At 38.8% G+C, this 288,358-nt stretch overlaps 1 protein-coding gene across 1 annotated transcript; it reads right to left on the bottom strand.

Annotated features, from left to right (window-relative positions):
* Positions 1-136,143: 136,143 nt before the first annotated feature.
* Positions 136,144-259,229, bottom strand: GFPT2 (glutamine-fructose-6-phosphate transaminase 2). The gene is made up of 20 exons (XM_053717235.1): positions 259,097-259,229; positions 236,656-236,763; positions 230,951-231,049; positions 229,014-229,139; positions 228,501-228,559; positions 217,026-217,160; positions 206,969-207,030; positions 187,200-187,279; positions 183,076-183,162; positions 182,434-182,551; positions 175,693-175,856; positions 172,398-172,493; positions 167,467-167,564; positions 163,637-163,757; positions 156,726-156,883; positions 154,523-154,637; positions 151,121-151,248; positions 142,936-143,103; positions 139,113-139,274; positions 136,144-137,114 (listed from the first exon to the last, which is right to left on the bottom strand). The coding sequence occupies exons 1-20, from the start codon at positions 259,101-259,103 to the stop codon at positions 137,070-137,072; spliced, it is 2,136 nt and encodes a 711-aa protein (XP_053573210.1). The 5' UTR covers positions 259,104-259,229; the 3' UTR covers positions 136,144-137,069.
* Positions 259,230-288,358: the final 29,129 nt, after the last annotated feature.

Below are 288,358 nucleotides of genomic sequence, written 5' to 3'. Positions count from 1 at the left end.
CACTCTTGTACACTCGAAAATCACGCACACCTCATGGTCTGATCATAGTATGGTCTCTACGGAATTCAAATGGGCCAATAAACCCCACACTACATTCAACTGGAGACTTAATGATCACATACTGACCAACCAAGAAACAGTTGATGACATTTAAAAAACACTCAGACGAATTCTTTGTCTTAAACAAACCTGAGGACACGTCGTCCGCGAACAACTGGGAGGCTTATAAATGCTTTATTAGGGGGGTTATAATAAAACACACTGCCACACAACGTAAGATCCATACCGCTCAGTTTACCTCCCTGACTAAGGACCTAACTACCTGTGAGACTATACTCAAAGCCGACCCATCCTCTGCCACTAAGTTAACCAAATTGACTGACGCCAGGGAAGCCCTTAACAAGTTTCTGATCCAGAAAGCCCACATGAGGGCGCTGACCACTAAATCTAAGTTTTTTGTGGAAAGCAACAAGGCAGGTCGCCTATTAGCCAGGTCCCTTAGAAAACAAAGACTTTCCAATTTCATTAGGACAATTCGTCATCCCTCTGGTGGAGTTGCCCACAAAAATGAAGAAATTGTTAACTCATTTGTCTCTTATTATACAAAATTATACAATTTGGTGGACACTTCGCCCCAGGACAAAAAACAGAAATTAGACGCATATTTAGCCAATGTCTCCACGCCATCTATTACAGAAGATAACAGGCAATTCCTAGACTCCCCTATCACCCTTTAAGACATCAATCTAGTTATAAAATCCCTGCCAAATGGCAAATCCCCGGGCTCAGATGGCCTCACGACTAAATTCTACCAACTCTTGCAACAACACATCAATCCCCAGCTTCAGTTACTATATAATGATATAGATCGTGGCGTTGCCTTGCCTAGTTCCCTCTTGGAAGCAGTAATCACAGTCATTCCCAAACCAGGCAAAGCTACCGATATGGTCAGCAATTATAGACCGATCTCACTTATAAATATCGATATGAAAATATATGCCAAAATATTAGCTAACCGTATGAATACAATACTACCCAATATAATTCACCCTGATCAGGGGGGCTTCATTAGGGGAAGGGAGGCAAAGGATAACACCATCAGATTACTCCATTCACTGCAGCAAGCCCAACTCAACCTTTCACCTCTCGCCATACTCTCGACAGATGCTGAGAAGGCATTTGACAGGGTGGACTGGCAATTTATGTGGTCCACCCTGTCAAAATTTGGCTTTTCTGAACTTTTCATTTCCAGAATAAAGGCTCTCTACCACAGTCCTAGTGCAAAGATTAAAGTGAATAACAACCTATCCCAACCTTTTTCCATCTCTAATGGCACACGTCAAGGTTGCCCGCTCTAACCGCTATTATTTGCCATCACGGTTGAAATCTTGGCATTACAAATCAGACATTGCCAACAGATCCAAGGCCTAGATTTTGGGGATATCACTCAAAAGTGCCTTCTGTTCGCGGACGACGTAATCTTTACTTTAAGATCCCCAAACACCTCCTTACCTGCCCTCATACGAATCTTAGAAGAATATAAGCAAGTCTCCAACTTCTCCATCAACATGGAGAAATCAGGACTAATGCCGATAAACCTAACTCCCCAAGAAATGCTGACTATTTCACGACAAACAAAATTTGTACTATCAGATAAACTTAAATACTTGGGTCTGATAATCTCCAAAGATTCAAGCACACTCTTCCCTGACAATTTTATCAGCCTCCAAACGACCATTAAAACCTCACTAGAGAACTGGCACAGACAGGGACACTTATCTTGGCTAGGGCGGATTAACACGGTGAAGATGATGATAGTCCCCAGATACCTATATCTATTTCAAACCTTACCTATGCCCATTCCAAAACACTTTCTCCAAATACAACAAAAAATGATTAACTCCTTTATTTGGTCATATAAACGTTCAAGAATAGCTCAACATACTATGTATGAGTAAAGAGGATGGAGGCCTTGGTGTCCCCAACCTTGCTAATTACCTTAAAGCTACACACCTAGCCAGAGTTATAGCATGGAATCATGCTAATCCTTCGAAATTGTGGATACAAATGGAGAGCTACCTAGCGCAGGTTGATCACATGAGAGACTTACCTTGGATCCCTAAAGAGTCCAGACCACGTATTATACAAGGCAACGATTACATTAAAACCACTCTAGATGTATGGGATGATGTACTCAACCATACAAAAGGAGTTACCACCACAATATCTCCCTTGACTCCCCTCCTTCATTACCAGCTTTTTCTCAAACACAACCTCTTCACCCATTCACCGGCCAATAAGCTCCATAAATCCCTACCAATCTACTTAATGACCAACGCCTCAGGTGTCAAAGATAGAATAACGCTCAATGAAGAACTAGGTCCACCTTTTAATAGCTGGTACTCCTACTTACAGATAAGACATGCGATTAACCACAGCCCACACAAGGAACAGACACTTCGGCCATTAACCGCTTTTGAGCAGTTATGTATTAACCCCAATATGCTTAAGACACATCTTTCTCTGGCCTACAAAATCCTCAGGGGTTCCTTTCCTGGAAAACAACCTACATATCTGTCGAAATGGATGGATGAGTTCCAAATTGATCTTGACACAGAGACATGGAGGAGATGTTTCCTCCACACACACTCTGCCTCTTTATCTCTGACTATATCCGAGTTAAATTATAAAATATTAGCTCGTTGGTATCTAACCCCACAGCGCCTGAGGATTATATATCCTGCCGCCTCCTCCAGTTGCTGGAGGAGATGCGGAGAGGAAGGTACCCTTACCCATATATGGTGGTCATGTCCTTACTTAAACTCCTTCTGGAACCAAATAGAAAGACACATTGCCAGGGTTCTAGGTGTTAACATCAAACTTTCTCCATCTATCATACTTCTTAACCTCACCCCTAAACTTGCCTGTGTCTACCGCAAGAAGCTACTCCTTCTAATGCTTTCCTGTGCTAAACGACTAATCCCCCGAAAATGGAAAACATGTGAAATACCCACCATTGCCCAATGGAAACTCGAAGTTAACCACATTCTTACACTAGAAACGATGCATTACTGTTATATAGGTAAACTGGACATGATATCTAACATTCAATTCATATGGGATCAGGGATCTTGCGACCACACTGAAAATACTTTTCCGACATCCTCTATATGAAGCTATAAACATTATACTTCACTTTCTCCCTGGGACCGTAAAGACACATAGACATAAAACGTCCCCCCGTACCCCTGTTGACCGGACCAGGCGGGACACTACCCCACCCTTATTTATACCCCCATTCCACCTTCTATACTTCACCATCCTAATCTTCGACCCACCCTTCTAACTATACTGAACCCTTTGGCCCCTCACATTGCCATGTTATGACTCATTATCAAACTTAATTCTCAACTCTGATTAATCTTGAAAATAATTATGGAAATTTGGTTACTGGTTACTGATGATGACGATGTATATAGAGAACTGCTGTTTTATTATTGCAAAGTGAATGAAACTATAGCACTTGTTCTATTTTCACTGTACCAATTTTCAATAAAAATCATTTAAACACAAAAAAAGTAGATTGCATGTGAGGAAGTACTCTCAATCAAAAATGCATTACTTACACATATGTTATTTCAATAACCAAAATTGAAATAGCATGAAAACAGGGATAACATCATATTTATCACAAGTACAGATGAATATAAATAATGTTATATTATAGAGCTATATACATTACAATGCATCAATACAAATACTGTAAAAAAGATAAAAGTGAAAAATAAAATACTAGAAAATGAAATTGACTGTTTGGCTCTAAAATAGTTATATACTGACAAAGTACAGTAAATAAGTAGATGTGCAATTATATTATATTTATATAGACTTACATTATGTAAAAAATTGTCTGCAATGAAAACGAAATATAGTATTATATGATTAGGAAAATGAAATATCAAATACTTGTATTTCAATTCCCAAACATTTATTTAATAGACAAATTTCATAATAAAATACATTTTAAATATAATTTCAGCATTCAGATTTACGAAACGTGTTCTAAATGAAATAATTGTGCATTATTTATATATATATATATATATATATATGTGTTACGAATGCACAATTATTTCATTTAGAACTATTATTTATTTCATAGGCATGTAAATAAATAGATATATATTTCATATTTTAAAACTATAATGTAAGATTGTATAAATAATGATAAACTTATAATAATTAATCGATTAAATGATATCTTCAGCAGACTGGATTGTACATTTTAAAAAGTAATAAGTATAAGTAGTATAGATTATATTGATTTAAATATAATACCGACATAACGTTTTTTTTATTCACAGCAATAAAATCTAGTTTCATAGCTCTTTATTCTAACGAAATAATAAATCAATAATAGTATAAACATATTGCTAAATAATGTTTTATAAAATAACTTTTTAATCATTATCACTGCGATCATTTCTTTAATTTGAATTTGCGTACTAAGCCAAATAATGACATTTATTTATAAATAGTTTATGGATTATCACTATTTATATAATGGTATAAACAAAATTAATAACATTGGAATTGATTATAAACATAAAGAGCTTACGGATGTAAATACATATTACACTCACTTGCGGCGCGATCGTTGCAATTGATATAATGAAGCAAAATAAAGAAATCGCTACAGAGCTAACACTGAGCATGCGCGACTCACGAACGAGCACAGGTGGAAGTAGGTTGTGTTTAGTATGACGCATGCGCTCAGTCATCGAGTGACATCGGAATGGATGGGCTAAACCCCTGAAGGGGAAACAGCGGATTGGACTATAATATCGGTAGCGACTGTCAATCAAAGTTCCCAAAATGTCGGGCGGACGAAAGATTGGTGTCGGAACAATAGTTCAACGTTAGAAAAATATGTAATTATGTGAAATATTACTCGAATGATGAATGAAACTTATGTTATTTTTTAAAACTAGTAAACATAGCGTTAAGTATTGTGCTCAACTTTACTTTACCTTTAACTGCGCTTACCTGAAGGTAATTATAAATATTATAAATTCCAATGTTCTTCACATACAAGAAAATGTTCCATTTCTTTTTAAATATATATTTCTATGTATATCTGATGGGTTTTTTTTATTTAAAAATACATAGAACATTTTCCCCTATGTGAAAAACATTGGAATGTAAAATATTTACAGTGTATACACTCTAAAACACTTTATACTTGTTTCTTGTTTTCAGGTATTTAAGTGGAAAGGGCTGCAAAGAATATATACATATGCATATATGTATATATGTGTTTTTTATGTATGTACATACATACACATATTATGACATATATATTTATGTATATATAATATAGTCTTTTCCATTCAAATACCTTGTCATATACCATATATCAGGGGTGCCCACACTTTTTTGTGTTGGGATCTACTTTTCAAATTACCAGCTCAATGAGATCTACCCACTAAAAAAAATATATAATCTAACATAGAAAAAGTCCCAGAACTGTTTCATATAGGTAAATCCTTTATTAAGGTGAGAAGGAAGACAACAGACCCTCTTTGTTTTATATATATTGTGATGACCAGGGTTAACCAACCCTGCGCCAGTCACTTTTTTGGCACTGAAAAGACCCCTTCTACTGTCAATAAACTGTCACAATCTAGCCATGCCAGGCAAGCTTGTGACTTAGTTCAGTGGGTGCAAGGGTTAACAACACTCTCTAGTCTGTGCTAGACATAAAACAAATGCCCAAAACTCCCCTTGCCACCCACAATAAACTAAAACTATATCTAGCTGCCACCACTTAAGATTATATGATATGGGAAATCTTAAGGAAACCCCAGATTACAATTTAGCAAAAAATAACATAAAATCACAGTACTAAAACAACCTCTCTTAATGCTACCTGTCTCAGTAACATGGTTAAAATATTAGACAATGGCCAAAGCTTAATAAATGAATATTTATTATGCCAAAAATATAATGCACAATGCATTATTAATAAAAAGTTGTTAGAAGTAAAATTACACACAAGCAATCAGTTTTAAAATAAAGGGAGAAATAGCATATTTTATACTTTACTAGTCTTAATATCTGTGCCAGGGAGATGGCATGAAGCAATGGGTCCTTACTCCGTTAGTTACAGCTTTGCTTGTAAGAATGACAATTTTACATGTTAAAACACAAAACTTTATACAATTTTCAGGAGATCAGGTTGCTTGCCCAACCCTCTTTGCAGGGGCTGCTAAGCCCCCTATCTTTTACAACAGTCCATAAACTCTAAGTCTTTGCCTGAAATCAGAGAACACATTATATTTTTTGCTAGATACATCCATTTTCATATAGACAGACAGGCAATCTCTTATTTACATTGTGAGAATCAGTTTGATTCAAAGGGAGGTAGCCACAAGTCACTCCAGCTGCGTATCAAAGGGCGCTTCCCCTTGCGGTGATAACGCCATTGCCAGACAAATTGCACATAGCAGTTTTGCCATCATGATGCCCTCCATTTAAAAATGACAAACCATTTGCTCTACCCAGCTGATTTAATATATTGCAGGGACCCTCCCATGCAGCCTGTAGCTTGTTCTGCCCCATCTCATACACTCCCTCTCTGGCAGTAGAATTCTGCAACTGTTTTTGTAGGAATATAGCATTGGCATCTCTGGGTTTTGCAGGTACCTCCCCCAATAAGGCTTGCATTGAGTCCCTGAAAGGTACATCATACCCTGTTACAGAGGGGTCTGTGAAGCCTAGTTTCTTTTTACACCATCTGACTGTATTGTGTTTTGTCAGCTTTTGATTAACTACCCAGGGATATTGCCCCTCCACCTGAGTAGAATGCCTTTACTCCTGTACTTTGTTATGGTTGGTAGGGGTTGCCTAACTACCCCCCTCTTCTCCACTGTGGGTCCTATCTGCTGAGCCTGCTGGGGACTCTGATTCTGCACACCTATCAGTGTGTCTGCTGAAGGGCACTGTGGGGCTGTGTAAATACACTTCTCTGTACTCCTCCCCCCTGCATCTGCAGTCTGTGTCAGTCTTTGTCCCCTAGTCTGTGCAGTCTGTTTATAGGTCACAGCTGAGGTTACTGGGGTCTCTGTCACCCACAATCTTTCACACTCACTTTGGGGGTCCCTCAAAGAGTATCCTGTACCCTCCTCCCCCCACACTCTGGATTCTGGGTGCTGCTGCTTCTGTCATAGAGTGGGCTAAATTCTTCTCCTGCTCTCTCTCACAGTCAGCCTGCCACTTCACATCCTCACACAGAATTTGGAATTCTTCTGACACTGGTACAGACAAGCACATATGTTCCTTATGCCATTTATCCCATATATCCTGTGTTTTCACAGGGGACTCAATTGGTTCTGGCACAGACTGGCACACATCATCCAGAGGCCCAGTCACCCAGTCATTCTCTCCCCCCATATCCTCACTTCCAACTATAGAATCCACTGATTCAATCACATACAGACACTCACCACTCATCTGCCTCCTCTCACAGACAGTTTCTTCCTGTACAGTTTAACTCTGTTCTGGCACAGACAGACCTACACAGTCTATCTGCCTTTCTTCCCAGTCAGTCTCACACTGTACAGTTAACTTTAATTCTGCAGATCCTGCTGGTCCAAGCACAGACAGACACACATCACCCACCTGCCTCCTCTCACAGCCAGTTTCTCCCTGTACAGGTAAACGTTGTTCAGGCACAGACATCTGCCTTTCTTCACAGGCAGTCTCACACTGTACAGTTAAATTCAGTTCTGCAGATCCTGCTGGTTTTAATCACCGGCCGACCCACACCATCTATCCATCTTTCTTCCCAGTCAGTCTCTCCTCTTACAGTTTCACATCTCAGCATAGACACCCCCAGTTCAGGCACAGCACTTTGCACATATGTACTCTGTCCTCCCTCCTGGTCAGCATGTCTATGAGCATTTTTACACCCATGCCTTTTCACATCAGGATCTACAGCTAATGTCACTAGGTCATATGTAGCATTGTCAGGCACATACAGAGATAACAATCTACCCAGATCAGTACCCAGTAAAACATCATTAAGAATATTTTTAGATACTCCCACATTTCTTAAACCTCTCCCCGCTCTCCAATCAAGATATACACGTGTCATAGGCACTGCAAGTTGCATTCCCCCAATCCCTTTAACTGCTACAGTCCTGCCAGGAATAATGTCCTTAGGGCTCACCAGCCCTGGATGAACAAGAGTCACTGCTGCACCTGTGTCCCAAAGCCCCAGTGTTAGCTTAGCTTTGACAATCACAGGTTGCAAGTTCTCCTGGTTGCTTTCCTCTGGTCACGTAAAGAACAAAACAGATGCTGGTAATTCTGAGGGATTAGCCCCTCCAGCTGATTGCACCAAGTTAATCTTCTCTTGGCAAGTGGAGCTGATGTGGCCCACTTTGTTGCAAGCAAAACACCTGTGGGTATCCCCCTACCCAGGTGCAGCGCTTGCCCCTCCTTTCCCAGTGGGAACAGACACGTTAAACAAAGGCACAACAGGCTTTGTGAAGGGGGGTCGTGGAGCAGCTCCTTTCCAGGTCAATGACCCCTTAACAAAGGATTTTCTCCCATTCCCTGGTGACCTGTTGGCTGTGTAAAAATCTGCCAGCTCACCCGCTTCCAATGCTGTTTTGGGTTTATGATCCAAAACCCATTCTTGGACTTGGAGTAAGATTATACCTCCTTTGCAGTGCAGTTTTAATGGCATCATAGTCCTAATCAAACTCTGGGGGTAGTTCAGCAAAAGCCTCCAGTGCAGGACCTTTCAGACCAGGGGTAAGTTATTTGTCCCACTGCTCCCTCGGCAGTTGGAACTGTTTTGCAAAGTTATGCAGGAACACATCTCCATCTTTCTCCAGAGTGGGAAAATTATCTGCCCCTACTCTGGGAACAGATGGGTTGCTAGGTTCACTAACAACAGGTGAGACCGTCCCTCTCTCCAACCGTGCAAGCTGTAATTGATGTTCCCTCTCAGCTTGGCATTCAGCAGCCTCTCTCTCTTCGGCCAGAGACTCTCTCTCTCAGCCTGGCGTTCAGCAGCCTGTCTCTCTGCAGCCAGAGACTCTCTCTCAACCAGTCTCTCAGCTGCAGCAGCCTGTCTCACAGCTACAGCAGCCTGTCTCTCATAAAATTTGGCAACCAGCTGCATGCGCAAACTTGCATCCGCTGAGTCCATATATTTCAGAACAGTTTGCAAATAACAGTCCAATGGACTCCCAGATACTGATGTATCACTTCCCACAGCTGCAGACACCTCTCCTGAGGCTTCAGCTGGTTTGGCCTGGCTGTTATATTCTGTAAGAAGTTGTATTAGTCCCTCTATGTTCTTTCCCTGGGATGGGATATTTCACTCCTGGCATAACAGTGCCAACATTTCCTTGGTCTGCTGCTGGTATGCCTCCATAGTAAAAATAAAATTGAAAAGAAAAACAATGAATAGGGAAGGGGACTGTTTGCAATGTGTGACTATATAATGCACTTAGTGTTTGCCTTTGGAAATTGTGAGAGTCACAATTTCTTTTAGTACTGGGATTTTCACACTAGCAAATCCACAAGCACTAAAATCCAATATATTTTTTTTATCTACACCGCTGCCCACCAATTTGTGATGACCAGGGTTAACCAACCCTGCGCCAGTCACTTGTTTGGCACAGAAAGGGTTATCAGACCCCTTCTACTGTCACTAATCTGTCACAATCTAGCCACGCCAAGCAAGCTTGTGACTTAGTTCAGTGGGTGCAAGGGTTAACAACACTCTCTAGTCTGTACTAGACATAAAACAAATGCCCAAAATTACCCTTTAATGACACCTACACTGAACCAACACTATATCTAGCTGCCACCACTTAAGATTATATGATATAGGAAATCTTAAGGAAATCCCAGATTACAATTTAGCAAAAAATCAGGGAAAGATTAAATTACTGGCACTACGTATTGTGTGGAAAGATAGGTAAAGGACTCACAAGTCCTGGTGCTACCCCAAAAAATAGAATCTATTATTACCAAAAAGAAAGAAAAATGGGGCTACTAGCACTCATCCTACCTAAATGAAGCGTTATAAAAATAAAATTTTATATTTACATTAAAAAACTGTCAGAGCCACCTCTGTACAAACACCAAACTAACAAACCCTTCTCCCCTAAAAACCGTGTACCACTCTCCTGTTTCCTGGCCGATAACAGGAAGCGTCGGCTTCAGGTGACAGGAGTGGTAACACGATACAAATAACAGCTGTAGTTAAACAACAAACGCGTTTCAGCCGCAATTCGGCCTTTTTCAAAGTTAACTGTTGGATTGTCACTGTAAAAATGAACAAGCAGAAGCCATTCAGCTACTGGCTTAAATACATAGCCTTTTCCTCATCAGCCTATCAGACATAGTATGCCTACCCCACCTCCGGTTTCGTCAAATCATTTTACTGTGTAAGGACGAAAATGACTCATTCTGATTCGCTGATACACACTGTAGGCGTAAACAGTCCTCAATGAGCTCCACCGTCTGTTACTAGCTAATACGCCTCCACGATACACACCCACTCCTACATCATTTCATGAGGGGCGTGTTTACTTCGGGTTGCGTCTCTGATTGGCTAGATATCGGCAGCATCTATTGTAGGCTGAAAAATGGTATCGGGCATATAGCGTAGTAATTCACAACCTTGCTTATATTATAGAAATAGACTGATCGTCGGCTTATGACAGGAAAGATTGTTATCATCAACCATTATGGTGCTGAATAAAGTGTGCTGTGCTTAAATCCAGGGAGTGCATATTATTGGATTGTGTATATATATATATATATATATATATATATATATATATATATATATATAAAAAGAAAAAGAAAAGTTTATGTTGAAAAAATAAAATTTTATATATATAACAAAGTCCCAAGAAAGCAAGCACTCACTGGCGTTTTATATACAGCAGATATTTACTGTGCACAAAGCATATAGTGAACGTTTTCGGGCCGTAGCCCATCCTCAGACATACAAAGTACAAATTACCACCCTCTTAAGTGCTACAATTACATCCCCAAGTGTAGACGCTCTGCCGCATACGGAAACCGAACAGCCCCCACTGCGCATGCGCACACAGGACTACCGGTCTCCCTTTGGGCCAACGTAAAAAGCAAAGTTAAAAACACACAAGTATAATACAGCACAATTTTGCATAAGTACAGTGGAATGATGCAATACAGAAAAAGAAGAAGCAAATGAGGGGATATACAATTAGATCATTCATTCTGCATGATAATTCCAACACCTAAGCAAATTTACACAATATATTCCCAAACCGAGCAATCCAATCAGTCAAAAATATCATGCAGAATTAATGCAGTGGTCGCTACAATAACATAATCAAATTGCAACTTACATGAATGGAGTGAAAATCCTAATGATATGCATGTACATATGTATATTAGACATTGGTCATTATATTCTATTAAAACTCTATATGGGTGGCATATAACTAGGCACATCTGATAATCTAAGGGTTTATAACCAAACTAGATCATAAAACGTAGCATAACATAAACCCATTATAGTACAATCCTACTTAACATACATAAAAGAAGGAAGACATAACCAGCTAGTTACGTACAGATGGGCACACTCACTTCCTGAAATACTGCTTTAGCATTAGGGACCACCCCCCACAAATTTTGATTATTTAGGGGTTCAAACCCAATCACAAAAAATAATGCAATAACCTGGAGATGAAGATTATCTACATACACACTATATATAGATAATAAAAAAGGCAATTGCAAAAAGAGATTACAGGAAGCAATGAAGATCGAAGTTGGTATTTAGGCCCCTGGGTACCAGGGTCTCCAGAGTAAAAATCCATTTGGATTCCCTCTGAAGAAGAGTCTTTGCCCTGTTACCACCCCTCATTGGTGCTGGAACATGATTAATAATCATGTATCTCAAATCAGAGACACTATGCATATATATAAGCAAACAAGGTTATAACATCAATTCCTGTGCTAGGCTGTAATCTAGAGATACGGACACACTGAGGTAGGCAATAAATTAACACAATAAATAGCAATGCTGATGAATAGAGTGCTCAATAAAAACACAGTAACAAAACAATTGCCAATTACAAATAAGTATACTATGTATAACGAGCAAAAAATTAAAACAATGTTGCTAGATGAGAGATCCGGTCCCATAAATACTCACAAGAGTTGCCCTCAATCATATGAGGTAAGTGAACAGCGTCTAAAGTAGAGGTAATTCTTTTCCACATCCACAGATCACACTTTCCCAGACTGCCGATACTTGCTAGCAGTATGTATCACAGCTCATGCCGGTGTAGAGAAAATATGTCTGCTCTTAGTGTTGGTTGTCGATCAATGTTTGTTCTCTGAACCCCTCCTTCCTTGGGTGCTTTGTCTCTGATTGTGCTAAATTCCAGTGCTAGAACCAGACCGCCATCAGTAAACCTTTCGTTATAGCTGTTTTCTATCTTCTTCTAGGGAAGATAGAAAAGAGCTATAACGAATGGTTTACTGATAGCGGTCTGGTTCTAGCGCCTTCATGATCGACTGGTAGATCGCAATCGACATATTGGGCACCCCTGCCATATACCTTTCAACCCGTATAAGATTTTTAAAAATATTTATATGAATTATTTTATTAGATAGTGTATATATATATGAGAATTATGGTCAATTCTAATTTAATTATGTTGTGTTTGGTGCAGCCCTAATTATGTTGTGTTTGGTTAGCCCTAACTTTTCAGTCGCGCTAACATGACGGGTGCAAATTTAGTTTCAACTTGTAATATGAGTACAAGTTAGACAAGATATTTTAATATTGTGCCTGCGCAACACTTGTAATCTAGTCCAAAATAAAATAAGGACACTAAATAATCTTCAATTCTTTTTTTAAATGTGTCAAGAATTTTCCCCCTTGATTGCATGGGGTAAAAAATGGTTTTGAGATTAAAGGTTACTTTAAAAATTACATGTGTGCTTTGAATTAACTCTAAATTGGTCTATTCTTGGTCTCCCAAAAATGAATTTTAATGAATGAAGAGCACACATGTCCTGAAAGTTCAACCCATCTAGATTACTCATTTGTGTTTCCACAACATTTAATTTTCTATCATCTGTTGTTTTCTATCATAAGTTATTTAGCAAAGCTTTTTTTTTGATAATCTGTCTGATTAATCTATTCACATCTATTATGGTCTGGAATAAATTATTAGTTGGCACAAATCCCAGGCATTAACTCGAAACCTTTTCCTCAATAGTTTTCAATGTATAGTCACACATATTAACTATGCTTGATTGTAGACATGTGCGTGATCGAAAAAATTGTTTTGATTTTTTTTTTTTTTTTCAGTTCGATATAGTCGGATTGATTACTTATGCGTCGGTAATTCATTTCAGTTACATTACAGTTGATATTCGGATCCATTCGCAAACATCGAATTATTCGTAATTTCGGATTGATTAGTTATTTTGGTGATATTAGTTATATTCCATTAAATCGTTATTTCAGAATTTATTCAGTTCTATTATTTCGGATAATCGATATTATTAATACATTTATTACACTGTTAAAATGACTGTAATATTAATAAATACATTTAATATTTAATTTAAACACGTATCCTTATTATTATTCAGACTGTGCAGCCAATCAGGAGCTTGACAATTATGGTTGCATCACTTCTGCACACTATAGCCACACCCATGTAACCAATATCTTAGTTTTGTTTTGTGAGTAGAAGAGCAGGTTGTTGTAGTTACTAGTGAGAGAAATGTCTGTAACATAAATTGTGGATATGGTAGGGAGGGTTCATGGAGGTGATAGGGACAGTGGAGTTACTAGGGAGAGTAAAGGTAGGGATATTGGAGGTAATGAGAGTGGACGTAGGGATAGGGACCGTGGAGTTAGGGAGAATTAGGGAAGATTCATGGAGGTGATAGGGACAGTAGAGTTAGGGACAGTGGAGTTACTGGGGAGAGTAAAGCTAGGGATATTGGAGGAAGTGAGCATAGAGGTAGGGATAGGCACCATGTAGGTAGGGAGAGGAACCTTGGAGGTACTAGGGAGAGGGTAGGTAGGGAGAGGCATGGTGTAAAAAAGCACACCAGTGGCAAAGTAGTCCACCATAAGAGGAGGAGGCCAGCTACATCATCTGAGGAGAGTGCTGAGGAGTAGGAACAGCAGACAGCAGCAACACCCAGGCATAGAGGGCCAATCTTCACACATGAAGAAAATCTAGCACTTGTGGCTTCTGTGATCAAAGTCAAACACATTTTATTTGCTTCTGTGTGTTGTCATCTGCAAAGGCAACATCATAGAACACAGTGCGTGATGCTGTGTATGCAGTTGAAGCAGTGGACAGTACAGCCGTCTGTGTCAGGCACCGATAAGTTTAAAAAAATATTTTCTTTTATAGTAAAAAAGTAACTGGTGTTAAAGCCTGTGTGTACACATGCCAAAATGTGTAAGGAAATAAATAAAGTGAACCACTTAGGAGGCATTGTGCACTTTTGCACTTTTATCTCGAGCACTTGACATGTGCGTTTTGTTTCGTTCCGAATCGAAATTCAGACGAATTCATCAAATTCAGAGTTTCAAATCGATTCGAATTTCCAAATTACCCTAGCAATGAAACTAAACTAATCCGAATAAACCCAAATTAGTTCAGATTTATTCATTACATTCGAATGGCCATGGACTGATCACAATTCAGTATAAAAATTAAATTTAGTTAGATTTAGTGAGATAAAACAATGAAATAATTCCGTTTGTGTTACTTGGAACCATCTGAATCAACATAACACATACCGAACTTCCGTATTTATGAATCGAATCCGAAACGAATACATTAGAATTTATCCAAATTCAAATCGATTCAAAATGAAATTAGAAAAAATCTGAATCGGTCCGAGATGAACCGAAACAAATTTTTCCGCTGTGCACATGTCTATCGAGCACACATTCATCCTTAAAGGGACAGTTAACCCAAAATGTTTTATAATTCTTGTAAAATATACATAATCCCTTTATTACAATACCCATTCCCTAGTTTATCACAGAAAACATGGTTATATTATATCAATACACTTTTTTAACTCTGTGTGATTACCTTCTTTTTAAGCATCTTCTGTTTTGACTGCCCCCTGATCACATGACTATCTATTGACTTGCATTTAAGCCAATTAGTGCTGTGTTTTTAGAATCCACGGGCGTCAGTACAATGTTATTTATATGTCTCACATGAATTTGCTTCACCTTATGTGGGGTACGCACTATGCATAAATAAATAGTGCGATCTCGCTACTTTTATATAGATAGCGGCAGAGAGAGGCCCAGGCTAGCAGAGTCATACAGCGTCCTTAAAGGGATATATTACTAAAACCAATTTTTTTCTTTAGTGATTCATTGCATCTTTATTTGAGAAAGCAGAAATGTAAGGCAAGCTTAAGAGCTGTCCCATTTTTGGTTCAGCACCTGGGCAGTGCTTGCTGATTCTTGGTTAAATGTAGCAACCCAATCATCAAGCTCTACCCACTGCTGACCCAAAAATGTGCCAGCTCCTAACCTGACATACCTGCTTTTTCAAATAAAACGAAGAAAATTAAGAAAAATTGCTTATAGGAGTAAATTAGAAACTTGCTTAAATTTACAGCTCTATCGTGAAAGAAAAAATTTGGGTTTAGTATCCCTTTAAGGGCTTAACGAGCAGCGCCATCCTCAATCTTGTCTCGCGCAGTTTCCTCTACTCCCTACTGCGCATTCAGCGTTGGTTGTTAAGTTTTTAAGGCCAGGTACGTTTATCTTGTGCTTCAGTGTTACTCTCAACTGCGCATGACCGCTCTGATGAAGCGCATGTGAGCATGCATGAAATGCATCAGTTGTTGTCTGACTGTTCACCAATAAACTGAACTATCCAGCTTTTGACTGAAATTGTATCCATTATATCCTGATGTGGTTGCGAACTCCGCTTATACACACTTTCAAGTCTTTAGTCCTGCCCCATTCGGATTGGTGTTGCCAGTCATTACCTTTTCTTGCCTTCCCTGCACCTGGAGCCTATCGTAGGCATAGAGAAGTACTGTGACGTCACTTCCGGGTATCGAATAGCGTGGAGACACGTCCACCCTGATGAAGGGAACTTGGACCTGCCGGAGGACATTTCCTGCAGCCGTGACTGGAGGGCTTCATCGCCAGACCTGGATCGCCTACGGAGGTTGTCCGCTACAAGCAGGTCGTATCAGATGAGGAAGGGGAGTTGCAAGTGACTGGCTTAACTAAGTACATACGTATTATACTGGCATTTTAGACACCAGCCTGGGGGTACCAAGACAAGCACTTTGCTCCTATTTGGGACTAGACCTTGTTACACGCATCTTTTTGCATGACATACTACAGGCACTGAACTGTTTGTTTGGACTTATCCAGTGATTGCATCTACGGTTGCTTCTGAGTGGTTTAAGGTTTTTTACGTCTACCACTCATTAACCATCTTTTTTGTTATAGGCCTACTTGGACTTTGTTTCTTGCATGGAATTTCTTGTACATATATTACATGACTCCATCGGCCAAACATACCTGGCCTTTTATAATATAGGATTATTAAAGGACCACTCATGCAGTATAATCACATAATTAAGAAGTGCATAATAAAAATACAATGCAATTATAACACTTACTTTCAATTTATGATCTTTTTTTTTTTTTTTTAAGACCAATCTTTTTTGTATTGTCCCCTGTATTATGTGACAAATATCATCCAATCACAGACTTACCCTGTGAGCTTCTGCACATGCTCCGTATGATATAGATCCCCTTAAAGTGTGTATATTAAAAGACTGTGCAAATTTAGATAAATTAAGTAAATTATAAAATTAATTGTCTTAAAGGGACATGAAAACCAACATTTTTGTTCCATGATTCATATAGAGAATACAATTTTAATTAACTTTTCAAATTACTTATATTATTTAATTTGCTTCCTTCTATTATCCTTAGCTGAAAGGTTTATCTAGGCATGCTCAGGAGCAGCAGATAACCTAGGTTCTAGCTGTTGATTGGTGGCTGCATATATATATATATATATATATCGATTGTGATTGGCTCACCCATGTGTTCAGTTAGAAACCATTATTGCATTGCTGCTCTTTCAATAAATGATACCAAGAGAATGAAACAAATTAGAAAATAGAAGTAAATTAGAAATTTGTTTAAAATTGTATCCTCTAGCTTAATCATGAAAGAAAATGTTTGGTTTTAATGTCCCTTTAAAGTTAAAAGTACCTGATCTATCTGATTCGGAATCATAAATCTTTAATTTGACTTGAGTGTCCATTTCAATGTATAACATATAAGCATACACTGTTCTAACTTGTTAACAAAACATATTTATTTGTCACATGCATAAATCTTACATGCATATAAACTATTATAACCTGTGTGTGTATGTATATATATATATATATATATATATATAATCATATCTATATTTCCAATGAAAGAAAGCACTCACAGGACTTCTTGATAGTGGGTTAACCAAAAGGCAACTTAACTCTTTATTGACATTTCGAGGTTCAAACTGATCCCTTCCTCAGAATGAAAATAAGTGACAAATACACAAATATATTAACCGTGAACAATGATCAAAAATTATACTCACAAAACACACCTGTGTCCTATAGTGTAGTGTGGAAATGTGTGGGTGGAACGCATGCCATGCGTGTCAAAAAAACGGAAGTAGGTTCATTTCCGGAATTGTGGATAACGGATAACCTCTCTGTTACTAATCGTTATATTAACATAACTTCAAAGTGCTTCCCTTAAATGCTTGGGATCATAATTATAACGTGTACACATCACACAGTTTAGTTTAGCAGTGCACAAACTTACTTATTTTAGTGGTATTTTGAGCTCCCTATGTCCGTGTATGGAACGCATATGCGTTTCAATAGGCCCGGAAGTGACCTCACTTCCGGTTTGCCGAATCAGGTGAATAGCACTTTTGAACTAAGTGGCTCTTTAACTCACCAGATTCACTTACTAGTATATGTGGGGCTTAGTATGGTAGCCAAGGTAAATGTTGGAAAGCCTGTTATGATCGTGATAGACCATTTTGTAGCACCGGAAGTGACATTGTCACCTGTAATTGACACTTGTTTTGACCAATCTCTATCTATGACAGCAAGTAAATGTACTAAAATAGTATATAGTGGTTTCTGTGTGTCAAATATATATAGTGTCAGATGAGATAAAATTTGTCAGTGTATCATCTGAGGCTATGTATCAAGGGCAAATAGAAACATATGCATAAACAGTGTGTCAATCCTCACAAATTCCCCTGTGTTATGAAGCCTGTTCACTTCCACATCGAACAAAGCAGTTCAAACCCTTATCCCATAAATGAGACTGTTAAGATTGTATAAATAGAGAGCATAACCACTTGTGAGTGAAAAAATAAAACATAAAAAGATAAATACATATAACCATCAAAACCTCATAATGTATAAAATAATCTAATGCAGTAAAACAAACATTTTGTATTTCATATTCTAGTGGCTTAAACTACTAGCCCTGAATACACCTGCATGCGTCCAGAAATTATATTCTGTATAGAATAATCCACACCTAGATGCACAAAAAATTAAAAATTAAAAAACAAATGAAATGTATAGTACAACTTGCAAAAGGGAATAGCATCTATTCCCACTGAAATCAGATGCCTGTGTACAAATCACAATTAAATGGAAAACACACAGATTGTGTTTATGGTACATTATTACAGATAGTTACTCAACATAGATTTTAAAGAACTCATAGTACCGTCCTGGGAGGATTCATGTTGATCATAAAATGACCAGAGCTACCAGGGGGCACCGAAATTGCGAGTGACCCGCCTTGGAATAGGGGTGGTAGGGGCATGAACCAGGTCCACTCTCGTGGCACCCTGTTCATCACACCAAGATTATGCAGCCCAAGAAGGATGTCTCCACCCAATGGTGTATGGCAGCCCTCACGTTACATGTACACAACCCTAACCAGCTAACGCACTCTAGTATGTTTCTGGTGCCATCACCTAGATCATGGCCCTAAAATCCGGAGCTGAGTTCAGTCCTCCTGGGTAAATGGTTCCAAGGCGATAAATCCATTCTGCTTCACGTTTGAGCAACAGTTTGTTTCTATTCCCTCCTTTATCCAACTTTGGAATATGGTCAATTAATATGATCCTTATGGATGACACCGAGTGACCTTCAGTGAGACAATGTTGTGCCACTGGTTGTTCGGAATGTCCTGTATCCAGGGCCTGTCTAATGGCCAGATGATGGTTGGCCATCCTCTCTCTCATGGTACCCTGGGTCTTGCCCACATAGAAAGAAGAGCATGGGCATACCAAAAGGTACACTACATGGGTAGTGGTACACGTTATTGAATGTCTTATACTGTAAACTTTGTTGTTATGTGGATGTTGGAAAGTTCTTGTGGTGATCATGGCATTACAGGTGATACACCCCAGGCATTTAAAACATCCCTTACTACTGGATTTTTGTGGAGCTGTGTAGCAGGCTTTCGGATCTGATTTCACCAATAGATCCCTAAGATTTGTACTCCTTCTGTAGCCCACCATGGGTCTGACAAACCGGGTGAAGGGTAGTTTGTTATCTGATGATAGGATAGTCCAGTGTTTGTTCAGTATGTTACCTACCCTTTTGTTATTTGGAGCAAATGTGGTGCCCATAATTAGGGGTGTCCTAGGGTCATCTTTTCCTCCCTTCTTCCCCGTGGAATCTGTGTTCTTTACCTCCTCCAAAATGTTTTCAAGCATAGGTCTCCCATATCCTCTATTAAGGAATTTATCCTTCATATCCTCCAACTGGGAGGCCCCCACTACCTCGTCTGTGTTATTTCTAGCAGTTCTCATAAATTTAGATCTAACTATACCTTTGAACAATGAGGGAGGATGGCAGCTCTCAGCCCTCAGAAGAGAGTTGCGATCTGTGGGTTTGGAGTATAGTCTGGTGCCCAGTCTGTTCCCACTGATAAAGATGGAAATATCCAAAAAATGCAAATCCTGTTCCTCAATGTTTATCTTAAACCTGACAGTTGTGTTTGTGTTGTTGAGTCTATCAAACCATGAATTGAGCGTATCTCTACCCCCTCTCCAATTGAGGATAACGTCATCTATGTAACGTTTATAAAAAATAATGGAAGGGTTCAGATTTGACTGACCATAGATACATGTTTTCAAATGCACACATAAATGTATATATATATAATTTTATATATTTATATATACAGTATATATATATATATATATATATATATATATATATATATAAAAGTAGGAAAAACTATAAGCATCAGGGGTACAGGGCAGGCAGTACTTTCCAATATGTTAAACTCCGCTGGCATTCTTTTGACATTACGATAACTGTAAGAAATCCTTAATTTCAAAGAAAGTCATTGTTGTTTTTCCAATTGCTGTATTTTCTAATTTGCTTAACAAATTTATTTATTTATTTATAGGTATTAAGATTGCAGGGCACTGGTGAAAAAGGAAAATGTCACTAATGCGCTCCACATCAAAGACGGTGCGATTTAACAGTTGGGAGGAGCAAGTCAGGGACAGACTGCTTCCAGAGGCTGTTGTCACAGGGGTCCGGAGCGTGAGTAGGACAGACGAATCAAGCAGGCAACAGAGCTGGTGAGTAAAATGAAATATATGATTATTTTAAGTATATGCATGGGTGTGGAAATAAAAAAATAAATACAAGGGAAAAAAGTGGAAGACAATACAATCTATTTGTCCTTTGTTACAATTTACTAGTCCTAAAAATAATTTTAATCCAAATAAATAAAGACCCATATCTGTAAGGGAACGATCATGTATGACAATGATGGGAGTTTCATTCTAGCATACAAACACACGTCATAACTCAACTCCCATCATCCACATACATTACTTGTGAATGTGAGTCATGTATGTGAAAGATGCATTTTTCTGGCATAGTTATATATAACAGAATACAACTCCCTCTCTTTATATTTATATAACATCTCTCTCCATCACCATGGCCCTTCTTTTACGTTCCCCTCACTCCCCTATGCCCCTTCCTTTTTTGTCCCCTCTCTTCTCTGTCCCTCCCAAAGCCCTTTTTTAACACATTTCTTCTTCGTATGACCTTTATTTTCCCTTTCCCTACCTCGCCAATACCAGAACTTCACACGCTGTGGCCTTTGTTTCCTTTTGTTATGAGGCTTGAATGTGACTTCAATAATATAAAATAGTAAATTTGACCGGCGCATGTAAATGCCTTTTTTGGGCAGCGGCCAGTGTATTATATATATATTTCACTATCCTGAATATGGTTGTTTGAACTCACTATTCATTCATCACTACTAACTTTTCTTCACTAATACACGTGTTAGACTTACCTGTCTCTTCACCTTGATGTTTTCCAGATCCCAAAAAATACTCTGCAGGGGGATCAGCCTCAAGCATGCCTCAGGCAAGTTCTGGTAAGTACCTAAATAGTAATACAAACCTAGGTTTAAAAATAATCATCTATTGAACAGTAAAGGTTTACTCTCAGAGTTGAAAAGCAAATAGTACCCTGTCCCAGTTCCTTGGTAATGGTCCAAACTGTCTAGCCCTGTTACCTGTTTCTTGCCAAGTTTCCATGATCACGTGCTGTGCTTAAAGGGATCCCGAACATACATTTTTTCAACAGCTTGAGAGCAAGAGCAGCAAATTAAGCTACTTTCTAATTTACTTCTTAATTTGTCTTTGTTCTCTTAGTATCTTTATACCCTGCTGTTTTTTTTGTGTTTTTAAAAACCATGGATAGCGCTTGCTTACATTCTTGATTGTTAAAATAACTATAACACGAGAACCAAACAAATGTTATGAAAGGACTTTAAATTTATAAAGTTGCTTAACATTTCATGCTCTTTCGAAATAGTGAAAGTAAAATATTTTGTTTATTATCCCTTGAAGCCAGATGTACTACTGAGTTGCAGCAGCCTGATGATGATTCTGCGGTCCATCCACTTGCTGAGATTATCAGCTGACCATTCTCAGCCAATGTATGGCACACTATATACTTTTTCATGAAATCACATATCTATTTTTTTTTAAAATTTTTTTTATTGCTTTATTACCAAAACTGGCTATTATGCAAAAGAGTATAGACTAATTAATTTTAGAATAAAACCCTTAGGAGTTGACATCAGTAGGTAAGGAAATAGATGGAATTAAGATTTGCAAATGCTCATGATCAAATAACACGCCATGTATTATAGTATACATGGGCAGCATGTGCAACATCTATTCAAAATTCGTCCCACTTAAAAAATCTTTAAATATTTTCTTTTTCTCTTGTAAGGTGTATCCAGTCCACGGGTTCATCCATTACTTGTGGGATATTCTCCTTCCCAACAGGAAGTTGCAAGAGGACACCCACAGCAGAGCTGTCTATATAGCTCCTCCTCTAACCCCCACCTCCAGTCATTCTCTTGCAACTCTCGACAAGAAAGGAAGTATCAAAAGATATGTGGTGACTTAGTGTAGTTTTACCTTCAATCAAGAGTTTGTTATTTTTAAACGGTACCGGCGTTGTACTTTTTTTCTCTCAGGCAGAAATTAGAAGAAGAATTCTGCCTGGAGATTTGATGATCTTAGCGGTTTGTAACTAAGGTCCATTGCTGTTCTCACATATAACTGATGAATATGGGAAAACTTCAGTTGGGGGAACTGCCTGCAGATTACCTGCTTTGAGGTATGTTCAGTATTTTTATTTCTAGAGAGAGGAATAAGTTCTAGAAAATGCTGACAGAGCCTTGTGTATTTGAGGTAAGCCTGATGCAGTGATTTAACAGCGACTGGGATCATGCTTACATAACAGGGTAATACTCATGTTAATATTCATATTGCTTAATGACAAAATGTTTACATGATTTCATAAATAGGACGTTTTTTTCTCTGAGGGAGATAAGTCTTTATTTGGGGCCTAGTTTCCACATGGCTAGTCAGATACTCCTAGGAGTATTTTCTTAAGGCCCCTCTGACATCCAGTACATGGTGGGAGGGGCCTATTTTAGCACTCTAACTGTGCAGTTTTAATACAGACTGAGACATCCACCTTCCCTAGAAGAGTCCTCTGGCATCTGAGAACCATTTCAAAGGGGTTATTTCTGCACAAAATCGTATTAAAGGGCAGGTAGGAGCCTCAGCAGAGCTGTGGCATGGTGCTCAATTGATTTTTAACGGGTTTTTTTAACGTTTTTCAATCCAGTTTGGGGCCTAAGGGGTTAATCATCCATTTCCAAGTGGGTGCAATGTTGCTTTAGTCCCTTACACATACTGTAAAAATTTCAAAGATTTTACTGTATTTTTTCACTGTTTTGCAGTTTTAGTGATAGTTTTTTTCTCTTAAAGGCAAAGTAACGTTTTTGTTTAATTGCTGTTTCACCTTTATTAAAGTGTTTTCCCAGCTTGCTTGTCTCATTACTAGTCTGTTAAACATGTCTGACATAGAGGAAACTCCTTGTTCAATATGTTTGGAAGCCATTGTGGAACCCCCTCTTAGAATGTTTACCAAATGTACTGAAATTTCTATAAACTATAAAGACCATATTATGACGCTTAAAGATTTATCTCCAGGGGATTCTGCTATCTAACTCTCCCCATGTGTCAGAACCTATAACTCCCACTCAAGTGACGCCAAGTACATCTAGCGCGTCTAATTCTTTTACCTTACAGGACATGGCGGCAGTTATGAATGCTACCCTCACAGAGGTATTCTCCAAACTGCCAGGGCTACAAGGAAAGCGAGACAGCTCTGGGGCTAGAATTAATACAGAGCTTTCTGACGCTTTATTGCCTGTGTCCGATATACCCTCACAATGCTCAGAAGCCGAGGCAGGTGAGCTTCTATCTGTGGGTGACATTTCAGACTCAGGGAAGGCGTTACTTCAGTCTGATTCTGAGATGACAGCGTTTAAATTTAAGCTTGAACACCTCCGCTTATTGCTTAGGGAGGTTTTAGCGACTCTGGATGACTGTGACCCCATTGTGGTTCCAGAGAAATTGTGTAAAATGGACAAATACTTTGCAGTACCTGTTTACACCAATGTTTTTCCAGTCCCTAAGAGGTTTTCGGAAATTATTACTAAGGAATGGAATAGACCAGGTGTGCCGTTCTCTCCCCCTCCTGCTTTTAAAAAGATGTTTCCCATAGATGCCACCATACGGGACTCGTGGCAGATGGTTCCTAAGGTGGAGGGAGCAGTCTCCACCCTAGCTAAGCGTACAACTATCCCCATCGAGGACAGTTGTGCTTTCCTAGATCCTATGGATAAAAAATTGGAGGGTCTCCTTAAGAAAATTTTTATACATCAAGGTTTTATTCTCCAGCCTCTTGCATGCATTGCCCCAGTTACTGCTGCAGCAGCTTTTTGGTTTGAGTCTCTTGAGGAGGCTCTACAGGTGGAGACCCCGTTAGACGATATTCTAGACAGGATTAAAGCTCTCAAGTTAGCTAACTCCTTTATTTCTGACGCCATTTTTCATTTAGCCAAGCTAATGGCTAAGAATTCAGGGCGCTATGGCTTAAGTCCTGGTCAGCAGACGTTACTTCAAAGTCTAAGCTTCTTAACATCCCCTTCAAGGGACAGACCCTATTCGGGCCCGGTCTGAAGGAGATCATTTCTGATATTACTGGAGGAAAAGGTCACGCCCTTCCTCAGGATAGGTCCAATAAGTTAAGGACCAAACAGAATAATTTTCATTCCTTTCGAAACTTCAAGAGTGGCACAGCTTCAGTTTCCTCTAATGCAAAACAAGAGAGAAATTTTGCCCAGTCCAAACCAGTCTGGAGACCTAACCAGGCTTGGAATAAGGGGAAGCAGGCCAAGAAACCTGCGGCTGTCTCTAAGACGGCATGAAGGAGTAGCGCCCGATCCGGGACCGGATCTAGTGGGGGGCAGACTCTCTCTCTTTGCCTAGGCTTGGGCAAGAGACGTCCAGGATCCCTGGGCATTAGAGATTGTTTCCCAGGGATATCTTCTGGACTTCAAAGCTTCATCTCCAAAGGGGAGATTTCATCTCTCACAATTATCTGTAAACCAGATAAAGAGAGATGCATTTTTACGTTGTGTTCAAGACCTGCTGGTTATGGGAGTGATCCACCCAGTTCCAAGGGAGGAACAGGGGCAGGGCTTCTATTCAAAACTGTTTATAGTTCCCAAAAAAGAGGGAACTTTCAGACCAATCTTGGATCTCAAGATCCTAAACAAATTTCTCAGGGTCCCATCCTTCAAGATGGAGACTATCCGAACCATCCTCCCTATGATCCAGGAGGGTCAATATATGACTACCGTGGACTTAAAAGATGCTTATCTCCACATTCCGATTCACAGAGATCATCATCAGTTCCTCAGGTTCGCCTTCTTAGACAGGCATTACCTGTTTGTGGCTCTTTCCTTCGGGTTAGCCACGGCACCAAGAATCTTTATGAAGGTTCTAGGGTCCCTACTGGCGGTTCTAAGGTCACGGGGCATAGCGGTGGCTCCTTACCTAGACGACATTCTGATACAGGCGTCGACTTTTCAAATCGCCAAGTCCCATACAGACATTGTTCTGGCTTTTCTGAGGTCTCACGGGTGGAAGGTGAATGAAGAAAAGAGTTCTCTCTCCCCTCTCACAAGAGTTTCCTTCCTAGGAACACTGATAGATTCAGTAGAAATGAAAATTTTTCTGACAGAGGTCAGGTTATCAAAGCTTCTAACTTCCTGCCGTGCTCTTCATTCCACTTCTCGGCCGTCAGTGGCTCAGTGTATGGAAGTAATCGGCCTAATGGTAGCGGCAATGGACATAGTTCCGTTTGCCCGCCTACATCTCAGACCACTGCAACTTTGCATGCTCAATCAGTGGAATGGGGATTACACAAATTTGTCCCCTCTGCTAAATCTGGATCAAGAGACCAGGGATTCTCTTCTCTGGTGGTTCTCTCAGGTCCATCTGTCCAGGGGAATGATTTTTCGCAGGCCAGAGTGGACTATAGTCATGACAGATGCCAGCCTTCTGGGCTGGGGCGCAGTCTGGAACTCCCTGAAGGCTCAGGGTTCGTGGACTCAGGAGGAAACCCTCCTTCCGATAAACATTCTGGAATTGAGAGCGATATTCAATGCTCTTCAGGCTTGGCCTCAACTAGCTGCGGTCAGGTTCATCAGATTTCAGTTGGACAATATCATGACTGTAGCCTATATCAACCATCAGGGGGGGACAAGAAGCCCCCTGGCAATGTTGGAGGTTTCAAAGATAATTCTATGGGTAGAGGTTCACTCTTGCCATCTCTCAGCTATCCATGTCCCAGGAGTAGAGAACTGGGAGGCGGATTTTCTAAGTTGGCAGACTTTTCATCCGGGGGAGTGGGAGCTCCATCCGGCGGTATTTGCTAAGCTGATTCAACTATGGGGCAAACCAGAAGTGGATCTGATGGTGTCTCGCCAAGCTTCCCTGTTACGGGTCCAGGTCAAGGGATCCCTTGATAGATGCTCTAGCAGTGCCCTGGCTTATGTGTTCCCACCATTTCCTCTCCTCCCTCGTCTGATTGCCAACATCAAGCAGGAGAGAGCTTTGGTGATTTTGATAGCACCTGCGTGGCCACGCAGGACTTGGTATGCAGATTTGGTGGACATGTCATCCCTTCCACCAAGGACTCTGCCGCTGAGGCAGGACCTTCTACTCCAAGGTCCATTCAAACATCCAAATCTAATTTCTCTGCGGCTGACTGCTTGGAGATTGAACGCTTGATTTTATCAAAACGTGGTTTCTCTGAGTCGGTCATTGATACCTTAATTCAGGCTCGAAAGCCTGTCACCAGGAAAATCTATTATAAGATATGGTGTAAATATCTTCATTGGTGTGAATCCAAGGGTTACTCATGGAGCAAAGTCAGGATTCCTAGGATATTAACCTTTCTCCAAGAAGGATTGGAGAAGGGATTGTCAGCTAGTTCCTTAAAGGGACAGATTTCTGCTCTGTCTATTCTTCTGCACAAGCGTCTGGCAGATGTTCCAGACATTCAGGTGTTTTGTCAGGCTTTAGTTAGAATCAAGCCTGTGTTTAAACCTGTTGCTCTGCCATGGAGTTTAAATTTAGTTCTTAAAGTTCTTCAAGGGGTTCCGTTTGAACCTCTGCATTCCATAGATATCAAGCTTTTATCTTGGAAAGTTCTGTTTTTGGTAGCTATCTCTTCGGCTCGAAGAGTTTCAGAGTTATCTGCCTTACAGTGTGATTCCCCTTATCTGATATTCCATACAGATAAGGTAGTGTTGTGTACCAAACCTGGATTTCTTCCTAAGGTGGTATCTAATAAGAATATCAATCAGGAGATTGTAGTTCCGTCACTGTGTCCTAATCCTTCTTCAAAGAAGGAACGTCTATTACACAATCTTGACATGGTTCGTGCTTTAAAATTTTATTTACAAGCTACTAAGGATTTTCGTCATACATCTGCATTGTTTGTTCTCTACTCTGGACAGAGGAGAGGCCAAAAGGCTTCGGCATCTTCTCTTTCTTTTTGGCTGAGAAGTATAATCCGTTTAACTTAGGAGACTGCTGGCCAGCAGCCTCCTGAAAGAATTACAGCTCATTCCACTAGATCGGTAGCTTCCACATGGGCTTTTAAAATTGAGGCCTCTGTTGAACAGATTTGTAAGGCGGCGACTTGGTCTTTGCTTCATACTTTTTCTAAATTTTACAAATTTGATACTTTTGCTTCCTCTGAGGCTATTTTTGGGAGAAAGGTCTTGCAGGCAGTGGTGCCTTCCGTTTAAGTTCCTGCCTTGTCCCTCCCTTCATCCGAGTCCTAAAGCTTTGTTATTGGTATCCCACAAGTAATGGATGAACCCGTGGACTGGATACACCTTACAAGAGAAAACAAAATTTATGCTTACCTGACAAATTTCTTTCTCTTGTGGTGTATCCAGTCCACGGCCCGCCCTGTCACTTTAAGGCAGGTGTTTTTTATTTTTAACCCCTTAATGACCACAGCACTTTTCCATTTTCTGTCCGTTTGGGACCAAGGCTATTTTTACATTTTTGTGGTGTTTGTGTTTAGCTGTAATTTTCCTCTTACTCATTTACTGTACACACACATATTATATACAGTTTTTCTCGCCATTAAATGGACTTTCAAAATATACCATTATTTTCATCATATCTTATAATTTACTATAAAAAATATTATAAAATATGAGGAAAAAATGGAAAAAAACACACTTTTTCTAACTTTGACCCCCAAAATCTGTTACACATCTACAACCACCAAAAAACACCCATGCTAAATAGTTTCTAAATTTTGTCCTGAGTTTAGAAATACCCAATGTTTACATGTTCTTTACTTTTTTTGCAAGTTATAGGGCTATAAGTACAAGTAGCACTTTGCCATTTCCAAACCACTTTTTTTCAAAATTAGCGCTAGTTACATTGGGACACTAATATCTTTCAGGAATCTCTGAATATCCATTGACATGTATATATTTTTTTTTAGAAGACATCCCAAAGTATTGATCTAGGCCCATTTTGGTATATTTCATGGCACCATTTCACCGCCGAATGCGATCAAATAAAAAAATTATTTTACTTTTTCACAAATTTTTTCACAAACTTTAGGTTTCTCACTGAAATTATTTACAAACAACTCATGAAATTATGGAATAAATGGTTGTAAATGCTTCTCTGGGATCCCCTTTGTTCATAAATAGCAGACATATATGGCTTTGGCTTTGCTTTTTGGTAATTAGAAGGCTGCTAAATGCCACTGCGCACCAACCGTGTATTATGCCCAGCAGTGAATGGGTTAATTAGGGAGCATGTAGGGAGCTTCTAGGGTTAATTTTAGCTCTAGTGTAGTGTAGTAGACAACCCCAAGTATTGATCTAGGCCCATTTTGGTATATTTCATGCCACCATTTCACCGCCAAATGCAATCAAATAAAAAAAAATTGTTCACTTTTTCAAACTTTAGGTTTTTCACTAAAATTATTTACAAACAGCTTGTGCAATTATGGCACAAATGGTTTTAAATGCTTCTCTGGGATCCCCTTTGTTCATAAATAGCAGACATATATGGCTTTGGCGTTGCTTTTTGGTAATTATAAGGCCGCTAAATGCTGCTGCGCATCACATGTGTATTATGGCCAGCAGTGAAGGGGTTAATTAGGTAGTTTGTAGGGAGCTTGCAGGGTTAATTTTAGCTTTAGTGTAGAGATCAGACTCCCACCTGACACATCCCACCCCCTGATCCCTCCCAAACAGCACTCTTCCCTCCCCCACCCCACAATTGTCCCCGCCATCTTAAGTACTGGCAGAAAGTCTGCCAGTACTAAAATAAAAGGTATAAAAAAAAAAATAAAAAAAAATTTTTAAGCATATTTACATATGCTGCTATGTAGGGTCCCCCCTTAGCCCCCAACCTCCCTGATCCCCCCAAAATAGCTCCCTAACCCTCCCCCTCTGCCTTATTGGGGCCATCTTGGGTACTGGCAGCTGTCTGCCAGTACCCAGTTTGCAAATAAAAATGTTTTATTTTTTATGTTTTACTTTTTGTTTCTGTAGTGTAGCTTCCCCCCCACAGTCCAATACCCCACCAGCCAAACCGATCACCAAAAAAACCATATTAACCCCTTTGATCCCCACTTCTAACATAAACATTTTCTGTAGGTAGTGGTTCCCACCCGCTCCCTCCCCGTGCACGCGCCCGCCCGGCCTCCCCGTGCACGCGCGCGCGTCCGTGCGCGTCCCCCCGGTCGTCCCCGCCCCCGATCCCGCCCCCCTCCGCATCACAAAGGCCATCGATGGCCGCCACCCACCTCCCATACCGGCTCCCACCCACCAACGAACGTAGCCGTTAATGTCCGGTGCAGAGAGGGCCACAGAGTGGCTCTCTCTGCACCGGATGGCTACAAATGGTTATTGCAGGATGCCTCGATATCGAGGCATCACTGCAATAACCGGAAAGCAGCTGGAAGCGAGCAGGATCGCTTCCAGCTGCTTTCCAAACCGAGGACGTGCAGGGTACGTTCTCAGGCAGTAACTGCCTTTTTTTTAGGACGTACCCTGCACGTCCTCGGTCATTAAGGGGTTAAACTACAGTCACCACTGCACCCTATAGTTTCTCCTTTTTCTTGCTTGTCTTTGGTCGAATGACTGGAGGTGGGGGTTAGGGGAGGAGCTATATAGACAGCTCTGCTGTGGGTGTCCTCTTGCAACTTCCTGTTGGAAAGGAGAATATCCCACAAGTAATGGATGAACCCGTGGACTGAATACACCACAAGAGAGAGAAATTTATCAGGTAAGCATAAATTTTGTTTTTTTAATTTGATCAAATTTAGTCTAGATTTTGCATTTCTTTCCTTTTTTTTTATATGAACCTTAATGCACTATTTTGTGAATAGACTCTTTAATTATGGAATATACTATAAATATACTGTTGTACAACATATTCAAAATATTACAGGTAAAACTAAAATCAATATATTTTTCAAACTTTTCACAAAAATAAAAACGCATACATAAATAAATAGTGGAAATGCAAAAACAATTGTGTAAAATAAAGTAAACTAATATAGTCCTTCAATTCCATAGGTTGATATTTTATACATATTCTTTTGAGTGCTGTGTTAATCCTTGAAATAGACCTCATGTGAAAAAAAAATATTTATCATGATGAAATCTCAACCGGTCTGATTGAAGGACAATATGCTTTAACTTTTTTTTTAACACAATTGTTTTTGTATTAAAACTAAATATTGATGTCATCCCACAAACGTATGTATAATTTTTTATTCCTTGCCTCGGGCTGATTTTATTCTATCTTTAACAGAAACTCGTATCCCAGCAGTGCGAGCCTCTGGAAGTAGAGATTTGTCCACTACTCCTACACGTAAGTTATGACAAACTGCAGAAATAAACAAACAGGACACCCAAAGGCGTAACTAGAAACCACAGGGCTCAGGTGCAAGAATCTAAGAAGGCCCCTCCCCCCCAAAAAAAAGGTGAATTTGATACATATCATTTTTTTTTTCTTACATGGTGTATCCAGTCCACGGATTCATCCTTACTTGTGGGATATTCTCAATCCCTACAGGAAGTGGCAAAGAGAGCACACAGCAGAGCTGTCCATATAGCTCCCCTCAGGCTCCGCCCCCCCCCCCAGTCATTCTCTTTGCCGCTCTAACAAGTAGCATCTCCACGGGAGGGTAAAGAGTATGTGGTGTTAGATTTGTAGTTTTTATTTCTTCAATCAAGAGTTTGTTATTTTAAAATAGTGCCGGTTTGTACTATTTACTCTGAGGCAGAAAGTGATGAAGATTTCTGCTGAGAGGAAAAAGATTTTAGCATGTTGTAACTAAAATCCATTGCTGTTCCCACACAGGACTGTTGAGTACCGGTGAACTTCAGTTGGGGGGAACAGTTTGCAGGCTTAACTGCTTAAGGTATGCTCAGTCACTTTTTTTCTAACAAGACTTGGTAATGCTAGAAGACTGACAGAAATCCCCATGTGGGAAGGTAAGCCATATTCTCAGACTCAGTATAGAAGGATGGCTTAGTTAAAAGGGCGTAAATCACTGGTGGACACTGTTATGGGGAAAATCGATTATTTTTTAATATAATCTGATGTTTGTACAAGTGTTTGGAACACTTTATAGGGGTTTTATACGCCTGGCATAATTTTAGACACCTAAATTGACTCAGGAAGGCCCCACAACTCCGGAGTGAAGAGGGAGGGGGCCTAATTTTCGCGCCTCAGTTGCGCAGTTGTTTTGCAAGTCAGCTTCATGCAGCTTCACATGTAGAGTCCAGAGATTGCAGAAGGACTTCAGGGAGGCTTGTTTCGTTCCAAAACTAATCCCCAAGGAAGGTAGGGCCACAGCAGAGACTGTGGCATCGTGCTGTAGTGTGTTAAACCGGTGGCAGCTTCATTTTGCTCTGGTTTGGCCAATAAGGGGTCAATTGGCTTGAAACTTGGTGTGCAATCTTTTCAAAGCATTAGTATCATATGGTGTAAATTTCATAAAGATCGGATGTTTTTTTGAGATTTGGTAAAAAAGTGGGTGCTTTTTATTATTTAAAGGCACAGTAACGTTTTTTCAAAAAGTGTATTTTTTTGTATTTAAGTGCTATCTAAGTCTGTCTAACATGTCTGAGCCTACAGATAGACCTTGTTCTATGTGTTTGAAAGCCATGGCGGTACCCCCATTGCATTTGTGTTTAAAGTGTGCTAAGGTATCTAAACATTTTAATGATCATGCAGTGACACTTAAAAATGTAGCCCAAGATGATTCTTTGACGGAAGGTAATGAGGATAGTCCTCCTTCTTCTCCCCATGTGTATACACCAGTTACACCCGCGCAAGCGTTGCCTAGTACCTCTAGCGCATTGTGCCCTATTACATTACAACAATTAGCAGCAGTCATGGATAATTCCTTTGCGGCATTTCTATCCAAACTGCCAGTTTTTCCAAAAAAGCGTGATAGCTCAGTTTTAAGAACAGAGGATGAGCAATCAGAAGCGTTGGATGATTTATCTGTAGTACCCTCACTACACTCTGAAGTGGCAGTGAGGGATGGGCTGTCCGAGGGAGAAATTTCTGACACACACAGGAAAAATTTCTCAGCGGGCAGAGTCAGATTCATTAGCGTTTAAATTTAAGCTGGAACACCTCCGCGTCCTGCTTAAGGAGGTTTTAGCTACGCTAGATGATTGTGACCCCATGGTGGTCCCAGAAAAATTATGTAAAATGGACCGATTTTTAGAGGTCCCTGTATACACTGATGCGTTTCCGATCCCAAAGAGGGTGGCGGATATTGTGACTAAGGAGTGGGAGAGACCAGGTGTACCTTTTGTTCCCCCCCCTATCTTTAAGAAAATGTTCCCCATAAATGACCCCAGGCGGGACGCGTGGCAGACGGTCCCTAAGGTGGAGGGAGCAGTTTCAACACTTGCTAAGCGTACAACTATACCAATAGAAGACAGTTGTGCTTTTAAAGACACTATGGATAAAAAATTGGAAGGTTTGCTGAAGAAAATGTTTGTTCAGCAAGGTTTCCTTCTCCAGCCAATTGCCTGCATTATTCCTGTAACTACTGCAGCGGCTTTTTGGTTTGAGGCGTTGGAGGAGTCGCTCCAGAGGGAGACTTCATATGACAAAGTCATGGATAGAATTCACGCTTTAAAGCTGGCTAATTATTTTATCACTGATGCCGCTTTCCAATTAGCTAAGTTAGCGGCGAAAAATTCAGGTTTTGCCATTATGGCGCGAAGAGCGCTTTGGCTCAAATCATGGTCGGCTGACGTGTCGTCCAAAACAAAATGACTAAACATTCCTTTCAAGGAAAAGACCCTTTTTGGTCCTGAGTTGAAAGAAATTATCGCGGATATCACTGGGGGAAGGGTCATGCCCTCCCGCAGGATAGACCGTTTAAGGCCAAAAACAAGGCTAATTTTCGCTCCTTTCGCAACTTCAGGAGCGGACCTGCTTCAACCTCTGCTGCCGCTAAGCAAGAGGGTAACGCTTCCCAGCCTAAAGCAACATGGAAACCCTTGCAGGGCTGGAATAAGGGTAAACAGGCCAAGAAGCCTGCGCCTGCTGCCAAGACAGCATGAAGGGGTAGCCCCCGATCCGGGACCGGATCTAGTAGGGGGCAGACTTTCTCTCTTTGCTCAGGCTTGGGCAAGAGACGTTCCAGATCCCTGGGCATTAGAAATTGTTGCTCAGGGGTATCTTCTAGAATTCAAGGACTCTCCCCCAAGGGGAAGGTTCCACATTTCTCGTTTGTCTTCAGACCAGACAAAGAAACAGGCGTTCTTACGCTGTGTTGAAGATCTTCTAAAGATGGGAGTGATACACCCAGTTCCAATTGCAGAACAAGGTCTGTGATTTTACTCAAACCTGTTTGTAGTTCCCAAAAAGGAAGGAACTTTCAGGCCAATCCTGGATCTAAAAATTCTAAACAAATTCCTCAGAGTTCCATCTTTCAAAATGGAAACTATTCGGACAATCTTGCCGATGATCCAGGAAGGTCAATATATGACTACCGTGGATCTAAAGGATGCGTACCTACATATTCCTATCCACAAAGATCATCATCAGTTCCTAAGGTTCGCCTTTCTGGACACGCATTACCAGTTCGCGGCCCTTCCTTTCGGGTTGGCCACCACTCCCAGAATTTTCACAAAGGTGCTAGGGTCCCTTCTAGCGGTACTAAGACCGCGGGGCATTGCAGTAGCACCTTACCTAGACGACATCTTAATACAGGCGTCGTCTTTTCACAGAGCCAAGGCTCATACGGACATTGTTCTGGCCTTTCTAAGGTCTCACGGGTGGAAGGTGAACGTAGAAAAAAGTTCTCTGTCCCCGCTCACAAGGGTTCCCTTCCTGGGAACACTAATAGACTCGGTAGAAATGAAAATCTTTCTGACAGAAGTCAGGAAGTCAAAACTTTTGAATACTTGCCGAGTTCTTCATTCCATTCCTCGGCCTTCTGTGGCTCAGTGCATGGACGTAATCAGTCTTATGGTTGCGGCAATGGACGTAGTCCCTTTTGCCTGAATTCATCTAAGACCACTGCAACTGTGCATGCTCAAACAGTGGAATGGGGATTATGCAGATTTGTCTCCTCAAATACAAATGGACCAGAAAACCAGAGACTCTCTTCTCTGGTGGTTGTCTCAGGATCACCTGTCTCAGGGAATGAGTTTCCGCAGACCGGAGTGGATCATTGTCATGACCGATGCCAGTCTGTTAAGCTGGGGTGCGGTCTGGGACTCCCTGAAAGCTCAGGGTCTATGGTCTTGGGAAGAATCTCTTCTCCCGATAAACATTTTGGAACTGAGAGCGATATTCAATACGCTCCAGGCATGGCCTCAACTAGCGGAGGCCAAATTCATCAGATTTCAGTCGGACAACATCACGACTGTAGCGTACAAAAATCATCAGGGAGGAACAAAGAGTTCCCTAGCGATGAAGGAAGTAAACAAGATCATCAGATGGGCGGAGGATCACTCCTGCCATCTATCTGCAATTCACATCCCAGGAGTAGACAACTGGGAGGCGGATTTTCTGAGTCGTCAGACCTTCCATCCGGGGGAGTGGGAACTCCACCCGGAGGTCTTTGCTCAGCTAACCCAGCTATGGGGCATTCCAGAATTGGATCTGATGGCGTCCCGTCAGAACACCAAACTTCCCCTTTACGGATCCAGATCCAGGGATCCCAAGGCGGCATTGATAGATGCTTTAGTAGCGTCTTGGTCATTCAGTCTGGCTTATGTCTTTCCACCGTTTCCTCTTCTCCCTCGGCTAGTAGCCAGAATCAAACAGGAGAAGGCTTCGGTAATTCTGATAGCGCCTGCGTGGCCACGCAGGACTTGGTATGCAGACCTAGTGGACATGTCATCGGCTCCACCATGGAAACTGCCATCGAGGCAGGATCTTCTAATTCAAGGTCCATTCAAGCATCCAAATCTAGTTTCTCTGCAACTGACTGCTTGGAGATTGAACGCTTAATTCTAGCTAAGCGTGGGTTCTCTGAATCAGTTATAGATACTCTGATCCAGGCTAGAAAGTCTGTCACCAGGAAAATTTACCATAAGATATGGCGGAAATATCTTTGTTGGTGCGAATCCAATGGTTACTCGTGGAGTAAGGTTAGGATTCCAAGGATATTGTCTTTTCTCCAAGACGGATTGGAGAAAGGTTTGTCAGCTAGTTCCTTAAAGGGACAGATATCTGCTCTGTCTATTCTGTTACACAAGCGTCTGGCAGCTGTACCAGACATTCAGGCGTTTGCACAGGCCCTAGTTAGAATCAAGCCTGTCTACAGACCTGTGGCTCCTCCATGGAGTCTAAATTTAGTTCTTTCAGTTCTTCAAGGGGTTCCGTTTGAACCTTTGCATTCCATAGATATTAAGTTGTTATCGTGGAAAGTTTTGTTTTTGGTAGCTATTTCTTCTGCTCGAAGAGTTTCTGAATTGTCTGCTTTGCAGTGTAATTCACCCTGGTGAATCCTGCAGATAAGGTTGTTTTGCGTACCAAACCTGGTTTCCTTCCAAAAGTGGTTTCTAATAAGAATATTAACCAGGAAATTATTGTTCCTTCTCTGTGCCCTAATCCAGTTTCTAAGAATGAACGACTGTTACACAATCTTGATGTGGTTTGTGCTTTAAAATTCTATTAAAAGGCAACTAAAGATTTCAGACAAACATCATCCTTGTTTGTTGTCTATTCTGGTAAGAGGAGAGGTCAGAAAGCGACTGCTACCTCTCTTTCCTTCTGGCTGAAAAGCATCATCCGATTGGCTTATGAGACTGCTGGACAGCAGCCTCCTGAATGAATTACAGCTCATTCCACTAGAGCTGTGGCTTCCACATGGGCTTTCAAGAATGAGGCTTCTGTTGAACAGATTTGTAAGGCAGCGACTTGGTCTTCACTGCATACATTTGCCAAATTTTACAAATTCGATACTTTTGCTTCTTCGGAGGCTATTTTTGGGAGAAAGGTTTTGCAAGCAGTGGTGCCTTCCGTTTAGGTTACCTGACTTGTTCCCTCCCTTCATCCGTGTCCTAAAGCTTTTGTATTGGTATCCCACAAGTAAGGATGAATCCGTGGACTGGATACACCATGTAAGAGAAAACAGAATTTATGCTTACCTGATAAATTACTTTCTCTTACGGTGTATCCAGTCCACGGCCCGCCCTGACAATTAAGTCAGGTTCAAATTTATTTTAGTAAAACTACAGTCACCACTGCACCCTATAGTTTCTCCTTTTTCTCCTAACCGTCGGTCGAATGACTGGGGGGGCGGAGCCTCAGGGGAGCTATATGGACAGCTCTGCTGTGTGCTCTCTTTGCCACTTCCTGTAGGGATTGAGAATATCCCACAAGTAAGGATGAATCCGTGGACTGGATACACCGTAAGAGAAAGTAATTTATCAGGTAAGCATAAATTCTGTTTTTTTTACATTTAACACAGAAAAAAAATGTGAATGAGATTACATGTCTGCAAAAGGAGGTACCCTGTGCCCACAGTCTGTGAGATGGTCTATTACTGTATATAGTGATACTGTTTAACCCACCAGTACTGTAAATACTGAGTTAGTGACACAGTCTGTAATCTGCCGATGAGATGGCTGGCCTGACCCTACCCGCCCCAGTACTTTATAAAGTGACCATAGTAGTCTGGGACAAGCTCCAACCCCCCCCCCGTACTGTATATAGTGGTACTGTATAGTGACACTGTTTACCCCCCAGCCCCCCCATGCTGTAGTAACAAGGTCTGTAATTTGCTGGTTCCACAAACATACACACACATGCATAAATACACACAGAGTCACATACATACATACACAGCACACACATAAACACCAATGGGTAAAACAGGAACACTAACCCCTGTAGTCAGAGACAAAGACACTAATGAAGCATCACATCACACTCACATGATATCATTGCAGGCAGTGGCAAGTCAACGTTTTTTATTGGGATTTCTTTTTTTTTTTTAAGTTGGGCCCCCACCCTTGGGGACCCGGTCACAGTTGCTACCTCTGCACCGCCTGTTGAGGACACCCAATCATTGACTGTACATTTTAGTGCACATAGGCTTTACTCTAGAAACAACATTACCTAAAATTTATTTATAACAGGATATATGTAAAAAAAAATAAGAAAATCGAATATAAATTTTCTTTGAAAATTATTTAAAATAGTGTTTTTTTTAGGTACCAGTTTCTAGGAGGGATAGAGTAAAATTTGAATTGACAGACACAACTAAAATATGGCCATACTGGATATTCAAATATAATTTAGACTAATGTATAAAATTTGTAGATAGGCTGTGTTTTTTTAGATATGGAATAAACCCTTTAGGGAGACCCTTTCTCTGTCTGTACAACATGTCCACAAATCCATTTTTTTGCATACAACAAAATACTAACTTTCATTCCTGTTTCATCTATTTCAGAACAACTAAGCATGTCTGCAGGGGGGAGTCCATGACAGTGAACTTCATTCCTCAGTCATTTCATTTGGCGAAAGTGATAATGGAGAAAATCTTTATCCGACAAGCTTCTCACCATCTTGAGGGGGTGTTGTCCAACCATCTGGCACAGATTATGCCCCCAGTGTGGATGTCATGCGCAGCATGAACAGACACCTCAGAATCCACCGCCTCAACAGCAACTACCAGACCAGCAACAGAACAGGCACCACAACATCGGCATAGCAGGACGGAGGAGTTACTTTTAAAAAATTTAATAGCGACGAAGAGGTTGACATAAGCTGTTAAAAATATGAAAAATAAATTACATAGCCACATAGACAGTGCATTATACCTTGAACAGTGCCAGGCAATGGATCATATGCATAAATAAAAAGAGAGAAGCGCTCAACCTGGGAACGAACAATAGCATAATAGCTTGCTCTATGGCTAGTTATCACCCAAGAAGCAGCCTCTTTTTGCTCAAAATGTGCCTTTCACAGAGAAGAACTTTCCTGAAGCATATCAGTCTGATCCTGACTTCACAGTACAGTCCAGCCCCGAAATACCAGGCAATCCCTCTCTGAACGAGAGAAACAGCAAAACCCCAGACGTACGTTTCGGCCTATTGTGGGCCTCGTCAGTGAGGTGCAGCCATACCCCTCTAGGCACACTGAGCAACGGGTCCACGTCTGGATTCCCGCATCACACTTAGGGAGACTTCCCAAAATGTCATAATTTGCATAAATAAAAAGAGAGAAGCGCTCAACCTGGGAACGAACAATAGCATAATAGCTTGCTCTATGGCTAGTTACCACCCAAGAAGCAGCCTCTTTTTGCTCAAAATGTGCCTTTCACAGAGAAGAACTTTCCTGAAGCATATCAGTCTGATCCTGACTTCACAGTACAGTCCAGCCCCGAAATACCAGGCAATCCCTCTCTGAACGAGAGAAACAGCAAAACCCCAGACGTACGTTTCGGCCTATTGTGGGCCTCGTCAGTGAGGTGCAGCCATACCCCTCTAGGCACACTGAGCAACGGGTCCACGTCTGGATTCCCGCATCACACTTAGGGAGACTTCCCAAAATGTCATAATTTGCATAAATAAAAAGAGAGAAGCGCTCAACCTGGGAACGAACAATAGCATAATAGCTTGCTCTATGGCTAGTTACCACCCAAGAAGCAGCCTCTTTTTGCTCAAAATGTGCCTTTCACAGAGAAGAACTTTCCTGAAGCATATCAGTCTGATCCTGACTTCACAGTACAGTCCAGCCCCGAAATACCAGGCAATCCCTCTCTGAACGAGAGAAACAGCAAAACCCCAGACGTACGTTTCGGCCTATTGTGGGCCTCGTCAGTGAGGTGCAGCCATACCCCTCTAGGCACACTGAGCAACGGGTCCACGTCTGGATTCCCGCATCACACTTAGGGAGACTTCCCAAAATGTCATAATTTGCATAAATAAAAAGAGAGAAGCGCTCAACCTGGGAACGAACAATAGCATAATAGCTTGCTCTATGGCTAGTTACCACCCAAGAAGCAGCCTCTTTTTGCTCAAAATGTGCCTTTCACAGAGAAGAACTTTCCTGAAGCATATCAGTCTGATCCTGACTTCACAGTACAGTCCAGCCCCGAAATACCAGGCAATCCCTCTCTGAACGAGAGAAACAGCAAAACCCCAGACGTACGTTTCGGCCTATTGTGGGCCTCGTCAGTGAGGTGCAGCCATACCCCTCTAGGCACACTGAGCAACGGGTCCACGTCTGGATTCCCGCATCACACTTAGGGAGACTTCCCAAAATGTCATAATTTGCATAAATAAAAAGAGAGAAGCGCTCAACCTTGGAACGAACAATAGCATAATAGCTTGCTCTATGGCTAGTTACCACCCAAGAAGCAGCCTCTTTTTGTTCAAAATGTGCCTTTCACAGAGAAGAACTTTCCTGAAGCATATCAGTCTGATCCTGACTTCACAGTACAGTCCAGCCCCGAAATACCAGGCAATCCCTCTCTGAACGAGAGAAACAGCAAAACCCCAGACGTACGTTTCGGCCTATTGTGGGCCTCGTCAGTGAGGTGCAGCCATACCCCTCTAGGCACACTGAGCAACGGGTCCACGTCTGGATTCCCGCATCACACTTAGGGAGACTTCCCAAAATGTCATAATTTGCATAAATAAAAAGAGAGAAGCGCTCAACCTGGGAACGAACAATAGCATAATAGCTTGCTCTATGGCTAGTTACCACCCAAGAAGCAGCCTCTTTTTGCTCAAAATGTGCCTTTCACAGAGAAGAACTTTCCTGAAGCATATCAGTCTGATCCTGACTTCACAGTACAGTCCAGCCCCGAAATACCAGGCAATCCCTCTCTGAACGAGAGAAACAGCAAAACCCCAGACGTACGTTTCGGCCTATTGTGGGCCTCGTCAGTGAGGTGCAGCCATACCCCTCTAGGCACACTGAGCAACGGGTCCACGTCTGGATTCCCGCATCACACTTAGGGAGACTTCCCAAAATGTCATAATTTGCATAAATAAAAAAAAAAGTTTTTCTCTGTGAAAGGCACATGTTGAGCAAAAAGAGGCTGCTTCTTGGGTGGTAACTAGCCATAGAACAAGCTATTATGCTATTGTTCGTTTCCAGGTTGAGCGCTTCTCTCTTTCTATTAATGGATCATATGCGTCAATCCATTTGGGACGCTATTTAAGTGCAACTTCACTTACATTGTTTTTTGTGTTAAATATTTGTCTGTTATATATATATATATTTATATATGTAAACAAATGTTATGTGATTTTGGCAGCCCTCTTTGTAATAGATGTAATAAAGCTGTATAATTTCTTGAACAATGTGTGTAATTTCATTTTCACATTGTCAATTGTTTAAACAAACTTTTTATTTTTCAATATTTGAACTTCTAATTTATTACTGTAAGTTAGTTTACATTTTAAATGATCACTTAGTCTTGGATGTATATATATATATATATATCCTATATAATAAAAGGCCAAGTGTGTTTGTCCGAAGCTGTCATGCGCAGTAGAGACTGCGCGAAAGGACAAACAAGGACAAACACACCTGGCCTTCCAACTGACCTCCTCCAGGCAGTGGCATCTGGCGTCGCATGTGGTGGAGTGGGCGTGGCATGGATGGGGCCTGACGGGGCATGGGTGGGGCCAGATGTGACGCGGGCGGAGCCGGGTGGGGCGTGCAGGGCCAGATGCAGCCAGATGCCGACTGCAGTCAGTGAGACTCTAAAAAGGGGGGGATAGAGAGAGCAGCAGAAGAGGGGGGATAGAGGGCGAGAGACAGCAAAAGAGAGGGGGAGCGAGAGCACAAAAGAGAGGGGGAGCGAGAGCACAAAAGAGAGGGGGGAGAGAGCACAAAAGAGAGGGGGATTGAGCACAAAAGAGAGGGGGGAGAGAGCACAAAAGAGAGGGGGAGAGAGCACAAAAGAGAGGGGGAGAGCACAAAAGAGAGGGGGAGAGAGCACAAAAGAGAGGGGGGAGAGAGCACAAAAGAGAGGGGAGAGAGAGCACAAAAGAGATGGGGAGAGAGCACAAAAGAGAGGGGGAGAGAGCACAAAAGAGAGGGGGAGAGAGCACAAAAGAGAGGGGAGAGAGAGCACAAAAGAGAGGGGGAGAGAGCACAAAAGAGGGGAGAGAGAGCATAAAAGAGAGGGGAGAGAGAGCACAAAAGAGAGGGGGAGAGAGCACAAAAGAGAGGGGGAGAGAGCACAAAAGAGAGGGGGAGAGAGCACAAAAGAGAGGGGAGAGAGAGCACAAAAGAGAGGGGGAGAGAGCACAAAAGAGAGGGGAGAGAGAGCACAAAAGAGAGGTGGAGAGAGTACAAAAGAGAGGGGGAGAGAGCACAAAAGAGAGGGGGGAGAGAGCACAATAGAGAGGGGGAGAGAGCACAAAAGAGAGTGCACAAAAGATAGGGGGGAGGGAGAGTGCACAAAAGAGAGGGGGGAGGGAGAGTGCACAAAAGAGAGGGGGGAAGGAGAGTGCACAAAAGAGAGGGGGGAGAGAGCACAAAAGAGAGGGGGAGAGAGCACAAAAGAGAGGGGGAGAGAGCACTAAAGAGAGGGGGGAGGGAGCACAAAAGAGAGGGGGAGAGAGCACAAAAGAGAGGGGGAGAGAGCACAAAAGAGAAGGGGAAAGAGCACAAAAGAGGGGAGAGAGAGCACAAAAGAGAGGGGAGAGAGAGCACAAAAGAGAGGGGGGGAGAGAGAGCAAAAGAGAGGGGGAGAGAGCACAAAAGAGAGGGGGAGAGAGCACAAAAGAGAGGGGGAGAGAGCACAAAAGAGAGGAGGAGAGGGCACAAAAGAGAGGGGGGAGAGATCACAAAAGAGAGGGGGGAGAGATCATAAAAGAGAGGGGGAGAGAGCACAAAAGAGAGGGGGAGAGAGCACAAAAGAGAAGGGGGAGAGAGCACAAAAGAGAGGGGGAGAGAGCACAAAAGAGAGGAGGGAGAGAGCACAAAAGAGAGGAGGGAGAGAGCACAAAAGAGAGGGGAGAGAAAGCACAAAAGAGAGGGGGAGAGAAAGCACAAAAGAGAGGGGGAGAGAAAGCACAAAAGAGAGGGGGAGAGAGCACAAAAGAGAGGGGGAGAGAGCACAAAAGAGAGGGGGGAGAGAGCACAAAAGAGAGGGGGGAGAGAGCACAAAAGAGAGGAGGGAGAGAGCACAAAAGAGAGGGGAGAGAAAGCACAAAATAGAGGGGGGAGAGAGCACAAAAGAGAGGGGGAGAGAGCACAAAAGAGAGGGAGGAGAGAGCACAAAAGAGAGGGGGGAGAGAGAGCACAAAAGAGAGGGGGGAGAGAGCGCAAAAGAGAGGGGAAGAGTGCGCAAAAGAGAGGGAGAGAGACAGCAAAAGAGAGGAGAGAGAGCAAACCAGAGGAGAGAGAGAGCAAACGAGAGGAGAGAGAGAGAAAACGAGAGGAGAGAAGAGAGAGAGCAAAAGAGAGGGGAGAGAGAGAGGAGAGAGAAAAAGAGAGGGGGGGTAGAGAGAGAGCAAGGGGTGGGACCGCTGTACTGCAAAAAATGGCCCGTGTACACGGGCTTTAGGACTAGTATATATATATATATATATATATATATATATATATACTTACATAGTCACTGTGAAGCTTTCTTGACGGTCCATTTAATGGATGTATCTTCTGTAATCTTTAACATTTCCAGAGTATTAAGTAGTATGACTTGTGTCCCCGTATATATACAATACATATGTTTTAAAACAAAAACATTTTTTTTTCAGAATGGTTAGGTTCATTAATGAATCTGTCTCTAAATTAAGCAACATTAAAGGGATACTATTACTAAATCAAAATGTTAGATTTCATGATTCAGAATCAGTGCAATAGGTGCAATAGGTTACCAACCAGAAGTCTCCAACCATAACAACATATGGGTGCATGCATTGCATACTACATGCTCTTTGGCATGAACAATAAATGTACCTTTAAACATTCTGCCACATGAGGTTTACATATGAACCACATATATATCTTCACCTTTATTGGAAACCGTTACTTTTTTAAGAATGTGTTTCTAAGAGAGTTACTGACTGTCCACGCTGCCCACTGCAACGTTCAAACTCTGAATCTTTCAAAAGGTTAACCTACTCAATGCTAACCCTTATACCCAGGGATTTACCTTCTGTATTATTGCCTTTTGAATCTTCAGTTTATAATTTATTTGCAATTATCTAATGATGGTGAAATTAATAGGTCTACTAATTTTTTTACTGAGGTTTAAATTTAAACCTTCTTTAGACCTATATGAGCTGCACTACATTACCCTTTTCTTTTTAAAAATGATGTGTACTGTTCTACTACTACTTACCCGTGAACTGCTTGTATCATCATGTATGAGATGGTCTGTCTCCTTCTTTATCAACATCAATATTCAGTCTCCAGTGTTTCTTTATTAATCTTTAACTAAATAGAGAAAGAAACAGAGAGAGTTAGATATTAAAAAATGGAAATAAATTATGGAATGTGGATTAAGTGGTCAATTTACAAGTCACTCACTTGTTTGTGCCTCTGGGCAAAGCATTTAAATTATTTTCTTTATTCCTCCTAATGAGGAGCGAACTTCCAGAATACTGTGTCCTAGAGATTAACTGTATGGTTTTGCGGATGGTAGCAGCAGGCTGCTTGCAAATTCTGTATTTGCAGCACTACTAGTTGATGTTCGTGCTAAGAATTATTATTTATATTTGTAAATATAATAATTGAAATGAAAAATGAAGCCCTTCACTGTGGCTCACAGTCTCCCGTACTCCCACAAAAAAAACATTTTTTGTGTCTACCCTCTAACTGTACCTAATGTGTGTCAATGCATAACAACAAAACCTTTTGAATAACTTTGAAATGTTTTTTTTATTTTTAAATATGAACAAATACAATTGGTAATTGTGCTTAAGGTGCACTTTTTAAATATAAAACACTAAAAAAATAAAAACGAAATACAACTGCTTGAGCAAGCTTGTTTATGATAAATCAACACATATATATATATAAAAAATTAAGAAAGTAAATCAAAAGTTGAAGTTATAAATTACAGCAACCACCACACCCTTGGGCAGTAAAAAGGACTTTTTTGTGGGCATTCAATGACAAATCATTGCATAAAGTTCAATGATTCTTTTTAAATATTCAAGGTTAAAGGTCACATGATGTTACCTTGAAATTACAAATAAAAATCAAATTTGTGATATGTTTTGGGCTTAGCTTTTAAGTGTAAAATATTTCAAATTTGTATTTGAAATAAATTTTGCTGTAGGAATAATATTATGGGGCATATTTATCAAGCTCCATATGGAGCTTGATGCCCAGTGTTTCTGGCGAGCCTTCAGGCCGCTGCTCCATAACCTGTCCACCTGCTCTGAGGCAGCGGACAGAAATCACCAGAAATCAACCCGATCAAATACGATCAGGTTGATTGACACCCCCTGCTAGCGGTCGATTGGCCACAAATCTGCAGGGGGCGACATTGCACCAGCAGTTCACAAGAACTGCTGGTGCAATGATAAATGCCGAAAGCGTATGCTATATCGCTATATCGGATCATGGATCATGTCTGCTCGCACAATCATAAATATGCCCCTATGTCTCAAAGAGGGGTAAAATTTTACTTGGGCAAGTTACTTGATTAATGTGCTCTAGCTAACTACCAAATGTCATCAAAATAAGAGATATTAAGGTTTGGGAGCCATGTTGATTTGGCATGGAATGACACTCGGTGTCACAGTACTGTTCCTTTAAGATCTGAACTCTGGTTCTAGCCTCATTTTCGTTTTTAATTTCCTTTATAAGCAATGAAGTCTATAGCTTCATTGCTTGGTATTAGCTGGTTGACTCCTGTCAATACTCAGCCCTCACTTATCCTTTTGCTAGACTTGTGTCTTATTTCAGACTGCCTACTAACTTGTTCCAGCTCAGCCTGTGTTACCTGTGACACTCTGTTATTCGAGCCAAGTTAATCCTGCTGTAGCGCTGCACCGCATCATCCTGGCAAATCTCCAGCAACATACTCGACGGAACTTCCTCTGACGTCACGGGCGGCCCCTCCAACACTCTCTCAGCCTCCACGCTGACGCCAAGATCGTTCAGCCTGCTCTCACCGGACTTTGCAGCCTAACTTTCTGTGAGTTCTCTCAGACATCTTCCACTGCTTGTTACCGGAAGGTTCCGCATCTCCACTCAATCCTTATCCACTGTGTTGGTGAGCTTGAATACCTTTGCATCATTATTTTCTACTTGTTATTTTCTACGCAAATACCTTTTTCAGTTTGCCTAAATATTATATATGTTTCTGCCATACTCATTTAGTTCTTTCCATGAGAAAAGGGAAACTAAGGATAACATCAAGCATATGTTATTCCTCCCCTTAACTCAATATATAAAACTTCTTGTAACCATTACTATTGTAACTCAGTTAAACATTGGTAATGACTTAAAGAGACATGCACCATATTTTGGAAGACTATTTTTCTCAGGCATTTCATCAGATAAATGTATTTGTTTAAACTACAAATTCAATTTAAATATTTGGGTTGTTACAGAAATACCAAGCCTAAAGAAAAGCACCATAAAGATGGATCCTATGGAACTCTCCAATTATGTTGCAACATTAGATCAAAAAGTAGATCAGTTAAATGTTGGTCTCAGGGAGTTGCAGGTGGAGAATCAGACACTTAGGAAAATTATACAAGATAGTATAAAACCCACACACTCACAAACAGAGGTAATTAATGAACCACCTGTTAGTCCTCCAGAAAAATTTTCTGGGGATCGCAAACAGTTTAGGCAGTTCCTGAATTCATGTATATTATTTATCACTTTAAAACCTAAAACTTTCACTAAAGATAAAATAAAGGTATTATCTGTCATCTCCTACCTCAGAGGAGAGCCTAGGGCATGGGCAGATACCCTTTTTGAACGCAATGATCCTATTCTTGACTCCATTGATTAATTTTTTAAGGCCCTTTCCTCCCTGTATGAGGATCCACACAAACAGCTAACAGCTGATAACAAATTAAGGTCTCTCAGACAGCAAAAAAGGGCAGTTGCGGATTACATTTTGGAATTTAAAATTTGGCAGCAAGATTCAGGCTGGAACCAGATTACCCTGAGAAATCAATTCAGAATTGGTCTTTCAGAGTCAATTAAAGATGAATTCGCCAGAATAGATCTGCCAGAAGATCTAGAGCAATTAATGCAGCTTTCAATTAAAATTGATCACAGACTCAGGGAAAGAAAGTTAGAAAAATCTACCCATGACACACATACAAAACTGACAGATACTAGAGTAAAATTACACACACAACGATCTGCTGATGAACCTATGGATATCGGTGTAATCAGAGGACCCCTGTCCCCAGAGGAAAAATTAAGAAGAAGGACAAACCATCTATGTCTCTATTGTGGTTCTAAAGATCATGAGGTCACAGCTTGCCCATCCCTCAAGAAGCAGAAAAAGGGTAAGCCAGTGATACTCAGTTCAGCAAATACGTCTCCTAATACAGAAATAACTAACTGTTTATTCCCTATCTCGTTGCAGTGGGATCACCATCTCCTCCACTCTAAAGCTGTCATAGACTCCGGAGCTTTCTCCTGTTACATCGATATTGATTATGTAAAATCAAATAAAATTCCCCTTATTGCAAAAAACAAACCTGTAATGGTTCGTCTTATTGATGGTAAACAGTTAGAAACAGGGCCAATAACACATCAAACGGTACCAATCCTTGTGTCCACTCATACATCACACAGGGAATACATTACATTTGATGTGTTACAGTCTCCTATTTTTCATATTGTGTTAGGGTTACAATGGCTACAAACACATCAACCCACAATTAATTGGACAACCAGTACTTTTAATTTTGATCCAGAATATTGTAGGACAACAGGCAACCCACAAATACCACTACTAGCTCTTACAGAATCAGTACTTCCCATAGAGTATCACGATCTAAAACAAGTTTTCAGTAAAACAGAGGCAGAAAATCTGCCTCCCCATCGTCCATATGACTGTCCAATAGATCTTATGCCAGGATCTGATATACCATACTGACATATATTTCCCCTTTCAGAACCAGAACTTCAGAATCTGAAAACTTATATAAATGAAAACTTACGAAAAGGGTTCATAAGACCCTCAACCTCTCCATAAGGAGCAGGTATATTTTTCATTCGAAATAAAGATCAAACGTTACGCCCAATAGTAGACTATAGGGAATTAAATAAAAGAACACTCAAAGACAGATACCCATTACCTCTGATCCCTGAACTTATAGAGAGGCTTAAAGGTGCAAACATCTTTACAAAACTTGATTTAAGAGGGGCATATAATCTCATCCGAATAAGACCAGGTGATGAGTGGCTAACCGCATTTAGAACAAGGTATGGACTGTATGAATATACAGTCATGCCTTTTGGGCTGTGTAATGCCCCAGCCACTTTTCAGAGATTTATAAACGATATATTCAGGGATCTATTAGACACATCCATGGTGATATATTTAGATGACATTCTAATATATTCATCCAATTATCAGGACCACATTAAACATGTCCGAGCAGTCTTACATAGATTAAAAGCAAACAGTCTTTATGCTAAGCTTGAAAAATGTATTTTTCATACACAAAATATTACCTTTTTAGGATATAATATAACACCAAATGGCATATCAATGGAACCCAACAAAATTCAGGTTATCCTTGATTGGCCCAGACCAAGGAATAAACGTGATATTCAAAAATTCCTAGGGTTTTCAAACTCTTACCGTAAATTCATAAAGAATTTTGCTGGTATAACTAAACCCTTAACAAATCTCACCAAGGCTGATAAGGCATTTCAATAGACACCAGAAACTGAACAGGTTTTTCAGTTCTTAAAAACCAGTTTTACTACAGCACCAATTCTTAAATACCCAGATCCCAATCTCCAATATATATTGGAGGTTGATGCATCTCAATATGCAATTGGAGCTATCTTATCCCAACGTTCTTCACCAAAAGAACGTATGCATCCAATAGCTTTCTACTCACGCGTCCTAACCACCTCTGAATTAAATTATCATATCGGTGAGAAGGAGCTACTGGCTATGAAAGCAGCATTGGAACATTGGAGGCATCTCCTAGAGGGAACAACAATTCCAATCCAGATCTATACTGATCATAGGAATTTACAATACTTAAAAATCCACAAAACCCTCACCTCCAGGCAAGTTAGATGGAGTCTGTTCTTCTCTAGATTTTCCTATATCATCTCGTACAGACCCGCATCCAAAAATTCAAAAGCAGATATTCTATCTAGACTTCCTGAGAAACCCACCAACTTGAAACATCATGGCACTGTTATTCCGGAAAATTGTATACAGAACTCCCTAGGAATTCTTTTCGAAGGGAATAAAAATCTCCAAAAGGAACAAGTCCTAGATAACACATTTCCTAAGGAAAAGCTAGAAAAACGTAACGACAGTCTATATTATTACTCAAACAGACTATATGTACCCCCATCTCGAAGAATTTCCTTACTAAAAAGCTTACATGACAATAAACTCTCTGGTCACCCAGGAATACATAAAACCATTGAGTTGACTAAAAGATCATACTGGTGGCCAAAGATGCAAAAGGACATAAGAACCTACATACAGAGTTGTGGAACTTGCACCACCTCCAAAATAGAGAAACAAAAACCAATCGGTTATTTACTCTCTTTACCAGCTCCAGAAAAACCATGGACTCACATAGCTACTGATTTTATCGTGGAATTACCAATATCAGATAATAACAAAACGATTATGGTGGTAGTAGACTTATTCACCAAGATGTCACATTTTATTCCTTACCATAAATTGCCAACATCTCTGGAAACTGCCAAACTACTGATCCAACATGTTATAAAATTGCATGGGTTACCTCTTTCCATAACTACGGATAGGGGGACGCAATTTACATCTCGACTTTGGAAGGACTTATGTAATGCACTACAAATCGAAAGAAGGTTGAGTACTGCTTACCACCCCCAGACTAATGGGCAATGTGAGAGAACCAATCAATGGTTAGAAGAATACCTTAGGTGTTATGTCACACAACATCAGAATGATTGGTCCTCCCTACTTCCATTAGCAGAGTTTGCACACAACAACTCCTATCACACCTCCATTCAAACTACACCTTTCTTTGCAAACTATAGGTTTCACCCCACTTTCCATCTCAACACTCAAATAGATAGTGGTTGTCCGGTTGTAACTGACACAACCAACACCATTGCAGAAACATTCTCCATTCTTACTGATAACATTAAGTCAGCTCAGACTAGACAACAAAATTATTATAATCTTCGGAGACGGCCATCACCTAACTATGCACCTGGTGACTTGGTATGGTTATCAACGAAACATTTACGATTGTCAACCCCAACAAGGAAGTTGAATAAATTTTATATCTGACCCTTTCCCATCATTAAAGTGGTTAATAGGAATGCTGTCACTCTTGATTTACCCTCTCAATATAAGATACATCCAACTTTTCACGTGAGTTTATTGAAGCCCTACGTTGCCCTGAGAGGCTCTGTGACAGATTCCGCTCATCAACCACCACTCGTCCCGGATACTGAATTTGAAGTACAAAGTATCCTTGACTCGAGGCTGGTTTCAGGGAGACTGCAGTACTTGGTCCGTTGGAAGGGCTTTTCTTCGGAGGATGATTCCTGGGAACCTTCGGCTAATTTGTCGGCACCCCGTCTGGTCTCCCTTTTTCATAGACGTTATCCGGATCATCCACGTCCTTGAACCACGGAGTGGTTCATTTTGGGGGGGGGGGGCTCTCTGTCACAGTACTGTCCCTTTAAGATCTGAACTCTGGTTCTAGCCTCATTTTCGTTTTTTATTTCCTTTATAAGCAATGAAGTCTATAGCTTCATTGCTTGGTATTAGCTGGTTGACTCCTGTCAATACTCAGCCCTCACTTATCCTTTTGCTAGACTTGTGTCTTATTTCAGACTGCCTACTAACTTGTTCCAGCTCAGCCTGTGTTACCTGTGACACTCTGTTATTCGAGCCAAGTTAATCCTGCTGTAGCGCTGCACCGCATCATCCTGGCAAATCTCCAGCAACGTACTCGACGGAACTTCCTCTGACGTCACGGGCGGCCGCTCCAACACTCTCTCAGCCTCCACGCTGACGCCGAGATCGTTCAGCCTGCTCTCACCGGACTTTGCAGCCTAACTTTCTGTGAGTTCTCTCAGACCTCTTCCACTGCTTGTTACCGGAAGGTTCCGCATCTCCACTCACTCCTTATCCACTGTGTTGGTGAGCTTGAATACCTTTGCATCATTATTTTCTACTTGTTATTTTCTACACAAATACCTTTTTCAGTTTGCCTAAATATTATATATGTTTCTGCCATACTCATTTAGTTCTTTTCTTGAGAAAAGGGAAACTAAGGATAACATCAAGCATATGTTATTCCTCCCCTTAACTCAATATATAAAACATCTTGTAACCATTACTATTGTAACTCAGTTAAACATTGGTAATGACTTAAAGAGACATACACCATATTTTGGAAGACTATTTTTCTCAGGAATTTCATCAGATAAATGTATTTGTTTAAACTACAAATTCAGTTTAAATATTTGGGTTGTTACACTCGGGCACACAGTGCAACTGGGTCAGCTGGAGATTATGGAAATATTTTTATTTTGCATCAAAGCTGAGAGCAGGGTAACCCAGCTTTGGTAGGTTTATTTTTAAAAATGTCATCTGCTCCATGAGTTGGGGGGCAACTGTGAACACTGAGGACAAAGTATATATCCTGTGATTGAAAATACCCGTTCACTGAGGAAGATGGTTGGGGGACAGGAAAGGAGCTCCTTGGCTACCAGGGACAGGACAGGCTACAAAACCCTCTTTTCATCCCAGAATCTCTAGGAACCTGTTTTGGGGGGGGGGCAAGGGAACTTGAGATAGGTAAACCTTAACAATGTCTGCAGCATTGCTTTCTTTCATGGGGGGTCTCTAATGTCTCCAAGCATGCTGCCCAGTGTCTCAGCCCAAAAAAGTAGCTGCTGTGGTAGGCTTAGCAGTGCTAGAGCTGCTGGTTTTAGGTGACCGAGTATCACTATCAGACTCCTCCATCTCTTCTTCTTCCTCTAACGGTGAGGACATTTTTCTTTGTCTATCATGCACCCTCTCTATCAATTTGTCCCTGCATGTGGTCAAGATATTTTTGTGGAGTGCTATCTTGCCCTTTACTCTAAGATTGCAAATTGTGGCTAGCATGAAGTGAGGGCAAGTGTCGATGCACTCTTTTATGCGCCGAATCAGTTGCTCCTTCAGCCTGCTCACATGGGCAGCAACATCAACAAGTAGATTACCACCAGGCAATAGTTCCCTATTGCAAAGGACAACAGCCTCCATAAGTTGTTTAAAGGGGTCCCCTTCCAACAAATTAAAAGGAGCCCCTCCAACGGCTATGAGCTGATCAATGAGGTGTGTAATTTTTCACACCTGCTGTCTTGACATCCTACTGGAATAAAATCCACCAAAATGCTCTATTGTGGGCTGAATGGATTGCATGTGATGTCGGCTGTCACTAGGAACAGCTGCACCAGAAGAGGCATGATCCCCCTGCCCCTTGTTCTGCCTACTAGTGGTGAGTGTGACACTGGTACTAGTAGTTCCCCTAGTAGTGCTGGCTGGAGGAGACACACCACTTTCTGCCCTTAACACCACTGGCTTGTGGTGGGTGCGGATGTGTTGGTTCATCCCTGAATTGGTGAGATGCCCCAACACTCTCCCCCAGCTGACTTCCCTGCCACACAATTTGCATTTGGATCGGCAGCCATCACCAACAGTCACAAAATGCTCCCACACTTCTGAGCGACAGCTACCTTTGCCACTCTGCAGTGAAGAATCTTTGGTGACAGTTTCTTCTGACGCACATGCTAGAGCAACGTCTTTAGTTTTTAGATCATGGCCTTCTGTCTGTGACGTAACAGGAGGAGGCCTAAACATTGCAGGGGTGGTGGGAATGGAGCAGTAGTGGCAGGTGCACTAACTCCAATCTGGCTGGGAGACTCAACATGAGCTATTGGTGCGCCAGGTGACACTGGTGACAATGTTTGAGACTGAGGGGAATACAAAATTATAGAATCAGGAGAATTATGGACAGGGGAATAGTGAATATGATCATCTGGTTCAAAATTATAAGATAACACTGATTCTACATTTTCTATGTTAGTAAAGATAGATTTATCACTAGCAGCAGATGCTGAGGAACCCTCTTCTCCCTGGTGCCTACTAGTGCCCTCTTCACTTATAGAAATAGAAGATGAGCTATCAGTAATGGTGGCACTGGCAGTAGTGGTGGTGGTGGGGGCTGTATGAGAAATGTCATCCTCATACACCAATACTTTACGTTTGGGCTGCTTAAATGAATGTTCACTAGAAAAAGCCTGCGTTGGTACTGCCTGGTCTCTGATGTAAAACATGTTAGTTGTCACCACGGTACTAGAACTGGCCATAGCAGAGGTGGTGACACAACTGGCACTAGTAATTGTACAGGTGGTTTTGGGGGGAAGATCCTGAAAAAAGACAATGAGGAAGAAATGCAGGCTGCTTCCTGGTCTCAGAGGAGGACCTATCAACCCTGGTAGAGGATTTTGAACTTAAATTTTGCCTCCCAGACCTTTTCCATTTAGAGGTTGGGCTCAGCTGACTAGTAATACTGCTAGTTAAGCTACCAGTGCTGTGACTCCTGCTGCTGCTAGATCTGCTTAAACACATTACCTTGGGCACAGAAACAGGACAGGGCAGCAGTTCCTGCTGCTTCATTTGCCTCTCCTTTGTATCACGTCTCTTAGGAGACCTAAATGTTGTTTCACGTGTGGAGGAACATTAGGTGGGGGAGGACTATACATTACAAATAATTATGTAGTTGTCTACTAATTAGATTTTTAAAAAATAAATTTAGAAAACCTAAATAATAGTAGTACTATATAATTATATAATTATTATCAATATACACACAAAAAATGTTTTAATTACTATAATTGTCTTGTCAATCTACAAATAATAAACAAAACAAAAAAAAATTTAATCAAATTATATTTATCCCCGAAGAGTAAATAATAATAATATAGGATAATGTGTCTTCCACTGCTGTGTTCAAAATCATATGCTCATCAACAAGTGTGCCTGTAATCTAAATTTAAGACGGTAACTCTCTTAAAACAAACAAAAAAAACTCTGATTGAGCTCCTAGAAGAAGAAGTCCCCCAAGACTTAAATTCTTAGCAAGCAACTAGAAAATTATAATAATATTTAACTAACTACGCTAGTGATAACTTCAAATACAATTATTAATACAAAAAATAACTATAATAACAAATTAAAGATATTTGACTGTTGTAAAACTTTCTCCCTTGAGTCACAATTTCACAAACAATAATAATAATAACAAAAAATACTTATAAAATTATTTTTTCCACGCAGACCAGTAAATCTCTAGGACACTGTGCCTTCTCTTCAGTTCAACTTCAGGGCTTGTCTTCTGCTGCTGCCAGCCTGCAAGTCTGAATGAAATCTCTCCCCTCTGCTTAACAACAACAGCCCAGCACCACCCTTGAGGAAAGCAAAGCAATTCTAAATGCACATTGCACAGCGTGTGCCAGTAATCCAACCCACAAAAGTAAAATAATCAGATTATTGGACTAGAAGACTATCACTGTGACAGTAATCCAACCCACAAAACAAAAAGAATCAGCTGATTGGACAAGAAGTCCGTAGAAGAATATGACACTACCCTCATTTGAATAAAACAAATGTATTCAAATTGATTCGTTGTCATTTGTTAGTTATGTTACATTGATTCAAATTGGTCAAGTGGTAAATCACCAAATTATACAATACATAACCATACCTAGTCCAACACCGAACTTACAACTTTACCTGTTCTATTTCACTCATATATTAATTATTTGTAAATTGTATCTCATTATCTTCCGATTTACTTTTTCTTTGAATTTAATAATATTATTTACACCAAGTCAGACAACTGTGACACGCACATCCGAATGAAACCGAATAACTCTGAATGATTTGAATCTTTCGGAACAAATTAATTCGGATTAGTATGGTTTCATCAGGGATTTGATACGGATATTCAAATAGGTCTGAATCTCCGAATTGAATCAATTTTGTCCAAATTTGAATTAGTAACTAAACAAATCGCACATGTCTACTTGATAAAAAAATGTCTGATCCCCTGTCTTATGGGATATCTGTTTCCTCTTGTCTATTTCTGTCCCCCAGCCCCCCAATTCCTTTTTGGGGAAAGTGAAAACCTGTTATAGCTAACCAATTGATGTGTAGAATCTGTACCCTTAGGCAAATTGAATGATTGCTTTTATTTTAAAGATACAGAGAAGTCAAATCGACTCTTTCATGATTCAGATAAATGATGCATAAATTTTCAACAACTTTCATACTTGTATTATCAAATTCGTTTTTTTATTTTGGTATCCTTTGTAAAAGAGTAAATCTAGGTAGGCTAATACAGACTCTGGAGCATGTTCGAGTCTTTATTATTCTATGGCAGCATTTCTATGCCTATTAACCTTTCCCCATATTCACTGCTGGAGCAAATTTTAAAAATGACTATTTACCTCATAAAATGCCACCTGTTTGTGAAATTTTCAATAGTGTTTTAGCCCAAGTAAAACATTACAAACAAATCTTTAGCATATCTACATATATTGTTTTCCATTCCAGCAGCCCCAACACAGCAGTTGGCAGGTTGAACATATTCTGGTAATATCTTTCTAATTTCAGGCTGTGTAACATCTATATCAATTAGTGTTCTTTGTAGTGTTCTGCTATACAGGAACTTGATGATTTAAAGGGATAATCTAGACCCAAAACTTTTTATTTATTATTTATTGTTAAAGGGACAGTCAAGTCCAAAATAAACTTTCATGATTCAATAGGGCATATAACTTTCCAATTTACTTTTATCACCAATTTTGCTTTATTCCCTTGATATTCTTAATTGAAAGCTAAACCTATGTAGGCTCATATTCTAATTTCTTAGACCTTGAAGGCCGCCTCTAATCTGAATGCATTTTCACAGTTTTTCACCACTAGAGGGTGTTAGTTCATGTGTGTCATATAGATAACAATGAGTTCACACGTGAATTTACCTAGGAGTGAGCACTGATTGGCTAAATAGTAAGTCTGTCAAAAGAGCTGAAATAAGGGGGCAGTTTGCAGAGGCATAGATACAATGTAATTACAGAGGTAAAATCTGTATTATAATAACTGTGCTGGTTATGCAAAACTGGGGAATGGGTAATCAATGGATTATCTATCTTTTTAAACAACAAAAATTCTGGTGTTGACTGTCCCTTTAAATACCAGACAAGTAACTTGCAAGGGATTCCACATCTATAAGCTTGTAAGAAGTACATGAAACTTTTAAATTATCATTGTTGGTTAGCAGCTGAAAATGTATGTGTTTTATAAAACAATGGCAGTGTATTGAAGCAAAGTTTACCTTATTATAGACGAAGAAACGTTACTCTAAATCAAAGCTCACAACACTACAGGTTCAGAAGGTCACCAGTAAAGGAATAGACCCATATGATAAAGCTATGTGCCCATAAATAGCGATAACCCTTATGTCAGGAAATATAAGGAGATATTACAGATTACCCAACTCCTTTTTGCATGTGTAATATTTGAGCTAGATCGATCTTTTAAAAAACTGACAAACCTCTGACATCTAAAATTCTGATCATGATGTCTGCAAGATAAAATGAAGAGTCCCTGGATCCCCGGGGGATACTTGATATGATGCTTATGCATTAAGGTACTCTGATAATACGCTGCCATTATTCCTGCTTGCAAACCTGACACAATGCCAACTTCTCCCTCATGGCCAGCAGTCGAGGCCGTGGGAGAAATCAAAGTGAGACAAACTTAGACCTTAGCAAGGGGCTACACACCTTAGTGAACATATAGGGCACCACAGTTGAAAACTATACGTTAACATTAAGGTAACTACGCTTCTACATATATTTCTCTTGTGGTATATAAGGTTATGTTTACACTGTTTAAGCACAGTTACTTATAATAATTAGATTTGGAAGTTCTCATATAGTAATTCCTTATTATGATATGCAATTTATATGCATTATTAAATCTCTACACAAAGATTTTGATTACCAGGTGCTGATATAAATGATTAACGTCTGTCCAGTTATGGCCTCTATTTTATTGGATTTCACACTATTTTGTATTTACAATTTTACTTTTGCAAAGCTTGCAGTTTGTATTTTGTTAAAAAAAATCCTTACCAGGATTATATCTTTATACAATCCCTATATTTTGTTATATGTTCCATTCAAGGACCCAAGAGAGGTCTAGATCTGATATCTACAGGGACAAAAATAAGGACATCAATGTCATTTATATAACTCGCTTTGAACATCATATGTAATTTGATTTATGTGTGTGTATATATATAAATATATGTATATATATATATCTATAAGTACAATTACAGGTGCACTCACTCAATCCAATAGCAACAGCCAGGGTGCTGCGTAGAATAAATATAGCAATTTCTTTTATCCTTAGTTAGAATAAAACGCTGCACTCACCGGTATATATGAAAAAAAGATCCAATTTAACACATCACATTAGTATCCAAATGTACAAATACCCCCAAACGTTTCGGTACTGGACTGGTACCTTTCTCAATTGGTTTGAAATCCGTATCCAAGTGTTCTCTAATTAACACACACACACCTGGTTCCTAATAAACCCCACTATGCTCAGACTTCCAGTACAGCAGAGCCAATGAGCGTCCACCACGTCATTGACAATACATTCGACTTGCGAACATAGTGCATGGCTAATTAGCATAGCCGCGCCTCTATTGACAAACACTTCCTACGTCACTGTACATGTATCTCAAAGTGGTAGAGACCCGCCCAGGCCAGGCTGATACTGGAGATCCGCTAACCTTAAACTAAAACTATTCCTATTAAATATAAACTAACCTATTGCCATATTAAAAATAATATCTAACTTGAGGGGGCTGATACCCTCTTGCAATATGGTAGAAACTTTGTTTAGGCGGAAGGTACACTCATCAACAAGTAAGCCCAGAGCGATAGAATATAGATCAACAAGATAGTTGGACTTACTATCTATATATCTATATTAGTGCCAGATAAAACCTAGACCGTCCAGTCATAGCAAACTCCAGTTATAAAAATACATTGTAATCCAGCTGTGCATTCAGCCCTCTCGGAGTGACAGTGTCCAATCGATAGATCCATAATGTTTCCACTTGTAATAGTTTTTTTTGTCAGTCACCACCTCTATTCAAGGGTGGCACATAATCAATAATCATGGTTCTGAGGCTGGCAGCAGTATGTCCCGTCTGCAAAAAGTGCCTAGCCACAGGTTGATCCCATGTCTGCTTATCAATAGCAGTTCTTATGGCGATGATTGGCTATCTATTCTCTAAAAGTGGTTGAGGTCTTACTGACGTAAACAAAAGAATATGGGCATGTCATAATATATTTTACAAAGGTGCTGGTACATGATAATCTGTGGAAGAACTTATACTTTTTCCCTGTCCGAGGATGATGGAACTGGGATCCTGTAAGCATGCTGTTACATGTAATGCAGTCCCCACATCTGTAACAACCCAACTTTTTTCTACCATCCATCCAGATGCTTTTCTGGTAACACTTAACAGGATCATTACATACAAGGATGTCTTTCAAGTTGGGAGCCTTCTTGCATACAATCCAGGGGGAATCCACTTGTGTAAATGGGAGAAGTTTATCAGACTTCATAATGTCCCAGTTCTTTCAAACAGATTCTTCAAGTATCTTGTGCATGGGGGTAAATGTTGTGATGAAATTAATTTTGTTGACCTTATTATTTTCATTTTTCTTCTTGTACAGAAGAGTCCTTTGATCATATTGTGACATTGTTTCTTGTGTCATTGTTTCAATGTCAGATGTTCTGTATCCTCGCTCCTTGAGTTTTGTCTTCATTACATCTTCTTGGGTAATTCTAGTGTCAATGAGTGTATTATTACGTGCTACTCGCATGAGCTGTGAGGAGATCACACTCCTTTTTGATGTTTAGGATGGAAACTAGTTGATGAGAGTAGGGAATTGTTATCTTTTGGCTTAGAATATAATGAGGTGGCAAATCTACAGCCATCTCTACATTGATATTTAGAAATATTGAGGTCAAGAAATGGTATAGTGTTGGTACTGTATTCATATTTGAAACGTATTGGGGAATCCAACTTATTTAAGGTATCTGCCCAATTAACAAGTGAGTCTACTGATCCCCTCCACACTAGAAACACATCATTTATTGTCAAAGATTTATTCCTAATTAAATGTCTGAACAATCCTGATTATGAAATGGCTAAAGACCTTAAGCACATATGACAGAATAATTAAATATAGGTTGTGTGGCAGTCTAGATAACAACTACAGATTGCAGCACCAGTTATCAGACTGTCATATTTTAGCCAGAGGCAGCTTATAGCACTGACTGAAACAATGCCTAAACACTTACTATGGCAAATTTCTTACAAGACAATTCAGTGTGAATGAGTGGAAATGGAATGCTTCAGCAGAGTTGCAAAACAGTATTATCGAACCGGATTACCACTAACTTAGTAATAACAAATGGCAACATTTCATCACAATAATGCATACGATCTGAACAGCTCAAGTGAGTCACAGTTGAAGTCTGGTGTGCTGTCTGTAGTGGTAACCGGTACTATCTCAGGATGTGAGGGTCTGCTGTGATGCAGGGCGAGTCCGGTGAGCTGTTTGCAGGAGTAACCGGAATGCTCCCAGGATGTGAGCATCTCACTGACACAAGCTTCAGTCGGAGAGGAAGCGGCAGCTGCGGCTACAGTTGATGATGTGTGATGTATGGTAGGAACAGATTAAACCAGCAGTGTGAGCTGGCAGGAGGAGATTGATAAAGCCGAAAGGGGAGTGGCTAAACTCTAAAGAACCAGAGAGGAAGAACCCTGACATAGGCCTCCCAAAAAGGAACCCACTGCGTGGGTTAAGGACAAGGCCTATCAGGATTACGGCTGTGGAAAAGAGACACCAACTTTGGAGCAGATATGTTAGTTGCCGGCTCCCAGGAATCCTCCGAGTGGTCATAACCAGTCCAATGCACAAGATATTCCAATACGCCTTTGTGCAACCTTGAATCCAAGATACTGTGCACATCATACACAAGATACTGTGCACATCCAGGCTGGATATTCGTAGAAGTGACAGATGATGTAGGAACAGTGTCGGGACAAGGTTTGACCAGGGAGACATGGAATGTAGGATGTAGTTTATAGGAGTCGGGAAGACATAGGGTAACAGTAACCGGATTCGGTAGTGCAATTATGGGGAATGGACCGATGTATACTTTACTAAGCTTCCTACAGGGTGTCCAGAGGCATAGGTTCTTAGTAAATAGCCAGACCTTTTGTCCAACCTGATATATAGGTTCTGGTCTATGACGGAGGTCATAATACTTCTTGAAGGAGGCCTGTGCCTGTTTGATGTTGCTTTGTATCATTGAAAAAACATCTGAGATGCTGTTGATGGTATCGTTAACCTGGGGACAAGAGCTGAGGATACGTGGATAATAGTTTGACCGGGGATGTAGCCCGTAATTGATGAAGAAAGGACTGAAGGTGGTAGAATTGTTGGAGGTGTTGTTGTATGCGAATTCCGCTAATGGCAGGTAAGTAGCCCAGTTGTTTTGTTGGTTGGAACAGTAGCAGCGGAGGTACTGATCCAACCACTGGTTAGTCCTCTCGGTCTGTCCATTTGTCTGCGGATGATATGCAGTACTAAGCTTTTGGATGATGTGTAGGGATTTGCAGAGTTGACTCCAAAACTTGGAGGTAAATTGAGACCCTCTGTCACTTAAAACTGTAGTAGGTAACCCATGGAGTCGGACTGTTTCCTTGATGAATAACTCGGAGGTCTGTTGAGCTGTTGGTAAAGCAGTGGTGGGAACAAAATGTGCCATCTTGGAGAAGATGTCCACTACAACCAGAATGGTTGTGAAACCAGATGATTTTGGGAGGTCCACAATGAAATCCATAGATAAATCTGTCCACAGAGAATTAGGTGGAGTATATACAGGGAGTGCAGAATTATTAGGCAAATGAGTATTTTGACCACATCATCCTCTTTATGCATGTTGTCTTACTCCAAGCTGTATAGGCTCGAAAGCCTACTACCAATTAAGCATATTAGGTGATGTGCATCTCTGTAATGAGAAGGGGTGTGGTCTAATGACATCAACACCCTATATCAGGTGTGCATAATTATTAGGCAACTTCCTTTCCTTTGGCAAAATGGGTCAAAAGAAGGACTTGACAGGCTCAGAAAAGTCAAAAATAGTGAGATATCTTGCAGAGGGATGCAGCACTCTTAAAATTGCAAAGCTTCTGAAGCGTGATCATCGAACAATCAAGCGTTTCATTCAAAATAGTCAACAGGGGCGCAAGAAGCGTGTGGAAAAACCAAGGCGCAAAATAACTGCCCATGAACTGAGAAAAGTCAAGCGTGCAGCTGCCAAGATGCCACTTGCCACCAGTTTGGCCATATTTCAGAGCTGCAACATCACTGGAGTGCCCAAAAGCACAAGGTGTGCAATACTCAGAGACACGGCCAAGGTAAGAAAGGCTGAAAGACGACCACCACTGAACAAGACACACAAGCTGAAACGTCAAGACTGGGCCAAGAAATATCTCAAGACTGATTTTTCTAAGGTTTTATGGACTGATGAAATGAGAGTGAGTCTTGATGGGCCAGATGGATGGGCCCGTGGCTGGATTGGTAAAGGGCAGAGAGCTCCAGTCCGACTCAGACGCCAGCAAGGTGGAGGTGGAGTACTGGTTTGGGCTGGTATCATCAAAGATGAGCTTGTGGGGCCTTTTCGGGTTGAGGATGGAGTCAAGCTCAACTCCCAGTCCTACTGCCAGTTTCTGGAAGACACCTTCTTCAAGCAGTGGTACAGGAAGAAGTCTGCATCCTTCAAGAAAAACATGATTTTCCTGCAGGACAATGCTCCATCACACGTGTCCAAGTACTCCACAGCGTGGCTGGCAAGAAAGGGTATAAAAGAAGAAAATCTAATGACATGGCCTCCTTGTTCACCTGATCTGAACCCCATTGAGAACCTGTGGTCCATCATCAAATGTGAGATTTACAAGGAGGGAAAACAGTACACCTCTCTGAACAGTGTCTGGGAGGCTGTGGTTGCTGCTGCACACAATGTTGATGGTGAACAGATCAAAACACTGACAGAATCCATGGATGGCAGGCTTTTGAGTGTCCTTGCAAAGAAAGGTGGCTATATTGGTCACTGATTTGTTTTTGTTTTATTTTTGAATGTCAGAAATGTATATTTGTGAATGTTGAGATGTTATATTGGTTTCACTGGTAAAAATAAATAATTGAAATGGGTATATATTTGTTTTTTGTTAAGTTGCCTAATAATTATGCACAGTAATAGTCACCTGCACACACAGATATCCCCCTAAAATAGCTATAACTAAAAACAAACTAAAAACTACTTCCAAAACTATTCAGCTTTGATATTAATGAGTTTTTTGGGTTCATTGAGAACATGGTTGTTGTTCAATTATAAAATTAATCCTCAAAAATACAACTTGCCTAATAATTCTGCACTCCCTGTAGTTGTAGCAGTCCAACTGGAAGTTGATGTGAAACTTTTGAAGAGTAACAAATGGAACAGTTTGCTATATAGTCCTTAACGGATTTGGTTAAACAGGGCCACCAACATTGCCGCTGCAGTAGCTTCTGAGTTTTATGGAGGCCCATAAGTCCCGAGAGCGGTGAATCAAGGAAGGATTGTAAGACCTGTTCCCTGAAAGATGGTGGCACGTATAGTGAATTATTATGATAATATAACAAATCCTGATGTTTCTGTAGTACAGGCAGAGGTTTAGTTGAGTCTAACCCCTGAGCTAAACTAAAGTCTGGGGTGAGCAGCATCCCTAGGAAGTTAGCACTAGGAATGACAGTGGATGAGGAGTTGTTAGATGAAGGTTTAGCGTTGCGCCTGGAAAGCGCGTCTGCCTTGACGTTCCTATTACCTGGTCGATATGTGATCATATAATCAAAGCGTGAGAAATATAAGCTCCAACGCATTTGCCTGTTAGACAAGGTTCTGTTAGTTTGCAGGTACTGTAAATTTCTATGGTCTGTGATTATTATTATCGGTAAGGTAGCACCTTCAAGAAGGTGACGCCAATGATCAAAGGAGCATTTAATGACAAGCAGTTCTTTCTCACCAACTGGGTAATTTCTTTCAGCCGATGTCATTACACTTGAGAAAAAAGCGACGGGGTGCATGGTTTCAGTGGGGTTGTGTTTCTGGGAGAGGCAAAATCTGACGCGTCTACCTCAAGGATAAACTGTAAATTGCTGTCTGGAAATTGCAGAATCGGATCCGTGGTAAAACGGAATTTGAGTTGGTCAAAAACCTCTTGGTTAACTTTAGTCCAAAAAATTTGGAGTTAGCTTTGGTAAGGTCAGTGAGTGGTTTGGCCAAAAGAGCAAAATTCTGTATGAACTTACGATAAAATTTAGCAAAGCCAAGAAAACGTTGTACGTCTTTCTTGCATTTTGGAACTGGCCAATCTATGATAGCCTTAAACTTTGTGTCTTCCATTTTGATGCCAGTGTTTGAAATGTGGTAGCCCAGAAAAGAAACTGCGGTAGTGTGAAAAGTGCATTTTTCTAGTTTAGTGAAGAGCCTATGGGTGCGTAGACATGTGAGAACAGTCTTAACATGTTTAATATGTTCTTCAAGGGATTCAGAAAATATGAGTATGTCATCTAAATACACTACAACGAACAAGTCTAGTATATCCTTAAAGATATAAATTATGAAACATTGGAATGTAGCTGGGGCATTGCAAAGCCCAAATGGCATGACAGTGTATTCATAAAGCCCATAACGGGTCCGAAAGGCTGTCAACCATTCATGACCAGCTATAATTCTTACGAGGTTGTAGGCGCCCCTAAGATCTAATTTAGTATAGATCTTGGCAGTGCGGAGTCTCTCGATCAAATCAGGTATGAGGAGCAATGGGTAACGATTTTTCCTGGTACGTTTATTTAGCTCTCTATAGTCTATTATGGCTCTTAGTTAGTTATCCTTATTCTTGACAAAGAATATACCTGCTCCAGCTGGAGAGGTAGAAGGTCTTAAAAACCCCTTGGAAAGATTTTCCTGTAAGTAGGATTTTAGATGGGCTAATTCGGGCTTCGATAGATGGTAAATATGCCCATAGAGTATTGTGGAACCAGGGAGTAAATCAATGGGGCAGTCGTATGGCCTATGAGGGGGAAGATGTTCCGCTTCTTTTTTATTGAAGACATCAGAGAAGTCGTTGTATACAGTTGGTAGGGTAGGAGGAGTAACCATAAGTATTTTATGAGAAAGATAGCAATTCTCCTTGCAATACGCAAAGGTGAGGGAGAGCGACCTATCTTCCCACAAAAATGCTGGTTGGTGGAGATGTAACCAAAATAATCCTAATATAATGGGATATGTAGGACTAGATATGACATCAAAAACAATTACCTCACAATGCCCTGTGTTAGTAGAAAGATGAAGGGGTATGGTTTGGTGTGTGATAGGACCTGAAGAGATAGGGGAACCATCAATTAAAGTGACAGACACAGAATGTTGCTTTGCTACGGTAGGAATTTTATTTTTTGTCACAAACTCAAAATCCACATGATTACCACTGGCTCCGATGTCAGCAATGGCATCAATGTTTAGACTGGACTGGTCCCACTGCAGGGAGAAAGATAAGGTAAAATACGGAGAAGTAACACAGTTAACTGTAAGGCCTAAAGAGACCTGTCTAGGCTTACCAGACCTTGTTTTCTTCAATATAGGGCAACTCCTGACCTCATGTTCACTAGAAGCACAGTACATGCAGAGGTTCAACGCTCTTCTCCTAGTTTTTTTCCTCAGGGGTGAGTGGCCCTTTCATGAATCCTATCTCCATAGGAGTTTCCAAGTCTCTGGCAAGAGCCGTGGTGGGGTGCTCCGTCAGTAAGGTGATGCCGTATTAGCTTTCTCCAGCTTGCGCTCGCAAAGTCTCCTGTCTATGCTGGTGCACAATGTGTATAGGTCTTCTAGTCTGTCAGGAATGCCAATTCTGCACAGTTCATCCTTTATGTCGTCTCCCAGTCCATATCTGAACTGGTTCCTTAGCGACACCTCATTCCATTGAGAATCAATGGCATGAATCTTGAATTGCGCAATATAATCTTCAGCAGGATATTTCCCCTGTTTCAATGCTCTAAGAGAATTCTCAGCTGAATTTTGTTTGAAAGGGTCGTCATATATGGAAGACAGAGCTTCCAAAACGTTTTGGGTTTCATAGTAAGAATCTGCCCATGCTCGTGGTTCACCCCTGAGGTAAGATATAATGGTCAGCACCTTTATCGTATCTGAGGAGTATGTTTTAGTTTTAAGCTCGAAGAGCAAGAGGCAGGCATTTCTAAACTCCTTAAATAAGGATCTGTTACCTGAAAATTTGTCTGGGAGAGATACCTGGGGTTCAGGGTAATTATCTGTAACCTTGGGTTTTGCAGCATAAAGTTCAGAAATGCATTCCCTTAACTTTTGATTGTCTGTTTGTAGTTCTCTAACGGTTTGTGTAAGTGCATCTACACGCTGTGTGAGATTCACAACTTGGTTAGCCACATCTACAGGATCCATGTTCCCTTAATTGCAGGGTTTTGGGCTGGTTTAATATGTCAAGGATTTATTCCTAATTAAATGTCTGAACAATCCTGATTATGAAATGGCTAAAGACCTTAAGCACATATGACAGAATAATTAAATATAGGTTGTGTATATATCTATCTATCTATCTATCTATCTATCTATATATATATATATATATATATATATATATATCTTGTGCAGGACTGGACTGGCACCAAAATAGGCCCGGGCATTTAAAGATGGAGCAGCCGATATCAGTTAGACATCTGTCAGCCAGGTAGCCATAATAGACCAGAACTCATCCTGCAGCACCTCGTGCCTATATGTTTTATTCTTTTTTCATGTATTTCCTTAATAAAAATAAATAAATAAATGAAGAGGCGCTCTGTGCAGTATAAAGTAGAGAGACATTTCCTCATCTTTCGCAGGTGGCAGTGGAAGCAGGTAGATAATTACCTTGTTGGTCCCCTTTACTTCTTCTAAATAACATATCTAGGGACATAGAATAGCTGTCTCAAAGAAGAGCTGACCTGTCCTCGTGCCAATTGCTGCTAAAAGAGCCTTTCTTGTGCTTATTATCTAAAGATGTAAAGGTGCCCCATTCCACCTGCTTCTCAGTGGGTATGCAGGATACAGCTTCCTCTTTGAAGTGTTGTTGCAGGTCCACAGATGAAAGTAGTGTCTCTGTTAGATGCTGGCCTGCTTTTGGGGGTTATAGCATCTGGCTGAAGGTAATTCTAAATGAGCAAAGATTTGTGTAGGGGTTCTCTAAGAGAGCAGTTACAGCCTCCTCAAATTGTTGTAGTAGATGCTCTATAATGGTCTTAGTTTTACCAAATTAAATGGTTCAGTCCACTATCCACAGATTTTCTGCCAGTCATGGCCACTGCCCGGACACACCGTAAATACACTTTTTAATAAAAGTATATCATTTTAATATTAATAAAAAGGTTTTATAAGGGTTAAAATGATATGGTATATGGACTAGAAAAGGCTCCACCAATGTGTATTTGTGTATGTATATGTATAAAGATATATATATATATATATATATATATTTTGCTTGTGCGCTAACTAAATATACACATACGTGTATACATGCACACACAAACATATATACAGTATATAATATATATAGATACACACTGTATATATATATATATATACAGTGTGTATCTATATATATTATATACTGTATATATGTTTGTGTGTGCATGTATACATGTATGTGTATATTTAGTTAGCGCACAAGCAAAAAAATATATATATATATATATATATATATATATTACACACATTAATCTTTATTTAAATATTTTTTTTGACTACACTATCCCTTTAAGGTATTTTAGCACTGATTCTGCTTAGTTAATTATTATAAAAAACAGGTATTTAAATAAACAGACATAGATTCATTTTTAATCTTTAACTATAGCTAAATATAAATACATATTTATATATACACAATAATATTAACACCTAAACTACCTTGTGTGCTCACTGCTATTGCAAAGAACACTTTTCCTATCCTGATTGTTGATGCAAATTGATAAACTACTTTAAAAAGCAAATGAGTACAGTTAATGTGATGTAGGAGGGGGTAAACAAAACCTCACAGATAAATTAGCTAAAAGTATTACCCAAGCCTCCCTGGAATAAAGTGGAACAAGTAAAATTTTCAGATGAATGGAAGCAAAATAAATAATAAATGTATATTGCAATAATGTTTCATTTTCAAAAATGAAACATCTTATGCATGGTTGAAATGCCAAGTTTAAAGTGAATGTCAATTTTGATGCTAAAGTGCCCAGTTTTTAAAAATTTGATTAAAAACAGGGGCACTTTAATTCATCAAAATTTACATTTCACTCCTGTTGAGAAAAAAAACTTACCTTTTAATCTTCACAGCAGCTCCAGCTTCCTCCGCCCGACGCAAAGCTTCTTCCTGGGTATAAAATGAGGAATCCGGCTTCCTCCAATCACGGCGTTGAATCAGACACTGATTCCCCCGGAGGGGAAGCCGTGATTGGAGGATGACCTATCCATCATTTCTGACGTCAAAAATGGCTTGCTAGGACAGGAGGAAGCTGGAGCTGCTGTGAGGATTAAAAGGTAAGTTCCTCCTGTCCTAGCAAGCCATTTTTGACGTCAGAAATGATGGATAGGTCATCCTCCAATCACGGCTTCCCCTCCGGGGGAATCAGTGTCTGATTCAACGCCGTGATTGGAGGAAGCCGGATTCCTCATTTTATACCCAGGAATAAGCTTTGCGACGGGCCGGAGGAAGCTGGAGCTGCTGTGAAGATTAAAAGGTAAGTTTTTTTTCTCAACAGGAGTGAAATGTAAATTTTTATGAATTAAAGTGCCCCTGTTTTTAATCAAATTTTAAAAACCGGGCACTTTAGCATCAAAATTGACATTCACTTTAATGGTATTGGTAGTAATCCAGCAGAACAAGCACACTTTCCAAGAGCTTTAAGCAAAACCAGGCTAAAACCCCAACAAATTATTATTTCAATGTAGTTTTAAGTTTCCTTAATTAAACATTTAACAGGGAGATTAATGTTGAGTTCAATGTCTTTTTAAGAAACTCTAAAGATATTATTGATACAGGTAGCCTGATCAGTTGAATGCTGTTTCCCTTGGTCTGATTTATATATCTTTGGTGTAGAGAATTGTTTTGTCTTTATAGAAATAGATTATCTATCTTTATTCCATGGCCATGGGAGCCAGCTTTGACTTTGCATTAAACTAATTCAGATTGATATTTTTTCTTGTTGCAGACATCTATGGGCCACAGTAGTATTTGTCCATAGATAAATGTATGATACAAGTTTCAAATGGAATGGAATGTTGTAGTAACAAAAGAATATTTTAAAAAGTTAGAATTTTTCAAAGCAGTTTTTCACTTAGTAACCAGTTCATATTCCCAAACCCTATTTCTGTATTTGCAGGCAAGATGTTTTTTTTTTTTTTAGGTGTATAGCTTATAGGTGGCTTATAGGAGTCAGATTTTGTATCAAGAGAAGTAGCAGTACGATCACATGCATACAGATTCTAGAGATGGTGCAAATGTATGTCTTTAAAGAGACAGTGTACTGTTTTCCCTTAATGACTTGTTATACAGCTGCAGAGCATCAAATGTATGGGTAATTGCTCCTTTAGGTTTTTATGCATTTCAAAGTAGCTTTTGCTCATTGAAACCTCAACTTATTGTTCACCAGAACATTCTCATTTAAATGGACTGATCCTCCATGTACAGAAGGCTTCATTATCTTGTCTCTATATATGTATAAAGAACAATATTTAGGTACAGAACTTTCATTTTTAATTGGTAGAGTAAACCTAAAGGTACAATTTCCAATACAATTAATGCTTTGTCTCTGGTATAACAAGTTATAGGGTAATATTGAGAGCTGGCTATTGAGTCTATGGTAACAAACTTAAGTGGTCTACATCTAGACATTGATATTTGAGTATATGTATCAAAACTGTCCTATTAGTGTATTTCTTATAGTTTTGTAACTACCAACTCATGAGATAAAGTTAAATATAATTTCTTCTGTACATTTTTTGTAACACAATGTTGTACTTGTAGCTGATAAGAATTAATTGTATTCCAAGCACTGATACAATGTCACACTAGGAGGTTGATTTTTGCTGCTGCATCTTGATCCAGCAACTTTTCTCTTTAGATATTTTGTGTATATGTTGAGGTTTCAACAGGCAAAAGTTGGTATTTCAAGTGATAAAAAAGGTAAAGGAACTATTTGTAAACAATTTAATACACTTCAGCAGGTAAAATGGATTACTGGGAGCACAATAAAGGGATGTAAACCATTTAAACATGTATAGCAGATATTCGATTCAGTGTGTTTTAAATTAAAATAATTAGCTAACAGTCTGCTGGAAGAAACAGCCTTACTTTGAATTAAATTAATATTTAGTTGCTTTAAGTTGTATTTGCAAAATAGGCAACGGTGGATGCAAATCTCACATATAGACAGTAGGTGGCTCTGTGGGTTCAATGTTAAGAGGTTCCAGTCCATTGAGTTATGTTGCTTCATATTTACAAACATATAAAATAACATATCAAATAACAATGTGAATTGAAAACAAATTAGATCAGATTACAGACATAATAATTTGGTATTCTTATGTAAAATTTTCAGCCCAGGATAGGCCTGAGCTATATTGTCAGAAAATTTTATGTAAATTTAAGTGAGTGTTCAAGAATGCAACTCAGTTTGGCAGTATATAAAGGAGGTTTTTATTAATAATTCACAGTAGGCAAGATAACAGTTTTAGGAGTAGATTACAAGTGGAGCACTATTTATCACTCCCTTTGTGCTCAACCTTGGCTTTTAGCACTCGCTGGGTACCGCATGTATTACAAGTTGAAAGTAAAAAGTTTTACGCACTAACCCGGAGTGTGCAAAAAGCCAAAGTTTGGATATCACAACTATGTTAAAGTATTCCTCCATAGACTTCAGTGTAGCGTAAAAAGAATAAAAAAACTAGCACCTTTACTCGTGTGCAAGCCTGATCGCGTTTTCTCAAGTAAACTAAACCGACATGAAATATTAATATTCACAATGAAAAATATGTTCTATTATACATATATATAAGCTTCTTGATTCATGGACTCCCTCATTTACATATCTCTTCTTTGGCCAGGTGTATCACACAGATCTTAGTCGATGTTTCGGCTCATACAGTGAGCCTTTCTCAAGACAATCTATAAACACAATATTTACAAATGAATCGTATGTACAAAATTTATACTAACACACTTAAGTGCCAGTATATTGACAAACTTGAATTATCATTCCAATTACTATCTCATTATTTGTACAAAACATTTAATATAAAATTTCCAGCCTAACAAATAGTGCATGTATGTAGTAGAAAATAACATATATTTCTATATATAGATTCTTCCTAAAGAGTATATCAACAAACATATTGATGAATGTGCTGCTACTAATGGAGCTAATGTATAAAGTTACCATTGTATCTGTAGTATATAACTCATACATTAATCTGCTACCGGTGAAACTATTAGCTATGTTGGATAACATCCTGGTCAATAAACCTTTTTTATGGCAAATGGACTCTCTGTAGTAATTGTTACCAAAAGACATCTCATGTTAGTAAACGTTTGATACATTTTCAATTAATAGGTTATTTATTATTGTTACAAACTAAGAGCCACCCATTATACATTATCTTAAACACATATATTGTATCCCTGTGAGCATATCGACATTAACGCTTTCAGCCAGTGACCTTGTGTATTTTTCGGCATTTCAAACCGCCATTCCTAAATAGTGAATGATCTGTTTCACTAACAGTGCAGTTAAAATAACCCGTGGTTATAGAGACTGAGTTGATGCAAATTACGTCAGATACAGGGGCGCGTATACACATTGACAAGATCATACGTCAGAATTTTTTGTGACGATTGGCGCAAGCAAGAAATTACAGGTGCCCTAGCACTCACTGCTCAATGCTCAAACTATAGAGCGGAGTAAAGCGTTGCTTAGATTTGTTGCATACAAGGGGATATTATATAGTGATTGCTAACGAGAGTTAGAGGCCAGTTACTTAGATGGAACCATAAGATGGAATAATTAATCAAATTAACATCTAGAATATTGACTGGTTAAAACAGGCTCTATATTACATACTTTGCTAACAAGTCCTAGTCTTATCACCAAAGATACTATGGAATCACTGATACAATGTTACATACTACATACTACACAAGCACAAAGGATATCCACAAATATAAAGTAAATGACAACAATATAGAAATATATAGGAAAGTTAGGAAAGTCCCTAGGGACCGATAAGGATGTGACTTAGGTTTAAAACCCTAAATTTTAGGTTAAAAGGAAAAAGGATGTATAATATCATACAGTGGTAAACTAGTAAAATAAAGATAGGTCCAAATGTGTAATCAGTCCCTTAGGATGCATGGTCCCTAATCTGTATATCCACTGGGCATCTCTTTTTAAAAGTTTCCTCATCCCTTTTCCACCCTTTTATTAAAGGGGCAATCCTGTCTATGACCATAGTTCTAAGTATGGCTATAGTGTGTTTGTTCTCTAAAAATGGCGAGCTACAGGTTGATCACTTGTACCATCCCTATAAGCGTCTCTGATCGCACTCTTGTGGTTGGCAAGGCCCTCTCTGAATGTTGTGCAGGTCTTACCCACATATTTACCACAATGGCAAATGATAATATACACCGCGTAATCTGAGGTGCACGACAATCTGTGCATAATGTTGAATTTTTTTAGATCTGTAGGGATGGTTAAATGTGTCTCCTGCTATTATAGTATTGCAAGTGAAACAACCTGCAACATTTAAAACAGCCTACTCTCCCTCTGGGTAACCATTTCTGTGACTCACAATAAATGTCATGTTTGACCAACAATGTTTTAAAGGCTACTGCGTTTTTTATACACCATACGAGGAGGTATAATACCAGAGAAGGGTAAAGATGGGTCTTCTGATAATATAAAACAGTTTTTGGCCAACGTTTTCTGTATTATTGGACTGGCAGGAGTGTATTTGGTAATGAAATTGATCATCTGAACTTCAACTTTTTTTGCTTCTCACATTATGGATCATAGACCCTTGATCAAGATGAGCAATCTTATTCCATACCTTAGTTATGTCAGACTCTTTATACCCTCTCTGGATAAACCTATCTCTCATTAACTCATATTAGTGATAATTTGTCAAACTTCATCCGAGTTATTTCTTATGACCTTTAGTAGTTGGGATTTCAGGATGACATGTTTTTATTTGTGGAGGATGAAAACTTTGAAATTGAAGGTAGTGTATTCCTTTCGGTGGGGTTTGAGTATAGCTTTGTTTAACATACATTGGTTATCTACTTGGGTTTTAAATATACATAAATCAAGGTACTTGATCTCATTTTGGTCAAAACTCCATTTTAAACTGACTTTTCATTTAGTTTCTTATGCCATATCACAAGTTCAGACTCACTTTCACCTCATACAATTATCAATAATCTATATTAGCGGCGATATAACAGAATGTTTGGATCATTATCAGAAAAACATATTATCTTCATACCATGACATGAAGAGATTAGCAAACAAAAGGGGCCATTGGAGAACCCATGGTCTGTTCCTATCATTGCAAATAATAAGTATTTTCAAATCTGAAATAGTTATGGGTTAAACATTCAATAGTTCAATCATAAATTCGACTGATGGACCTATATAATCCTGATCAGAGGATAGTTTTTGTCTTACAGCCTCTAGTCCAAATGAATGGGGGATATTAGTGTATAAGCTGGCACATCTAAAGTGACCAGTATCACAACTTGAGAAAATGTTTGCTCTCTAAGGCCTAGATTTGGTTTTAGGCTACCTCCGGTATTTGGAGTCACTCAAAATAGGGTCTAACGATCACTTTTCAGCCGCGACTTTTCCATACCGCAGATCCCCTTACGTAAATTGCGTATCCTATCTTTTCAATGGGATCTTTCTAACTCCGGTATTTAGAGTCGTGTCTGAAAGTGAGCGTTAGACATCTAACGACAAAACTCCCAGCCGCAGGAAAAAAGTCAGTAGTTAAGAGCTTTCTGGGCTAACACCGGTTTATAAAGCTCTTAACTACTGTGCTCTAAAGCCTGGTTTCTCAACAGCCGGGCCGTGGCCCAGTAACCCCCCCCGGCCGTGATAGCCCTGCTGGTGGGCCCTGACCTGTCATGCCCCCACTGCACACTCTTACCCTACTGCACACCAGGGGCAGGACGGACCAATCAAGGCCCCAGGAAAACTGAAAAAGCACTGAACCAAATGTATTCAAATTTATGCAAATGAACATGGTAGCCTCTCTGTCCTAATCCCATCAACCTCCAGAGCCAGGACCCCCAACATTAAGGGCCAAAGAAACATCCAGGGCCAGACCTCCACACTCCATGGCCCTCACAACGACAGACCCTCGGCAGGACCCCCCACACTCCAGGGCCCCCCACTAAACCCACACAGAACTGCTTAGTTATTGATAGGGCAAATCCCTGCTGCTTACTATATATATATATATATATATATATATATACACACACACAGTTTATATATATATTCACACCAGCAAAGAAGGCACTCTCAGTTGTACATAAATTCATTTATTTGTTAAGGTAAACGTTTTTGGGGTCTCCCCGTCCTCAGACCGCTGAGGTCTGAGGACAGGGGAGACGCTGAAAATGTTTACCTTAACAATAAAATGAATTTGTGAACAACAGAGAGTGCCTTCTTTGCTGTTGTGAATATTATTCTGATTAAAAGTGCACCCCGGAGGCTCTCTTGGATATTGAGTGCTGGTTCCCTATCTTGCATTAGTGTGTGTGTGTGTATATATATATATATATATATATATATATATATCTACCAGGCCCTGGACATGTCCAGCTAAATTTACCGGGCCTTGAGGTCACTTTGGTTGAGAACCACTGCTCTAAAGTACACTAAACACCCATAAACTACCTATGTACCCTAAACCGAGGTCCCCCCCACATCGCCGCCACTCTAATAATTTTTTTTAACCCCTAATCTGCCGACCGCCACCTACGTTATCCTTATGTACCCCTAATCTGCTGCCCCTAACACCGCCGACCCCTATATTATATTTATTAACCCCTAATCTGCCCCCCACAACGTCGCCTCCACCTGCCTACACTTATTAACCCTAATCTGCCGAGCGGACCTGAGCGCTACTATAATAAAGTTATTAACCCCTAATCCGCCTCACTAACCCTATAATAAATAGTATTAACCCCTAATCTGCCCTCCCTAACATCGCCGAACCTAACTTGAATTATTAACCCCTAATCTGCCGACCGGAGCTCACCGCTATTCTAATAAATGTTATTAACCCCTAAAGCTAAGTCTAACCCTAACACTAACACCCCCTAAGTTAAATATAATTTACATCTAACGAAATTAATTAACTCTTATTAAATAAATTATTCCTATTTAAAGCTAAATACTTACCTGTAAAATAAATCCTAATATAGCTACAATATAAATTATAATTACATTGTAGCTATTTTAGGATTAATATTTATTTTACAGGCAACTTTGTAATTATTTTAACCAGGTACAATAGCTATTAATAGTTAAGAACTATTTAATAGTTACCTATTTAAAATAATTACAAAATTACCTGTCAAATAAATCCTAACCTAAGTTACAATTAAACCTAACACTATACTATCATTAAATGAATTAAATAAAATACCTACAATTACCTACAATTAAACCTAACACTACACTATCAATACATTAATTAAATACAATACCTACAAATAACTACAATGAAATAAAACTAACTAAAGTACAAAAATAAAAAAGAACTAAGTTACAAAAAATAAAAAAATATCTACAAACATAAGAAAATATTACAACAATTTTAAACTAATTACACCTACTCTTAGCCCCCTAATAAAACAACAAAGCCCCCCAAAATAAAAAAATGCCCTACCCTATTCTAAATTACTAAAGTTAAAAGCTCTTTTACCTACCAGCCCTGAACAGGGCCCTTTGCGGGGCATGCCCCAAGAAGTTCAGCTCTTTTGCCTGTAAAAAAAAACATACAATACCCCCCCCCCAACATTACAACCCACCACCCACATACCCCTAATTCTAACCCAAACCCCCCTTAAATAAACCTAACACTAAGCCCCTGAAGATCTTCCCTACCTTGTCTTCACCATACCCAGGTTCACCGATCGGTCCTGAAGAGCTCCTCCGATGTCCTGATCCAAGCCCAAGCGGGGGGGCTGAAGATGTCCATGATCCGGTAGAAGTCTTCTTCCAAGCGGGGCAGAAGAGGTCTTCCATCGATTGAAGTCTTCATTCCAGGCGGCATCTTCCTATCGACATCATCTGGAACGGAGCGGCAGCCATCCTGAAGACCCTCCGACGCGGAACATCCATCCTGGTCGACGACTGAACGACGAATGACGGTTCCTTTAAATGACATCATCAAGATGGCGTCCTCGAATTCGATTGGCTGATAGGATTCTATCAGCCCTATCGGATTTAAGGTAGGAATATTCTGATTGGCTGTTGGAATCAGCCAATCAGAATTTAGCTCGCATTCTATTGGCTGATCGGAACAGCCAATAGAATGCGAGCTCAATCTGATTGGCTGATTGGATCAGCCAATCGGATTGAACCTTGATTCTGATTGGCTGATTTCCATCAGCCAATCAGAATTTCCTACCTTAATTCCGATTGGCTGATAGAATCCTATCAGCCAATCGGAATTCGAGGGACGCCATCTTGGATGACGTTCATTTAAAGGAACCATCATCGTTGTTCAGTCGTCGGCCAGGATGGATGTTTCCGCGGTCGGAGGTCTTCAGGATGCTGCCGCTCCGTTCCAGATGGATGTCGATAGAAGATGCCGCCTGGATGAAGACTTCAATCGGATGGAAGACCTCTTCTGCCCCGCTTGGATGAAGACTTCTACCGGACCATGGACATCTTCAGCCCCCCGCTTGGGCTTGGATCAGGACATCGGAGGAGCTCTTCAGGACCGATCGGTGAAACCTGGTATGGTGAAGACAAGGTAGAAGTAGATCTTCAGGGCTTAGTGTTAGGTTTATTTAAGGGGGGTTTTGGGTTAGATTAGGGGTATGTGGGTGGTGGGTTGTAATGTTGGGGGGGAGGGTAATTGTATGTTTTTTTTACAGGCAAAAGAGCTGAACTTCTTGGGGCATGCCCCGCAAAGGGCCCTGTTCAGGCGTGGTAAGGTATAAGAGCTTTTAACTTTAGTAATTTAGAATAGGGTAGGGCATTTTTATTTTGGGGTGCTTTGTTGTTTTATTAGGGGGCTTAGAGTAGCGTGTAAATAGTTTAAAATTGTTGTAATATTTTTCTTATGTTTGTAGATATTTTTTTTATTTTTTTGTAACTTAGTTCTTTTTTATTTTTTGTACTTTAGTTAGTTTATTTCATTGTAGTTATTTTGTAGGTATTGTATTTAATTAATGTATTGAAAGTGTGTGTTAGGTTTAATTGTAGGTAACTGTAGGTATTTTATTTTAATTTCATTTAATTGATAGTATAGTGTTAGGTTTAATTGTAACTTAGGTTAGGATTTATTTGACAGGTAATTTTGTAATTATTTTAAATAGGTAACTATTAATAGTTCTTAACTATTTAATAGCTATTGTACCTGGTTAAAATAATTACAAAGTTGCCTGTAAAATTAATATTTATCCTAAAATAGCTACAATGTAATTATAATTTATATTGTAGCTATATTAGGATTTATTTTACAGGTAGTATTTAGCTTTAAAATAGGAATAATTTATTTAATAAGAGGTTAATTAATTTCGTAGATGTAAATTATATTTAACTTAGGGGGGTGTTAGTGTTTAGGGTTAGACTTAGCTTTAGGGTTAATACATTTATTAGAATAGCGGTGAGCTCCGGTCGGCAGATTAGGGGTTTAATAATTCAAGTTAGGTGTCGGCGATGTTAGGGAGGGCAGATTAGGGGTTAATACTATTATTATAGGGTTAGTGAGGCGGATTATGGGGTTAATAACTTTATTATAGTAGCGCTCAGGTCCGCTCGGAGATTAGGGTTATAAGTGTAGGCATGTGGAGGCGACTGTGTGGGGGGGCAGATTAGGGGTTAATAAATATAATATAGGGGTCGGCGATGTATAGGCAGCAGATTAGGGGTACATAGGGATAAATGTAAGTAGCGGCGGTTTACGGAGCAGCAGATTAGGGGTTAATAATAATATGCAGGGGTCTGCAGATAGCGTGGGGGGCGGCAGATTAGGGGTTAATAAGTGTAAGGTTAGGGGTGTTTAGACTCGGGGTACATGTTAGAGTGTTAGGTGCAGACGTAGGAAGTTGTTTCCCCATAGCAAACAAATGGGCTGCGTTAGGAGCTGAACGCGGCTTTTTTTGCAAAGTGTTAGGTTTTTTTTTTCAAGCTCAAACAGCCCCATGTTTTCTATGGGAGAATCGTGCACGAGCACCGTTTTTGAGGCTGGCCGCTTGCGTAAGCAACTCAGGTATCGAGAGTTGAAGCTGCGGTTAAAAATGCTCTACGCTCCTTTTTGGAGCCTACGCAGCCTTTATGTGGACTCTCAATACCAGAGTTATTTTTATGGTGCGGCCAGAAAAAAGCCGGCGTTAGCTATGCGGGTCGTCACCGACAAAACTCCAAATCTAGGCTCCTATGGATTTTTAATAAGTTCCATTGAATCTAAGAGGAATGCTTTAGTTTTCTTGACAGTGTCTTGTAGGTGATAATCAACATACTGGGAAATACTGAACCTATAGCAGACACTATAGGGCACCCTGGGGGATTTACTGATCTTTCTGAACCTTAGGGAACACTGTAGATGAATGGGTATTAGGATGGTCAGTGATCATGAACTTGTGAATAGCTTTGTCTATGTATCCACTCTGCAATGCCATATTCAATAGTAAATCTAAAGTAACCTTATACTCCTTAGTAGGATTTCTAGGTAAGACAGAATAGGTCAAAAGTGTTGTTTATCTGCTGTAATAGCTCATTCCTATAATAGTGTCTCCCATTCTTGGCCGCTCAAATTGCCATGTTTTTTGTTAATAGCCTTACATCCCTGTTGTATTTCTCTGGTGAAAATATAGTAAATGTTTGATGGCTGGGTGAGTGTTGATTGTTTCAAACTTAGATTTTGGCCTTCAACATAAGTTTGGGCTGGATGGAAATAGTGTGGGACTTTTGGTACATATCTTTAAGTTTTAACTATTGTTGAAATCTAAAACAAATTAATCTGATTGTCAAATTCATCAACCTTGGGGGTGGGAACATAATTTAGACCCTTACTTAAAAGAGAAATCTATCTGCGATAGTGCCATAGGTTTACCACTTAACCAGGGTATACACATTTTTCTTTGTAGTCTAACTCAACTGTGTGCAATTTTTTTGTTTTTAAAGTTGATCAGTTCTTGCTTATATTTATCCAGCCTTGAGTTTTTAGTTCACCCAACCAGTCTTCACTGGTTGCCACTAGTCAGCAAGTGATTTTTTTCAGATTCAACCATATCTATCTAATTTTTAGTGAGTTTTTTGAGTCGGTTAACTTCCTCAATCACTAATAGTAACCCAAATCTAAAGAACATTTGTTAACGATATAACCCCATTTTTTGCAGATGTCCACATTGTTTTGCCCAATTGTGGGCATATTTCTGATCTGAAAACCACGGGAATGTGTTTTTTACTTGAAATAATCTGCTAGGTAATTAGAATGTAACGTGTAGCCCACTTCCTTTTCTTTTCATGTTTCACAGTCTGTGATACAGGTTCAAAGGTGATTCCCCAATTGTTTCCATATCACAAGCTTGCAGGATCCCATTCTGCATCTTCATCAGTATAAGCAAATAAACTGTCATCCTCATGCATTTCTTGTGGCTGGGTAGATATAGTCCCCAATATATATATAATATATGCAGACACAGGTATAGTGCACGAAGAAGAAAGTGGAGAACCATTGATTGTTACCTGGGGCTGCTTCGGCGTCTCTCCTGGAGCAAAGCTTGCTGTCAAACTCAGCCGTTTGCAGTGGGCATAAATGTAGAAGAAAAAGAATCCCCATTAGTGGTACAGCCAAGGTGAGGGAGATACAAAACTTTAAACGAGGCACATACAAAACTGCTTTACGAGGTATAAGTAAAACGCAATACCTTTATTATGGATGGTTAAAACAATCACAGCATTTGGAAAAGATGGCAGGGACCAGAGAGCATCGGAACAGCCAATAGAATGCGAGCTCAATTCTGATTGGCTGATTGGATCAGCCAATCGGATTGAACTTGATTCTGATTGGCTGATTCCATCAGCCAATCAGAAAATTCCTACCTTAATTCCAATTGGCTGATAGAATCCTATCAGGCCAATCGGAATTCGAGGGACGCCATCTTGGATGACGTCCCTTAAAGGAACCGTCATTCGTCGGGAGACAACGGGAAGAAGAGGATGGATCCGCGTCGCCCTGCTTCCAAGATGGACCCGCTCCGCACCGGATGGAAGAAGATTGAAGATTGCCGCTTGGAGAAGATGTTTGCCGGTCCGGATGTCCTCTTCTTGCCGGATAGGAGGATGACTTTGGAGCCTCTTCTGGACCTCTTCAGCACCGGATGATGGATCGCCAACCCCCGCTTGGGTTGGATGAAGATGTGGAGCCAGGACGGATCGGTGAACCTGGTATGGTGAAGACAAGGTAGGAAGATCTTCAGCGGCTTAGTGTTAGGTTTATTTAAGGGGGGTTTGGGTTAGATTAGGGGTACTGTGGGTGGTGGGTTGTAATGTTGGGGGGGGGTATGGTATGTTTTTTTTTACAGGCAAAAGAGCTGAAATCCTTTGGGGCATGCCCGCAAAGGGCCCTGTTCAGGGCTGGTAAGGTAAAAGAGCTTGTAACTTTGTTAATTTAGAATAGGGTATGGGAATTTTTTATTTTGGGGGGCTTTGTTATTTTATTAGGGGGCTTAGAGTAGGTGTAATTAGTTTAAAATTGTTGTAATATTTTTCTTATGTTTGTAAATATTTTATTATTTTTTGTAACTTAGTTTCTTTTTTATTTTTTGTACTTTAGCTAGTTTATTTAATTGTATTTATTTGTAAGCAATTGTGTTTAATTAATTTATTGATAGTGTAGTGTTAGGTTAATTGTAGGTAATTGTAGGTAGTTTATTTAATTAATTTATTGATAGGGTAGTGTTAGGTTTAATTATATCTTAGGTTAGGATTTATTTTACAGGTAAATTTGTTATTATTTTAACTAGGTAACTATTAAATATTCTTAACTATTTAATAGCTATATAGCAACAAAGAAAATATTCCCAAATTGAAAACTAGTGTGTCTCTCCAATATTAATAATCCAAACCTAATATCGTGGAATCTTCACAAAGGTCAGTTTAGTAGTGGCGGTATGTGGCCCCAGCAGGTCTACACAGCAAACACCCCCAGTGATAAGGAAAAACAGGCATCCACCATTGCGGATAGAGTGAAACAAACTCACCCTTCTGCCAAAATCTTCTCCGATTCTAGACGATAAACTGGCTCAAGGGCTGTACATGGTATGCGCTGATAGAGATCCTCCGCTTGGCGTGTAACGCTGCTGATCTTTCTCTGTTTCAAGCGTCCCGGCGCCTAGGCATGACGTCTAAACTGGGGGTGTGTGTGAGACTGCGAGCCCATTGGCTGAACCGCTCCGTGGTGAATCCTTCCTTAGATGACAATCCGCTTCCAAACTGAAGCATTAAACGCTAAGAAGGTAGGACCGGAGTATCCCTAAAGATATGGGATTAAAAGCAATCAGACATTTTTTGGAACCCATTTATGGTACAGACAGTGAAGCTACCAAATACATCTTAAGGGTGACTGTGTTCTTGTTAGAACACAATTATTTCTTGTTTTGAAGGGGTCTACTATCTGCCAGAGACAAGGGACAGCCATGGGGGCAAAATTTGCCCCCTCATATGCTAACATCTTCATGGGCTGGCTCGAGAGAACCTTTGTCTACTCAGATAGTGACCCCTTCAGGAAATATATCCACTGTACAAACGTTTCATAGATGACCTACTAATTGTATGGTCATCAGATAAGATGAACGCAGAGAAATTTGTACAGTATTTGAATACTAGTGAAAACGGGGTACAAATTTACCTATGAATGGAGTAAATTTTTCCCATCAATTTCCTAGAGGTGACCCTAGTAGGTGATTTCAAACACTGGCCCTAATCACTTCTAGGTTGTATAGAAAGCCAATCTCTGGCAACACACTCTTGCACCACAAAAGCTCACATCCAAGGCATGTATTTAAGGGAATTGCCAAGGGGCAATTGCTACGTACTAGACGCCTATGCAGTTCAGACCAGGACTTTGCTGTTGAAAGCAATGAGTATGGTAGACAAACTAGTGGAAAGGGGGGTACCGGCCGGAGATGGTCAGAAACGTGGGCTAAGGAGGTGGCTGGGGGTGAGTAGGCAGGAGGCCCTAAAACACAAATACAAGAGTGACATGGATGATAGAACCATGTTCATCACCAAGTATTCTACAGAGTATGATGAGGTGTGTTCCATTCTCAAAAAATATTTTCCTATATTGTATGGGGCACAAAGCCCTAAAGGAAGTGGTAACTAAGGGTTTCAAATGCATTTATTCCAAAAATATGACTTTGGGGCAACATATTATCTCCTTCCCTATTACCCCCTACAAAGAAGCCTTCCTCCCTCTGTGCTTGGTATCCAAGGAACATTCAAATGTGGTGACGGGAGGTGCCAAGCCTTGTGATTATTTGGTAGAAGGTAAGGAATTTTATTCCTGTACCACAAACAAATTTTTAAAACCAACGGCTTATAAAATGTTTCAACACCTTATACTATATACCTAATTGAGTGTACACAACATCACCAACAGTATGTTGGTAAAACTAGTCGAGATGTACGTACCCGAATACGGGAACACTTGGGTTACATTTAAAACGAAGAGTACAGTTCAGCACCTCATCCAGACACTTCATTGAAACACATGCTTGTTTAGTCAATACCTTCAAATGGAGGGCCTATCGAAGTAATAAAAAAAACCGTTTAAGAGGGGGAGACCAAGGATACACTCTTAGCCAGACGTGAAACCTTCTGGATTTTTTAAATTAAGGACTAGAGTTCCTGATGGAATATAACTCAGAGTTCGATCTGATTAATCATTGGCAATAAGCCAATATGAACGGGCTATAATTTTATCTGCCCACTGAGCTGTGCCCTTGGTCTATCACAATATACGTGATTACTTATTTTACTATCCATTATCACTTTATGTGATTATTTATCCTTATTTGTACTGTAGTAGTGGCAACACTTGCCACCTTCCAGCCAACCGTTTACCCTTTACACGTTTTTGGCCGACTCCGGGCCGATATCCCAATATGCAATCACATAACTTTATGTGCTTGCAGAGGTGACGACGCCAGTACTGTACAGTTAACTATATACTGTTCACATGTTAGGTAGCACATGTGCATTATCACCCCCTCTCTGGAGCTTTCAGTCCCTATTAACACATATAATATCTTTTTTAATTTTTCCAAGTCATAAACATATGTAATACTCTGCACATCATATAATAGGGGTTTATTTCGACTCTGACAATCTATATATACATTTTATAGATTGTGTACTTTAAGAATTTACATCACCTTAAATATTACCATTGATATTTTCTATAATGACTATAGGTTTGGTGTTAGTAGATACCTATTTGGGCCATAATGGATCGGAGCTTCTCAGTTACTGACCTATTGTTAGCTATAGGACAAGTGGTATACTTTTACACCTCACATCAATATATATGCCTTTAGCTTATTAGTTTATTATCATTGTACTACCTCAGTGTTCAGTACCCTTATATATATATATATAAGGTATGAACTTCACCTGAAAGAATAAATCGTATTAGGATACCCTTAGATATTAGAACTATAGAGCTTAATATGCCTTAAATCGAACTACATGTTTTTCATCAGTTCTGCTATAATTAAATACTATGATCACGCTGTTATTCTGAGGTGTCCTAATCTACGAATAGGTTAAATCTAATAGGCTTCTTTCAGACAATTGTGTTATTTTGGTAGATTTTTAGGGGCTTCTTTCAGTCAATCGAGATCTATGTATTATATTACATCATAGATATGAGTATGAGTATATATCACTTTTGCCCTTGAATTATATGCGATATGAGAAATACTTTCTCTAAAACATTTTTCCCTTGATATATAGAGGGATTACATCTATTTATGTAGTAATATATTCAATAATATGGTATATATACAATAATACTAAAACAATCTTAAATATATGTTTAGATATAGGATGTAAGAATTATTTAGATATTATTACAACCTCTTTCCTTTCTGTAAATATTATCTGTCACTTCCTAGAACATACTGGGGTAAAATAGTTTTCATTAAAAAATCCCAAGTTTCAGTTTACATAGTTATCTAGCTCCCACTACCCCTTTTCAGCACTCATGGATTTAATATTGTTTCAGCAAACAACGCCCTCTAACTAACCAATTAGAGAATAGTAAAGTATTTCTAAACCAATACAATTTTAAGATGTACAGGTTTTACGATTACGGCCGAGATAGCCGAAACTAGTCAGACCCTTTCATCCCTGTTCTATGTTTCCTGCTGCTGCTCGGAATTTTATCACATGTACTTTAAATAAATAAAGATGAACTCTTTTTACCGGATGAAGCTGCGCCCCTTTTCTTTCTTACTATTTAATAGCTATTGTACCTGGTTAAAATAATTACAAAGTTGCCTGTAAAATAAATATAAATCCTAAAATAGCTATAATATAATTATAATTTATATTGTAGCTATATTAGGATTTATTTTACAGGTAAGTATTTAGCTTTAAATAGGAATAAGTTATTTAATAAGAGTTAATTTATTTCGTTAGATTTAAATTATATTTAACTTAGGGGGGTGTTAGTGTTAGGGTTAGACTTAGCTTTAGGGGTTAATCAATTTATTAGAATAGCGGTGAGCTCCGGTCGTCAGATTAGGGGTTAATAATTGAAGTTAGGTGTTGGCGATGTTAGGGAGGGCAGATTAGGGGTTAATACTATTTATGATAGGGTTAGTGAGGCGGGTTAGGGGTTAATAACTTTATTATAGTAGCGCTCAGGTCCGCTCGGCAGATTAGGGGTTAATAAGTGTAGGCAGGTGTCGGCGACGTTGAGGGGGGCAGATTAGGGGTTAATAAATATAATATATGGGGTCGGCTGTGTTAGGGGTTAGCAGATTAGGGGTACATAGGGATAACGTAGAGTGGCGGCGCTTTGCGGTCGGAAGATTAGGGGTTAATTTATTTTAAGTAGCTGGCGGCGACGTTGTGGGGGGCAGGTTAGGGGTTAATAAATGTAATACAGGGGTCGGCCGGGGTTAGGGGCAGCAGATTAGGGGTACATAAGTATACGTAGGGGTGGCGGTCGGCAGATTAGGGGTTAAAATTTTAATCGAGTGGCGGACGGCGGTGTGGGGGGACCTCGTTTAGGGGTCATAGGTAGTTTATGGTTGTTAGTGTACTTTAGGGTACAGTAGTTAAGAGCTTATGAACCCGGCGTTAGCCAGAAAGCTCTTAACTCCTGCTATTTTCAGGCGGCTGGAATCTTGTCGTTTAGAGCTCTAATGCTCACTTCAGATAAACGACTCTAAATACCAGCGTTAGAAAGATCCATTGAAAAGATAGGCTACGCAAATTGCGTAGGGGGAATCTGCGGTATGGAAAAGTCGCGGCTGAAAAGTGAGCGTTAGTCCCTTTAATCAATGACTCCAAATCCCAGCGGGCGGCCAAAACCAGCGTTAGGAGCCTCTAACGCTGGTTTTGACGTGCTACCGCCCGAACTCCAAATCTATGCCTATATATGATGTTTTATTTTGTAAAATATATATCTATATCGAATAATAGCAAATGAGCACACACTGGTTCAAGATGATAACAGCTTGGCAAAGTAACCTGTTGTTAAGGGTATTTCATACATTGATAACAGGTAACGCTGTATTAATTCTGTAGAGAGATGGTCCTACTCCAGCTACACGTAACAATGTGGTTAATGCTGGAAGACACTTTGTGCAATAGTAACACTGTAATCACATCAATGTAACAAGCTCACTTGGGTAAGCACAACTCGTGACAGCAAACCAGCAAGTAGAAAATTGGCTCATACCTTGTTCATTGAAGCATATACCTGACAAACATACGAGGGGTAACAAGTGGCTAGTCTCACCATACTGTTTTGCCACTGTGTACGGATACCAAGCTCCACTGGATGTGCGGAAAGATGCATGCGATGCCTCACTCGGTTATGTGACCCAATGGGCTGACGCTGCCTCGTAGTTCCTCTTATCAGCACTGTAGCGGATTGCAACTCCCAACAGGTAGTTGCAAAGCCAAAACAAAAATTACGCAATCCGATGCACGGTGGAAAAATTCAAAGTTTATTGTGCAAAAGTGGAAAATCATATATCTATATCGGCTGATGATGAATTGCAGCATATAGTTATAACAGGGCTGCAGGTTCTCTTATCAGAAGGATGTTACAACTGGGTAATATTTTTATCCTCTAGGGAATTGCCCTCTCAAAAAGCTACTATAGCTCATGGCTAGAAACAAGGGGTGTGTAGAGATGTGGAATGGTTCATGCATTCCATGTAGTTTCATTAACAGAAGTCATACTTTTGAGTCCAACAGGCAGACGATATAATGTTGAATCTTGTGTCATTGTAGTAGAAACACCAAAAATCTGGTGTATCTGATCTGGTGTACCCTGCTGTAATAAGCAGTATGTAGGGTGTACCTCCCGGGAGGTAAGAGAATTCGACACGCACCTCTCTGATATCAAAAAGATCAGAGCAACGTTCAGAACTAGCTAAACATTTTATAACTGAACAGTGTTCTAATTCCACATTTAGATGGATGGTGATGTGGAGGAGATGTTACCAAAATTGCTCTTTAAAGGGAAGCATTTTGGATTTTCACCCTAGAAATATGAGTCCCCAAAGTTACAATTCAGTATATGACATCATAAACTTTTGAGGAATGATTCCCAATTTATTAATCATACATTAAGACTGTTTGATTATATAATCTACACAAGATAGTTGTCATGGAGGTAAACAACTTTACAAGACAAAATGTGAAATGTAACACTATTGTGATTTGGTAAACACTAGCCTTCAAAGTGAAACCAAGTAGTCTAGTGTAAAGTTGTTATAAAGTATAGTTTTCAGGATATACTGAATACTTAAATATATACCCCAGGTGTCACGTTAGACCCTTATTGAGGGGAGAAGCGACATGTTAGACATTAGTTTAGAAAATATGCGGAAAATAGAATCTCTATTTGTAATCCTCAGTGATCTCTGTAGAAAATCCTTAAGTAAGGTAAACACAAATTTCAGAGTTGTAATCCACAATGAAAGGTTAGAAGTAGTTATTCATCAAATAACATATAGACAAGTCACACTTGGTATGAATTCTTAATATTCTGCTGAGGATAATACACAATTGGAAAACACAGCCTCAATCTTGAAGCAGATCACAAATCAGGCTAATGCAAAGTATGTGCACAGTATGTGTTGAATAGTAATCCCCAGTTAGCATGAGAAGCGGTAGATATACAGGCAGGAGAAACACAAAACAGTAGTTGTGGAAGGTTAGAAAATGTTACTCACAAAGTTTGTTGTCCGAACCTGCTGCCTGTTCTGACTCCTTGTGCGCGCACAATTTGGTCCCAATCACTTCCTGTTAGTGTTGCAAGAAAACAGATCCCTGCTTGTAGAAAAAAAGGAAACAGCTTCTCTGTAGTTGTTAAGATGCCAAGACACTACAGGCTAGGAATTAGCAAGAAGTTAGAGGTCTGCAGATTCCAATGCTGACAGGAGTGTTGTCCTCTTGTTAAAGAAATGACTTTGTTAAACAATGAATCCTGAGGAGGAAATTGAAGTTAGGTATCTGTGAAAATCTCAGAGAGTAAGGCTCAGAGTTACTCTAGAAAGAGAAACAAAATACTAAGCAATGCTAGTTAGGAGAGCAGGTGTTAAAATAGGTGATGAATCACTGTGATTGGTGAAACCAACTTAAAGGTAGCAGTAACAGTCAAAACCCCTGACATGATCCCCCCGTCAAGCAATGCTGATCCTCAGCTTAAGGTCTAGGAGAATCCGGGAATTTCTGATGGAACTGGGAGACCAATTTAGGAGCATAGATATTAGTAGAAGGTTCCCACGTATCATCATCCTTGGTGAAGTCTTCTTCCAATCTAACCAAGTATTGCAATACTCCTTTGGAAATCCTAGAGTCAATAATCTGATCAACCTCATATACATCTGTATCTTTGTAATTCAAGAGACGAAGGTGTGTGAAGAAGCTTGAACTCTGGTTGGGTTATAAGGATTGAGGATGAGATACATGAAATGTAGCATGTATTTTCATGGAAGAGGGTAGGTCTAAAGTAACGGCGTTAGGATTGACTACTTTGAGAATTTTGAAAGGTCCCACACAAAACTTTTGTGTTAGATTCCTACTTGGCACTTGTATTCGTAGGTTCTTGGTTGATAACCATACTGGTCTCCCGATTTTATACTTAGGAGGATCTCTATGTCTTAAGTTCGTAGTGATATTTCTGTGAGTTTTGAGCCTTAATAATGTTCTCTTTTATAAAATTGAAGTTGTCCTGTAAAGAATTATTCAACTCATCAACCCAAAAGGTGAATCAGAAGGGGTTGATGAGATGGAAGTGAAAGTGGGGTGGTATCCGTAATTTGCATAGAAGGTGTAAGATTGGTTGAAGAATTAGTAAGGTTGTTATATGCCAAATTCTGCGAAAGAGAGATATGAAATCCAATTATGTTGTTGATAAGCACAAAAACATCGTAGGTATTCGTCCAACCATTGGTTTATTCTCTCCACTTGTCCATTTGATTGAGGATGGAATGAAGTAGTGAATTGGTGTTTTGATATTAAGGGCTTTGCATAAAATTTCCAAAACCTTGAAGTAAATTGAGATCCCCTGTCAGAAATCACAGGACTTGGTACTCATGTAACTTGAGGATTTGATCCATAAAAAGTCTGGCTGTTTCAGGTGCAGTGGGTATTTATGAAATGTGTAGAAAGTGAGCAATTTTGAAAAACTATCAACAACCACCATTATAGTGGTATGATTTTTAGAGGGAGGTAAATCCACTATGAAGTCTATGCCAATTTGTTTCCATGGTCTATCAGAAATCAGGTAGGGGCATAAGTAGTCCATATGGGCTCTTTTTCTCTTGTTTTGCAAGTTTGACATATAAGGCAGGTTTTTATGTAGTCAGAAATTGACTCTTTTCATGTCTGGCCACCAATACGCTCTGCTGATCAACTCTAATGTACGTCTCTCTCCTGGATGACCTGCAAGAGGTTAATCATGCTGCTCTTGTAGAAATTTGATGTCTTAAAGGTTCAGGTAAGAATATTCTGTCTTTGTAGTAATATATTCCATTCCGGTTAATTAGCTGAACCTTAGAGTTAGGTTAGTGGCATATGTGAGAGCTTTTGTATGTCTGTTAAAATGTCAGAAGTTAAACCAATGAATCGTTCAGCTCGGAATAATATTTGTATAACTGGTACTTTGAGATGGTGGACTCGATTGGCGAGAGAGGGCATCAGCCTTACCATTTTTACAAGCCGGGCGAATAGATTATCTGGAAATCAAATCTTGCAAAATACAGACTCATCTAACCTGTCTGGATGAGAGAGTCTTATTATTTTGGAGATACTGAAGGTTTTTTGTGGTCAGTATAAATCAAAAAAGGTTTTCTTAGCCCCTTCATAGGAGGTGTCGCCAGAATTCTAATGATCTTCGGATTGCTAACAATTCTTTATCACGATTGCGTAGTTTTTCTCAGCTGAACTCATGGATCTTAGAAAAGAAAGAAATGGGATGCATCGGTTCATGAGGTGCCTTCTGTTGGGACAAGACTGCACCTATAGCATAGTCCTGAAGAGTCCACCTCCAGAATATACTGAAGGTTAGGATTAGGTAGATGTAAGATGGGAGCCTTTGGTGAACAATGTTTTCAGGTGTTCAAAGACAGCGGTTATGTTGTTGTTCCCAAAGAAATGGGTGTGTAGTACCAAGTAAGTTGAGTCAATGGTTTAACAATTCTAGAAAAATTCCTTATGAATTTTCTATAATAATTAGCAAAACCTAGAAACCTTTGTAGGGATTTGCGGTCATGAGGTTGTGGCCAATTTTTTACTGCTTTCAACCTTTTCAGACTGCATCTGTACGCCTTCTGAGGAGATGGTATACCCCCAAAAAGGAAATAGTAGATTGTGGAGACGAACATTTCTCGAGCTTGGCATATAACTTATGTACCTTTAAAACGGGCCAGCACCCAGCGTACGTGTTTTATGTGGTCAGAAATATTCTGAGAGTAGATCAGGATGTCGTCTAAATAGACAACTAAACAAACATCTAAGAGATCGTGAAATATATCATTTATAAAGTGCTGGAAAGTTGCGGGGGCATTACAAAGGCCGAATGGCATCACAAGATATTCAAAGAGCCCATACCTAGTTCTAAAGGCAGTGAGCCATTCGTCGCCTTCCCTTATACGAATAAGGTTGTAAGCCCCACGCAAGTCAAGTTTTGTGAACACTGTGGCATCAGTAAGTCGTTCGATCATTTCGGGAATTAAAGGGAGTGGATACCGATTTTTTACGGTCCGTTTATTGAGCTCCCTATAATCTATGATGGGACGAAGAGTGGAGTCTTTATTAGTCACAAAAAACATACCTGCAGCTGCAGGAGAGGTAGACGGTCGGATGAAACCTTTCTTTAGGTTGTCTTGCAGATATTCTTTTAAATGTTCTAGTTCAGGTTGGCTAAGGGGGTAAAGATGACCTACAGGTAGTGTTGCTCCTGGGATTAATTCAATTGGGCAGTCGTATACCCGGTGAGGTGGAAGTGTATCAGCTTCCACCTTACTAAACACTTCCTGGAAATCTAGATAGTGAGTCGGTATAGGAGGTACATCAGTGCTAGTGTGTAGTACTGCTGTTTGAGGAAAACAAGTATTTTTACAAAATGTTGATTGAAAGGTCAAAGTGAGTGATGACCAGTCTATATTAGGATTATGTAATTGTAGCCAGTATAGACCTAAAACAACTTGGAAATGTGGTGAAGGTATAACGTCAAAGGTAATATACTCAGTATGTCCCCCTTGAGTGGTCACTAATAAGGGAATTGTTTTGTGCGTGATAGGACCGTTTTCTAGTACGGAACCATCAATAACCTTGAGAGAGACAGGGTGTTTTTTTTCAACAGTGGGTATTTTATTAATTTGTACAGTGGTGTTGTCAATGAAATTGCCAAAAGCTCCAGAATCCACTATGGCATTGATTGGCAGACGTCTAAGGTCCCACTGTAACAAGAGAGATAAATTGCAATAAGAAGGTAGTTCATCAAGTCTTGTTACATTATTTACAATATTAAACTTACTCTTTTTGTTTTTAAGTAGAATGGGACAGACTGTGACCATGTGACTTGGGTTTGCACAATACATGCATAAGTGGTTGTTCCTTCTTCTCATTCGTTCTTCGGCAGTGAGTGGTCCCCTAATTACCCCGATATCCATAGGGGTGACGGGGTCATTAGTTGTAGGTCTTGAGTGTGTAGTGCTGGACGATGGGACCTTAGAAGCAGGTTCAGTGTAGGTGCGTTCTGCCTTACGTTCTCTTAGCCTACGATCAATCTGAGTTGCTACTTTCATGAGAGCATCCAGAGTACTTGGCATCTCTATCCTTGCTAGTTCGTCTTTAACGGAATCAGAGAGGCCGAGCCTAAACTGATTGCGGAGTGAAACCAAACTCCAGGCTGAATCGGAAGCATATAATTTAAATTCTGTGATGTAATCCTCCACAGATTTTTTTCCTTGTTTAAGGTTTCTCATTTTTTGTTCTGCTGTGAGTTGGATATCTGTATCACTGTATAACTCATCCATAGCAGAGAAAAACCCAGAGAAAGAATTTATTAGAGGGTCATTGGTTTCACATAGGTGGTCAGCCCATACCCTAGGTTCTGACCTGAGAAAAGATATTGTAGAGAGTACCCTTACCCTGTCTGTTGGGTAGGTGTGAGGTTTTAAGTTAAATAGGAGGTGGCAAGCATTTTTAAATTGTCTGTAAGACCGCCTGTCTCCAGAAAAGGAGTCAGGTAAACTAACTTGTGGTTCAATAGTTGAGGTGTGCGGGTCTTTCAGATCCTTTATCATTTCTCTAAGAACCTGTGTTTCTAGTTGTAGGTCTAATATTGCTTGCCCCATTTTATCCACCTTTTGGTTTAGGTTAAATACAAACTGGGGTATTTCAGCAGGATCCATACTTGTGACGTAACTTTTTTAGGCTTAGTATTATGTCATGGTAGGTAACAACTTTACAAGGACAAAAATGTGAAATGTAACACTATTGTGATTTGGTAACACTAGCTTCCAAAGTGAAACCAAGTAGTATAGTGTAAAAGTTGTTTATAAAGTATAGTTTTCAGGATATATCGGAATATACTTAATTATATACCCAGGTGTCACGTTAGACCCTTATTGAGGGAGAAGCGACATGTTAGACATTAGTTAGAAATATGCGAAAATAGAATCTCTATTTGTAATCCTCAGTGATCTCTGTAGAAAATCCTTAAGTAAGGTAAACACAAATTCAGAGTTGTAATCCACAATGAAAGGTTAGAAGTAGTTATTTCATCAAATAACATATAGACAGTCACACTTGGTATGAATCTTAATATTCTGCTGAGGATAATACACAATTGGAAAACACAGCCTCAATCTGAAGCAGATACAAATCAGGCTAATGCAAAGTATGTGCACAGTATCGTGTTGAACTAGTAATCCAGTTAGCATGAGAAGCGGTAGATATACAGGCAGAGAAACACAAAACAGTAGTTGTGGAAGGTTAGAAATTGTACTCACAAAGTTTGTTGGTCCGAACCTGCTGCCTGTTCTGACTCCTTGTGCGCGCACACATTTGGTCCCAATCACTTCCTGTTAGTGTTGCAAGAAACAGATCCCATGCTTGTAGAAAAAAGGAAACAGCTTCTCTTGTAGTTGTTAAGATGCCAAGACAACTACAGGCTAGGAATTAGCAAGAAGTTAGAGGTCTGCAGATTCCAATGCTGACAGGAGTGTTGTCCTCTTGTTAAAGAAATGACTTAAACAATGAATCCTGAGGAGGAAAATTGAAGTTAGGTATCTGTGAAAATCTCAGAGAGTAAGGCTCAGAGTTACTCTAGAAAGAGAAACAAAATACTAAGCAATGCTAGTATAGGAGAGCAGGTGTAAAAATAGGTGATGAATCACTTGTGATTGGTGAACCAACTTAAAGGGTGCAGTACAGTCAAAACCCTGACAATATATTTAGGGCTTATTTTTGCTTATCATAAGGTTATGATTTCTATCAACAGAGGTAATTACTAGAACTCTTGTGTACATATAAATATGCCCACCGGGTTTCTGCTTTTACCACTAATATAAATTATGCAGATCAGTCAGTATATTTAAGTACATGTATCAGGTTATGATTATTATGTTATGGAAATGTAGTTATTTATCAACATCATATGGTATTTGTATATTTTCTGTAGAAAATATAGGAAGATAAGTAAACAGGATACTTTAGATTTGTTTGTATTTATGTCACATGATAGGGTATTAACCAATGGTTTAAATTTCAGTGATGTTTTTATATGGTTACGTCTATGATTAAGGCTATGAGCGGAAACCTGTCAGATGCTTCATAGTCACTGCTGTTTTAACTTTTGTAACAATAAAATCTTGTTTTAAGTGGAGTCTGTGCCAGAATCTTCAGCTTACTTCGTTGCATTATTCCATCCGCCATCTGAACGCTCGTGTCTCTCAGACACGCATCACTGAACATCACATTGGCACGCCAACATACCTAACGTGATGATGTCACGTAAGTTCCGACGTTGTCATAGCAACGTCCATAAACAATACAGTGAGGCGCGTAACCTAACTGCAGGCAACTGATGGATGGATACATACAGACATAGTGCGCACGGCGCACAAGGCCCTCAGTAATAGGTAAGGATGTAGTCAAGGCAACAAACGTAACACAACACCGCAAATTATCAAACATATGAATACACCAGACAGTAACAGCGGTACTATGTAAAATATGTGTCAAACGTTAAGTAAACACCCCGGGGATTATTGGGATATACCCTATTTGATCGCTCACAAGATCACAATAATCAGAAATGAAATGTCCAATAAACATCAGCTTGCCCCAAACCTGAGTGACAAACTACTGTATGAACATATAAACGAAACATCAAAAAGAACATAATTAGATATGCAGTGCACATAAATGCATAACAGATTAGAAGCTCATATTCACTAATAAGTGAAACTACATAACATAAGCAGTGTTGCATAATCAGTACAATTACACAATAGGATGATATTAATCAAATAAATTATATGGCATCACACCTCAATGAGGTATGTTAGAAACTTTAGTAAATAGCAAGCACCCATCTGGATAGGAAGATATGTACAACAGGGTCATGGGAGTATTCAAAGATTACATGAGGACTTAATTAAAACGGGCTGAAGTCCAATGACATGTTGATCCACCTTCTTTCAAGTTGTAATAGTCCTCTTAGCCCCTATGCCACCTCTAGGCATAAAGGGCACATGGTCGATTAGCATAGATCTTATGCTTAAAATGGCATGTTTGTGATTTGAACAGTGGCGTGACCACTGGTTGGTCCGATTCACCCTTTGTTAGGGCCTCCAGTATGGCACACCTGTGGTTTGCCATTCTCTCCCGGAAGGTGGTTATCGTTTATACTCGCTACATAGATGACGTCTTCATGGTATGGAGGGGCAGCGAGGTGATGTTGCGTGAGAGGTGTGTCACATTTTAATTCCATGGCGAATCCTATTCGGTTCAAACTCGAATTTCATCTAAATAATATACATTTTTTAGACTTGAGTGTTTTTAAAGGTTGATGCCTGTGGGGAAGTGCAGTTTGGTACATCGTTGTATACGAAACCTACGGACTGTAATTCATTACTTGATGCAAGAAGTTTTCAGCCCAGGCACCAAAAGAAAGGTGTTCTCACCTCTCGGCTCACTCGTTGTCATTAGAAAACAATAGCAAGATACCCATTATGCAAATTCAAATGAAGGAAATGGGAGAAAAATTGACAAAAAGAGGCTATGCGATGGAGGATTTACGTGGCATCCAGGAGAGACTAGCTCAACACAGATGTCACTGTGGATACCAAACACTGTGGTTAAGAACACCCGTGGACAATTGAATATGGTCACAACATTTTCACCTAAATGTGAACGGCTGACAGAAGCGGTTACCGGAGACACTGGCCGGTGGTTGAGACTCAGCCCACACCCCCATTTCAGAGAATGACAGCTCCTAGGATGGTATATTGCAGGGCAAATAACCTGAGAGATGTATGGTCAAATCTGATCCCATTAAACAACTACAGAAAGGAGACATGGATAAGTCGGCAAAAATGGGTTGCTTCCCGTGCGGCAGCTGCACTACTTGCAATAGTTATGCTGAGGGGTTGACACATTCCAGCACCCGCACAATAACCACAGATTTCAAAAATTAACCACCCGACTGACATGCACAAGTACTTTTGTCATATACATTTTGATATGCCCATGCTCTAAGAGTCCTACGTCGGCAAAACGATAACCACCTTCCGGGAGAGAATGGCAAACCACAGGTGTAACAACACTGGAGGCCCTGACAAAGGGTGAATCGGACCAACCAGTGGCACGCCACTGTTCAAATCACAAACATGCCATTTCAAGCATAAGATCTATGCTAATTGACCATGTGCCCTTTATGCCTAGAGGTGGCAATAGGGCTAAGAGACTATTACAACTTGAAAGTAGGTGGATCTACAGGCTGGATACGCTGGCTCCAAGGGGTCTTAACATGTCATTGGACCTTCAGCCCGTTTTATTAAGTGCCTCATGTAATCTTGAATACTCCCATGACCCTGTTGTACATATCTTCCTTATCCAGATGGGTGCTTGCTATTTACTAAAGTTTCTAACATACCTTATTGGGGTGTGATGCCATATGATTTATTTAATTAATATCATCCTATTATCTAATTGTCTGATTATGCAAACACTGCTTATGTTATGTAGTTTCACTTATTAGTGATATGAGCTTCTAATCTGTTATGCCATTTATGTGCACTGCATATCTAATGATGTTCTTTTTGATGTTTTCTTTTATATGTTTCATACCGGTAGTTTGTCAACTCAGGTTTGGGCAAGCTTGATGTTTATTGGACATTTCATTTTGATTATTGTGATCCTGTGAGTGATCAAACAGGTATAGCCCAATAATCCTGCGTTGTACTTAACATTTGACACATATTTTACATAGTTACAGCTGTTAGGCGTCTGGAGTATTCATATGTTTGACAATTTGCATGTTGTGTTTATGTTTGTTGCCTTGACAACATTCTTACCTATTACTGTGCGCCTGTGTGCGCGTGCGCCACTATGTCTATATGTATCCATCAGTTGCCTGCAGTTAGGTACGCGCCTCACTGTATTGTTTATGGACGTTGCTATGACAACGTTGGGACTTACGTCATCAACGTTAGATATGTTGGCGTGCCAATGTGACGTCAGTGATGCGTGTCTGAGAGACACGAGCGGTCAGATGGAGGTAACTATACTTGTAATAAGGAGTGTGTTTTTAATTGTTTGTCATTAGTTTTAGGTGCTTGGGTGTACTTGTCTTTTTGATTTTTGACATTTGACAAAGGCACAGTAATGTGCCAAAACGTTATGTCTGGATTTTAAATATGAATTAATAAAATGATTTTTTTTTATAAAAAAAAAAGCCCACTGAGTGCCTGCATCTTTGGATTGTTTATATATACATATTTTAACATGTATATGTATGTATCTCTATGTTAAAGCCCTTTGCACACTTTTTTTTTTTTAACGCCTGAGACCTTGAGCCTTTATAACTTTTTAATGCAATTTTCTTTTAAATACTATTTTTAGATAGTGTAATTATGAGTGTGACTCTATTTTATAATGTAGTTTTGATGTATTTTGTGCAACTTTTTATTTGAGCGTAACAGTTACCAGAATTATGAGGTTGTGCTATCCTGACGTGCGTTAAATTCAATGGCTTGAGCGAACGCGTTTTACTTTCAACTTGTGAAACGCAGCCGCAATAAATCCATTGTTGCCTGTGCGTAACAGTTTTTCTGGCCTTTAGTGTGTTAAATCCTGTGCTGGTATATTTGGATTGCATGAACAAATTCTTTGAAATTTGCCAGTTTTGTGGGAAACATGAAAATTTTTAACTAATTTCAAACAATTAGTCAAAGCTACAACAACAACACCTACACCTATATATATTAAAGTTGACATGCAGCTAGATCCCCTTATATAATGAATATTTGGTGAGAAAACAAATCTGGTTGGTGAGATATAAGTGTTTAAAATTACGTATCTTTATATATTTCAGGCTTTCTCAGTAGAACAAAAAGCTGGAAGAACTAATGAAGTCGTACTTAGAAGCAGCATTTGACAAGAAAAGATTTGTGGAAATTATTGTTAGCCCATGTTGTGTTGGTGCGCTTCAGGCTGTTGGATAGTGCACCTTGGCAGCATGGTTAGCACAACTTCAGTTAGAGTGTGTAGCAATGTCATCCATCCACTCTATCCACATTGGCTGCTCTCTGGTGTTGCATCAAACTGATATTAGGATAATGTGCCTGCTCCTACACTATTTAAGGCAGCTAGTTGTTTCTATTAGCGTTCGTGTATAGGATCTTTCCTGGTTAGCTATTTATTTGCCTACAGTATTTGGATACTCATTACCGACCCTTTGCATACATTTTGACCTTGCTCTTGGACTGTGATTTGGATTTGTTATTGTCCGCTTGTTTTAGAGCTGGGTCTGGACTTAAACTATTCTTTAGATTCTAATTCAGTTGCGTTTCCTGCCCACATGGTACTGACTTTTGGCTTCCACCTTACTATGGCCTGCTTTCTCCCTCTATACTTATACAGACCTAAATACTAGTGATTTCGCGAACATATAAATTTGGGTTAGCAAACAGCGAACTGCGAACTTCCACAAATGTTTGCGAACGAGCAAACTGGGCAAACCGCCATAGACTTCAATAGGCAGGAAAATTTTAAAACCACAGGGACTCTTTCTGGCCACAATAGTAATGGAAAAGTTGTTTCAAGGGGACTAACACCTGGACTGTGGCATGCCGGAGGGGGATCCATGGCAAAAACTCCCATGGAAAATTACATAGTTGATGCAGAGTCTGGTTTTAATCCATAAAGGGCATAAATCATTCCTAAATTGTTTGGAATAACGTGCTTTTAAAACATCAGGTATGATGTTGTATCGATCAGGTAGTGTAAGGGTTACGCCCAGCTTCACAGTGACAGACCAAACTCCCGTTTAACGCACTGCAAACAACCGCAAACAGTAAAAATAAAAAAGAAACATTTTTATTTGCAAACTGGGTACTGGCAGACAGCTGCCAGTACCCAATATGGCCCCCAATAAGGCAGAGGGGGAGGGTTAGGAAGCTGTTTTTGGGGGGTATCAGGGAGTTTGGGGGCTAATTGTAACTTTTTTTTATTTGATCGCATTTGGCGGTGAAATGGTGACATGAAAATATACCAAGATGGGCCTAGATCAATACTTTGGGTTGTCTACTACACTACACTAAAGCTAAAATTACCCCAAAAAGCTCCCTACATGCTCCCTAATTAACCCCTTCACTGCTGGACATAAACACACGTGTGATGCGCGAGTGGCATTTTAGCGGCCTTCTAATTATCAAAAAGCAATGTCAAAGCCAATATATGTCTGCTATTTCTGAACAAAGGGGACCCCAGAGAAAAATGTACAACCATTTATGCCATAATTGCACAAGCTATTTGTAAATAATTTCAGTGGGAGTTTGGTCTGTCCACCGCTTCACAGTGACAGACCAAACTCCCCGTTTAACGCACTGCAAACAACCGCAAACAGTAAAATAAAAAATAAAACATTTTATTTGCAAACTGGGTACTGGCAGACAACTGCCAGTACCCAATATGGCCCCCAATAAGACAGAGGGGGAGGGTTAGGAAGCTGTTTTTGGGGGGGATCAGGGAGTTTGGGGGCTAAGGGGGGGATCCTACACAACAGCATATGTAAATATGCTAAAAAATATATATAACAAAAAAAGATACCTTTTATTTTAGTACTGGCAGACTTTCTGCCAGTACTTAAGATGGCGGGGACAATTGTGCGGTGGGGGAGGGAAGAGAGCTCTTTGGGAGGGATCAGGGGGTCTGATGTGTCAGGTGGGAAGCTGATCTCTAAACTAAAGCTAAAATTAACCCTGCAAGCTCCCCTACAAGCTACCTAATTAACCCCTTCACTGCTGGGCATAATTTCATGTGTTGTGCGCAGTTGCATTTAGTGCCTTTTAACTAACAAAAAGCAACGCCAAAGCCATATATGTCTGCTATTTCTGAACAAAGGGATCCCAGAGAAGCATTTACAACCATTTGTGCCATAATTGCACAAGCTGTTTGTAAATAATTTCAGTGAGAAACCTAAAGTTTGTGAAAAAGTTGACTATTTTTTTTAATTTGATCGCATTTGGCGGTGGAAATGGTGGCATGAAATATACCAAAATGGACCTAGATCAATACTTGGGGTTGTCTACTACACTACACTAAGCTAAAAATTAACCCTACAAGCTCCCTAATTAACCCCTGCACTGCTGAGCATAATACACGTGTGGTGCGCAGCTGCATTTAGCGGCCTTCTAATTACCATAAAGCAATGCCAAAGCCATATATGTCTGCTATTTCTGAAAAAAGGGGATCCCAGAGAAGCATTTACAACCATTTGTGCCATAATTGCACAAAATGTTTGTAAATGATTCCGTGAGAAACCTAAAATTTGGAAAAATTTAACTTTTTTTTTTATTTGATCGCATTTGGCGGTGAAATGGTGACATGAAATATACCAAGATAGGCCTAGATCAATACTTTGGGTTGTCTACTACACTACACTAAAGCTAAAATTACCCCAAAAAGCTCCCTACATGCTCCCTAATTAACCCCTTCACTGCTGGACATAACACACGTGTGTGATGCGCGAGTGGCATTTAGCGGCCTTCTAATTATCAAAAAGCAATGTCAAAGCCATATATGTCTGCTATTTCTGAACAAAGGGGACCCCAGAAAAAAATGTACAACCATTTATGCCATAATTGCACAAGCTATTTGTAAATAATTTCAGTGAGAAACCTAAAGTTTGTGAAAAAATCTGTGAAAAAGTGAACAATTTTTTTTTATTTGATCGCATTTGGTGGTGAAATTGTGGCATGAAATATACCAAAATGGGCCTAGATCAATACTTTGGGATGTCTTCTAAAAAAATATATACATGTCAATGGCTATTCAGGGATTCCTGACAGATATCAGTGTTCCAAATGTAACTAGCACTAATTTTGAAAAAAAAAATGGTTTGCAAATAGCAAAGTGCTACTTGTATTTATGGCCCTATAACGTGCAAAAAAAGCAAAGAAAATGTAAACATTGGATATTTCTAAACTCAGGACAAAATTTAGAAACTATTTAGCATGGGTGTTTTTGGTGGTTGTAGATGAGTAACAGATTTTGGGGGGTCAACGTTAGAAAAAGTGTGTTTTTTTCAATTTTTTACTCATATTTTATATTTAGAAATTCCATTTAATGGCGAGAAAAACGGTATATAATATGTGTGGGTACAGTAAACGAGTAAGAGGAAAATTACAGCTAAACACAAACACCGCAGAAATGTAAAAAATAGCCCTGGTCCCAAATGGACAGAAAATGGAAAAGTGCTGTGGTCATCTAAGGGGTTAATGTACACTACTGTTACACCAGATATGAGTTGCACTGGTGTGACACTGTGCCCTGGCAGGCAGGCACTGAAACGCACATGTGTGAAGGAAACTGACTGCTATTATTTCACAGTCAAAAAAGTGTTGTTTTTTTTAAATGTACACTACTGTTACACCAGATATGAGTGGTGGCACTGGGCAAGTGGGCACAGTATACGCTGTAAGCCTGACACACACGCTGGCAGGCAGGCAACTGCAATTAGATTACACAGGAAAAAAAAAAAAAGCAGACTGATGTTCTAGCCCTAAAAAAGGGCTTTTTGGGGTGCTGTCCTTACAGCAGAGATCAGATGAGCTCCTTCAGGACTGTAGTGGACACTGAATACACTAGCCTAGCTATCGATTTCCCTATTAAATCATCAGCAGCTACACTGTCCCTCCTCTCAATAAGAATGCAAATTCCGAATGAATCTAAAATGGATGCTGTCCAGGAGGTGGGAGGGTGTGGGAGGGAGGGTCTGCTGCTGATTGGCTGTAATGTGTCTGCTGACTGTGAAGTACAGGGTTAAAGTTTACTCAATGATGACGAATATTGGGCAGACCGAACATCGCATATGTTCGCCTGCTGCGGCGAACGCGAACAAGCTATGTTCGCCGGGAACTATTCGCCGGCAAACTATTCGCGACATCACTACTAAATACCTATTTGGTCAAGTCCTGAGTCTTACCCTCCTCGCTGGAGCAGTGTTTAGCTAGTCATTGCCCAAACTTAGAGACATTCTCAGACAGGCATTTAATTACCCTGTGACAATTAAAATCCCAGATATTGGTCTGTATTCTGCTGTAGCCTAGGGGGCAGTTATACCTATCCTGAAGATAATACTTTATTGCAATGATAAAAAATATTTTCCTGTCAAAATAATGAATGTTCCTGCAGAAAACAATCTTTTCAGAAGTATTTGGTTAAAACAAAGAAAGGTGTAATTTTGCTGATAAAAAGGGAGACATCATCTCCAATAAAGGACATTTATTTAACATAAGAGTTATGCATGAATACTTCATAACATATCAGGGAATTGTGGGCAAAAAAAAACTTGTATTAGAGCCAGAGTTTAAAGGGACATAAAACCCAATTTCTTTCTTTCATGATTTTGATAGAACATCAAATTTTAAACAACTTTCTAATTTACTTCTATATCATATTTTCTTTGTTTTCTTGTTATCCTTATTTGAAAAGCAGAAATGTTATCTCAAGAGTGTGCACGTGTCTGCAGCACTATATAGCAGCAGTTTTGCAACAATATTATACATTAGCAGGAGCACTAGATGGCAGCTCTATTTCCTGTCATGTAGGGATTCAGGCATGTGCACGCTACCTACCTAGGTATCCCTTTAACAAAGAATAACATGAGAATGAAATAAATGTGATAATACAAGTAAATTGTAACCTTTTTAAAAATTGTATTCTCTATCTGAATCATGAAATACATTTTTTGGGTTTAATGTCCCTTTAAGTTCACAGTCAGACTTCAAAAAGCATAGGTTCAATGAAATCCATTGCACTTGCTCCTACAATCCCGTGTTTCTGAAGTGCATATTTGTTATTATTTTAATATTTGTTGCTAGTGGTAGCAGAGGTGTGCAATATGATGTTTTGGGCAGGAACGTTCTAGCATTAGTGTGCCGTCACAGGTCAGTGGCATTGCCAGTTGCATTATTTGCCTCAGGCTAGTGTGCATTATATATAATGTGAGCTTTATCTTTTTGCAATTTATAAAAGTTTAAAAGCTAAATAAGCCATATATAAGAAAAGGCCCTCAGGAGCAATAGAGAGCTTTGCATCTGCTGCAAACATGTAAAGCTCCCACTCTGTATCCTGCTAAACCAAAGGGTAACAATACAGATGAAAAAAGTCAGCAACTTCACTTATATGTAAATGTGCAGCACGTCTGTTGCTTCTCTAAAGGCCCCCTGTATGAAAAAGCAGAGCTTCAACAACCAGCCACCTATAGGGGTTAAAATAGAAAAGGACTTCTTTGGAAAAAAAAACAATAGTGTCATGAGTTTGTTACCACCTGGGTAGCGCCTTCTGATTGGTGGCTACACGTAGCCACGAATCAGCAAACGGTATTCAGGGGTGCTGGCCCAAAAATGCGCCGGATTGCAAGCTTACATTCCTGCTTTTTAAAATAAAGATACCAAGAGAACCAAGAATATTGATAATATGAGTAAATTAGAAAGTTGCTTAAAATTGCATGCACTATCTGAATCATGAAAGAAAAAAATGTGGGTTCCGTATCTGTTTAAGAAAGCAGTTTAATTGTGACAATGGTAAAGTAGATACAGTAGTGGACCTACTTATTAGAAGGCCCTGGTGCAAACATTTTGTTTTTGTCCCCCCTACAAAGGTAATTCAGTAATATGCAATAGAAATAATATCCATGCTTTTCTGTTCAAATATAGTTAGATAGAGATAGATAGATGATAGATAGATAGATAGATAGATAGATAGATAGAATGAATGATAGACCTAAACACACACGCATAAATACACAAAGTATTTATAGACTGACAGGGACATACTGTGCTGTATAATGATGTGAGTTTCTATACACTATACTCTGATGAGTACACTGCTCTCTATAAATATGATGAGTGTATATTCAGATGAATATGCTGTGCCAAATATCTATACACTTACAGTAGACACACTGCACTGTATAATGATGTTTCTATACACCACTGATGAGTACGCTGTGCAGTATAATGATGTTGAGTATCTATACACACTGATGAGTACACTGTGCAGTATAATGATGATGAGTATCTATACACACTGATGAGTATGCTGTGCAGTATAATGATAATGAGTATCTATACACATTGAGTATGCTGTGCAGTATAATGATGATGAGTATCTATACACACTGATGATTACGCTGTGCAGTATAATGATGATGAGTATCTAGACACACTGATGAGTATGCTGTGCAGTATAATGATGTTGAGTATCTATACACACTGATGAGTATGCTGTGCAGTATAATGATGATGAGTATCTATACACACTGATGAGTATGCTGTGCAGTATATTGATGATGAGTATACACACTGAAGAGTACGCTGTACAGTATAATGATGATGAGTATAATATACACACTGATGAGTACGCTGTGCAGTATAATGATGATGAGTATGTATACACACTGATGAGTACGCTGTGCAGTATAAAGATGATGAGTATCTATACACACTGATGAGTACGCTGTACAGTATAATGATGATGAGTATCTATACACACTGATGAGTACGCTGTGCAGTATAATGATGATGAGTATCTATACACACTGATGATTACGCTGTGCAGTATAATGATGATGAGTATCTAGACACACTGATGAGTACGCTGTGCAGTATAATGATGTTGAGTATCTATACACATGATGAGTATGCTGTGCAGTATAATGATGATGAGTATCTATACATACTGATGAGTACGCTGTACAGTATAATGATGATGAGTATCTATACACATGATGAGTATGCTGTGCAGTATAATGATGATGTGTATCTATACATACTGATGAGTACGCTGTACAGTTAATGATGATGAGTATCTATACACAATGATGAGTATGCTGTGCAGTATAATGATGTTGAGTATCTATACATACTGATGAGTACGCTGTACAGTATAATGATGATGAGTATATATACACACTGATGATTACGCTGTGCAGTATAATGATGATGAGTATCTATACACACTGATGAGTACGCTGTGCCTAGTATAATGATGATGAGTATCTAGACACCACTGATTGAGTACGCTGTGCAGTATAATGATGATGAGTATATATACACACTGATGATTACGCTGTGCAGTATAATGATGATGAGTATCTATACACACTGATGAGTACGCTGTGCAGTATAATGATGATGAGTATCTAGACACACTGATGAGTATGCTGTGCAGTATAATGATGATGAGTATAGACACTGATGAGTATGCTGTGCAGTATAATGATAAGTATATATACACACTGATGAGTACGCTGTGCAGTATAATGATGATGAGTATCTATACACACTGATGAGTATGCTGTGCAGTATAATGATGATGAGTTATCTATACACACTGATGAGTATGCTGTGCAGTATAATGATGATGAGTATACACACTGATGAGTATGCTGTGCAGTATAATGATGGTGAGTATCTATACACACTGTGAGTATGCTGTGCCAGTATAAAGATGATGAGTATCTATACACACTGATGAGTATGCTGTGCAGTATAATGATGATGAGTATACACACTGATGAGTACGCTGTACAGTTATAATGATGATGAGTATATATACACACTGATGAGTACGCTGTGCAGTATAATGATGATGAGTAATCTATACACACTGATGAGTTATACTGTGCAGTATAATGATGATGAGTATCTATACACACTGATGAGTATGCTGTGCAGTATAATGATGATGAGTATCTATACACACGATGAGTATGGACCTCACATGCTGTTAGGCAATATGATATACTTAGTAACTGTTAGGCAATATGATATACTGTTAGGCAATATGATATACTTAGTAACTGTTAGGCAATATGATATACTTTAGTAACTGTTAGGCAATATGATATACTTTTAGGCAATATGATATACTTAGTAACTGTTAGGCAATATGATATACTGTTAGGCACTATGACATACTGTTAGGCAATATGATATACAGTACTTAGTAACTGTTAGACAATATGTATATACTGTCAGGCAATATGATATACTGTTAGGCAATATGATGCACTGTTAGGCAATATGATATACTTAGTAACTGTTAGGCAATATGATATACTGTTAGGCAATATGATTTACTGTTTTGCAATATGATATACTTAGTGACTGTTAGGCAATATGATATACTGTTAGGGCAATATGATTTACTGTTTGGCAATATGATATACCTTAGTAACTGTTAGGCAATATGATATACTGTTAGGCAATATGATATACTTAGTAATGTTAGGCAATATGATATACTGTTAGGCAATATGATATACTTAGTAACTGTTAGGCAATATGATATACTGTTAGGCAATATGATATACTTAGTAACTGTTAGGCAATATGATATACTGTCAGGCAATATGATATACTGTTAGGCAATATGATATACTTATTAACTGTTAGGCAATATGATATACTGTTAGGCAATATGATATACTTAGTAACTGTTAGGCAATATGATATACTGTTAGGCAATATGATATACTTAGTAACTGTTAGGCAATATGATATACTGTTAGGCAATATGATATTGTTAGGCATATGATATACTGTTAGGCAATATGATATACTAATATAACAAAAAGCAATAGTTGAGTGTCACTAATGAAAGCTAAGGATATAAATGTTAGTGACCTGACATATGAATGTGAATATACCCTGTCTAATAATACAAAGTGAAAACCAAGTACAATAACTAAGTTAAAATGATTTATTAACCCTACACATAAAATTACAATCTAAACAAACATATAAAATGATGCTGATAATGAAATGTTGTGGCCACAACTTAGATAGCGTATATAGCAGTTGTCCTATATAAACTGTCAATATAGCTATACCGGTATCCAAATGAATAACAGATACTATACAAATTTCCTGCAAATAGTGCCTATTATTTCAATAATACATAAAAGTGAATTAGAACTGAGATAGTGACATATAAAGTTATCTAAATATTAAAATATATCCATGTAATGCAAGTAATATTATATAGCAGTGGAACGCTAGATATAGAGTTCATCAAGTATAAGTGAAACAATGTTTCTGATTCTCCTTGTAACTCCTTTATTATATCCCAATGTGTCAAACCAAGGGAAACATTGAAGTGAGTGAGTGAGTCAGTGATTGATGTCTCTGTATACTTCCATAGAGATTGGTTAAAATGTCTCTGTGTAATAAAAGGTGATCTTTGAACCATATGAAATTGGGGCCAAGTTTACTTTGTTTCACTTATACTTGATGAACTCTATATCTAGCGTTCCACTGCTATATATATTACTTGCATTACATGGATATATTTTAATATTTAGATAACTTTATATGTCACTATCTCAGTTCTAATTCATTTTATGTATTATGAAATAATAGGCACTATTTGCAGGAAATTTGTATAGTATCTGTTATTCATTTGGATACCGGTATAGCTATATTGACAGTATATAGGACAACTGCTATATACGCTATCTAAGTTGTGGCCACAACATTTTCATTATCAGCATCATTTTATATGTATTGTTTAGATTGTAATTTTATGTGTAGGGTTAATAAATCCTTTTAACTTTGTTATTGTACTTGGTTTCACTTTGTATTATTAGACAGGGTATATTCACATTCATATATCAGGTCACTAACATTTATATCCTTAGCTTTCATTAGCGCCACTCAACTATTGCTTTTTGTTATATGACTATTCTAACCGTGTGGAGAGATCATGGTATATTTTGAGCGGCTTAGGGATAAGACTAGGTCCAGATTTTCAATTTGTTTTTTTTGCAATATGATATACTGTTAGGCAATATGATATACTTAGTGACTGTTAGGCAATATGATATACTGTTAGGCAATATGATATACTTAGTGACTGTTAGGCAATATGATATACTGTTAGGCAATATGATATACTTATTGACTGTTAGGCAATATGATATACTGTTAGGCAATATGATATACTTAGTGACTGTTAGGCAATATGATATACTGTTAGGCAATATGATATATTAGTGACTGTTAGGCAATATAATATACTGTTAGGCAATATGATATATTTAGTGACTGTTAGGCAATATAATATTACTGTTAGGCTATATGATATACTGTTTAGGCAATATGATATACTTATTGTTAGGCAATATGACATACTGTTAGGCAATATGATATACTTATTGTTAGGCAATATGACATACTGTTAGGCAATATGATATACTTATTGTTAGGCAATATGATATACTTATTGTTAGGCAATATGACATACTGTTAGGCAATATGATATACTTATTGTTAGGCAATATGATATACTTATTGTTAGGCAATATGATATACTTATTGTTAGGCAATATGACATACTGTTAGGCAATATGATATACTTATTGTTAGGCAATATGACATACTGTTAGGCAATATGATAATACTTATTGTTAGGCAATATGACATACTGTTAGGCAATATGATATACTTAGTAACTGTTAGGCAATATGAATACTGTTAGGCAATATGATATACTTAGTAACTGTTAGGCAATTTGATATGCTGTTAGGCAATATGATATACTTAGTAACTTTTAGGCAATTTGATATACTGTTAGGCAATATGATATACTTAGTAACTGTTAGGCAATATGATATACTGTTAGGCAATATGATATACTTAGTAACTGTTAGGCAATATGATATATTTAGTGACTGTTAGGAAATATAATATACTGTTAGGCAATATGATATACTTAGTAACTGTTAGGCAATATGATATACTGTTAGGCAATATGATATACTTAGTAACTGTTAGTTAATATGATATACTGTTAGGCAATATGATATACTTAGTAACTGTTAGGCAATTTGATCATACTGTTAGGCAATATGATATACTGTTAGGCAATATGATATACTTAGTAACTGTTAGGCAATATGATATACTGTTAGGCAATATGATATACTTAGTGACTGTTTGGCAATTTGATATACTTAGTAACTGTTAGGCAGTATGATATACTGGAGAGTCACTGCTGTTCCAGCAGGCAAGCAAGATGAAAGCTGCTCCTCTCAAACTGAGCCCTAATAAGGGGTTAATCAGTTAATCCCAGCCAACAAGACAGGGACTGTATTATGTCACAGGAATGAGTACAGGTAACAACGGGAGACAGAGGTCAGACAAGTAGGCACAATACTAATATAATGTTTTGCTATACAGTTAGATAAAACAAGCAGTCGTATACTAAAGCAATGACATATACTTTACAACAATAAAATCAAGACTGTATTCACTAGTAATGCAATCACCAATGGGATACTCTGCTAATACAAAGCAGAGAAATATTTAGCATCAATGTACTACTGGGAGCCAGCTGGTGATTGGTAGCTACACACATAGTCTCTTTTCATGTCTCTAGTCATTGGCTCATCTGATGTCTTCAGATAGTTCCCAAGTAGTGCATAGCTGCACTGGTTGTTGAGGTTAACTATGGATTTAATTATTTTGCCGAGGTTAAACACATAGTTATATGCAAGCAACATCGCAGTAATAAAATTCTCTAGCACATCAGGAGAATGTTCTTTTTGTATTCCTTTAACTTAACAAGCAAATGATAATTTAGTGGTATTTATAGTGGTAGATATATTACACCAGACAGCAAACATCAATGGAGACCCATATCTAATTAAAATATGTTCAGCTTAGATAGAGGTGGGTCACAACCTCTCCAAATATAAGTGGACACAGGATATTTATCAAAACTCACTATGCACTGACATTGGCCAGTGCGGCCATATTATAAAAGCAGAACTTTATTTTTTAATTAAAGCTGTATCCCTACTATTGCAGGTAGAAAAAAACATGACTGTATAGTAGCTAATGCTTTCTGAGGGTTGAGCTCTGCAGGCAGACACAGGTAAACTCTTGCTAAACTCAGCAAACTGTGTGGTCATATTTGCCAAGGGAAAACTGCCCTAACCCGAGAAACACAGATTAGCAGAGGTAAAACATAAGTGATTTCTTTATTTGTGTATAAAAATAAGCTCTTTCTTTTTGTAACTATACATTCTATACATTACAGAGTGGATTTCCTATAGTGTTTTCAGAACATAGATTTTGCATAAGAGCTACAGTGCCTATTATTTCATAATACATAAAAAATGAATTAGAACTGAGATAGTGACATATAAAGTTATCTAAAATATTAAAATATATCCATGTAATGCAAGTAATATATATAGCATTTTGATCCAGATTTCAGTTTGAGGGGGGCTAGCCCAGTGATCATCCCTCCCACGCACACAAAATAGGATTGTGAATATCGCCGCTTGCGTGATAGATCTAACAAAAAAATAGTTGATCTAAACGTATATCTATCAAATTCAATAAAATTTGGTCAGGATTTCAGTTGAGGGGGGCTAGCCTACTCGCACCTTATAGGTGCCTATCAGCGCCCTCGAGACCCACACGGGTGATTAGCCGCGCTTTATAAACAACTGAATAGAATAGAATTAGATTAACCTGCCCCACTGGAACTCTTGGAATTAATGTTAACTCTTGAATCCTATCCATGTGGAGCTGTACAAACTGCTTTTGATATCTTGTTTCTTTTCAGTTCTTTGATGTCGATCTGAATCCTCTGGGGTTTATATGTTTTCTATAAAGATTTTGAAGTTTAGAAAGCAGAAAGTACTAGGATTCACTCTGAAATACAGTTTTGTTTCTGTCAGAAATCGCTTGATTTATGCTGAAACATGGCATAAAATTCCCAAGGAGCAAATTTGTTTTTACACATTTTTTTTTTCCAATTAAACTAGTCTCATGTTTTTTTTTGTTTTCATTTTAACACCACCATTTCTGTTTGAGTACTTTTCTAATGTGTTTATTTTTAATATTGTTTGGATAATATTCATATAATATATTCTCTTGTAGAGCTAAATTAAGACTAAAATTATAAGTGGAGGTGCAACTTATAGCGCCGGTGTATTATCTCTTGCGCTAATCATAACTGTACAATTTGGTATTACAAGTGCATGGTTAAAATGTTAGCCAAAGCAACACACCCTGAACATTTCTTAGTGCACCCTCTACTTTTATTGGATAGTGCAGAGCAGTGTTAGAGCGCACATTTCACTTGTTAGTTTAAGGGACATGAAACCCCAACATTTTTTGTTCATGATTCAGACAGAATATACATTTTTAAACAACTTCCAATTTACTTCTATTATCAATTTAACTTCATTTTCTTTGTATAATTTCTTGAAGAAGAAGCAGCAATGCACTAGTGAAGGATATCTGAACACATAGATAAGCAAATCACAAGAGTCCTATATGTGCAGCCACCAATCAGCAGCTAGCTCCCCAGCTCCTGTGTCTATCAAGGTATGCTTTTTTCTAACAAAAAAGAACAAGAGAACAAAGCAATTTTGATTAAATAAGTAAACTGGAAAGTTGGTTAAAATTATATGTTGTATCTGAATCATTAAAGAAAAAAATGTGGGTTTCATGTCCCTTTAAGTGATGTGCTTATGCATAATCCACAATACCCCTTTACACTTTAGAGCTTTTTGAGACCTGAAGAAAACAATATTGCTTGCTAGTTTGCATTACAAAACACATACAAATGCTATAGAAGAACAGTTTTAAAGTTATCTTTAGACCTAAGGGACAGTTTACACAAAATTGATGTTTAAAAAGATAGACAACGCGTTACTACCCATTCCCCAGCTTTGCACAACCAGCATTGTTAGATTAATATATTTTATAACATTTAAACCTCTAAATGTCTGCCTGTTTCAAAGGCTCTACTGACAGCCCTCTTAATCACCCTGCTTTTTGTATTTGCTTTCACAAACAGGAGACTGATAGTTGTCGTGTGGGCCATGTACAAAGCAATGTGTTCATCGCCCGGGATTTTAAAATAGTCACAGTCATGTAATCAGTGGGCTGTCAAAAGATGCTTAGATACAAGGTAATCACAGAGGTAAAAAGTATATTTATATAACCAGTGTTGGGTTATGCAAAACTGGGGAAATGGGTAATAAAGGGATTATCTATCTTTTAAAACAATAAAAATTATATTGTAGACTGTCCCTTTAAAGGGACATGACACCCCAAATGTTTTATTTCATGATTCAGATAGAGCACTGCAATTATTAAACAACTTTCTAATTTACTTCTACTATCAAATTTCTTCATTCTCTAAGTATCTTCTTTTGAAAAGCAGGGACTTAAGCTCTGAAGTGTGCATGTGTCAGGAGCACTTTATGGCAGCAGTTTTTCCACAAAAAATGCCATGGTGAATGAAGCTAATTTGATAATAGGAATAATTGGAAACTTTTTTTAAAGGGACAGTCAAGTCCAAAAAAAACTTTCATGATTAAAATAGGGTATGCCATTTTAAACAAACTTCCCATTTTACTTTTATCACCAATTTTGCTTTGTTCTCTTGGTATTCTTAGTTGAATGCTAAAACTAGGAGGTTCATATGCTAATTTCTTAGACCTTGAAGACTGCCTCTAATCTGAATTACATTTTGACCACTAGAGGGCATTAGTTCACATGTTTCATATAGATAACATTGAGCTCATGCACGTAAATACTGACCTAGGACTGAGCACTGATTGGCTAAACTGCATGTCTGTCAAAAGAACTGAAATAAGGGGGCAGTCAGCAGAAGCTTCAGGAACAAGATAATTACAGAGGTAAAAAGTACATTAATATAACTGTGTTGGTTGTGCAAAACTGGGGCAATGGGTTAATAAAGGGATTATCTTTCTTTTTAAACAACAAAAATTCTGTTGTTGACGGTCCCTTTAAAATTGTATATTCTGTATGAATCAACAAAATAAAATATCTGGGTTTCATATCCCTTTAGTTCTTAGGTAACAAAGATTTAAAGGGTCAGTAAATGCAAAAAATAATGTTACATAATCTTGCACATGAAAAAGAATGCGTAATCAGAAGGCCTGGAGAGGAGACCAGGTAAGTGCAACTTTGAGGGGTAACATCTCTAAAATACTTTAGATTTTTAAAGCTGTCGCTAAGCTAATGTTACATAATTCTGCACTATTGCTGAATGCCCTTTTTATGGGCAGTGAAAAAGAGCTAAATGCCATTTTTAAGGGCAAATGCCCATACAAATGCCATTTTCAGGGCAATGGGTAGATTAGGTTTATTAGTCTTAGGTTTTTTTTTATTTTGGAGGGGTTTGGTGGGTGGGGGGTTTTACATGTTAGGGGAACTTTGTTTATTTTCAATGAAAAAGCTGTTTTAACTTAGGGCAATGCCCTACAAAAAGCCCTTTTAAGGGCTATTGGTAGTTTAGCATTAGATTAGGGGATGTTTTTATAGGGATTAGGTTTAATTTTTGTTATTTTGGATAATGTGTTAATTATTTTTGTAATGTTAGCCTCTTTTATTTGTTGTAATTAGATTCATTTTATGTATTTTTTTTTGTATTTTTTATTGCAATTTAGTTTATTTTTATTGTAATTAAGGGGTTAATTTAGGGGGGTGTTAGGTTAAGTTAGGGGGCTTAGTCATTAAATTAGTTTTTTGCATCGTGGGGTTGGTGGTTGTAGGAGTTAATAGGTAAATAGGTTTAATGCGTTGTGGGGGGTTGGCGGTTTAGGGGTTAATAGATGTATTAGGTAGTTTGCGATGTTGGGGTTTGCTGATTTAGGGGTTAATAATTTTATTAGGTAGTTGTTTTTTTCTTAATACTTCATGCGGGTGGTTAGTTTATTTTTTTCTTAATACTTCGTACGGGCGGTTAGTTTTTTTTTTAATACTTATTGCGGGCGGTTATTTTTTTTTTAATTACTTATTGCGGGAGGTTATTTTTTTTTAATACTTATTGCGTGTGGTTATGTGTTTTTTTCATACTTATTGCAGGCTTTTTTTTTTTTTTTTGTAATGCTCCGTTTATCTTCGCTGCATCCTGGTGGATTCCGAAAATGGCAGGGTGGTGAAAGAATCCACCTGCACTGCCAACATTCCTTTGAGGATGTGTGCGCAACTGACGACGGCAACGGACATTACAAACTCAATTATAGTATAGATGGAAATTTGCTGTATAGATAATGTCCATTACTATGGAATAACTTAGTACAACATTTTCAATTCATTTATACACCGCCTTCTGATGGGTTAACTAGCCATAGTGAAGCTATTAAATGACATAATTAATTTTAACCTTTTGCACTTTGTTTGTTTTTTTAATCTTGTAAAGCTGCCTATTCATTATTGTTAATTTGAGGGCTAAAAGAGAGTGTTAAGAACCAATTATGAGAAATATCCAGCCTTTAACAGGATCAGAAACGGCACACTTTAAAGGGACAGTCTAGTTAAAAATAAACTTTCATGATTCAGATAGGGCATGCAATTTTAAACAACTTTCCAATTTACTTTTATCATCAATTTTGCTTTGTTCTCTTGGTAATCTTAGTTGAAAGCTAAACCTAGGAAGGCTAATATACTAATTTCTGACCCCTTGAAGGCCGCCTCTTATCTGATGCATTTTGAAATGTTTTCACAAATAGAGGTCGTTAGTTCATGTGCTCAAGGAGTTACCTTGGAGTCAGCACTGATTGGCTAAAATGCAAGTCTGTCAAAAGTACTGAAATAAGGGGGTTAGTCTGCAGAGGCTTAGAAACAAGGTAATCACAGAGGTAAAACATATATAAATATAACTGTGTTGGTTATACAAAACTGGGTAATAGGTAATAAAGGGACTATCTATCTTTTTAAACAATAAAAATTCTGGTGTAGATGGTGCATCTATCTCAGATTCATTAGTTATTTTTTGTATAATTGTTATTCTAAATAATGTGTCTCTAAACTTCAAATATATATTTTGAAAACATATTTAACCCTTTCACTACTGGGAATTTCAGACAAACATTTGCCCAAAATACCAGAGAATTTTTAGCAATTTTTCTATCACTCCATTTAAACAGAAATAAAGCTTTGTTTTTTTTTTTATTGCGTCCACAGAGACATGAGCAGACAAAAACACCTGACATGTTTCGCGTAGGCACACCCACGCTTCATCAGAGCTTGTTTTTTTTTATATATTTTTTAAGTAGACAACTCAAGGTATTGATCTAGGCCCATTTTGGTATATTCCATGCCACATTTCACCCGCCAAATGCAATCAAATAAAAAAATTGGTACTTTTTTCACAAATTTTGGGTTTTTCACAGAAAATTATTTTTCATACTGCTTGTGCAATCATGTCAAAAATGTTTGTAAAAATTTCTCTGGGATCCCCTTTGTTCAGAAATAGCAGACATATATGGCTTTGCCAATGCTTTTTGATAACTAGAAGGCTGCTAATTGCAGCTGAGCACCACACTTCTATTATTCCAGAGAGTGAAGGGGTTAAATAGGCATCCTAAAAGGTTAATTTTTAGCGTTAGTGTAGAGACTAGCCTCCCAACTGAGACTTCCCACCCCCTGATCCCTACTTGATCCCTCCCAAACAGCTCTCTTCCCTCCCCCACCCCTCACTGGTAACCCCCATCTTAGGTACTGGCAGACAGTCTTATTAAATATTTTTTTACTAATTTTTATATTTTCTGCAGTGTAGGATCCCCCCTTACCCTCAACCTCCCTGATCCCTCCTTAAACAGCTCTCTAAACCTCCCCCCACTAGCTATTATCTGCCATCTTAGGTACTGGCAGCTGTCTTTTTTTTTTTTTTTTTCTTCATTCCAACATTTTATTTTTCAAATAACACCACTTTATTCCATGTCAAGGGGACACACTGAATTTGATTTTCTTAGTGTCCAATTAGAAACACATATTTACATTCCCCAATATCTTTTTTTTTTTTTTAATTATATTTTTATTGGATGAAAAAATAGAAAATAGTACATAGTAATGCATATTCAAAATCATATTGGATACATATGGATGATGGCTGTACCATGGTTACAATACGAGAGTTTAACATCCAACATTTTCTTATGTGACCGATAGATTATTAAAACAACACTGAACAACTTGATAATAAAACAAAACAGTAGTTGGTCTCTTTAACTATGCCAAAAATACTCTAGTCTTTTTACCCATTTCAATACAAGGATATACCTTTCTAAGTCTCGCTTGCCTAGTCTATGCAGGTATGTCTCTCCACTTATTGTCACTGACATTCCAATCGAATATGGAAAATATTCAGTGCGTGTGCATTCGGGTTTCCCAATAAAACTTTATATTATGGAACATTTCCATATCTTTTCTGATAAAATAACCATATTCCTCTAGCTGAATCGAGTGGTCCATAAGCGATTCCCAGGCCCGATATGTGGGGATTGTCTGCGACCTCCAGTTAGCAGCTATTAGGGATTTAGCAGTGTTTAAGGCTAGTTGTATTAACTTCCTACGTATTTTACATTTACAATGTGGGAGTAGGTTTAATAATGCAGTGGTAGGTTGTATATGGTACTCTTTATTTTGATTGCTAATGGATTTAATGTATTCCCCTATTCTTAGCCAAAAGGGCTGTAATTTAGTGCAGGACCACCAGATATGGATCATGGTGCCCCTGCCTCCACAACCCCTCCAGCACGTGTCAGAAGCTGTTGGGTATATTGTCTTGATCCTCACTGGAGTGAGATACCACCTCGTCAATATTTTAAAATTGAGCTCTAATGCTTTGGTAGATACCGAAGATGTTCTGGTGTTGTGAACAATATATTTCCACTCTTTTTCCGTTAACTCCCTCTCCAGTTCCCTGTGCCATCTGTCCCTATAGTTAGGAACGTCTTTTACTTCATCATGTGATAAGGCCTTCTTGGCCCATGCCAAAGTATGGCTAAGCGGTTGGTCACTGAGACATTGTTGCTCAAACAAAGTGGGTTGTCTAAGCATCTTATCCCTATCTGGTGAAGTGGATAAGAAGTGTTGGAGTTGATAGTACTTCAGCCATCTTGTGAAGACCCCCCCCCCATTATGTCTCTTAGGTCAGTTCTCTGTTTGAGTTTACCGTCAGATAGAAATTTGTATATAGGTGTTGTGTATCCTATCTCCCAATCGTGTTGCCCGGTGAGTTTTTGTTCTAACCCTCCATGCAATTCTGCATTGGGTGACACTGGGGACATCGGGGATCTTAGGGATGATATGCTGCCTGTATTAGCTATGGTGTTATCCCAAGTCTCAAACACATGATAGTACAATGGGTATGCCTTAATCCAGGGTGGGCGGCTCTTCTTAGCCACCCAAACACAACACTCCGGGAGAGGGGGTTTTCAAAATATGAGCATCTAGCGACACCCCAGGCTTTATTTTCTGCATTGCGGTGCCAAGCCAGTATTTTTTGTAGACATTTTGCTTTATAATATACGTCTATGTTGAGTAGTCCAAAACCTCCCCCATGGGTGGATCGGTACATCGTTGTTTTGAGAATTCTCGGCCTGATTTTGCCCCAAACATAGTTGTTTAACAGTTTCTGGAGTTTGCTACGGTATGAGTTAGATAGAGCAATTGGCACCGTTTGAAGCAAATAAAGGATTCTGGGCAATGCTGTCATTTTCACCGCCTGAATGCGTCCCCACCAAGAAATTAATTTATCACTCCACCTATTTAATTCTTTGTTTAGTTCGTTATATAGGGTTTGATAATTCCGTTCAAACAGAATGTTAGGTTTAGGGGATAGGTATATTCCCAGATATTTAATAGCCTTTTTTTGAGGGCTAAATGGGCATTTCTCCAGTAGATCAGAGTATTCTGCTTTTGGCATATTGATGTTTAGTATCTCCGATTTTTGGTCGTTTATTAAGAAATTAGAATGAACCCCAAACTCCCTAAACTCACTCAACACTGCCGCAATCGACTCCGTGGGGTTGGTCAGTGTAAACAGTACGTCATCCGCGTAAAGTGACAGTTTATAGTTGTCTTGTCCTATTTTAATGCCGGAAATTTGCTTATTTTGTCTAATTCTGTGTGCCAATATCTCCATGCTCAACACGAATAAAAGAGGAGATAGGGGGCATCCTTGTCTGGTTCCATTTTGTATAAGAAACGGATCTGATAATATGTTATTTGCTTTTACCCTGGCCGAGGGACTCTGATATAAGCTAAATATTCATTTTATAATAGTTTCCCCGAATCCCAGTTTACGTAGTACCGCTTGCAAAAAGTTCCAATTTAATGCTTTTTCAGCGTCAGCGGAGACAACCACCATTCCAAGTTTGTGAATTTTAGCGTAGTCAATTAATTGTAATGTTCTAATGGTGTTGTCTCTCGCTTCTCTCCCTGGGGACAAAACCCGCTTGGTCCAAGTGGACGATCTGGGGTAAGATTTTTATTGATTCGCCCTGCCAAAATCTTTGCAAATAGTTTAAGATCCGTGTTGAGCAAGGAAATGGGTCTGTAGCTACTTGGTAAAGTTGCTGGTTTATTTGGTTTAGGCAGCACAGAGATGTAGGCCTCCAAGCACTCTGTTGGAAAACAACCCAACTCGTCTACGTGTTGGAATGTCTTTAACAAGTGAGGGGCTATAGAGGTTTTGTACATTTTATAGTAGTCATATGAATAACCGTCTGGGCCTGGGCTTTTATTGTTAGGGAGTGTCTCAATAGCGTTCAGAATCTCCTTCAAAGTGAAGGGAGAGTCCAGGGCATCCGCCTCTTGAGTGGAGATTTTAGGAGTATCAACTGTATCTAAGTATTGGCTGAGTGCGTTCAAGTTTCCCGAATCGCGTTGTTTTGTGATATTATATAGTTTAGTATAATAATCTCCAAACACATTTGCTATTTTTTTGGGCTCAGTTTCGGTCTGTCCTTTATCATTATCTATTTTAAAAATGTGGGCCTGATATGTCTTTTTTGCTAGACTTTTTGCTAACCACGTGCCAGCTTTGTTGCTATTATGAAAGTACTTTTTTTTAAGATAAACGCTTTTTTATTTGCATTTTGTTGCAAGAGCTGTCGAAAAGCTTCCCTAGCTTTATTTACTAACTGTGTAAGGTCGTTTCTCATAGGGTTAAGTTTATGTTGCTGTTCTGCTAGCTTTAGGTCGGAGAGTAATTTGTTATATTCTGCGTTGTATTTTTTGCGTAGAGTTGCTTTTTGCTTAATCAGTTCCCCTCTAATAGTCGCCTTATGGGCCAACCAGTTATTAATCCCATTTGTGTCTGCCGTGGTATTGTGTTGGAAAAATTCTTTTATCTGTTCACCTATATGTTTTTTGATGGATGGGTTGTGCAATATAGTGGGGTCTAGACGCCACGGAATTTGGCGTTGGGGCATTGAGGGCCAGTTAAGTTCCAGAGTGATGGAAGTGTGATCCGACCACGAGATCGGCAGGATTTCTGTGTCCGTGGCTAATGCTATATTGTTATGATCCATCAGCCAGTAATCTATTCTGGAGTATGAGTGGCCTGGGGGCGAATAAAAGGTATAGCTTTGTGATCTGGGATGATTCAACCTCCATACATCCATTAGTAATAATGTATCTATTTTTTGGGTGATTCGTATTCTGTTTTTTTGTGCTATTTGACTCCTCCCTGTGGAGCAGTCCATGTGAGGATTCAAAGTGATGTTCAAATCTCCACCTACCATTACCACCCCCTTCTGAACCTCTCCCAATTTGGTTAGAACTCTGTTATAGAAATGTTGTTGGCCTATGTTTGGTGCATATATGTTCATTAACGTAAGCTGGGTATTATATAATGTACCTACTAGTATCAGAAACCTGCCATCTTCGTCTGCGTGTTTATCTAGGACTTGGAATGGGATTTCCCTACTGATCAAAATGCCCACCCCATTCTTTTTTTTAACGCTAGAGCTAAAGAATTGTTGAGTGTAGATTTTTGAGTATAAGGGTGGTTCGTTGTTCTTGAGGAAATGCGTTTCCTGTAGAAACACTATCGATCCCTGTAACTTATTAAACCAGGCCAGGGCTATGGACCTTTTATTAGGAGAGTTCAAACACTTACAATTTTGTGATATCAATTTTATATCATGAGGCATAGACTAGATAACTGTTCTGTATTTGCGTGTTCTTAAACTTTACCTTAATCGAATGGGCATTGTCATACTTCATGTTATGTAGCAGAGACCAACAATATACAAAAATCAATACAAACCTGTTAACAAAATAACACAATAACCACATTTTAACCATAAATATGATCACTGATTTCGAACTCTCCATTGAGAGTTAAAACAAAAAGATAGAGGAATCCAAAGACCTAATTCGGTCTAGACACAGTTAGGGTTTCAGAGCGTAAAGTAAGTGCACATTTTATTACAAGATTTTTATTTGTCTATTTCTTTTCCTTTTTTTTTTTTCTTTTTTTTTTAAATTATTATTATATATATATATATATATATATATATATTTTTCCTTTTCAACTATGCTTGAATGTCTCTGATACACAATAATAAAGGCAAAGTCTTTTAGAGTCATTGATGGATGGGCCTTATAAGGGGTTGCAAATTCTTTCCATAGTCTTATACAGTGGGGCCCAATATCAACTCCTAGGAAAGGGCCTTAAAATATGGAAGCAAGAGAAACATGAAACATTATTACCTGTGTGTAGATTTTCTTCTCAAGAACAAGGATAGTCCAGGAGCTATCTGCAAGGCATATGAAATCTTCCTTAATCAACTCGCTCCCTGAGAGGTCTGTTTCAGCCAATGTCAGATTCTTGAGCTTTTGATGAGCCACTTGGGGTAGGAGCTCTTGTTCTTTTCCGTTGGACTGTTTGCCATCTTGGCCTTTGCTGTAATGGGTTAGGACCTTCTGGAACTGTTGTCTCGTGGAGAGACGGCAAGGAGGGTGGTGGTATCCCAAGTTGAGTGCAAAAAGTTTCCCAGATCTTCTGGGGATTTATAAGTGTACATTCGGTTATCTTTCAGCACCTTAACGCTAAAAGAGGGAACCCCCACCTGTAGGAATGCCATTATCCTGTAGGTGTTGCGTCAGAAATCTTGCCTCTTTTCTGTTTTGGAGCGTGAGTGGGCTGAAGTCAGAGAAGATTTGTAATTGCTGTCCTTGGTAGGTTATTGATTGTTGTTGCCTCGCAGCTTTCATAATACTTTCTTTATCCAGGTATTTATGGAATTTTATGATTACGTCCCTTGGGGGGGTCTTTGTCTTTAGGTTGTGGCTGCAAAGCCCTATGGGCTCTGTCTAATGGCAAGTCGGTATATTCTGGATCTTTTAGTATGGTTTTGAACAAATCCTGGAGGGAGGAGAGCAGATTTTCAGGAGCAATTCTTTCCGGTAGACCTCTAATCCTTATGTTCTGCCTCCTTCCCCCTATTGTCCAGATCTTCCAATTTTTCCTGAAGGAAGAATATTGAGATTCTTGGGCGGATAACTTTCTATTTATTAAGTCTATATCTGTGGTCTGTGTCTCTGACTGTTCCTCTAAATATTCCACTCTATTGCCTAATTCATTGACCTCCTTCCTTACCTCTGCTAACCCATCTTTGATCATACGGCCTACCTGCTGTATAAACGAGGTGAAGTCTCCCTTTGTGGGGAGGTCTCTCAGATCCGCTCTTGTGAGTGGAGTGTCCAATGTCGTTTGTTGTTGATTTTCCGCCTCCTCAGGTGCCTAGGATGAGTCCTCATCTTCCATTGCTAAAGCCTGTGTTGTTTTAAAAAACAGGTTCATCTTATTGGGGTTAGTTTTCAAGTTCTTGTCATTTTGGGCGCTCTCTTTGATGCCATGCTTATGGGTGTAAGGAGTATATAGGTTATGTTCTGTCCTGGAACCAATAATCTGTAATTCACAAATACAGCTTATAAAGTGGTTGCCTATTAAAATTAATCTGCCTTGTATTACTCTTATTTCTTCTCTGTTTTTACTTCTCTTTCCTTTTTTGTTTTTCCCGTTGTTCCCCCTTTTTGTATTAGAGTTGTATTGCTGTAGAATCAGTGTATTCACTCACAAGCCCTCCTTATTGCTGCTGAAAGTGCCCCAGGCAAGTGAAGACAGACAAAATAGGAGGATAAGTGCCAATACATGCACCTCTTTCAAACTGTGTCTGCAGCTCTAGAAAAGCGTTGCTAAACTGTTTGAGTCAGGGGGGATTCTGTAGATCAGAAAACTATATGTGAGGGCTAGGTCTACATATCCCGTGGCCCGCCAGCGGGTCTCTGGGCCAAAGTAACAATGTGAGTGGGTCTATTGACAGATCTGCAGCCGTTGCAGCAAGGCTGTCTCATACAATCTGTTGTTTATTCACCGCCGCAAGGCACGGTCCCCAGCGTGAGCGCGCCACAGACAGGAGCGAACTGTGAACCCTGCGCTGCACACCGCTGCTATGTGAGTATGACCCTTCGCCTGTTAATTTCAATCAGTGTGGTATGGCGCTCACCTTGTGTATGTGTGGAGGTTATGGAGGCCGCCTCTCTTAGATCCTTCTCCTCACTCGCTCCTCTCTAATGCTCGCACTCCACGCGAGTGGCCAGGAAACTGCTTCTGCTGTGAGAGTGAGTCCGGATTGATATCGTAATAGGCAGCGTTTCACATGTCCCCTACCTCCCGTGCAGGATTGAAGTTAAGCCCAATATGGCGGATTTGGCGCCTCTTGCAAAGTGTTTCAAACAGTGCTGTAACGGTCTCACACTTTTCCTTCTGCCCAATTCGTGCACCTAGATTCTGTGTATCTGTATGCCATCTCTTGTGCAACTAAAACATAGATATATATAGGATTATTCCCTAACTCTGTCTTTTATCTTGCAGAGCTTTACATCTATGCGGCCATTTCAGTCCATGGTTGGCTCCGCCCCCAGCTGTCTTTTTTTTAAAATTATTTTTGTATATATTTTCTGTAGCGTAGTGTCCCCCCACCTGCAATCTTTAGCCAGGGTCCCCCACACCCCCAGAACCCCTTTTCTGTAGTGTAGCTTCCCCATCCCTCCCTGCCCCTTTATTATTTTTTTTCCTCCCATTTCCTCCCGCTCCCGCCCCCCCCCCCCCCCCGTTCACAGCTCCCACCGGCACCAACAGAAGTTTATTACAGATGGTGACACACACAGTGTCACCATCTGTAACGATCAGGCATCTGCCCTCATATGGAGCCAGAGCACCGATCACACTCCGGCTCCATATGTGGCAGATGCCTGAAGCTTCAGGAGCTCCAGCTCTCGGCTGTAACTTAACAGCCGAGAGTGCTGGAGCTTCCTGAAGCGAAGACGTATATATACGTCTCGCAGTATGATAGGCAAAGTACGGCAAGACGTATATATACGTCCGTTTGGGTGAAGGGGTTAAAGGGACACAATTAAACTTTTGTGATTTAGATAGGGCATGCAATTTTAAACAAATTTCAAATGTACTTTTATCATCAAATTTGTTTTTTTCCCCTTGTATTCTTTGTTAAACATTAAACCCATAGTTGGCTCATATGCTAATTTCTAAGCCGTTGAAGGCTGCCTCTTATCTCAGTAAATTAGTTCATGTGTGTCATATAGATAACATTGTGCTCACTCCTGTGGAGTTACCTAGGAGTCAGCACTGCTTGGCTAAAGTGCAAGTCTGTCAAAATAACTGAAATATGGAGCAGTCTGCAGAGCCTTAGAAACAAGGTAATCACAGAGGTAAAAAGTATATTATATAACTGTGTTGGTTATGCAAAACTGGGGAATTGGTAATAAAGGGATTAGCTATCTTTTTAAACAATATCAAATCTGGAGTAGACTGTCCCTTTAATGTATCTGCCCCGTTAACTTCACACTTTGCAGAAAATAACTTTTTTCATTAGAATAATATTTTTTTAATATTTGTCTACAAGATCATTTGACCTGAAATGTGAAGATACATTCACTTAAATTTGGAAACCTAAAGTCTTTCGGAAAAATATTTTGTTTTTTACAAACCCAGTAAGTGCCGCTTCCCATTTGGCTTGTTCTTTTGGGGATTTCTCAGGATTATATTACATAAATTGGACACCCTGGTTGCTGACTTTTTAAGTCAGAGGGCTTTTTCTTCTAATTGTGTGTGTTTATATATATATATATATATATATATATTTACCTACCTTTCTCACACTTTCCTTTGCTTTAAAATCTTCCGGCTCTCTGTATCCACATTTACTAAAAGCTATTTTTTAGGTCATAATTTCTTTTTATTGAGGTTTAAATGAAACACTACAAATGACATAACCATTACAATAGCATGTCAAAAGTTCATAAAAGCAAACATTATACTAATGTTTAAGCTGTCAGTATACAGAATAGATATAGGCAGTAAATTGACAATGCTATGTATTACAAAGGAAAATTAACAACAAAAAAACATCACTATCATTCCTTCTATGGACCAAACAAGCCACACTTGGAGTTTGCAGAGTATAAAAAAATAGACCTCTCATGGACCTGAACTACATTAGGAATTAAGGATAATTGTATAAGCACACATATGTATACCTGTATGTGATTATGCTCTTTCGTTATTTATATACAGAAACTGACAATAATTCATATATGAAGCAATGAAATATATCTGCCAAAACATCTTAATGATAGAGCTATTAACTAGAATATAAATGAATGTTTCTGTACAGAAATAGCCATTCCCGTGTAATATCATCAAGTTAATAGTGAGAAATACTTAAAGACCGCTAAACACAGTAGAATAGCACGAGTTGATCAATAAATGCATCATAAAAAATACAAAGCACTTAGTTTTAAATTTCAAATGAACAGTAGATTTCTTTCTGACAGTTTTTTAAAGGGACACTCAAGTCAAAATAAACTTTAATGAATCAGAAAAAGCATGCAGTTTTAAGACACTTTCCAATTTACTTCCGTTAGCAAATTTTGCACAGTCTTTTTATATTCACACTTTCAGGGTAACAAGATCCTACTGAGCATGTGCACAAACTCACAGGGTATACGTATACTAAATACAACAGGGTTTTTTTTTTTGGTTAAGCACACCTAACAAAAACATCTTATATATTAGTACACATATTGTGGGAGTGCTGCCAAAATGACCAAGGTTAATACAAGACAAAAAAGTATTGGCACGCATACAAACAAATGAGACCACATATTTTAAAATGCTGCAAAAAAGGCCTGCAAAAAACTTTTATACTTTTAAATAAAATTGGGATCTTATTCACACAATATGGCCATATTCTGCTCAGCCAGTCACCACTTACAAGGTGTCCCAAAATAGACTAGTCCTAACACTATAAAACTTATAAAACTGTTGTATTTCTTAAATTTAGGGAGACTGAACAAATCCCTCTGGTTAAAGCACACCACCCTGCTCAAGTGTGTTCCAGACATTGTAATTGAGTTATATATATATATATATATATATATATAAAACCAGGGAGTCTCATTCTATGAAGTCTTGATTTGAGGCATAGTACTGCAGTGTTGGAATTCTATTTTGGTATATTAGAATGATTCAAATTTTATAGCGTTAGGACCAGAATATGACCATATACGTATACTAGTCTGGGATTGGCTGGTGTCTGTCGCATGATATAGGGGGACAGAAAATGGCAGAAAAAGTTAATTTGTAAGAAAAAAAAAAACTACTGCTTATTTGAAATTCAGAGTAGGTGTCATTGCATTCTTTTTATTAAGCACTTGTTAATTATGCAATTCAACTGCATTTAGTGGTCCTTTAAGTTCATTCTTTTTTCCTTCTAACTGCATCATGTGACAGCCATTAGCCAATCACAAAATGCATATACGTATATTCTATAAATTCTTGCACATGCTCAGTAAGAGCCGGTGCCTCAGAAAGTGTGCAAATAAAAAGATTCTGCACATTTATGTGTGCTCTATCTGAATCATGAAAGCTCAATTTTAGCTTTAGTGTTTATTTAAGTACCCTGCAAACTGGAAGGGTCCTTATGGAAATATAATGACTGTGGCTGCAGAGTATGAGCAAAATTCAAAGAACCCCTCATGTCCCAGTCTAACTATATAAGAACTAAATAATTTGAGAACAGCCATCTACATGGGAACTAATAAGAAGGCTGTTTGCCCATAAAAATAGATACAAGGCCTCAAGTTATCCCTCCCGGATAAAGGAGACACATTTGGTCTCAGTAATCTACAACATGATTCTTTAATGACAATGTGGCAAAATTACAAGGTAATAACACTATAAATCAGTGCTTCTAGGCAACCCCAGATTTCCAGTTCAGTGAACCAATAGGGGAATAAGTGCAAAGACCAAGACGTAACGGAGGAATTAATGGGGTTCAGTAACTAAAGTCAAACTTCAGTCAGCATTACCTTGAGGGTCAAAAGGCTTGCAAAACAAGTCTAGCATCCAGGTAGGAGCCAGTAAGTATCCAATAGCCTCCCCCACACTGCTCCACCATAGGTGAGGCAACATGCAACAGATAGAACCCATCATCAGGAGTTTATACCCAAATCGGCAGTGTTAGTCTTCATCATAAAAACTGAACTGATTCCTAAAACTGATATTTTTAAGCTTACTGCATAGTGAAAAGGTCACTATAGAATTAGAGAGAGCTCCTTCAGCTACTACTGATTTGTTTATACAAATTTCTATCCTTTCATCCATAGGTTTATAAAGGCTCTTGAATCATCCATATGGAAATCATTTTGTTAGCTCTGCAACAGCTGCAGTTTGTTAGCATTTTACCTCCTCTTAAAAGTGCCTCCCTGACAAATGTATTGTTATTCTCTTGAACTTTTGACTTTGTATCTTAATAGTTAGCAGGTCTTGCTTGATGCTTTAAAGACTTGCTTGATGCTTTTGAACTCTTGAATTTGCATGTTATCGATTATCAGTGCTAACAATTTACAATCTATTACAGTGTGAACTTTGCATCATTATCAAATAAGAAATGTGTTTTTATTTTGTGAGCTAATTAATAAAACACTCCTTTCAAATAAGCTTTTTTTTATATATTAAAAAGATTTATCTGCTGTGCTGAACATTAGCTGTGTTGCTTTTATGACAAGAGTAATTGGAGATAGTAAAACAGTTGGAGCGTGTGGCATGAATCTGTGTTACTTTCTTCTGTTATTTGTTTTTATTTTTGAGCCATTGCAACTTGTATTTGGGAGATTAGAACACTAGAGGGATGTCCTGCAACGGTGTGAAGAGGGAACAGCAGGGTATCAGGTATGAGCAAGTCATCCTGCATCTTTTTCAAGTTCCTGTGCTGAAAAGTGTTTTAAACAAATGCTGCATTTTGGTTTAGAAGTGTAACATTCAATTTAAGAGAAAAAAATAGAGAAATTTAAATATTGATTCAACAAAAATCAAGGCTAAGCTATGATTATCAGTATTCAAATTCTGAAATATTCAAATGTTTCTTAAAATAAAAAAGTTAAAAAAAACTTACATTCATCTAACAATAGTATCTATAAGAAGAAAGTCCACCTTTCATCTACTATATCTTACAAATGTTACACAGTGTATGATGTTAATTTCTCTCTTCAATATTGATAGGATTATTATAGGTAAATCTAAAATGTCTATTGATTCTTCTTATGGAATTCTACATTGCAGTGAGCATAGATTTTGGGTGAGGAGAGAAACTGGCAACATATATATTTTAGTATGGAGTATCATATAGACTTCCAGGAGAGGTCGATGGATGAGATAGGGTCCACGTTTATCAAACCACAAACAGACCATTTTTTTGTTCTTTACTTTTTTTTAATTACTATAACAAATGCTTGTGACTTCTGCGCATTTTGGCCCAGGCACCTATTTTCTGATTTTATCAGTTCCCATATGGTATCAAAATGATCAACAGCAATTTTCCTTTGTCATGACTGAGTTTTTGTAACTGTTTACAAATGACAGGAGATAAACAATAGTGGTATCAAGCCAGTTGCTGAAAAGTGTAAGCTCATTTAAATCACGTAGTGCTGACTGTTCATATTTTTTATCACTGTTCTAATAAAGAATAGAAGATTGAGGAGGTGTCATAGAAATAATGAAAATTATAGTGTATCTTATATGTAAAACAATGAGGAGAGTGTTATCAGGACAGCATTTTGGGTTTAACAGAACCTTTTTTTGGAAGTAATCAGGTAATTATTTGGGTTTTCAAAATTATCATCACTTAAAGAATGTTTAGATTTTGTAAACAAAATATTTTTGCCATACACAGTAAAAAATGCATTTTGACTGCTGTAGTGCAAACAGTGTCTTCTCTCCGGAATAAAACTATATAGTGTAACAAATTTGTCTAAAAGTGTTAAAAACTAAAACTAAAATGACAAGAATATAGTTGCATGAACATGTAATATTCCAGATCTAGACCGGGTGGTACTTGTAGTCGGATCAATCTATGGAATCTGGAAATCAAACTAAATAATAAACAGGAATTCCTAAGATATTAAATTCCAGTGCTCAAGCACAAAAGAAAATAGCCTAATAACTTTTACTAGTAAAAGTGGCAACCCCATGCTGGGATGATTGCTGGGCCCTGATTTAATTAAAGTATTGATTAGTGATATTACAAGCGGCCTACAATGATGGTAGCTTTTTTTTTTTTTTTTTAAATAATATTTTTTATTGAGGTTGAAAGAAAAGATAACATTCAATTGTCAGTCCATACAGGTTACATACAATATAAAATGCTACAATAGAAGTTTACAACAGCGAATATAGATTGTCCTATTCAATATCCAAAGTTACCTAATAGGAGAAAAACAATTAGGACGGAGGAGAGTAACCTGTGTAGAGATAGTAGAAACCTCTTTTTCTTTAAACCAGACACTACATGGTATAGCGGGTCATAGTATGGTATAGGTGCATGAGTTTGGAGAACTTATTATTGAGGCATATGGAATATAGGCATCTCAGTGTTCAAGGGTACTCAAACCCCTCTAAGGGGTAAGAATCCAAGGGTTAAATTTATAAAGTGTGTGCCTATATGTTGCAGTGGGTAGTAGTATGGTTTGGGTGTATAATAGGGAGATCAGTGGGTGAGAGACACTCTTAATTTGGAAGGGGGGGGGTGGAGGGGCGGCGGGTCTCTATAGTAGGGATATATTCTGGAATCTAAGGTAACTCTAAATTGCATAGCTACATTACTGAAACAAGAGGGACCAAGTCTAATCTAGACAATATGAGGATTATGATAACACCAATCTGTTATGTGTGATGGACGTGAAGAACCTAGGAAAAAGTAGTAACTACCTGGTTTTGGTAAAGTGTGGTAGGGGATGCTCCATCTACTGTGTGGTGGCTAGACCGTTCCATCGTAGCAAGGATCTAGCGGTAGGTTAAATAGGGAGGGTGATTATGCTCTGGGGTCCTTGTCGCAGATCCAGGAATACAATACTAAGTACACTAGGTGACTCAAACCTAGGTACTAACTTTCTTCAAATGGTTTGGCCACCACAGTGCAACATGTCCTAAACAGAAATATGAAAATCTCAGACTACCCTTACCCATCAGCTATGTGAGAACTTGAGATTGCGGGCTGCTATATCAGCTGATTACATTGTTCTAACAGGGGAGAAGTATGTAGGAATGCTTTCGTGTGTAAGTATGTAGCCATAATGAGACTCAGAGTAAATTATGATTTAAGATAAAGAGTCTCTAACCATGCGGTTCGAGATGTAGGGGAAATAGAGATAAAGTGTTCTTTGAATATGTAGCAGTCTAGGGACCTAGAGGAAATGGGTAGATTGTAGAGCCTATATATGTGTGCGAGACTACACACTTACCTTATATAAAGACATTCACACTCTAGGGTAGCATGGTTTAAGCACTATTATTATGTGGGAGGGCCTGTATATCCGATCTTTTTATGAGTGGTGTAAAAATGTAAGGGAATATGCAGCTTGATCCTGTCAGTAACTCTTGCTTATTAGCCTATAGGAGACGTTGTAAGAAATGTTGATTAGTTTGTGGGATGGAGACCACATGTGTAGAAGATAATATAGTTGTAGTGAATATACAGTTATGATGCAGCAATGGCACAGTTTAACACAAGATATAAATATATGCATATGTTATAAAGTAATCGCCAGGTACCTTAAACTAGCTTAACTCTATACCTTTGAAGATTAAGCATTGCAAATGTTCCTTCAATAAATGTGGAGCCATGTGATAACATTACTAAAATCAACTGGAGCTACATATACCAATAATCACGGTATTCAAGGTAAAATTGCATATTAATAGTTGCAGTGATATAAGGGAGTACTATAGTATATGTTCAAAATAGATGGCGTGAATAACTCGGTAATACAAACATGTTCAATATAGTTATATCTCAGATTTATGGTCTCCTTATAGGAATTGCAATAAATAAAAAAAAATTCTGTCTGGGAGCCGGTAGATGATGATTAGTCTCCATAGGGATAAATATAACCCTCCTTTTATAGCTATGACTATATGTTCAGCAAGTAAGGTATTGTGGTAAACGGGGTTCATGTGATTGAGGAATATAAAAACACCAATGTTATAATTTACCTCTATTTAATGGTATAAAAATCTGAGAAGAGGCCATTTAAGACAGACTCTTATTTTCAGTATAATAAGTGGTTACGCTGTGTATGTCCTCTAACATGTTAGGATGAGCAAGGGAAAGCCACCTCTGGGGACTAATATAGTAAGCACAAGTAACTTGGAGCTGAGCTATACACTCATGTGGAGTATGTCAGATCAAGTGAAGGCACAGTATTCTCATATGTAGATACCAATATAACTTGTACAAAGAGAACATTGTGTTATATACCTACAGCCTTATTCCAACCAAGTAAAACTCCCAATGAGTAATATAGGTCTTAAATTATAGCAATGCTTGAGGGGGGATAAAGTAATCAATCCGAACAAGCTATAAACATACATATGAACTTAGGAAATAGTGCAGTAATAAAGTGTGACTCCTTATACAAGGCAAGCTAAAAAAAAAAAAAAAAATAAAAACGAAGGGAGAACAGAACTATCTCCTCATCAGAACCAAAGGTAGGGTAGTACTGCGTAATAGCGTCCTAAAGCATGGAGAAAGAATGTTCAGCAGTAATGCTAAGCGTCGCCAGGGCTTATGAGGTTTGACAATGTCTTAAGTATATCGAGTCTATAGTATGGATATGTATAAATTCTAACTCTGGGTCGGTACTGGTGGAGCAAAGGACCAAGTGAATCACTCGTTAGCCCACTCCAATACTGAAAGGAGACCGTGGTGGAACCTCAGCGTAGGTCGGAGAGTGGAGTGAGTAACCATGTCTAAAAGCGGATTCTTGCATAAATAATGCCAATCCAGCCTTGGAAAGCTGTAGGTATGGGCTAGTAATGGTTCGCGCCTTAGTCCCTTCATGGTTAGACTTATTTTTCCCTGTCTTCTGCAGCACGGTATATCTTAAGTATGTTGCGTTCCGCTCAGCTCTGAGTTCAGCCTTCCCACTTGACTTAGCCCCAGCATCTGCAGGAGGACCTCCGGATGAGTCGACTGTCACAGTACCAAAGGAAGAATAGGCTGTTGGCTGCAAGCTGTACACTATGGTCGATCCGAACAGCTGTGTCTGCGATACCTCCGGAAATGCTGCATTCCGCTGCGCCGGCCCTGTGAGAACAGAGAAGGGCTGCAAGGTACTGTTCTGATCATCCATGTCCATCTGTTCCGCCATCTGAGGACTGAGATCCTCTATGTCTGTCATGTACAGCTCCACTGGATCTCGAGGTGAATCTTTCTTCCATTGTGGTGGGTCTGGTTCAGACCAGTCGGTCTCCCCCGTAACTTCCCTTATCGGCTTTGTATTCTGTGGTGGATCCATAACAGCTCTCAGTTCAGCGACAAGGGCTTGCTGATGGGAATCCATGGAGCGCATTAAATCTTGCAACGCAGAGAGGATTTGTTTCCCCATTATCGTGCTGAAGGGGTAATGACAGTGTAGGAGTTATTTCTCTGTCAGCTGCTATAGTGCGTAGGTAACTTCAAGTATAATGGTGTACTCCTTGCAGACATATCAGCTAGCTAGTAGGCCTCTGTACCGTTTTTATATCAATTATGTTTTATCTTAGTCCCAGGTTATATAATCCATGTCCTAGTATATGCTAAGAGCCAGATATAGAAATATATAAATTCTTAGAGTGCCATAAATTAATATTTTAATGATCAAATTTCAGGAGCTCTGAGATGGCACGTCTTGCTGCTTCTGCAGTTGGCTCCACCCCCACCTTTTTACTTTTTTATACATTTTACTGAAATCTATAACACATAGCAGCTGACTTCCCAGGAAAAGAAAATCAAATTTATAGTGATAGTGAACATAAGCATGCTACATATGTACAAGAGATAGACATACAAGGAACATTTGTCAGGGGTGGGGGAAATGTTGCATAGTCTAAAAGCCTACATTTAGTAAAAACAAACAAATAAAAAACTTAACCTTTAAGGGACATTAAACCCAAATTTTTACTTTTATTTTTCAGATAGAGAATACAATTTTAAACAACATTCCAATTTACTTCTATTATTTAATTAGCTTAATTCTTCAGATATCCTTTGTTTAGGAAGTAGCAATGCACGTGGGTGAGCTAATCACACGAGGCATCTATGTGCAGCCACCAATCAGCAGCTACTGAGCCTATCTAGATATGCTTTTCAACAAACAATATCAAGAGAATGAAGCAAATTAGATAATATAAGTAAGTTGGAAAGTTGTTTCAAATTGCATGTTCTACATGAAAGGAAACAATTGGGTTTAATGTCCCTTTAATATTTATAGCTGGATAAAAGAGAGAGGGTGTTTTTCTCACAAGTTAACCAGGTAAACATATCTCCCTACCTATAATCAACCAACTTAGCTTTAATTTATGTAAAGGAACATAGTATTAGACTGACAGAGAAATAAAAGGTCCATATAAATGAGTTAAAGATATAGTCTGGACAAAATTAAACTTTCATGATTCAGATAGAGCATGCAATTTTAAGCAACTTTCTAATTTTCTCCTTTAATCAAATTTTCTTTGTTCTCTTGGTATCTTCATTTGAAAAAGCAAGAATGTAAGCATAGGAACTGGCCCATTTTTGGTTCAGCACCTGGGTAGCGCTTTCTGATTGGTGTCTAAATGTAGCATAATGCCAGCTTTCCATGCATTCATTTAATGGAATATGAAACTATTTTTTTTCTTTCACGATTTAGATACAGCATTTTGATTTTAAAACAACTTTCCAATTTACTTCTATTATCTAATTTATTTTTTTCTCTTCTTCTTCTGTATTCTTTGTTGAAAAGGATACCTGGGAAGGCTCAAGAGCTGCTGATTGGTGGCTGCACATATTGCCTCTTGTTATTGGCTTACCCAATGCGTTCAGCTTGCTCTCAGTAGTGCATTGCTGCTGCTTCAACAAAGGAGACCAAGAGAATGAAACAAATTAGATAATAGAAGGTGTTTAAAAATGTATTCATTGTCTGAATCACAAAATAAAAATGTTGTGTTTTTTTTAATGTCCATTTAAGGAGAATGGGATTAGATAAATGGCCAGAATTCTGATCAGTAATTAAACTGGTCTATGATTTGTTCAAAAAGATGAACCATATCAGGTTTGCCAGAAAACATCTTACCACAATGGAATTACATACATTATATACTGTACTTGCATATTCAAGACAGTTGTGAACTAAGTATTCATAAAACATCACTAAAAAGCCACTTTATCCAGCAAGCCTTGCATTTCTAGTTTAATTATATAATAACATCTAATTCTTTTCAGGAATCATCTTTTATCACAAGGAGATTTAATTAAATTTAAAAAAATAATAATATATTTGGAATGCATGAACTAATATTCTAAATTGTGTTATTATGAGTAAAGTATAAATGGATATGAAACAGTGCTCCACTAGTAAAAATAAATAAGTAAACATAATAAAGTAAACATAAAAAGAAACAGATTGTGTTAAAAAACAAACAGCAAACCGCTTTCTTGCAGTCTTGAAAAGTTAGCGCTTAGTAAATAGCGTTACAAGAAGGAAAGGGGGCTGCCATGATAGTAGCTTAAAGGACCAGTCAACACTGTAGATTTGAATAATCAACAAATGCATGATAACAAGACAATGCAATAGCACTTATTTTGAACTTCAAATGAATAGTGGATTTTGTTTCGGACAATTTTAAAAGTTATGTCTTTTTCCACTCCCCCCTGTACCATGTGACAGCCATCAGCCAATCACAAATGCATACACGTACCATGTGACAGCCATCAGCCATTCAAAAATGCATACACACTTATTCTCGCACATGCTCAGTAGGAGCTGGTGACTCAAAAAGTTTAAATATAAAAAGACTGTGGACATTTTGTTAATGGAAGTAAATTGGAAAGTTGTTTAAAATTGCATGCTCTATCTGAATAATGAAAGTTTAATTTTGATTGAGTGTCCCTTTAAATGGACTGTAAAGTCAAAATTAACTTTCATGATTCAGATAGAACTAGGTAAGCTACATTATTTGTTGCTTTGTTATACAATGTTGCAAAACACTGCTGCCATAGAATAATAAAGACACGTGCGCACTCCTGAGCTCTTTTGAGCCTACCTAGTTTTATTCTTTAATATAAGTTACCAAGAGAAAGAAGCAAATTTGATAACAGAAGTAAATTTGAAAGTTGTTTAAAATTGAATGTTCTATATGAATCATGAAAGTTTAATTTTGACTTACAGTCCCTTTAAAGGGATATGAAACCCAAACATTTCTTTAATTATTCAGATAGAGCATACAATTTTAAACAAATTTCCAATTTACTCCTATTATTTAATTTGCGGTTCCTTCTCTTGTTATTTGCTGAAGGGTTTATCTAGGAAAGCTCAGGAGCAGCAGAGAACCTAGGTTCTAGCTGCTGATTGGTTGCTGCGCATATATACCGATTGTCATTGGCTCACCCATGTGTTCAGTTAGAAACCAGTAGTGCATTGCTGCTCCTTCAACAAATGATACCAAGAGAATGAAGCAAATTTGATAATAGAAGTAAATTGTAAAGCTGTTAAAATTGTATGTTTTGCCTAAATCATGAAAGGAAATTTGTGGGTTTCATGTCACTTTAAGCTCTCAGTTGGCTTCCTGTCACATGATTTTTGTAGCAAAAGTACTCTTCTGAGCATGGGCAAGAAACTGGCTTCCTGTTGCTAGTGCACATGTCTGCATAAGCAGTTTTATTTTTTTGTAAGTCATATCTCCTGATAAGCAGTTCAGGATAATGAATACCACTGTAAATACTAAGCATAATGGTAACAAGAATCTGATTATTATTTTATAAAATGGACAATCATTTTCAGTAGTAGTATGTACTTAAAATTGGCTTTCAGAAGAGGTGATATTTGTACCAAAGTAGTTCTTATCACCTTTTCTGATAGGCAGTTCAACACAATGACTACTACTGTAAATAGTTATGTTATCCAGAATCGGAAAATCAGAATATTTAAAAATGTACAATCTTTTTTAATAGTACTAGATACTTTGAATTGTCTTTCATAAAAGATGGTATACGTACATATTTTTTTCATATATATATATTTTTTTATTCTTTCACATGATTTTTGCAACAACAGTCCTCTACTGAGCATGGGCAATAAACTAACTGCAGCTAGTGCACTAACAAAGGAGAGCCTCCTCCTTTGCCTTCATGTAGAGACCACAACCCCCTTGTGGGGCTGTGACAAGAAGTAATGTACCTTGACAATTAGTACTTTTTTATTACAGCATTAGAACAGACTGCTATATATTCCTTTAAGAGAATTCATAGAAAATATTATTGGTGATATTTTTTGGACTGTAATCAACCTCAAAATTCTGGCTTGAAATCATATTTCTTCAGTTCCACTCATATAACAGTTTTCTTTACTGTCAGTTATGAGCAAACAGACAGTTCCCCCCCCCCCCTCATATCTGCCAGTTGCTAAGCAATAAGCGCCGGAAGGGTTTACCCAAAACTGCATAAAGGAACTGTTTTCTGCCCCTGCCACACTAAGGGCTAGATGACAAGTGGAGCACTAATTTATTGCACGCCAAAATAACCAGTCATTACAAGTGGCTGGTTATTGCTACCGCAAGCTCGTGGTAGCAATTAGTATTCAGAAAATTAACCAGAGATCAGATCCCCATGTGCCCCAAATGCCCCTAAAATAGAGGGTCTAGGCAGTTTATGGGGTTAAAAGTTGGCAGGTGTGGGGTTGTTACAAAAAAACAGCACTGAAAAGTACCTTAACATTGTGGCCTGTGTGTTCCCTGTAAATATATATGTATATGCTTATAAAGATATATATTTATGTGTATATACATATATATTTAAAATTGCTGCCCATCGCTGCGCTTAGGTTCTGTGCCCTGTATGACGGCATCAGAACGAGGCTCAAATTGGAGCCTATGGAATCGCTCTGTCGTGAGTGCAATGCATCAATGCAAAATTGCACCTCACTTGTAATACCAGAGCACATTTGGGTGCGCTGGTATTACTCAGTTGAGCGCAAATATCGCTTTTGCCAAAGCGATATTTTGCACTCCACTTGTAATATTGCCCTAAATAAGACATCGTGTCACACACACCATGAATAAAATTAACATGATGTATTTGATTATTATGCACCTATTTTAAATCAATTATTTTGTCAGTGTCCCTTTTTAATTTCCATGTGATTTCAAAATATATATTTTGTGAGGATATCTATAAATGAATTGAAAGTTTTAGGAGAATGTCACTTTTGTATTGACAAAAAAATAGACAGGATAGGTATAGTTTATACTTAAAGGGACAGTCAACACCAGAATTTTTATTGTTTAAAAAGATAGATAATCCCTTTATTACCCATTCCCCAGTTTTGCATAACCAACACTGTTATATTAATACACTTTTTACCTCTGTGATTACCTTGTAGCTAAGCGTCTGCTGACTGCCCCCTTATCTTAGGGATTTTGACAGACATGCAGTTTAGTCAATCAGTGCAGGCTCCTAAATAACTCCACGGGAGTGAGCACAATGTTATCTATATGACACACATGAACTAGTACTGTCTAACTGTAAAAAACTTTCAAAATGCTCTCAACTAAGGGGCGTTTTTAAACGGTTTAGAAATCAGTTTGAGCCAAGCTAGGCTTAGCTTTTCAAAAATACCACCAAGGGAACAAAGCAAATTTAATGATAAAAGTCAATTGGAAAGTTGTTTAAAATTGCATGCCCTATCTGAATCATGAAAGTTTAATTTTGGCTAGACTGTCCCTTTAAAGGAAACCTGTATTTGGCCAGTATTTCTCAGTACTTGAAATATGTTATCACTTTACATAAGAGACAATAATTCAAGTAACAAACATTTTTGTTGATATCATTTTCTTAGAGTACATTTATGTCAAAATTCATGTTTAAATCATATAATTTTATAAAATGTATCTGAAATAGGTGACAGAGATAAAAAAAAGTTACATATATAAATCATACAAAACATCATGTAAGAATCAGTTTATTTGGAAAAATTAAATCTGAAAATAATTTGTTCACTCAAGACAAAAATCACAGTCATGCTTTCTCTGTTTGGATACGCCTTTAATTATTTCATGTTATATTTCCCATGTTGGGTTAAATATTGTTTTTTTTTGTTTTTTTTTAATCTTGAAAATTCAATAAAAACAATTATTACAAAAATAGTTTGTTCACTGCTGAGATTCATTAAAGGATATGAAACCTAAATTTTTTCTTTCATGATTCAGAGCATTCGATTTTAAACAACTTTCTAATTTATTTTTAATATCAATTTTCTTCGTTCTCTTAGTATCTTTTGTTGAAAAGCAGGGACATATGCTTAGGAGCAGGCCCATTTCCGGAGCACTATATGGCAGCACTTTTGCAAGAATATTATGCATTTGCAAGAGCACTATATGACAAAGAAGCACATTGGAAACTTTTTATTAAAATGGTATGCTCTGTCTGAATCACCAATGAAAATGTTTGGGTTTCATATCCCTTTAATTGCTTTACATTAATGCACTTTGCAAATTATTCTTTTTTTTCTCAGTAATGCTGTTCAAAATTAAACATGATATGAAAACAAACAAAAATAACTTAACTATACATTTTTATAAATACTTTAAAATATTTGAAAAAGTAAAATGATTATACAAACGTGTTCACAGTCATCCTGAACAGAAGAGTATTCATATATTGCACAACAGTAAATGTAAACAGTTCCCTTCTTTGGCACTTAAGTATATAAAAGAAAGTTTACAATAAAAATATTCACTTAGGTATAAAGGACATAAAAAGCAGACAACATATATGTATAAAACTACTATATCTTTTATACCAAATGTTAAAATGCATGCTAAAATTATTTATATACATCAACAGAATACCGTCTATTAATGTATAAATATTTATTCCACGGTCACAGATTTAGCAAGATTCCTTGGAAAATCAACCTAAATGAAGAAAAAAAAAAAAAGATTTTTAATTCATTGTACAATTCAAGACAAAAGGAACCGCCACAATTTATTACATATTTAACAGAGGTTTTATCATTTTGTTCCCTCAAAAAATTGATCTAAATATGGAAAACAGTTTTAGCTTCAACACATAGACATAGATGAGAAACATTTTGTAGGTTTTAACATTTTCCAAACTCCTTATGTTCATCAGTTTTCCTATAGGTGTAGCAAGAGACTGTGACCAGAAGGGCCAATTTTACTGAGCGCTCAGTGAATGGCGACGGAAATCTGGTTAAAGGGACATTTAACGCCAGGTTACAACTTTAGTAATATTGTTACTACTCATAATCTTGTGTTTTTCCTCTTGTACCTGCAGCTCTCTTTAAAACATTTCTCTTATTTTAACCTATAACAAAAGCCTGTTGGTAAAGACTGCATCCCTAGACTGGGTGCCGCCATCTTGCAGCTTGCATATTGTTGCATCTTGTGATAGAAGCAGTTAGCTATCACCAATTACCTTTTACAGCTGTACCTTGCACTTTTGTTAGCTTACACAACAGAAGACAGAGGTTTTACATATTTACAGTTTTTTTTCCCACAGGTTAAAAGTTACATAACAAATATAAAAAGGCCTCTGGAATAATAAAGAGCAATGTACCCACTGCAAACATGTACAGCTCCCGCTCTGTATTGTGCACTCTAAACTGAAGAGAACAAACAAGCTTGTCAAGAAAACAACATCTGAGAATGCACACCACACCTCTCACAGTGTGTGAGTATAATAAAGTTCCAAGATTGTGGCACCCAGTGTGACGATGCAGAGCATAACTTGACTAACTAACAGAATTAAAGAGACTGCAGGCACAAGAGAAAGAAACAATAGTATGGTGAATATTAACTACTACTGTAGGTGTACCTAGCAGTTTAATGTCCCTTTAATGGGTAAGGCAATATTATACATTCAAATAAAATACTTGCTAAAACTTCCTAGCAATTAATTTGCAGCTTTAGAAAAAGTGATTGGTAATATTTTCTCCACCTTACAGCCTGTAATTATATTGCTGGAAATAACAATTAAGGAACCCACCAGGCATACATTGAATATCTAAAACTTAAGTAGCCATAGGTTTTCCTTACTACAGGATTTATAAAGTCTTGTATAGTACAATAGACAAGGCCTAGCAAATGTGTGTTTTCTTAACTCCTGCTCTGCCTGTGTCATGGATATCAGCTGTGAGTCGTGACAGGTTACCTTTGGTGAATAAACATATTTCTGTAACATTTTTGAGCTAATGAGAATGTGTGTAAAATGAACAACTATACTGTAGTCACATGGTACATTCACATTTTGAACTTCTTGAAACACAAAGTTAACTTTTCCAAGATAAAATGGATCCCTGTCATCTGATCTAGAGTTGCCCCCTCATGAATCAGATATCAGTAAATGGAAACAGTATGGACTTGGTTTAGATGAAACCAAGATAACCCAAAAAGTATAAATACAATGGGCTCCATGTACAAAATGGTGGACGGACAGCTTCTTAACTCGCTGCTTCTTACATTGCGGGAAGCAGGCTCGCATATGCGAACCTGCCCCGCAAAGGCTCCGGAGCAGCTTTCGCTGCTTCGTACATGGAGCCCATTGTAGTAACCCCCAGCAGATTGTATCCTGCTCCTAAATCCAGATACCTGGGAATAATACCCTTTATTACACCAGTCCAGTAAATATTCAACAGTTCTGCTTTACAAATAAATTAAACTCTTGAATTGAAAGTCACCATTGTTTAAATAACAGTTTTCATTCTAACTACATAAAATTATATTATAGTGTTCATCAGGTATAGCTGTAGAACCCTTCTCTCTGTGTGGCCCTTAATTAATTGAGTTGGACACTCTGGTGTATGCGCTGTCCCCTTACAGTTTTTATAATAATGTACAGGCTGTACATTTACAAAATGTAATTAAAGTAAAAAAAACATTTATCCAACTTACATCATATCCTCTGAGCACTGCCAAGTGGAAAGACAGCAACTGCAATGGGATTACACATAAAATTCCTTGCAGACAGTCCACAGTGTGCGGTAGTTCAATCGTTTTGTAGGCTAGTTTCCTGCTTTCAGTATCATCCTTTACACAAAGAATGATTGGACACCCCTAAGAAAGTACCATATTTTAATCATTGTATTTCAAGCAAAGATAAAACTTGAAAACATGTTGCTTATTAAAATGACACGATTTTGGCTAGATTACAAGTGATGCAATATTTAGTACAAACACCGTCCGCCAGAAGTAAACTTTTAGCATGTGTAGGTTAGCACGCGTATTACAAGTTGAAAGTAAATTGCACGCAAGCAAAAGCCAATAAGCGCTAAATTCAGGACTTCGGATATCATGACAGAGCTAACTTCTTCTTCCCGTAGACTTCAATGGAGGCCGGGAATAAAAAAAATAAAAAAAATAACACCATTCGTTTGCGGGCTAACCCGATACTGCGTTAGACCTACAGCGCTAACCTGAAGCGAGTAATAAATATTTTACATTCCTATATTCTTCACATATTTATATTTATTTATATATATATATATATATATATATATATATATATATATATATATATATATATATATATATATATATATACACACACACACCTATAAATTTATATGTATATAAACAGGTGCAGATATATACAGTATATATACACACACACACCTATAAATCTATATGAATATAAACAGGTACAGATATATACACACACACACACACACACCTATAAATCTATATGAATATAAACAGGTACAGATATATACACACACACACACACACACCTATAAATCTATATGTATATAAACAGGTACAGATATATACAGTATATATACACACACACACCTATAAATCTATATGAATATAAACAGGTACAGATATATACAGTATATATACACACACACACCTATAAATCTATATGAATATAAACAGGTACAGATATATACAGTATATATACACACACACACCTATAAATCTATATGTATATAAACAGGTACAGATATATACAGTATATATACACACACACACCTATAAATCTATATGAATATAAACAGGTACAGATATATACAGTATATATACACACACACCTATAAATCTATATGTATATAAACAGGTACAGATATATACAGTATATATACACACACACACCTATAAATCTATATGAATATAAACAGGTACAGATATATACACACACACACACACACACCTATAAATCTATATGTATATAAACAGGTACAGATATATACAGTATATATACACACACCTATAAATCTATATGAATATAAACAGGTACAGATATATACAGTATATACATCTATTCAAAGAACATTTTCTTCGAAGTGAAGAACATTGGAATGCACAATATTTATAGTAAAACACTGTAAAAACCATAATTTATATTAATAGTCTATAAAAATGATTTTTTCTTTTTTTCAAGTATTTGAGTGGAACGGGCTCCAAATTTCAGTTGCGCTTACCAGACAAGTGCAAATTTAGTTTGCGATTGTGCGGTCGCATTTACTTTCAACTTGTTAAAGCAGGTGCAATATTGCAACATCAAATACGTTTTTTGTTATAAAGAAATATAATAATATAGGGCCAGATTACCAGTGGCACGTTAACAGTTACGAGTTTTCCACTCGTATTACAAGTTAAAAGTAAACGCGATTGATTGAGCCCAATTGAAGTTAACGCATCGAGTTAGCGCAACCTCAGAGCTTTGATTAACTGTTTGCCAAAACAAAGAAGGGGCACAAAACACATCAAAAATACATTACAAAGTACACTTACACTCATAATAAAACTATCTAATAAAAAATATTTTTTAAAAATTGCACATAAAAAGTTATAAAGGCGCAAATATATGAGGTCTCGGGTGTTAGAAAAAAAGCAGGCAAAAAGTTTTAACATTGAGATTCATACATATACATGTCTAAAGATGGATATGTATGGATATATATATAATATATATATATATATATATATATATATATATATATATATATATATATATATACACACAGGTAGCCCTCAGTTTACACCGGGGTTAGGTTCCAGGAGGAATGGTTGTAAATAGAAACTGTTGTAAATTGAAACTCAGTTTATAATGTAAGTCAATGGGAAGTGAGGGAGTTAGGTTCCAGGCCCCTCTCAAAATTGTCTTAAGTAACACCTAATACATTATTTTTAAAGCTTTGAAATGAAGACTTTAAATGCTAAACAGCATTATAAACCTAAAAATATAGATTGTATCATCATCAAACTAAGTTTAATGAACAAAAACATTTGCTAAACATCACCTAATTAAATAATCACACAACAGACTGCATCATCATCAAACTAAGTTTAATGAACAAAAAGTTTTTTTACTTTTCTACAATCATTACATTTTTCTGCAATCAGTTCTCTGCATTGTTAGCATGGTAGATAATATTGGGTCTGCACCTATTCTATGTATTTCAATCTGCAGTGATTAATAAGCAGTTAGGCACCCTCACCTCAAGCTGCTGGACAGGAAGATAATAGGGAAGTGCCTGCTAAATTTTGCTCGATAGATCTGGTCTGATCTGTGTACACAGATCAATTTAAGGCTGTTAAGTTGCATAACTTTTCTGCAAAACAAGCGGACAGCTCCACCTACTGGCAATTTTAATTAGTGCTTTGCTTTCCAAAAGCTTTTCAATAACAGTTACATGACTGAAAAAAGGTTGTTATTCTGAAACGGCGCAAATTGAACTGGCGTAAACCGAGGGCCACCTGTATATGTATTTACAAACATATATACACATATAAACACATACATACATATGTACACATATATAGTCATATATATAAGTGCATTGGATCCCTTTGCATTTAAGTAGATGAAAACATGTAAAAGCATATTTATGCAATATTCATATTTAATAAAGTGTTATAGTGTGTATTTGCTGCAAATATTTCACATTCCAATGTTCTGCACATAGGAGAATATGTTATATGTCATTATAAATTCATATATATATATAAATCATCTATCTATAGATATAAATATATATTTTACCAAAAAAACATCATATATATAAATATGTATTTATGAATAAATGGAACATACCTATGTGAAAAAAATTGGAATGTGAAATTTTCATAATTTCATGTTGGGTTAGCGCACTTGAGAATATACAATTGTGATTTCGTGTTAGTAGGGTGTTAGTATTTTTCCCCACATTTCTTGGCTCCATTGACTTCTATGGGGGAATAGGTCATCACACACGCAACATTCTAACTTTGACTTTTTACGAGTGGAGGGTTTAGCGCAAGAGCGAAAACAGTTTACTTCCAACCAATAATAATAATAAACCCGACATGCGCAAAATTCTTACTTCTTGTGCATTTCACACTCGAGCAGGAGCGTTTAATAGCACTTCACTTGTAATCTAGCCCATAATTGGGAAATCACATCAACATTTATGGAAAAAACAAAACATTCCTATACAAGGTTCTCTTATAGGACGCATAAACAAGGAGAGCTCTCCCACAACAATTTATTAACCCTCTTTTCTTATTTTTATCAGTGTTCTGTATATTTTTATGCTTATATGAATAATGATAATAAATTTAGTTACATCAAATCTACTTCTTATAAACGGGATCACTGGCTACTTGTAGCTAGTACTAAAAATACAGATTAGACAGAGCTTCTATATCTTATCTCTAAACATTTGTTATTGGCTAGGAGAGTTGCAGCTCCAGAGTGAATGACACGTTAGTAAAGTGCCGCTCTTTACCGTACCTGGCGTGCCACCACCTGTTGTAGTGCATTCTGGCATTTCGAATAACAGGGATCTTTCATGATGACCATAATAACTGGCATCTGTTTATCTATTAGGGCCAGTGGTCCATGCTTCAGTTCACCGGCCATAATTCCTTCAGAGTGCATGTAGGTAATTTCTTTAATTTTCTAAAGAGAAAACACATTTGTATAAAACTCTTCACTCTAAACTATTTATACTGACACATTTTATAAAACAATCACATTTTTATACAGTGAATTCACACATTCTGTAAAGCAAGCAAGAGAGAGAAAAATAATCTAAAAGGGACACTATACTTTACATTGCTTTCCCCTTAATGCGTTTCAAATGACTTATTATACCTACTGCAGAGTATTAAAGGCACATGAAACCCACATTTTTTCTTTACTGATTCAGATAGAACATACAATATTAAACAACTTTTTAATTTACTTCAGTTATCAAATGTGCTTCATTTTCTTGCTATCCTTTGTTGAAGGAACAACAATGTACTACTTGGAGCTAGATGAGCACATCATGTGAACCAATGACAGAGGTGTATACATGCAGCCACCAATAAGTAGTTACTTCCCAGTAGTGCATTGCTTCTCCTGAGCTTACCTAGGTATACTTGTCAACAATGGATACCACGAGAGCAAAATAGAGGATTGAAGTAATTTGGAAAGTTATTTATAATCAGATGCTCTATCTGAATAAGGTAAGATAGATTTTAGGTTTGTCCCTTTAAATTTATTGGACATTGATCATTTATGTTTATTTTTGCATTTGTAATAGCTGTTTTTGCTCATTATAACATCACCTGTTCTTCTCAAAGACTTGCGTATAAAGGGCCAGATTATAAGTGGAAGGCAAAATATTGCTTTTGCTCCACTTTGTAATACCAGGGCACACAATGGTATTATAGAAGCATTGCACTCACGAGAGAGTGTGCTTCCATAGGCTCCAATGGGAGCCTTCTTCTCATGCCGTGAGACACAGCATGAAAACGAATATGAATATATACATATATATTTGTGTTAATATGCGTATATACACATATTTACACATAAATATATATATATATATATATATATATATATATATATATATATATATATATATATATATATATATATATTTATATATTCATAGACATATATATTTACAGGGAACACACAGTTCCCATAAACCACAATGTAAATGCCCTTCAGTGCTGTTTTTTACATAACACCCCAAAGCTGCCGACTTTAGCCCCCAAAAACTATGTCTAAACTTAGGTATAGAAATGCTAATTATGGCTGGACACAACCAGCTTTTTCAGATACAAAAATGTCTCTCTCCTACCCACTGGTAGATAAATTATTGCTATTGTCACCTGCTTACATAGCTTTTCTACAAAAAAAATATTTTATTATTTATATTTTCAGTGGAGGAGGTGGTTTCTACCGGCAAAATCAGCTAAAAGATACAAATTGATGTTTGCAAACTATTAAATACACTCAAGCAGGCAAAATGGACCACTGGGAACATGTTAAAATGGAAAAAGAAATTAGAATACAACGTCCCATTAAATACAACCAAAATGAGTAATATTTATTTATATAAAACTGCTGTATTCTATAGAGTAGAGTACAAACCCTGCTCCAAATCCAATTGACAAATTAAGGGATGAATGAATCAGTAGGTACAAGATAGGATTGATCAAAATTATAAGCTGTTTCTTAGATTATGTTGGTTTGGATTGTTCCACAAAGGGGGTTTAGCCAAGAAAAAGCCTGTAGTTGGAAGATAAAAGAGGTAGTGATAGAAAATAATAATAGATGTAGGTTATCGGGTTGCCAATCAGTGTGGCCAGGGAAGTGTCTGGGGTTAAAGTGGAAATAGCGTTAGGTTTGACATTGTTTTTCCCTTAATGTATTTCCAATGACTTGTTACACCAGCTACAGAGTATAAAATATATGAGAAAGTGCATTGTCAGGTTTATTTGTGTATATAAATTAGCTAGTTTTGTGCTTTTAAACCACAACCTATTTAAATGGTGTGAGCTTGCAGGTAATATCAGATCTCATTAAGATCTTCCTTATCTTATATTTGTCTGTAAACCAATGTTCAATACTGGAAAATTAACATTTTATTGCTTAACTATGCTGCACCTCAATGGGAGTGTAATATCTTCTGCTGGCTGTGTTTACATAAGCTTGTCAATAGCCTAGACTCCTGTATAGTGATTTTGCGAATAGTTCGCCGGCGAATAGTTCCCGGCGAACATAGCTTGTTCGCGTTCGCCGTGGCGGGCTAACATATGCGATGTTCAATCCGCCCCCTATTCGTCATCATTGAGTAATACTTTGACCCTGCACCTCACAGTCAGCAGACACATTCCAGCCAATCAGCAGCAGACCCTCCCTCCCAGACCCTCCTACCTCCTGGACAGCATCCATTTTAGATTCATTTGGAAGCTGCATTCTTAGTGAGAGGAGGGACAGTGTAGCTGCTGCTGATTTAATAGGGAAATCGATATCTAGGCTAGTGTATTCAGTGTCCACTACAGTCCTGAAGGACTCATCTGATCTCTGCTCTAAGGACAGCACCCCAAAAAGCCCTTTTTAGGGCTAGAACATCAGTCTGCTCTTTTTTTTTTCCCTGTGTAATCTAATTGCAGTTGCCTGCCTGCCAGCGTGTGTGTCAGGCTCACAGCGTATACTGTGCCCACTTGCCCAGTGCCACCACTCATATCTGGTGTAACAGTAGTGTACATTTAAAAAAAAAAAACACTTTTCTGACTGTGTAATAATAGCAGTCAGTTTCCTTCACACGTGTGCATTTCAGTGCCTGCCTGCCAGGGCACAGTGTCATCCCAGTGCAACTCATATCTGGTGTAACAGTAGTGTACATTTAAAAAAAACAACACTTTTTTGACTGTGAAATAATAGCAGTCATTTTCCTTCACACGTGTGCGTTTCAGTGCCTGCCAGAGCACAGTGTCACCCCAGTGCAACTCATATCTGGTGTAACAGTAGTTGCGGCTGCAACAATACCTAATTTTTCAGGCATGTGTACATGCCTAATTTTTCTGGCCTCTGGTGCTGCACTGTGGCTTCAAAAACCAAACCAAACCAAAAAATAGGCACATAACAGGGATTAAACTGATAGGAATAGTACTACTTAACACACCACTCCTATCTGGTGGCACATTAGATTGCACGCGCAGTGCCCCAAATTTGAAGTAGGAGGACCGACCAAGCATCTTTTTCCATCTCCCGGTTCCTAAAATCGATGCCATATACACGTCCCCTGATAGGGGACGTAACAGGGATTAAACTGATAAGAATAGAACTACTTAACACACCACTCCTATCTGTTGGCACATTAGATTGCACACGCAGTGCCCCAAATTTGAAGTAGGAGGACCGACCAAGCATCTTTTTCCATCTCCCGGTTCCTAAAATCGATGCCATATACACGTCCCCTGATAGGGGACCTAACAGGGATTAAACTGATAAGAATAGTACTACTTAACACACCACTCTTATCTGGTGGCACATTAGATTGCATGCGCAGTGCCCCAAATTTGAAGTAGGAGGACCGACCAAGAATCTTTTTCCATCTCCCGGTTCCTAAAATCCATGCCATATACACGTCCCCTGATAGGGGACGTAACAGGGATTAAACTGATAAGAATAGAACTACTTAACACACCACTCCTATCTGGTGGCACATTAGATTGCACGTGCAGTGCCCCAAATTTGAAGTAGGAGGACCGACCAAGCATCTTTTTCCATCTCCCGGTTCCTAAAATCGATGCCATATACACGTCCCCTGATAGGGGACGTAACAGGGATTAAACTGATAAGAATAGTACTACTTAACACACCACTCCTATCTGGTGGCACATTAGATTGCACGCGCAGTGCCCCAAATTTGAAGTAGTAGGACCGACCAAGCATCTTTTTCCATCTCCTGGTTCCTAAAATCGATGCCATATACACGTCCCCTGATAGGGGACGTACCATTTATTAAACTGATAAGAATAGTACTACTTAACACACCACTCCTATCTGGTGGCACATTAGATTGCACGCGCAGTGCCCCAAATTTAAAGTAGTAGGACCGACCAAGCATCTTTTTCCATCTCCTGGTTCCTAAAATCCATGCCATATACACGTCCCCTGATAGGGGACGTAACAGGGATTAAACTGATAGGAATAGTACTACTTAACACACCTTATAATAACGCAGAGAGAGGCAATGCAGAGAGAGGAGTCTGAAGAAGAGGAGTCAGAGGAGGAAGGTGGCTTTGAGGAGGTGGAAGACCAAACACAGCAGGTGTCCCAGGGGGCTTGTTGTCACCTTTCGGGGACCCTTGGTGTTGTACATGGCTGGGTGGAGGAAGAGACCTTCAATGACATCAGTGAGGACAAGGAACGGGACATGGCTAGCTTGGTATCCAACCTTGTGCAAATGGGGAGTTTGCGGTTGTGCAAATGGACTGTTTGCGGTGGTTTGCGGTGCGTTAAAGGGACAGTCTAGGCCAAAATAAACTTTCATGATTCAGATAGAGCATGTCATTTAAAACAATTTTCCAATTTACTTTTATCACCAATTTTGCTTTGTTCTCTTGGTATTCTTAGTTGAAAGCTTAACCTAGGAGGTTCATATGCTAATTTCTTAGACCTTGAAGCCCACCTCTTTCAGATTGCATTTTAACAGTTTTTCACCACTAGAGGGTGTTAGTTCACGTATTTCATAACACTGTGCTCGTGCACGAGAAGTTATCTGGGAGCAGGCACTGATTGGCTTGACTGCAAGTCTGTCAAAAGAACTGAAAAAAGGGGCAGTTTGCAGAGGCTTAGATACAAGATAATCACAGAGGTTAAAAGTATATTATTATAAATGTGTTAGTTATGCAAAACTGGGAAATGGGTAATAAAGGGATTATCTATCTTTTAAAACAATAAAAATTCTGTTGTAGACTGTCCCTTTAAACGGGGAGTTTGGTCTGTCACTGTGAAGCGGGAGTAACCCTTACACTACCTGATCGATACAACATCATACCTGATGTTTTAAAGCACGTTATTCCAAACAATTTAGGAATGTTAGGTGATTTATGCCCTTTATGGCTTAAAACCAGACTCTGCATCAACTATGTAATTTTCCATGGGAGTTTTGCCATGGATCCCCTTCCGGCATGCCACAGTCCTGGTGTTAGTCCCCTTGAAACAACTTTTCCATCACTATTGTGGCCAGAAAAAGTCCCTGTGGGTTTTAAAATTCGCCCGGTTCGCCCGTTTGCGAACAGTTGTGGAAAATGTTTATGTTCGCGACATCACTACTCCTGTATAGAAACTTTTAATATAGGTGCTGATACCACAGGCTAAATCATCTATTTCAAATGCCGAAATAAGGGTAAATTAGCTACTTGTAAAACATGTAATACACTCCAGCAGGTAAAATGGATCATTGGGAACAATTTAAAGGGGATAACATTTTATGTAAACTGTCCCTTTATTATTTTCATTACCTTTATTCATAAATACCATTAGACATTGTAAAGTAAAAAACAAAAAGCATTTCAATTACAAGGTATTCTGAATGCTTTTGATTTAAAAGAACAGGGTTAGCTGAATGCTGATGATTAGAAAAAAATGGGATTAGGAACAAAAAGAATATTAAATTAGTTTTATGATAAGTGATCACATTTTCATAATTGTGTTGGAGTTTTAAAACAAAAGATAATTAATAATATATTTGAAACATTTCATAGTTGTATATGTAGCTTGTAGTAGAATCCCAGCTTAATCAGAACATATTCTCCTTTGTTTCCTTACTGTTCGTATCGTCACTATTTCCCCTTAGTCACACATACAATCATACAAGTAGAACAATCATCACATACTTGTCTTGTGTGCTAAATAGACTGTGTGTCCAAACCAGTTTTTATTAGAAGTGAAAATTATATTTGCTAATTCTTATTGTAAATTTAAATTACATGGATTAACACTGAATGGGACATAAAACACAAATCTGTTCTTTCATGTGTCAGATAGAACATAACATTTTAAACAACTTTCCAATTTACTTCTGTAAGCACAATTGCTTCATTCTGTAAGTATCCTTTGTTAAAGAATCAGCAATGCATGATTGGGAGCTAGCTGAACACAATGGGTGTGCCAATGGCAAGAGGCATATATGTTCAGCCACCAATCAGCAGCTATTTCAGAGCTGTGCATTGCTGCTGCTGAGCCTATCTATGTATGCTTTCAACAAAGGAAACCAAGAGAATGAAGCAAATTGGATACAGTCGTATGCAAAAGTTTAGGCACCCCTGACAATTTTCATGATTTTCTTTTATAAATAATTGGGTGTTTGGATCAGCAATTTCATTATCAAATAACTGAAGGACACAGTAATAATTCAGTAGTGAAATTAGGTTTATTGAATTAACAGAAAATGCGCAATATGCATCAAAACAAAATTAGACAGGTGCATAAATGTGGGCACCCCAACATAAATATTGCATCAATATTTAGTAGAGCCTCCTTTAGCAGAAATAACAGCCTCTAGACGCTTCCTATAGCCTGTTATGAGTGTCTGGATTCTGGATGAAGGTATTTTGGACCATTCCTCCTTGCAAAACATCTCCAGTTCAGTTAGGTTTGATGGTTGCCGAGCATGGACAGCCCGCTTCAAATCACCCCACAGATTTTTAATGATAATCAGGTCTGGGGCCATTCCAGAACATTGTACTTGTTCATCTGCATAAAGCCAGAGTAGATTTTGAGCAGTGTTTTGCGTTGTTGTCTTATTGAAATATCCAGCCCCGGCGTAACTTCAACTTTGTGACTGATTCCTCAACATTATTCTCAAGTGTCTGCTGATATTGAGTGGAATCCATGCGACCCCCAACTTTAACAAGATTCCCAGTACTGGCACTGGCCACAGAGCCCCACAGCATGATGGAACATCCACCAAATTTTACTGTGGGTAGCAAGTGTTTGTCTTGGAACGCTGTATTCTTTTGCCACCATGCATAACGCACCTTGTTATGCCCAAATAACTCAATTTTTGCTTCATCAGTCCACAGCACCTTCTTCCAAAATAAAGCTGGCTTGTCCAAATGTGCGTTTGCATACCTCAAGCGACTCTGTTTGTGGCGTGGCATCACTCTCCCATACAGCTTCTCCTTGTGCAAAGTGCGCTGAATTGTTGAACGATGCACAGTGACACCATCTGCAGCAAGATGATGTTGTAGGTCTTTGGAGGTGGTCTGTGGGCTGTTTTTGACCGTTCTCACCATCCTTTGCCTTTGCCTCTCCGATATTTTACTTGGCCTGCCACTTCTGGCCTTAACAAGAACTGTTCCTGTGGTCTTCCATTTCCTCACTATGTTCCTCACAGTGGACACTGACAGCTTAAATCTCTGCGATAGCTTTTTGTAGCCTTCCCCTAAACCATAATATTGAACAATCTTTGTTTTCAGAGGAAAGTCAAAGAGAACAACAACTTGCAATTGGCCATCCTTAAATACCTTTTCTCATGGTTGGATGCACCTTAATGGGCTCATCAAACCAATTGTGTGTTCCAATTAATCAGTGCTAGGTAGTTACAGTTATTCAAATCAACACAATGACAAGGGTGCCAAAATTTATGCACCTGTCTAATTTCGTTTTGATGCATATTGCACATTTTCTGTTAATCCAATAAACCTAATTTCACTACTGAAATATTACTGTGTCCTTCAGTTATTTTGATAGATCAAAATGAAATTGCTGATCCAAACACCCAATTATTTATAAATGAAAATCATGGAAATTGTCAGGGGTGCATAAACTTTTGCATATGACTGTAGAAGTAAATTAGAAAGTTTAAAAATTGTATTCTCTATTTAAATCACAAAAGTTTAATTTTGACTTTACTGTACTATTAAGTAACTCTTTTAATTTCCATAATTTCATTTCAGACTCATAAATCTCTACAATTTTGTATATCTGGTTAGAAACCTTATAAAGAAAATTAATACAAAAAGCGAAACCATAATCTTCTAATTTGCTGTTTATAAATGTTGAATTGATTAATTCATGAAAATGATGCCGATTATTTGAATGTCTCCCTTGCAATCTTGATACATTTTCCCTTTAGTTCTGAATATTCGAATTATAAGAACACGAAAAAAATAATACTTACAAGTGCTCCTTCCAAGCATGTAGCATAATTATAGCCACGTCCCATTACTAGAAGAGACTTTTGTTTGTAAAGTTCATGAGCCAAGTCATTAATTTTCTCGTCCAAAGACAAAACTTCTTTAATCAATTCTAAGAGCAGAAGGTAGAAAAAGTAAAGTTTTTTTATTTTTTAATATCCATGAGCAATATTATCACACTGTATTCTTACTTGTATACATTATAGTGGGCATAACCAACATAACTTTATCTATATACACATATATTAAAATTCATTATTTTTTAGTCTTTATTTACATTGCGTTGTAAAGAGGCGTATAACATTACTAAAGGCACATACAGAGTATCATTTTAAACACGTTTCCTATTTACTGCTATTATTTAATGTACTGGTATAATAAGGTATCCTTTGTTAAAACTTTTCATTTTTCTATGAGAGCATACCAAGGTATGATCAAGAGGTATGTGTCTTCAGCCCTATAGCATCAGTGTTTGCAACACTACTTGCACTAGTTTTATACATATACTGCTCAATGCACATGCACGCTCCAGGGAATACATAAAGAAAAAGGTTAAATTGGTTAGAAAAAAATAAATTGGACAGTTTTTAATTTTATGCACTTAAAGGGACAGTAAAGTCAAAACTAAACTTTCAGGATTCAGATAGAACAGGCAAATTTAAACAACATTCCAATTCCATCAAATTTGCTTTGTTCTCTTGGTATCTTTTACTGAAGAGTAAAAATAGAAAGGCTCATAAGAGTTCAGGAAAGTGCATGTATCTATAGTACTCTATGGCAGCAGTGCTTTGCAACATTGTATAACACAGATACAAATAATGTTGCACTGCTGCTATAGAGTAATAAAGACACTCCTAAACTCTTATTATACAACCTAGTTTTACTCTTCAATAAAAGATGCCAAGAAATTGAAGCAAATGTAAAACAGAAGCAAATCAGAACATTGTTTAAAATTGCAAGCTCTATCCGAATAATTTTATGATGTGATGAAAATAATGGTGTCTTTAGAAAGTCCATTTAATGGCGAGAAGAACGGTATATAATATGTGTGGGTACAGTAAATGAGTAAGAGGAAAATTACAGCTAAACACAAACACAGCAGAAATGTAAAAATACCCCTGGTCCTTAATGGTAAGAAAATTGAAAAGTGCTGTGGTCACTAAGGGCTTAAAGGGACATTATACACTAGGGGCTAGATTACATATGCGAAGCAAGCTTCAGTGCAATTGCTGAAACCTGCGCTGTCTGTAATTTAACCTCGCACATCAGGGTATCACATATACGGTGCCGGCAGTTCATAAAGTGCCGTAAGTTGGATAAACTAGCGATATCCAGAAATGAGCGTAAATACAAATTTCTGGAGTCGCCAGTGACTTATGGCACTTTAGAAACTGCCGGCAGCTAAGAAATTAAAAAAAATATATATCAAATCTCCCTAAAATCCCTATATCAAATCTCCCATAAATAAACCCAACACGTAAAACCCCTATATCTGCCATCAAACCCATATTGTAACTAATAATAAAAGCATTAACCCCTAAACCAACAACCCCCCACAATGCAATATGCCTTATTAAACTATTAACCCCTAATCCACCATTCACACACCTCGCGATCTACCTAATAAAAGTATTATCCCCTAATCCGCCATTAACCCACATTGCAACAAACCTAATAAAAATATTAACCCCTAAACCACCAAATTTACACAATGCAATAATCCTAATAAAGCTATTAACCCCTAATCCACCAAACCCCCACAATGCAAGTACCCTAATTAACCTATTAACCCCTAATCCACCAAAAAACCCACAACGCAAATAACTAATTAAATTACTAAGCCCCCTAACCTTACACCCCCTAAATTAACCCCAATTACCTAAATTAGAAAATACTAAGTTACAATTAAAATAAAAAAGCTAACATTGCTTTTTATTTAGGTAATTGGGGTTAATTTAGGGGTGTTAGGTTAGGGGGTTTAGTAATTTAATTAGTTATTGTGGGGGTTTGTCGGGTTAGGGGTTAATAGATTCATTAGGATTATTGTGTTGTGGGTTAATGGCAGATTAGGGGTTAATAGTTTTATTAGGTTTATTGTGTTGTGGGTTAATGGCGGATTCGGAGTTAATACATTTATTAGGTTTATTGCAATGTGGGGGTTGGCGGATTAGGGGTTAATATACTTTATTAGTTATTGCGGTGGGGGATTGCGGTTGACAGGTACATAGATATTGCACATGCGTTAGGTGTTAGGTAATATTTTCAGGGAGTTATGGTGCTCACATACTTGCTGCGCCTGCCTATGTGTGACGAGGTGAAAATGGAGTAAAATTTCTCCATTTTCGGCGAGTAAGTCCTTGCGCTGAATATGTGATACCGATTTGCAAAGCGGTTCTATGTTAGCTTATCGGAGTAAAAATAGCGGCTGACGGGTGAAATATATGCGCCGCATTTATATGCGGCGCCGTATATGTGATACCAAAACCCCGTAAAAACCAGCATCGCCGGCTTTTGTGGGCGACGCCGCATATGTAATCTTGCCCCCGATTTTTCTTTGCATAAATGTTTTGTAGATCTATTCATATAGCCCCTAAAGTTGTCTTTTTTTAAAAATGTATAGTTTTAATTATTTTAAGATAACATTGCTCTGGTTTTCAGACTCTTAACCAAGCCCCAAAGTTTTAGGAGAATACCGACGTATACCTACTCCAGTTTGCTTCTGTTTGTGTAAAGGATCTTTTTATATGCAGAGGAAGGGGGAGGGGGGAGTGTCTGATATTTCCCACTTGCAGTGGGTGTTCCAGTAACCTTTTAAACAGAGCTAAACTGGAAGCTTCTAAATAAGTTTTTAAACAGTTTTATACTGGATTTTTATTTCAGTATCTGTGCATATTATTCTTTTATATGAAAATTGGTGTATACTGTCCCTTTAAGGTAATTTGCTTTCCCTGTCCCTTTAAATTATGTATAGTGTCTCTTCTAACAGTTTGGATTTTTGAGTTGTGCTATTCAAGCTCTGACTTGTGAATGTATTTTTACAAACATAATTAAAAGGATAGTAAAGATAGGCTGATATGAGCTTAGGAGCATGCATGTGTCTTTAGCATTTTATGGCAGCAGTGTTTGTAACTATGTATAACATTGCTATACACATTGGTGCAAACACGGCTGCCAGATGGATTAAGACACATGCACTCTCATGAGCTCAACTAGGATTACTCTTTAACAAAGGATACCAAAAGAACTAAGCAAATTTGATAACATAAGCAAAATTGATATTATAAGTAAATAGGAAAGCTGTTTAAAAATTCATTCTCAAATTCATTTAAGTTTAATTTCAAATTTGCTGTCTCATTATGATTAAAATGTATCATTAACTAACTTACTGGGTAAAGAGTTGAGACCATCTATAATTTCCTGTCTCCGGTCTTGCATTGAAATACGATCTTCAGACATCATTAGACCAAACATAACTAAAGCAATGAACTGACTTGTGTATGCCTGGGAAAGAAGAAAACACTTAAGTTTAACAATACATTTTCAATAAGTAAAAAAAAATAGCTTATAGAGGCATTGTAGGATAATGTTTTCTTTGTTTCCTCTAAAGTGATTAATTTCAAAAATGTATTTCTTTTTTTTCTTTAAAAAACAAAAAAACAACAACCCAAAAAACAAAAAAACAGCAAGAATGGTTATATAAGGAGCGGAGACAGATGTGTCATGAGCGGAAATGGGGCATGCTGTTTGTGAGGCTGGGTGTGTTGCAGGTGGGCAGGCTGGGGCTGCTACAGTGCCTGGAAGCCACCATTGAGGGGGCACATAGGGGGGCCTGTCATTATGCTGGGGGGGCCAATTGCCTCCCCCCCAGTGACCACTCTCCTAGAATGTTAATGTAAGAGCTACCTTTGCATGATCCTTTAACGTTTTCAAAACGTTAGCTCCCCTATATAACCACCACATCAGTGGCAGATGACAAAAAATCCAGTGTTCAGGGGCAGTTAGCAGACAGATATTATTATTTTAGTGTCTGAATTCTAGTGACTTCGAATGATTAAGAAACTACTCATTTCCTGAAGCATAGAGGGTGTCTGTTTAATATCATTTGGGATTCTGATGTTAAATGAAGATGTGCAATTTGTTTCGGATCGATTTGGAAATTCGGAAAATTCGGCAAATTCGGAGATTCGGATAGAACCGAATTTCCAAATTAAAATACTGCTGAATTTACCGAATACATCCGAATTAGTTCGGATTTATTCGGTAAATTCGGATGGCCATGGATTACACTAGTATTGTACAGTATATTAGGTTATATCACTCTGCTATGGGTTACACCTAATATACAGTACATAATACTAGTCTAATCCCACCTAACACTTACCAAAATTCTGAATTTCCGAACCGAATTCAGACGAATTTCTTCGAATCCGAAACGAATTCGAACCGAATCGATTCAAAATTTTCCGAATTCAAATCGATCCGAACCGAAATTCGAAAAATTCCGAATCGATTCGAACCGAACAGAATTTTTTAGCCATGCACATATCTAGTTAAATGTCCGTGATGTTTAGTATTAAAGGGACAGTCAAGTATAAATTAAACTTTCATTATTCAGATAGGACTTTTAATTTTAATCAACTTTCCAATTTACTTTTATCATCAAATTTGCTTTTTTCTCTTGGTATTCTTAGTTTAAACTAAACATAGGTAGGCTCATATGCTAATTTCTAAGCCTTTGAGGGCTGCCTCTTATCACATGCTTTTTAAATCTCTTTTCAACACAAAGAGACAGAAAGTACACGTGGGCTATATAGATAACACTGTGTTCAGGCACAGAAAGTTATTTAAGATCTAGCACAATACAATGCTAAATTTAAGACAATAGATGATAAACAGTCACAGTCATGTGATCAGGGGGCTGGCAGAAGGTTCCTAGATACAAGGTAATCACAGAGGTAAAAAGTATATTAATATAACTGTGTTGGTTATGCAAAACTGGGGAATGAGTAATAAAGGGATTATCTATCTTTTAAAACAATAACAATTCTATGGTTGACTGTCCCTTTAAATAGGAAATGTAATTTTAAACAACTTTCCAATTTACTTTTATCACCAATTTTGCTTTGTTCCTTTGATATTCTTAGTTGAAAGCTAAACCTTGGAGATTCATATGCTAATTTCTTAGACCTTGAAGATTGCCTCTAATCTCAATGCATTTTGACCACTAGAGGGCATTAGTTCATGTGTTTCAAATAGATAACATTGAGCTCATGCACGTGAAGTTACCCTGGAATGAGCACTGATTGGCTAAAATGCAAGTCTGTCAAAAGAACTGAAATAAGGGGGCAGTCTGCAGAAGCTTAGATACAAGGTAATTACAGAAGTAAAAAGTGTATTTATATAACAGTGTTGGTTATGCAAAGCTGGGGAATGGGTAATAAAGGGATTATCTTTCTTTTTAAACAACATAAATCCTGGTGTTGACTGCCCCTTTAAAGTAAAATGCTATAGAGAGTGTACCTGATGCTTGAATGTTTTGTGCCAGAGAACTGCTTATTATGCATGTCACAAAATGTAATGAGCTGGTACCTTTGTGCTGGCGACACCAATCTCTGGACCTGCATTAATGTGCACTCCACAGTCTGTTTCTCTTGAAATTGAACTTCCTACTGTATTAGTGATACCACAGGTTAGTGCTCCTCGCTCCTTGCAGTATCTTAATGCCATGAGACTATCTGCAGTTTCCCCTACAAAAGGCAAAGTTCCAGATTCATTACAACTGACTTGTACACATATAGTTCAGTTTCATATTTATGCACCCATTCCAAACTGACAGTTTTGTATGTATTTCACAGGAAGACCACATCTAGCTAGATAACCTTCATGTGTGCCATTAGCTTGTGTTATTAAAACCAGCGTGGAAGGCTGGGGTTAGCAATGGAGGGGCCTTGGTGAGGCAATTGCGAATGTCATCTCTTGGCCAATAACTGTAAATAAGCCTCCATTTATGTTTTTAGTATTTGCCAGCAAGTTTTTGTTGCTGTTGGAATGGGCCCAATAAGATTCACTTTTGATATAGAGGGATCATTATAGCAAATTAAATCTTCTGACAGGTTCCTCTAGATCAGGAATGGGGAACTTTGGGTTTCCTGATGTTTCAGAACTACATTCCCCATGATGCTCAACTGGACTTCAGGGTGCCTAGCATCATGGATAATAACAGAATTTATGCTTACCTGATAAATTACTTTCTCCAACGGTGTGTCCGGTCCACGGCGTCATCCTTACTTGTGGGATATTCTCTTCCCCAACAGGAAATGGCAAAGAGCCCAGCAAAGCTGGTCACATGATCCCTCCTAGGCTCCGCCTTCCCCAGTCATTCGACCGACGTAAAGGAGGAATATGCATAGGAGAAATCATATGATACCGTGGTGACTGTAGTTAGAGAAAATAATTCATCAGACCTGATTAAAAAACCAGGGCGGGCCGTGGACCGGACACACCGTTGGAGAAAGTAATTTATCAGGTAAGCATAAATTCTGTTTTCTCCAACATAGGTGTGTCCGGTCCACGGCGTCATCCTTACTTGTGGGAACCAATACCAAAGCTTTAGGACACGGATGATGGGAGGGAGCAAATCAGGTCACCTAGATGGAAGGCACCACGGTTTGCAAAACCTTTCTCCCAAAAATAGCCTCAGAAGAAGCAAAAGTATCAAATTTGTAAAATTTGGTAAAAGTGTGCAGTGAAGACCAAGTCGCTGCCTTACATATCTGATCAACAGAAGCCTCGTTCTTGAAGGCCCATGTGGAAGCCACAGCCCTAGTGGAGTGAGCTGTGATTCTTTCAGGAGGCTGCCGTCCGGCAGTCTCATAAGCCAATCGGATGATGCTTCTAAGCCAAAAAGAGAGAGAGGTAGAAGTTGCTTTTTGACCTCTCCTTTTACCAGAGTAAACAACAAACAAGGAAGATGTTTGTCTGAAATCCTTTGTAGCCTCTAAATAGAATTTTAGAGCACGAACTACATCCAAATTGTGTAACAAACGTTCCTTCTTTGAAACTGGATTCGGACACAAAGAAGGCACAACTATCTCCTGGTTAATATTTTTGTTAGAAACAACTTTCGGAAGAAAACCAGGTTTAGTACGCAAAACCACCTTATCTGCATGGAACACCAGATAAGGAGGAGAACACTGCAGAGCAGATAACTCTGAAACTCTTCTAGCAGAAGAAATTGCAACCAAAAACAAAACTTTCCAAGATAATAACTTAATATCTATGGAATGTAAGGGTTCAAACGGAACCCCTTGAAGAACTGAAAGAACTAAATTGAGACTCCAAGGAGGAGTCAAAGGTTTGTAAACAGGCTTGATTCTAACCAGAGCCTGAACAAAAGCTTGAACATCTGGCACAGCCGCCAGCTTTTTGTGAAGTAAAACAGATAAAGCAGAAATCTGTCCCTTCAAAGAACTTGCAGATAATCCTTTCTCCAAACCCTCTTGTAGAAAGGATAGAATCTTAGGAATTTTTACCCTGTTCCATGGGAATCCTTTCGATTCGCACCAACAGATATATTTCTTCCATACTTTATGGTAAATTTTCCTAGTTACAGGCTTTCTAGCCTGAATAAGAGTATCAATGACAGAATCTGAGAACCCACGCTTTGATAAAATCAAGCGTTCAATCTCCAAGCAGTCAGTTGGAGTGAGGCCAGATTCAGATGTTCGAACGGACCTTGAACAAGAAGGTCCCGTCTCAAAGGTAGCTTCCATGGTGGAGCCGATGACATATTCACCAGGTCTGCATACCAAGTTCTGCATGGCCACGCAGGGGCTATCAAGATCACCGAAGCCCTCTCCTGATTGATCCTGGCTACCAGCCTGGGAATGAGAGGAAACGGTGGGAATACATAGGCTAGGTTGAAGGTCCAAGGTGCTACTAGTGCATCTACTAGAGTCGCCTTGGGATCCCTGGATCTGGACCCGTAGCAAGGAACCTTGAAGTTCTGACGAGACGCCATCAGATCCATGTCTGGAATGCCCCATAATTGAGTTATGTGGGCAAAGATTTCCGGGTGGAGTTCCCACTCCCCCGGATGAAAAGTCTGACGACTCAGAAAATCCGCTTCCCAATTTTCTACTCCTGGGATGTGGATTGCAGACAAGTGGCAGGAGTGAATCTCCGCCCATTGAATTACTTTGGTCACTTCTTCCATCGCCAGGGAACTCCTTGTTCCCCCCTGATGGTTGATATATGCAACAGTCGTCATGTTGTCTGATTGAAACCTTATGAATTTGGCCTTTGCTAGTTGAGGCCAAGCCTTGAGAGCATTGAATATCGCTCTCAGTTCCAGAATGTTTATCGGGAGAAGAGATTCTTCCCGAGACCATAGACCCTGAGCTTTCAGGGAGTTCCAGACCGCGCCCCAGCCCACCAGACTGGCGTCGGTCGTGACAATGACCCACTCTGGTCTGCGGAAGCTCATCCCTTGAGACAGGTTGTCCAGGGTCAGCCACCAACGGAGTGAATCTCTGGTCCTCTGATCTACTTGGATCGTCGGGGACAAGTCTGTATAATCCCCATTCCACTGTCTGAGCATGCACAGTTGTAATGGTCTTAGATGAATCCGCGCAAAAGGAACTATGTCCATTGCCGCAACCATCAAACCTATTACTTCCATGCACTGCGCTATGGAAGGAAGAAGAACAGAATGAAGTACTTGACAAGAGCTTAGAAGTTTTGATTTTCTGGCCTCTGTCAGAAAAATCTTCATTTCTAAGGAGTCTATTATTGTTCCCAAGAAGGGAACTCTTGTTGACGGGAATAGAAAACTTTTTTCTATGTTCACTTTCCACCCGTGAGATCTGAGAAAGGCTAGGACAATGTCCGTATGAGCCTTTGCTTGTGGCAGAGACGACGCTTGAATTAGAATGTCGTCCAAGTAAGGTACTACTGCAATGCCCCTTGGCCTTAGCACCGCTAGAAGGGACCCTAGTACCTTTGTGAAAATTCTTGGAGCAGTGGCTAATCCGAATGGAAGTGCCACAAACTGGTAATGCCTGTCCAGAAAGGCGAATCTTAGGAACCGATGATGTTCCTTGTGGATAGGAATATGTAGATACGCATCCTTTAAATCCACCGTGGTCATGAATTGACCTTCCTGGATGGTAGGAAGAATTGTCCGAATGGTTTCCATTTTGAACGATGGAACTCTGAGAAATTTGTTTAGGATCTTGAGATCCAGAATTGGCCTGAATGTTCCCTCTTTTTTGGGAACTATGAACAGATTGGAGTAAAACCCCATCCCTTGTTCTCCTAATGGAACAGGATGAATCACTCCCATTTTTAACAGGTCTTCTACACAATGTAAGAATGCCTGTCTTTTTATTTGGTCTGAAGACAATTGAGACCTGTGGAACCTTCCCCTTGGGGGTAGTTCCTTGAATTCCAGGAGATAACCTTGAGAAACTATTTCTAGCGCCCAAGGATCCTGAACATCTCTTGCCCAAGCCTGAGCGAAGAGAGAGAGTCTGCCCCCCACCAGATCCGGTCCCGGATCGGGGGCCAGCATCTCATGCTGTCTTGGTAGCGGTAGCAGGCTTCTTGGCCTGCTTACCCTTGTTCCAGCCTTGCATCGGTCACCAGGCTGGCTTGGTTTGAGATGAATTACCCTCTTGCTTAGAGGATGTAGAGCTTGAGGCTGGTCCGTTTCTGCGAAAAGGACGAAAATTTGTTTTATTTTTAGCCTTAAAAGACCTATCCTGAGGAAGGGTGTGGCCCTTTCCCCCAGTGATGTCTGAAATAATCTCTTTCAAGTCAGGGCCAAACAGCGTTTTCCCCTTGAAAGGGATGTTAAGCAATTTGTTCTTGGAGGACGCATCCGCTGACCAAGACTTTAGCCAAAGCGCTCTGCGCGCCACAATAGCAAAACCTGAATTTTTCACCGCTAATCTAGCTAATTGCAAAGTGGCGTCTAAGGTAAAAGAGTTAGCCAATTTAAGTGCTTGAACTCTGTCCATAACCTCCTCATAAGAAGATGCTTTATTGAGCGACTTTTCTAGTTCTTCGAACCAGAAACACGCTGCTGTAGTGACAGGAACAATGCATGAAATTGGTTGTAGAAGGTAACCTTGCTGAACAAACATCTTTTTAAGCAAACCCTCTAATTTTTTATCCATAGGATCTTGGAAAGCACAACTATCTTCTATGGGGATAGTGGTGCGTTTGTTTAGAGTAGAAACCACCCCCTTGACCTTGGGGACTGTCTGCCATAAGTCCTTCCTGGGGTCGACCATAGGAAATAATTTCTTAAATATAGGGGGAGGGACAAAAGGTATGCCGGGCCTTTCCCATTCTTTATTTACAATGTCCGCCACCCGCTTGGGTATAGGAAAAGCTTCGGGGGGCACCGGGACCTCTAGGAACTTGTCCATCTTACATAATTTCTCTGGAATGACCAAATTGTCACAATCATCCAGAGTAGATAACACCTCCTTAAGCAGAGCGCGGAGATGTTCCAATTTAAATTTGAATGTAATAACGTCAGGTTCAGCTTGTTGAGAAATTTTTCCTGAATCTGAAATTTCTCCCTTAGACAAAACCTCCCTGGCCCCTTCAGACTGGTGTAAGGGCATGTCAGAACCATTATCATCAGCGTCCTCATGCTCTTCAGTATCTAAAACAGAGCAGTCACGCTTTCGCTGATAAGCAGGCATTTTGGCTAAAATGTTTTTAATAGAATTATCCATTACAGCCGTTAATTGTTGCATAGTAAGGAGGATTGGCGCACTAGATGCACTAGGGACCTCCTGAGTGGGCAAGACTGGTGTAGACATGGAAGGAGATGATGCAGTACCATGCTTACTCCCCTCACTTAAGGAATCAGTTTGGGCAACATTATTATCAGTGGCATCATTGTCCCTACTTTGTTTGTCACATTCATCACATATATTTAAATGGAGAGGAACCTTGGCTTCCGAACATACAGAACATCGTCTATCTGCTAGTTTAGACATGTTAATAGGCATAAACTTGATAACAAAGCACAAAAAACGTTTTAAAATAAAACCGTTACTGTCTCTTTAAATTTTAAACTGAACACACTTTATTACTGAATATGCGAAAAAGCATGAAGGAATTGTTCAAAATTCACCAAAATTTCACCACAGTGTCTTAAAGCCTTAATAGTATTGCACACCAAATTTGAAAGCTTTAACTCTTAAAATAACGTTTTTACATTTAACCCCTATACAGTCCCTGGTATCTGCTTTGCTGAGACCCAACCAAGCCCAGAGGGGGAATACGATACCAAATGACGCCTTCAATAAGCTTTTTCAGTGGATCTGAGCTCCTCACACATGCATCTGCATGCCTTGCTTCTCAAAAACAACTGCGCATTAGTGGCGCGAAAATGAGGCTCTGCCTATGACTAGAAAAGGCCCCCAGTGAAAAAGGTGTCCAATACAGTGCCTGCCGTTTTTTTAACAGAAATTCCCAAGATTAAAATAACTCTCCAAAGTTATAAACCATTAAATATGCTTATAAAGTAATCGTTTTAGCCCAGAAAAATGTCTACCAGTCTTTAAAGCCCTTGTGAAGCCCTTTATTCTTATATTAAAAATTAAGAAAATGGCTTACCGGATCCCATAGGGAAAATGACAGCTTCCAGCATTACCAAGTCTTGTTAGAAATGTGTCATACCTCAAGCAGCAAAAGTCTGCTCACTGTTTCCCCCAACTGAAGTTAATTCATCTCAACAGTCCTGTGTGGAAACAGCCATCGATTTTAGTAACGGTTGCTAAAATCATTTTCCTCTTACAAACAGAAATCTTCATCTCCTTTCTGTTTCAGAGTAAATAGTACATACCAGCACTATTTTAAAATAACAAACTCTTGATTGAAGAATAAAAACTACATTTAAACACCAAAAAACTCTTAGCCATCTCCGTGGAGATGTTGCCTATGCAACGGCAAAGAGAATGACTGGGGAAGGCGGAGCCTAGGAGGGATCATGTGACCAGCTTTGCTGGGCTCTTTGCCATTTCCTGTTGGGGAAGAGAATATCCCACAAGTAAGGATGACGCCGTGGACCGGACACACCTATGTTGGAGAAATCAGGAGGGCCAAGGTTCCACATCCCTGCTCTAGAAGACTAGAGATTTTTGAGAAGGAGCATTTCTAAAATATTACAGCAAATCTGAAAGTATAATTGAAGGAAGACCTGCATTGTCAATACATGTGTCAATATTTGTTGTGCTGGATGAATGATTTAATAGAACATAATATATGTTTCTTCATATGAAACAATGGAATGGAAATAGTTGGATATTAAGTGGGATGCAGATCTACCATAAGTGATAACATGGTTTCCAAGTTTAAAGCTGAATATTCATATGAATTTTCATGTGAATCCAGAGCCCATAAAACCTTTACAATCACTGACGGCAAATGCCAATGAACGCAAAACTGAATAGAAGAAACCCTTGACTTCATTTACTCACCTGACTGACTTATAAAGAAACATACATCATCTCTGAAAACTGGTGTATTCCTGTCAAGGAAGTCACTAGCAAGCTCTACCATCACAGGCAATTCAGTGAGTTCTTCTAATACTTGACGTGTCTGGAAAAAATGTAAATTAAAACAACATTTAGTATTTGCTAAGTGATTCACAAGATTTGTGTGATAATGAGGGCAGCTTGCAAAGAGTGAGATAATACATCAACTATAAGGATCAGGCAGGAAAGAGCAGTTCTCATGACTGGCAAAACAGGCATCAACCTATCAACAGCAACCACTAACGTGCCAACATGAATTAAGGGTTTGCGAGTCCATTATGCCCATATTTGCTGGATTCAGTGTCTTATTTATTTTTATATATATATATATATATATATATATATATATGTATATATGTATATATATATATATATATATATATATATATATATATATATATATATATATATATATATATATATATATATATACACATATACATATACACAGTCATGGCCAAAAATATTGGCACCCCTGCATTTCTGTCAGATAATGCGCCTCTCATGTTTATTTCTTTTGTTTGTATTGGTATGACACAAAAAAGTGGAGAAAAAAATGCCAAATCTGACACATTCCATGCAAAACTCCAAAAATGGACTGGACAAAATTATTAGAACATTCTCAAAATTCTAAGAAATAATTGCATTCCAAGTTTGTGATGCTATTGTAATTTGTAATTAAACTCACCTTTATCAATTAACACGTGCTGACAATATGGAAATCACACCGGCAACCAGTTAAAATGGTGAAAAATTGACTCAACATTTTTGTTGTGTGTTTCTGTGTGTCACACTGAGCATGGAGAAGAGAAAGAGCAGCAAAGGATTGTCTGAGAATCTGAGAACAAAAATTGTGGAAAAGTATGGACAATCTCAAGGTTACAAGTCCATCTCCAGAGATCTTAATGTTCCTGTGTCCACTGTGCGCAACATTGTCAAGAAGTTTACAGCCCATAGCACTGTAGCTAATCTCCCTGGACGTGGACGAAACAGAAAAATTGATCAAAGATTGCAATCGATCAACTTCCAGACAAATTCAAGCTGACCTTGAACAGAGTACAAATGTGTCAGCTCAAACTATACGTCGCCATCTGAATAAAAAGGGACACTATGGTAGGAGACCCAGAAGGACCCCACTGCTGACATAGAAACATAAAAAAACAGATTTGTAGGAGAATGTGCTGTGGACAGACAAAACAAAATTACAGCTTTTTGGTAAAGCCTATCATTCTACTGTTTTCAGAAGAAGAAATTAGGCTTTTAAAGAAAAGAATACAGTCCCTACAGTCAAACATGGTGGAGGTTCACTGATGTTTTGGGGTTACTTTGCTGCTTCAGGCACTGGATGTCTTGACTGTGTGCAGGACATTATGAAGTCTGAAGACTACCAAAGAATTCAGTGGTCCAATGTAAGGCTTAGTGTCAGAAAGATGGGTTTCCGTCAGAGGTCATCGGTCTTACAGCAGGACAATGACCCAAAGCACATGTCAAAAAGCACCCAGAAATGGTTTAAGACAAAGCACTGGAGAGTACTGAACTTACCAGGAATGAGTCCAGATCTCAATCCCATAGAGCACCTGTAGAGAGATATCAAAACAGCAGTTGGGAAAAGGAACCCTTCCAATCTCAGAGACCTGGAACAGTTGGCGAAAGAAGAGTGGTCCAAAATTCCAGTAGAGAGGTGTAAGAAACTCATTGATGGTTACAGGAAGTGATTGATTTCAGTTATTTTTTCCAAAGGGTGTGCTACCAAATATTAAATTGAGGGTGCCTTTACTTTTGTCCAGTCCATTTTTGGAGTTTTGCATGGAATGTGCCAGAATTGGATTTTTTCTCTCCACTTTTTTGTGTCATACCAATACAAACAAAAGAAATAAACACGAGAATGCCTAAACATTTGTATTTGCAACAATTTTCTGGGTGAAGTGGTGCATTATCTGACAGAAATGCAGGAGTTCCAAATGCAGGCAGATGCCATGAGCTCAGGAATTCCAGCTCTCTTTGTGCGATATGATAGACAAAGTATCGCAAAACGTGGCTAAAGGGGTTAAAATTGTATGTTATATCTGAATCCTGAAATAAAAAATATTGGGTTTTATGTCCCTTTAAGTCACTACCTAACAGAAGGAAAGGTGAATGTAGATTTTAAAACTAAAACATATTTTTTTTAAACTCCAGATAAGAACCATAGGCAAAATAAGTTTGCCCATATTTTCTAAAAGTCAAACTTAAAGGGACACTGAACCCAAAATTTTTCTTTCGTGATTCAGATAGAGCATGCAATTTTAAGCAACTTTCTAATTTACTCCTATTATCAATTTTTCTTTGTTCTCTTGCTATCTTTATATGAAAAAGAAGGCATCTAAGCTTTTTTTCTTGGTTCAGAACTCTGGACAGCAGTTTTTGTATTTGTGGATGAATTTATTCACCAATCAGCAAGGACAACCTAGGTTGTTCACCAAAAATGGGCCGGCATCTAAACTTACATTCTTGCATTTCAAATAAAGATACCAAGAGAATAAAGAACATTTGATAATAGGAGTAAATTAGAAAGTTGCTTAAAATTTCATGCTCTATCTGAATCACAAAATAAAAAAATTGGGTTCAGTGTCCCTTTAATTTCTTCATTTGATAGATTTGTTTATTCCAGACTGTAGTCCCCCAAGTATTTGTCTTACCACCTCTAATAGAAGTTTATTCCATGAACTACACTTTCTGTGAAGAAGTGCTTCTGCAATTTACACCTGAACTAGCTACACTTCATCAGATCATGATGCCGTGTTCTGGTAATGTTCCTTTTGTGAAAAATACTTTGAACCTAATCTTTATTAAGCCCCTTAATATACTTGAAAATCCAATTATATCACCGGTTTCCTTCCTCTCTTCTAAGTTGAACATATTTTGGTCACTGAGTCATTTTGTACAATTTTAATAGCCCTCATTTAAACAGGTTGCAGTTTGTTTATATCTGGATATATGGGGGCCAATTTAACAAGGGCCGAATGGCCCCTGATCCCCTTGTTTCCGCGCGAGCCTTCAGGGTTGCCAGAAACAGTAGTTAAGAAGCAGCGGTCTTAAGACCGCTGCTCCTTAACTGGTCCGCAGCCTCTGATCGGGCTTCAGGGTTGCCAGAAACAGGAGTTAAGAAGCAGCGGTCTTAAGACCGCTGCTCCTTAACTGGTCCGCAGCCTCTGATCGGGCTGATTGAAACCCCCTGCTAGCGGCCAATCCGAGAATCTGCAGGGGGCAGCATTGCACAAGCAGTTCACTAGAACGTCTTGTGCAATGTTAAATGCCGAAAGCGTATGCTGTGGGCATTCAGCGATGTCTGGCGGACATGATACAGTACAGCGTATCATGTCTGCCAGACAATGATAATTCGGCTCCATGGCCTTCAGAATTGCACACCAGATGTGGCCTAACTAGGGATCTGTAAGGAGTGAACCTTACTAATCATGCTGCAAATACCTCTACCTGCACAACCAAGCATTCTGCTGACCTTACTTGCTGCAACACTGGATTGTTTACAAAATTTCAAATAATTGGAAATAGTAATTCCCAAGTCCCATTCCTCTTTTTTTGGAAGATACATTTTAAAAAACAACCAGTAGAACATGTTTCAAGATTGCAGCATTATTTTCTGTAGAGATAAATGTTTCCTGTGATAGACATTCCTCACAATCTGATGCATTATTGTATTGTGTATAACAGAGGAAGCAAATACACAGACACATGCACTAGGTGGATGTACGTGATTAATAAACACAACTTACAGCAATGGCAGCATGATAACTTGTTCCACAGCCAATCAAGATCAGTCTTCTGCATCGTTTAAATTCCTTCAGGTGATCTTTCAGACCTCCCAGCAGAACTTTAAATTGATAATAACAGAAAAAGTTTTAATTCTGTATCTGCATGTTCCTTTTCCATTTTAACCCAAAACTGTCCTCTCTGTACATAGTTATTAAATAATAGCCTGGTTCTGAATTTCAATAACTGTACGAAAAATAACATATATATAGAAATGTATTCAAATCAGATTGCTCAGTTAGTATATCCACGAATGCCAAATAATATGAAATTATCAATTAACTGCAACATTTAAAAAATATTTTATTTTTTATTGTACATTTTCTTATGGCTTTTTTATTAGAGACATTAAACTCAAACTTTTATTTCCCTATTAAAGGGACACTAAACCCCCCAAAAAATTATGATTCAGGTAGAGAATACAATTTTAAACAACATTCCAATTTACTTCTGTTATCTAATTTGTTTCATTCTTTAGATATCCTTTGTTGAAGAAATATCAATGCACATGGGTGAGCCAATCAAAATAGGCATCTATGTGCAGCCACCAATCAGCAGCTACTGAGCCTATTTAGATATGCTTTTCAGCCTATTCAAGAGAATTAAGTAAATTAGATAATAGAAGTAAATTAGAAAGTTGTTTAAAATTGTATACTCGTTCTAAATCATGAAAGAAAAAATTTGTGTTTCATGTCCATTTAAGGGGCAGATTACAAGTGGCATGCAAATGATAGCACAGGACACGATATTACAAGTTCACGGTAAAACTGATTTACCAGGGAATGGTTACCAGGACCGATATCTCTCTAGTGAAACATATACTTTCCATAAGGATTACAACTGTGCTAAATAGTGCTCATTTTACAAGTTGAAAGCTATAGGTTGCGCTCAAGAGAAAGCCAAAACGGTGCTAGAATATTTAGCACGACTTGACACCTGAAGTAAATCTTAAAGGTTAAAAACAAAATTAAGAAAACACATCAAAAACATAAAGTATTAGACTCCATATATACACTTTGTAATTAAAAAATATAAATATTGATAAAAATGGTTTAAAAAGGATATGGTATATGGCAAAGTGTTTGACTGGAAAGGGTTCCAATGTATGTGTGTGTGTATAATATGATTATGCAGAGTCACAATATTAAAACTGTTATGTTGTAAAGTTCTACAGCCATCTATATAATCTAAAGTTTTTTTAATTTTATATGGTTGACTCAAAGGCCCCCTATTTATCAAAGCTTCAACTGTGAAGTTGCCCAAATTTCGCATCAAATTCAGTGCATATTTCGCAATGCAATGCAAAGCTGTCAAATAATGAAAAATGCAGGTGAATTCTACGCCAAGCCTCCTTCACCAGCTTATTTTAGCGTAATTTGATCATAACGATTGACAATCTGTCAGAATTCTAAACTATCAAACCTTCAACTTGTTTGTCCGCATCGCAAAATCCGCAACCTCAGAGCTTGCAAATACCATATGAAATAATAGGCATGAGATGCCACCCCTAAAGTAAACAGTGGTGTAGGCTATAAAAAGCTAGCATCACCTCTTTATTTTCAGGATTCTGCTATACAGCTATCTACATTTAAAGGGACAGTCAAGTCCAATAAAACTTTCATGATTCAAATAGGGCATGTCATTTTAACCCCTTAATGACCGCAGCACTTTTCCATTTTCTGTCCGTTTGGGACCAAGGCTATTTTTACATTTTTGCGGTGTTTGTGTTTAGCTGTAATTTTCCTCTTACTCATTTACTGTACCCACACATATTATATACCGTTTTTCTCGCCATTAAATGGACTTTCAAAGATACCATTATTTTCATCATATCTTATAATTTACTATAAAAAACATTATAAAATATGAAGAAAAAATGGAAAAAAACACACTTTTTCTAACTTTGACCCCCAAAATCTGTTACACATCTACAACCACCAAAAAACACCCATGCTAAATAGTTTCTAAATTTTGTCCTGAGTTTAGAAATACCCAATGTTTACATCTTCTTTGCTTTTTTTGCAAGTTATAGGGTCATAAATACAAGTAGCACTTTGCTATTTCCAAACCACTTTTTTTCAAAATTAGCGCTAGTTACATTCGGACACTAATATCTTTCAGGAATCCCTGAATATCCATTGACAAGTATATATTTTTTTTTCAAAGACATCCCAAAGTATTGATCTAGGCCCATTTTGGTATATTTCAAGCCACTATTTCACCGCCAAATGCGATCAAATAAAAAAAATTGTTCACTTTTTCACAAATTTTTTCACAAACTTTAGGTTTCTCACTGAAATTATTTACAAACAACTTATGCAATTATAGAATAAATGGTTGTAAATGCTTCTCTGGGATCCCCTTTGTTCAGAAATAGCAGACATATATGGCTTTGGCTTTGATTTTTGGTAATTAGAAGGCTGCTAAATGCCACTGCGCACAATACGTGTATTATGCCCAGCATTGAAGGGGTTAATTAGGAAGGATGTAGGGAGCTTCTAGGGTTAATTTTAGCTTTAGTGTAGTGTAGTAGACAACCCCAAGTATTGATCTAGGCCCATTTTGGTATATTTCATGCCCCCATTTCACCGTCAAATGCGATCAAAGTAAAAAAAACGTTAATGTTTTCACAATTTTAGGTTTCTCACTGAAATTATTTACAAACAGCTTGTGCAATTATGGCACAAATGGTTGTAAATGCTTCTCTGGGATGCCCTTTGTTCAGAAATAGCAGACATATATGACTTTGGCGTTGTTTTATGGTAATTAGAAAGTCGCTAAATGCTGCTGCGCATCTCACGTGTATTATGGCTAGCAGTGAAGGGGTTAATTAGGTAGTTTGTAGGGAGCTTGCAGGGTTAATTTTAGCTTTAGTGTAGAGATCAGCCTCCCACCTGACACATCCCACCCCCTGATCCCTCCCAAACAGCTCCCTTCTCTCCCCCACAGCACAATTGTCACCGCCATCTTAAGTACTGGCAGAAAGTCTGCCAGTACTAAAATAAAAGTTTTTTTTTTTTTAAGAAAAAAAAAAGCATATTTACATATGCTGTGTTTAGGATCCCCCCTTAACCCCCAACCTCCCTGATCCCCCCCAAAGCAGCTCTCTAAGCCTCCCTCTCAGCCTTATTGGGGGCCATCTTGGGTACTGGCAGCTGTCTGCCAGTACCCAGTTTGAACAATCAAATGTTTATTTTTATATATTTTTTTTTCTGTAGTGTAGCTCAATCCCCCCAACCCCCCCCCCCACGGACCAACCCCCACCACCTAAATGACACCTAAGGGTTTTTTTATATATTTAAATTTTGTCCCACTTTTATTTTGGGACACATTTTTTCCGTAGTGTAGCGGTTCCCACCCGCTCCCTCCCCGTGCACGCGCCCGCCCCCTCGTGCACGCGCGCGCGCCCCCGGACATACCTGCCCACGATCCCGCCCCCCTCCACATGACCAGGGCCATCGATGGCCGCCACCCACACCCACCTCCCACACCGGCTCCCACCCACCAACGATACCGGCCATCGATGCCCGGTGCAGAGAGGGCCACAGAGTGGCTCTCTCTGCATCGGATGGCCGTAAAAGGTTATTGCAGGATGCCTCCATATCGAGGCATCACTGCAATAACCGGAAAGCAGCTGGAAGCGAGCAGGATCGCTTCCAGCTGCTTTCCACACCGAGGACGTGCAGGGTACGTCCTCAGGCGTTAACTGCCTTTTTTCTGAGGACGTACCCTGCACGTCCTCGGTCGTTAAGGGGTTAAACAACTTTCCAATTTACTTTTATCATTAATTTTGCTTTGTTCTCTTGGTATTCTTAGTTAAAAGCTAAACCTAGGAGGTTCATATACTAATTTCTTAGACCTTGAAGGCCGCCTCTAATCTAAATGCATTTTGATTTTTTTCACCACTAGAGGGCATTTGTTCATGTGTTTCATATAGATAACTTTGAGCTCATGCACGTGAATTTACTGTGGAGTGAGCACTGATTGGCTAAAATGCAAGTCTGTCAAAAGAACTGAAATAAGGGGGCAGTCTGCAGAGGCTTAGATACAAGGTAATTACAGAGGTAAAACGTGTATAATACGTGTACAACTATGTTGGTTATGCAAAACTGGAGAATGGGTAATTAAGGGATTATTCTAAATTCTAGTGTTGACTGTCCCTTTAAAGCACAAATATACAATATATTATAATAAATAACAAAACACTAAATTCTGCTGATAACAAAATTGCACATTACTGCCACATTTTTTGTGTCTAGAAACTGCCATATGTTTCCAACAGAGAAGCATGTTATGCCACATAAGGAAAAAATAACACCTTCGTTTACACTAGCAGTTTAATAAATTTACTTATCTGTGTCTAGCCTGGCTTCTAAGTTATCAATCATCGCAGCTTATAGCGTCCAAATTGACGCAAATACATCCAACTCTAATTTTGATACATTTTGGTGTCAGACAGTAATTTGGAGGGAAGTGACGTGAACAGTCTCACACACACTCACTTCTACTTTTAGAAACTTTGATATACGGACCCCTAATGTCTGTCTTTTTTTCCTACACTTTGCGGTAACTCGTGATAAAGACTCTTACCCCTGTGAACTCATCTCTCAGCCATGTCTCACTATCTCAAAGCTGGTTGTTTTGTATTTATGATTTATCTATTGCTCTTTAACAGCTTTCAAGTTTTATTTTTTGCATATAGTAGACAAACTGATGGTCCCAAAGGTTCTCCACACATCTCTGGGAGCCATAAAAAAAGCAACAACAAAATCCTATTTACTCCCAAACTAAAAAAGGCAAAAATGGCAGCCATACATATAATATCAAGGTATGATCTTTTGTTTTGCTTTATAATTCTATCATGTAATTAGGAAGGTATACACATATAACACACCTGTATTGGTCTCATAATTTAATCTTCCTCGCATGGTGTTAACAACAGATTCTGGCTGCTCGAAGATTTCTTTTTGCATGAAGGCACTGTAATTACCTGGTCATAAAAACACAAAAATAACTTAAAATATTAAGTTCCATAATTTAATTATTTAAAAAAAAAAATGTAATTTCTACAGCAAATGCTACAGTTTTTTTCTACACTCTATAGCAAGTTCTGCTATAAGAAGTTTGTAATTTGCTTTGCAAATAAACTTTCCCACTGAATATTTTAGGGAAAAATAAAACCATAGTCAAAACTAATTTCCTACTAATCTGTAATTTAATTTTTTACTTAACTGCTATTCATATGTGTTGTGGTTGTTTTCATGTTTAAAATTCCCCACAAAAAATGGGTTATCCAATAAGGAGATCAGCCAGATATATCTTCACAGACAATATGATTGTCTGTCACTTTTTATATGTGAACTTCATATATATTATTACATTTTTCTCAAGCATTTATCTTAGATAAAATAACACTTTACATGAGTCCCTTAAAGCATTAGAGGATGCTTAGTTTTGAATGAAATGTTCTTTTAAGTGTGTCTTAGAATTATTATAATAATACTAGTTTTTTTAAGTACCGCGGTCCCACCCCTTGCTCTCTCTTTCTCCCCTCTTTTTTGCCCTCTCTCCCTCTCTCTTTTGCGCTCTCTCTCCCCCTCTTTTGCTCTCTCTCTCCCACTCTCTCTCTCTTCCCTCTCTTTTGCTCTCTCTTTCTCTCCCCTCTCTTTTGCTCTCTCTCCCCTCTTTTTTGCTCTCTCCCCTCTTTTTCTCTCTCTCTCCCCTCTTTTTCTCTCTCTCTCCCCCTCTTTTGCTCTCTGTCTCCCCCTCTTTTGCTCTCTCTCGCTCTCATTTGCTCTCACTCTCCCACTCATTTGCTCTCTCTTCCCCCTCTCTTTTGCTCTCTCTTCCCCCTCTCTTTTGCTCTCTCTCCCCTCTCTTGCTCTCTCTCCCCCCTCTTTTGCCCTCTTTCTAGCCCCCTCTTTTGCTCTCTATCCCACCTCTCTTTTGCTATCTCACTCCTCTTTTGCTCTCTCTCTCATCTCTTTTGCTCTCTCTCCTCTCTCTTTTGCTCTCTCTAGCCCCCTCTCTTTTGCTCTCTCTCTATCCCCCTCTCTTTTGCTCTCTCTCTCCCCCTCTTTTGCTCTCTCTCCCCCACTCTCTTTCTCTCTCTTCCCTCTCTTTTGCTCTCTTTCTCTGTCCCCCTCTTTTTCTCTGTCTCTCCCCCTCTTTTGCTCTCTCTCTCCCCCTCTTTTGCTCTCTCTCCCTCTCATTTGCTCTCACTCTCCCTCTCATTTGCTCTCTCTTCCCCCTCTCTTTTGCTCTCTCTTCCCCCTCTCTTTTGCTCTCTCTTCCCCCTCTCTTTTGCTCTCTCTTCCCCCTCTCTTTTGCTCTCTCTCCCCTCTTTTTTGCTCTCTCCCCTCTTTTTCTCTCTCTCTCCCCTCTTTTTCTCTCTCTCCCCCTCTTTTGCTCTCTCTCTACCCCTCGTTTTGCTCTCTCTCCCTCTCATTTGCTCTCACTCTCATTTTACACTCGGTCCCATCCCCTCTCCAAACTGTCCCATTTTACATCACCCTCTTTTTCTCTCTCTCTCCCCCTCTTTTGCTCTCTCTCTCCCCCTCTTTTGCTCTCACTCTCCCTCTCTTTTACTCTCTCTTCCCCCTCTCTTTTACTCTCTCTTCCCCCTCTCTTGCTCTCTCTCCCCCCTCTTTTGCCCTCTCTCTCCCCCTCTTTTGCTCTCTATCCCACCTCTCTTTTGCTATCTTACCCCTCTTTTGCTCTCTCTCTCCTCTCTTTTGCTCTCTCTCTCCTCTCTCTTTTGCTCTCTCTATCCCCCTCTATTTTGCTCTCTCTCTCTTCCCTCTCTTTTGCTCTCTTTCTCTCTCCCCCTCTCTTTTGCTCTCTTTCTCCCCCCTCTCTTTTGCTCTCTCTCCCCTCTTTTTTGCTCTCTCCCTTCTTTTTTGCTCTCTCTCCCCTCTTTTTTGCTCTCTCTCTCCCCCTCTTTTGCTCTCTCTCTCCCTCTCTTTTGCTCTCTCTCCCTCTCTTTTGCTCTCTCTCTCCCTCTCTTTTGATCTCTCTCTCCCTCTCTTTTGATCTCTCTCCCCCCTCTCGTTTGCTCTCTCTTCCCCCTCTCTTTTGCTCTCTCTTCCCCCTCTCTTTTGCTTTCTCTCCCATCTCTTTTGCTCTCTCTCGCCCCTCTTTTGCTTTCTCTCCCCTCTTTTGCTCTCTCTCTCTCTCCCCTCTTTTGCTCTCTATCCCACCTCTCTTTTGCTCTCTCACCCCTCTTTTGCTCTCTCTCTCCTCTCTTTTGCTCTCTCTCTCTCTCCTCTCTCTTTTGCTCTCTCTACCCCCTCTCTTTTGCTCTCTCTTTATCCCCCTCTCTTTTTCTCTCTCTAACCCCCTCTCTTTTGCTCTCTCTCTCTCTTTATCTCTCTCTCCCCTCTCTCTCCCCACTCTCTTTTACTCTCTCTCCCCCCTCTCTTTTGCCCTCTCTCCCTCCTCTCTTTCGCTCTCTCTCCCTCCTCTCTTTTGCTCTCTCTCCACCCTCTCTTTTGCTCTCTCTCTCCTATCTTTTGCTCTCTCTCTCCCCTCTCTTTTGCTCTCTCTCCTCTCTTTTGCCCTCTATCCCCCTCTCTTTTGCTCTCTTTTTTGCTCTTTCTTCCCCCTCTCTTTCGCTTCCCCCCTCTCTTTTGCTCTCTCTCTTTTGCTTTCTCTTTCCCCCCCTCTTTTGCTCTCTCTCTTTTGCTCTCTCTCCCCCCTCTCTTTTACTCTCCCCCTCTCTTTTGCTATCTCTCTCCCCCCTCTCTTTTGTGCTCTCTCTCTCTTTCCCCCCTTTCTATTGCTCTCTTTCCCCCCTCTCTTTTGCTCTCTCTCTCCCCCCTCTTCTCTTTTGCTCTCTCTCCCCCTCTTCTCTTTTGCTCTCTCTCACCCCCTCCTCTCTTTTGCTTTCTCCCCTCTGTTTTGCTCTCTCCCCTCTGTTGCTTTCTCCCCCGCCTGACCACGCCCACTCGCCATGCCTGCTGGCTATGCCCCCACCGCGGCTCACCCGCATGACCACGTCCCCATCATGACATGTCCGGTCACGCCTCCTCCACGGCAGCTTCCAAAAAACACTTTCTCTGCTGCTCAAGACCTGGTATGTTTGTCCTCACGCAGTCTCTACTGAGCATGACTGCATCTGACAAACATACCTGGCCTTTTATTATATAGGATGTTTGTTTAAGGATATACGGTTGTGTCTTCTAGTTCACCTTTCATAATTTGCTGCATCTCCATCTGCAAGGTCTGGATTGCACGTGAGGGATCATCACCTGTTGAGCGTTTAATACGATGAATGGAAAGTTTTCCATCTGCAACAGATGCTACATCACCGTCTTCAAGAAAAATTACCTTGTTGGTGTGTTCAATTATCGCACTGCAAAAAAATCATACTATAAGGATTGTAGTGAACATGTACATTAAAAGAATTATTTAGAGCCTTAAAAAAATTATGATTTCTGTTTTTAGAAAACACAAAGATGGACACTCAATATAAATGAAAATGAAACAAGTTTCTTAATAAACATACTTATACATATTAGAGAAAAAGGAGGACAGCAGAAAAATAAATAAATCAAATTAAGTTTATGAAAACGTATGGGGTCCATTTATCAAGGTTTGTATAGAGCTTGAAGGGCAATGTTTCTGGCGAGCCTTCAGACTCGCCAGAAACACCAGTTATGAAGCAGCGGTCTAAAAAATCAACCCAATTGAATACGATCGGGTTGATTGACACCCTCTGCTAGTGGCCGATTGGCCACAAATCTGCAGGGGACGGCGTTGTACCAGCAGTTCACAAGAGCTGCTGGTGCAATGCTGAATACGGAGAGGGTATTGCTCTCCGCATTCAGCGATATCTGTCAGACATGGTTCGCTGATTGGATCATGTCGGACAGACATTTCATAAATAGGCCCCATGGTGTGTTATTGAAATATTACATATAAAATATTAAATATAATAATTAAAGGGACAGTCTACACCAGAATTTTTATTGTTTTAAAAGATAGATAATCCCTTTATTACCCATTCCCCAGTTTTGCATAACCAACACAGTTATATTAATATACTTTTAACCTCTGTGAATATCTTGTATCTAAGCCTCTGCAAACTGCCCCTTTATTTCAATTCTTTTGACAGACTTGCAGTTTAGCCAATCAGTGCCTGCTCCCAGATAGCTTTACGTGCACAAGCACAGTGTTATCTATATGAAACACGTGAACTAACACCCTCTAGTGGTGAAAAACTGTTAAAATGCATTCTGAAAAGAGGTGGCCTTCAAGGTCAAAGAAATTAGCATATGAACCTCCTAGGTTAAGCTTTCAACTAAGAATACCAAGAGAACAAAGCAAAATTGGTGATAAAAGTAAATTGGAAAATTGTTTAAAATTACATGCTCTATATGAATCATGGAAGTTTATTTTGGCCTGTCCCTTTAAATATTAATAATAATTATTATTATTATAGATCCTGTAAAATATATATTCTGTGGATTATTTAGAATTTTTATACAGGATCTATAATAATAATTAATTATTATTAATATTTTTTAGATTTTATTTTTAAAATTTCAATAATGTGCCTTAAGAAAACTTCAAAAAAATGTATTATTAAATACATATTTCTATATAGAGATGATAATGTTAATGTAAAATACCTATATATCTATAGAAATATATATACAGGTATAGGTATATACAGATATATATAGAAATATGTATTTACAATACAAATAACATATTCCCGTATGTGAAGAATGTTGAAATAAGAAATATTAATAACTTCTATCAGTTTTGCGTGCGAGCGATAATTGATCGTTTTTCTTTCTTCTACGCTCTTCATTAATGGGGTGAATGCAGTTGCGATATCCGAAGTCCTGAAGTTAGGACTCAAGCTTGTTAATTTCAACTTGTAATATGCGCGCTACCTGACACGCGCAAAAAGCTTACTTCTAATGAGGTTTCACCATTCCCTCATTTCCTTGCTCCCTTTCTTCCTTTGGGAGATTTTGTTTACTACTGACCGATTATTTTGTCTGTTAGCATAAACACTTTGTAACTGCAAGACATTACTGTTCTGTTGCTAATAAAAACCATATCGAACAATATTCTAAACATTTTTTAAATAGATCTTGTTTACTGCAACTGTTTTTCATTAGCCAAATTCTAACATCAAAATAACATAAATTATGCTTACCTGATAATTTTCTTTTTTTCTGATGGGAAGAGTCCACAGCTGCATTCATTACTTTTGGGAAATACAGAACCTGGTCACCAGGAGGAGGCAAAGACAGCCCAGCCAAAGGCTTAAATACCTCCCCTACTTCGCTCATCCCCCAGTCATTCTGCCAAGGGAACTAGGAACAGTAGGAGAAATATGAGGGTGAAAAAGGGTGTCAGAAGAACAAAAAATTACCGTCGCCTCATAGATAAAAACATGGGCGGGAGCTGTGGACTCTTCCCGTCAAAAGAAAAGAAAATTATCAGGTAAGCATAATTTATGCTTTTCTTCTTAAACGGGAAGAGTCCACAGCTGCATTCATTACTTTTGGGAAAACAATACCCAAGCTAAAGGACACTGAATGCAAACAACGGGTGGGTACAAAAGGCGGCCCCTTCGAAAGGCATCACAGACTGAAATTACCCGACACCCTATAAAAATATAGATGACACAGGAAAAAATCTGAAGCGCAGGTAACTACACATTAGTTACACTTCCAGCAAAGCCGAACTAGAGACTACTTAGTCCCAGAGACTGTCGAGCCCAAACAGCCTCTGAGGAGTCAGCCCCGCAGGTCACAACTCCCAAAAGGTACCCGGCTAAAAGACAAGGACCGCTTTCCACCCCCAAAAAGAAGAACAGATTCCCAGGAAAAATCCAAAGGATCATTCCACACGGCTCAACAGCATAGAACAACCCAAGGTTGTCTTACGATAGTAGCACCCAGGGAGACGAACTCCCTAGAAACACAAGGATCAATAAAAAAGATCCATACACAGGGAAAACATGTCCCAAAGGACTCGAAGGATACTCCCTGATCCAGTCACATACCCTAAGGTTCTCCAGAAAAAACAAGAGTTCTCTGATGCCTCGTATCAGATCGAAACCTGCAGGCTAGACCAGCAGAGACAGCGGCAAAGGAATAACTATCCCAGCAGCTAGGAAGGAGCTTTCCAAGAGAACACCAAACTGCCTGAACAGGAACTCTCAATGATCAGTTTCTATGTAGGAAAGCTGACTCATCCATCGCGAACCCCAACCGCCAAAAGGCGTTGTAAGCCTGCTAGCACACCTTCAAAGTGCAAGTAGCTGTAGCTGGTTTTGAACTGTTAACCTTCCAAAAACTCACAGCCCTCCGAAGACCGGGCTCCATTAGCGTCCCCTCCCAGTACTAGACACTAGTAGAAAAGGGAAGGACATCAAAAGTCCTCCCACCAAAGGGGAGGACCAACTCTGGAAGAAAAACGGTCAACGCTACATAGGTAACCGGTCCCCGAACTTCCCTCCAGGGTAATGGTCTTAGCCCAAGCTAGTTTAAGATCGAAGACAAGAGTCCCAGACCTCTGGAATAGAAAGGAAGGGTCAATAAGGAACAAAACCCCCGGATAAACCTCTGATCACTACTACAATCGGCATTCTACCATGATTCAGGTAGACAGTGTGCACGGGTACGAGACCCCCTACACTGTTGTCTTCCCCAAAAGGAACACTTTCCAAGGGAAAAAAAGGGCCCTCAGACCCCAACATCTATATATCAGAAACCAACATTTAGCAGGAGACCCATGGGGATCAAACCCTCAGCCTCCCGCTGCAGGAATGGAGGGACCAGTCACTACATTACATCCCCCTTTACAGGATTCTGAAAACGCAAGAAGGGAAAAAACCCTTACAAGGCAGGAAAAACAGACCCCACAGGTCAACATATACAGCTGCGTTAGGCAAGGATAATTGTAGGACTTGTCTGATGAAGAGTACATAACCATAGCTGGAGATGAGCTCTTGACCTACAGCTTCCAAGGAAACATAGTTTACCACTAAGTTGACGTAGAACACAACAAATGTAACTCCAAACCAAGAGAACCCCACCCTCGCTCTAGAAGAGAAGGGAAAACCACAGAAAACACCCTACCATAGGGGCGAGATTCCTCGGCCATAACATTAACCCAGTTGAAGACACCTGGAGTCTATAGGAACATTAAATGCACCAGACAACCAGTAGGGACCTGTCAGGAAGACCTAGAGCCTAAGCTATAGGCAGATAGGCATCTCCCCCATAAAACAAAGCCCCGCCCCCTGAGAGAGAGGTACCCAGGACTGCAACACCTAAGGAGATACCTAACCATCCACCCCCCTCCAGGGAGAGACATGGACCTATGTCAGGGTCCTCAAAAAGAAAACCCCTTTTTTTCACAGGGTAAGTTGGAGCCTCGCAGCTCACCACAGAAGGCAGGGAACCCCTGAACATCACCTCTTAGAGTAACGCAACTCTGAGCAGAGGAAGAAGGCATGCCAGCGCTTCCAGACCAGATGATCTGCCCAAGACGGGAAGGAAGGAGACTCTGCCAACGCATGAAAAGCTTAATGGGCTAAAAGTCAGCATCCGGAGAACCTCGAGTGAAGACACAAAACGTTCCCCACTCGGAACACCAGACCATATAGATCACTCACATCTCACAACTTCAAAGGAATGAAAATGACGGCTCTGAGTCCCCAGGGACCTGAAAGAACCATGATGACGTCTGCAAAGACAGATCCATATCCCAGGCGAGTAGCCCGAAACAGCCAACCTTAAATCAGCAATCACAACCCTCCATCAGAGGGGTTGTATTTAAACAGTAGGCCTCATACGTCGATAGGATCAGAACCCAGAGTCCATAGCAATAGGCCAGGCAATATTTAGAATTCAACAGGATTAATCAGCACCACAAGGGTGACATGAACTCAGGTAACAGCCGAAAACGTCCGACCAGTACCAGTCTGGTATAAGAACATTCCAGAACTGTCCAAGGTCCCAGAAAATTCGACCCGAAGGATCGATAAATGAACTAGAAAACATAATTCTATTATTCAAAAATGCGCAACTTCCGAAGACCACAAAATCGCAAGTATCGGTTCCAGAGAAGAACGTTCCAAAATGAAATTCTAACATACATGAGCTTAAAACAAAAACAAATTAAACACATCCATCTGGATAAAAAAATAAAATGAAGGCAGCACCCCTCGGGTGAACGCCCACGGGGAATGAGAACGCCAACGGGACCAGCCAATCAGAGGCCCCATTCACCCAAGCTCTGAACTGGAACCAAAAGATAAAGAAAAATAAAACAGAGACATTAAGGAGATTGGCTTCATCCCCAAATGTCATATCCAATTTGCCATCCAGCATCTAAGGCCTTGGATCCCTCAGCCCACTAGGACTGAGATCCTCCAACATCACCAAAACATGCCTTAAAAGAACATGAAGAGGTGCCAGCCTGTAACTGAAGGCAAAATCATCTCTCGCCAGATCAACGAAAAACCCTGGCCCCGAGGTTGGGGCCCCTGAAGTCTCAGAGGCCAACGCTTCCCCAGAAGGCCGAACTGAATCAGGCGATCCCACGCCCGACGGGCCCTAGTTAGCAGAACAGGGGCAATATCTTAGAAATATTTCACTTGGGAGATATAAATGAACAAGCGCCATAGAAATGGCCATGCGGAACAGTGCCATAACCTCTGGAGGAAACAAGCCACCTTCCGGAGAAGGAGTAAAGGCCATAGGGACACCTGCTTGCATAGCCGAGAAAGGGTCTGGGGCATGCACCACACGGGACATAGAAACCTCGGAGGCGGATGCCTCAACGCACTCTAAGTTCCCTGATTCGGAGGAAGAGAGTACTCTAGAATGGCAATCGGAACATAACATTGATAACCCAGGCCATTTCATATTCATCACAAGACAAGCTATCCGTGTCCAACATATCAGAATCCTCCATAATCTTGGGATTACAAAAATGACGAAAGCTAACTGGCACCCTTTAAACACCCCCAATGGCTGGGGCACTCACCACCTCCTGTGAACCAGACAAGCCACGAACTAGACTCTCTCTGTCACACACAGTCGGCATACGGAAGTGAGAAACAATGTAACCCCACCCGTCACAAGGGCACCGTGCCAGTCACAGAAAAGGGCGCACAATCTCGAGAGATTGCATCAGTAAAATAAGGCTGTTATGTTCCGTAAAAGCCGTGAGCCTAGGTATTGCTACACATTCGCAGATAAAACCATATAACAAACATGATTAAAGTCCCCCCTGTTCAATAAACCCCCTCAGGAGATATTAACCCTTGATTCCTTTTAAAGATAAAGAGTCCCACTGGGACCCTACCTTGTTTCATTAACATAACATTCATATATCGAAATAAAATGAAACGATCTTACCGGAATCTACACTGTGGAACAGGAACACGGCCCTTCAAGTGTGACAGATAGTAGCCTCGCTTCTGACATGGACTTGAGTGAATAAAGGTAGGCAGCGAAACTCGTCAACACTGATTACCAAGGAGCTGTTAACATGAGTCGTGATGGGTTTGTAGGAAACTCTCCCTGCATCTCCGGGCTCTAACTTTCATCCACGCTCTAACTGAGAGGCTGACAGGACTACTTAAAACTCCAATCCCATTGCGAAGAGTACTACCCTCCATAAGAGACTATCTCAAACTTCTGACACTTCTCTGCCAACCTCCTGTGACGAAAGGCAAAGAATGACGGGGGGATGAGGGGAGTGGGGGAGGTATTTAAGCCTTTGGCTGGGGTGTCTTTGCCTCCTCCTGGTGGCCAGGTTCTGTATTTCCCAAAAGTAATGAATGCAGCTGTAGACCCTTCCCGTTTAAGAAGAAAAAAGCAATAGCTGTTCTTCAGCAAGAAAAAATAAGGCAAAGCTCCCATCAATAACTTAACTAGAAAATAATTTTGTACCTTGCATCAGATGCAAAGAAAAATTCTACAGATTTTTCTGCTCCCACTGGATAGAGACATGTGGAGCTGTCCATTCTCTTGGCTTTGGGTATAATTTTCCTGTTGTCAATGTTGTTTTCTAAAAAATAAAAAAATAATAAAACATAATGATACCTTCTGCCCTTTATGACGCACTCCTTCATATCATAGTAAAGTAGAAACATAGGTGCAAGCGGTACTAGCCAGAAAGGGTGAAGGAGTTTTAACAAACACATTTTAGCTGATTAAAATATTACTTACAAGCCATGCTTAGACTAAAATACTGTGTTATCCACGTTCAATTTGAATTTTTGCTTGTGTATCATGTATAACTCTGCGTATATTAACACATATACACATGAATATTCAATAAATTAAAACATGCAATTATTATTATTATTTTTCTTTAAAAGACCCACACCACAGAGATGAAAGGAATTTTCTATGCAATGCTATACTATAAACACCTTGTGTCTCTTTTAAGTTAAAGAGCCATAGTATATTTTATTGTCACTGAAAGGTGTTTTATGGCATAACAACCCACTTGCATAAAAATATCTTATTTGTAGCCAAAGCTGATAGAAATAAAGATGCAGGTGTAAAATTGATAATTGAATACTCCACCTATGAGTACATCTTCCAAATGGCCAATAGATGTAGCTTTGGTAGATTTGCTACAGTTTGTGTCCAAAGTGTAAGTGCTCTGGGATACTAGATAAAATATATGTGGCAAAGAAACAAATTAGTCTGCACCCCTACAACTCAATGACACTCAAACACTACACAAACAGTTAAGATTAAAACATTAATATACTTAGTGTATTTCTTTATTTATTATTAAGCAGCTGATAAAAGTTTATTATATTTAAGGTTGAAGCAGAAACACCCTTTCAAATGGACTGGGCTTCCTCTCCCATCACTCTGCCATCCCCAATAGGGATGTTAATTTTTGCTGCTGTTTTGTGTTTATATAGCTTTTTCTATAGACAATACTGAATTATTGAGATTTAAAGGCAAACTCAGCTATTTAAAATGACAAAATTAATTGTAACGGAGCTATCTGTAAACTATTTAATACACTATAGCAGATAAAGGGACAGATTACGAGTGGCGCACTAACTGTCGCACGCGAACGAAAAGGGGTTCATTGCGGATCTTTACACACGTCGGAAGTAGTGTGCGTACTACAAGTTAAAAGTAAACAAAATTTGCTTGAGCACAATTTAATTTAACTCTCTTCGGGATAGCGTGACTTCAGAGCTGGTTAACTGTTACCCTCAACTAACAAGTTGCACAAAACACATCAAAATTATATTTACAAATACAGTTACACTCATAATAACACTATCTAATAAAAATGATTACAAATAAGTTGCATAAAAAATGTATAAGGGCTCAAAGATATGAGGTCTCAGGTGTTAGAAAAAAAAAGACTGCAAAGGGCTTTAACATAGACATACATATACTTATCTAAATATGTATGTTTGTATGTATACTGTGTGTCTATATATATATATATATGTGTGTGTGTGTGTGTGTGTTTATGTGTGCACATATGTATTTATGTATTTATATGTGTGTATAGATGTATTTACAGACATATATTCACATATAAACCCATAAATACTTATGTATATACAGTATCTCACAAAAGTGAGTACACCCCTCACAATTTGGAAATATTTTATTATATCTTTTCATGTAACAACACTGAAGAAATGGCACTTTGCTACAATGTAAAGTAGTGCATGTACAGCTTGTATAAAAGTGTAAATTTGCTGTCACCTCAAAATAACCCAACACACAGCCATTAACGTTTAAACCATTGCCAAAAAAGTGAGTACACCCCTAAGTGGAAATGTCCAAATTGGGCCCAAAGTGTTAATATTTTGTGTGGCCATCATTATTTCCCAGCACTGCCTTAACCCTCTTGGCCATGGAGTTCACCAGAGCTTCACAGGTTGCCACTGGAGTCCTCTTCCACTCCTCCAAGACGACATCACAGAGCTGGTGGATGTTAGAGACCTTGCGTTCCCCCACCTTCCGTTTGAGGATGTCCCACAGATGCTCAATAGGGTTTAAGTCTGGAGACATGCTTGGCCAGTCCATCACCTTTACCCTCAGCTTCTTTAGCAAGGCAGTGGTCGTCTTAGAGGTGTGTTTGGGGTTGTTATGTTGGAATACTGCCCCGTGGCCCAGTCTCCGAAGGGAGGGGATCATGCTCTGCTTCAGTATGTCACAGTACATGTTGGCATTCATGGTTCCGTCAGTAAAATGTAGCTCCCCAGTGCCAGCAGCACTCATGCAGGCCCAGACCATGACACTCCCACCACCATGCTTGACTGTAGTTGTCTTTGTACTCCTCACCTGGTTGCCGCTAAGCACGCTTGACACCATCTGAAACAAATACGTTTATCTTGGTCTCATTGGACCACTGAAGAACATTGGAATGTGAAATATTAATATTTCACGTTGGGTTAATATACTTGGTTAAGAGCAATTAGGTTTGCCCAACTTGTTAAGGTTTAGTTTTTTTCCCACTTTTTATGCTCCATTTAAGTCTATAGGGGGATATTTTAATGTGGCGCGATATTCCAAGTTCGTTTTTTTGCATGTGTCTGGTTAGCACTCTTGTGAAAACCTTTTACTTTTAACTTATAGTACGTGTGCTACCCGATGCACTTATACAACTTACTTGTAGCGGAGTTAATGTGCGAGTGATGGGAAAAATGAAGCAGAATGTCCTTTTTCAGTATGTAGTAGGGAACACTATCCTCCATTTATTTTCTACCTTTAGAAGTTTAATAAACATCTGAATATACTTCAGCTCAGATTTTATAGCCCTAAAAATGATGAAGTTGATTTATAATTGAATTAAATTTGTGTTCTAAATACAATGAACTACATATTTTATAAGCTTAAAGGGACAGTACACTATAAAATAGTTTCCCTTAATGTGTTTCCAATTACTTGTTTTACCAGTTGCAGAGTATAAAATGTATGAGATTTGCTTTTTAAGGTTTATTTGTGTATATGAATTAGCTGATTTTGTGTTTTGAAGCCACAACCTAATAAAGTGTGTTGACCTGTAGGTATAATCAGATCTCATTACTTTATCACATTGTGTACATATACATGCTTCTTTATCTTATATCTGTCCATAAACCATTCACCAATACTTGGAGAGAAAAATGGAAAATTAACATTTTATTGCCTTATCTCTTCTGTGTTAACACAGCTTGGCCTTGAGGCCAAACACTTCCAGGATGGGTGGGGATACCATAAGCTAAATAAACCATTTTAAATGCTAATATAAGGGTAATGGAAATACTTGTAAACAATTAAATACACTCCAGCAGGTAAAGTGGATCATTGTGAACAAATTAAAGGGGATAAATGTTTTGAGTAAACTGTCCCTTTAAGTGACTTAGCTTCAAAACTAATTTTAAAAGTTTCTTTTTTGTAATGTTGCAACAGTAATGTTTTGTAATTTTACTAAAACATTCTATCACATTTTCCTGTTTTATATTTTTGTACCCACATTTTAAGTTTTTAACCACTAATATGCTATGTTCAGATCTTCTAATATAGTTATTACTCAGTTTGACTTTAAAGTATTCTTTAGACCAAGACCTCTTTTAATGTGCCTCTAAGTGTGGCTCTGTAGTCATAAGTTTCAGTCTATGGCCCCTATTTAAGAAAGGTCTTGCGGACCTGATCCGACACTGCGGATCAGGTCCGCAAGACCTCGCTGAATACGGAGAGCAATACGCTCTCCATATTCAGCATTGCACCAGCAGCTCACAAGAGCTGTTGGTGCAACGCCGCCCCCTGCAGAATCGTGGCCAATCGGCCGCCAGCAGGCGGGTGTCAATCATCCTGATCGTACTCGATCGGGTTGATATCAGATATCATAAAAATGCTAGTAATTTCTATAAAGCATCTCCTTCTTGACAATCATCTCTGTTAACATTGTTTTCTTGCTATTTATATTCTCTTTTAAATATTTTCCTTATACTTGTCCTTTTTCCATATCTTGCAGTTCCACCTAGGGTGTATTTATGCATTGGCTTACTAGGCTTAGGAAAGCAGATGCCTATGCTTATGCCTTCTTATCCTATACATAACAATGATTTACATTCATTCTCCTTTATTGTACAGTATGTTGCACACAGTGGTTTATTTTTTGTGCTGCCATAGGCACTCAAAATTCTGCTGCCCCCCCCCCCCCCCCAAGGTTAAGGCCTTTTTTCGCTATAATAATTTTTGGTCAGGAAATAATGTGAAATTGTTTATGGCATTAATAAATGATCACACATACACAAAAACACACAGTCACAGAGTTCTACACATACACACACGTGACGGGCACCCACATACACAAATACACACATCTATATATGTCTGTAATATATATAAAAACAAACAAACACAGATTTCTTGAAACAATACTTCCCCAAACACAATACTAAGTGCTGAAAGTCAACAGAACTAAAGGCAATAGCTAGCTGAATAAAATAAAGGTTCGGAGCTACCTCTAAACTGTAAGCTCTATGCACAGTCTCTTATTATACCCCCTAGAATGTAAGCTCTTTGGGGTAAATCTCCTATTATACCTGTATAATACTTCTAAAACAACTGTAAGCTTCTTACAAACATAGCCAAAAAGTACTGCCCCCTCCCAATCTGCACCCTAGCCAAGTGTCCAAAATATGCACCAGGTTGTACATAAAAATAATTTTACTCACACGTCCTATAGACTACAGGAATTTGTTCAGTTGAGAGCTTATACTTGCTGCGGACACCAATTAACAGAGGGCTTCCTCTCCTGTAAAAGCAAATTAATTCAGAGGTTGTAAATCATCAGCGTACTCAAAATATATTTTCATTTTTTCTACATTTAATATATCACACTTATTTACAAATGTGACCTTGTATATTCTGATATGTTTCACAGAATACAGTTGTAACATGTGCCAAAAAATGGCTTCTCAAATGTGTTTAAAGGGACATGAAAAACAAAATGTTTATTTTATGATTTAGAAAGAGTATGCATTTTTTTTTTTTTTTATTTTAAGCCCAGCAGTGCATGAAACATAGAGTTTACGACATTACATAAAAAAAGAAAAGAAGAAAAAAATCATACAGAGCTTAACAGAATATAATATTTGTATCATATGAGAATACAATCTGTCTAAGCCAGAGAGAACATTAAACAATTTGTATCTTTGTAATTCAACTTAACACTGCTGAAGTCATTGTTTGTCCGGCAAAAAAAGGCTACAGTCCGGCAAAAGTATAATTTCTTTCATGTAATTAACAAGAGTCCATGAGCTAGTGACGTATGGGATATACATTCCTACCAGGAGGGGCAAAGTTTCCCAAACCTTAAAATGCCTATAAATACACCCCTCACCACACCCACAAATCAGTTTTACAAACTTTGCCTCCAAGGGAGGTGGTGAAGTAAGTTTGTGCTAGATTCTACGTTGATATGCGCTCCGCAGCAAGTTGGAGCCCGGTTTTCCTCTCAGCGTGCAGTGAATGTCAGAGGGATGTGAGGAGAGTATTGCCTATTGAATGCAGTGATCTCCTTCTACGGGGTCTATTTCATAAGGTTCTCTGTTATCGGTCGTAGAGATTCATCTCTTACCTCCCTTTTCAGATCGACGATATACTCTTATATTTACCATTTCCTCTACTGATTCTCGTTTCAGTACTGGTTTGGCTTTCTACAAACATGTAGATGAGTGTCCTGGGGTAAGTAAGTCTTATTTTCTGTGACACTCTAAGCTATGGTTGGGCACTTTATTTATAAAGTTCTAAATATATGTATTCAAACATTTATTTGCCTTGACTCAGAATGTTCAACTTTCCTTATTTCCAGACAGTCAGTTTCATATTTGGGATTATGCTTTAATTATCATATTTTTTCTTACCTCAAAAATTTGACTTTTTTCCCTGTGGGCTGTTAGGCTCGCGGGGGCTGAAAATGCTTCATTTTATTGCGTCATTCTTGGCGCGGACTTTTTTGGCGCAAAAATTCTTTTCCGTTTCCGGCGTCATACGTGTCGCCGGAAGTTGCGTCATTTTTGACGTTATTTTGCGCCAAAAGTGTCGGCGTTCCGGATGTGGCGTCATTTTTTGGCGCCAAAAGCATTTAGGCGCCAAATAATGTGGGCGTCTTATTTGGCGCCAAAAAATATGGGCGTCGCTTTTGTCTCCACATTATTTCAGTCTCATTTTTCATTTGCTTCTGGTTGCTAGAAGCTTGATGTTTGGCATTTTTTTCCCATTCCTGAAACTGTCTTATAAGGAATTTGATCTATTTTGCTTTATATGTTGTTTTTTCTCTTACATATTGCAAGATGTCTCACGTTGCATCTGAGCCAGAAGATACTACAGGAAAACCTCTGCCTGCTGGATCTACCAAAGCTAAGTGTATCGGCTGTAAACTTTTGGTAGCTATTCCTCCAGCTGTTGTTTGTATTAAATGTCATGACAAACTTGTTAATGCAGATAATATTTCCTTTAGTGATGTACCATTGCCTGTTGCAGTTCCCTCAACATCTAAGGTGCAGAATGTTCCTGATAACATAAGAGATTTTGTTTCTGAATCCATAAAGAAGGCTTTGTCTGTTATTTCTCCTTCTAGTAAACGTAAAAAGTCTTTTAAATCTTCTCTCTCTACAGATGAATTTTTAAATGAACACCATCATTCTGATTCTTTGGACTCTTCTGGTTCAGAGGATTCTGTCTCAGAGATTGATGCTGATAAATCTTCATATTTATTTAAGATGGAATTTATTCGCTCTTTACTTAAAGAAGTACTAATTGCTTTAGAAATAGAGGATTCTAGTCCTCTTGATACTAATTCTATACGTTTGGATAAGGTTTTTAAAGCTCCTGCGGTTATTCCAGAAGTCTTTCCTGTTCCTAATGCTATTTCTGCAGTAATTGCTAAGGAATGGGATAAATTGGGTAATTAATTTACTCCTTCTAAACGTTTTAAGCAATTATATCCTGTTCCGCCTGACAGGTTAGAATTTTGGGACAAAATCCCTAAAGTTGATGGGGCTATTTCTACCCTTGCTAAACGTACTACCATTCCTACATCAGATGGTACCTCGTTTAAGGATCCTTTAGATAGAAAAATTGAATCTTTTCTAAGAAAAGCTTATCTATGTTCAGGTAATCTTCTTAGACCTGCTATATCATTGGCTGATGTTGCTGCAGCTTCAACTTTTTGGTTGGAAACTCTAGCGCAACAAGTAACAAATCGTGATTCTCATGATATTATTATTCTTCTCCAGCATGCTAATAATTTCATCTGTGATGCCATTTTTGATATTATTAGAGTTGATGTTAGATTTATGTCTCTGGCTATCTTAGCCAGAAGAGCTTTATGGCTTAAGACTTGGAATGCTGATATGGCTTCTAAATCAACTCTACTTTCCATTTCTTTCCAGGGAAACAAATTATTTGGTTCTCAGTTGGATTCTATTATTTCAACTGTTACTGGTGGGAAAGGAACTTTTTTACCACAGGATAAAAAGTCTAAAGGTAAAAACAGGGCTAACAATCGTTTTCGTTCCTTTCGTTTCAACAAAGAACAAAAGCCTGATCCTTCGTCCTCAGGAGCAGTTTCAGTTTGGAAACCATCTCCAGTCTGGAATAAATCCAAGCCTGCTAGAAAGGCAAAGCCTGCTTCTAAGTTCACATGAAGGTACGGCCCTCATTCCAGTTCAGCTGGTAGGGGGCAGGTTACGTTTTTTCAATCAATTTGGATCAATTCTGTTCACAATCTTTGGATTCAGAACATTGTTTCAGAAGGGTACAGAATTGGTTTCAAGATGAGACCTCCTGCAAAGAGATTTTTTCTTTCCCATGTCCCAGTAAATCCAGTGAAAGCTCAAGCATTTCTGAATTGTGTTTCAGATCTAGAGTTGGCTGGAGTAATTATGCCAGTTCCAGTTCCGGAACAGGGGATGGGGTTTTATTCAAATCTCTTCATTGTACCAAAGAAGGAGAATTCCTTCAGACCAGTTCTGGATCTAAAATTATTGAATCGTTATGTAAGGATACCAACGTTCAAGATGGTAACTGTAAGGACTATATTGCCTTTTGTTCAGCAAGGGAATTATATGTCCACAATAGATTTACAGGATGCATATCTGCATATTCCGATTCATCCAGATCATTATCAGTTCCTGAGATTCTCTTTTCTAGACAAGCATTACCAATTTGTGGCTCTACCGTTTGGCCTTGCTACAGCTCCAAGAATTTTCACAAAGATTCTTGGTGCCCTTCTGTCTGTAATCAGAGAACAGGGTATTGTGGTATTTCCTTATTTGGACGATATCTTGGTACTTGCTCCGTCTTTACATTTAGCAGAGTCTCATACGAATCGACTTGTGTTGTTTCTTCAAGATCATGGTTGGAGGATCAATTTACCAAAAAGTTCTTTGATTCCTCAAACAAGGGTAACCTTTCTGGGTTTCCAGATAGATTCAGTGTCCATGACTTTGTCTTTAACAGACAAGAGACGTCTAAAATTGATTACAGCCTGTCGAAACCTTCAGTCTCAATCATTCCCTTCGGTAGCCTTATGCATGGAAATTCTAGGTCTTATGACTGCTGCATCGGACGCGATCCCCTTTGCTCGTTTTCACATGCGACCTCTTCAGCTCTGTATGCTGAACCAATGGTGCAGGGATTACACGAAGATATATCAATTAATATCTTTAAAACCGATTGTTCGGCACTCTCTAACGTGGTGGACAGATCACCATCGTTTAATTCAGGGGGCTTCTTTTGTTCTTCCGACCTGGACTGTAATTTCAACAGATGCAAGTCTCACAGGTTGGGGAGCTGTGTGGGGATCTCTGACGGCACAAGGAGTTTGGGAATCTCAGGAGGTGAGATTACCGATCAATATCTTGGAACTCCGTGCAGTTTTCAGAGCTCTTCAGTTTTGGCCTCTTCTGAAGAGAGAATCGTTCATTTGTTTTCAGACAGACAATGTCACAACTGTGGCATACATCAATCATCAAGGAGGGACTCACAGTCCTCTGGCTATGAAAGAAGTATCTCGAATTTTGGTTTGGGCGGAATCCAGCTCCTGTCTAATCTCTGCGGTTCATATCCCAGGTGTAGACAATTGGGAAGCGGATTATCTCAGTCGCCAAACGTTGCATCCGGGCGAATGGTCTCTTCACCCAGAGGTATTTCTTCAGATTGTTCAAATGTGGGGGCTCCCAGAGATAGATCTGATGGCCTCTCATCTAAACAAGAAACTTCCCAGGTATCTGTCCAGATCCCGGGATCCTCAGGCGGAGGCAGTGGATGCATTATCACTTCCTTGGAAGTATCATCCTGCCTATATCTTTCCGCCTCTAGTTCTTCTTCCAAGAGTAATCTCCAAGATTCTGAGGGAATGCTCGTTTGTTCTGCTAATAGCTCCGGCATGGCCTCACAGGTTTTGGTATGCGGATCTTGTCCGGATGGCATCTTGCCAACCATGGACTCTTCCGTTAAGACCAGACCTTCTGTCTCAAGGTCCTTTTTTCCATCCGGATCTGAAATCCTTAAATTTAAAGGTATGGAGATTGAACGCTTGATTCTTGGTCATAGAGGTTTCTCTGACTCCGTGATTAATACTATGTTACAGGCTCGTAAATCTGTATCTCGAGAGATATATTATAGAGTCTGGAAGACTTATATTTCTTGGTGTCTTTCTCATCATTTTTCTTGGCATTCTTTTAGAATACCGAGAATTTTACAGTTTCTTCAGGATGGTTTAGATAAGGGTTTGTCCGCGAGTTCTTTGAAAGGACAAATCTCCGCTCTTTCTGTTCTTTTTCACAGAAAGATTGCTATTCTTCCTGATATTCATTGTTTTGTACAAGCTTTGGTTCGTATAAAACCTGTCATTAAGTCAATTTCTCCTCCATGGAGTTTGAATTTGGTTTTGGGAGCTCTTCAAGCTCCTCCGTTTGAACCTATGCATTCATTGGACATTAAATTACTTTCTTGGAAAGTTTTGTTCCTTTTGGCCATCTCTTCTGCTAGAAGAGTTTCTGAATTATCTGCTCTTTCGTGTGAGTCTCCTTTTCTGATTTTTCATCAGGATAAGGCGGTGTTGCGAACTTCTTTTGAATTTTTACCTAAAGTTGTGAATTCCAACAACATTAGTAGAGAAATTGTGGTTCCTTCATTATGTCCTAATCCTAAGAATTCTAAGGAGAAATCATTGCATTCTTTGGATGTTGTTAGAGCTTTGAAATATTATGTTGAAGCTACGAAATCTTTCCGTAAGACTTCTAGTCTATTTGTTATCTTTTCCGGTTCTAGGAAAGGCCAGAAAGCTTCTGCCATTTCTTTGGCATCTTGGTTGAAATCTTTAATTCATCTTGCCTATGTTGAGTCGGGTAAAATTCCGCCTCAAAGAATTACAGCTCATTCTACTAGGTCAGTTTCTACTTCCTGGGCGTTTAGGAATGAAGCTTCGGTTGACCAGATCTGCAAAGCAGCAACTTGGTCCTCTTTGCATACTTTTACTAAATTCTACCATTTTGATGTATTTTCTTCTTCTGAAGCAGTTTTTGGTAGAAAAGTTCTTCAGGCAGCGGTTTCAGTTTGAATCTTCTGCTTATGTTTTTTGTTAAACTTTATTTTGGGTGTGGATTATTTTCAGCAGGAATTGGCTGTCTTTATTTTATCCCTCCCTCTCTAGTGACTCTTGTGTGGAAAGATCCACATCTTGGGTAGTCATTATCCCATACGTCACTAGCTCATGGACTCTTGTTAATTACATGAAAGAAAACATAATTTATGTAAGAACTTACCTGATAAATTCATTTCTTTCATATTAACAAGAGTCCATGAGGCCCACCCTTTTTTGTGGTGGTTATGATTTTTTTGTATAAAGCACAATTATTCCAATTCCTTATTTTATATGCTTCGCACTTTTTTTCTTATCACCCCACTTCTTGGCTATTCGTTAAACTGATTTGTGGGTGTGGTGAGGGGTGTATTTATAGGCATTTTAAGGTTTGGGAAACTTTGCCCCTCCTGGTAGGAATGTATATCCCATACGTCACTAGCTCATGGACTCTTGTTAATATGAAAGAAATGAATTTATCAGGTAAGTTCTTACATAAATTATGTTTTTGTGATGTAACATGCGATCCGCCGGTCAAGTCCGACACAGATCGATGCTTACGTCACTACAGATGTTCCGAATGCAAATTCGGCACCGACTACTTTTGCTAGTTATCAAAATTCTACCAGGTACGCTCGGCACTATTCCGGCCCAGCGTACCTGGTTTTCAATCCGCCGCCCTGGAGGCGGCGGATGCCATAGGAATCAATGGGAGTCTGAAAGCATTGCTGCCCAATATCCCATTGATTCCTATGGGAGAATAAAAGTTATGTTTACACCTAACACCCTAACATGTTCCCCGAGTCTAAACACCCCTAATCTGCTGCCCCAACACCGCCGCCACCTACTTTATACTTATTAACCCCTAATCTGCCGCCCCTAACATCGCCGCCACCTACCTACATTTATTAACCCCTAATCTTCCGCCCCCTACGCCGCCGCCACCTATATTATACTTATTAACCCCTAATCTGCCGCCCCGACACCGCCGCCACCTATATTATACTTATTAACCCCTAATCTGCCGCCCCAACACCGCCGCCACCTATATTATACTTATTAACCCCTAATCTGCCGTCCCAACATCGCCGACACCTACATTATGTTATTAACCCCTAATCTGCCGTCCCTAACGTCGCCGCCACTATATTAAATTTATTAACCCCTAAACCTAAGTCTAACCCTAACCCTGTATTTTTTTTTACAGGTAAAAGAGCTGATTACTTTGGGGCAATGCCCCGCAAAAGGCCCTTTTAAGGGCTATTGGTAGTTTAGTTTAGGCTAGGGGTTTTTAATTTTGGGGGGGCTTTTTTATTTTGATAGGTCTATTAGATTAGGTGTAATTAGTTTAAATTTCTGTAATTTGTTTATTATTTTCTGTAATTTAGTGTTTGTTTTTTTGTACTTTAGCTAATTTAATTTATTTTAGGTTATTGTATTTAATTTAGTTAATTGTATTTAATTTATGTAATTTATTTAATTGTAGTGTAGTGTTAGGTGTTATTGTAACTTAGGTTAGGTTTTATTTTACAGGTACTTTTGTATTTATTTTAGCTAGGTTGTTATTAAATAGTTAATAACTATTTAATAACTATTCTACCTAGTTAAAATAAATACAAACTTGCCTGTAAAATAAAAATAAACCCTAAAATAGATACAATGTAACTATTAGTTATATTGTAGCTATCTTAGGGTTTATTTTATAGGTAAGTATTTAGTTTTAAATAGGAATAATGTAGTTAATGATAGTAATTTTATCTATATTTGTTTAAATTAGATTTAAGTTAGGGGGTGTTATGGTTAGAGTTAGGTTTAGGGGTTAATAAATTTAATATAGTGGCAGCTACATTGGGGACGGCAGATTAGGGGTTAATAACATAATGTAGGTAGCGGCGGTGTAGGGGGGCAGATTCGGGGTTAATAACATAATGTAGGTGGCGGCAGTGTAGGGGGGCAGATTAGGGGTTAATAACATAATGTAGGTGGCGGCGGTGTTGGGGGGCAGATTAGGGGTTAATAAGTATAATGTAGGTGGCGGCGGTGTAGGGGCAGCAGATTAGGGGTTATTAAGTATAATGTAGGTGGCGGCGGTGTAGTGGCAGCAGATTAGGGGTTAATAAGTATAATGTAGGTGGCGGTGGGCTCCAGGAGTGGGGGTTTAGGGGTTAATAACTTTATTTAGTTGCAGCGGGGTCCGTGAGCAGCGGGATAGGGGTAAAACAGTATAGTATAGTGGCGGTGTTTAGTGACAGTATACCAATAAAGCTAGGAAAAGCAGAAGAGCAGCGAGATCGATGACTGTTAGTTAACAACAGTCTGCTGCTCATCGCCCCGTACTTGGTCTGCGGCTTTTTGACAGCTTTTTTGGTAACTTTGGAGAACGTATTCAGGTCCGCGGCAGCGATGTTAGGCAATCTTAGGCGAGTGTATTGGTGCCGGTGAATGCAAGTAAGTTGACAGGTTAATAAATAGGGGCCAATGTCTGCTTGGGTCTTTCTCATTTGAGAAAGAATTGCTTTCCTTTTAATGGGTGTTGAGATCCCTCCCACATTCCACGAGACTAACTTAAAATTATCCACCTTATTTGACATTTACATAGAAGGAAGAAGAGACAGGGAAGAGAGAAAAAGAGAAGAAAGAAAAAAAAATTGTACATAAAAAAAAGAGAAAAAAGACCCCCCCCAACATCCCATGATGGGGATTCCCTATTTGGGACCTGCACTCCATTGGTGTGCAGCTTAATAGGTTCATCTTAACTAATCAGCTGTTAAACTGGGGAATCAAACTCATTTAGAAATGTTTCAGCCTCTTGGGCTTTATCAAAGAAGTGCACTTCCTCTTTAACAAAAACTTTCAATTTTGAAGGATAAATTAATGTAGCTCGATAACCCTGCTGTATAAATTTAGTGCATACTGGGGCCAAATCCCTTCTCTTCATAGCTGTTTCAATATCAATAGGTTGGTTCTTGCAGAAGTACTGAAGTAATGTAACCTTGTCTTGGTAAATAAGAAGTCTTGCTATCACAGGTCTGGGCCTGCTATTCCCTTTGTTGTCTAAACGAGGTCCCCCAATCCTGTGCGCTCTTTTAACTACTATCTTCTGATAAGTGGGAGGGATTTTGAGAACCTGTACTAACGTCTCTGAAATAAAAGCGCTTAGATTTTCATATTGTTTTTCCTCTGGGACCCCAATAATCCTGATGTTATTTCTTCTAGAGCGATTTTCAAGATCCTCTATTCTAATCTGCATTTTACGAATACTTGTGTTTGTGGCTTCTAAATTGGTGCTGTGTGATATGGTTAGATCTTCCAGATCTGAGACCCTTTGCTCCACTTCCTGTATTCTATTAGCAAAGTGTCTAATTTCTTGGGTTAATGACGAACTTTCCTGTTTAATTTCTAGTTTAAGAGTATCGAATTTGGGAGACAAAGCGTCAGAAATATTAGCAACTAGGTTTTGAATATTAGCTGCTTCATTTGTAGATACTATGTTTACCGGGGCTGGGTGTATGTCTGCAGATATATTAATAGTGCCTTTAGGTTTCCTATCCCTTTGCTTAGCCGCCATGGCTGGAGAAGGAGTCCTAGTGTAAGTGTTAAGAAATTTGTCCATGTGCCGTGCGCTCAATTTTGAGTGAGAAAAAAATAATCGAGGAGAACCCCTCACTGTGAGACAGAAAGTGAGGGGGAGAGAGAAAAAAAGGGGCAAAACCCCCCAAAGGGAGAAAGTTAGAGGAAGAAGGAGCGTGAGAGAGTGCTTGGTTGGTGTGGGTGGGGAAAAAAAAAAAAAAAAGGGAAATTAAATAGGGCTACCTGCCAAGCCAGCGGCAGTAAAAAATGATTAGGGAAGGTCACTTAAAAAGAGTCAGTGCTATTTTAAACCATGAGAAAGTGCCCGTGTGGGCATACAGTAAACTATTTGTAACGTTACTATATTATGCTTATACGTGTGAGGGACAGGTTGTCTTAATTATGTACTCAGGTACTGTGATTTTGAAGAGTATGCAGTTTTAAACAACTTTCCAATTTACTTCTATTATCTAATTTTCTTCTTTCTCTTAGTATCCATTGTTGATATGCAGGGAGGTAAGCTCTGGAGCGTGCACTAGATGCCAACACATTTTCCTGCCATGTAGTTCTCCAGTCAAGTACATGCTACCAACTTATTTTTCCCTTCATCAAAGATTACCATGATAATTAAGAAAATTTGGTAAAATAAGTCAATTGAAAAAAAGTTTTTCAAATTGTATACTCTGTCTTAATTAAACAAAACATGAATAAATAAATAGATATTTACTTTTTGTTGCATATTATTCCTTATAATGAACAATGTTAAAGTAAAAAAATATTGCATTTAGATAACAAAAAAATAATCAAGGCCTTTAAGCAGCCAATTATGATGCTAGTCCCAGGACTCGCAAGGGATGGTGTATTTGGCATGTTCTGGCACAGTTATGTTATTTCCCTCCTAAGTTTAAGGAAGTTTTCAAAGAAATCTTGCAAGATTTAAGGAAAATCTAATTTGATCACTGTAAGCAAATTATGCCCTTAGCACTGATGAAGCTGATTGGCTATTGTTTTTTTAACATACAGCTGACAGTAGCTGAAGAATAACTGTTTACAGAGCTAAAGACATTTTGAGGTAAAATATCTTTCTTAGCATGTTCAGGTTTTCTTGTTAGCTTTTTACAGTTATGCTAAATAATGTTCAAGTGATTTAGCATATGGGTATTATGCCATTTTAAGGGCCACATAACAATATTTTAGAACCTTTAAGGGCCTAATATACATTTATGGCTACACACAGGTAATAATATATTTCCTAAAAATGTCCAGTGGCACAAGGCCTGATTTAGGCAAGGTTGCAGAGTATCCTCTATTTGCTGTTCTCTCCCTTGGATGGCTCTTTTGGGTTATGGCCACCTTGCTTGTCAACCACTGGAGTTCTCCAAAACACACATTTTTAGTACCACATTTTCAGTTCCATTTTCCTGTAGCCACAAAAACGTTGGCACACATTCTTCATTTAGCTTTTCCTAGGGGCAAGCAAATGAGCACAGAGGCCTAAATGTGGCCCATTGGCCACCAGTTGGCCACCCCTGGTCTACAGGGTCTGCAGGGAGATAATTCAGTGTAATATACTGTATCTGTAAATATTTCATTCCATAAACATATGAAAATTAAATGGAAATGTCATCCAAGCAAATAGAAAACCATGGAAACATTAATTTGTAAATAAAGCTACTAAAGTTTCTGAATTCACTACTCATTTGAGATATTTGTTAAGCTGTGCTATTGCCAAAAAATATGAATAAACTTTTGTTACATTTTAATACCAGTGAAAAAGGAAAGCAGATTTCCATTTTATTTGTGCTACTAGTATATGTATGATTTTTTTTTAGAGAAAAATAGATTTGTTTACTAAATTAATTTCTAATTAGCTAACAATCAAATTACTAAAACCAACACATGTTAAGGCCAATATTTACCAATTCATAGTCCTTTAAAAAAATTTAAAATAATTAAAGGGACATGAAACCCAACATTTTTCTTTATTGATTCATATAAAGTGGTGTTTACCACCTCCAGTACTCAGGACCCTTAACAGGCCAGATATTCATCATATCTTAACTAGCACACAGGTTAAATAATCAACTGATGGGTGAGCTGATTATTTCACCCGTGCTCTAGTTAAGATATAATGACTACTGGCTTGTTAAGAGTCCTGAGGACTGGGTTTGGAGACATTGATATAGAACATACAGTTTTAAACAAATGTGTTTCTATTATCTAATTTTCTTCATTCTCTTGATATCCTTTGCTGAAAAGCAGGGAGGTAAGCTCAGGAGTGTGCACATGTCTGCTGCACTATATTTGCTCATTCTATTGGTGTCTTTTATTGATAAGCATACTTAGGTGGGCTTAGGGGGCAGCAATGTACTACTGGGAACAAGCTACTGGTTGGTGACAACAAATGTATGCCTCTTGTCATTGGCTCACCCAATGTGCTTAATCTCAGTCGTGCATTGTTGATCTTTCAACAATGGATATTAAGATAATGAAGCAAATTTGATAATAGAAGTAAACGTAAAGTTGTTTACAATTGTATGCTCCATCTAAATCATGAAAGATAAACGCTGGGTTTTATGTCCCTTTAACTTCAGGATATAAAAGCTGCATTGAGCTACTTATGTGCTTGGGCTTGTTGCTGGGCACATAAGTTAGGCATGATGATATATATATATATATATATATATATATATATATATATATATATATATATATATATAAAATATTATTTATAGGTTTATCACACAAGTAAAAAAATATATGTTTTGGAGCAATTTTTTCAAATATTTGATTTTTGTAGGAAAAAACTGCTGGCCAAGATTAAAGGGGAATTAAATAAATACAATTCATTCTGAAGGCTTTGTTGGACATTTGAATAAAAAAAATATATATATATAAGATACATTTATATGGATCATGAAGTTTATACCCTAATAAAATGTCTTCGGTACCAGTTGGACTGCTAATTATAACTGCACAGCAGAGCAGCCAAAGTTTACATTCAATTTAGCATTCCATGTTGAATGTTGTTTTGAGTTATGAGTTTGGGATGGCAGAACAAATGTGGCTGAAATTGGGCAGTGTACCTCACAATTTAGGCTACTATACACTAAACACTTTCTGAGATATTGAGGTGTGAACATATATTTTTAGCAAAAGGTACAGCAAAAATGACAGTACCAGTCATCAAGAAATGTAACATGGAGCTATACAGTTGTATGCAAAAGTTTAGGCACCCCTGGCAATTTCCATGATTTTCATTTATAAATAATTGGGTGTTTGGATCAGCAATTTCATTTTGATCTATCAAACAACTGAAGGACACAGTAATATTTCAGTAGTGAAATGAGTTTTATTAGATTAACAAGAAATATGCAATATGCATAAAAATGAAATTAGACAGGGGCAAAAATGTGGGCACCCTTGTCATTTTGTTGATTTGAATACCTGTAACTACCTAGCACTGATTAATTGGAACACACAATTTGTTTGGTGAGCCCATTAAGCCTTGAACTTCATATACAGGTGCATCCAATCATGAGAAAAGGTATTTAAAGAATTACCAAACCCAAATTTTTTCTTTCATGATTAGAGCATGCAATTTAAAGCAACTTTCTAATTTACTCCTATTATCAATTTTTCTTTCTTCTCTTGCTATCTTTCGCCTAAATTTAGAGTTTAGCGGGAGCCGTCAAAACCAGCGTTAGGGGGTCCTAACGCTGGTTTTTACCGCCCGCTCGTATTTAGAGTCAGTCATTAAAGGGTCTAACGCTCACTTTGCAGCCGCGACTTTTCCATACCACAGATCCCACTACGCCATTTGCATATCCTATCTTTTCAATGGGATCTTTCTAACGCCAGTATTTAGAGTCTTGGCTGAAGTGAGCGTTAGAAATCTAACGACAAAACTCCAGCCGCAGAAAAAACCCAGGAGTTAAGAGCTTTCTGGGCTAACGCCGGTTCATAAAGCTCTTAACTACTGTGCTCTACAGTACACTAACACCCATAAACTACCTATGTACCCCTAAACCGAGGCCCCCCCACATCGCCGCCACTCTATTAAATTTTTTTAACCCCTAATCTGCCGACCGCACACCGCCGCAACCTACATTATCCCTATGTACCCCTAATCTGCTGCCCCTAACACCGCCGACCCCTATATTATATTTATTAACCCCTAATCTGCTCCCCCAACGTCGCTGCTACCTTACCTACAATTATTAACCCCTAATCTGCCGACCGGACCTCACCGCTACTATAATAAAGTTATTAACCCCTAATCCGCCTCACTGCCGCCTGAATAACCCTATAATAAATAGTATTAACCCCTAATCTGTCCTCCCTAACATCACCGACACCTAACTTCAAGTATTAACCCCTAATCTACCGACCGGACCTCACCGCTACTATAATAAATGTATTAACCCCTAAAGCTAACTCTAACCCTAGCCCTAACACCCCCCTAAGTTAAATATAATTTAAATCTAACAAAATAAATTAACTCTTATTAAATAAATTATTCCTATTTAAAGCTAAATACCTGTAAAATAAACCCTAATATAGCTACAATATAACGAATAATTACATTGTAGCTATTTTAGGATTTATATTTATTTTACAGACAACTTTGTAATTATTTTAACCAGGTACAATAGCTATTAAATAGTTAAGAACTATTTAATAGCTACCTAGTTAAAATAAGTACAAAATTACCTGTAAAATAAATCCTAACCTAAGTTACAATTAAACCTAACACTACACTATCAATAAATTAATTAAATAAAATAATACAATTAAATTTAACACTACACTATCAATAAATTAATTACATACAAATCCCTACAAATAAATACAATTAAATAAACTAACTAAAGTACAAAAAATAAAAAAAGCTAAGTTACAAAAAATAAAAAAATGAATTACAAACATAATAAAAAGATTACAACAACTTTAAGCTAATTACACCTACTCTAAGCCCCCTAATAAAATAACAAAGTTCCCCAAAATAAAAAAATGCCCTACCCTATTCTAAAATTAAAATAGAAAAGCTCTTTTAACTTACCAGCCCTTAAAAGGGCCTTTTGCGAGGCATGCCCCAAATAATTCAGCTCTTTTGCCTGTAAAAATAAACACAATACCCCCCCAACATTAAAACCCACCACCCACATACCCCTAATCTAACCCAAACCCCCCTTAAATAAACCTAACACTAAGCCCCTGAAGATCTTCCTACCTTATGTTCACCACACCGGGTATGACCGATCCGTCCAGGCTCCGAAATCTTCATCCAAGCCCAAGCGGGGGCTGGAGATCCATCATCCGGCTGAAGTCTTCTATCAAGTGGCTGAAGAAGTCCAGAAGAGGCTCCAAAGTCTTCATCCTATCCGAGCAGAAGAGGAGATCCGGACCGGCAACCATCTTCATCCAAGCGGCATCTTCTATCTTAATCCGATAACGAGCGGCTCCATCTTGAAGACCTCGGGCGCGGATCCATCCTCTTCTTCCGACGTCCTAAGTCCGAATGAAGGTTCCTTTAAATGACGTCATCCAAGATGGCGTCCCTCGAATTCCGATTGGCTGATAGGATTCTATCAGCCAATCGGAATTAAGGTAGGAAAATTCTGATTGGCTGATGGAATCAGCCAATCAGATTCAAGTTCAATCCGATTGGCTGATCCAATCAGCCAATCGGATTGAACTTGAATCTGATTGGCTGATTCCATCAGCCAATCAGATTTTTTGTACCTTAATTCCGATTGGCTGATAGAATCCTATCAGCCAATCGGAATTCGAGGGACGCCATCTTGGATGACGTCCCTTAAAGGAACCTTAATTCCTCGTCTAGTCGTCGGAAGAAGAGGATGGATCCGCGCCGGAGGTCTTCAAGATGGAGCCGCTCGTCATCGGATGGAAGAACATAGAAGATTCCGCTTGGATGAAGATGTTTGCCGGTCCGGATGTCCTCTTCTGCCCGGATAGGATGAAGACTTCTGCCCGAAGATGGACTTCTTCATTCGCCGCTTGGATCAAGACTTCAGCAGGAGGATGGACGTCTTCAGCCCCCGCTTGGGCTTGGATCAAGACATCGGAGCCTGGATCGATCGGTGATACCCGGCGTGGTGAAGATAAGGTAGGAAGATCTTCAGGGGCTTAGTGTTAGGTTTATTTAAGAGGGGTTTGGGTTAGATTAGGGGTATGTGGGTGGTGGGTTGTAATGTTGGGGGGGGTATTGTATGTTTTTTTTCCAGGCAAAAGAGCTGTTTTCTTTGGGGCATGCCCAGCAAAAGGCCCTTTTAAGGGCTGGTAAGGTAAAAGAGCTTTTCTAATTTTATTTTAGAATAGGGTAGGGAATTTTTTTATTTTGGGGGGCTTTGTTATTTTATTAGGGGGCTTAGAGTAAGTGTAATTAGCTTAAAATTGTTGTAATATTTTTAATATGTTTGTACAATATTTTTTTTTTTGTAACTTAGTTCTTTTTTATTTTTTGTATTTTAGTTAGTTTATTTAATTGTATTTATTTGTAGGTATTGTATTTAATTAATTTATTGATAGTGTAGTGTTAGGATTAATTGTAAGGATTTGTTAAGATTTATTTTACAGGTCATTTTGTAATTATTTTAACTAGGTAACTATTAAATAGTTATTAACTATTTAATAGCTATTGTACCTGGTTAAAATAAATACAAAGTTGCCTGTAAAATAAATATTAATCCTAAAATAGCTACAATATAATTATAATTTATATTGTAGCTATATTAGGATTTATTTTACAGGTAAGTATTTAGCTTTAAATAGGAATAATTTATTTAATAAGAGTTAAATTATTTTGTTAGATTTAAATTATATTTAACTTAGGGGGGTGTTAGTGTTAGGGTTAGACTTAGCTTTAGGGGTTAATACATTTATTAGAGTAGCGGTGAGGTCCGGTTGGCAGATTAGGGGTTAATAAGTGTAGGTAGGTGGAGGCGACGTTGGTGGCGGCAGATTAGGGGTTAATAAATATAATATAGGGGTCGGCGGTGTTAGGGGCAGCAGATTAGGGGTACATAGGGATAACGTAGGTTGCGGCGGTGTACGGAGCAGCAGATTGGGGGTTAATAATAATATGCAGGGGTCAGCGATAGCGGGGGCGGCAGATTAGAGGTTAATAAGTGTAAGGTTAGGGGTGTTTAGACTCGGGGTACATGTTAGGGTGTTAGGTGCAGACTTAGCAAGTGTTTCCCCATAGGAAACAATGGGGCTGCGTTAGGAGCTGAACGCTGCTTTTTTGCAGGTGTTAGGTTTTTTTTCAGCTCAAACTGTCCCATTGTTTCCTATGGGGGAATCGTGCACGAGCACGTTTTTGAAGCTGGCCGCGTCCGTAAGCACCGCTGGTATTTAGAGTTGCAGTGTCGGTAAATTATGCTCTACGCTCCCTTTTTGGAGCCTAACGCAGCCATTCTGTGAACTCTAAATACCAGCGGTATTTAAAAGGTGCGGGAGAAAAAAAGCACGCGTAGCTAACGCACCCCTTCTAACGCAAAACTCCAAATCTAGGCCTAAATTTGTAAATGCAGAAATGTAAGGTAAGGAGCTGGCACATTTTTGGTTCGGCACTTGGGCAGAGCTTCCTGATTGATTTGTTACATTTAGCCACCAATCAGGAAGCGCTACCCAGGTGCTGAACAAAAAAGGGGCCGGCTCTTAAGCCTACATTCTTGCTTTTTCAAACAAAGAAAAATTGATAATAGGAGTAAATTAGAAAGTTGTTTAAAATTGCCTGCGCTATCTGAATCACAAAAGAAAACATTTGGGTTTAGCATCACTTTAAGGTGGCCAATTGCAAGTTGTTGTTCTCTTTGACTCTCCTCTGAAGAGTGGCAACATGGGGGCCTCAAAACAACTCTCAAATGACCTGAAAACAAAGATTGTTCAACATTATGGTTTAGGGGAAGGCTACAAAAAGCTATCGCACAGATTTAAGCTGTCAGTGTCTGGAAGACCACAGGCACAGTTCTTGTTAAGGCCAGAATAAGTCTTACTATTATCATTTAGCTCTTGATACTTTAAACATACTTTGGTAATTTATAAGTAAAGTTATTAGTGTTGTTATGATTAGCCTTTATTTATAAAATATCATCCTATTCTGCAGTGCTGAATCAGCCAATAGAAAAAGCTTTTATTCTGTTGGCTGAGTGAATTTGGATTTGAAAATGAGCCAATAGTAATGCAAGCATACCCCTATATAAGGTGGTACCTCGCATTCAAAATTCAGTGTGCCGCAGGTGACCGCATTAAGAGGACGTTGGGGATGGAAGACCAGCAGATGAGAAGAAAAGAAGATAAGAAGATGCATCGGGTTAAAGATGGATGAAGACTTCCTCAGCGGAGTGGCGGCAGAAGATAGATGAAGATAGAAAAAGGCTGCTGCCTCCATGAATATGGGCTTCCGCCACTGCCGCCAGGATGAAGATGGGCCCCACCATAAAGAGGAGCACTGCTATTGGGGATAACTTAGGTGCCGGAGTCAAGTTGGTGAGTACAAACTTTGGGGTTTAGCGTTAGGATTTGTTTGGGGTCGGCATTTTTATTTTTAAGCTTAGTTTTTTTTTTTTCCTTCTTAGGATTTTTTACTATAGGCTTTGATTTTTTTAATTAAAAAGGAGCTGAAATCACTTTAAGGCAATGCCCTACCAAATGCCCTTTTCAGCGCAACCCTTTTTTAGATTAGTTTTATTTTTAGAATAGGTTTTTATTTTTTGTGGGAAGCAAAGGAGTATGCACTTCTAAGGGCACTGTCCAACCAAATGTGCTACTCAGGGCAATCTTTTTTAACCCCTTAAGGACAATCCATTTTTCAATTTCTTTCCCTTAAGGACCAGGGCTCTTTTTACATTTTTTTGGTGTTTGTGTTTAGCTGTAATTTTCCTCAATATCGAGGCATCACAGCAATACCTTGAAAGTGGCTGGAAGCGATCAGGATCGCTTTCAGCCGCTTGAAACCCTTAACGACGTACAGGGTACGTCGCTGGTCTTCAAAGACCAGTTTGTGTAAGATGTACCCTATACGACATGCGTCGTTGAGGATAGGGTTATTTTTTTAGTTTATTTTTTTTTTTGGGGGGGGGGGGGGTGTTTATTGTAGAATCGTGTTGTAGTTTTTATATGAAAAATAGTCACTTTGGGGCAATGCACTACAAAAAGCCTATTCAAGGGCTATTGTTATAGTAAGTTATAGTGTTAGTATAGGGTTTTTTATTTTGGGGTGTTTTTTTTTAAAGGGGGCCATAGTTTTAGTATAGGCGTAACTGTGTTTTTTTGTTAGTAATGTTGGTTTTTTTCTGTAATGGAAGTTTTTTTTATTTTGTGTAAATTTAGTGTTTGTTATTTTTTGTAACTTAGGGGATGTTAGCTCAGAGGTGGGGTGGGGTTAGGTGAAGTTTGCATTTGGGGGTTGTGGCAAATTAGGGGTTAATAGGTTAGGGGCTTATTGAGTTGGGGGTTGTAGCAGATTAGGGGTTAATAGGTTAGGGAGTTTATTGCATTGGTGGGCTGTGGTGGTGTAGGGGTTAATAGGTTAGAGGGTTATGGTGGTGTAGTGGTTAAGTGGAGTAGGGGATAATGTGTTGGGCTATTGGCAGTTTAGAGGTTAACAGGGTAGAAGGTTTATTGCGGCAGGCTATTGGCGGTTTAGGAGTTAATAGAGTAGTAGGTTTATTGCGGTGGACTATTGACGGTTTAGGGATTTATAGGGTAGAAGGTTTATTGCGGTGGGCTGTTGGCAGTTTAGGGGTTAATTAGTGTAGGTTTAGTTTGTGGTGGTGGTGGGTTGGTTATGGGGTACATAGGTATAGTATATATTACAAAGGGATCCTTTACTATACATCGCCAATGTCAGCGCCAATGCTGGCTGGAATATATCGCCAGCATCATCACCCATTAGGATGTATAGTAAAACGCCTCTTTGCGATGCTGTCTGTTAATATAGATGTCAGCAGCTTGAAATATTTTGGTGTCTTGCTCAACATCACGGAAGATCCCTTTGAATATATTGACACATCGCAGCACTTTCATTGGTAGCCTTAATGCTAAAGTTATTTTTGTTTTGTTTTTTTAAATAAACTGGTAAAACTGAGTAATTTACTTTTATTTAGTACGCCTCTTTTAAAATGTGACTGTCTATAATGCTAAATGAACAGGAAAAGTAATTACAAAAGATACTTTTTTTGTGATTATACTAGAGATCAAACAAGAAGGTATGCAAACTTTCCTTTCCATAAGAACAGGAAGGATCACAACACAAACCTTGTGGCCACTGCTTCGCCTGGATAATGGATACTCTTGAAAACCAGTGCAAAAGCTCCTTCCTGAAAAGTATAAAGAATGTGGTCACTTTAAACAGTAACATATAAGGGGCCCCATCCTTCCAAAAAGTTACTTATGTTCAAGCTACTATTGCTATCTTGAGACTTCTCTTGGCACTCAGTCTTGTCAACCATGTGTTGGGGTCAAAGTGAAGTCATTTTAAATGAAAACAAAAAACAGACACTAAAAGGGTCCATTGTTCAGTAAAAAGACTTTGAACTTTTGTGATATTAATTGTAGTTAGAAATTATTTATTTTTTCTACCTCTTAAAATAATTTCATGCGAAAAGCATTTAACATAGTTATAAAAATGTCTCAATATAAGCTTTGCATATCAAATCTACAGTAAAATAAAAACATAAAATAATGTTCTAACATTTACTGGTTTACTTCTTGTACTCATTTTTTGTTGGATGCTAAAGCTAATAGGTCACATATTTCAACAGTTTTTTTTTAATATGCAAGCTTTTTTTGCTAGATAAATGTAAAGCACTAAAAGTGTGGGGTTTATGTCCCTTTAAATTGTTTGTTAACTGATACTAACATGTATATCAACTACTAAGTTAATTTCTTCTAGGTTTGCCACCCAGTAAGTATTTTACCAGAATGGCCAGGATTTGTAAGGTTCATGTCAATGTAGATAATAAAGGATAAATGTAAAAAACACAATTTATGCTTACCTGATAAATTTATTTATCTTGTGGTGTATCCAGTCCACGGATCATCCATTACTTGTGGGATATTCTCATTCCCAACAGGAAGTTGCAAGAGGACACCCACAGCAGAGCTGTAATATAGCTCCTCCCCTAACTGTCATAGCCAGTCATTCGACCGAAAACAAGCCGAGAAAGGAGGAACCATAGGGTGCAGTGGTAACTGTAGTTTAAATTTAAAAATTACCTTCCTTAAAATGACAGGGCGGGCCGTGGACTGGATACACCACAAGAGAAATAAATTTATCAGGTAAGCATAAATTGTGTTTTCTCTTGTAAGGTGTATCCAGTCCACGGATCATCCATTACTTGTGGGATACCAATACCAAAGCTAAAGTACACGGATGAAGGGAGGGACAAGGCAGGTACTTAAATGGAAGAAACCACTGCCTGTAAAACCTTTCTCCCAAATATAGCCTCCGAAGAAGCAAAAGTATTAAGCGAAGACCAAGTCGCCGCCTTGCAAATCTGTTCAACAGAAGCCTCATTTTTAAAGGCCCAAGTGGAAGCCTCAGCTCTTGGAATGAGCTGTAATCCTTTCAGGAGGCTGCTGTCCAGCAGTCTCATAGGCTAAGCGGATTATGCTTCTTAGCCAAAAAGAAAGAGAGGTTGCCGAAGCCTTTTGACCTCTCCTCTGTCCAGAGTAGACAACAAACAAAGCAGATGTTTGACGAAAATCTTTAGTAGCTTGTAAGTAAAACTTTAAAGCACGGACCACGTCCAAATTGTGTGATAAACGTTCCTTCTTCGAAGAAGGATTAGGACACAAGGATGGAACAACAATCTCTTGATTGATATTCTTGTTAGATACCACCTTAGGTAAGAACCCAGGTTTGGTACGCAGGACTACCTTATCCGTATGAAAAATCAGATAAGGAGAATCACATTGTAAGGCAGATAGCTCGGAGACTCTATGAGCCAAGGAAATAGCTACCGAAAAAAGAACGTTCCAAGATAAAAGTTTGATATCTATGGAATGAAGAGGTTCAAACGGAACTCCTTGAAGAACCTTAAGAACCAAATTTAAGCTCCATGGTGGAGCAACAGGTCTAAACACAGGCTTGATTCTAACTAAAGCCTGACAAAATGCCTGAACGTCTGGAACATCTGCCAGACGCTTGTGCAAAAGAATAGACAGAGCAGAAATCTGTCCCTTTAAGGAACTAGCTGACAATCCTTTTTCCAAACCTTCTTGGAGAAAAGATAATATCCTGGGAATCCTGACCTTACTCCATGAGTAACCCTTGGATTCACACCCATAATTCTTATGGTAAATTTTCCTGGTGACAGGCTTTCGTGCCTGTATTAAGGTATCAATAACTGACTCGGAGAAGCCACGCTTTGATAAAATCAAGTGTTCAATCTCCAGGCAGTCCGTCTCAGTGAAATTAGATTTGGATGGTTGAAAAGACCCTGAAGTAGAAGGTCCTGTCTCAGAGGCAGAGACCATGGTGGAAAGGATGACATGTCTACTAGATCTGCATACCCGGTCCTGCGTGGCCACGCAGGTGCTATCAGAATCACTGATGCTCTCTCCTGCTTGATCTTGGCAATCAGTCGAGGGGGCAGAGGAAACGGTGGAAACACATAAGCTTGGCGTTCTGGCGAGACGCCATGAGATCCAGTTCTGGTTTGCCCCAACGATGAATCAGTTGTGCAAACACCTCCGGATGGAGTTCCCACTCTCCCGGATGAAAAGTCTGACGACTTAGAAAATCCGCCTCCCAGTTCTCTACACCTGGGATATGGATAGCTGATAAGTGGCAAAAGTGAATCTCTGCCCAGCAAATTATTTTTGAAACTTCTAACATCGCTAGGGAACTTTTTGTTCCCCCTTGATGGTTGATGTAAGCTACAGTCGTGATGTTGTCCGACTGAAATCTGATGTACCTCAGAGTTGCTAACTGAGGCCAAGCCTGAAGAGCATTGAATATCGCTCTTAGTTCCAGAATATTTATTGGAAGGAGAGACTCCTCCTGAGTCCACGATCCCTGAGCCTTCAGGGAGTTCCAGACTGTACCCCAACCTAGAAGGCTGGCATCTGTTGTTACAATTGTCCAATCTGGCCTGCGAAAGGTCATACCTTTGGACAGATGGACCCGAGATAGCCACCAGAGAAGAGAATCCCTGGTCTCTTGGTCCAGATTCAGTTGAGGGGACAAATCTGCGTAATCCCCGTTCCACTGACTGAGCATGCATAGTTGCAGCGGTCTGAGATGTAAGCGTGCAAACGGCACTATGTCCATTGCCGCTACCATTAAGCCGATTACTTCCATACACTGAGCCACCGAAGGGCGCGGAATAGAATGAAGAACCCGGCAGGAATTTAGAAGCTTTGATAACCTGTACTCCGTCAGGTAAATCCTCAATTCTACAGAATCTATCAGAGTCCCTAGAAAGGGAACTCTTGTGAGTGGGTATAGAGAACTCTTTTCCTCGTTCACTTTCCACCCATGCAACCTCAGAAATGCCAGTACTACGTCCGTATGAGACTTGGCAATTTGGAATTTTGACGCCTGTATCAGGATGTCGTCTAAATAAGGGGCTACTGCTATGCCCCGCGGCCTTAGGACTGCCAGAAGCGACCCTAGAACCTTTGTAAAGATTCTTGGGGCTGTAGCTAATCCAAAGGGAAGAGCTACAAACTGGTAATGCCTGTCTAGAAAGGCAAACCTGAGAAACCGATCTTTGTGTATCGGAATGTGAAGATAAGCATCCTTTAGATCCACTTTAGTTATATATTGACCCTCCTGGATCATTGGTAGGATGGGACGAATAGTTTCCATCTTGAATGATGGAACTTTGATGAATTTGTTTAAGATCTTTAGATCCAAAATTGGTCTGAAGGTTCCCTCTTTTTTGGGAACCACAAACAGATTTGAGTAAAAACCCTGTCCCTGTTCCTGCTTTGGAACTGGATGGATCACTCCCATAACTAGGAGGTCTCGTACACAGTGTAAGAATGCCTCTCTCTTTATCTGGTTTGCAGATAATTGTGAAAGGTGAAATCTCCCTTTTGGGGGGAAGCTTTGAAGTCCAGAAGATATCCCTGGGATATAATTTCCAACGCCCAGGGATCCTGAACATCTCTTGCCCATGCCTGGGCGAAGAGTGAAAGTCTGCACCCCACTAGATCCGTTACCGGATAGGGGGCCGTTCCTTCATGCTGTCTTAGAGGCAGCAGCAGGTTTTTTAGCCTGCTTACCTTTGTTCCAGGTCTGGTTTGGCCTCCAGACCGCCTTGGACTGAGCAACAGTTTCCTCTTGTCTTGCATTAGAGGAGGTTGATGCCGCACCTGCCTTGAAGTTTCGAAAGGCACGAAAATTAGACTGTTTGGCCCTGGATTTGGACCTGTCCTGAGGAAGGGCATGACCTTTTCCTCCAGTGATATCAGCAATAATCTCCTTCAAACCAGGCCCGAATAAGGTCTGCCCCTTGAAGGGAATGTTAAGCAGCTTAGATTTTGAAGTCACGTCAGCTGACCATGATTTAAGCCATAGCGCTCTGCGCGCCTGTATAGCAAAACCAGAATTCTTAGCCGTTAGTTTAGTCAAATGAACAATGGCATCACAAACAAAAAAATTAGCTAGCTTAAGTGCCCTAAGTTTGCCAAGTATGTCATCCAATGGAGTCGCTACCTGTAAGGCCTCTTCCAGAGACTCAAACCAGAACGCCGACAGGGGCAATGCATGCAAGGGGCTGTAGGATAAAACCTTGTTGACAAAATATTTTCTTAAGGTAACCTTCTAATTTTTTATCCATTGGATCTGAAAAAGCACAACTGTCCTCGACAGGGATAGTAGTACGCTTTGCTAAAGTAGAAACTGCTCCCTCCACCTTAGGGACTGTCTGCCATAAGTCCCGTGTGGTGGCGTCTATAGGAAACATTTTTCTAAAAATAGGAGGGGGAGAGAACGGCACACCTGGTCTATCCCATTCCTTAGTAATAATTTCTGTAAACCTTTTAGGTATTGGAAAAACATCAGTACACACCGACACTGCATAGTATTTATCCAGTCTACACAATTTCTCTGGCACTGCAATTGTGTCACAGTCATTCAGAGCAGCTAAAACCTCCTTAAGTAATACGCGGAGGTGTTCAAGCTTAAATTTAAATGTAGAAATATCAGAATCAGGTATTCTTTCTTAGTCAGAAACATCACCCACAGACTGAAGTTCTCCTTCCTCAGCTTCAGCATATTGTGAGGCAGTATCAGACATGGTTCTTAAAGCGTCAGTATGCTCTGCATTTCGTCTAACCACAGAGCTATCTCGCTTACCTCTAAGTTCAGGTAGTCTGGCTAATACCGCTGACAGTGTATTATCCATGACTGCCGCCATGTCTTGTAAAGTAAACGCTATGGGTGCCCTTGATGTACTTGGCGCCATTTCAGCGTGAGTCCCTTGAGCGGGAGTCAAAGGATTTGACACGTGGGGAGAGTTAGTCAGCATAACTTCCCCCTCGTAAGATTCCTCTGGTGATAAATTTTTTAAAGACAGAATATGATCTTTATTGCTTAGAGTGATGTCAGTACAATTGGTACACATTCTAAGAGGGGGTTCCACCATGGCTTTTAAACATAATGAACAAGGAGTTTCCTCTATGTCAGACATGTTTATACAGACTAGCAATGAGACTAGCAAGCTTGGAAAACACTTTAATTCAAGTTAACAAGCAAATATAAAAAACGGTACTGTGCCTTTAAGAGAAACAAATTTTGTCAAAATTTGAAAAACAGTGAAAAAAAGCAGTTACACAAACAAAATTTTTACAGTGTATGTAATAGGCTAACAGAGCATTGCACCCACTTGCAAATGGATGATTAACCCCTTAGTTCAAAAAACGGATCAAAAAAACGACATAGACGTTTTTTAACAGTCACAGCAAACTGCCACAGCTCTACTGTGGCTCCTACCTAACAATTTTAGGCTCTTTAGAGATGTCCTGTAGCATTCAGGGAACTTCTGAGGAAAACTGGATGTCTCAGTCTGTAATTTTAACTGCGCAAAAAAGCGCTAAAATAGGCCCCTCCCACTCATATTACAACAGTGAAAAGCCTCAGGAAACTGTTTCTAGGCAAAAATAAAGCCAGCCATGGGGAAAAAATTAGGCCCCAATAAAGTTTTATCACCAAGCATATATAAAAAACAATTATACATGCCAGCAAACGTTTTATATAGCATATCTATAAGGGTATTACCCCTGAGAGTAAGCATGATACCAGTCGTTATTAAATCACTGTATTCAGGCAGCATTTTCTAGCATTTCCAATCCTAGAAAAAATTATAACTGCACATACCTCATAGCAGAGTAAACTGCATGCCATTCTCCCTCTGAAGTTACCTCTCTCCTCAGACATATGTGAGAACAGCAATGGATCTTAGTTACAACCTGCTAAGATCATAGAAAACTCAGGCAGATTCTTCTTCTATCTCTGCCTGAGATAAAATAGCACAACTCCGGTACTATTTAAAATAACAAACTTTTGATTGAAGTAAATAAACTAACTATTTTTCACCACTCCCTCTTACTACCTCCATGCGCGTTGAGAGTTGCAAGAGAATGACTGGCTATGACAGTTAGGGGAGGAGCTATATTACAGCTCTGCTGTGGGTGTCCTCTTGCAACTTCCTGTTGGGAATGAGAATATCCCACAAGTAATGGATGATCCGTGGACTGGATACACCTTACAAGAGAAAATACCCTGTTTTGGTTAAACTGCTTCTTTGTGTCTAAATTGAACTAAGTGGTCATTTAAATATTGGGGTTCGTTTCTGAAATATGATGTATAATTATAATGCATCTGTATACCAATTACCTTGACCAGTATTTTTTTTTTTTTAAAGTAGCAACTCTAATTGCTTCATAAGATTTGATTTTAAAGTCTAGTAACTTTAAACTGAAAAAAATGTTAGTATACAAAACTAATATTTTTAAAGCTATCATTTTATTAACATTTGCATTGATTTGCATTCCAGGGATATACCCCTTAACAGTTTCTTGACTACTGTTCAGGAAGCTCCAGCAGTCTCGGCTGTTAAGTTAAAGCCAAGAGCTGGAGTTCCTGAAATCCAGGCATCTGCCCGCATATGGAACAGAAGCGCGATTGGTGCTCCGGTTTCAAATAAGGGCAGATGCCAGATTGTTACAGACAGTGATACTGTGTGTGTCACTGTCTGCAACGATCTTGTGCTGGTGCCGGCGGGAGGCAATCTGGGAGGCAGGTCCCTTGGTCCAGCAGCGGAGGGGGGAGGCAGGAAGGTGGCGGCAGAAGTGGGAGGGCCCTATAGAACACTAAAGAAAAAAATTAATTAAAAAAAACATTTTACCTAAGATGGCAGACAAGAGTTAGAGGAGGGAGGGTTAGAGAGCTGTTTGGGAGGAATCAGGGTGGTTCAAGGGTAAGGGGGGATCCCACATTGCAGCTGATATAGAAATATATAAAAATATTTATGTAAAAAAATGCCTGCCAGTACATAAAATGGGGGTGACCATTGGGGTGGGGGGGTGGGAAGTGTCAGGTGGGAGGGTAATCTCTACACTAAAGCTAACATTAACCTTGCAAGCTACAGATGAACCCCTTCACTGTCTGAAATAATAGAAGTGTGGTGCGCAGCTGCAATTAGTGGCCTTCTAATCACCAAAAAGCAATGGCAAAGCCATATATGTCTGCTATTTCTGAACAAAGGAGATCCCAGAGAAGCTTTTACAACCATTTGTGCCATGATCACACAAGCAGTATGTAAATAATTTCAATGTGAAACCCAAAGTTTGTTAAAAAATTAATTTATTTTTTTTGATCGCATTTGGAGGTGAAATGGTGTCATAAAATATACCAAAATGGGCCTAGATCAGATATCTGGTTAATTTAAAAAATGGCCCCCAATTGCCTCCAAAATAAAGTATAGTGTACCTTAATGAAATAAAAAATTAGTAGAATCTTTATTTTTATTAAAAATAACTGCTCAAGGCTGTTTTTAGGGTTTAAAGTGTGCTGGTGAGGGATGTTAAAAAAATAAAACGGCACTGAAAAGTGCCTTTACATTGCGGTCTATGGGGACTGTGTAATTACTATAAATATATATGTATATGCTTATATACATATATATTCATGTGTTAATATGTGTATAAACATATAAACACACACGTGTGTGTGTATATATAAATATATATAAATTTCATATACATGTTTATTTAAATCTGCTGCCCATCACCACGCAACTTATCCCCTTTACTGAACTAGGTACTCTGCTGTATCTCACTGCATGAGAACGAGGCTCTGTGCTGGTATTACGAGTGAAGTGCAAATATCACACTTGCGAAAGTGCAATTTTGCGCTCCACTTCTAATCTGGCACTTTATATGGAATTACAATTTGAGTTTTATATTTTGTTTTTCAATTTAGAAATAACCAACTGCTCATATTGGCAATGAATTTAGGAGCCGTAGTGAGTAATAGAGCACAGGACCTAATCGCTTTATGTACAACTTTTCTTTTCTTTTATAGTCTTAGGCTTTATATTTCAGCCCAAAATACTAGTACAGAAAACAGTAATCAGTTTAGGAGAATAATTACTCTGTTTAAATGGGACAGTCAACATTCCTCAGCCATTACGTACGCTAATTACAATATGATTCATAAGACTAAAAAAAAAATCATACTTTAGGGTTAAACCCAATTCAAAGAGACCTTAATGTAAAGGAATATATAATGCATATTAAAACGCAACAATAAAGCATGGCATTTTTTGTTTGCATACAAAAATATGTTAAATCTGTTTAAATGATTTTTGGAACCAACAGGGAATACATGTTGCATACATATGAATAAAATGTTGATTGGCTCTTAAAGGGACAGGAAACTCCAACATTTTCTTTTGTGATTTGGATAGAACATACAATTTTAAACAACTTTCCAATTTACTTCTATTATCAAATTTGCTTAATTATCTTATTATCCTTTGCTGAAGGAACAGCATTGCACTACCGGCAGCTAGCTAAACTTCTCTCGTTAGCCAATCACATGAGACAAATGTGTGCAGGCACCAATCACCAGCTAGCTCCCACTAATGTAAGGTATGTGTCTATTCTTTTTCAACAAGGGATACCAAGAGAACGAAATACATTTGAAAATAGAAGTGAATTTAAAAGTGTCTTAAAACTACATGCTCTATCGGAATCATGCAAGTTTAATTTTGACGTTCCTATTCCTTTATATAGCTGCCACAGCTCTATGGGTGGACAAGGGCTTGTTCTCATGAGCAAGAAAAAAGAATTTGTTTTATACAGGACATGAATGTCCATTTAAAAACTCTAGCAATTCTGGACTGACATTTAAAAGACTTTTCAGCTGAGTTGCATTTCATTGGTAATAAAGCCTAGGCTAGGTTTCAAACAACTTAAAAGCCATTTTAAACTTTGCAAATACAATTGAAACTGACTTGTAAATTAACTTAGTAGCCAGTGTTACAGCTGGAAAGTATACAGAACAGCTCCAAAAGTTAATTTAATAGGTTTTTAATTTTAATGTAAAATTATAACATTTTAATGTAATATTAATATATTTTAAATGCAATAGTATTGTATTCGAATTTAGCACAAGTATTTAATTGTTCTCTCTGTCCAAACCAACTTAATAACAAATGACAACTGCTTTTTTAAAATGGTGTTACAAATGTAGCTTGTTATAGTTGTATTTTTGATTGTTAAAGGGACATGAACCCCAAAATTTGTATTTTATGATTCAGATAGATCATACAATTTCAATTAACATTCTTATTTACTTTTATTATCAAATGTTCTTCGTTCTCTTGGTATCTTTTTTTTTTTTTTTTTAAAGCAGTGACATAAGCCCAGGAGCATGCAGTTTAATATCCCTTTAAAGTGTACAAATTGATGGAAGAACAGCATGCAACTTGATATTAGCAATTTATGGTATAAAGCTGTTTGTAAGTTGGGGCTTTGTGGATAGCCAGTGTGCTATACTTGCATTAGCAAGAGAACTGCTTTTCTAACCAATGCTGACTTGAACTGGCTTTTCTGTAAGTTGGCAATTTCTCCAGTCTTTAAATATGTTAGTTTCAAGTTGGACTAATGTAGTTTTAGTTTTGTGAATATATCGAAAAATCAAAATATCTTATTTAACATGTGATAAAGATCTGTCCTTGTAAAAGTTTTAGTCCATTTACTTTGAACTAATCTGAGCTTTACGCAAAGAATATGTTTAACCTTATGTGTACTTATACTTTCTTACGTCACCTAATTAAGGCTAACATTTACTTACAAGTTGTTGTATAACTCGCTCCACCAAAGTTGAAAAACTGATGTCTTCACTTTCTCTGTTGTCATAGACATATTTTATTAATTTTGGGATGACTTCAGTATCTGTTTCTGACTCAAACTCATATCCTTTGATTTCCTGGAAAGTGCAACCAAAATTAATATAGATTTAATTTTTAAAACATGGTCTTAAGTAACAATTAAAACAAATCAAAAGCATTTTGCTAATACATTTAATTGCAATTATATTGTTTAAATACAGGTGGCCCTCGTTTTACAACGGTTCAATTTACACCGTTTCAGAATAACAACCTTTTTTTCCAGTCATGTGACTGCTATTGAAAAGCATTGAGAAGCAGTGCATTATTAAAATAGCCAGTAGGTGGAGCTGTCCGCTTGTGTTGCAGCAAAGCCAAGCAAGCTGAAATTAATCAGTTTAACCAGACCTGAGCTATCGAGCAGATTTCAAAGGAACAAGATCTTCCTGTCTATAAATCAGTCCAGATTGGAATGCATAGAAAGAACTGTTTGCAGAAAAATGCAAGTGAAGTCTGTGTTGTGTGATTATTTTATTAGGTTTATAATGCTGTTTAGCAAATGTTGTTCATTTAACTTAGTTTAATTATATATTCTGTGTTGTGTGATTATTTTATTAGGTTTATAATGCTATATTCTGTGTTGTGTGATTATTTTATTAGGTTTATAATGATGTTTAGCATTTAAAGTCTTCATTTCAAAGCTTTAAAAATAATGTATTAGGTGTTACTTATGACAATTTTGAGAGGGGCCTGGAACCTATCTCCCTCACTTCCCATTGACTTACATTATAAACTGGGTTTCAATTTACAACGGTTTCGATTTACAACCATTCCTTCTGGAACCTAACCCCGGCATAAACTGAGGGCTACCTGTACAAATACATTTAGCTGTGTAATAGTTTGCTTTGTAAATTATTAATGTACGGGATGTATTTTTTTCTAAAGTCTGCTAAACCTTTATTTATGTAAACTCTGAAATTAACATGGGAGAGCCATCTTAGAGCATTACAAGCGTCTCATTAGTACTAGGGATCACGTGTTTTGTCAATCAAGCTTGTGCGCAGAACTTATGCACCAATCAGAGGCTTCATATGCTCCCAGTAAAGCACCATGGCAGGAAAACAGTGCCAATCTTGACCTATAAAAAAAGACTAATAAAACTATTCACTAAAGTATTTATCTGGGGCTATAGAGCAATCCTATATATTTTAATTTACGGTGATGTTTTTATTTTAATATGAAGTTGATTGAGATCTTAATCTTTTTCAGAAGCCATATTTCTTACTGTGGTGCAAATACATTTTTAAGAGCTCTCTCAGTTTATACAGCATGATTGTTTGTGGTTGCAAAATCAAAATCCCACATAATTGTCAACCTTTTCACTATAAATATTGACTTGTATATTCCATTAATAAACTTGTTTTAAAAATTGTACTAATATGATATTTTTCAATATCCCAAAATGCATAAATATTCTTAAAAAGCTGTAATATTTTTCCATTATAATGTAAATGTATCTGGTAAATACATGATGATAATCACTGTATTGATTTACACATACTGATTTTAGGCTCCTATTTTGAGGCGATGAAGTTATATCTGTGACATTGGCTGAGATGGGTGCTTTAAAATACATGGTTCTGCCACCTGCTTAGCTCTAATGATGAAGCTGGTTGTAGGCTCTTAGGAAATATGAGCTCATTTGACAAATGTCAAATGAGTAAAGAGTTTGTTCGTAAAGGGGGTAATTCAACTGTGCCACAACCTGCAGACAACATCTGTAGAATTATTAGTGATTAAAAGCCATTAGATAGCAAGTACACCAATAAGAAAATCAAAATTCCATATACTTTAACCATCTGGTCCAATCAGTAGCATTATTATTACAGTGGGGCCTGATGAGGCTTGGGCTCTAAGATGAGGCTTGGGCTCTAACTGCATCATGTCTAGCCCCTCTGTGTGCCCCCCCCCCCCCCATGCAAAACAGGGCTCACAGTGGATTTAAAGTATATGGGTTTGCCTTTACAAGATGGCTGCCACAGTGTTGTTGAACATAAAAAACTTGAACCAGGTTTGTATAGGAACGCAGTGCACGTGCATGTTCTCAGGGGGAAGGATGACTCACAGTAACATAGATGTACTTCCATTTGTTCTTATGTGGCTGAATAGCATCTACTAAAATGGGGGTCCTGCTACAGCCTTTGCCCTGCGGCCCAGGGAGGTCTAGTTACCCTCCTGGGCAATAGTAAATTGTTCTTGCAACATTATGATTTTAGATGGTTTAGTAGCAATAGCGTACCAATAACAACATAATTACATATATTATTCTAGATTCACCTTTATTACCAGTCTGCCATCATAACCATAATTCTACACACAGGCAAACGTATAACATCTTTATCAGCATTCAGTAGTAAAACCAGTGTTTATAGAGAATTAAGTAATTGTGCCACTCTGAGACAATACTATTAGTAGGTCTGTTATGTTTTTTTATTTTACAAAAAATCTATTTGCCTTTTCTCCTTTTTCTTTTACTTTCCCTTTAATATGAAATATAATCACCTAAATACAATAGGACTAGAGCTTGTTCTTCAATGGAAAAAACAAACAAACTATCTTCAATTTTTATATATTCAATCATTTACAATCAAGAAAACATGTGAATTTGCTTGTTACAATGACACAAAATTAATTTTCATGTAATATATTTAAAAGTGTGTCCTTCTCCACCAGTAAAGCAGAGGCCTCTGTCCTTATCAGGCAAGCACAATTCTTTTGTATTTTTTGTTAAAATCTAAAGGGCCATGATACCCAAATATTGAAACACTTGAAAGTGATGCAGCACAGCTGCAAAAGGCTGACTAGCAAATATCACCTGAACATCTCTATGTTCAGGTGATAGCCCATTGTAAAGGACTTTAAGCAGGAAATCAGTATGTCTGTCCCGGGACAGGCAAGGGAGTGAGCCTCATGCACACTCATCTTATTTCCCTATTCAGTTTACGGATGTTTACTATGAAATATCATGAGAGTTAAGTGAAATCTCATGAGATCACAGTAAAAGAGTTCATGACCTCAGCACTGTTGATGCTGATTGGCTGCTGTTCATTTCTTCCTTATTTTTTTTTTATGTGCAGCTAGACAGCAGCTGAAGTATAATGTTTTACACAGGGCTTATTCTGGTGAGCTAACGGCTAGATTTAGAGTTTGGCGTTAGCCGTCAAAACCAGCGTTAGAGGCTCCTAACACTGGTTTTGGGCTACCGCTGGTATTTAGAGTCAGTCAGGAAAGGGTCTAACGCTCACTTTCCAGCCGCAACTTTTCCATACCGCAGATCCCCCTACGCCATTTGCGTATCCTATCTTTTCAATGGGATCTTTCTAACGCCGGTATTTAGAGTCTTGGCTGAAGTGAGTGTTAGAAATCTAACGACAAAACTCCAGCTGCAGAAAAAAGTCAGGAGTTAAGAGCTTTATGGGCAAACGCCGGTTCATAAAGCTCTTAACTACTGTGCTCTAAAGTACACTAACACCCATAAACTACCTATGTACCCCTAAACCGAGGTCCCCCCAAATCGCCGCCACTCTATTAAATTTTTTTAACCCCTAATCTGCCGACCGCACACCGCCGCCACCTACGTTATCCCTATGTACCCCTAATCTGCTGCCCCTAACACTGCCGACCCCTATATTATATTTATTAACCCCTAATCTGCCGCCCCCAACGTCGCCTCCACCTACCTACAATTATTAACCCATAATCTGCCGACCGGACCTCACCGCTACTATAATAAAGTTATTAACCCCTAATCCGCCTCACTCCCGCCTCAATAACCCTATAATAAATAGTATTAACCCCTAATCTGCCCTCCCTAACATCGCCGACACTTAATTTCAAGTATTAACCCCTAATATGCCGACCGGACCTCGCCGCTACTCTAATAAATGTATTAACTCCTAAAGCTAAGTCTAACCCTAACACTAACACCCCCCTAAGTTAAATATAATTTAAATCTAACTAAATAAATTAACTCTTATTAAATAAATTATTCCTATTTAAAGCTAAATACTTACCTGTAAAATAAACCCTAATATAGCTACAATATAAATTATAATTATATTGTAGCTATTTTAGGATTTATATTTATTTTACAGGCAACTTTGTATTTATTTTAACCAGGTACAATAGCTATTAAATAGTTATTAACTATTTAATAGTTACCTAGTTAAAATAATTACAAAATTACCTGTAAAATAAATCCTAACCTAAGTTACAATTAAACCTAACACTACACTATCAATAAATTAATTAAATACAATACCTACAAATAAATACAATTTAATAAACTAACTAAAGTACAAAAAATAAAAAAATATTTACAAACATTAGAAAAATATTACAACAATTTTAAACTAATTACACCTACTCTAAGCCCCCTAATAAAATAAAGCCCCCCAAAATAAAAAAATGCCCTACCCTATTCTAAAATTAAAATAGAAAAGCTCTTTTACCTTACCAGCCCTTAAAAGGGCCTTTTGCGGGGCATGCCCCAAAGAATTCAGCTCTTTTGCCTGGAAAAAAAAACATACAATACCCCCCCACCAACATTACAACCCACCACCCACATACCCCTAATCTAACCCAACCCCCCCTTAAATAAACCTAACACTAAGCCCCTGAAGATCATCCAACCTTGAGTTGTCTTCAGCCAGCTGACCACCAAAGGAACCGAAGAGGAGATCCGGAGCGGCAGAAGTGATCCTCCAAGGGGCGCTGAAGAAGTCTTACATCCGATGAAGTCATCATCCAGGCGGCGCTGAAGAAATCTTCCATCCGGGCAATGTCATCTTCCAAGCGGCGCTGAAGAAGTCTTCCATCCGGGCGATGTCATCTTCCAAGCGGGGTCTTCAATCTTCTTCTTCAGGATCCATCTTCATTCCGCCGACGCGGAACATCCTTCTTCCCCGACGGACTACCGACGAATGAAGGCTCCTTTAAGGGACGTCATCCAAGATGGCGTCCCTCGAATTCCGATTGGCTGATAGGATTCTATCAGCCAATCGGAATTAAGGTAGGAAAAATCTGATTGGCTGATTGAATCAGCCAATCAGATTGAAGTTCAATCCGATTGGCTGATCCAATCAGCCAATCAGATTGAGCTCGCATTCTATTGGCTGATCGAAACAGCCAATAGAATGCGAGCTCAATCTGATTGGCTGATTGGATCACTTCTGCCGCTCCGGATCTCCTCTTCGGTTCCATCGGTGGGTCGGCTGGCTGAAGACAACTCAAGGTAGGATGATCTTCAGGGGGGTAGTGTTAGGTTTTTTTAAGGGGGGTTTGGGTTTGATTAGGGGTATGTGGGTGGTGGGTTTTAATGTTGTGGGGGGGGTTGTATTTTTCTTTTACAGGCAAAAGAGCAGTTTTCTTTGGGGCATGCCCCGCAAAAGGCCCTTTTAAGGGCTGATAAGGTAAAAGAGCTTTGAACTTTTTTAATTTAGAATAGGGTAGGGCATTTTTTTTATTTTGGGGGGCTTTGATTAGGTGTAATTAGCTTAAAATTGTTGTAATATTTTTAAAATGTTTGTAACTTATTTTTTTTATTTTTTGTAACTTAGCTTTTTTTATTTTTTGTACTTTAGTTAGTTTATGTAATTATATTTAATTGTAGTTAATTTATTTAATTAATTTAATGATAGTGTAGTGTTAGGTTTAATTGTAACTTAGGTTAGGATTTATTTTACAGGTAATTTTGTATTTCTTTTAGCTAGGTAGTTATTAAATAGTTAATAACTATTTAATAACTATTCTAACTAGCTAAAATAAATACCAAGTTACTGGTAAAATAAATATAAATCCTAAAATAGCTACAATGTAATTATTAATTACATTGTAGCTATCTTAGGGTTTATTTTACAGGTAAGTATTTAGTTTTAAATTTATTAAAGTATAGTGTAGTGTTAGGTGTAATTGTAACTTAGGTTAGTTTTTATTTTACAGGTAAATTTATCTTTATTTTAGCTAGGTAGCTATTAAATAGTTAATAACTATTTAATAGCTATTGTACCTAGTTAAAATAAATTGAAAGTTGCCTGTAAAATAAAAATAAATCCTAAAATAGCTACAATATAATTATTATTTATATTGTAGCTATATTAGGGTTTATTTTACAGGTAAGTATTTAGCTTTAAATAGGAATAATTTATTTAATAAGAGTTAATTTATTTCGTTAGATTTAAATTATATTTAACTTAGGGGGGTGTTAGGGTTAGACTTAGCTTTAGGGGTTAATAAATTTATTAGAGTAGCAGTGAGGTCCGGTCGGCATATTAGGGGTTAATACTTGAAGTTAGGTGTCGGCGATGTTAGGGAGGGCAGATTAGGGGTTAATACTATTTATTATAGGGTTATTGAGGCGGGAGTGAGGCGGATTAGGGGTTAATACATTTATTATAGTAGCGGTGAGGTCCGGTCGGCAGATTAGGGGTTAATAAGTGTAGGTAGGTGGAGGCAACGTTGGGGGCGGCAGATTAGGGGTTAAATAAATATAATATAGGGGTCGGCGGTGTTAGGGGCAGCAGATTAGGGGTTCATAGGGATAACGTAGGTTGCGGCGGTGTACGGAGCGGCAGATTAGGGGTTAAAAAAATATGCAGGGGTCAGCGATAGCGGGGGCAGCAGATTAGGGGTTAATAAGTGTAAGGTTAGGGGTGTTTAGACTCGGGGTACATGTTAGAGTGTTAGGTGCAGACTTAGAAACTGTTTCCCCATAGGAAACAATGGGGCTGCGTTAGGAGCTGAACGCTGCTTTTTTGCAGGTGTTAGGTTTTTTTTCAGCTCAAACGGCCCCATTGTTTTCTATGGGGGAATCGTGCACGAGCACGTTTTTTAAGCTGGCCGCGTCCGTAAGCACCGCTGGTATTGAGAGTTGCAGTGGCGGTAAATATGCTATACGCTCCCTTTTTGGAGCCTAATGCAGCCCTTCTGTGAACTCTAAATACCAGCGGTATTTAAAAGGTGCGGGGAAAAAAAAGCCAGCGTTAGCTACGCGGGTCGTTACCGACAAAACTCTAAATCTAGCCGTAAGGAAATTGATGGAAAAAAGATGTGTGTAAATGCTACTCTTTTATTTGCATGATAGAAAAATGTTTACGTAAAATGTCTCTTTAAGTCACGTTATTATTCTGTTTATTTTCAATTCATACCAATTGAGAATACTCTATACTTAAAGTTATCTTTCCAGATTTCTTCCAAAATATTTAAAATGCTCAAATTGTGTTAAAATTTAAGTATTTATTTATAAAATATTTTACCAGGAAAGATACGTTGAGATTTCACTCATTTTCAAGTATGTCCTGGGTACACAAAACATTGCATTGATACAATGGGTACAATAAATTACAAAAACAATAATAATACACAATATATGCACAAAAATTTAACATAGAACAGGTAGGAAATGTCAACCATGACAGGTGCATTCTGTTTTGAGATATGTAGAGAGGGATCTCTTAAAGGATATTAGGCATGGGGAAGGTTTGAAAGTGTGCGGGAGGTCGTTCCATAATGCTCTGTAGGAAAAGGAGGTTCGAGCTACTTTCTTTTTGTATTGAGGCAAGCTAAATAATGTGCTTGTACTGGATCGGAGGTTATAGGAGGTGGGAATAACTGGTGAGAGCATTCTGCTCAGATAGGGTGGGAGCTTCCCAGAAAAGCTTTTAAACACAAGGCAGGACAGATGGAGGATGCGTCTGGATTCCAGCGACAGTAAGTTTAGTTCTTTTAGCATATCAAAATGGTGGGTCCTGTAGTTACATTCACCTAGATTATGAGTTTTGCGGTAACAGGGGTGCGGTGCTAACGCGCAGTTTTGTCTCACTGCTCACCTACAAACAACTCTGGTATTGCAGGTTTTTTTAAACCCGGCGTTAGCCGCAAAAAAGTGAGCGTAGAGCAAAATTTAGCTCCACATCTCACCTCAATACCAGCGCTGCTTACGGTAGCGGTGAGCTGGCAAAATGTGCTCATGCACGATTTCCCCATAGGAATGAATGGGGCAGATTCGGCTGAAAAAAAGTCTAACACCTGCAAAAAAGCAGCGTTCAGCTCCTAAGGCAGCCCCATTGATTCCTATGGGGAAATAAAAGTTATGTCTACACCTAACACCCTAGCATGAACCCCGAGTCTAAACACCCCTAATATTACACTTATTAACCCATAATCTGCAGCCCCCGACATCGCCGACACCTGCATAATATTATTAACCCCTAATCTGCCGCTCCGGACACTGACGCCACCTACATTATACTTATGAACCCCTAATCTGATGCCCCCAACATCGCCGAACCCTACATTATATTTATTAACCCCTAATCTGCTGCCCACAACATCGCCGCTGCTATAATAAATATATTAACCCCTAAACCTAAGTCTAACCCTATCCCTAGCACCCCCCTAACTTAAATATAATTTTAAATAATCTAAATAAAATTACTACAATTAACTAAATAATTTCTATTTAAAACTAAATACTTACATATAAAATAAACCCTAAGATAGCTACAATATAATAGTTACATTGTAGCTAGCTTAGGGTTTATTTTTATTTTACAGGCAACTTTGTATTTATTTTAACTAGGTACAATAGTTATTAAATAGTTATTAACTATTTAATAACTTCCTAGTTAAAATAAAAACAAATTTACCTGTAAAATAAAACCTAACCTAAGGTACAATTACACCTAACACTACACCATCATTAAATAAATTAGCTAAATGAACTACAATTAATTACAATTAAATAAAATAAAATAAACTAAAGTACGAAAATCCCCCCTACTAAATTACAGAAAATAATAAAATAATTACACCTAATCTAATCCCCCATATAAAATAAAAAAGCCCCTAAAAATAAAAAAAAAAATCCCTACCCTATACTAAATGACAAATAGCCCTTAAAAGGGCCTTTTGCGGGGCATTGCCCCAAAGTAATCAGCTCTTTTACCTGTAAAAGCAATACAATACCCCCCCCAACATTAAAACCCACCACCCACACACCCAACTCTACTCTAAAACCCACCCAATCCCCCCTTAATAAAACCTAACACTAACCCCTTGAAGATCAACCTACCTTGAGACGTCTTCACCCAACCGGGCAGAAGGGGTCCTCCAGATGATCCAAAGTCTTCATCCTATCTGGGCAGAAGAGGTCCTCCAGACGGGCAGAAGTCTTCATCCAGGCGGCATCTTCTATCTTCATCCATCCAGAGCGGAGAGGGTCCATCTTCAAGACATCTGACGCAGAGCATCCTCTTCTTTCCGAAGACTAACACTAAATAACGGTACCTTTAAGTGTCGTCATCCAAGATGGTGTCCCTTCAATTCCTATTGGCTGATAGAATTCTATCAGCCAATCGGAATTAAAGTAGAAAAAATCCTATTGGCTGATCCAATCAGCCAATAGGATTGAGCTTGCATTCTATTGGCTGTTCCAATCAGCCAATAGAATGCACGCTCAATCCTATTGGCTGATTGGATCAGCCAATAGGATTTTTTCTACCTTAATTCTGATTGGCTGATAGAATTCTATCAGCCAATCGGAATTGAAGGGACGCCATCTTGGATGACGTCACTTAAAGGTACCGTCATTTAGTGTTAGTCATCGGAAAGAAGAGGATACTTCACATCGGATGTCTTGAAGATGGACCCGCTCTGCTCCGGATGGATGAAGATAGAAGATGCTGCCTGGATGAAGACTTCTGCCCATCTGGAGGACCTCTTCTGCCCGGATAGGATAAAAACTTCGGACCGTCTGGAGGACCACTTCTGCCCGGTTGGGTGAAGACATCTCAAGGTAGGGTGATCTTCAAGGGGTTAGTGTTAGGTTTTATTAAGGGGGGATTGGGTGGGTTTTAGAGTAGGGTTGGTTGTGTGGGAGGTGGGTATTAATGTTGGGGGGGTATTGTATTTTTATTTTACAGGTAAAGGAGCTGATTACTTTGGGGCAATGCCCCGCAAAAGGCCCTTTTAAGGGCTATTTATAATTTAGTATAGGGTAGGTTTTTTTATATTGGGGGGCTTTTTTATTTTATTAGGGGGGATTAGATTAGTAATTAGTTTAAAAAACTTGTAATTATTTTATTATTTTCTGTAATTTAGTGGTTTTTTTCGTACTTTAGTTTATTTAATTTAATTGTAATTAATTGTAGTTAATTTAGTTAATTTATTTAATGATAGTTTAGTGTTAGGTGTAATTGTAACTTAGGTTAGGTTTTATTTCACAGGTATATTTGTATTTATTTGAACTAGAAAGTTATTAAGTAGTTAATAACTATTGTACCTAGTTAAAATGAATACAAAGTTGCCTGTAAAATAAATATAAACCCTAAGCTAGATACAAATGTAACTATTAGTTATATTGTAGCTATCTTAGGGTTTATTTTATAGGTAAGTATTTAGTTTTAAATAGGAATAATTTAGTTAATTGTAGATATTTTATTTAGATTATTTTAAATTATATTTAAGTTAGGGGGTGTTAGGGTTAGACAGGTTTAGGGGTTAATAACTTTAATATAGTTGCGGCGACATTGGGGGCGGCAGATTAGGGGTTAATAAATGTAGGTAGGTGTCGGCGATGTTAGGGACAGCAAATTAGGGGTTAATAAAATTTAACTAATGTTTGCGATGCAGGAGTGCGGCGGTTTAGGGGTTAATATATTTATTGAAGTGGCGGCGATGTCTGGTCGGCAGATTAGGGTTAAAAAATGTATTTAAGTGTTTGCGATGTGGGGGGGGGGAGCCTCGGTTTAGGGTTTAATAGGTAGTTTATGGGTGTTAGTGTACTTTTTATCACTTTAGTTAAGAGTTTTATGTTACGGCGTTAGCCCATAAAACTCTTAACTACTGACTTTTAAATCCAGTAGGAGTCTTGAAAGGAGAGGGTGTACCGCTCACTTTTTCCAAGACTCGTAATACCGGCGTTATGCAAGTCCTATTGAAAAGATAGGATACGCAATTTACGTAAGTGGATTTGCGGTATGCTCGAGTTGCGGAAAAAAAGTGAGCGGTACACCTGTACCTGCCAGACTCGTAATACCAGTGGGCGTTAAAAAGCAGCGTTGGGACTTCTCAACGCTGCTTTTTAAGGCTAACGCAAGACTCGTAATCTAGCCGATTGTAAGTAAGAGGTATAGCAGGTGCCCTAAACTACTGGCTCATTTGCACAACGTGACTCTCTGTAGCTCCTGCTCCTTTTATGCATTTTTAGTAGTTGATGACAAACTTAAACAACGATATAAGACAAAAAAGGTATACAAAAGAAGAGAAAAATAATTATAATCATACATTGTAATATTTACTACAATTACTTAATAATTATAATTTCTTTCCCCTGTGCCCAATATAAAATACAAATAATATAAAACTAAACAGAAGAAACTTACCAGAAATTTTCTCAAATCCTTATAATTTGTAATGATTCCATTATGAATAACCACAAATTCTGTAAGATAAAATATAGAACCAACGTATGAACAGTAATACATTTTATTACTCTCCCTTTCCTACTTCTCTCATTATTCATTATAGGATTTCATGATTACCAAGATCTAAGTACTAAATAACCCATCTAGCCAGACTATAAAATGCTACCAAAATAAAAAAAACAAACCTCTAAAAATAAAGAAGATGAAATTGTGAATGTTATATTTTCTACAGCAAATATGACACATTGAAGCCCTTGATACCTGTCATCTTGTTAAATATGTATTTTTTATGTATTTTATTATTAAACAAAGATGTTGCAGTTTTCTCTTGCAGGGTTAAATCCCTTTAATTTGCTTTGGTAAACAAACCCCCCAATCTCCTGTCTGAAACATTTCAAAAAGTTAAACAGCTTTAATAAACTATAGAACCCACATACTATAAACAATCGTATATATCATAGTTGATCTTACCATTATTTTCATCAGAGCGTTGCGGATGGCTATTAACAGCATTAGGTACTCCATGTGTTGCCCAACGTGTGTGCGCAATGCCAAAATGTGTTTTGAATTCTTCCTTTAAATCCAGTCCGTCTTGTTCTGTAAAGCAAATTTAGCTTGTTCATTACATGTATACAAATCATTGAAAAGCTTCATCACTGATGGTTAGTAATGCAGTTAATTTTGCTCATGATTTATTTTTACAACCTACAATGTTACAGGCAATAGCATGGGCACATATGGCTACAATTATACAAATGAATAGTAGGTAATGGGTACAGTTGCATGTCTAATTCAGATTTATATGCAAGATCCTGCTTTGTACTAAGACACAATTGGGTGTTGAAAGAATGTTGTACACAGAGCTAATGAATAGTTGTACAAAAAAAAAAAAAGACATAAAAGAAAAGTTTTTTTGTACAATATTTAAAACATGAAACTGTTTTAAAATAGCTTTTCTATATTACATATGGAGTGTGGGGATTTGACATGTCAGTGTGCATCACATCTGCAATAATGTATAGCAGGTTTCACCAACCTAACTCCCAGGAGGTACAAAACAGCCCCCCAATTAACTGCATGTGTTCACCCAATTGTCCAAGCAGAACACAGTATGTGTGTAAATCAGGGATGCATTTTTGAGTACTTAGTTCTATAATATAATGTTTCCCATGAAGTAGCAATAGTGTGCTGATGGAAAAGTAGCAGATTGAAATTTTGTGAGAATGTCCTTTATTTATGTATCTAAGTCTTAACCTGAGAATAATTAATGGGTGTTAAATATGCTTGCAACATCCATACTGAGAACAAAGCACATAAATGTTGGGGTGAAAAGACTACAGTCCAACTTTATTCACACTTCTCAACATTACAAATATTATTCATTAATACATAAATAAAGTGCAAAATGTTTCCCCAAGCAAAATAAAAATTACGTGGGATAAGTCCTTGGTTCACCAAAAACACCTTGAGCTGAATCCATCCAGGCAATGATAAAGAGTATCCAAAACTTGTAGTCTTTGTGCATCTTTTTTTGCCACCACCAATTCACAACTAACTGTAACTATAAACATACTGACACAATTTGCCAAAACTGGACAATTCATATAAGGGGCAGGGCAAGCATTGGTACCCCAATAATATTGTGAAATAAAAATGCTACTTCTATATAAAGAACATTTCTCCTTTATTTTTTTAAATTTGTAAAAGTTTACTTTTTGTTTAAATCAAATATTAGAAAACACATCAATAGTGAAATAAGCTGGTGCAGAAGAGTTTCTCCTTTCAGGGCCCTACAATACCAACACAAACATCACAATAGCAAACCTTCCTCTTCAGCTTGCCAATCAACAACTTCCTCTAACAACCTCCCTTATCCCTCGCACACCCCATCATCACGAGGGTCAGAAAGCCCTTCTTTATTTCACAACCTTCCTCCAGCTCTCTCTGCAATAACACAAGTACATTATTCTACCAAGTTATCATCAGTTATTGACACCTGTGAAACCCCCCAAAAAATCATATATATCCAGCTAAAACATTACTCTTTTTAACAGTTTATATAAAAGCTTAGTATTTATATTTTGTTTTGACAAGTAGTGTTTCTAAAATTTGCTCAGAAGCCCTCCATAGTGGAAAAAACTAATGTTTACATTAAAAAGTTGGTCAACACAAATATAATAAAAATACAAATAACACATACGGCCTATATGTGACTGCATCATAAACTTTGTTAAATGATAACAACACCAAAAGTCCATAAAGAATTAAATAACTATTGTGGCAAAGTTTACAACTAAAATGGAATTTCATTGTTAGTTTAAATATTGTCAACCTTACAATATTCGTCTACATAGTGGAAATAACAGAATAAATAATTTATAACTCAATCCCAAAAGCTTTATACTTACTATTAAGTTCTTCATTCAGAGCCTTCACTTTTCCCTTTTTCTTGATCAGCTTGATATGTCTTTCTTTGTCTTCATTATTATTTCTATCCAAGGCCACACCTACATGTAAACATGTGAAAAAAACAAAACAATGATATACTATTATGGTTAAAAAGACTAATTAAAGGAATATCTAACAGAATAGATGATTTAATGTGAACGTACAATGGTTAACCAAGGGTTTAAAGAAAGGATTGAGAAATAAATCATTAGGCTTCTTTCTTATATTTAATTTTAAAAGTAATTGTAATAAAACCAATGTGCACTGCAAGTTATTGCATAGGAGGGACAGTCTAATAACTATCACTGGTACAAGGTTGTTAGCCATACAGCTACGACTTGGTAAATGTACCAAACAGAGAAGGTGTATTGACTTCCTATTTTTTAATTTTAATAGAAAAATAAACCTTTTTTGGTAATGTCTAATTCAGTTACTTTATGTATTAAATCATACCCATTTAGGGTTAGATTACAAGTGGTGCGCTATTTAAGGATCCCGCACGAGCGTTAACTGCGCTAGAAGTAAGCTTTTTGTGTGTGTTGGGTTGTGCTTGTATTATGAGTTGAAAGTAAACTATTTTTGCTTGAGTGCTAACCCAACGTTCTTAAGATGCTGAATTTAGGCTATAGTGCGTGCGATAACCAATTCCCCCAATTCCCCCATATAAGTCAATAAAGCAAAGAAAGTGGAAATAAACACCCAACTCGTGCGCAAACCTGATGGCATATTCTCAAGTGCACTAACCCCACATGAAAATATGAATATTTCACATTCCAATGTTCTTCACATAGAAGAATATGCTCTATATTTTTTCATAAATACATATATCTGATGGAATTTTGGTACAATACATACATCAATACCTATATACAGTCATGCTCATAAGTTTACATACCCTGGCAGAATTTATGATTTCTTGGCCATTTTTCAGAGAATATGAATGATAACACAAAAAGTTTTCTTTCATTCATGGTTAGTGTTTGGCTGAAGCCATTTATTATCAATCAACTGTGTTTACTCTTTTTAAATCATAATGACAACAGAAACTATCCAAATGATCCTGATCAAAAGTTTACATACCCTGGTGATTTTGGCCTGATAACATGAACACAAGTTGACACAAAGGGGTTTGAATGGCTATTAAAGGTAACCATCCTCACCTTTGATCTGTTTGCTTGTAATTAGTGTGTGTGCATAAAAGGTCAATGAGTTTCTGGACTCCTGACAGACCCTTGCATCTTTCATCCAGTGCTGCACTGACGTTTCTGGATTCTGAGTCATGGGGAAAGAAAAAGTATTGTCAAAGGATCTGTGGAAAAAGGTAGTTGAACTGTATAAAACAGGAAAGGGATATAAAAAGATATCCAAGGAATTTAGAATGCAATTCGGCAGTGTTCAAACTCTAATCAAGAAGTGGAAAATTAGGCGTTCTGTTTGATAACATACTGCATTCATCTTGCCATCAATTCTGACCAAATTTCCTGTGCCTTTGTAGCTCACACTTCCCCAAAACATCAGTTATCCACCTCCCTGTTTCACAGTAGAAATGGTGTACCTTTCATCATAGGCCTTGTTGACTCCACTCCAAATGTAGCGTTTATGGTTCTGGCCAAAAAGCTGAATTTTGGTCTCATCACTCCAAATGACTTTGTGCCAGGCCCTGTGCTGTTTGGTGTATTGTAAGCGGGATACTTTGTGGCATTTGCGTAGTAATGGCTTTCTTCTGGCGACTCGGCCATGCAGCCCATCTTTCTTCAAGTACTTCCTTATTGTGCATCTTGAAACAGCCACATCACATGTCCTGTATTTCACCTGAAGTTATTTGTGGGTTTGTGTTTGCATCCCAAACAATTTTCCTGGCAGTTGTGGCTGAAATTTTAGTTGGTCTACCTGACGGTGGTTTGGTTTCAACAGAACCCCTCATTTTCCACTTCTTGATTAGAGTTTGAACACTGCTGATTGGCATTCTCAATTCCTTGGATATCTTTTTATATCCCTTTACTGTTTTATACAGTTCAACTACCATTTCCCAGAGATCCTTTGACAATTCTTTTGCTTTCCCCATGACTCAGAATCCAGAAATGTCAGCACTGGATGAAAGATGCAAGGGTCTGTAAGGAGTCCATAAAAACATTGACCTTTTATATACACACACTAATTACAAGAAAACAGATCACAGGTGAGGATGGTTACCTTTAATAGATATTCAAACCCCTTTGTGTCAGCTTGTGTGCATGTTATCAGGCCAAAATCACCAGGGTATGTAAACTTTTGATCAGGGTCATTTGGGTAGTTTCTGTTGTCATTATGATTTAAAAGGAGTAAACACAGTTGATTGATAATAAATGGCATCAGCCAAAGACTAACCATGAGTGAAAGAAAAGTTTTTGTGTTATCATTCATATTCTCTGAAAAATGGCCAAGAAATCATAAATTCTGCCATGGTATGTAAACTTATGAGCACAAATATATATATATATATATATATATATATATATATATATATATATATATATATATATACACACGAAGAGAGAAGCGCTCTACCAGGAACGAACAACAGCTCATCAGCTAGTTCTATGGCGATTTACCACCCGGAAGCAGCCTCTTTTAGACCTGTGTGCTTTTCACAGAGGAAAACTTTCCTGAAGTATATCAGTCTGATCCCACCAAGTAAGGTCAGTCTAGCCCCGAAATACCAGGCAAATCTCCTCTGAACAAGGAACATGACAACCCCAGATGATCGTTTCGGCCTCCTATGGGCCTCGTCAGTGAGGTGCAGCCACATTCCTCTAAGCACACTGGGCAAGGAGTCCACATCTGGATTCCCCCATCACCCATAGGGAGACTTCCCCAGGGTCATATTAATTTGCCAACGAAGAGAGAAGCGCATTACCAGAAATGAACAACAGCTTATCAGCTAGTTCGATGACGATTTACCACCCAGAAGCAGCCTCTTTTAGACCAGTGTGCTTTTCACAGAGGAAAACTTTCCTGAAGTATATCACTCTGATCCCGCCAAGTAAGGTCAGTCCAGCCCCGAAATACCAGGCAATTCTCCTCTGAACAAGGAACATGACAACCCCAGACGATCGTTTCGGCCTCCTATGGGCCTCGTCAGTGAGGTGCAGCCACGTTCCTCTAAGCACACTGGGCAAGGAGTCCACGTCTGGTTTCCCCCATCACCCATAGGGAGACTTCCCCAGGGTCATTTTCATTTGCATATGAAGAGAGAAGCGCTCTACCAGGAACCAACAACAGCTCATCAGCTAGTTCTATGGTGATTTACCACCCGGAAGCAGCCTCTTTTAGACCAGTGTGCTTTTCACAGAGGAAAACTTACCTTAAGTATATCAGTCTGATCCCGCCAAGTAAGGTCAGTCCAGCCCCAAAATACCAGACAATTCTCCTCTGAACAAGGAACATGACAACCCCAGACAATCGTTTCGGCCTCCTATGGGCCTCGTCAGTGAGGTGCAGCGACATTCCTCTAAGCACACTGGGCAAGGAGTCCACGTCTGGTTTCCCCCATCACCCATAGGGAGACTTCTCCAGGGTCATATTAATTTACATACAAAGAGAGAAGCGCTCTACCAGGAATGAACAACAGCTCATCAGCTAGTTCTATAACGATTTACCACCCGGAAGCAGCCTCTTTTAGACCAGTGTGCTTTTCACAGAGGAAAACTTTCCTGAAGTTAATACCGGGTGGTATGACCCTGGGGAAGTCTCCATATGGGTGATGGGGGAAACCAGACGTGGACTCCTTGCCCAGTGTGCTTAGAGGAATGTGGCTGCACCTCATTGACAAGGCCCATATGAGGCCGAAACGATCGTCTGGGGTTGTCATGTTCCTTGTTCAGAGGAGAATTGCCTGGTATTTCGGGGCTGGACTGACCTTAATTGGCGGTATAAGACGGATATACTTCAGGAAAGATTTCCTTTGTGAAAAGCACACTAGTCTAAAAGAGGCTGCTTCCGGGTGGTAAATCGCCATAGAACTAGCTGATGAGCTGTTGTTCGTTCTTGGTAGAGCGCTTCTCTCTTTGTATGCAAATTAATATGACCCTGGGGAGGTCTCCCTGTGGGAAACCAGACATGGACTCCTTGCCCAGTGTATGTATATATATATATATATATATATATATATATATATATATATATATATATATATATAATATGTAGGTGAAATAATATATATGCATAGAATATATTCCCTTATTTGCATATATATATATATATATATATATATATATATATATATATATATATATATAATATAATATATGATATATAGGTGAAATAATATATATGCATAGAATATATTCCCTTATTTGCAGAACATTGGAACGTGAAATATTTACAGAAAATACACAGTCACTTCAGAGAGGTATATGTATGTATCTCAATGTTAAAGCCCTTTACCTGCTTTTTGTTTTCTAACTCCTGAGATCTCATATCTATTAGCCCTTATATCTTTATTTTTATTATTATCTGTTATTTGTAGAGCGCCAACAGATTCTGCAGCGCTATAAAAATTGGCGGAGTACAACAAAACATTTATAGGGATCAAACGGGAAGAGGGCTCTGCCAAGAGTCACACTGTTGTAGTTAGCTCTTAAGAAGGTGATCTACAAACAGTTGGACTCTAAGGCTTACATGCTAAGGGGGTTCAAGAGGATAGCAATGGAGGAGAGGAACTGGTATAAAGAAAGGTAAGTAGGTTGTTTGCATCCCTTAACAGTAGAGTCTTTAGGGGGCGCTTAAAGCTTTCAAAGCTAGGGGATATTCTTGTGGAGCAAGGCCGAGAGTTCCACAAGATTGGAGCCAGTCTGGAGAGGTCCTGTAAATGGGAGTGTGAGGAGGTAACAAGAGAGGAGGAGAGTAAGAGGTCATGAGCAGAGCGAAGAGAACGGGAGGGAGAATATCTGGAGACAAGGTCTGAGATATAGGGGGGAGCAATGCAGTTGAAGGTTTTGTATGTCAGAGTGAGAATTTTGTGTTTAATCTTAGAGGCAAGAGGAAGCCAGTGAAGGGATTGGCAGAGAGGTGCAGCAGATGAGGAGCGACATGTAAGGAAGATGAGCCTGGCAGAGGCATTCATTATGGATTGTAAAGGAGCTAGGCAGCAGCTGGGGAGACCAGCGAGGACAGAGTTGCAGTAATCAAGGAGGGAAAGGATGTGAGAGTGGATTAAAATCTTAGTTGTGTCTTGTGTAAGGAAATGTCTAATTTTAGAGATGTTTATAAGGTGGAAGCAGCAGGCTTTAGCTAAAGACTGAATGTGAGGAGTGAAAGATCTATTGTGTGCAATATTTTTTTTAATAATTTTTATTAGATGGTGTTATCATGAGTGTAACTATATTTTGTAATGTATTTTTGATGTATGTTGTGACACTTTTTTGTTTCACGAACAGTTAACCAGAGCTCTGAGTACATGGTAATCCTTCTAGCGTAAATCGTGATTGCTTTAACTTGTAATATTAGTGGAAAATCCGACACGTGCTAACCACCATGATAAAACCCCTTATCACTCTCACGTAACTGTTAAGTCACCACTCATAATCTGGCCCTTGATCAGATTAATACATATTATACATATTCTGACCGTAATTTTGTACTCTTTTTCATGCATATTAAAGGGAAAAGTCATAATATACTGTACCTGCTGAATCGTATCCCCTATATTCTAGTCTTTGTAGTCCCACTATGAGAGTCTCTATAATTTCTCTTCTGGTACGTGGAACACAGTAGTTCAGGTATGCAAAAATTCCTGTAAAATAAATAAAAATACATAAATACACCATATATATATATATATATATATATATATATATATATATATATATATATATATATATATATATATATATATATATATATATACACACATTTATTACACAATAAAAAAGTATAGGAAGAAGCTGTCGCAAGCTATTTTAGCATTTATTTACTCACACATTGAACAATTTTAATATCTACAGTGAACAATGGACCAATCAGAGCCATGCAAGAATTATTTATTTACATTTCTGTTTTCAATTCGTAACACCAGATGAAACAGATTATACTAGTTCACATGTCTTTGTGTAATTTCCAACTATCATGCAGTGTAGCTGAGGTTTCCTTTGTCTGCTGGAAGATAATATTAATCTTAAAAATACCATCCATGCTACTCTTGTATATCTTGCATGACCAAATTACAGAAACAAATAATCTGTAATATACAAATTATAATAACCCCTTTAGAAGAATATTGTTTTTCTAATCTTTAGCCACAACTTTTAAAAATTAAAAAAAAATCTGTTTGTACATAGAATTTGATGCTTTGGTGCTGTTATTATTAATTCACAGGGTTTGTTGTTTTTTTTTTTAAACCTACTGTACTGCTTGTGGGATACTCCTCTATCAGACCAAACTCGACCAGTAGTCTTGTTATCCCATCGTTGAGCCAGAATGATAGGGAATATACCAGAGCAGAGAAAGTTAGGTAAGATGAGGAAGGCGGCACTCACCACAGGCTAGACAGTCCCCAGCGGCAACAGCAAAGCAGTCCAAGGCAAATCACTAAAATGGTCAGACAGGCACTGGCTTGGCAACAGTAAAGCAATCCAAGGGCAAACCACTAGAATAGTCAGGCAGGCAGGGTTCGGCAACAAAGAGGCAATCCAGAACAACAGGGGTTAATAAGCAGAATAGTCCAGACAAGCAGAGTTCAGCAGCAGTAATCAATCCAGCAATTTATGGGTTAAACAGGCAGAGTAGTCAGACAGGCAGGGTTCAAACACGAAAAGGCTAATTGAAGCAGTGATCTATCACACCCAGGAACACACACAGTAACACCTATACTTGGCCAGTGATAGATCGTTGTGACAGGACTTACATAGGTGCAGGATTCGCACCACAGGCATCCGGACCGGCATCAGGGAGAGAGGAATATGCGGCGATGACGTCAGCACCGCATGCATCTGGACCCGACACAACCCCTGGCAATGAACAGGTAAGGAGACATTGCACCCCTAGCAACGGCTAGAGCAGCGCGGCGTGACCTAGCCCCCTTCTCAAGGGTTCCCTCGGGAACCAGAGTCAGCCTCAAAGGATGAGCAGCATGTAATCTGAGGACCAAGGAAGGGGCATGCTCATCATGAGCAGGAACCCAGGAAAGATCTGCCACAGAGTAACCCTTTGTGACAGGGTTGACATAGACGAATATGTTCAGTAGAGATCCAAACACGTTCACCCACTGGGATGGCACGTACAGAAGCTTTATGAGGATCAGCAAACTTCTTATATCTAGAGGCAGCTGAATGTAGCTGAGAGCGAATACGTTGCCAATGAGTGGTGAGTCCAGTGACCTGTCGGGTCTGCAGCAGGAACCCTAGTGGACTGAGCAGAAAGAGGGAAGACACGAGGTTGATACCTTGCTTGAGATGGAGAACATCTAAGAGAAGAGTGCCAATGAGTGTTTCTTGCCAGCTCAGCTAGGGGTAACAATTCAGACCAGTTTATATGGCGAGCTTTGACAAAGGCTCTAAGGTAAGCTTCAAGATCCTGGTTTACTCTCTCAGTTAGTCCATTGGTCTGACGATGATAGCCAGACGACAAGGAAACAGTGGTTCCAAGCAACTTACAAAGGCTCTCCAAAAGGTAGAGGTGAACAGTGGACCTCTGTCGGAAACAATATTCACAGAAGTGCCATGAAGTCATACCACATGCCATGTCAATTCCCATGGTTGTTTGGGAATGGACAATGGTTGGAGCAAGCCAGGAGGCAAGGATCGGGGAGTTTTGTTGGCAGCACAAGTTGTGTAGGCTTTCACAAAATCCTGAGCGTCAGACTTCTTAGTAGGCCACCATACTTGTTGGGGAAGACGCTTAAAAGTCCTAGTCAAACAAGGATGTCTTGATAGTTTACTATCATGAGCCCAGGATAGCACAGGGGTGCATAGGTTCAGAGGCACAAAGAGGATATAGGAGGCCACGGGGGCTCCAGGAGGTTTACTAGACTGGGCACATTGTTATCTTTGCAGAAGGGTGGTATTTAGTTGAGCAACCACACAGGAGGGAGGAATGATGTGTTCAATAGGAGCTTCAGAGGAGTCACTTTAGTGATGGAACTGATGGGAAAAGACGTCCGCCTTCTTGTTCTTGGTCCCAGGAAGATAAGAGACCACAAAGTTAAAATGTGAAAAGAACAAGGCCCATCTGGCCTGTCGAGGATTGAGTCAATGAGTAGTCTCTAGATAAGTCAGATTCTTGTGGTCGGTAAAAATCTGAATGGGATTGGCGGTGTCCTCTAACCAATGACGCCATTCAGTCAAAGCCATCTTAATGGCTAAGAGTTCACAATTACCCACATCGTAATTACTCTCAGCAAGAGTAAAGCATTTAGAGAAAAAGGCTACAGGGTGTGACTCGGAAGTCAAAGGATCCCTTTGGGTTAGAATTGCTCCAGCCCATATCTCGGAGGCATAAACCTCTAAAGTGAACTGCAGGTCAAGATCAGGATGGTGGAGCAAAACAGAAAGCCTTTTTCAGACAAGAGAAGGCATTTATGGCTTCAGAAGGTCAATATTTACAGTCTTTGTTCTGTTTTGTCAATTCAGTGAGAGAAGAGACTGTTTGTTAAAATACATAATGCATAACACGCCTGAGGAAACGGCGTGTTATGCCGAGAAACGCATTGCATGTTTAGGGGGATATTGAAATACCCCTATTCCACTCTTTTGTATTTTGTTTTTAATTTGTTTTCATAATAAATACCATTTATGAGGAAAAATAACTCTGAGTGGACACACCTTGCCTGCCTGCTTTCATTGTTATCATATGGGAGCTTAACCATTAAGACATCCTTGTATTTGGATACTGCTTATTGGGAAGACCTTCCTTGGGGTGAACTGACACACCTTCCCTCAATTTGCTAGCCTGCTTCTACCAGCACATTGGTGTGCTAAGCCAGCAACTGAGTACCCATTTGGTACTTTGCAAAGTAGATATAACTGTACTCTGAGTGATCTGCACATATAGTGCTTGATTTGTCTATGCTTCATCCTTTTACTGCAGCACCCGGGCAATTCTAGTTGTGGGTGAGCTGTTACACCTGACAAATCTACAGCCTGCACCTACCAGCACATTGGTGTGCTCCACGAATATGTGAGTACCCACTTGGCTCTTACTATAGTGTGTTTTCACACAAACTTGATAATATTACACATGAGGCGCCCCTCTGTTCTTCCTTATTTCTTATACTGAAGGAAGGTTTGGAGGAGTCTGTATACTGGCTATGGGGATGCAGAGCAGAGAAGTGGCTTTAGCAAGGCAGGAGTGGAAACAGGAGGTATCCCAGGAGGCCAGTTGTCAGCCCAGTCAAACTGTGGATTGTGTACCCGAAGCCAAGGAAGACCAATGATGACAGGCTGTGCTGGGGAATGAATGACCTCGAACTGCAGCTGTTCAGTATAAAGGACTCCCACAATCAGGGTTAGGGGTATTGACTCAAAATGGATCAACCCTGAACCAAGGGGGGTGCCATCCAGAGTACTTATTTTGAGACAATGTATTTTCTGCAAAAGAGGCAAACCAGCTTGAATCATGAAATGGTGGTCCAGGAAGTTTCCAGCTGCCCCTGAATCAATAAAGGCTTGAGTGTGGACAGTATTCTGAAGGAAGGTAAGGGTAACAGGTACCAGGATCAGAGAGGAGTGAGGGGATTTAGTAGAGATCATGCTTAATGGTACCCCTGTGTTATCCCCTAAGCTTTGGCTTTTCCCGGCCGAATGTCACAGTCCTTTAGTTGGATCCACAATAAAAGCATAGTCTCAATCTCCTTCTTCTCTGTCTTTCAGACTCTGAAGGTTTGAAGGAGGAGAGAACAATGGGTTCCTCCACTGAGATAACTGGAGCTACTGAGGGGGTAGAGGATACTGCCAAAACCGGACGAATAAGAGGATGGAAGGACCCTCCTTGTTCTGTCTCTCTCAGCTTGTCTCTGCTGAAAGTGAGAGTCCAGACTGATACAAAGCATTATAAAGTCATCCAAAGAAGAAGGAATATCACTATAAGTGAGTTCATGTTTGATGCGTTCATGCAGACCCCTCCTAAAGGCTGCCTTGAGAGCACTGCTATCCCAAGTGGTTTCAAATGCCAAGGTGCAAAACTCGATGGCAAATTGTCCCACAGTTCTATTGCCTTGGCGGAGGTCCAGGAGAGAAAATTCTGAAGCAGAGGTACAGCTAGACGTCCCAAACACAGAAGGTAATGCAGAAATGAAATCATTAGCATTATACAGGAGTGGAGCATTCTGTTCCAAAAGGGGAGAGACCCAGGCTAGGGCCTTGTCTTTCAGTAAGGAAATAATAAAGGTGACCCTTGACTAGTAAGACAGAAAGGTGTGAGGATTATTGCGGAACTGCAGCCTGCATTGGTTACGAAAACCCCTGCAATCAGTAGTACCTTCATACTTGTCAGGCAAAGGTATCCAGGGTATACTTTTAGAAGCAGATGAAGAAGTCACAGTACTAGGAGTAGGGACTGGCGGTGAGACAACAGGAGCGGTATTCCTCGCTGTAACTAGTAAGGAGAGTTGAGCGGTAATAGCCTCTAGCTTGGAATCCATATTCTGCAACTGTGTGGTTTGGGTTCGCAACATATGTCCCTGAAGATAAACAGCTCTTGCCACCTCATCTGGCTACATGGCCGAAGTATAATGTAATGCTCGTGGGATACTCCTCTATCAGACCGAACTCGGCCAGTAGTCTTGTTATCCCGGCGTCAAGCCGGAATGATAGGGAATATCCCAGACCAGAGAAAGTTAGTAAGATGAGGAAGGCAGCACTCACCACAGGCAGGACAGTCCCCAGCAACAACGGCAGAGCAGTCGAAGGCAAATTACTAGAATGGTCAGACAGGCAAAGCTTGGCAACAGTAAAGCAATTCAAGGGCAAACCACTAGAATGGTCAGGCAGGCAGGGTTTGGCAATGGTAAAGCAGTCCAACTTGGGCACACCACTAGAATGGTCAGGCAGGGTTCGGCAACAAAGAGGCAATCCAGAACAACAGGGGTTAATAAGCAGAGTAGTCAGACAAGCAGAGTTCAGCAGCAGTAATCAATCCAGCAATTTAGGGTTTAAACAGGCAGAGTAGTCAGACAAGCAGGGTTCAGCAGCAGTAATCAATCCAGCAATTTAGGGGTTAAACAGGCAGAGTAGTCAGACAGGCAGGGTTCATACATGAAAAGGCTAATTGAAGCAACGATCTATCACACACAGGAGCACACAAAGTAACAACTATACTTGGGCAGTGATAGATCATTGTGATAGGACTTAAATAGGTGCAGGATTCATGCCACAGCTTTTATAAAGTACAAATGCATACCCCACAACTGTCCTGATTTTCACTGGACAGTCCCGATTTTAGGGGTCTGTCCCACTGTCCCGGGTTGCTAGCCATCTGTCCTGCATTTCCCCATGCATTATAAAAAAAATGTTTTGTTTTTTAAATTCTATTGGGCCCATACTCAGAAGCAGCTTTTCTCTCCCAGGGTTATATACCTGTTAGATTCCCTGTGGAAAAGGAATGGTGTGTGGGTTAAGCAGCAGTAAGAAGGCTGTAAACCCTCTGACCTCAGTTAATGGTGACCTCTAACCTCTGGTAGTGATGATGTCTAATTCCTGGTGATAATACTAGCAGGCCTTTAGTTTTATACGATGAGCAGTGCTAACACCAGGGTAACGAACAGTGGCAGCTTCAGACTGCTAGCTAATGTGCTTGCCAACACCTGGACCCCATACAATGAATTCCAGATACCCATATATTCTGTAGTGTGTGTGTCTATTTGTATCTATAAGTGTGTATCTGCATGTATAAGTGTATGCTATGTAGCGTGTGTATCTGTATGTATAAGTGCATGTATGTATCTGCATGCATAAGTGTATGCTATGTAGTGTGTGTCTGCATATATAAATGTAAGCTATGTAGTGTGTGTGTATCTGCATGTATAAGTGTATGCTATGTAGTGTGTGTGTTTGTATCTGCATGCATAATTGTATGCTATGTAGTGTGTGTGTGTGTGTATCTGCATGTATAAGTGTATACTATGTAGTGTCTGTGTATCTGATGAATAAGTGTATGCTGTGTAGTGTGTGTGTCTCTGCCTGTATAAGTGTATGCTATGTAGTGTGTGTGTGTGTGTGTGTGTATCTGCATATATAAGTGTATGCTCTGTAGTGTGTGTGTATCTGCATTTGTAAGTATATGCTATGTAGTGTGTGTGTGTATCTGCATGTATAAGTGTATGCTGTGTAGTGTGTGTGTGTGTATCTGAATGTATAAGTGTGTGCTGTGTAGTGTGTGTGTATCTACATGTATAAGTGTATGCTATGTAGTGTGTGTGTGTATCTGCATGTGTAAGTATATGCTATGTAGTGTGTGTGTGTATCTGCATGTGTAAGTATATGCTATGTAGTGTGTGTGTGTGTATCTGCATGTGTAAGTATATGCTATGTAGTGTGTGTGTGTATCTGCCTGTATAAGTGTATGCTGTGTAGTGTGTGTGTGTGTGTATCTGCATGTATAAGTGTATGCTGTGTAGTGTGTGTGTGTGTATCTGCATGTATAAGTGTGTGCTATGTAGTGTGTGTGTATCTACATGTATAAGTGTATGCTATGTAGTGTGTTTGTGTATTTGCATGTGTAAGTATATGCTATGTAGTGTGTGTGTGTATCTGCCTGTATAAGTGTATGCTGTGTAGTGTGTGTGTGTATCTGCATGTATAAGTGTATGCTATGTAGTGTGTTTGTGTATCTGCATGTGTAAGTATATGCTATGTAGTGTGTGTGTATCTGCATGTATAAGTGTATGCTGTGTAGTGTGTGTGTGTATGTGTGTATCTGCCTGTATAAGTGTATGCTATGTAGTGTGTTTGTGTATCTACATGTATAAGTGTATGCTATGTAGTGTGTTTGTGTATCTGCATGTGTAAGTATATGCTATGTAGTGTGTGTGTATCTGCATGTGTAAGTATATGCTATGTAGTGTGTGTGTATCTGCATGCATAAATGTATGCTATGTAGTGTGTGTGTGTGTATCTGCATGTGTAAGTATATGCTATGTAGTGTGTGTGTATCTGCATGCATAAATGTATGCTATTTAGTGTGTGTGTGTATCTGCATGTATAAGTGTATGCTGTGTAGTGTGTGTATCTACATGTATAAGTGTATGCTATGTAGTATGTGTGTATCTGCATGTGTAAGTGTATGCTATGTAGTGTGTGTGTGTATCTGCATGTGTAAGTATATGCTATGTAGTGTGTGTGTATCTGCATGCATAAATGTATGCTATGTAGTGAGTGTGTGTGTGTATCTACATGTATAACAATGTTTCTTTTAGATACTGGTGCTGCACATTGTTAATACATATAGATTAGACATTATGCAGAATGTATATATATATATATATATATATAAATATATATATATAGAGAGAGAGAGAGAAAGAAAGAGAGAGAGAGAGAGAGAGAGAGAGAGAGAGAGAGAGAGAGAGAGAGAGAGAGAGAGAGAGAGGGAGAGAGTTATCCATATGGAACTGCGCACATTGGGGCCTATCTATCAAGCTCCAGGTCCGCCAGACTTCGCTGAATACGGTGAACAATACGCTCGCCGTATTCATCATTGCACCAGCAGCTCACAAGAGCTGCTGGTGCAACGCCGCCCCCTGCAGAATCGCGGCCAATAGGCGGCCAGCAGGGGGGTGTCAATCAACCCAATCGTACTCGATCGGGTTGATTTCCGGCGAAGTCTGTCCGCCTGCTCAGAGCAGGCGGACAGGTTATGGAGCAGCGGTCTTTGTGACCGCTGCTTCATAACTGCTGTTTCTGGCGAGTCTGATGACTCGCCAGAAACACGGGGCATCAAGCTCCATTCAGAGTTTGATACATATGCCCCATAGTCCGCTGATATCAATAAAAATCACACACACAGACATTTAAGTTATCTCAAGCACAATAAACCTATGATTACCCATGATTACAGTACTTAATATTTGCCAAAATATATTTGCAAAGAGTGGCTTAATATTTTATGTGACCAAAAGAAAAAAAAATGAGATTTATTTATAATTTGATTTATAAACAATGTAAGTTTTAAAAATTAACTTATTTTTTTCTATACTTAAGATTCATATATCATAAATTATCTCTTAATTGCATGGAGCCATAGAAAGATACTGTTAAATCTACCAGATCTCTTTGGCAGCAAAAGAGTTAACATGAACAAAATTATTTTGAAACAGATATAACAGATATACTGATATTTAAATAAGAAAGATATAAAAACAGCTAGGAAAATGTATTGAAAGTTTAAATGTAGATTCTAACTCAATATAATAAATATATGCTTTGTTTTACAGTAATAATAATCAGATAATATATTTCATGTCATACAGTTTAATTATCAAAAAATATAGTACGTAAAAAGGCAACATTAAAATGATTTATGTTAAACTGTGTGAGCACGATTTCATTAAGTATCTCTGACCATGTCAGGCCTATAAGTGTACCGCAGCGTCTATGGTTGTGCAGTTCCAAAAGAGGCCTCTTGTAGGGCTACATTAACAATGCAACCAGTGTATTAAACTTGTTAAAGGATTCTTGTTTCCAAGGAACATTAGTTAAACCAGTCCACGTAAAACTAGCAGCTTTACTCAAGAGACTGTAAATCTGAATTTATATCTACAGTGTATCCTTTTTTCAGTAAGTTGAGAATGTCTTTCAGTATTGTTTGATGTCAGAGATAGATTCCATATACTTTTAATACCAGTATCAGCCTAAGCATCTCCCATAGATATAATAAATAAAGAACAATTTAAATGTACTGCCGCTCACTGTTTACACATTTTATATTACTTAACCGAAAACATAATTACAAAGATACATTTTTATTGTAATGGAGTTCTAGACCATACAACAAGAATAATACCTAATTAAACACAATAGTTTAGTCCAATGATAGTGCCAGGGAATATTTTCTACAATTTATCATTATTGCCATAATCCCTGTGAGAAGCTTTGTATATGAATGGGGAAATTATGATATTTTTTTTTTACCAGCACAAATTCATTTTCTGCTGCTAACTTTAGTATGTTGGTATGTGGCATTAGTTTAACATAAAATATAAAAACAAGGCTGAAAACAAATAGGAAAATAACCTTATTATTATGTACAATGTACACACATAACAGAATCATAATATAAAAACAAACTGGGTTGTGAGAATAATGTATAAAAGTGAAAAGTTGAATTAAATATAAATGTATATCAGTGAGGTGTTTAATATTATTAAGTGCAAAAAATTACTTGATTTCCTAAACAGACTTTTGTAAATAAACTAGTAAAACATAAAGAAGTGATAGTAAATCCTAGCGTTTGTGAAACACTAGGATTTACCAAATTACCAGTGCAACAAATAAAGGGGACTTTCATTCATGAAGTATAAAATACTTCATGCTGAAAGTTCCTTTATTTGTTTCCAGCGTTCGCCTTGCTGAGCGCCTCAGGCCACTCATGGCAGAACGCTATTTTGCACGGAGGTACTCTTAGCCAACAGATATGCAGGACAGCTGGCATTATGCTGGATAGCTAGCACACTATTGGCTAAGAGTACCACAGTGCAAAATAGCGTTCTGCCGTGGGCGGCCTAAGGCACTCAGCACGGCAAACACTGCAAACAAATAAAGGAACTTTCAACATTAAGTTTTTTATACTTCATGACTGAAAGACCCCTTTATTTGTTGCACAAACGCTAGGATTTACTGTCACTTTAAGTTTCATATTTTAATGGAATTTTACTTCACCATCATTTTGTACAATAATGTAATCTAGTTTTAAAATAATTTATCTTTAAAACTAACCCAAAACTAGGAAAAGTTTGTACAGTGCTTGGGTCAAATAGTAAATTTAATTTCACCTCCCCCCTTTAATTTTAGCTCGTAAATGTCTCATTTCTCAAAACTGAATGCCTTGGGATTATGCACCCCGCTAGATAACAAGGGATAACTTATTTGCAATAAAATGAATCAATAAAATATTATGCCATAGAACTACCATTCAAATTTTGCTGATACAGATAAAGGCCTGGTTACCCTTAGCCAGAATACATCCTTGCTTGGGGTATGAACCTACAGTATATAGATTTTGACTTTGATGACAAATAACCCACAGAGAACAAGTCTGCCTAAAATTTCTTAAAAGTGGAAATTAATTTAGTTTGTAGGATATGCCACTATTTGGCAAACTCACTTGACTAAGATTTCATCACAAACCCATGTAAATTGATATATAAGCACTATTCCTTTTTGAATATTTAATATATTTTTAATTGGATTTTTATTTATATTTTCTTTCTGAACCATTTATGCCATTTAAGCGTTTCTTAATTACTTTGATATAAGGGGCTAAAAGCACTAAAGCTTGTTTTGAAACATACTGCTGTTGTGATGTTTGTGAGGACACTTGCAGAATTAGGAAATGTTGACATCCACCAAATACTCTGCAGCTCATTTTGGCGCTCAATTTTTTTGTTTCAGAACACTAGACAGCACTTTATTGGTGGATGAATTTACCCACCAATCCACAAGAATAACCCAGGTTATTCACCAAAAATGGGCCGGCATCTAAACTTACATTCTTGCATTTCAAATAACGATACCAAGAGAAGGAGGGGAATTTGATAATAGGAGTAAATTAGAAAGTTGCTTAAAATTGCATGCTCTGTCTGAATCACAAAAGAAAAAAATTGGGTTCAGTGTCCCTTTAAGGGCCTGATACTTTACTGGCATGAAGAGAAATCACACAAAAAATTTTCAATTTTCAATAAAGTAAGTTAGCTTTAATGCATATATACTTGCAACACAGATTTACATGTACTGGGACTTGTAAGCCTTTTTAAAGGAGAAAGGTCACAAAACCTCCTTAGCTCACACCTTTCTGTCATTGCCAGTAGCATTTCCAGGGGGTGGCTGGGTAGGTACTATATACCTCCTATGATTATTGTAGTTCCACCAATTTTTAAAGGAATCAGTAAAATGGTATTTAAATAAGCAATTTATTAATAAGTCAAATAAAATGTTGACCCCACTCCAGTACCACCCTCCACCATTGATGCAACATTAGCATCACAAATAAATAAAAACTTATTTTTCATAGCTAGACATAATTAACCAAGTTAAAGGGAACAGTCTGCAAGAAAAGAATAACAATATCCTTTTACAAATGTTGCTGAACTAAAGATGCATAGCAAAAAATGACATGGTTCCAACCTTAGCTTAATTTAATTTAATTGTATGTTTATTGTTAATTGTGTTTTTTATTTAAGAAAAATCTGAAAAAACTAGATTCTCATCCAGACATGGAAATCACACACTTTGGCATTATTGTCCTACCCTGCAGCAGCAGAGTGGGCTGATGTGTTCGCTAACCTTGTTATATGGTCTCTTTATTGGCGTAAATGTATTTCCTATGTATGTGATGGATCTGGACAATAAATAAAAACATTTTTTTTTAAAAAAAAGGGAACAGTCTGCAAAACAAAAATAGCACTTATAACCCTACTACCACTCATTCATTTGTTGCATTATGAGTATAACTTTTTACACAGAACTTACCCTGCTGAGCTGAGGAGATTGTGAGGTAAAATATCTTCCTTTTTTACATAGAGATGTTCAGGTGATATTTTCCTGTCAGCTTTTTACAGTTATACTGCATCAGTTTCAAGTGATTTAGCATATGAGTATTATGTCCCTTTAAGTGCAAAAAATTACTTGATTTCCTAAACAGACTTTTGTAAATAAACTAGTAAAACATAAAGAAGTGATAGTAAAGCCTAGCGTTTGTGAAACACTAGGATTTACCAGTGCAACAAATAAAGGGGACTTTCATTCATGAAGTATAAAATACTTCATGCTGAAAGTTCCTTTATTTGTTTCCAGCGTTCGCCTCGCTGAGCGCCTCAGGCCACTCATGGCAGAACGCTATTTTGCACTGAGGTACTCTTAGCCAACAGATATGCAGGACAGCTGGCATTATGCTGGATAGCTAGCACACTATTGGCTAACAGTACCACAGTGCAAAATAGCGTTCTGCTGTGGGCGGCCTAAGGCACTCAGCACGGCAAACTCTGCAAACAAATAAAGGAACTTTCAACATGAAGTTTTTTATACTTCATGACTGAAAGTCCCCTTTATTTGTTGCACAAACGCGAGGATTTACTGTCACTTTAAGTTTCATATTTTAATGGAATTTTACTTCACCATCATTTTGTACAATAATGTAATCTAGTTTTAAAATAATTTATCTTTAAAACTAACCCAAAACTAGAAAAAGTTTGTACAGTGCTTGGGTCAAATAGTAAATTTAATTTCACCCCCCCCCCCTCTCCAATACTAGCTCGTAAATGTCTCATTTATCAAAACTGAATGCCGAGGGATTATGCACCCCGCTAGATAACAAGGGATCACTTATTTGCAATAAAATTAATCAATAAAATATTATGCCATAGAACTACCATTCAAATTTTGCTGATACAGATAAAGGCCTGGTTACCCTTAGCCAGAATACATCCTTGCTTGGGGTATGAACCTACAGTATATAGATTTTGACTTTGATGACAGATAACCCACAGAGAACAAGTCTGCCTAAAATTTCTTAAAAGTGGAAATTAATTTAGTTTGTAGGATATGCCACTATTTGGCAAACTCACTTGACTAAGATTTCATCACAAACCCATGTAAATTGATATATAAACACTATTCCTTTTTGAATATAATTGGATTTTTATTTATGTTTTCTTTCTGAACCATTTATGGCATTTATGCCATTTAAGTGTTTCTTAATTACTTTGATATAAGGGGCTAAAAGCACTAAAGCTTGTTTTGAAACATACTGCTGTTGTGATGTTTGTGAGGACACTTGCAGAATTAGGAAATGTTAAGACATCCACCAAACACTCTGCAGCTCATTTTGGTGCTCATTAGGGGCCTGATATTCAAAACTTTACTGGCATGAAGAGGAATCACACAAAAATGTTTCAGTTTTCAATAAAGTAAGTTAGCTTTAATGCATTTATACTTGCAACACAGATTTACATGTACTGGGACTTGTAAGCCTTTTTAAAGGAGAAAGGTCACAAAACCTCCTTAGCTCACACCTTTCTGTCATTGCCAGTAGCATTTCCAGGGGGTGGCTGGGTAGGTACTATATACCTCCTATGATTATTGTAGTTCCATCAATTCTTAAAGGAATCAGTAAAATGGTATATAAATAAGCAATTTATTAATAAGTACAATAAAATGTTGACCCCACTCCAGTACCACCCTCCACCATTAATGCAACATTCATTAGCATCACAAATTAAAAAAAACAAACTTATTTTTCATAGCTAGACATAATTAACCAAGTTAAAGGGAACAGTCTGCAAGAAAAGAATAACAATATCCTTTTACAAATGTTGCTGAACTAAAGATGCATAGCAAAAAATGACATGGTTCCAACCTTAGCTTAATTTAATTTAATTGTATGTTTATTGTTAATTGTGTTTGTTATTTAAGAAAAATCTCAAAAAATTAGATTCTCATCCAGACATGGAAATCACACACTTTGGCATTATTGTCCTACCCTGCAGCAGCAGAGTGGGCTGATGTGTTCGCTAACCTTGTTATATGGTCTCTTTATTACCGTAAATGTATTTCCTATGTATGTGATGGATCTCGACAATAAATAAAAACAGTTTGCAAAACAAAAAATAGCACTTATAATCCTATTACCACTCATTCATTTGTTGCATTATGATACAGTTACGCAGCAGTGGAGATAAAAAGGCCCAGATAAACAAATCTATACCAGTATACCAGTACAAAAATGGAAAGCACAAAACTGTGCTAGAAACAAAAACCATCAAAACTTTATTAACCTAAAGTAACCTACAACATGGAAAAGGTTGCAACAGAGATTAACAAAATCATTAAACCTCTGGAAATAATAAAGAAATATCTAATCACTAAAAGCACAATCCATGCATGGGTCTTACTCCACAATAGATAGTTTTAGAACTCTGCCCTGCTTGCCCTATATATTGTATGTCCCAGCTTTGCAATGTAAAAAAGAGGAGTACCAAGAATGCATGGTCAGTGAGACCACCTAGTCATTCCCACTAACTTTAATGACCCCTTTCCCAGACCACTCTGACCATGCCACTGACCCACAACACCAGGGCCCCATTAATGAAAGAGTCTCTTAGCAGTTGCACAGACAAGAAGTCATAATTTAATGTTAAGTATTTATATTTCCTCTAAAAACCAAGCCAATCCTATTTTAAATAAAATAATTCACAACTAATCTAGAAAAGACACTGCACAGTTAGTGAAAACGTGTTCCAGGGAGAACCCCTTCCTGGCTTCAATGTGTAGTGGGATTTTGCATTATGAATCAATCAGAAGTCTCCATTCATATATGCAGTGTCTCCACCCACAAAAAAATACAAAAAAATAATGAAAAAGGACAGAAACACAATGATAGTGTATGAATTAAATCAATACGTACTAGCATAAACTCAAAACTGTAAGATCCTCATTACAATTCATAGGGCTCCATGTACTAAGCAGTCAGCGAGCTACCCGCAACAAATCTCGCGTCAAAACTCGCAAACTGATATGTACAAAGTCGTCAACTATGTTCAAACTCGCATCTTTAAAATTGCGAGCGTACTTATCCGCCAAACCTCGCTACCTCTCCATTTTTCACTGTAATTAGACACATTTGACCACCAACTCGCCAAAAACGAATGTACTAAAAAATCTATTTGTCCGCTCGCTACAATTTCCGCTCCCACCTCGTTATTTTTGCCTCGCCACCTTTTAGGTGGCGGGCAAGGTACAAAACAATAGGAAAGTCAATCTAGACGCCAGTCTAGACATATATAAAAGGCAGTAATATCAGCATTGTACAGCATAACTGGCGTCTAATTTGTCTCTCATTTCCATGTACATAAATTGCGCCAAATTTGTCGAATAATTAAAGAGTAATCTATATTTTAAATTTGTATTGTATAGTTGTCAATCTTTATAATTATTTTTATATTAATATTTATATATTATCAGATCCAGATGAAGCCATATCCAAATTGTAAATAAATATTACAAAAATAACGCTCTGTTATCACTCTTCAAAAAATTTTGAACAATAATAAAGTTGTTTAGATAAGTTGAACTTTTATAGGAGCAAAATTCTATTCCCGTGACTACTATGATGTTCGTGACACCTTGCATGTCACGTGTTAATAATTGGCCAGACAATTCAACTGAAAGTTAAGTACATCAGCTTAGTCGCGGGGAGCGAGGCGTCAAATTTATCAATAATCCGCCACTGCTCGCGGCGGGCTAGACTTGTCTATTTATTGGGGGATTATTAGTACACAGTGACAGCGGACACCATTTTGCCCGCGGCGAGTAACGGCGAGTTTATCCGCGTCTAAAATGACGGATGAATTGACGGCTTAGTACATGGAGCCCATAATATTAAAATACATCAAACTATTCATTTTTAAAAATACTTCAGATATTGCCGCTTATTGATACCAAAACTTTACATAATTATACAGTGACACAAACACTTAAAGTCAACCATAAAATACAAGGAAAGCAAATAATATTTTGCAGTATTTTCCATTTTAGATGTATATAAAAAATGAATTCTAAAATACTAACTTGTAAGCACAAATTTCTGTAATGCCTCGGTTTAAAAGAGACTATCATAATGTACAAGTCTATTATGAGGTTTCACATAACCTGGGCACTTTGCGATATTATGCAATTTATAAATGTTCTGTATGAAAATTCAAATTAGACGTTTGCATTTGGATACTTTTGTTAGGATCCAATGCGGAAGGCCTCTCATGGCATTTGGCTCTTTTTAGAGCCAGATTTGTTCTGGTGAAAGTGCGACACACTAAGATTTGTGCAAATCCAGATCTTAGTGTGTTGAACGTTCACAGGAAAAAATCCAGTTCCAAAAATAGACTAACATTGTGAGTGACCACCTTCTTCCACATTAGGATCCTAATGAAGGATTCGAATGATCATGTCTAATTCAAATGGTATGTGTTATATTTACATTCGTTATTATTGAGTACAAAATCTTCATCAAAATATTATCTCATGGAAAACTACTCAGCTATTTTTGGTTTGCAACTGATTTCTGTGCAAATGATGCCAAACGTTTATGCTCCACACCCCTCTCTGCTGTAATATGTTATACTACTTTGTAAGTTTCTGGATTTTTTTCTCACTACCTTATGAGATATATCTGAAAAAAATAGCAATTCCAATTTCCCAATTTTCCACTCGTCCACTTATCCAGTTGCTCATACAATCTTGTTAATTTTGCCATTAGATCATTTCTAGAATGGACCCATTATTACCCTCTAAACACATTTTATTTTTCACTTTCTCATAATTTCCTTTATTGATTACTTTTAGTAATTTGTAATATTTCTCTGTCCAATCAGCAGTAAATAACCCAGACAAATATGAATTTCTGACTAGGGATGGGCGAATATTTTGCAACATTAAAAAAATTAAACAAATTTTAACACGTTTGTTTTTAATTTTGAATGTTTGTACAACATTCTAACATTCGTTTGATGAAATGGAATTTCTAATGCTATCTTTAAATGTAATATTTTATTCAAATTTTCATAATCTGAATATTGCATAGTACGAATTAAATAAAAAAAAAAATTATAAAAATTTAAATCAATATATTTGTAATAGTATTTTTAATGCTTTGTTTAAATGTAATATTTGAATTATGCAATATCCAAAATAGAAACATTTGAATCACTATATTTGTATCTATTGTGTATAAATTTACTAAATTCCTTACCAAATGAACTATTGAACTTCTGAATATTATATGTTAAATCGAAAGCTATCATTGAAATTTTTCACGTGGAAATTCGATCTAATTATGACCCCTTGTAAACGAAGATAACATTAAAAAACGAAAATAGCATTTGATTACTGAATGTTAATGGATTTTTGTTCTTATCTACATAATATTGTCCAAAATGAATGTCCACAGGACTAATTATTCTACCAAGCAAATTGCACTTTCACCACATTCCATCATCCCTATTTCTGACTCTCAACCTCAAGATTTAAACTTATTGTTATGGTTTTCCAAGATGAAATCTATAAATCCATTTTCAAGGACTCTGCATTTACATCCCTGTATCTACTTTGTCTTACCCAAGTCTAGTCTTTGCAATTTCAGTTTACATCAATACATTTTACACTATTTTACTCATTTCTTCTACCAAAGGATTATAGAAGGGATATGCGTAAAAATTAAACTTTCATGCAATTTTAAAATACATTTCAATTTACTTCTGTGACAAAAAGCCTGTTGCTTCCTCTACAGCCCAGCCACTCAAGAGTTAAAAAGACTGTTCCTAGCCACAAGTCCCTTTATTTCTTTTATTTCTGCCCTATTAAACTCTGTTCCCAATCCCTTCAAAAAACACCCTTTACAGGGCATTTTTCTAGCCACTTGAATATGTTTTATTGTACCCACAATACCCTTTACTTATCCTGGCTACACTACCTTGTGAGTACTCAGTAAACACAAAATTAAACAAAATTTCACAGCATGTGTGGCGGAACGAGAGCTTTAAAATAATACTAGACAATTGGGAGTGCTCACTTTAGATGCCAGGTGCTTCACTATTAAAGGTACTGGATTTAAAAGAGGGCGGGGCTAATTGTTATGCCCTAGAAAGCTTATCCCCCCGGCAGGATCTGGATACAAGGGGAGAGAGCAGTGGGCTGTATGTAATGGATTTTGCATGTTTCACTTTAAACCTTGTACTGTATAAAAACTCTGTGTCGTGACCATTAAGGGACATTAAACATTTTGAGATGGTAATATAAAATGATAAATCTTATATATAAAAAAACTCTCAATATACTTTCATTATTATTTTTTTGTCCCAAGTAATTCCATTCTGAAATTGTGAGCATTTCAGTTCCTGTTAGAAATGGAAATTTCTAACACACTCTAGTAACCTAATTAAAACTGTCCTTAATTGGCCACAGAGAAAGTAACCTAAGTTACAACATGGCAGCTCCCAATGTTTTATAGACACTAAAACTTTACACTTATTTTGTCACTATTTAAACAACTAATGAAACTTTAAAAAATACATCTACATGTTAGTCATGGACTAATCTTTTCTATGAATGCATCACTCTATCTAGCATGTATTTAGTGTTTAATGTCCCATTAACGGACAGTCTACTCCAGAATTGTTATTGTTTAAAAAGATAGATAATCCCTTTTTGACCCATTCCCCAGTTTTGCACAGCCAACATGGTTATATTATATATATATATTTACAGACTTGCCTTTAGCCAATTAGTGCTGTGTCCTGCACAGCTCCATGGGAGTGAGCACAATGTTATCTATTTGGCAAACATAAATTAGCAGTCTCTTGTTGTGAAAAGCTAATAAAAAAGCATGTGATAAGAGGCTGTCTGTAGTTGCTTAGAAACAGGCAGAAATTTAGAGGTTTAAATGTTATAAAGTAAATTAATATAACAATGTTGGTTGTGCAAAGCTGGGAAATGGGTAGTAAAGGGCCTATCTATATTTCTAAACAATAACAATTTTGGTGTTCCTTTACAACAATTTTGGTGTTTGACTGTTCCTTTAAAATGAGTTACTCTCTACAGCACTAAGTCTTATCTGGTTTGTATGGAAGGGAAATAGCTTCTTTCACTTCAGATCTTAATCACTGTGTATAGGGTTACTAGCTGTGAAGTACTCCCAAAATCAGGAACACTGGTCTCTATAGGTCTCTGGTGGCTCTTGGAGAAGGGTGTGCAGCTCAGCAGGACTGCTCTGCACCTCACCTCTGGGTAAAATCTCCCAAGTCCCATCACAACTTCTATTATCAAATCTACTTCTTTCTTCATTGTAGAAAACCATACTTAGGTGCAGGACAAACAATATAGTACAGCGAAAGCTAGCTCCCAGTAGTGCATTGCCGCTTTAGAGCTGAGCTGACTTTAACTGTGTGTTTATTTCAACTGTAGGGGTTAAATGCTTTAACACATACATTTTCTTTTTGCACTTTCAAAAGAACTTTGAAGTATAATTTACTTTAAAAACACACACATAAAATGAAAAACAAAACAAAAAAGTGGCAAAAAAATATCATATAGTAGACATCCTAAAAAATAATTATCCAGGGTTAAACAAAAAATTGGCTTTGAACAGAATTTCTAAACTTGAATCCTATAAAAAAAAACCACAAATATATTGTATATACGAGAGTAAGATGTATTTTCACCGAAAGACAGGTTTAAAGAGACTTTGGCCAACATTACACACAAGCTGAAAAGCTTAGTAAGTCATTTTATGAAAAATTACTTTTTTCATGTTTCAGAGGTAAAAATGATTGTTGATTTACCTATTTCCTCTCACTTGGTACTGTTAGTAGATGAAATGTTATCGAATCATTTAAAATAGAAAATTTTCTTGTTTAGAATGTTAAGAACCTGTAAGAGTATATTTACTGGAATTTTAGGTTGTTCTTGTGGGAGGGGCTACAAAAGCCACACCTCTAAAGCTATATAAACTAAATTTAATTATTTACAAAATGTCAGCATCTTATAAACATAGAAATTTGAATGCAAATTATTATTATAGACAGCAACAAGTAGAAGGGGTAAAAGCTTCCTTGGATATATGCCTGGTGTCTGAACCTGGAAAGGGGTTTATTGCAACTGCTTTTCAACCTAAAAGTGCATAAGATCCCTTACTGGAATATGGAAAAATTCCCTCTTTCAAATTAGCAAATGGTCAAATTTACCTCAAATATTAACTGACAGCAGTTTTCTATCCAGTTAGGCTAAAATTAAAAGTAAAAGTGTGAAACAATAAATCTGTGCTCCTCTATGCCAAACAGATGTGAAAATCCATGAGACCCTTGTTTGAAAGAGGACAACCTCATTCTTCCCATGGTCACATGACCCTGCAAAAAACAACCAAAGTAAAACTTTTAAATTTCAGCATGTCTGCTTTAAAGTTCCTAATAAGAGTGCAGAACAAATATCTGCCAAAAGTAAACTCCTGATTTAAAAAAAAAAAATTGACTCTCCTATTTGAATACTAAGTCATATATGCATCTAGAATAGATAAATGGATAATATGTTTAAAGGGGAATTCCACCAAAAATTGAAGCATATATCAGTGCATTTCACTTTTGAATAGAGGCATTTTTCAATATTCTTGTTAAAACTATCACTGTTTAAAGTGACAGGTTTAACTGTGCATGCGCACATGAAGCATATCTAAATATACTTCTTGCACCAGTATTTTGAACAGTGTGCTCAGAGAACTGGCGGTGCCTTGGCAATGACTTTATTTACCTACATGATACCAGTAACTGCCAGCTCTCTGTGCAGACACACTGTTTAAAATGTTGGTGCTTCAATCATATTTAGATATGCTTTATGTGCAAATAGACAGTAAACGCTCACACTGTAAACAGCAATAGCTTTTACTAGATGCATTTTTGCTAATACAATTGTATTGCAAAAATGCTTCTTTTTAAAGGTGAAATGTATTGATTCATTTTTTGGATGGAATTTCCCTTTAATTCACAATCCTAATTAAGCAAATGTGGGGTTGCAAAAAAAGAGGTCCCTCATTTGAAAGAGTTGCACCCAATTGTTTTATACAAAGGTATTTTATAAGTATATCACTTTCAGGTGATTGATATAGTAGTACCGATTACCTGGTAATCACTATACACATTACACACTTATTTTTACCAGGCAGGAGACAAAATGTGTAGAAGAGTAGGCTTACTTTTTAGTAAAATAGTACTGTTATATACTTGGCATATCTTTAGCAAAAAAGTTTAAGGAGGCTGATGTCCAGATGTTTAATGTTCCCAGTTGATGTAAGCTGATACTAATCACCATCCCCTGCAAAGATCTCAGTGACGCAGTCTGGTTTTAATTCACTCTTTTTGCAATTACCAGTTTTGTTGGAATTTCCTGAATAGTGACAGTATACCATGCTTAACCTGATCTTAGAAGGTGTGGTGTGTTTCAGTGTATTACGACAATGACACTGTCACATTCTTACCATATTTATCACTGGTGTGTGTCTATATATATACTTTTTTGTATATATATATATATAGATAGATAGATAGATAGATAGATAGATAGATAGATAGATACTGCTCTTTAAACGTTAAACCAACAATTTAGCTAAGCAATATACATTATTATTACAGATTCACACAAGTTTAAAATATATTTTGACAATCAAAATCCTTTTAGGAACAAATCACAAAGTATGCAAATGTTACTATTCTAATTTTTTTTTATCGAAATTATACTCTGTTTACATTTGTTAAATCCTGTATAAAAGAGATTCCTAGTTGTATTTGGTCGCAGTCATAATAGACAAAAAGAATTGCTGTGTTGTGCCCCCTTTTTAAACTTCAAGTGGAGCCAACTATATGCCCTGGCACATCTGGCAGAGGGACAGGAAGCTGCTAACACACAGATTTCACTTTAAGTGCAAATAAACTTAGTGTAACACAGTAGCAGATAGACTAAAAAAAAAAACTCTTCTCTGCAAGATTCTCATATTTTAAAACGTTCACCCTTTACTTAGTTTCCATCCCTAACAAAAATGAAAGAGAATTATGAGCAGCATTAGACCTCCCAGAATGTCCCTTATACAAAGACCATAGGTCAAATGTATATAAATAAACATCGTTTCCCATTTTCTTGACGTTTAATTGATATTGTTTTTCAAACAATTTGCTGCTGAATCATTGCTGTTTTGTTGAAAAACAGAAAATTCCATAAATGCATCTCTAGTTTCTAAACAAAGAAATAATTTTAGTACTCAGGATGAACACGTTATAATCATGAAATGGCAGCAAATCAATTTAGTTAGCACTGCATATCTTATTAAAAGAAAACTAGTCTTAAACAAGTTAATGTATCAAACACATATAAGCCAGATACACTTACCACACATTGTATACGATGCTGTACACAGGTCACCAAACTAAAGACAGAAAAAGTGCTCACAAAGGGAACTGTGTGGCAGAAATCAGTCCAATGCTAACTATTCCGGGCTGCTGTCTGCACAAAAACCTCCACATCATCTGAGCAGAACTGAAGCTTTTATAGGAGCTGCAAGAGAAGGGCTGGTCAGTCTGTACTCTCATTGGTTACTATTTCCAAGGCAACTGTTCAGGTCATTTACTGACAGGATGAGGAAATAAGTTTTATAAAGTACGTATATTATAATGCTAGATATATTATTTCTCAGGGTAAAATAATTTTGAAGGGATCACATACAATGGAGCAAATTCCCAACTACATTCAACTAAAGGAGACATATAATCTATCTATCTATCTATCTATCTATCTATCTATCTATCTATCTATCTATCTATCTATCTATCTATCTATCTATCTATCATCATCTATCTCTTCTATCTCTATCTATCTATCTATCTATCTATCTATCTATCTATCATCTATCTATCTATCATCAATCTATTTTATCTATCTATCTATCTATCTATCTATCTATCTATCTATCTATCTGTCTGTCTATCTATGTCAATCTGTCTACCTACCTGCTTCTCTATCTATCTATCTATCTATCTATCTATCTATCTATCTATCTATCTATCTATCTATCTATCATCTATCTATCCTATCTATCTATCTATCTATCTATCTATCTATCTATCTATCTGTATGTCTATCTATCTATCTATCTATCTATTCTATCTATCATCTATCTATCATCAATCTATTTGTATCTATCTATCTGTCTGTCTGTCTATCTATGTCAATCTGTCTACCTGCTTCTCTATCTATCTATCTATCTATCTATCTATCTATCTATCTATCATCTATCTATTCTATCATCTATCTATTCTATCTATCATCTATCTATTCTATCTATCATCTATAATCTATCTATCTATCTATCTATCTATCTATCTATCTATCATCTATCTATCATCAATCTATTTTATCTATCTATCTATCTATCTATCTATCTATCTATCTATCTATCTATCTATCTATCTATCTATCTATCTATCTGTCTGTCTGTCTATCTATGTCAATCTGTCTACCTACCTGCTTCTCTATCTATCTATCTATCTATCTATCTATCTATCATCTATATATCTATCTTTTAATCTGTCTGCCTACCTGCATATTGGTCAATCAATCAATCAATCAATCAATCCACCTACGTATCTATCTATCTATCTATCTATCTATCTATCTATCTATCTATCTATCTATCTATCTATCTATCTACACATCTTTTAATCTGTCTGCCTACCTGCATATTGGCCAATCAATCAATGAATCAATCAACTCACCTACATATCTATCATCTATCTATCTATCTATCTATCTATCATCTATCTATCTATCTATCTATCTATCTATCTATCTATCTATCTATCTATCTTTGAATGTCTACCTACCTGTGTGTCTGGCTCTCAATAAATTAATGAATCAGCTCTTGCTGTCAGCGGAGAGATTGCACTATAGCCCGATGCCTTCAGCAGTGAGGCATGTTGTAATAAAGCGTCTGGTCACTTTCAGTGAGACCCACATTATTACAGATCATTATTTCCATGTAATTAGGCACAGGGCTCTGGTTTAGAGTCCCTAAGACACCCATGGTGCCAAGCTCCCCCCGGCCACTACCATACACACTTAGAATTTCTTTCTTTCTATCTATCTATATATCTATCTATTGCTCTTTCTGTGATTTAGCTCCTCTTCTTTCCTGTAATTTAATTCTGAAATGATTGGTTTTCCAGTTCTGAGAATTGGAAGTGCACACTGCAGACTTCCCAAGTGCTGCTCTGCAGCATATCTGTTCCTAAATGTTTTTTAAAAAACTGATTAGATAGGATTCTAAAAATAATGCATTTTTTCTAACACAATAACAGTGGAAAACATTCGGCTAGATTACGAGTTTTTTGTCGGTAAGGCTTGCGGTGCTAACGAGCAGTTTTTGCTCACCGCTCACCTACAAACAACGCTGGTATTACGAGTTTTCTGAAACCCGGTGTTAGCCATAGAAAAGTGAGCGGAGAGCAAAATTTAGCTCCACATCTCACTGTAATACCAGCGCTGCTTACGGTAGCGGTGAGCTGGCTAAACGTGCTCGTGCACGATTTCCCCATAGAGTTCAATGTGGCAGAGCCCGCTGAAAAAAAACCTAACACCTGCAAAAAAGCAGAGTTCAGCTCCTAACACAGCCCCATTGATTCCTTTGGGGAAATACTTTTTATGTCTACATCTAACATGAAGAAATCTAAGAAGTATGGCAGCAATCAGTGGTTTAAACAAATGGTTTTTATTTTGGAGCACAGCAAACAAAGCGACGTTTCGGGAGCTTCCTCCCTTTGTCAAGCCCTTTGCTTGACAAAGGGAGGAAGCTCCCGAAACGTCGCTTTGTTTGCTGTGCTCCAAAATAAAAACCATTTGTTTAAACCACTGATTGCTGCCATACTTCTTAGATTTCTACTATGTTGTGAGTAGGGTTTGGTGGTACCCCTATATGGCGTGCAAGTGGTTCAGGTGCTGACTGATACTCTTTGGACTTTACATCTAACATGAACCCTGAGTCTAAACACCCCTAATCTTACACTTATTAACCCCTAATCTGCCGCCCCCGACATCGTCGCCACCTGCATAATCTTATTAACCCCTAATCTGCCGCTCCGGACACCGCCGCCACCTACATTATACTTATGAACCCCTAATCTGTCGCCCCCAACATCGCCGCCACCTACATTATACTTATGAACCCCTAATCTGTTGCCCCCAACATCGCCGACACCTACATTATAGTTATTAACCCCTAATCTGCCGCCCCCAACGTCGTCGCAACTTACCTACAATTATTAACCCCTAATCTGCCGCCCCCAATGTCGCCACCACTATAATAAAGTTATTAACCCCTAAATCTAAGTCTAACCCTAAACCTAACCCCCCCTAACTTAAATATCATTTAAATAAATCTAAATAAAATTACTATTATTAACTACATTATTCCTATTTAAAACTAAATACTTACCTATAAAATAAACCCTAAACTAGCTACAATATAATTAATAGTTACATTGTAGCTAGCTTAGGGTTTATTTTTATTTTACAGGCAAGTTTGTATTTATTTTAACTAGGTAAAATAGCTATTAAATAGTTATTAACTATTTAATAGCTACCTAGCTAAAATAAGTACAAATTTACCTGTAAAATAAAACCTAACCTAAGTTACAATTACACCTAACACTACACTATAATTAAATTAATTACCTAATTAACTACAATTAATTACAATTAAATTAAATAAACTAAAGTACGAAAAACCCCCCACTAAATTACAGAAAATAATAAAATAATTACTAGTTTTTTTAAACTAATTACACCTAATCTTATCCCCCTAATAAAATAAAAAGTCCCCCAAAATAAAAAAAAGCCCTACAATATGCTAAATTACAAATAGCCCTTAAAAGGGCCTTTTGCGGGCTGTGCCTTTAACAAGACATAGGATATCTGCTGCATTAAACTGTGCTGTGCCAGGACAGGGGTGGGCGATCTGTGCTCTGACGTGCACGCTTGATGCTTGCGCAGTGATACGTGCTAAATGCTGGGCTTGGTGAGACGCTGAGGCTCCAGGCGATACTCACGAGGTAGGACCATCAGCCGGGCAACTAGGTGGGAGGAAAAGGCACCAGTCAGGATCCACAGCCGGCGGGCTGAATGCTCCACGCTAAGTTGCTGCCAAGCGGGTCAGACTTTTCCTTAGGCAATTGGAGGCAGAGTGCCGGAATTAATACCAAACCGTGAGGTGGTAGCACAAGACGTAACATCTTGCACCTTTTTTCACAGTGTCACTTTTACCCCCCTGGTATAAAAGGGCTGTGGAATCAAAGGGATATACCCGCTGCCTTGTAGTTATTCATCTCAGAAGTGGTTAACATATAAATAAACAGCGAGCTGGGCTGCTGTTAAAGGCCCATCCTGCAACAATAGGCACACTGGAGTGCCGCTATTTTTGTGAGTATACTGCAAATTGTTTCTTTCACTTTAAACAGACAGATTCACACATGCTTTGCATATATTCTCATTTTATATTCCTTTTTATACACATGAGGACCTCCATCGTTCCCCCATCTGGAACCAACGAGCTGGGCTGCTGTTGAAGGTCCAGCCTGCAACTATAGGCACAACTGAATGCCATTGGAGTATGTGAGTACCCTGTGTTACACTAGCCTCAATTGTCTTTTGATGATTACTTGTTTGCCGATACACACATGTGGCGATGTTTCTTTTCTTCTGTTTTGCATCTCAGAATCAGGGGCCAATTTGGCAGCATATAAGGAGACCAAGGAGATTGAGATAGAAATGATCTATGCAGACAAAGGAAACATCAGTTGCAATGCTGAGTTGTCAGGAAGGACTGAGACTTTTTATTAACCATGACTAATTGTAATGTATGCCTTTAACAGAATTAGTCTCTTGTTTTCTATGGAAAAAAAAAAGGTATATGTGAGTAAGGGGTAATTCATAAAAGGGGCAATCAAAATACTGGTTTGTATTTGGTAATATGCCTTATAGTGCTAGTAATGTTTAGGCCTTTTTGTGCACATTCTTGTATAAGTAAATAACGCCTAGATTACGAGTTTGGCATTAGCCTTAAAAAGCAGCGTTGAGAGGTCCCAACACTGCTTTTTAATGCCCGCTGGTATTATGAGTCTGGCAGGTACAGGTGTACTGCTCACTTTTCTTCCGCGACTCAAGGCTACCGCAAATCCCCTTACGTCAATTGCATATCCTATCTTTTTAATGGGATTTGACTAACGCTGGTATTACAAGTCTTGGAAGAAGTGAGCGGTACAGCCTCTACCTCCAAGACTCCTACCTCATTTAAAAGTCAGTAGTTAAGAGTTTTATGGGCTAACGCTGGAACATAAAGCTCTTAACTAAAGTGCTACAAAGTACACTAACACCCATAAACTACCTATTAACCCCTAAACCGAGGTCCCCCCACATCGCAAACACTAAAATAAATTATTTTAACCCCTAATCTGCAGACCGGAAATCGCCGCCACCTACATTATACCTATGAACCCCTAATCTGCTGCCCCTAACATCGGCGACATCTACATTATATTTTTATTTTTATTTTTTTAAATATATTTTTATTGAGGCCATAACAAAGTCCAATATACAAACATTGCAATAAAAACAGTGTCATATAGAATAATACAAGTCATTAACTTCCCGGGGATACAAACATTCTCTGACTAACGATGAGTCCGGGGAGTTGACCCTAATGCTGCCTCATTTAGTACATTAATGAACAGAACATACATATGTCAACTATATCAAATAGATCCACTCATGGGATCAGCAGTCTGGTTCCTGCAGGAGACTCGATATTCACAATCATAAATGCTTATTGGGAATCACATAGAATAAGAAGTGGTTGTTGTGCGTATAGAGCCGTCTAAGATATGTTGGGGTTGAGTTTATGAACTACTGAGTGTAAACCACCCAATGGACACAGTATGGGAATAGGGGGAAATTAGGGGGTCCGAAGAACTATTGACAGAGATGAGTATGGGTAAGGAGTAAAAGATAGGAAGAGAGAGAAGAAAGAAGGAGGAAGAGAAAAAAAAAAAAAAAAGGGGGGGGAGGGAGGGGAAGGGAGGGGTGAGTAGAGGAATGGAGGGAAGAGACTCAGCCGCCTTGGCAAAGCAGCCAAATCGCCCCAATTAAGTTTCGCCACAGTCTGTTCTACAATCTGGTGGTTGACCTAATCATTAGGGCCTTTTGTCCTCCTGTATTCTTCCCAAGGGAGCCAAATTGAGCAGTAAAGGTCATAGCGACCCTTGACCCTCAGCGCGTACTCCTCCATTTTCTGGATGTAGTCTAGGGACTCCAGGACCGGGTTTAGTAGGACAGGGGCATGCCTCGCCCACTGTCTAGCGATAGTGAGTTTCGCTGCCAACAGGATAATAACTCCAAGTAGGCGGGATGATTTTGGAAGGTTCTGTAGTCCAAGGTGGAAAACTGCCGTTTCGCTAGTGAGAGTGTCAAGAAGACCCAGCCTCTGCAACAGAACTGTCACCTGGGCCCAGAAGCGCCCCAATTTGGGGCATTCCCACCAGATGTGCAGATGGGTGCCCCGTCGCTTGCAACCCCTCCAGCAGTCTACCGATCGGGTGGGATACATTTTGTGTAACCTGGTCGGGACCCAATGCCACCGGAGCAGAAGTTTGATGTAGAGTTCAAACAAATTAGAGCATCGAACTGCTGCAATAACATCTTGGAGGGCGCGTTGCCATCCTCCATCTGGGGTCACCGTCCCCATGTCCCTCTCCCAAGCCACCACCGACTGAGTTTTCATGAAATTAAGTGAATTAAGGAGAGTTCTATAGTGGAACGACAGGGTGCCTCGTAGGGGCTTTCCCCCCAGCCATCTCCTCTCCCATATGGTGAGGGTTCTCAAGTTTGACCTCCGGAATCCCCAGGACAGGAGAAGTGATATCAAACGGAGGTATTCGAAGCGCAATTCCCGAGGGAAGTCTTCCAACGGGTAAGTGTGAGGGGGAATAGCCAGCACGTCTCCTCGGTATAGGTCTGAGAGTAATCTGATCTCCAAGACCTCCCATCTCCTGGGGTGGGACTCTGGGAGGCAGTGTAAAAGAGCTTGGACAGAATGTATTGGGGAAGGATGCGGAGCAACCTGTTCAGAGGATCTCAACTCCCTCCAGAGTTTCAGACAGGTCTTAATTATGCGATTATGGATTTCATTCAATACTTCGGCGTGGTCTGGTATCCAGATAAGATCGGCCAGGGCCACGCCCGCAGGTAACGATCCTTGCTCTAGTCGAGACCACCCTGAGGAAGGTTCCTTGACTCCCCAGGCCGAGATATGCAAGAGCATGGCAGCTTTGTAGTATAGGGAGACATTGGGGACTGACATGCCCCCACACCTCTTAGGTTTCTGTAACTGAGCCAATGGGAGTCTCACATGACCTCCTTTCCATATGTATTTTGTGAAAATGGACTGGAAATGATTGAGCAGGTACGCTGGGACGAGAACCGGAAGGCACCTGAAAAAGTAGATCAGTTTGGGTAACAGAAGCATTTTCACGGCCGCGACCCTACCCGTCCAGGAAACCTCCGCGACCCTCCAACCCACAATCATTTGTTGGAATTCTGTGAGGAGGGATCCATAATTAGCGGTTACAATCTGTTTGGGGTCATGGGAGAGGACAACCCCCAGATGTTTAAGACCATCCCTAGACCACTTGAACGGGTATGCCCCTTTCAAAGTGTCAAATGTGGACTCAGATAAGCCGAGGGCGTAAGCCTCAGTTTTAGTATAGTTAAGTTTGTAATACGTCAGGTTAGCAAGCTGCGACAGGATCTTAAATAGTTCAGGGAGTGATTCCTCCGGTTCAGTCAGAAAGATCGTCAAGTCGTCAGCAAACAATGCTAGAACTTGCGGAATGTCATGCAATACCAGAGGATGAATAGTAGGGGTCGCTCGGAGTTTGGCGGCCAGAGGTTCCATCATCAGAGCGAATAGAAGTGGGGACAGGGGACACCCCTGTCTCGTACCATTCTTAATGTCAAGAGATCTAGATACGAATCCCAGTCCCCTCACCCTAGCAGATGGGTCTGAGTAAAGAGCCATGACTGCTTTAGGGAAGGCGTGGGGGAAACCAAAGGACTGCAAGACCTCCACCATATACTCCCACCGGACCCTGTTGAACGCTTTTTCAGCGTCGAGCGACAGGGTAACCAGTGGGATCTCGAGAGCGGCAGACTCAAAGAAAATGTTCAATAGGCGCCGGGTGTTGTCCGAGCCCTGACGGCCTGGGGTGAACCCCACCTGGTCCGGATGTACCAGAACCGGGAGAATTTTGTTTAATCGGGTTGCCAGAATTTTTGCGTATAGTTTCACATCTCCATTGATGAGAGATATAGGACGATAACTCTCACAAAACTCAGGGTTCTTTCCTGGTTTAGGGATGGTTACAATTGACGCCTCCAAAAACTCTCGAGGAAACTTGCCTGTAGCCGCTGCTTCCCCAAACACCCGGGCAAGGAGGGGACCCAGTTGGCCCACAAATTTTTTATAAAACATAGCCTCAAATCCATCGGGCCCTGGAGATTTATGAGTCTTAAGATTCTTTATTGTCGTTGCAATCTCTTCTACCGTTATGGGTGCGGTAAGCGAGTCCATCCTGTCCTCAGGGACCCTCGGTAGCCGGAGGCCACGAAGGAACTCCAAAATGGCCGACACCGGAGCGAAATTCGCGGAGGGGTCATTGGAGATCTGATAGAGTTCACTGTAGTAGTGTAAGATTCTGTTCTCTTATTTTCCTTGTCACTCCCAGTTACTCCCACTGACTGCTGATTCGCTAACTACTCCTTAAGACAGGTGCTCCCCTTGCACTCTGTGCTTAGTATTGAAGTTTCTACACACAGATTGGATTACAAACTTTCTCTGTCCTGCATGTTCCAGCTTACCTATAACCAATTGCTGGTATTATAACAGGATTCAAAAGACTTTGTTTGCCGTTATTACCTTCTAGGACTTCATTGTCTTCTGCCTTATAATCAAGTGAGGAATTGTTCAACTTTTGTTTTGTTTAATTAGCTGCTTCATTCTTTCTGCAGCTCATACCTTCAACACAGCTAAACAGCAGCACGCAAAAGGAATCAAACCGTGACGTCACTTCTACTCCGGGCCCGGCACCAACAAACTTTCTCCCTGCTTGCGGTTGGAACGGACTACTACCGAATAACCTTAATACTTGTGTATGAGTTACAGGTACCAAACTATTTAACCACATTACCGCTTTACTAACCTATCTACTGCTAACTTACTTGTGGCTATTACTACAATTATATTACTACTGAAGCATCAACTAATATCTGCTTAACTGTTTGTTCTCTGCAAAGATCCTGCTTTTCTTTGAAAATAATAAGGCATATCTCCTGCATAATCTGCTATGTTGAATTAAGTCACTTGCTTGCTGGGAAAGACTTTCTTTATTGCTGCTGCATTTGTTCCGTTATTCCACCAGTTCTATACTCTATTTCTGTTGTTGTCTCTCTAAGATATACATCCGATTATATATCTTTAATCCTGCAGCTTGGTGCTGTATACAATCCATGTTCTTTTTCTGAATTTGAGCAAAATTCCCAATTCTGAAAGAGTCCTTTTTGCAATAAAGGATTTAGACAGAATTGTGTAACAAACAAACAATTTTGGTTGAAACTGCAGTTGTGTTCCACAATCAAGAGTTTTATTCAAAACCTTACATAATACTAAGCCACACTATGGAACCAGCAGATTTGCGCCAAATTGTTTACAACCTTACTCAAAAGGTTGATCAGCTCTCACAAGGTATGCGTGAATTACAGATTGAAAATGATGCTTTGCGTAACATAATAAAGGACTCTATTGCAGTTAAAGGTAATCAGGCTGAAAATGTTACTGAACCACAATTGTCACTTCCAGATCTTTTCTCTGGTAACAGAAAAACATACAGATCATTTAAAAATTCCTGCCAACTTCTTTTTTCCATGAAACCTAGAACATACCCCACTGAGAGAGTGAGAGTTTTGACTACCATTTCCTTTCTCAGGGGGGACCCCAGAAATTATGCAGATAAATTTATTGAAAACCAAGATCCTATTCTCAGCTCTCTGGATGATTTTTTCAATGCTATGGATGAAATGTTTCAGGATACAGATGTACAGCTCACCGCAGAAATGACTTTGAGGAGTCTCAAACAAGGGAAAAGACCTGTAGAAGAATACATCACAGACTTTAAGCAGTACGCTACAGATGCACTATGGACCCCAGTTGCTCTCCGCAACCAATTCCGTCTCGGTCTTTCAGAGACACTAAAAGATGAATTCGCCAGAATTGAGCTTCCTCAGACTTTAGAAACATTTATGAAGATGGCTATTCAGATTGATCGCCGTTTAAGAGAAAGAAAAGCTGAAAAAAACGCTATTGAATACAAACCCAAAAGTTCTTACTCCTCTTCTCTTTCTAACTCATTTACTCCTGCTAAAACAACTGCAGAACCTATGGAGATAGGTTTTCTGAGAGGTCCTCTGACTCAAGAAGAAAAACAACGCAGGCGCATAAAAAATTTATGTATGTATTGCGCTAATGCATCTCACACTGTTCAAGATTGTTCACTTCTATTAAAGAATAAGAAAAGTAAGTCTAACTACCTGTATACTTCGTTTCAATCATCTATACAAAATACTTATTGTACTTTATCTGTTTCTTTACAGCTGCTTCAAAGTCAAGTAACGATTAATGATGCCATCATTGATTCTGGGGCTACTGGGAATTATTTGGATCATGATTTTTGTATCAAAAACAAAATCCCTCTCATCAAGAAGAAGACTCCTATACCTATTAGGGTCATTGATGGTTCACTTATGTTTTCTGGTCCTATAATTTTTGAGACTATCCCTATAAAGCTTAACATTGATGGACATTTTGAAATGTTATCTTTTGATGTTCTCCCTTCGCCCCATTTTTCTTTAGTTTTGGGTTTAAAGTGGTTACAAGTACATAACCCCACAATTACTTGGTTTCCTTTCAAAATAAAGTTTATTTCTGCTTATTGCAAAACTACCTGTTTTCCTTGTCCATTATTATTACATTCAACTGTTCCCTCTGACTCTTTACCCATACAATATATCGAGTTTGAAGATGTTTTCAGTAAGACTGAGGCTGAGAACCTACCCCCTCATAGGGTTTATGATTGCCCTATTGATCTTCAACCTGGTGCTCAAATTCCTTTTGGACATCTCTATCCCTTAAGTAATCCAGAACTCGAAGAACTTAAATTGTATCTCGAAGAAAACCTAAAAAAAGGTTTTATTAGACCTTCCACATCCCCAGCTGGTGCTGGTTTTTTTTTTGTTCGCAACAAAGACGGCAGTCTTAGGCCTATCATTGATTATCGCGAGTTGAATAAATGTACTATCAAAAATCGCTATCCGCTGCCATTAATTCCAGAGATGATTGAGAGGCTCTCTGACGCTTCCATATTTACTAAGCTTGATTTAAGAGGGGCATACAATCTCATCAGAATAAAAGAGGGGCATGAATGGCTGACGGCATTTAGGACCAGATATGGCCTATTTGAATATCTTGTAATGCCGTTCGGCCTATGTAATGCCCCTGCCACATTTCAATACTTCATAAATGATGTATTCCGTGATCTCCTTGACGTATGTCTAGTTATTTATCTAGATGACATTCTCATATACTCAAGAACTATGGAGGATCATGTGAAACATGTTCGACAGGTACTCTCCCGACTCAGAGCCCATAAACTCTACGCTAAATTAGAAAAATGTAAATTCCATACTACTGAAGTTTCTTTCTTGGGATACAACATCTCTCCTTCAGGAATTCAAATGCAAAAAGAAAAAGTGGACACTGTTCTGAACTGGCCAGAACCAAAATCCAGGAAAGAGTTACAACGCTTCCTAGGATTCTCCAATTACTACAGGAAATTCATAAAAGGGTTTTCTAAAATCGTGAAACCTCTTACGATTCTAACTGGTTCTTCCATTCCTTTCACCTGGGGAAATGATGCTAGAGACGCCTTTATTCACTTAAAAAACAGGTTCACATCTGCACCTATTCTTCAATTTCCTAACCCATCTTATCAGTACACTTTGGAGGTTGATTCTTCTGACTATGCTATTGGTGCTGTACTTTCCCAACAAAAATCCTTATCAGAACCTCTTCATCCAATTTCTTATTTCTCCAAACTTATGACACCTGCAGAACGTAATTATGCCATCGGAGATAAGGAATTGTTGGCTATCCGTCAATCCCTAGAACACTGGAGACATCTTCTCGAGGGTACTACTCTACCAATTATCATTTATACGGATCATAAGAATCTACAGTATTTACAATCTAACAAAACACTCTCTGCCAGACAGGTTCGCTGGAGTCTTTATTTCGACCGTTTTAATTTCTCAATTATTTACAGACCTGCCAATAAAAACGCAAAAGCTGACGCCTTATCCCGACTTCCTAAACCTCCAACTGATTTGCATATCAGAAAAGACATTGTCTCTCCTGAATGTTTCATTGGTATCACTACCCCTATCTTAACAGAATTAAGAGATTTCTGTAAAAAACAGCCAACACCTCCTGAACCAGATTTGCTTAAAAACCATGGCTTGTATTTCCGAGGTCAAAAGATATATGTGCCTAATTCTATGAGAACACTTATCATTCAGACTTGCCATGATAACCCCTTGCTGGTCACCCTGGTGTTAAAAAGACACATGAACTTGTTTCTCGAACATATTGGTGGCCTCAGATGAAATCATCTATTTCTGATTATATAGGCACATGCAGGGTTTGTATCACTTGTAAGCCTGAACGAAGACCACCTTTTGGTTTACTCATGCCTTTACCAGTTCCCGATAAACCTTGGCACCATGTCTCAATGGACTTTATTGTTGATTTACCTCCATCAAGTAACCAGACCACTATACTTGTTGTCATTGATGTTTTTACTAAGATGGCTCATTTTTTACCATTCCACAAATTACCAACCTCTTCAGAGACTGCTCATTTATTCATTGATCATATTGTTAAGTTACATGGACTTCCTTCTATCATAACTACCGACCGAGGATCACAATTTACCTAAAAATTCTGGACCAAATTATGTGAAATTACTAACATTGACCATCGATACTCCACAGCTTTTCACCCCCAGACTAACGGACAATCAGAGAGATTGAACCAGTGGCTTGAACATTATTTGAGGTGCTACTGTTCTTATCATCAAAATGATTGGTTTAAATATCTCTCAATGGCAGAATTTGCTTATAATAATTCAACCAATTCTTCCACAAAGATGACTCCTTTCTTTGCAAATTATGCTTACCATCCTAAGTTTTCTTTTATATCCTTTACTTCTTCGGATTCACCTTTGCTCGATGAAATACATAATTCTCTACAAGAAAATTTCAAAACTATACAAGAGAATATTCTAGATGCCCAGAAGTCACAAAAACACTTTTATGACCTTCGAAGAAGAAAACCACCTGAATATACTGTTGGTGATTTAGTCTGGCTTTCTACAAAAAATTTAAAACTACAAATCCCTTCCAAGAAGATGGCCAGTCTATTCATTGGTCCTTTTCCCATTCAAAAGATTATTAATGCCAATGCTGTCAGATTGGAGCTTCCTAACTCGCTAAGAATTCATCCCACTTTTCACGTTTCCCTTTTGAAACCATATATTCCTACGAGACATAACCAGATTCTATTACCTCCTTCGCCTTTGCCTTTGGATGATAATGAATATGAAGTTGACTCCATACTAGATTCCAGATATTCCAATGGGGTCCTTCAATATTTGGTAAGATGGAAAAACTATTCCAGTGATGAGGACTCCTGGGAACCTCTTTCCAATCTCAACTCCCCTCGTCTTCTATCAATGTTCCATCGTCGCCATCCTGATAGGCCTCGGCCAATCGCTGTGGAACAGCTCCCTTGAGGAGGGGGTCATGTAAGATTCTGTTCTCTTATTTTCCTTGTCACTCCCAGTTACTCCCACTGACTGCTGATTCGCTAACTACTCCTTAAGACAGGTGCTCCCCTTGCACTCTGTGCTTAGTATTGAAGTTTCTACACACAGATTGGATTACAAACTTTCTCTGTCCTGCATGTTCCAGCTTACCTATAACCAATTTCTGGTATTATAACAGGATTCAAAAGACTTTGTTTGCCGTTATTACCTTCTAGGACTTCATTGTCTTCTGCCTTATAATCAAGTGAGGAATTGTTCAACTTTTGTTTTGTTTAATTAGCTGCTTCATTCTTTCTGCAGCTCATACCTTCAACACAGCTAAACAGCAGCACGCAAAAGGAATCAAACCGTGACGTCACTTCCACTCCGGGCCCGGCACCAACAAACTTTCTCCCTGCTTGCGGTTGGAACGGACTACTACCGAATAACCTTAATACTTGTGTATGAGTTACAGGTACCAAACTATTTAACCACATTACCGCTTTACTAACCTATCTACTGCTAACTTACTTGTGGCTATTACTACAATTATATTACTACTGAAGCATCAACTAATATCTGCTTAACTGTTTGTTCTCTGCAAAGATCCTGCTTTTCTTTGAAAATAATAAGGCATATCTCCTGCATAATCTGCTATGTTGAATTAAGTCACTTGCTTGCTGGGAAAGACTTTCTTTATTGCTGCTGCATTTGTTCCGTTATTCCACCAGTTCTATACTCTATTTCTGTTGTTGTCTCTCTAAGATATACATCCGATTATATATCTTTAATCCTGCAGCTTGGTGCTGTATACAATCCATGTTCTTTTTCTGAATTTGAGCAAAATTCCCAATTCTGAAAGAGTCCTTTTTGCAATAAAGGATTTAGACAGAATTGTGTAACAAACAAACAATTTTGGTTGAAACTGCAGTTGTGTTCCACAATCAAGAGTTTTATTCAAAACCTTACAAGTAGTCAGCGAAGGCTTCTCCAATGTCATTAGGAGAGTAACATTTTTTATTGTTTCTCGTGATGTATGCTATTTTACTTATTAAAATTCTTTGTTGGAGTTTATGGGCTAGGAGCTTGTCCGCCCTGTCTCCTTTGTGGTAATACCTCTGCTTCAGATAGTAGAGCCCTCTCTGGACCCTCTCCAGCTCCCGGGTCTCTATCTGTTTTTTAAGTGCTTGAACTTTCCTTACCAAGGAATCCGATCTAGATCCTCTGAGCTGGTTTCTGGTGAGAATGTAATCGTGATAAAGGTGCGCCAAGCTGGCTCCTCTGAGTCGTTTGGCCTCCGACGCCTTTTGGATAAAAAGTCCGCGGAGATAGGCCTTAAGCGTCGCCCACAAGGATAGTGCTGATATGGACCCAGTGTCATTCACACAGAGGAACTCCTCAATTTCCCGCTGCCAGAGAGGGATCTGTGGATCCGCGAGAAGATATTCCGGGAGACACCATGAGCATCCACCGCCTCCCGAGGGGGATAAAGTAATGCTCACGACCACTGCGTCATGGTCTGACCATGCGCAAGGTACGATCCTCGCCTCCTCCACTGATTGTAACGACCTCGAGTGACAAAAAACATAGTCGAGCCTCGAGAAAGACAGAGAGGGGGCTGAATAGTAAGTATAATCATCCACGTCAGGATGCAAAGCTCTCCAGACGTCGTGATACGAATATTGAGTAACGGCATTTCTAAAGAGATTGGAGTAGTGTTCCTCTCCCCGCAGTGAAGGGTTCCTTTTCTGCGACTTTCTGTCCCTGCTCGGGTCCCAGACCAGGTTACAGTCTCCACCTATGATAACCTGCCCTTCACCCAGTCGGTTTACCTTTCCAAGAAGGTGGTTGAGGAATCTGGTCTGATTGACATTAGGGGAGTACAGAGCTACCAAAGTGAGCAGGATGTTATCCAGCCGGCAAACACAGATAATATATCTGCCCGAGGGGTCAGACTCCAGGTATACAGGTTCATAGGAGACCTGTTTACCAATTAGGATAGTAACTCCCCTAGCCTTTTTATGGAAGGTTGAAGATAAGCAGATTGGGAGTCCTTAGGGTGAAACATGGCTGCCCTCGGCCCCGTCCAGTGAGTTTCCTGTATGTACACGACATCCAGTTGTGTTTTTAAGAATTTGAGAAGGAGACTCCGTTTAGTAGGAGAGTTAAGACCCCGGACGTTTAATGTGGCAAGTCTCATAGCGAAGTGGAGAGAGGAAAAAAAAATAAAAAATTTAGTGAGAATAGTCAAGATAAGAAAGGGTATAGGGAAGGAACACTGTAATATGCTAGGTTCTTCGGACTGGGCAGGGACTACTTCACTCTACCAAATAAGGAGTACGGAGGATAGTATTGTTTATCCCTAACCGTACAGATGATCAGGAATATCGGGCTGAAGTCAATTCGCAACATGCTTACACTACAACATCTTACCAACCCCCAGGTAACGTCCGGGATTTAGGGTAGCCCTAGTTTCCAAGGGAAATTAACTTGCATAGGTAGGTTATACATCAATTAGTGCATAAAGGTCTTAATGAATAAACATATAAAACATTAATAGGCATATTTAAAACATAGGATTTGTAGAAAGGCACGTAGTATGCAAAATTTTAGACACAGTAACATACATTTCAACAAGAAGGGTCACATATTTGGATATAGACTCAGGGGAAGGGGTTCATCTTAACCCATTCGCCGCCTCAGCAGCTGCAAGGGGAAACATAAGACCATATCAGAGAGCAGGACCTGGGAATGGGTTAGGGAGCAGGACTTAGGTAAGGTGAAGAGGAGCTGGAGGTGCAGCAGGGAGGAGAGTACAGGAAATAGTTCTAGTGGGAGATGGGGGAAGGCAAGAAAGGCCGAGGTTAAAGGGAAAGGCATCAGAAGGAAGGAGGAGTAGCGAGGGTAAGGTTAAGGCAAGGTAAGCAAATAGGTAGGGAGAGTGGCCTGTTGTGACATCATGCAGTAAAGATGATATAGCCCCCCAAAATAACATCTGTAATATGCAGGCCACAGGAAGGCAATAAACATCAACCAGCAAATAATTAGCAAGTGGGGGGAGTAGACCATTGCACTTGGCCAACAGGGTGGGGCACCAAGGAGCAGCAGGAGTATGGGTGAGGGGCCAGAGAGAGGCGGATGAAAAAAGGGAAAGGAGGAGCCAGCAGAAAAGAGGGCAGTAAGGGAGAGAGAGAGGAGTGGTTACAGATAGCCAGAGTATAGAGTGATCTTCATTAGCAACACTAAGTAAGGGGAAGATGTGGTACCCAGAGAAAACAATTGCCCCACTCGAGGCACCCACAAACGAAAAAAACAGTAAACAACAAATAATTAACCATTGGTACAGTTTTTAGTACATTACCAGTCCTCTTAGTAACTTTAAGGCATTGGGGGCAGTCTCAGTCTTCCAATATGTTGGCCAACAAGGGTTAGCCTGGAACACGGCCAACAAGGGCCCTGTTATAGGTATAAGATAGTCCATGACAGATGGAGTAGAAAACTGAATCATCGAACTGGAAGTTGTTGGGCCGGCTCCTGCCTGCCTGGATTCCAGGCCTCTACCCCCGGTCTCAGCGGGGGACCCACTCTTTGTGGGCGGGGAGGGTCCCCGTCCATATTTCCAGCGGGTAGATTCCAAACCCGCAGAAGGTCCTGAGCCTGCCGCGGGGTGAGAGCTGTGTGTTGCATTCCATCTTTAGTAATGATGAGCTTCGTGGGAAATCCCCACCTGTACCGGATTTGATGCAGGCGTAGGGTTCTTGTGGATTCATTAAAACTCTGTCTTTGTTGCAGGGTAAAGGAGGATAAATCTGGATACAGTGATACATCTTGAAATTGTTCTGGAAGCTGGGGTTGCCTGAGGGTCACTTTCATGAGCCTATCCTTGGAGGAGTAATAGTGAAGTCTGGCTATGGTATCTCGGGGCTTATCCATAGGGAGATTTTGTGGTCTAGCCGCTCAATGGATTCTGTCAATTCTCACATCATGTTCTCCTGTAGGTCCCAGAATAGCTCTGAATAACGCCTGGGCATATTTTTCTAACTCCTGGGGGCCCACAGACTCAGGGATTCCACGTATTCTAACATTGTTCCGCCTGGAGCGGTCCTCTAAGTCTGCTAATTTCGCCTCTAGAGATGATACCTGGTCTGCCAGATTTTGAGTGTAGCTAACCCAATTTGTATGGTCAACAAGTAAATCTTCTTGTTTGCGTTCAATTATATCTGTCCTCTCATTGACTGTGACAATGTCTTTCCTCAGATCATCAAAAGACCTCTCCAATTGGTCGAATCTTTTCGCAAAAGATTGAGTTTGTTGATCTAATAGCAACTTTATAGAGTAAATGGTGACTGTTTCAGACTGCGTGCGAAAGGGTGGAGAACTTCTCACACTGGCCCTCCCTTCAGATAAAGGAGGAGAGATAGATCTGTCATCATCAGAGATGTCTGGTATAGGATCTCTAATAGGTTGGAAATGGTCTCGGACCGTGTGCTTTGAGGATTGGGGGCCCTTAGACTTCCTTTTGGCTTGTTGTGACATTGTGTAGCAGGGTCCCTGGAAACAGGGGTATCTGTAGTCAAGAGCAGGATCTCAACTGGGGAGGCCCGGTAGGCACAGCTGTTTCGCACCAGTGGGGAGGGGTGCCGCAGAATTTAGCACATCATTACCAGGCTGGACAAGCTAAATAAGTGAGAACTATCTTCAGTATAGACTGATGCACTTGTGATTATAGGACTGTTCAGCAGGTGGATGAGCAATGTGTAGCTCCTGGAACTGGCAACCCAAAGATAAATGTGTCTCTCCCCAAGGGAAGTGCCACCACTGGGCTCAGACGGAAAAGGAAACTAGGGTATGACCTGCCCCAGGTAGGAGCAGGAAAGGGGAGGGAGAGACACAGCAGTATTGCCCTTTTCTGTGCTGTTAGTATATGCAGAGGTTATGCCTTTTAGTAAATGACAGGAGTGACAGAGCAATGTGCAGCGATATTACTAATCTCCTGTATCTGGAAGAAGTCAAAAGCACCACACTATGTCAGGGAGGTGAGACCACGTGGTACTGCAGTGGTCAGAGTATGGCCAATATGTGTAGTTAAGTTGGATCCAGCTACTCAAGGCTTAGTGCACTGACAACTGTAAGATGGAAAAAATGTCCAGTTAAGGTTCAGAATGCCAGGCCCAAATGACAATGGTAGAGCACCAATTGCAGGTGGGCTCAGCAGGCCGCTGTAGGCTGTGTGTAAGGTAGGAGTACTGGGGTCTTAGACTGAGGGCCAAGCAGGTGAAGGCAAGTATTGGGCCTGGGCAGGAGGTGAGTCTAATAAGTCACTTAAGGCAAGGCAGTTCAGAGAGACTCAGGTGGCTGTTACCATTACCCCGCTATCCAAAACAGTGGCAGAGTAAGCAAGTGTGCACCAGAGCGGAGCCCCGGCCCTCCGGCGCACAGTGGTTTGCAGGGATTGCGCTGGTTTGTTGCGCTCTTATCCTCCCCCAGGTCTAGCCTGCTGTACTCACACAGAAGCGTCTCGTAGTCGGGAGCCTGCACACTTCTCGGCTCCTTGTCCTTCGTTTGGTAGCTGGCGTCTGCACGGGCCTTTCACTCTTTCTCTGGCCAATGACGTCAGTGAGTAATGGCGATCCTTTGCACCTTTTTTTCTCCCGACAGGACCGCTCCTTCCTTGTAGCCTACGGTTATAGGTCTGTGTAGGTAGGTGTCCGGAGGGGTATTTTCAATTACCCGGTGTTTGCTGTCCTGCCGCTTGCTGTCAGGTCCGTTTTTTAGGGGCTCTCTCAGGGCCGTATATGGACTAGTCCTGCAGGAAATGTACTATAGCCTAATTTAAAGTTCCAACATAGAGTGGTCAGCAGAGTATCCCTTCAGGGTATAGCAGCAATGGAGTAAAAGGGGAAAACAAAAAAAAAGACACTATTTTAAAACTATTTTCCTTTCACTCTTCAGGAGCTCTATACAAACACGTCTTCACAGCTCACAAGCTAGCTCCGCCCCCTACATTATATTTTTTAACCCCTAATCTGCTGCCCCCAACATAGCCGCCACCTACCCACAATTATTAACCCCTAATCTGCCGACCGGACATCGCCGTTACTTTAATAAATGTATTAACCCCTAAACCGCCGCCCTCCCGTCTCGCAAACACTAGTTAAATTTTATTAACCCCTAATCTGCCCCCCCCAACATCGCCGCCACCTACCTACAATTATTAACCCCTAATCTTCTGACCCCAACGTCGCCGCTACTATAATAAAGTTATTAACCCTAAACCTATCTAACCCTAACCCTAAACCCCCCCAATTTAAATATAATTTAAATTAAATCAAATTAAATTAATTTAACATAATTAAATAAATTAATCCTATTTAAAACTAAATACTTACCGATAAAATAAACCCTAAGCTAGCTACAATATAACTAATAGTTACATTGTAGCTAACTTAGGATTTATTTTTATTTTACAGGCAACTTTGTATTTATTTTAACTAGGTACAATAGTTATTAAATAGTTATTAACTATTTAATAACTACATAGCTAAAATAAGTACAAAATTACTTGTAAAATAAACCCTAACCTAAGTTACAATTACACCTAACACTACACTATCATTAAACTAATTACCGAAACTACCTACAATTAATTACAATTAAATGAAATAAACTAAATTACGAAGGAAAAAAACACTAAATTACAGAAAATAAAAAAAGAATTACAAGAATTTTAAACTAATGACATCTAATCTAATCCCCCTAATAAAATAAAATAAAAATCAAAATAATAAAATTCCCTACCCTATACTAAACTACAAATAGCCCTTAAAAGGGCCTTTTGCGGGGCATTGCCCCAAAGTAATCAGCTCTTTCACCTGTAAAAAAAAAAATACAATACCCCCCAACATTACAACCCACCACCCACACACCCCTACTCTAAAACCCACCCAATCCCCCCTTAAAAACACCTAACACTAACCCCCTGAAGATCACCCTACCTTGATCCGTCTTCACCCAGCCGGACACGAGTGGTCCTCCAGAGGGTCCGAAGTCTTCATCCGATTGGGGCAGAAGAGGTCCTCCAGATGGCAGAAGGCTTCACCTAGGTGGCATCTTCTATCTTCATCCATCCGGAGTGGAGCGGGTCCATCTTCAATCCAGCCAACGTGGAGCATCCTCTTCAAATGAAGTAATAATGAAGAATGAAGGTTCCTTTAAATGACGTCATCCAAGAATCCTATCAGCCAATCGTAATTAAGGTAGGAAAAATCCTATTGGCTAATGCTATCAGCCAATCGGATTGAAGTTCAATCCGATTGGCTGATCCAATCAGCCAATAGGATTGACCTTGCATTCTATTGGCTGATTGGAACAGCCAATAGAATGCAAGGTCAATCCGATTGGCTTATTACATCAGCCAATAGGATTTTTCCTACCTTAATTCCAATTGGCTGATAGGATTCTTGGATGACGTCATTTAAAGGAACCTTCATTCTTCATTATTACTTCATTTGAAGAGGATGCTCCACGTTGGCTGGATTGAAGATGGACCCGCTCCACTCCGGATGGATGAAGATAGAAGATGCCACCTAGGTGAAGCCTTCTGCCATCTGGAGGACCTCTTCTGCCCCGATCGGATGAAGACTTCGGACCCTCTGGATGACCACTTGTGCCCGGCTGGGTGAAGACGGCTCAAGGTAGGGTGATCTTCTGGGGGTTAGTGTTAGTTTTTTTTTAAGGGGGGATTAGGTGGGTTTTAGAGTAGGGGTGTGTGGGTGGTGTGTTGTAATGTTGGGGGGGTATTGTATTTTTTTTTACAGGTGAAAGAGCTGATTACTTTGGGGCAATGCCCCGCTAAAGGCCCTTTTATGGGCTATTTGTAATTTAGTATAGGGTAGGCAATTTTATTATTTTGGGGTAATTTAGTGGGGGGGGGGTTTCAGTAATTTAGTTTATTTCATTTAATTGTAATTAATTGTAGGTAGTTTAGGTAATTAGTTTAATGATAGTGTAGTGTTAGGTGTAATTGTAACTTAGGTTAGGGTTTATTTTACAGGTCATTTAGTACTTATTTTAGCTAGGTAGTTATTAAATAGTTAATAACTATTTAATAACTATTGTACCTAGTTAAAATAAATACAAAGTTGCCTGTAAAATAAAAATGAATCCTAAGCTAGCTACAATGTAACTATTAGTTATATTGTAGCTAGCTTAGGATTTATTTTGTCGGTAAGTACCGTATTGTTCCGAGTATAAGCCGCTCCTGAATATAAGCCGCACCCTTAAAGTTTGGTGCCATGTTTAAGAAATAACCCTTACAGGCTGCCTCCTCTTAACCCACTCCTTCCCTCAAGCAGTGCCCACTACTCACACTATTACCCCTACCTTACATAAGCCTTCCCTCAGCCTCTCTCACCCCCTTCACACGCAGACCCCTGTTTAATCTCTTAGCCTTAGCCCTGACAGATACCCTAAGTCTCCTTACCCTCCTCCCTTGTACACACATAGCCCCCTCATAACCCTCACAGGCTGCTTCCTTTTAACCCACTCCTTCCCTCAAGCAGTGCCCACTACTCACACTATTAACACTATCCCTACCTTACATAAGCCTCCCCTCAGCCCTTCTCACCAATCAGAGCCCCCTTTTTCCTCACACATCCCCCTCCTCATCAATCCTGACTCACCCTCCTTTAACAGGAGGAATTACCAGTACTATGGGGGCAAAAGTCTAAAAACTGTGCTCACACAAATTGTCCAGGAAGTCCAGGGTGTGTCCGGACCCCTCCCGGCAACATCAGCGATTCAACCTAAGCCCCACCCGGACCTTTCACTGTAAGATACTGAGTATAGGCCGCACCCCTGATTTAGAGACTTACATTAGGGGAAAAAAGTGCGGCCTATACTCAGAACAATACGGTATTTATTTTTAAATAGGATTAATTTATTTAATTATGTTAAATTAATTTATTTTAATTTAAATTATATTTAAGTTAGGGGGGTTAGGGTTAGGGTTAGACTTAGGTTTAGGGATTAATAACTGTATTATAGTGGCGGTGATGTTGGTGGCGGCAGATTAGGGGTTAATAAATTTAATATAGTTGCAGCGATGTTGGGGGGGGCAGATTAGGGGTTAATAAATATAATGTAGGTGTCAGCGATGTTAAGGGCAACAGACTAGGGGTTTGTAAGTATAATGTAGGTGGCGGTGGTGTCCAGAGCGGCAGATTGGGGGTTAATAATATAATGCAGGGGTCGGCGATGTCAGGGGCGGCAGATTAGGGGTTAATAAATCTAAGATTAGGGGTGATTAGACTCGGGGTTCATGTTAGGGTGGTAGGTGTAGACATAAAAAGTATTTCCCCATAGGAAAAAATTGGGGCTGCGTTAGGAGCTGAACGCTGCTGTTTTGCAGGTGTTAGGTTTATTTTCAGCCAGCTCAGCCCCATTGTTTCCTATGGGGAAATCGTGCACGAGCACGTTTTGCCAGTTTACTGCTACCGTAAGCAACGCTGATATCGAGGTGAGATGTGGAGCTAAATTTTGCTCAACGCTCACTTTTCTGAGGCTAACGCCGGCTTGCAGAAAACTCGTAATACCAGCGTTGTTTAAAGGGAGAGGTAAGAAAAAAAGGAGCGTTAGCACCGCACAGCCTTACCGACAAAACTTATAATCTAGCCGTAAGTCTTTTTATACAGATAAGCTGCCTATGTTTCAATTCAATCATTGCAGTTTTCGTATGTTCTTCATAGTAAGGGGTTAAATAATCTTCTGGATCAAATAGGAGAGGCAGGAAAGAAGCAAGTCCACTTAATTATTTGAAATATAAAGGAATTGTATTAAAAAATAATTTAATATTAGCCCTGTCCCCTATGGATAAATTTATTCTAGCCACCTCTAACATTAAAACCTCAACCATGACAGGGAGAAGACAACAGGAGAAAAAAGTGGTCAGACGTAGTACAGACACAATTGTAGAGCCTTCCCAGGAGGCTGGGACGGAAGTAACAAATAACTCAGAACTACTGAAACAAATTAGTAACCTATTCATGCCCAAATTTGACACACTGCAAAATAGTGTTGATGCAATTTCAGTAGAAATCAAACAAATTGCAGCCAGAGTAAGCCTAGCTGATCAAAGAATCTCAGATTTGGAGGATAAAGATATTAAAAAAGATAAAGACCTGGTAGGAATGCATAAGCAACTCACATTCTTAACTGATAAAATTGAAGATCTTGAAAATAGATCTAGGAGAAATAATTTAAGAATAATTGGAATCCCAGATCCAGTTTAGGACAAAGAGCTACTACACTTTGCATCAGTTCAATTACCTTTGTTATTAAAAGTAGCAGATCCTAATCAAGTTTTCTCAATAGAACGGTCACATAGGATTGGTAGTCTTAGAAATCGAGAGGAAGTAAGGGATAGACCTAGGCCTATTATCATAAAATTCTTGAATTTTCAAGAAAAAAATCAAATTTTACAGGCTTACAGAGCCCAAAAGGATGTGTACTATAACAATAAGAAATTCTTGATTTTTCAAGACTTTTCATTTGAGACCTCCAATAAGAGGAAAGCATGTGCACCATTATGTTCACATCTGATTGAGGAAGGAAGGTTAAGCATAAAAACTAATGAGGGGTTTCAAACATTTGATAGTCCGCAGGAAGCAGAACATTTTTTAAAAGAAGAATTTAAGTAATAATGTCAGTATGAATTTAACACTCTAGAATAAATCAAAGCAACAATGATAAGAGAATAAGAAGTATTTACATAACAATGTTCTTTATTATTAGGTTTGGAAACAGTTGGGTTTGTTGGTCCGGTGGTGTGTTCTTCCTTTTTTTTTTTGCGTTGCTCTCCCTTAAAAAGAAGAGTATAAAATTTCTGAGACTATTCAGAGTTTGGATGAATTTGAAAGTCAAAAATTAAAATGGGCCTGGGTGAGAGAGGTAATTTTTGCACCAGGAGTACATAGGAAAAATGGGGTAGCCATACTTCTCAGGAAAAATCTACAATACCAAATTCTCAGACGGGTAACAGACCAACAGGGCAGGTTTATCATTCTTGAAATAGAAGTAGGGAGGAAAAAAGTGGAAATTTGTAACATATATGGTCCCAATGAAAGGAAAAGGTCCTTCTGGGAGACAATTCAAACTAAATTAATGGATTTTGGAAAAAATTTTGGAAAAAATATCATAGTAGGAGGCGATCTCCATTTGGCCCCATCAGAATGTTTGGACAGGAAAAAAATGGGGAAGAATGGCTGACTTGGTAATGTGGATACTAAAATATTTAGAACTTTTTGTCATAATCTAGAATTGTTGGAAATATGGAGGAACACTCACCCAGATTCTAAAGAGTATACGTGCCTGTCTAAGGTATATAAATCGCTATCCCGTATTGATATTTTTTTAATTAGTAAAAACTTATTTTCTTTGGCTCAGAAAACAAAAATCCATCCAATCACCATTTCTGACCACGCCCCAATATCACTGTCCTTAGTAATTAAACTTGGTAAATCATTAAATAATAGATTGTTCTTACCTACTTGTATAATAATGTAAAATTTAGGGAGTTTTTAGTTAATCAATGGACTGACTATTATAGGAGGAAAAAAGAACCAGTTCAGAATGTTGAAAATATTTGGCAAGCCTTTAAAGCAGTTATTCGGGGAGAAATATTAGTCTATGTAGTTAGAATGAAGAATGAAAAATAATAAATATTGGATTCAACTTACAAACCAAATAGTTAACAAATATCAAATCTATCTAAGAAATAATAGTAAAAAAAAACTTGGAAGATTATTTAGAAGCAAAAAAACAGAGACAATTGGTGTATCCTGAAAGAATCCCAGAGTGAGCTTAGGAGTAATAGTCAATTTATGGCTCATGGCAATAAAATAGGAAAATATTTAGCGAAGATAGTGAAGTCCCAAAAATTAACTAAAGTAATAATATCTATTAGAGTTAGGGATAAAATATTTAATCAGTCTCAGGATATTTCTGTTGAATTTTTTCATTATTTTCAAAATCTACATGGGGCGAAAGTAGTAGATCAACAAAGGAAGTAGATGTTTTGGGCTTATATTAAACTTCCTCAAATAGCTAAGGAGGACCTAAAAATGCTTAATTCATCAATTACGGTCGAAGAGATTAAAAAAGCTATAAAGAATTTGAAGCTTAATAAAACCTCAGGTCCTGATGATTTACCAGGAGAACTATACAAAATTATTGACGACCCCATTACTCCTGTCTTAAAACAGTTATATAACTCTTTTCACAGAATCCAGAATTATTTTGATTCCTAAACCAGGGAAAGATTTGAACTCAATGGACTCATATAGGCCTTTTTCTCTCCTTAATGTGGATTATAAAATTCTTACACATATTTTGGCCAGTAGACTTCAATTAATTATCAGCTCACTTGTTCATCCAGATCAAACTGGGTTTGTTAAGGGAAGGACATTGGTGAATAATATAAGAAAATTGGAGATAGCAATAAACTACTGTGAGGTAATGGGGAAGGCAGGAACATTTGCAGGAGAGGATGCAGCTGTTATCTCCTTAGACACACAAAAAGCCTTTGATTCCTTGTTGTGGGATCACATGTTTTTTACTCTAAGTAAATTTGGAATTAAGGACAATTTTTTTAATATCATATCATTGCTATACTCATCTCCTCTAGCGGCCCTAGTCATTAATTCTAGTATAACAGATAAATTTACTTTACAACGTGGGACTAGACAAGGTTGCCCTATCTCGCTGCTCCTCTTCGATTTATCCTTAGAACCATTGGCCTTATATTTTAGGAATTATTTTGAGGGAATTAATATTGGGGAGCATAAAATTCAACAGGCAATATACGGAGATGATCTCCTTCTCTTTACCCAAAATTTACGAATTAATCTCCCCTTAATCACTGATGTATTAGAAACATTTCAAGTATTTACAGGACTGGTAGTAAATAAAAATAAATCTGTAATATTGTGGTTAATTAAACATAGAAACTCGCCCCCAATACCGTTTAAAGAAGCCAAAGATTACATTACATAAAATTTGCACGGGAAATAAGTAAGTGGTACAAGCTAAATTTTGTCCCATTGATTCAGTCTCTTAAGGAAGATACAGAAAAAACATAATTTATGCTTACCTGATAAATTCCTTTCTTCTGTAGTGTGATCAGTCCACGGGTCATCATTACTTGTGGGATATTAACTGCTCCCCTACAGGAAGTGCAAGAGGATTCACCCAGCAGAGTTGCTATATAGCTCCTCCCCTCTACGTCACCTCCAGTCATTCGACCAAGGACCAACGAGAAAGGAGAAGCCAAGGGTGTAGTGGTGACTGGAGTATAATTTAAAAAATATTTACCTGCCTTAAAAAACAGGGCGGGCCGTGGACTGATCACACTACAGAAGAAAGGAATTTATCAGGTAAGCATAAATTATGTTTTCTTCTGTTAAGTGTGATCAGTCCACGGGTCATCATTACTTGTGGGATACCAATACCAAAGCAAAAGTACACGGATGACGGGAGGGATAGGCAGGCTCTTTATACAGAAGGAACCACTGCCTGAAGAACCTTTCTCCCAAAAATAGCCTCCGAGGAAGCAAAAGTGTCAAATTTGTAAAATTTGGAAAAAGTATGAAGCGAAGACCAAGTTGCAGCCTTGCAAATCTGTTCAACAGAGGCCTCATTCTTAAAGGCCCAAGTGGAAGCCACAGCTCTAGTGGAATGAGCTGTAATTCTTTCAGGAGGCTGCTGTCCAGCAGTCTCATAAGCTAAACGAATTATGCTACGAAGCCAAAAAGAGAGAGAGGTAGCAGAAGCTTTTTGACCTCTCCTCTGACCAGAGTAAACGACAAACAGGGAAGACGTTTGTCGAAAATCTTTAGTTGCCTGTAAATAAAATTTAAGGGCACGAACTACATCCAGATTGTGCAAAAGACGTTCCTTCCTCGAAGAAGGATTTGGGCACAAGGATGGAACAACAATCTCCTGATTGATATTCCTGTTAGTGACTACCTTAGGTAAGAACCCAGGCTTAGTACGCAGAACTACCTTATCCGAGTGAAAAATCAAATAAGGAGAATCACAATGTAAGGCTGATAACTCAGAGACTCTTCGAGCCGAGGAAATAGCCATTAAAAATAGAACTTTCCAAGATAACAACTTTATATCAATGGAATGAAGGGGTTCAAACGGAACACCCTGTAAAACGTTAAGAACAAGGTTTAAACTCCATGGTGGAGCCACAGCTTTAAACACAGGTTTAATCCTGGCCAAAGCCTGACAAAAAGCCTGAACGTCTGGAACTTCTGACAGACGCTTGTGTAACAGAATGGACAGAGCTGAGATCTGTCCCTTTAAGGAACTAGCGGATAACCCCTTTTCTAAACCTTCTTGTAGAAAAGACAATATCCTAGGAATCCTAACCTTACTCCAAGAGTAACCTTTGGATTCGCACCAATATAGGTATTTACGCCATATTTTATGGTAAATCTTTCTGGTAACAGGCTTCCTAGCCTGTATTAAGGTATCAATAACTGACTCAGAAAAACCACGCTTTGATAAGATCAAGCGTTCAATTTCCAAGCAGTCAGCTTCAGAGAAGTTAGATTTTGATGTTTGAAAGGACCCTGAATCAGAAGGTCCTGTTTCAGAGGTAACGACCAAGGTGGACAGAATGACATGTCCACCAGATCTGTATACCAAGTCCTGCGTGGCCATGCAGGCGCTATTAGAATCACTGATGCTTTCTCCTGTTTGATTCTGGCAATCAATCGAGGAAGCATCAGGAAAGGTGGAAACACATGAGCCATCCTGAAGGTCCATGGTGCTGTCAAGGCATCTATCAGGACCGCTCCCGGATCCCTGGATCTGGACCCGTAGCGCGGAAGCTTGGCATTCTGTCGAGACGCCATGAGATCTATCTCTGGTTTGCCCCAACGTCGAAGTATTTGGGCAAAGACCTCTGGATGAAGTTCCCACTCCCCCGGATGAAAAGTCTGACGACTTAAGAAATCCGCCTCCCAGTTCTCCACTCCCGGGATGTGGATTGCAGACAGGTGGCAAGAGTGAGACTCTGCCCAGCGAATTATCTTCGATACTTCCATCATTGCTAGGGAGCTTCTTGTCCCTCCCTGATGGTTGATATAAGCTACAGTCGTGATGTTGTCCGACTGGAACCTGATGAACCCCCGAGTTGCTAACTGGGGCCAAGCCAGAAGAGCATTGAGGACTGCTCTCAATTCCAGAATGTTTATTGGAAGAAGACTCTCCTCCTGATTCCATAGTCCCTGAGCCTTCAGAGAATTCCAGACAGTGCCCCAACCTAGTAGGCTGGCGTCTGTTGTTACAATTGACCAGTCTGGCCTGCTGAATGGCATTCCCCTGGACAGATGTGGCCGATAAAGCCACCATAGAAGAGAATTTCTGGTCTCTTGAATGGAATGAAGGACACGGCATGCACTTTGAAGTTTTGTTAACCTGTCCTCTGTCAGGTAAATCTTCATTTCTACAGAATCTATCAGAGTCCCCAGGAAGGGAACTCTTGTGAGTGGAAAGAGAGAACTTTTCTCTTCGTTCACTTTCCATCCATGCGACCTTAGAAATGCCAGTACTATCTCTGTATGAGATT

The sequence above is a fragment of the Bombina bombina genome, chromosome 6, assembly GCF_027579735.1.
Source record: "Bombina bombina isolate aBomBom1 chromosome 6, aBomBom1.pri, whole genome shotgun sequence".
Classification (NCBI taxonomy): Eukaryota; Metazoa; Chordata; class Amphibia; order Anura; family Bombinatoridae; genus Bombina; species Bombina bombina.
Note: the sequence above shows the minus strand (reverse complement) of the source record. Positions and strands in the feature narration are given on the sequence as shown.

What these genes read in the sequence shown, in the direction of transcription:
- GFPT2 (XM_053717235.1), bottom strand. An exon ending in ACGCTCTGATGAAAATAATG is followed by an intron (nt 228,560 to 229,013) that starts GTAAGATCAACT and finishes TTTATCTTACAG; the next exon opens with AATTTGTGGTTATTCATAAT. An exon ending in AGCGAGTTATACAACAACTT is followed by an intron (nt 207,031 to 217,025) that starts GTAAGTAAATGT and finishes TATACTTTTCAG; the next exon opens with GAAGGAGCTTTTGCACTGGT.